This window comes from Sebastes fasciatus, chromosome 2 (genome assembly GCF_043250625.1).
Source record: "Sebastes fasciatus isolate fSebFas1 chromosome 2, fSebFas1.pri, whole genome shotgun sequence".
In the NCBI taxonomy this organism is placed as follows: Eukaryota; Metazoa; Chordata; class Actinopteri; order Perciformes; family Sebastidae; genus Sebastes; species Sebastes fasciatus.
In genome coordinates, this window is record NC_133796.1 from 24,011,503 (window position 1) to 24,290,949 (window position 279,447).

A 279,447-nucleotide genomic window follows, 5' to 3' on the forward strand; every position below is an offset into this window, starting at 1 on the left:
ATCACTAGAGACCAACATATCTGCCTGAATCTAACAGCATTCTGATGCGTAGCCACTGGTTTTACTTGGGTTTTTAGAGTGGCTAATCTTCAGTCATTGGTCGATCGCTTTTTAACCGAGAAACTGCTGTTTCATGTCACGATGCCAGACGAATCAGTTAACTCGAAGCCAGTGGAGTGGGCGGATTCAAAGGTCTGGACCACAGACTGTACATAAAGATGGGCAACATGACAGCTCCCCAAAAGTGAAGCCAAAACATCTTGATTGCCCCCTGGTGACTGGCTGCAGTATTTATTTAGTTATTTGATGCTGTAAAAAGGGGTTGAGACATTATGATTGGCAGCTGTGATTCTCTTTCGCTGAGTGCAATGCATTCTGGTAGCGTGGCATCGCGATTCGAGAAACGGAGCTTCCCGACACCCGCTCCCCATTTGCATAAAGTTGAGGGCTAGTCTACTTTATGCAAATCACGGGCGTCCGACGCAACTAGCCGCCTCTTGAAACTCCCGAGAATCTTTTAAAATAAACGTTGTCGATCCAAAGTAAAGACAGATTCAGCAACTGCGTGGCTTATTTCTCGCCTCAAATGTTTTCAGAAACACATTTCTGTGAACTATTTTCGTGAAATAAGAGAAGAAAGTTTCCAAACGAGCCTCCATACTGGTTCCGGTTTGAAAGCTGGGAGCAGCAGCCAACGGCGGGAAAGCGTTCGTCCAATCAGGAGCCGAGTGCCTTGTTATAGGGACAGCACACCAAGTGTCCAATGTTGGGAAGCGTTGCGTCCCCTCGCGATAAAAAACGCCCCTGGACACGTACCATTATGGCACTTGGCTCCTGATAGGACGAACGCTTTCCCGACGTTGGCTGCTGCTCCCAGCTTTCAAACCGGAACCAGTATGGAGGCTCGTTTGGAAACTTTCTTCTCTTATTTCATGAAAATAGTTCACTGAAATGTGTTTCTGAAAACATTTGAGGCGAGAAATAAGCCACACAGTTGCTGAATCTGTCTTTATTTTGGATCGAAAACGTTTATTTTAAAAGATTATCAGGAGTTTCGAGAGGCGGCGAGTCGCGTCGGACGCCCGTGATTTGCATAAAGTAGACGAGCCCTCAACTTTATGCAAATAAGGAGTGGGCGTCGTGACGCCTAGTCTCTCAGATCGCGACGCCACGCTACCAGAAAGCATTGCGCGGCTGTTTACATAGACAATGAATGGGGAGCGTGGAAAGCACGGAGCCTGTGGACACGTACCATCAGGCTCTCAATTATAATGTCTGGGAGAGTGGGCGGGACTTTGTCTGTCTCCAGTTTCCTCAATGACACCACTTCCTCTCCTCCTCCTGCTAGTGGCACGGATCACCCTCCATAGCTCTGTGTGGGCGGTGTAGTGTGGAGCCACGCCTCCACCTCCTCTGGCTGCTGCTGCTGCTGCTGCTGACTGAAGCTGAAGCTGCCCGCTTGTTCTCCACCAGCCAGCCAGCAGAAGCAGCGATCTGGGACCGGAGTGTGATCTCTGTCCGGAGAGCAGCAGAGCATCGATGTGCAGGACCTCTGGATTATCAGTGAGCTGGAGAGACCAGAACCGACCACCGTGGAGGACTGTCTCTATCTTCATCTAGTCGACAAAGGAGAGAGCATGGCGGTAGAAGAGGAAGGTCTCCGGGTTTTCCAGAGCGTTAAAATAAAAATAGGTAAGAAGAAAAATCCCTACCCCCAGTCAGTCTGAGCCTCAATGGATGTCTGCATGTTAACGGGCCAGCAGGCTGTGAGAGCTGCAGACTGAGATCTGTCTGGTTCATGCTGTTATTGTAATTCACATCACACGCTCTCAGAGCAAATTGTAAAAAAAAAAAATGAAATGGAGAGATTCAAAGCCTTGTGGGAATTTGGCAGCTGGCATGAGAATCCAGCTCATGTGTGTTAGAGGTCCACATATGGAGACTTGTGATATTCAGCAGACTGTGCGACATAAAGGCTCCACAGCTGCATAATCCAGATGTTTTCAGATCAAATAAACCTTTATTATTACACCTTATAGCTGCAGCAGCCCCATTCATGTCATTGCAACCAATCCTTCTCTCTCTCTCTCTGGCCTCCACACAGCTTTATGCTTAACTGTCTAGCTATTGATTGTTTCTATTTTTAGATATCTAGCTGGTCTCCAGTGAGTTCCTCTAGCTGGTTTGTACTGTAGGAGGCATTTTGGTGCATGCATGCATATCTGGTGAATGGAGCCATGAGGAAGCTGTGTACAGTTTGAGATGGAAGATTTAGTGAAGAGGACAGTGTTTTCATGTCATGTACAGAAATTGTCATGTCTGTACAATAAGTTGTTTTTCTTCTTTTTTGTTGTTGTAAAACTAGTAATTACTTATTGGATTACCACATGTATCCCATGGATTACAATAGATAATAATAATAATAATAATAATAATCAATATACTAATACTACTAATGCTAATACTACTACTATTACTACTACTCAAAATAATAATAATAATAATAATAATAATAATCAATATACTAATACTACTAATGCTAATACTACTACTATTACTACTACTCAAAATAATAATAATAATAATAATAATAATTAATATAATAATAATACTAATGCCACTGCTACTCATAATAATAATAATAATAATAATAATAATGAGACTACTGTGGGGAAGAAATAATAGTAATATTAAAACAGGAGAGAAAAATAAAGTCGCCCATAAGCTTAACTATGAGTTACACTGTAGTGATAATTAGGCTAATTATAACCCCTAAATTTAATACTGTACAAGTCAAGAGATTATTCTGAACATTATTTTCTTGATTAGTCCTTTTATTTGGTGTCTTCGGCAGTTAAAAAGCCAAATAATTTTAGATTTATAGTGATTTAAAATCCAACAAAAGCTGCAAATCTTTGTTTATTTGTGAAGCTGTAATCAGAGAATTGCTTGGAAAATTATAAGTTGATGACCAAAATGAATTTTCTGCCAATTAACTAATCCATTGTTTCACCACTTTTTTCAGCTGTAATTATAGTAAATGTTCTAGTGTTTATGTTGTTAGGGGAAGAAGTCTAAAATGCAGTAGTCTAACATGTTGTTATTATGTTTTGCCATTTGAATATCAAAACATTCAAAGCAAACAGTCATTTCCTCTGTCTGCTCTAAACTGTTATCTCGGGTCAACACGGGACGTCTGCTGTCGTTTTCACCGACATCTGGCTGGCCATTCATCCTGACTCTGCTGTCCAGTTTGTTTTGACTCCAAACATGCGACAGGAGGGATGAGCAGAGGAAATAAAAATGACAACAAACAAACACACATACAAGCTGTGGGGCTGTGTGATGATGCCAGCCAGCATTAGACAAAAAACACTCTGGTGGTTGAGCTGTTTTTAAGCTCCTTACCTGCTGTTAAAACGATCTGGAAACAGCTGGAGGGAGAACCACCCTGAGTTTATCAAATAGTGCTGCCCCAGTGAGATGAGAGCTGTAATGTTAAATCACAACGGCCTCGTTAGATTGCTGCACTTTCTGAATGAATGCTCAGTCAGCCAGCGGCGTTGAGTTCCTGTGAATGAAAGCTGAATGAGCGGAGGACCCTCCCTCGCCGTCACAAAAGTCTTTCCAAGATACAATCCTGCTTTTCTAATTACGTCAGCAAAGTGCAGCGATGGAGGAAGTACTCAGATCCTTTACCTAAGTAATAGTATCAATACCACACTGTAAAATACTCAGTTACAAGTAAAAGTCTAGTTTTGAAAATGTTACTTTAGTAGAAGTCCAAAGGTATCATGAGCGAAATGTACATAAAGTATCAAAAGTCAAAGTACTCAATGCAGATAAATGGCCATTGTGAGTTATTATACTATATACTACTGAATTATCACTAATGCATTCATGTGTAAGTAGCATTTTACTGTTGTATTTGGAGGTAAAATCTTATTTTGTGTATAGAGCTGTAATGATTAGTCGCCATGAAAATACAATTAGGGGGATCTATTGTCAGAAATGGAATATAATATTAATAAGTATTTAGTAGTTAGTAGTTTAGTGTATGAAAATAAGAATTGTTGTGTTTTTTTTACCTTAAAATGAGCCGTTTATATCTACATACAGAGCGGGTCTACTATGTTGCTTTGCCATGTTTCTACAGTAGCCCAGAGCGGACAAACCAAACACTGCTAACTTTTCCTGCTTGGGCCAGAGTCGATAACGTTACTCGCTGCCGTAACCGCCGCTCTCTCTCTTGCTTCACCACTCAAATCCCACGTACACACACATTACGCACTGGCTCTGCGCCAAAGACCTACGCTACTCTCACATCAACTGGCTCTAGAGAGGGCCATACACAGTTTCGAGTCGGCCACTGTAGTTCCCCTTTAAACAGTTGGTACACGGGAGAGGCTTCAGTTGGTTGCAATCTGCAACCTCACTGCTAGATACCGCCAGATCCTACACACTGTTCCTTTAAGTAATTTTTTTTCAAGCAAAAATGCCAAGAAATAACTTTTTTCTGCCTCTCAAATATGAAGATTTCCAGTTTTCTTGGTTTTATATTATTGTGAATTGAATATCTTTGGGTCTTGGATTGTCATTTTCTGACATTTTATAGACAAAACGATTAATCAAGAAATAATCAACAGATTAATCGATGATGACAACAATCGTTAGTTGCAACAGTAGTAACAAGTAACTCACAGCTGTCAAATACATGAGAGTAGAAGTATAAAATGCCATCAAATGGGGACAGACCTAAGGAAAGTACAAGTAACTGACATTTGTACTTAAGTACAGTACCTGAGTACATGTACATTCCTTCACTGGCTAGATGACATTATGTTATCTAGAAACATAGTTTACAAGCTTTATAAATATGTCATGATTTGTTCTTTACAGTTTATTGATGAAGAACATTTATGTTGTCGTCACTTCCCAGCCTGGACTCTTGAGTTTCAGTGACGACAGTAGAGTTTACACGGTCTGGTCTAGTTACCTAGCAGCAGTCATCCTCGCTGTCAGTCTGATCCCCACAGCGCTCTGCTCCCGGTAACGTCTGTGTAACCCTTGCATCACATTGTTTTCATCAAAGTCTCGTCCTTTGGCATGAGACTGAGGCTATAGCTGATGACTCAGAGCTGAAAATCGGCCACATATTTGTAGAAGAGAGAGAGAGAGAGGGGATTTATTATTGTTAGGTGATGACTCTCCTCAGTTTCCTGGAGGAACATACAAGATTCGGAAACCGAACGGGGCTACTGGGTCCGAGTCCGTTCTGTCTGGCGAGCACAGGAAACAGGAAACTACCCCCCGATTCACTTCCTGATTAGCGGGAATAGACTACAAAAGAATTGTGTTTTTTCCTGCATGGCAACAAGCTAATGCAAAGCAGATGTAGGGAGACACAGAGCGAGGGGACAGAGGTGGTGTCTCACATACAGGAGCAGGCTGTGCTTCATCTGTCAGCGACTGTGTCTCCGTCAGAGAGACGGGGGGATTCTCAGTGGCACAGCTGGAGTCGGGACTTTGTTCTAATTAACAACAACATTCGACTTCTCTGTTACTGCTAGACACAAAGTTTGACAAACTCGGATGGATTCAGACCACTAGAAAACATCAAACCGTAGGGGTGGGAATCACCAGAGGCCCCACGATACGTATACGATATCCGTATTATCACAATACTTAAGTCACAATACAATCTTATTGCTATTTTAAACATTGTGCGATATACTGGTTTTCATTTGATACCAGTATCTTCACTCTAGCTTTAAGACGGCTGCAACCTCTGAAAGACAGAACAGACTGTGAAGAGGTTAATAGTTCATATTATAAAAGATAGATACTTGACGTCTGTGCATCGGTACAATATTACCACTCAAAATATTGCGATACTATGCTGTATAGTTTTTTTCCCCCACCCCTATCAAACCATATTGCTTTGTGTAAATATGTAGAAATGAATGACCTCAACATCACTGCCAGTGAGTGATGGTACATCTGTGGCACGAAACAGATGATTTAATGATTTTGATTTGCTGCATGTTTACAATTTGCCATTTGATCCCAAATTAAAGGTTTAGATCCTTCCAGAGTTCAGTGTGTGCCTGGTACCAGGTGATGTGGCAGAGGATATACAGTACATTATTGGATTGGCTTGAGAGTAGATCTCCACGTAACATGGCATCAGTTCTCCTCGTAAGCTACTCGACCTGTGCTTCTGAGGCTTCATTAGTGTTGCCGCAGCACCGTGTTGTTGTAACCGTAGACTGTATAAGATATAGACGTAGTCTCTGTGACGTCACCCATAGGGTTCTGAAGAGCTGTTGTGAAGCTTAAAGTAGGTGGCTCCGGCCGTCGCCCTCTTGGCAGTGACTACACAGCCTAACTTACGGCTAATCCAAAAATGGGCAAAGAGGTGTATCGTTGTTGGAGCTGAGGCGGGTGACGCAGCAGAGCAGACAGCTAGCGACTTGTCACTCAAAGCGGCCACGCCCTCAATTATGCTTAATAATAAGCCTTAATATAAATTAAACAGGTGAGTTGTGTAAAAATGCACCCCTGAACAGTTGTCATGAACGGGGAAATTAGATATAGAGACCAAAACTATTTTTTGTACCAGGCTGTAAACATATTTATTTCTGTTGTAAAGCATTTTAACATGGAGGTCTATGGGGATTGACTCCCTTTTGGAGCCAGCCTCAAGTGGCCATTTGAAGAACTGCAGGTTTTGGCACTTCCGCATTGACTTCATATCTCAGTAACAGTATAAGTGTAATTTTGGATGTGGTGAAAATAGTGTCCGCAGTGGAAGAAACACTAGATTACATATTGTGTAGAGGAGGTTAAGTGTTGGAGATCGAGGAAACAGGAGTGGGCGGCTGAATTCAGGCAGCTCAGGCTGGATGGCTCGGGCCGGGTGAGCCTGGGAGGGAAACGTTTGCAGTGACAGACCCCCCCACTCCTCCTTCCCTTGACAGCTGGCCAACAGAGGTTCCCAAACTCCCTCCTGTCCAGACTGAATAGGAGAAATGGAGTGACGGGGAGAGGGAAGAGAAGGGAGGAATGTTTTGTGTGTGGAGGACTCCCGCTCTTGTTTAGGTGAAGGGTTTATATATTTAGAAAAATAACAAGCATCATATGAAGCTATCGTTGCATTATAAGAAGTTGTGTGAGTGGGTGAGTGGGAAGTAGCTTTCCATACCACCCCATAATGTGACATAATGTGACGTTTATGAATATGTGGCAAGTTCTCCATTTTGTCCTAGAAGGCCTGCTCTCTGGGAAGTCGTTTGCTGTAAACATGTGTGTTGACTGTTTAGACGCAGGCCATGTTTCGGTCCAAGCAGCTTTAGGCTGGTGGAATAATCCGGGTTGGGTACAGCGGGTCTCCCTGCGCTCGGCGATGTGCCCTCCACGAGAGCACAATACCAGGAATAGTGGGGAAGTAACGCCGTAAGGCCCAGCATGCAGGGTCAGCAGGGGTAAATAAAGGGCTGCACCCAGAGTGAGCGCCGCTCCTTCAGGATGTCCTTCACATGCCCCGTGGGAGAAGTCGACTCGATCCCTCCCCGGGATGACCTCTATACCTGCTGACAATGTCATAAGCATGGAAACATTCGCCATGCTGTACAGTCGAGAGAGAGAAACGTCAAAAAGTGTCAGAAGCAAGTTTGTTTCTATGTTGTGAAAAAAATCTAAATTGCTTCAACAGAAAGTGGTGACAAACGTCCGGAGCAAATGTCACCACACACGCTGATTAAATCAGGTTTTGCAACAGCGTTTCTCTCCTCTGGCAACACAGGCAATGTCAGCTTGCCACATACTGTAGACCTACACCCAACCTACTCCCCCTTTCCTGTGCTTGCAAAAGATATCATATCTCCACACCATTGTGCATGCCAAGCCTGTGTGTGAGTGTGTGTGTAGGCGAGCGTTGTCCTCATTTGACGTCTTTAATTGTTTATTTTTAAAAGTTTTAAAAAAGTATTCTGATAATTATGTAAATGGACGAGGAAGCTGGAGGGAGTGTTGAGGTTAAGCTGACCAGGACATACCGGATATGTAAAGCTGTGAAATTAGCTCCTTGTGCTTCTAATCCACCATGACACCACACTGGTCTGATAGATTACACTCACACATCCTGAAGCAACATACCAGGTTTCAGACCCTGATTTCTAACATGTGAGCAGATTTTCTCCACACAGTGTAACCTCCCTGCTTGTGCCCTTCTGTGTGCGTGTTTGCGTATTTTTGTTTTGCTCAAATTTTCCATGGAGACTAACGAATCCGTTTGAACATTAGCTCCAGGAGATGGAGAGCGAGTTTGATCAGTAACTCAACGCTGGTTTATCACAGAGACCGTGGTGTGCTGCACAGCCAGTCTTAAACTGTAAACTGCCTTGTTTTCTCCCCACGCTGTTCCTCCTCATGCTGCTCAACAGCTTCAGCACAGCTGGTGGACGATTTGTGACGAGCAGCATTGCACGTAAAAGCGTAGGTTGGTACAGTCAGCGGTAGGCGCTGTGACCAGCTTATAAACCAAACCAGCTGTTAAATAAGAGCAGTATTGACATTGACACATAAGTTGCTGACTCACCAGTGTTACAAATATATTTTTTGCTGACTAGATTTGTTCAAACCCAGAAAACATTATTATAAATTGTAGTCAAGATCTCAAACTTTCTAAAGACGCTAAATACGTAAATTTAGGAGAGATGTTTCTAAATGATGCATGCATAATTAATACCATTTTTGGTGTAGCCATAAATAAAATATAGTGTCTTGCTTGAATTTGTTACTCGGTATCAGAGACGTAAATGTAACTTCAATTAAAGATGCTAAATGCGAGATTGGGAGGATTTCAATTGCCTCCGCACGGCTCTCAACATGGTAACGGCTGAGCCGGCGGCTCGCAGCTAACGATGCTAACAACGCTAACATTGAAAACAACGTCAACACTGCTGACAGAGATAACAGTGTTTATATGGGGGGGAACCAGAGGATACGTGCTACTCTTCCGCCATCAGTCGGGATGACGTTATCAGCTCTAACAGCCGTATGAGAGCAGTGCAGAGCGAAATATTATAAATATAATAAATGTTTTCAGTCCAAAATGGCGGCAGTGAAGGTTGTCAAAAAATACCGGAGTTTCGTCTGCGTAAAGCATGCACGGCCGGCCCGGCTATGTCAACAAAGCACGGAGAAGCTCGGATTGCAACACACATAGAAGGAGAGTGACTTCATTCTCTGTTCAGGTCGACATTACTCCTCTATATCTTTACATAACAAATAGTTGTTTGTTATATTAATGCTCTGAATATCATATAAAGCACCTTTTAAACAAAGCAGATTGAGACTGATACTGTGTCATGTGATATATGTCACGTAGTCAAACAGGGTGGGATCTTTTTTATCTGACCTTTAAGCTACTTATAGTGATTCTCAAAACTCTGTCTTTTGTATCAAACATTCAGCCCATGTAGTAAAATGTTTGTAGTTTTATTTATTACCATGTCCTGTCGTTGCCCTCCTCAGAGCTCTGAAGCTGCGTCCTTAAGCTGCTTTTGGCAGAACTGTGATTGTCAGGAACATATTTGGGCGGTGGAGAAGTGGATCGTGCTGCAGTGGTGGTTTGCTTTGCTGCAGTTGTGAAACCTCCTCACTATCTGTAACTAACATGCAAGGTGACCACAGAGGACTTAACCTTTAAAGCCTTCAAGTGGGTGAGGGTTTCATAATGAAAAGACATAGGTGGAGTGAAAATTTCAGGGTGAAACCAGGGGTTTAGAGGTTTTCATTGGGTTTCAAGATGAGCAAGAGTGGGTTCAAAGTGGTGATTGTGGCTGCCTGTCGGTGATGGTGTTTTTTATATTTCGCTGGTGTCATGTTTATTGAACCTCTTCACAAGTGCAGTTATTGCAGTTACTACATTTGCTTCCATTTTCATATTATAGGACTAATACTTTGAGTGTTTTTTGGTTGTTATAAGCTACTTTAAAGGGGTATTCCAATAATTGTATACCTAGTTTACACAAAGTTTACTTGTAATGGGGAATACTCTGGAGAGGGCTTTACATTGTTTGAAAAAATACCCCAGGTGTTGTCATTAGAGGTTATCTGAGTTTGGACAATTTAATGGAAAGTTTATGTCACAAACTGGGGCTTTGGGGTATTAAGAAAACTGGATACCGCGCCCCATTCATTTCAATGAAAGGGTGCATTTCCTGCAGACGTTTTTCAGGCTTCTGCACTTTGGGCCCACATACAGCATGAGCTTTAATTTACTGATTTGGCTTTGCAGACATTATTGGACCTAATGGCTCAACAGCTCATTTTGACTACTTGTCCATAAGAAAAGGAAGTTTTTGAGCCACAGGGCGGTACATGACCTGCAATTGTCTGTGACCGCTACGCCAAAATTGCCTCGCAGCCCAGCACCATTCATGGGTTTAAGTCTGAGTTTGAAAGAGAACAAAAGACACTATCGAGTTGCATCATGGGAAGTGTAGGATTCATAGTTTTGAAGTTTGGCTTGCTGTAGGGACTAAGGCTACATCCACTAATACATTTTCGTTATTGAAACGCATAACTTTTGCTACATTTATGCCTAGCGTCCTGGAGGTTTTGAAAATGCTGCTGACCCCATTTTAGTTTTAAAGCTCCGGGGTTGCGTTTTCGTCTGGACAGACAGGAACAGAGACCTTTGAAAACGATGATGCAGACACCCATGTTCGGGTCTTATCAATCATGACTTGTCCTTCCCTGATTCGTCACGCCCCATGAACCTTTTCCATGAGAAAACAAATGACATCAGCCTCGACCACCAGTGGTTAATTTTAACATGGATAACAAGTTACACGCACCCATTTAACTATATATGCAAAAAATATTACAAAAAATCAATTTCTTCATATTGTTTATATTGAAATCCAATCATTTGTTCTTCCTGTGATACTAAATGTGGTGCGTGCTTACGTAGGCTAATACCATCCAATTTCAACCAATAATATCATGACATCCATCCATCAATCAATCTGCAACGTTTAGCGACACGCGAGGCGCGCGGAGGCTCCGTACCACGCTACATTCTAAGCCCGCCCACCTTTTAGCGGTCCAATCAAATGCTAAGGATTTGATTTAAATCCCTCTTGTAACTGTACACCGCTAAAATATTCAGTTTCATTGGGCAATACCGGTAGTACAGAAGCTAAAGACGCTCTAACTTCCGTTTCACTGAGACTTTAATCAGTGTTGTCTGTTTTCTTGACATGAAACTAAATGCAAGTTGCAGCCCTAGTTTGAATGATAAAGGAATATTTTACTGTGGAATCAAAACCACTGCTGTAAATAGTAGGCGTCTGTGTGTGTGTTTGTGTGTGTGTGTGTGTGTGTGTGTGTGTGTGTGTGTGTGTGTGTGTGTGTGTGTGTCGTGTTTTTATGTCTTTTTCAGAAAGACACTAATGACTTGCAGTTCTGTTTCGGTTCTTGTTTTGAGTCTCTACTTAGGCCCATCAAAGGCACTGAGTATTAACTGTGGGATAATAAATTGTCCTCTTACAAGTTTCAGTCCTTCTTTCCATTCTCACGGTGTCTCTCTCTCTCTCTCTCTCTCTCTCTCTCTCACTCTCACACACACACACACACACACACTCAGGGGTAACTGGGTTGTTCACTGCTTTTAAACTACATCTTGGATCCAGTTGAAATTCCTTTCTCCTCATCTCATTTCCTGTTGTAGCTTTCTCCAAAGCTAAACCGCTCTCCAGTTTTCTATCTGACTGACTTCTCTCTCTCTCTCTCTCTCTCTCTCTCTCTCTCTCTCTCTCTCTCTCTCTCTCTCTCTCTCTCTCTCTCTCTCTTCAGTCTTCCTCCTCTCTCACCCTTGATTGAGTACACTGCTTGTATTTTTCTCACTAACAACCCCCCTCCCTCCTTCCTCTCCTGAAAGCCTGTGTTTCCCAGGCCTGCTAGTCGAGCCCCACTGAAAGCATTCACGCCTGTGTATCCTCGAATGTGTTCATGTCAGAGAAGATTAGAATAACGAGTGAAGCGGCGCGTCTGTAACTGTACACGCAAGTGTGGCCGACTGAAACCAGTCAACAGAGGAGGAAGAGAGGAACAAAGCTACACATTCACCGCGTCCATTACGTTTGCCTCAATCACTTGTGCTTCCTCATTTCTTCCGTCTTCGCCTCCTTTTCTTCACTTTCTTCTGCACGAATGAGGCGGGGGGGGGGGGGGGTCGACCCTTTTTGATGTGTTGATGCGCTCCCGTTCACTCTCGCCCTCTTTGGGGTGATCCTGTCATCATTATTCCTCTGCAGCTCCGCTCAACGCCCCCGTGTTTTGCGTGCACACCACCACACACACACACGCACTCACACACACACACACACACACACACACACACATGTGCCAAGACAAGTGTGTTTTTGCTCAAATACTAGGGCAAGATATTCTCCAAGGGCAGCTGCAGTGATGCTTGATGAAAAGAGAAAGCTCCTGTTGTTGTTGTTGTTTATATTTTCGGCTTATTTTGAATCCTGAGGAGAGAAAACACACCCCCTCTGGAGAACGTAAAAGACAGAAAGAGATGAAGAAAGGGGAAGAAACCAGAAATAGAGGAAAGTGAAATCAGGTTAAAGCTAATTTTGAAAAAGGAAAAGGAAAGTGACAATGCAAGACGAGCCTTACGTAGATGAAAGGGGGTTTAGGCAAAAAGGAAAAAGAATAAAGCGGCAGCACGTTGACCAGGATGAGAAGAAAGAGAAAGATAGACATGCTGAGACAGAGGATTACACCCTTTGGTTTCATAATAAAGTCTTTAATCTAACGCGTTCAACAGCAGATTACTGGAGAGGCTTATCCTTGCTTTTGTACCAGACTCACTCTCCATCAAACATAAACACGCACATATGCAAAACGTGTATACTCCATCCTCACTCAACGTCGACTCTGCTGCTTATCAACTCATCCAGAAAGACAAGTGCCCAGCACTTCCTGCTGCCCTGAACAGGAAGCAGCCAAATGTCACTCTGTATCTGTGACTCTGTGCAGATGCTGCTCGAGAGACATTACTGGTGGTTGTGCATATTTTAGCCTTATCACTACAGCTTGCAGCGTTAGTGAAAATGATATTGTCATTGCATGGTGTTGTGGTACATTTTCATGGCAGGGGGTTTCTAGCAGAATCATGACCAAGCCAGCAAAAGCTCTGTCAACACCAGCTGAAAAGTTGACGCTACTAAGATTTGAGGGGGGAGCTGACACAAACCGTTGGCGAAAACGTTGGCTCATCCTGAGATCTAACACCTCTAGCGGTGACATGAAAGGAGGAGGCTCGAGGTAAAAAGGTTAGAGTTGTAAATCTGTCCGAGATGGGACCAAAAGAAGACCGTATCGCAGAGTTTGCAAGAAAATAATGAGTTTTGGGCATTTTGCCCACTAAGGGTAAAGAACATGAACGAGAATTGTGAATGAAGCTCATGGTATATAAGGAGGACTGGTTTGTCATGTATGTTAGTCCTCCGTTCGAACTGACGACTCGTGTTTGTTTTTGGCGACAGAAATAAACACTTTTGCATCAAACGTTGAAAACTTCTCCAGTGCAGTTTTTTTTTATCTGATTTTGAAGATTCCAGTAGACCTTCATTTTATAAGAAGTGTTGAAGATAAGAGAAGCAGTCTACTATCGGCCCGAGACGTTCTCTTCACCTTCAACAATGGTAATGCAGTTGTTGTGATGAGTTTCCAGGTGATGCTTACACACAGAATTGTCTGGTAACGCATTACTTAGTTCACTAACAAAGACCACACCATTAGTACAGTACTGAGTAGTTTTATTTGGATTGGCTAGCGTTGGTGGTGGGATGTTGGGGGGGCGGTTACCGGGGGCTGAACGGGAGCCGAAGGTTGGTCAGGGTCGTATACGTTTGGATGTTGGGTGTCAAGGAGAGGGTTGAAACGGGATGAGGAGAGGAATGAAAAGTTGTCGATCACATGGGGATGAACGAGGCCGAACGGGGTCCTGGTGTGGCTGGAGCGTCTGGAACCAGCAGGTCAAGACTCAGAGTGGGGTTACGCCTCGATGAGCTACGTGCTTCATCATCCCCCCCGGGTACAATTCCAGGACTTTTTTTTTTGTTGTGAGGCGACGCTGCCAACCACTGGGCAACCATGCCGCCCTGCTGAGAGAGGAGAAGAACATGGTTTGGGGAGGGATGGTCGTGAGAACTGAGACAAGCAGGAGAGAAGAGGGTTAGACACACCTATATACTGTAGGTCTGCACAGGTGATACACTTGACATGTTGTCGACTTGTTCAGGAGTTAGATAGAGGATAGAGGGTTGATATGAGTTTATTCTCTCTGCATTCAGTGGACAGGCTGGTCCGTGACGTGCTGTAATTAAAATGCCGCCAGTCAAACCTCGAACAATGAAAAACAATGTGGAAATGATGATGGATATAAGCCATTTCTGTCTGTTTCATGTATTTGAAGGACGTTATTCTCATCATTGGTCCGCACAGATAGGATGTTTTTGCTGCCACTTTTCATCTGTTCAGCGGACGTTTAAATCACATGCTTCATTATGATTTGTTCACTAAGTCTGTTTCCATTGCACTTTGTTGCATTTTGCTTTTAACGATACAATAACTTGTCCACCTCAGCCAAGCATAACATTTTTTTGTAATATTTTGAGTTTTTCCCCAATTTTCAGCGTTTCCATCCAGCTGTTGTTTTGTTAAGGATCTCTTCAGTTTGGTAATTAAAGTATTGTGACTAATGCACTGTGACATTTTACAGTTGACAAATAAGCTTCTAACTGCTCACTGGTGGATACACTATGTAATGTGACACTGTTTATGAATTACCTCAAACGTATCTTTGTTTTTTATTAGTTACTGTATCTGTAAGCTGATTATACGCCGATACTGATATATCTGTGATAAGATAAAATCAGCCAATAATGTTGTATCGGTTGGTCGGCAATTCTCAGATGTTGCACTTGGAGCCACAGAGAATAACCTTTCACCTGCTTTACCATACATCAATTAAAAGAGACATTTGAAGACAACTAGATGTTCATTGTGATGGATTAGTTATCTCAAACAAGTTTCAAGTCTCTGCAGGTTGATTTTCATGCCACACTGGCATTAGCTGAAACCTCTGGCTGCTGGAAAAACACAGAAAAATTCGCTCATCAATCTGAGGTTTGGAGAAAGGTCGGCAGTGATGTAAAAAAAAATACACAATTTCGAGTAAAAGTGATGTACTTTTTATGTGATGTACTTAAATGCTTTAAAATATATAAACTTCATATGAATTGTATGTTTTCCGCTCTCCAATAGCTCAGATTTTGGCACAGGTATTTATTTTTACGCTGCGAGTTGAGTCATTACACACACACACACACACACACACACACAAACAAAGAGCTGAGAAAGCTGTGGTAATCCCATGATGTTTTGGTTACTAGGATGTCTTTGGATGGTGCAATCCAATCAAGGGACCTCACCGGTCATGAATGAGAGCTGGAGGACAACAGAGATTGGAGGGAGTTCAGGAGTAGCAGAGGTGAATGAGGAGGATTACAGGAGGGAGATCAAATAGATGTGGGAGAATAAACGAGAGACAGTCGGAGGAGATGTAATAACAGCGGGAAGTAAAGGGATAAAGACAGAGATAAGAGGGACTTGCGTCATCGCTCTGCTCTCACATAAACAGTCTGTAACAACAAATCGAAGCGGTGGAGCGTGTGTCTTGTTTTACAGCTCAGGTGTCGTTTTAATTTGTGAATGAATGTTGTTGTTGCGTAACGATCCACATACTGTATGAATCGGCCTCCAGAGAAGAAGTCATAACACTGTGTTGTGTTACAAACCCCACAGAGAGACACCTAATCACCTCCGTTTGTCTCAGCGTGGTTTTATATTTATCCTCTGTGTACAATCATGGACCAAAGGTAGAGATCTCTCTTTCGTAACTGTCCGTTTGTCACTCTGATTGCAGATTGAAATTATGTATTTTACAAAGACTTTTTTAGCAACAACAGCACATTGTGGAGAAGAGATAAAAAGATATGCCTGGCATGTTTTACTCACTGTCAACAAATCCTATTAAAAACTGCTAGTCGGATGGTCAAACTGCTTCGGAAACCCCCTCCCCCAACTTACCAAAATGTAAATCTTACAAAAAAAAAGTGTCACAAATAAATAGTTTCATTTTTAAAAGTAGCTAAGTAATTTCCTATAACAGTCGGGCACTGTAGTTTTTAACAAATATTACTCAAACCTGAGTAAATAAATAGTAAGGCTATCCCGAATGGGCTCCGGAGCTTCGGTAGTGATCAACAACGAATACTCGAAGCTTCGGCCATGGCACCGCCGTGACCGGATGAGCGCTTTAATCTCTCTGTCAGTAGGCAGAACAGACTTGTGTCATTAGAGCAGCGAATTCCTCCGTCACACACTCCGCACATAATTGTTTGAACAAAATTGTGTCATTATGAGTCCACGAGTGCTGTTTTAACGCCTTTGTTTTCCGCTCAGCGTCTCACCTCCTCATTCCTCTGTGTGTGTGCCAGTGTAGACAGTGTACCTCAAAGTCACGTTGCGTGCCCCCATCCCCCTAAACGACGGCGTTTTGAGGCTGCTGTCTCCACGCATTATGCACTGCTTATCCGGCAGGGCCTGACAGCTAGCCCGTTCGTAATGCAGCCTGCGGAGGCTTCCTCTCAGCCCTTTCAGCACGAGCCCCGCATCGGTTGTGCTCCGACATAAGCAACGGTGACGGGGGCTCTGGCTCGGCTCGGCTCGTCTCTATGACATGACTCGAGAAGGACATTTCTCCGTTCTTGGCTGAGATGGACGGCATAACATGTCTTTGGGTTTAATGAAAGGCATTCATTTTACTACAGTCATTAATTATAAATAACAGTATTGAATGAATTGTCGAATAATCGGATTCAGCTCTAATAAAATAGGGCATTTGTCAGGGACTATTTTAAGCTGCGGATTAATACACATTTAGTATTTATGGCAGCAGGTCGGTGTGTGTTGGATTGACTCAAAACAAACTACAGTGCCCATGTTCATTGTAACGAAGGAACCCAGTGAAACGCTGTGGCTCATGTGTGTTTAATATAGTTTTTGGAAAGTGGAGGTCTATGAATAAGCTGTATAGCTACAAAGATAACGATCGGTTTCAGCAACAACCTTTCATGGTTGACAGTAAGACAAATATAGAATATCACGAGACGTAGCCTTTAAATAGTGACAATTCAGTGCAGGACTTGCTTAACTGATTGATGTCATGGCTGCAGAACAAGCCTACCAGTGTGTAAATAATTCGCAGGTATTATCTAAACAGTGTAATTGCATTTTAGTGAGTGCTTCATGACTAATGTCTCCCTTTTTCCTCCTCCTCCTCCTCCTTCCCCTTTATACTGTTGCAACACCAAGTCATCCTTCTCAAGTATTAAACTGGTTCTGTGATAAGAGTCACTTCTTGCGAAATCTTCAACACGAGTTGTCAGAGCCGGACGGATACAGTGTTTCCCATTCATAGAATTTATTGAAGGTGGCAGAAAGAAAGATGTTTTACTATTTATTAGAGTGCAAATTGATCAAAATGTGATAATGGGGCTGCTGCATTCACGTGCAGATATATTGATAGGAAAAATGACTGTTCTGTTTTGCTGTTTTACAGCCAGTTATCTGGTGTCAAAGTGTCAACTCTCTCCCTTTCCCCCCTCTAGGGTGGGAAACACTGTATTGTGTGTTTAGTAAAGTAAAGTAGCTTCTATATTATATTTGAACTGTTTATTTTTGTTGGTTTGCCTTGCCGTCAGACGGATATACAGTCTATGGTTCTGATGGGGAAGTTTGGGAACTGAAGCCATCGCCAAAGCAACCAGACTCGTCATTTGTCCTTGCAGAACACTTAAGTTGCTGGTTTACCGCTGCCTCGGTCAGTTAGCTTATTTGTGCTGTCACACAATAGCACAAACAAACTAACCGATCAAGGCAGCAGTAGACGGTAGACCGTCAATACACTGACTGAGGATAAGTAACTCATACAACCCCACTTTAAAAAATCAGAACTATCCCTTTAAGAAGGGAAAAATCCCAAGTAGACATGATTTTATGGGGTTACAAGCCAAAAATGTCGGGAGCCACTAGAGGATCAAATTTTAAAGAGAAAGTATCAGTTTGCGAACAGCAGCACCCGGCCACCGACTCATGCTACCATTGTGAAGAAGTTTTTACTCCTTTAAGGCCAGAAATAACTGAGCGAGATGTCGGCTGAATGGCAGCATCAGATTCTCCTGCATATAATGGAGCATTTTTGGAGCAAACAACGACAACGTTGCACTAACACACGTGTAACTCTAGACTACAGAGTCCTCAGGGTGAAGATAAACACTGTCTAACATCGATCCATGGCTTTATGAAGGAGAACATATTGCTCCTGAGGGACTGCAGCACCACCTTTGTGGTTTGTGTGTGTGTGTGTGTGTGCGTGCGTGTGCGTGTGTGTGCGTGCATGTGCGTGTGTGTGTCTCGGTGGGTGGTTGGACCACATTCTTGTTAAAGGGAGTGCTATCTGTCACACATGTTTGATTAACAGATTGAGCTTCAGTGGGATTCAGGAGATGTCCCACACAGATTCTTTCATTCACACATACTCGACACAACACACTCGCACACACACACACACACACTCGCACACGCACACATGTTATTTGTTGTTAGTGCGTCTGTCACAGAGAGCATGGCTAAATATTTGTGCGTCAAGTGTAAAAGTAGTCACCCTGTCAGAGCTAAGCTCATTATACGCACGGCCGTCAGATTAAAGCTAAAACAGGTGTGATCTTACATAATACTATTTCTTTTTAAACTTTGCGTGCTTTCAGCGTTCAAAAATAAGTAATCACTTACAGCAGTGTGCCTGAATAAACACATTGGTACTGCTTACAACAGCGTTCCTAAATAATAACTGCTCTCCTCCCTTTTTCTTTCTGCAGGAGAAGCAAAAAACATCCCTCCGTACCCGGGGCCCAACAGGATGAGGGACTGCTACTGCACCGTCAACCTGGACCAGGAAGAGGTCTTCAGGACCAAGATCATCGAGAAGTCGCTTTGGTACGTTGACATGCCCCTCCGCCCTTTTTATTTGTCATTCTTTCAATCTGTATATACAGAAAGGTGCAATCATGACAGTCAAATTATAACCACATTCTCATCGGTCAAAACGACGTAAAGCTGAGATGGTATAAAAATGTAAAGTGTGTATGTGTGTAACATTTCAGGGGATCTATTAGCAGAAATGGAATATAATATTCATAACTATGTTCTCATTAGTGTATAATCACCTGAAACTAAGAATCTTTGTATTTTCGTTGCCTTAGAATCCTTCATATCTACATAGGGAGCGGGTCCTCTTCACAAAGTCTGATTCTACAGTAGAACGGACAAACCAAACTCTGGCTCTAGAGAGAGCCTTTCACGTTTTTACGTTACCTGAAGGCCGCCGTAGTTCTCCGACACGCTTATGAAATTGCAGTAACGTGAGCCGCAAAGTGCAAAACCAACCTTTTGATGGCCTCTGAGCAAGTTGAACGGCGTTACAACGGTTTTGCACTTGGCGGCTCACGTTACCACAGTCTTGGAAAGGAAGGAGTGAGCAGAGGGGTACTCAGTTGGTTGCATCTGAAACCACAACACTAGATGCCGCCAAATCCTACACTCTGCAGCTTTAAGGCTGAGACAGTATAAAGTATTCACACACTGTAACTTTCTGCCTTTATGAATTGGAAGATTTCAGATTTAATTCAACAGTGTCACAACTATTTTGTTGACAGAAGTGATGCTATTGAGCTTTAATAGTATTTAAAGATAAAACATTTTCTCTTTACTAGCTCTTTCTCTCATGGAAATATTTTGTATGTATATAAATTTCTTAAATGTTTTGGCCCTAGAATAACTCTGTAATAAGTACGTTATTACAAACACAGATATATCTCACACATATCTCATATCAAGCTAAACTGCTAGGATGATAAGGGACTGTATCATAAGTGGAATTTTATCATTTTAGATTAGACCAAAACATAGTCTATCACCTTTTTCACTTTGCAGATCCTGCATGTAGTATCACACAGTATTACTTAAAGATTGTGGATGGCTGAATACATTGCTATTACACCGCCCAGAGCTTTCACATTTTTCATCTGGTTGATGTGGAAACAAGTGAGATCCTCCCTGCTCACAGAGTTGACTAAATTGAATTACATTTATTTGTAGGATTGTTTATAAATGCTGTCATGCCTCTGCCTGCCTGCCTATCCATCCACCCGCCCTTCTGTGTGTCTTTATGTCTGCCGAGTTACAGAAGAAGTCAGTAATTGTTAGCGGCGGGCCCTGAGGGCTCAGCTCACGAGATTCTCATTGCCGTAATTTATCTCTGATCGCCGTTTAGGTGAAGCAGAGCATGGCGGATGATGTACCTTCCAGCCAAAGATCACAAACGGGTCTATTGTTGTCGGCAAACAAGCTGTAGAGTCCACATGACTCATCGGGGCAAGATGTAAATGCATGTGATCTTTATTTAATGACTGGCTAAGAGACAAATTCAATCATCTGTTTGCAAGAATGATGAAAGTATTTTGTCTGTGATGTTTGCATGAAGGTTTAAGTAGACCGACAAGTCAGACAACACTGAAAAATATTACGGTAGAGGCAGGAATGGTTACAGATTAACCAATCAATCAATCAGTTAGTTAATGAAAAAGAATGCGGGAGAGCGTGAGAACAACTTATTCACATGTGATTATTACACTTTAACTAGCTAGGTGGACAGGACATCTCCTTCTTATACAAAAATATATATTTTTTGACACAATCCGACATTTCATTTCTACAGCAGATTTTGTTTTCCCGACTCAATTCCCTCTTTTTTTGCCATCACAACATGCCTTCTTCCCATCTTTCAACAACTAAATATGTAAAACTGCATTTGTGTTTGCGGTAAAACAATCGGATGAGAAGAGTCTCTAATCACAGTTTGCCTCGTGTCTCCTCTCACCTCCAGTCCGTTCTATGGGGAGGACTTTTACTGCGAGATCCCACGTAGCTTCAGACATCTCTCCTTCTACATCTTCGACAGGGACGTCTTCAGGAGGGACTCCAGTATCGGTGAGTAAACTCCCCTCATACCTCGAACCCAGCTTGGAAAATTTTAAATTTCAGCTTGAACCTTCTAATTTAAACAATAAAAACAAGTAAATAAATCTGCACTGAAACTCAGTTTCCAATATTATGATCGACAGAAATAAGACAAAGAATGTTATACTGTAATTGATGAATCGTTTGAGTCTTTTATCAAGAAAAATTGTTGACATTTTGCTGTTTTTCTGTGTTATATATCACTGTAACTTGCACTTTGGGAATTATGGCAGGCATTTTTCGCTATTTTCTTACATTTTATAGATTAAAAGATAAAAATTGTATCCCAAAATCGACAGATTACTTGATATTAAAAATATCTTTTATTGGAAGCTCTGAAATGATTAAAACTAGCACAGCAATTTAGTGTTTCCACAGCAACTAAACAATGTGTCTACTAAGTAATAACACAGTTAAATATTAATGTTTGATGTAATTAAACATTTATATCTATAACATTTTAAATAGTATAAATATTTTATACCTTAAAATATTTAACAGTTAAATATTTAAAGGGTAACTTTAGTATTTTTCAACCTGCACCCTATTTTCTCACGTTGGTAGGGCTGGCGTTAACGCAAATTTGTTTTAACACCACTAATTTCTTTATCGCATTAACACTACTTGTGATTTTTAGGTTGTAGCGGGCTCAGTTTTAAAGCTAGAGTGAAGATTGACTAAAAAAACGCTCCAAACTTAGCTACATTTTGGGGATGAAAAACTGTCATGACCATTTCCAAAGGGGTCCCTTGACCTCTGACCTCAAGATATGTGAATGAAAATGAGTTCTATGGGTACCCATGAGTCTCCCCTTTACAGACATGACCACTTTATGATAATAAAGAGACTCTTTCCATAATGTCAGACACTTGTAATAACAATCAGAGCCTGTCAGGGAAAAAACAAGCACTTTAGAGGACGGAGATAGCCGTGTCATCTTGCCCCAATAGCACCATGTTGCAACCAGTGAGCAGCTGCCATCTACAGCGCTCTCCTTCAATACTGGACCAATTTGTTGTCCCCATTGGTCAGTAAAACACAAAAACATGGGGAAATAGGTTGAAAAATACAGAAGGTACCCTTTACATGAGCTGTGGTCACAGGTGTACATTTGTCAAATACAGATTATATCACTCAGCCAATCAAACCTGAGGCTAACTCATCCACAGGCTGTAGCTTCATATTAAACAGACAATAATCATCCTTCAGAGGTCCTTTAGAACTACAAAGGCGTTGGTCTGTTTGTGTGAGGGCGGATGTCTTTTATCAGTGTCATTGGGTGTGTCGGTGTGAATATCGGTGGGTTTGTGTGTGTGTGTGTGAGACCACTGGCCACAAACTGTAAAATCTTTCTCAGGGTGTGATTTGTATAATCAACAGCTCCTGTGTGTGTGTGTGTGTGTGGGTAGGTGTTGTAAACAGAACAGTAACGTTAGTTAGTTTCAGGGTATAAACGACCGGGTCACTCCCAGGCCACTGACAGTACACGTTGTGATTATCTCTGCAGCAGGTGCCTACATGCATTTTGTGACGTGTGGATTGACAGCATGTGAGCAGGTGTGTGGGTGTTTGTCGAGTGTTTGTTGAAGCTTGCCAAGGTCTTTTTAGGAAAGTGAGTTATGCTTTGAGCTCATTTGTCTTTGTGTCTTTATGTGTGTGTGTGTGTGTGTGTGCAGGCAAGGTTGCGGTGAAGAAAGAGGACCTGCAGAAGTATCACGGCAAAGACACCTGGTTCCAGCTACAACCTGTCAGCGCTGACTCAGAAGTGCAGGTCAGTACAGAGAGAGAAAACCCCCCCACACACACACACATTTTAAAAACAAAGCACTCTCTCTTGTTCTTTTCTTCTTCTTCTCTCATAGATCCTCCAGTTGTTTTGTTTCTCAGCTTCTCCACAGAAACCACATCACACTCACTAATAGGGCTGGATACTTTTTGGTATCAACCACAATGTGATCAGATTAGTTTGATTCTTTGAAGCTTTTTGTGTTTAGACAACATTTAAAATAAGACTTCCATAAATTGTCAATGTGGTGGAGTGAGTGGCAGAGAGAGCCAGGCCTTTATTTGGGACAGGCCTTTATATTAGAAACAGGTTTTTCTTTTCATATTTCCCCTGTTACCCAGTTAATGCACTCATTATATCAGTAAAACAACAGTCATGTCACGTGATCCACTCTGCCTTTTTCATTAACGATGAATGAAACTCAACACTTCCTACAGAATTTTCACATTAAAAGTCTTGCAGCCTTTCCCTTTATAGGTAGGCTTTTAATGTGAAAAAACATTGAGGAACTGACACAACCGTAATGGGTCTGGTACGAGTGTTAGCAAATTTTAGATAGATATTGTTAAGTAGATGGCAACATTACTAAGTGGTTTGCTTATTTTATGACCTTGTTATGCTTATTCTACAGTTACCCTACATTAAAGTGGCAGTAGGCAGTATATTTTTGGCATCATTGGGCAAAAATTCCATAATAACCCTTCAGCATATTGTAATTCAAGTATTCTGAGAGATAACTAGACTCCTGCACCTCCTCATGGTTCTGTTTTCAGGCTTTAAAAAATCATAGACAGCAGATGGACTATGGACTAATATGCTCTCCTCAAAGCCACCAGACTCCAGTCAGACAATCTTCATAAAACACACTACATTCAAACTCGACAGAAACAAAATAAAACTCATCAAAACTGTATTTGTTTGTTAGTCTTTCCACTGTTTCAACAATCTCCAACTCTGGTTATATATTAAAAAAAGTAACCACCGTCACATTTTCATTGTTTACTAACCGTGCTTCTGGTGCCGGCCAGCGTCTCCGTGTTGTTGAACGTGACACACCAGGAAAAAAACTGAAATGAAATGAAATGCTACTCATCTACTGGCAAGGAGAAATCAGTCTGTCCCCTATTTTAGCAAGTTTTCCCATATTTAAACCTGCATATATGCACTAATTTTGGTGGAAAAAGGGTATTAGACATTTACACTACATACCGTATCTGCATTGATGTGTTATAGTGTGTCTGCGTGTTAATGTTTGAAGCAAGGCAGAACCCAAACAAACACAGCATGTGTGCACCTGAAACACCTGAGCCTGCAGGGTCAAAGTCAGCTGGCTCTAGATCTCATCCGCTCACCTCCATCACATTCATGATCAGCTGGTGAAAGAGTAAACACACAGCTTCTATCAAGATCACCATATTCTCCACCTTCTCACTTGTTATGAATGAATGACAGCTGGCTGTGATAGAACAGTAACGTGCGTGTTTGGGTCGCAGATTGTGGTTTAGATTTGCTGTGGAGAATAATAACAGGATATCACCGAATGTTACAGAAAAATGTTCATGGTTCTCGTACCTATTATTTTGGGGAATGTTGAGAGACAGTCTTGACTGAAATGTTAACTTTTGATGTCAATGTTTGCAGTTTATTCTACTTTGTTACCACTGACATCTCTGTCTATGTAAATCAAATGCAAATCCAAACATTAGTAACAATTTAAATAAGAAAAACACACGTTTCCAGCCTGCTGCTGTTTGTGACAGAGGAAAGTCTTTTATCATTTACTAGCTTTTTCTGATTGACAGCTGTTTTATCTGCCATGCATGTCATTGGGTATTCCCAGCAAGTTGTTAACAAGTGAATGTAATTTTGCACACTTGTGAATAGTTGACCTGAGTTCAGGGAAATGCCCTAAAGACAGAGAAGAGTAGCTTTATTTTTCTTCCAGTAATCCAGAGCTGATTCATTTTCCCCTCACTTGTCCTACATGCTTATTTAGCACATGTGTAACATTTTCTACTATTCAGTATTCAGAAGTCTCACTCACCCACACGCATGTACGCACACACCCAGCACATAGTAACACACACACACACACACACACACACACACACACACACACACACACACACACACACACACACAGACACAGTGAACAGTAACATCTGCAGACAGATGGGTGTGTGTAGCCCTGGAGCAGGGATCTGAAACAGAGACACATTCATCGGAGGAGCCGGGGAGAGGAAGGATGTGTGAGAGAATGAGAGAAAAGAGAAAAAGCGAGGGAGATGGATCAAATGAAGTAGGAAGATAGAGTGTCTCTCTTCTCTTTTCAATAGAGGACACATTGTTTGGCCTGTGCGCACATGTGTAAGTGCGTGTGTTTGTTCCCTCTGCTTGAATCGGCCAGAAAGAGCGACGCCTGTGAGTTTGCATACTGATGCTGTTAATTAATGGAGCTTTTCTAGACAGCTGCACCACTACACTGTCATTATGTCATTAATCCAATCACTTCAGAGGGAAAATAACTTCAGCATGACGTTCAGCCTCGCAGCTATTTACATACAGTGTCTCTGTTGGTGGAGGAATGGCACTTTTTTTTCATCTTTGTGTATTTTTCTGTGTTGCATGGGGGTTTATCAAAGAAGAATTATTGTTTATGAGCGTATATTTGGCTCATACTTACCATCTATAGATCAGGCCTTTTCTGAAAAACTGTTTCAACCATTTACAGCCTTACAAGACAGTACATGTGATTAGAGTTGTTCCGATATCAATGCCAGTATTGGAAATGCCTGGATCTGGTATCAGCGAGTAGTACGTGAGTCTATGCAATATCACATTATCATGTAATTTATCTGCTCAGTTACGCTACACAGGAACAACAACATGTGTCACTTGCTACCCAATCCGTACATCATGCCCAATCGGTACTGCACATGTGCAACTCTCAACAGAGATGACAAAGAAGCGAGATGGCTCACTCGTTAGCTACCTCCATCGTCGATTTTGGATGCAGAAATTGTTTTTTCAGGAGCTGATGAGGGTTGCACATGCGCATTACATCGGTTACGCAATTTGTTAATATTGTACATTGGAAAATCTTTCAAACGAGATAATTAAAAGAACGTGCTATGGCATTCATTCTCTGTATGTATTTGTTCACGTTTTCCAAAGGGTTTAACCTGATCCAGATTAATATATATATATATAAGCTGACAATTAGATTTAAGAGCAAAGCAGCTGGACTCTACACTGTCCAGTGAAAACCAAGGGATCTCCAATAATGTGTTTTCAGATGACTTGAAAGATTACTTATTTTTATGAGTTGAGGTTTAACCCAATTATTCATTGTGAGAGATTGTCACCAAGCTGAAAACCAATTTAAAAGCTGATATTTTTAGATTTGATTAAGTTGCACGTTGACGTTGCTTGCGTCACAAGCCAACTCTATTTCACAAACAAATGGATGAATGTATGGTTTTCACTGGACAGTGGCCATCCTACGTGTCACTGGGCACCTGGCTGTGTGGTGGACGTCGGCGTTATACAGCAGCTGAAGTATTCATTTAGCACTCTGCCGAACTTTGAACATGTACATTTAAATGTGTGTGCATAATAAAAGTGTCTATTTGTGTGTTTGTGTTCTGCAGGGAAAAGTGCACCTGGAGCTGCGTCTGAGTGAAGTCATCACAGACAGTGGAGTCATCAACCATAAACTAGCCACACGGTGAGACACGCACACACACACACACACACACACACACACAGTCCTTATTCATACATAACGGTAATACACTGCATGTTTATCTGACTTCTGCAGTTTTATAAAAATTTCTGAGTTTATGTAAAGAGAAAAAAAAGACAAGAAAAAATCCCTGACCGCATCCTGAGGTCACAAAGATTGATTCTCTGCTGTTTACAGAAAAATGTGTGTTTTCTGTAAACAAGGATTTCACAGCTTTATGTCAGTGTTACTGTCAGCTGACGTCTTTTATTTTTAGCCACGCTGGCAGCGAGGCTCTGGGGACTGTGATGTCAGTCGCTCCACCACTTTGGTCCAAATGGAAATATCTCTAAAACTATTGGATGGATTAACATAACATTTTGTACAGACATTCATGGTCGTCATTCATTCATTCATGAGAAGTAAATTGAGATTTTGGACTCTTGCTGTTGAACCACGAAGGAAGAAGCAGGAAGTAGTGTTCATGCCATGGGCTTTTGAGGACACTATATAGTGGATACCTTTACCCAGTACAACACGCTTCACTCTTGTTTATGCGGTGCATGACTTGTTGCCCGGCATCAGCTTTTTTGACAGTCAGTGAGATGTTTGGAGGTTAGAGCTTTTTGTTTAGACTAAATCTGCTTTTGAATGTATGAATCATAGAAATAGAATAGGAGTAGAACAGACATTGAACTGTTTTCCGTGGTCATTTGACTAGTGCAAAAGAAAATGTCGATTGTTGTTAGTTGTTATGAGCTGAACAAAGTTGGCAATAGCAGTGTGTTTTCCTACGCTGTGACAAGAGTGTGTGGATCAAGCACTAAGTTGTTAATTTTTTCTCATTTACTCCGGCTCCTTATATCCTTTTACACACAGAGATTCCGCAATACTGCCGTAAAGAAGATCCGCAGTTGCACACAGTCATTGGCTCAGTTCTGTTTAAGACATATCCGTCTTAAACAGGCAGTGTGAAAGGGGCTTGTGCTTTGTAACATTACTACTCCACAGCTCGTTTGAGTCGTTACTGCAAAACCTCTCCTCAGTGAGTCCGCGACTTGCCATAAGTCTGTTTAGTTTATATGGAAGAAGTTAGCCTGCTACAACGGTGACAATTGCAACGGTACACATAAAAATGTCCGCCGCTCTGACCATCCTGCTACGTAGATTTGAATGGGAATGTCCGTTCTGCTCCTATTCTATTTCTATGGTGTGAATCAATACGTTGTGGATGTCTTTAACTCATAAATCTGCCCTTACTACATTGTGTCGTGTGTGTGCGTGTTGCTGTGTGTGTAAAATGTGATTGAACACGGATGTGATGTGTGAACTTCAGTGCTTGAAGGGGATCAATGATATGCTGATGGTCTCGATGGACTATCTGTGTGTGTTTGTGTGTGTTTTGGTGTTTTTGTGTGTGTGTGTGCTCGTTTGCTCTCCAGCTCTTCCTCTGTAACATGCAGCAGTAAAGTCTGATGACGAGCCAGCGTGGCTCCGTTCCCAGAGCACATTGTGGGTAAGGAGCTTAGAGCAGGAGGTCATCTAGTCAGATTTCTCTAGGAAGACACGTGTACGAGAGACGGAGAGAGAGAGCTGCGTCCATTCAGCTCTACACGTCAAACTAACCGATTGAAAGAAATCTTCTTTAAGCAAAGAGAGGAAATGTTATTCATCCAAGCATGTTTCATTGCACTCACTGAGTGTGCTTTACATTAAAATGCATTTAGCCTCAAGTAACATGTACATAACGAATAGAATAAATAAAATACATAAAGTGCAACAGCAACGAAAAAGAAAAATACAAGTACAAAAATTAAACCACCTTTTTCCAGTTGATGCTACTTTATACTGAAACTCCACTACATTTTAGATGGAAATATTTTACCCCTCCTTACATTTATCTGACAGTTATTGTTACTACTTACTTTGAAGATTAAGATTCGACAAAAAAAGCATATGCTCATAAAATAAAATATGCATTGATGTAGATTAAACCACCCAACAGTATATAAAGTTAAATTCAGCACTTCTTCCAACATCTACAGGGAGCAAGTGACGCCAACGACTCCGGCCCAAGCAGGAAAAGTTAACAGTGTCTCTCTGTCCGTTCTGGGCTACTGTAGAAACATGGCGGTGCAGATAATTGTTACACACCGGTCATTTAAAGGACCGGTGTGTAACATTTCAGGGGATCTATTGGCAGAAATGGAATATAATATTAATAAGTATGTTTTCTTTCTTTCTCCTTTAATAATCACAAAACTGATGCAGCAGAACCAGATAAATCATAATTCTTTTATGTCACACATTCTTCTTCCTTATCAAAACATAGCGCCTATATTACCCACAATGCAACTTGACCAATGACGGTCTGAGATTCGGGTGTGTTATGTCGCCTCGAGCCGCTAGTCTCTAAGCAGAGATGAGGAGCGGCTACAGAGGTCTCACTTCTTTCTAACTCCACACCTCCAGATTTTTTTTTTGAAACTTTTAGTCTTTAACTGATGCTGACTCAAGTGACATCACATGAGGCAATTTATCAGATTTCGCATAGAGCCACAAAACTCCCTTTCAAGAGTTCCCCATGAAGTAATATTTTGAATGTAAGACTTGTAATTGAGTATTGTTACAGTGTGGTTTACACACTTGTGGTCACTTTTACTTCATCAAAACATCTGAATACTTCCTCCACCCACTGGAACATGCTGACAGACAGAAATGTTGTCAGTTGTGTTACACCACAAATGACAATAACCAAACACATTGTTTGCTTTTGGAAGATACTCCACTCCCCGTTGTGATTTGATTTAATTTAATATTTCATTTAACCTATAGTGCACCCGTCAGTGACACAGACTCATACATCACATCCCTTTTTTGTGTGTGTGTGTGTGTGTGTGTGTGTGGCTTTGGCACTATGATGTAATTCATTTCCCTTTTATTTGAGCCAAGTTGTTTTTGACAGATTACGTGGGCGCAGAAAAGAAGCACATTAACCTAATATGAGTAACGACGACTAAAACAAACAAGTCTGCTTCACCACCACTGTCTGGCATGTCAGAGCTCACAGTGGTGATGACAGAGAGGGAGGGGGAGGAGGGGGCTGGATAGTAGGCCAAGCAGGGGTTATATAAACAAGCTTATTGGACAGGAAGCGCTCTGGCATTAGTGATGCTAAACCCAGCCCTCTCCTTATTCCTTATTAGGATCCTATATGTGTGTGTGTGTGTGCGTATGTGTGTGTGTGTGTGCGTGCGTGTGTTTGTGTGTGTAGGTGTGTGTGTGTCAACAGGATGATGCAAGCTGTTGCATATGTAGTCAGTTCAGTTGTGGGCAGCGCTGTGATTTGCTGTGTAATTCATCCTGCAGTGTGAGTAGTGGTGCATCACCGTGACGCACAGGAAGTGATTCGTCCCGCTGGGCGTCCTGTCCTGTTTGGGTGCTAATCCCCTTACAGCATGATGTCATCGGACACAGGAATAGATAGATGTGTGTGGGAACTTTGTTGAATGAAGGCTATAAATCCAGACTATGGTATTCCACTGTTCAGTGTAATCCTCAGTTGAGAGTGTGTTGTTGAAACGTCTGTTTTACTACCTCTGTCTTCCTGAGAATCTTTAGTTCCTTATTAGACAACATTATTAGGGCTGTCAAAGTTAACATGATAAAAACGCGTTAACACAAATTGATTTTAACCACTAATTTCTTTAACACATTAACGAAACTTGCGATTTTTAGGTTGCTACTTATGGAATCCATAAGTACCAACCAAGTAATACTAGCTTGTCGGGAAGGAGGCTAAATATTACTTCATACTTAAACTAACTTTTGGCGAGGAAAACACTGGCATGGACATTTTCAAACGGGTCCCTTGACCTCTGACCTCAAGATATGTGAGTGAAAATGGGTTCTATGGGTACCCACGAGTCTCCCCTTTACAGACATGCCCACTTTATGATAATCACATGCAGTTTGGGGCAAGTCATAGTCAAGTCAGCACACTGACACACTGACAGCTGTTGTTGCCTGTTGGGCTGTTGTTTGCCATGTTATGATTTGAGTGTATTTGTAAATATATACATACATTTGCATAAAGCAACCATATTTGTCCACTCCCATGTTGATAAGAGTACTAAATACTTGACAAATCTCCCTTTTAAGGTACATATTGAAAATTGCGATTAAGTTTTTGAATCGATTGACAGCCCTAAACATTATACTAGAGATGTATGTTTTCTGTATGTATACTTTGTACTACATGTACGATTTGAAGACACTTGGGTATGAATTGGCATATCCAACACATCCTAACGTAGGAAGGATCTTGTAATGACAAGACTGTTTTATTGTACGCAATTATATTGATAATGAAGTGGAATTGAATTGACTATACAAATTATATGTTTTACTGCATATTGTTTAAATAGATTTTTTTTCTATTTGGCTGTGTATAAATCTTAACATGCATGAAAGTATGCAATGTGATTTGGAAAAAATAATTTCTGCACAACTAGAAAGAAAAACGTTTTTCTTCCTTTGTTGATCCGAGATGCTTGAGTCCAACTCTGAAACCATATTTGCAGAATAAATCCTATAGCTTTGTTTTCTATATCTTTCTTGTTCTCAGTCCGATCCCTCTCTCTGTCGTAGAGTCATAAGTCTGAAGATATGGTATCGTCTGCTTTTTTTATATTATTTTTATCCCCTGGCCTCTCGAGTGGTCTTTGTGCTGTGTTGCTGGATCACACAGGCTTTAAAATTGGCCCAACTCTTCGCCAGCAGCTCAAATGGATTTACCTCCCTCCATCTCTTTTCATGTGTCTCTCTCTCTGTTTCTGGCCTTCTAACATACATACAGACACACCTAACACTGACACCAGGGGTCATTTCTCATCACATGCTGATAAAGCTCTCACAGAGCTCTTAACTTGGCCCAACATGTACTAGCAAGGACTCCCAGCGTAGGAGTGAGCTGCAGCATGAATGGACCAGATGTTTTATGTCTGTGGAAAGGGGTCTGATGACTGGATGTCTTGATATGATGCTCTCTTTGGGGAGGCAGTAGCCCAGTCCGTAGGGACTTGGCTTGGAAACCGGAGGGTCGCTGGTTCAAGTCCCCGCATGGACCAAGTACTGAGTATGAACTGGTAGCTGGAGAGATGCCAGTTTGCCTGTGTGTAATGTGTAAATAACAGAGTGAAAAAAATTTAATTTCCCATCGGGATTAATAAAGTGCCTTTCTTCTTCTTCTTCTTCTCTTCTCTTTAGATTAGTTATCGTTGGCCTCTTTCAGTCACTCAAACACTTATACAGATCATTACAATTAATTGTATGCTCATGGGTTAATTACGTACGTCAGAAGTAAAAGTTTATTTTTAGTAGACATCCACGGATGATGTGGATATTTGTAGATGCTATTTGTTTTTGAGCTCAGTGGAGTTGTGTTTGCACTTGGTAAAGATACATTTTTCACAGCAGTCATTTTGACATGTCATAGCAGGAAAAGTAGACGTGTAATTAATAATATCTTTTAACCATGTTTACTACCTTGTATATGTTTATGTTTACTATTTTGCACATTTTTACTGTTTGTATATGTTGCTCATTCTGGTGTGTTTTTAATATTTATTTCATATTTTAACTGGTATTTTGGTTAGTTAGCTATTTATATTTTCTTGTATATGCACTGTACTTGAATGTACATGTGACAAATAAATCTCATCATGGTTGCGGATACCATTTAGGTGTGCAAGTGTCTTGGCCTTGGTGCTGTGTATGCTGGCTCACTGGCGTCGCTCACTGGGACACTTAATGGAGCAGAGCCATCGTTAGTGTTATTAGTAACACCTGTGCTTTTCCTGTAAAATGTCTGCTGTGAAAAATGCCTGTTGGATAGCGGCACTAAGTTTCTTGTATCAGTGTCACTTGTGTCACATGCTTTTAGATGTTCTAAGTATTTATTAAAACACTTTAATACCTTGTAAACTAAATGATGTGTAAAGGAGTATGGCTCCATGTGTGCATCCTTACAAAAAGCGTGATGAGATTTCTCTTGATTGACCATCAGTGAGCATCATATCTGAAACACACCTCTTCACTGGGATGGAATTTTTTATTTTCCAACTCTGTGTTGCTGAGAACTTCTCTTCAGATCTCAGACTTCAAATTAGAGATTTTGAAATGAAGTCAAAGCTACATTAAGCCATTTTTCTACCACCTAAGCACTCATAGAATCACGACTGCAGAATTATCACCTGAATAGAGTCGTGTTTCTGGTCACCTGATTATGTAGGTGACCATATACTGAGCTGTGTCTCAGTTCGGATTCTTCCATATAGTACACTGTACACTATGTACTTACTTGCGTAGTGTGTGAATTTCGACAGGGTAGTGTTGTCTCAAATCGCACACGGCTGTTGTGCACTCACCAGGAAGCTTGGTAGATCAGCTAGTGATAGACAGCCTCGGACATTCAGTTCACACGAATAAATTAACCCAATAATGGCTTCAATCCGACTACAGTATTGTAGTACTTTGTGAAAAAAACACATGTATAACTTAAATTTGTACATAACATATGCACTCAAAAGTGTAAGTAAGGAAATACGCATTTAAGACGAAGCACTGGTCTTTAAGCTCTTTGGTCTCCGCAAACTGCAGAGAAAAAATATCTGTCCTAAAGCTGCTAGATGATCACATTTCTTATCTGCTGTCTCATGCTGGGCAGTATGTTGCTGTATGTTGTAATCAACTGGAAACAGCTGTTTTATACTGTGTATGATGGTTGATGAGAGCAGTGAGACTCTTGCTGTCTGTCTGGGCCGAGGTGTAGGATTGGGTGTCAATTCTCAGTGGTCTTGGCAGCACTGGTGACCCTTTCATATTAGTCATTTGATCAAGTGATGACATAGAGATTAATAGAGCTTTATGAGTCCTCTGAGACTCAGAGGGTTTTGTGTGTCGCTTTTAGCGTTTGGAGATCTTTTTATACTGTTTCTTGTTTTTGTGCTGCCAAAGAGAAAAAGAGCTAAGGTAGCTCCTCCTCTCTTAGCATAGTAAAGGTATGTTTGCATTGTAAAAATACCTTACTATGATACAGATACTGTTAGTGTAAAAGCTTCTTCTGAAAAGCTTTTGTCTATATTAGATTTTAAACTTTTTTTTTTTTTTCAGCATTCAACTTTTAGTACATTTATCCCTGACATTTGGGCGATAAGGCGAGGCAGTCCGAGTAGAGCATTGAATGAGATCACACACCGTGCTAATGGTGCAATAAAATTAGCATCACGTTAATGTGTTACAGGTGTGTCTGTGCTCGTACAGTAGTGTGCTTATTCATTAATGTTTTGTGTGTGTTTATCCATAGTGTGTTGGAGTGCCAAGGTCTTCCAATCGTCAACGGCCAATGTGATCCCTACGCTGCTGTCTCCTTACTAGGACCTTCGAGGTCAGATCTCACATGATTTCACACAGATTTCACCAAACACAACTTTGTTTATCACATGATTAACTTTAAGTGTTTTTATCTTCTTCTGCCTCCGTGTTTCTCTCAGGTCGGAAGCCAAAAAGACCAAAGTGAAGAGGAAAACCAACAATCCACAGTTTGAGGAGGTTTTCTATTTTGAGGTAAATATATATATAATATATATATATAATATGTGTGAGTTGTTTCACAGTAATTTGTTTGTCATTGTAAAGATGTGTCTTCCTATTTGCTACATATTATTTTAAATTTTGTTTTTCATTGCTTTTTATCTCTAAGTAGTCATAGTAACTTTGAGTTACTAAACATTACATTAATTCTTGCTAATAAACAAATGTTCTGTGTAATTAGAATCAACAAGCTGTGAGGCATAATAATGTTGGCTAAACGGTAATAATAATCTTTTCTCAAAATTCAGAGATAAAAACGGTTCTCAACTTGACTAGTTGATATATGTTTTATATACTGTTTATATATATATAAAATCATAAAGAAATTGTGAAATCATAAAAGGTTGTGTAGGTATTTGCACCATACCAAGTTTTTTATGTAAACATGTCAAAGTTCGTATTTCTATCATTAGTTAATATTTGTAGATAATTTTTGTACACATAAACACACTCACAAACTGTCATATCATTACTACTGTAATTGTTGAGATTCATGTGAGCTAACGTTAGCTGTCTAGCATAATAACGTTAGCTAAATGGTAAAAAATCTGCATTTCACCAAATTCAAAGCGATAAAAACGGCTCTCAACTTAACTAGTTTGTATGTGTTATATATGTATATATATAAAATCATAAAAAATATCACATAAAAGGTTGTTTAGTTATTTCTACGATACCATGTTTTTATGTAAAAATAAAATAAAATGGACAAAATAAAATAGCAGACGCAACTGAAAACACATCGGAATTGTTTCTTGCATATTTTATTTGTCTGTGTGTTTTTAAAAACACAATACAGTTCCTATTTCTATCATTAGTTCATATTTATTGATATTTTTTGCACACACACACTCACAAACTGTTGTACCATTACTACTGTAACTGTTGAGATTCATGTGATAAGCCTTAAAGCAACTGGAAACAGATAAATGTCTGAATGTCTTTTTAAAAACATGTCACAATTCACATTTATTTATATATATATTTATTATGATATTTTACATACGCAGACAAACTCCCGTTCACTCTGTCCCCGTTAACCCTCGCTCACCAGTCATTCTGCTCTGACATTTTTGTGTCGCTCCTCCCTCTGGCCTCCCCGCTGCAGCACCATAAGACAGCAGGACAAGAGTATGATTGATTCGGACAAACCACCACCAAACAATCTGGCCCATTGATTTCTATCAGACAAGACCGTCTCATTTATTCCCGACCACCACATGAACAGGACTCATACCCTGTGGTGCTCTCTGCCTGCAGCCCCCCTCTGAGGCCCACTACCACACACAAACACAGGACATCTATCACGTTTCTGTCATGTGGTTGTGCTTTTTTTTAATTTTTTCGGATGTTATTTTCTGAAATTTAGATATCACTTACTTACTTTGCTACATTCTGATCTCTGATAGCTCCCATTTTGATCCAAATCGGCCAGATAGTGAGCTTAGAGTTTGATTTGGGTCATTTCGGTCTAATAGAGTGGTGCAGGAATGACATATTTTTGTAGGCCAGCCTGGAAGATATCACGCTGGTTCCCTCAACAAAAAGGCCAATGGGATTTTTCCGTTTGATTTAGGATTATGTCAGAAAATAAGCTCTGTGGCAAACAAACATTTATGATATCAGCTAAATAATCTTCACAGATAAACACAGTTTTTGAAGCGTAAATGCAATCGCCAGAAGTAAAATGCTAACGTTAGGCTATAAACAAACTACACCACGGTCGCATGACTTCACGTCACCACCTCTAAGCTAAAATGTTCGGTGTAATGATGTTTAGTAGTCTCATTTAGACACTTTTTAGTAACCGCCTTTTTTCAGACACGTAAACACTTCAAAATTCACTGGTGGGATATTTACTGATGTATTTTATGTCATAGAACAAAACGTTAAAATCTCCTAAGCTTGTGTTAACCACAGACCTCACTGTATTTCAGGCATCTAACTAAATACCCATTAAAAAAAAACATTGACTTCCAGAAAAGGGAACCGGAAGTGCAAAAATGCTAACTCATTTACGAGTTTTAAGACTCATTCCTGCAGCACTCTATTAAAAACAAAACAACAACTAATTTCAACAAACAAATGTGCAATTTAAGAAAATCAAGCTTTCATACGCTGCAAAAGGGCATCGTATGCTTTGCAAGGTAATAGTGAAGCATCAGATGTCTCAATAAGGGCTGCAACTTACAATTTTTTCATTATTTATTATCTGCTGATTATTTTCTGGATAAATGATTTTGTCTATAAAATGTTGGAAACGAGGTTACATATTCAAATAGATTTTTTTTTTAATCAGCCAACAGAAATAACAAACAAAAATATAAAATTTACCATCATGTATGACAAAGAAAAACATAAAATCTTCACATTTGAGAAGGTGAAACCGTGACTGAAACAATTAGTCAATTATCAGAACTATACATTTTATATAGATTGATTAATCAACTAATTGATTGAACTGGAGTCTCAATGTTCTGTCTCTCACCAGCCTGTTATTGTGGATGTAGATGACCCTTCAATTTACCAGGAGGAAATACCGACTTCTCCATGATTTATGCTAAATGTTTACTCTGTCTCCATTTCTAGGTGACGCGGCCGTTAAGCTACACAAAGCGGCAGTTTGATGTTGAAGAGGAGGATGTTGACAAGCTGGCACTGAGGTGAGCCCGTAGTAGAAGACTGTGTGTCAGTATCGGTGCTGAACTTAAAGCTTCTCCCGTGTTTGAACTGCACATTGTGGCTTGTGTTCAGGGTGGAGCTGTGGAACGCCAGCAACCTGAAGTTCGGGGATGAGTTCCTGGGAGGTGTGCGAGTTCCTCTGCGGGCGTTGGGTCAGGCTGGTGTCCACGACGCATGGTGAGAGTAACATCACTAACATCATCTCCTTTTAGACACTCTGTCAATCATTTTGGGTCTGTTTTATGTTTTTTTTTCCAAGTACTGTACTGTACCCTGCTGGGGCACGGTGGGTTTGATTTCATCATCACTGTCCGTTGACATTCTGAGTATGTGTTGCCACAGCAACAGCAGAACCATAGCAACAAGTATCGACACTAACGACAGACATTCTTTAAAGTTTTTATTTAACCAGGGTCGATTTCTCCGAGCATGAAGGCTGTTTTCCAACATCGCTGACCCAACAGAGCCTGTCATTGTATTTTATTTATTTTTAGAAAACTGAACACTTCGCCTCCATGAATGATGGGAGCACTGATTTGGAAATATGAACAGAGAGAATACAACTTTTGTAGTCAGTGCAGTCCAATACAGAGTGGAACAATCACGCCCTTACATTTAATGAGAATATATTCAGTATGTGAAAGTTAAACCTTCATTAATTGATTTTCTGGCCCAACTCGGGGCACCCAACAAGCCGTAAACACAACATAGACATATTATGGCCTTATAAAGGTCAATTATTAACACATCAAGTAGACACGGAGCAAAATTAGCATTCATTTGGAGTCATGTTTGTGGCCATCCGAGGAATGTAAGTCCAATATTCAGTCTCTTTTTAGAGCCTGAAGTATGTAAGAGGGAAGTATCTGGCAGAATATATACATATGTATATATGTATATATGTATGTATATATACAGACGTAGGCAAAGTTGTTGGTAACGTTCCGTTAAAGAGAGAAAAACCCACAATGGTCACTGAAATAACTTGAAACTGACAAAAGTAATAATAAATAAAAATTCACTGAAAATTAACTAATGAAAATCAGATATTGTTTTTGAATTATGGTTCAGCAGAATCATTTAAAAAAACAAACTAATGAAACTGGCCTAGACAAAAATGATGGTAACATTAACTTAATATTTTGTTGCACAACCTTTTGAGGCAATCACTGCAATCAAGTGATTTCTGTAACTCTCAATGAGACTTCTGCACCTGTTGACAGGTATGTTGGCCCACTCCTCGTGAGCAAACTGCTCCAGCTGTCTCAGGTTTGAAGGGTGCCTTCTCCAGACAGCATGTTTCAGCTCCTTCCACAGATGTTCAATAGGATTTAGATCCGGGCTTATAGAAGGCCACTTCAGAATAGTCCAATGTTTTGTTCTTAGCCATTCTTGGGTGTTTTTAGCTGTGTTTTGGGTCATTATCCTGTTTGAGGACCCATGACCTGCAACTGAGACCAAGCTTTCTGACACTGGGCAGCACATTTCGCTCCAGAATGCCTTGATAGTCTTGAGATTTCATTGCACCCTGCACAGATTCAAGACACCCTGTGCCAGATGCAACAAAGCAGCCCCATAACATAACCGAGCCTCCTCCATGTTTCACATTAGGTACAGTGTTCTTTTCTTTGGATGCTTCATCTCTTCGTCTGTGAACATAGAGCTGATGTGACTTGCCAAAAAGCTCCAGTTTTGTCTCATCTGTCCAAAGGACATTCTCCCAGAAGCTTTGTGGCTTGTCAATATGCATTTTGGAAAATTCCAGTCTCGCTTTTTTATGATTTGGTGTCCTCCTGGGTCGTCTTCCATTAAGTCCACTTTGGCTCAAACAGTGACGGATGGTGCGATCTGACACTGATGTACCTTGACCTTGGAGTTCACCTCTAATCTCTTTGGAAGTTGTTCTGGGCTCTTTGGTTACCATTCGTATTATCCGTCTCTTCAATATGTCATCAATTTTCCCCTTGCGGCCACGTCCAGGGAGGTAGGCTACAGTCCCATGGACCTTAAACTTCTGAATAATATGTGCAGCTATAGTCACAGGAACATCAAGCTGCTTGGAGATGGTCTTATAGCCTTTACCTTTAACATGAAGGTCTATAATGTTCTTTCTGATCTCCTGAGACAACTCTCTCCTTAGCTTTCTGTGGTCCATGTTCAGTGTGGTACACACCATGATGCCAAACAGCACAGTGACTACTTTTCACCCTTTAAATAGGCAGACTGACTGATTACAAGTTTGAAGATACCTGTGATGCTATTTACAGGACACACCTTAGTTTAATATGTCCCTATGGTCACATTATTTTACATCTTTTCTAGGGCTACCATCATTTTTGTCTAGGCCAGTTTCATCAGTTTGTTTTTTAAAATGATTCTGTTGAACCACAATTCAAAAGCAACATCTGATTTTCATTAGTTAATTTTCAGTAAATTTTTATTTATTATTACTTTTGTCAGTTTCAAGTTATTTCAGTGACCATTGTGGTTTTTTTTCTCTTTAACGGAACGTTACCAACAACTTTGCCTACGTCTGTATATAAGATAAGATATTCCTTTATTAGTCCCGCAGTGGGGAAATTTGCAGTGTACAGCAGCAAAGGGGATCGTGCAAGAAACAAGATGCATCAGCTAACACAGTAAAGAAGAGCTAAACAAAGTGTAACAAATTATGAACCATTTAAATAGAAGGAAGTATAAAAATAGGAGCAGTATATACAGTATTGACAATAAACAAACTATTAACAAAATTGCACAAGTGGAAAACGATATTGCACAGTGAGAATGAAATGAAATTCCACCTGAAAATATCAGGTTAAGTGTAAGTGGTCTACTGGGAGCAGTAGTATATATATATATATATATATATACTACTGCTCCCAGTAGTAATAAAACCCACATTTTGAGTTGGAAGGAGGAACACATCTACGTTTAAGCATTATGAAAGAAACTTAAATTTAAGTTATTTAAACGGGAAAATTAGTTGAATATTTCCATTAGCTATGTAAACAGCTTAAACTGAATATTTAGTGCATAGTTATTGTTAATATAAAGATTGATTAGTGCAGCTTGTAACAATTTGTTGGCACTGTAGCCATGTCTAATTTTTAAAATGTTGAGACAATTGTCGCGCATCATCCCTTCAAGTTTCATCATGGTCTGATCTGATATTCTTTTTCTTCTTCAGGTACTTTCTTCAGCCCAGAGAGAACGGAGGGAAGCCAGTGAAGGTAGAAGAGCTCGGCTCTCTGCGTCTGAACATCGTTTACACCGAGGACCACGTCTTCCCCTCCGAACACTACACTCCCCTCAGAGATCTACTGCTGCACTCGGCCAATGTGGAGGTTCGTGTCTCTGCTCTGCTCAGACGTATTTGGTGTGCTGCAGCATGTTGTGCTGTTATGTGCTCTACGCGTCACTGTTTGAACGCTCCATGTTTACTCCTCGCACCTCTCTGTTCAGCCTGTGTCGGCGTCCACAGCTCACACTCTGGGGGAGGTGTGTCGGGAGAAACAAGAAGCCGCCATCCCCCTCGTCCGTCTGTTTCTTCACTATGGCAAGATTGTGCCTTTCATCAGCGCCATCGCTCACGCTGAAGTCAACCGCACACAGTGAGTGTCTCGAAGCATGTTTTCCCTGAAACCACAGCTCAACAACAGTTGTCACAGTTAATAAAGTTGTACCTGACAGTCCAGCTGTTGTATCTTTGGCAGATATTTACTGTAGCTTTATCTTTCTTAGCAATATTATGAGTATATTTCTTCAACATAAGCTGAATGTTGTATATTTGGGATTTGGAATTAATTTGAACACTAAATCAGGTGCAGATTTATTCTTGAATCGCATTAATTAAAGTGATTGTAGAAATGAGGTCATCAGTTTGTATGGGGAAAATCAGCTGGCTTAGCATTTTGATTTGACTGTGACGATATAGGCAGCCACAGTAATTTATTTATATTAAATAACTCTCAAAAAATCATGCGGTTTTGATTTGTACACACAAAACCCACCCTGTCTCTCTGCGTAGGGATCCTAACACCATTTTCCGGGGAAACTCGCTGACTTCCAAGTGCATTGATGAGACCATGAAGCTGGCAGGAATGCACTATCTGCAAGTCACACTCAAACCCATCATAGATGAGGTATGGCACTGCGGTACTGCCATGATTTATTTCTTGATGTCATTCACGTCACATGTCTTTCTCTGTAGAATATTTTTGCTAAATCAAGTTATCAATGGATATTTCAATACTTTTGTCAATCTTCACAGATCTGCGCAGAACACAAATCCTGTGAAATCGACCCGGTCAAGCTCAAAGAGTCGGAGAACCTGGAGACGAACAGGGTAAGAAGATGAGTTTGTTTGCTTATGTGTGTGTGTTTGTGTGCATTAGTGTGTTATCTGACATATCTGCCCTACCTCCCGTCTATAGGAAAACCTTCGTCAGTACGTGGACCGTATCTTCAACGTTATCACCACCTCTGGCGTCCGCTGTCCCACCGTCATGTGCGATATCTTCTTCTCTTTGAGAGAATCCGCTGCCACCCGTTTCCAAGGTAACTCACCCCCTCTGAATGACTTACAAATGATGGAGGAAAGAAAGCAAGCTGCTATTAAGGCACAGGAAATAGACAATAAAGAACGGGATGTGCAAGATGTCCAAGGACACTTTCAAGCTGCTATTTGTGTCAAACCTGAAAACACTTAAGCCTCCCACACACTCATTATGGTTATGTACGGAGTATGTACACCCAGTATCACATACTGTGCTGCCTCCTGTTGGCCGTCACCGGGCACTGCAGGAACGAGCTGTTGATAAGAAAAATGTATAGTTTGTTTTTTTCTATATAATTCAGACAGCACATTGAACAGATCTGCTTTTCTCCTTCGAGACTGACTGCACATGTGATGTCTTAGGGATTTGAGCAATAGTGTGTGTGATAATCCCGTTTTTTGTTTTTTCTTTCTTTCTGCTTTCCTAGTTGACCAAGATGTTCGATACACAGCAGTGAGCAGTTTCATTTTCCTGCGTTTCTTCGCTCCAGCCATCCTCTCCCCCAACTTGTTCCATCTACGGCCGCACCATCCAGTGAGTCTGATTTTTAAAACAAACAAACATGCAACCAACATATACGTATTTATGCACATATCTCTGAAAATAAGTACTGCTGAAAACATGTTGCATAAAATGTGAACATTTAGAGTTTGTTTAGTTGTCCTGAAATTGTTCATGTTCAGATTTCCACTTGAAGGACTTCTCGTGCCTGTTGGCGTAAAAGCTGAAGTTCAAAGTTCATTCTTGACTTTGAGGACGCTAGGGATGGGACGATGTATGTTTTTTTATCACAGATAGACAATAAATTGATCGTGGGGAATTTCCATTATCGGGATAATCGTGAATATCATCACGAGTGACTTGACAAAGCTGTCTAGCTTGCTATCCTCATTAAAAAAAATACAGGAATTATAATGTAAGAAAGAACAGACTCACATAATGTTGCTATTTTTATCAATTTTATTTATCCTTTATTTATTCAGGGGAACCCAATGGCTTATGATTACCTTATTTAAGACTGTTTGATTGTTTTTCACTAAAAAGAAGTGTGTGCTATCTGTGATGCAATAAAAATATTTGTTTCTTAACAAAATGTAAGGAAACGTATAGAGTTTTAACCATATTTTTATAATTATCGGGATAATCTTGTGAATCACAATTATTTTGCTCAGGATAATCGTGCCATGAAATTTTCATTATGTCCCGTGCCTAGAGGACACTACATTTCTTTGTTTTTATGGCTCAACCAGTGCTTTTATGATGTGGTCAAGTGTGATCGCTGATTTCTCAACATTTCATTTCACATATTTTTGTCTCCCTAGGATCCCGCCACCTCTCGAACCCTCACCCTCATCTCCAAGACAATCCAGACCCTGGGGAGTCTCGCCAAGTCTAAATCTGTGAGTTTCTCTATTTTCATTTCTGCGAATCGAACTACACTTCATTTGTGTTTCAGTCTGAGCAATTGAATTCAAACACAACTTGCTAATCGTCCTCTATCTGTCAATCTTTCTTTCCATTCAAGGCCAATTTCAAAGAGTCTTACATGGCTGCATTTTACGACTACTTCAATGAGCAGAAATATGCAGACGCTGTGAAGAATGTGAGTTTTTCTTTGTTACATGCAATAAATATAATAGTCTCTTTGTATGACAGATGAAGATATACTCAGATAAATGGTAATGAAAGAATGGCAACTTTTTAAAAGAAGTGGAGTGGATAGAGGAATGTCAGAGCGTGGTTTTCATGGTTGGAGTTACTTGGATGTCGCTTGAGAGGGAAAAAGTTACCATGACAATAAATATGTTGATCTATGATATCCTTTACTTTCCTCCACAGTTCCTGGACCTGATCTCCACCTCTGGCAAATGGGATCAGAAGAGTATTGAAACACCAATCATGCTCAAAGAGGGGTAAGGAGACAAATTATTGTTAAACAGATATTCATGGAAAGAAACGTCTATAAACAGCTCTCTCAATACCACTGCTAAGAAGTCCTACATATGTTATATTTGATTAATCTGAGATTTTGTAATCGTAGTCTTATGCACTGTGGCTGTCACCTTTTCACTAAGCAGCTTCAGTGTTTGTCTTTGAACCACTTTATTAAGGTTGTCTTGGTGCGTGTTTCTAGCTGATGGGTTGACTATTAAGGCTGATTCATTCCCAAAGTGAACAGTTACAGTAAAGATACACCCGAGGCTGTAAAGTGAGCCCTCTCTAACAACACATGGGCTGTTGTCGTGATGATATTTCTAATGAGGCTGTAAAGGGGAGGCTGTGCCAGCGCCTCGCTCATCAACAATCCCCACCCTCTTTTGTTTCTGCTACCGTGGCGTAGGAGTGTAAAACTCACTATAAAGAGGGTTGATGGGAAGGGGTCAAAAGGCACGAAGGGCAGGTAAGAGCTTCTCTGTATAAAAGGCTTTGCCCTTGTGACCCCATGTGTGTGCACTGTAACCCCCCCAAACCAAGCCGGCCATTTTCTCTCCCGCCCAACATCATGCGCTACCGTAGATGCTGCTGCACTTTACTTTATACCTGGCCTATAAGCAACCTGTCCGTTACACTGTCTGACACCGTGTGATGGATTTTTAGTCTTTCTGCATTTACATGGCAGTAGACTGGTGTGTACACTGGCTGTGACGGTATAAAGTAAAGTGTGAACCTTTACGCCTTTAAGCCCTCACTAGTGCTGATAGCCCTTCTCGATCCTCGCCATGCCAGACATGCATGGTGTGACAGTGACAGCAGGGGTTGGTTACTGTACAAACATTTCTGGGATCTCATATCTGCCCGCATCCCGTCCCTTTATACCGTTTGTCCAGCAGACTGTGACCATATCTCACTACCATACACATTAGAGTTCCCAGCTCAGCTCCAGGCGTTATTGCAGATGTGAAACCAGCATGTTCTTGGCTCAGTAGTGTGATAAGAGTGCTAGTCTTCCTGTGGGAGAGTCGTAACTTTGGTGTTTATAACCCTGGTGCTTCATATTTCATGTATGCTACGGCCTTCAATCTCTAAAACAAAGACATCCTGGTGTTTACTCTCCCTTAAAGGACCATACCGGTGGTTTTACATGTTTTAGCCCATTAAGAACAAATAGCGTATACCTCACATCACTGTCAGACATTTTTCAAAGCATACCATCATGTTTTAGATTGATTTCAAGTTACAGGCATCCAGTGGTTCCATTTATTTTATTACAGTGTGAGAATTAACTGACACAGATTGGAAACTTCCTTGAGATAGATAATGCATCATAGTGGATTTATGCATGTATTTATTGATTTATTGAGCTGAGAAGCTTCGCATTCATGAGCTTTTGGATGTCAGAAAATCAAACCCAGAATTTAAAAAAAGTATGCCAATATGAACATCTTGCTCAAAGTTTAATGTGAATTTCTTGTAGGGCTGCAACTAAGAATTATTTTCACTGATTAATCTGCTAATCATTTTCTCGATTAATCAATGTGACATCTTCAAAAGTTTCAGTTAAAAAACTAGTTCAGTTCAAAACCCAAAGAAATTCAGTTTATAGTGATATAAAACACAGAAAAGTAGCAAATCCTCACACATTGGAGAAGCCGGAACCAGACAATTGTTGATATTTTTGCCAATAATTGTTTTAATTTTTTTTTTTTTTAAATCACTAAAACAATCAATAAGTGAGGGATAATGTACAGCGAGCCGGCCATTGTTGTGAAATAAACCCCGACAGGGCGATGCAGCAAGATAAATCAATAATCTGACACAAAAACGGTCCGCCAGAGTCCGACATCAGAACTGCTCCCATAGCAACGATCTGTTATACATAGCAACGGTCTGCTATAAAGAAATAACAGACCGTAGAACACAGATATCGACCAATCAGAATCGAGGATTTAACAAAGCCCCGTAATAAATATGAATAAATATTATCAAATTAGCTGCAGCTTTCTGTTGAACATCTAATCAATGAATCGACTTCTTTCAGCTCTAATTTCTTGCATTAAAAAGGAAGCTCAGAGGGCCGGGGCATCCTTTCACACACCACCAAGAGGCGTTTACAGGATACTCCCTGTCTACGACTGCATTACCACATGACATGATAATATAACCTTGATGTAAAAATAAACATGACATTTATTGTTCAGTGTGATGTATTAGCTATCTCAAGTTTCAAGTCTCGCCAAGTCGGTTTTCATAATGTACTGAAACTAAATGGAAACCAGCGGCTGTTTGGAAGGAAATCAGTCTAAAATCTTGTGTTATGATTTGGCAAAACGTCAGGTAGGGATTTATACACAATGCAGTAACAAGTGAGGTAATGGGGTAAAATATGCAAAAACACGGGTACCTTTGATCTGCTGACCCATCTCCTGTTTGACTCATAGGCTGTTAAATCTATGAGTGCTGTACTGAAGATTTTTACATGTACAGCAGAGAGGAATACAAGAAACTGCAAGCATGTAAACGGATTGATAAATGTAGACTAATGACTGCACAAGATTCCTTTAACCTGAATGAAATGCTGGTTACCGATCGTTTTATGCAAAGTCATTAATTCATACACTTATACTCTTTTATATTTAGCACTGTAAACTTATATAAGGGATGCACTGTGCCAGATTAATAAAAATATTTTGTTATATTTAGACATTTCTGTGAAACATAAGCTCATGGGTTGGTATTTCCATTTTTTCCTCAGATTTATGATAAAGAGGGCACAAGGGAGAAACCGGTTTGGAATGAAGAACTTCAAGAAGAGATGGTTTCGTCTCACCAATCACGAGTTTACTTACCACAAAACCAAAGGTAAGCTCAAAGGTCTCTGGGGATCTTCTTACAGTTGCATTGTTTCCTCGTCTGTTGATGTCGTTGAGTGTGCTTATGTGAGAATCAGCAGGAAGGAGAGAATCTGCTGATTGTACATTTAGTCTGAACACAATGTGCGTTCAACACATGTGGTGGAGATTAAGTTACCGGGCAGGAAAAACATTTGTGCTGCATCCAAACAAGCTCGGGCCAAAACATACACACAAACTGTTTCTAGTTCTATACTACATAACACGTTTTCTAAAAGTGACAAAATCAAGTTCAAGTTCATAAAATCATTCTACACATTCCTCCATTCTTTCCTTTTTTTTTTTACATTTCTCATGTCTGATGTGTTTCTTTTTCCGTCCAGGTGAGGGCGCTCTGTGCAGCATTCCCATAGAGAACATTCTGGCTGTAGAGCGGCTAGAGGAGGAGTCTTTCAAGATGAAAAATGTAAGGACCCCACACAGCCATGAGCTCTTTGGAGCTTTGAGCAATAGGCCCAAATCACTCCTACAAGTATTTAGATTCTTCCTTCACTCACCGTCCCTTTTTCCCTCCTCCAGATGTTCCAGGTCATTCAGCCGGAGCGGGCGCTCTACATTCAGGCCAACAACTGCGTCGAAGCGCGCGACTGGATCGACATCCTGACCAAAGTCAGCCAGTGCAACCGCAAACGCCTAAGCACCTACCATCCTTCAGCCTACCTCAACGGCCACTGGCTCTGCTGCAAGCTCTCAGCAGACGCAGCCGCTGGGTGTACACCCTGCACCGGGTACGTGAAGTTGTCAAAAAATCTATCCAGCATCAGGTTCCTTTAATTTGTTTGCACTCTCTCATCCTCCTGTATGCATCTGTTTTTCAGCGGTCTGCCAGCAAACATCCAGCTGGACGTAGATGGAGACAGAGAGACCGAGAGGATTTATTCCCTGTATAGCACATACATGACCAAACTGATCAAGATGCAAGGTCAGACGCTGGCTGACAAAGAGTGTTTTTAAAGGACCAGTGTGTAATAATTGGGGGATCTATTTGCAGAAATGGAATATAATATTAATAAGTATGTTTTCTTTAGTGTATATTTACCTGAAAATAAGAATCGTGTTTTCATTACCTTAGAATGAACCGTTTATATTTGCATAGGGAGTGGGTCCTCTCCACAGCACCGCCATGTTTCTACAGTAGCCCAGAACAGACAAACCAAACAATTAACTTTTCGATAACGTTACTAGCTCCCGTCGCCACCGCTCTCTCTCTCTTGCTTCACCACTCACTTCCCATGTCCACACACACTCTAAGCACTCTACTCTTATAACAACTGGCTCGAGAGAGGGTCATTCGCGTTTTTGCGACGGCTACCGTAGCAATTGTACACGTTTGGCACACAGGAGAAGTTGTAATCTGCAACCTCACCACTAGATACCACCAGATCCTACACACTGTTCCTTTAAGTGTCTCTGAGCATGCACATGTATGATTACACATTTTCCATGTTTATTTTCACATTGTCCCTTTTGTCTTGGTCTCTCACTCTGCCGCCTGTCTGTCTTCCCCTGCAGAGGCCTGCGGCAGTAAGTCTGTGTACGACGGGCCGGAACAGGAGGAGTACTCAAGCTTTGTCATCGATGACCCACAGGAGACCTACAAAACCTTGAAACTGATTGTTTCAGCCGTGCAGACCTTGGAGCAGCAGCACACCAAGTACAAACGAGACAAGTTCAAGAAGACAAAGATAGGCAGCCAGTATGTGGTTTGGTATTTATTTATGCTTGTAGCTCAGATTATGATGTGTTATAAACTAGGGGTGGGGGAATAAATCGATACAGCATAGTATCACGATATTTTGCGTGGCAATATTGTATCAATACACAGTATCGATCTTTTATTAAATAGCTGACGGCCCGCCGGCAGGCATGGCCACTATTCTGACTTTCAGAGGTTGCAGCTCAGTTTTAGAGCTAGAGTGAAGATACTGGTATCATATGAAACTAGAAAAAGGAATCCAAACCTAAGGAATCCATTGGTACCAACCGTGTCATGTTAGCTTGTTGGGAGGATGTTAAATAACGCTCCAAAGTTACGCTAAATTTTGGCGAGGAAAAACTGGCATGGCCATTTTCAATAGGGCCCCTTTGACCTCTGACCTCAAGATATGTGAATGAAAACTCTTAGATGAACAGAGTGAAAACTGTATCTTATTAGATCAAACAGATGTTGACAAACTGCATTATTTGTAGTTGAAAAAAGGTAATAAATTGCAATATATCACAATATATCTTATCACAATAATTAAGTATCGTGATGATATCTTATCGCAGGGCCTCTGGTGATTCCCACCCTTATTATAAACTACAGTTATTGTATATAAAAGGCAGTGGAGGCTGAGAACTGCAGAAAAAATGTTACGTGTGCAATCTAGTTCAATACTGAGAAACGTCCCCTTTGGGCCAGCAGGTGGTGCAGTCGTACAGGCTGTTATTAATTGAACATGTACAAAGTATGTTGGAGATTAAATTTAGCACTTTTAACTTTTCAAATAACAATATTGGCATCATCATTTTGGCCTCCAGCTCTGCACAGCACCTGATAATAAAGTACTGTCACTGATGCTCTATTTTTAGCTCCAAAAAACACTCTGTAACCTCCTGCCAACAAATAATCACCATTTTTCTGTTTGTTTCCTCAGGGAGCATCCAATTGGAGACAAGAGTTTTCAGTGCTACATCCGCCAGCAGTCTGAGAGCTCCACCTACTCCATCTAGCCCTGTGGACTGTTTCTACGATGCCCAGAACCAGCATATTTTTCTTTACTGCAAAGACATCCATTTTAACAATGCTCCGTGTCTAGTATTGAGTTTTAAATCTTTATTTTTCCTTAAAACAAAATATAAAAAGGTGAGATAATTTCACTTATTTCCAATGCAGTGTATCTATGCTTCAAAAGGAATATTTCACTTTTTTAAAGACTTTTCTGGAAGCAGGTGATGCTGTTTTGGAAACGAGTGTCACCTGATTTATCTGTTCAGTTTTAAGGAAATTAAGAGTCAATACCAGACTGAACAAGCCGTGCAGATGGACTTTTTTTTTTGCATTGTCTCAAGATGCATCACTCCAAATTTGGAGCACAGACCTCAGATCAGCGTGACAGATAGAGGAACAGTTGTGGAAGAAAGGAGGGATACAAATCAAGACATAATCATACCATCTATTTGGATCTCCTGTCTGTGATGTGACGAGAGAACAAACAAAACGTTTTCACTGGACAGTTTTGACAGTGACCAACACGCACTTTAATCGCCTCCAAATCTATGGATGAACAAGCCTCGCAGCACTCTTTCAAAAGCTTATTTTATCTGTTTGATTTTTATTTGGTTATTTTAATGGTTGACATGTTCCATTGTATTTCACTCCAGAAGGAAGGAAGGACTGTAATGTTTCCCTCTTTGGGTGGTGTTGTCCCCAACCTCCTCAGGAAGGCTGTGAAGGTCGAGGGCACACAAGAAGGGACCAAGCACAGCCGAGAGCAGCTTGACGTTATCATTGTTCTCAATTTCATCCCTCATTTTTAATCCTTTTCATCAACGTGCTAACAGTTGTATAGGTTCAAGTTTTCACGTTTCATTTGAAGCCTTGTTCTGTTGTGGTTGCATATCATGCTCCAGTACCTGGGCTGAAGGAATAGCTTTTTTAGAGAGTTCTGACACTGAGTCCAAACCCACATAGGCCTTTTTTGTGTCTTTATGAGTGTAAAGTTTCAGCTTCTCTTTTAAGACGAAATACACATACTGTACAAAACAGGTTTTGTTTTCAGTTAATCTGACTGATTAGAGCTCTTCTCAGGACTGTGTGGGTGCGTATAGACTAACTGAGGGACATCTTCCTGAGTCTCCTGTTAGCTTTGTCGCACCTGTTAGGTTAGGGCGGAACAAATTACACCTTTATCATTCTTATTGGTAGATGGAAATTTGTGACCTAATACATTCACATCAAAGCTCCGGCCCACCGTCAACCTGAGCAGAGGTCTAATCAGCCAGAAGAACTGAAAACACCTGTTAGGGTGTTCAGAGGCTTTAAGTTGAACTCCATTTGAGCTCCATCTATGAGTAGTAGTCCCAAAGCCTATTGAAGGAGGCTGGGACACGGGCGGACATGGGTGTTGGGTATGGGGTATAACACTTATAACACAGTATAACCGAAACTGCAGTTGTGCGTTGCGATTGGCTCAATTTCGGCGAGTGCAGACCAGATTTTACCGTGCATGTGTACCCCAAAAGTATGACGCGTTGATGACCCAGCCTCTTTCAATAGGCCTTGAGTAGTCCAACCTTGTTTGACAAGCACACGCTTCCATGGTGGATAAATATTAGTGATCCCGTTGTAGGTTCATGTGGATGGAAAACAGTGTATTTTGCCACTTTTAAGAGGCTCCTTGGCTGAGAGCTTTTCAACACACCCTCAAACTGCATGCAGACATGACAAAGGCATGTGTTTGTTTCACTCTGTGTAAGTAGAAAAAAGGCGTTAAAGCCAAACTATCCCTTCAACCACCACAAAGCAGAAACTACATGTTAGTACAGCTCGTTAACAAGGACGGTTTTTAGCTTCTAATTAACTGATATACTAACATTTTAACCAGTCTTGTCTCAAATGGATAGTGTGTGTGAAATGGATAGTGTGTTGCTGGTTGTGTTGCACTGTTGGCTGCCTAATAATGTAGTGTTTCTGTTTAGCTCTGTCTTACTTTGGATAGGCTACACCCTGTAGTTTAAAACCTATTTATATGCATTCCTCTGAGAAACTGCTTGCTGTGAATCTTACCGGTCAGCACCCCAGAATCTGTTGATGGTACAGGATTTATTGTTGTTAACCAGTTGTGTTGTGTTGTTCTAGGCAACCACTCTCATTTACATTCATCAGCACTCACTCTCGCCAAAACCAGTGCATGTGAAGTATAGTTGTAGTCACGGCGACGGTAGCCTCCACAGGTGACTACAAACCACCACAAATTTTTGTATTTTCCAAACTAAATACCTGGTTATGTAGCCTCACGTGTGATCACAGGATCCCAAACAGTGCCAGTCATCACTTTTATATAATTCTTTTTGAAAAGCAAACAAAAAAAAAATCATTGTTATATGATATAGATATGTTTTTTATATATCTCGAAACCTATACTGTTTTAAAAACAGACGAGCAATTATTCCGATGACATCTTTTTCTTTGTCAAATTTGTTGATCTATGAACTATAAGGACGGTTCTCAACTGTTTGACTATGTTTTCTATCTCTGTCTTGTCATACAGAAATCTCGCTGTGCGTCTGAATCAAATGACTGAGGTGTGTGTTTTGTGTGTGTGTGTGTGTTGTGAGTGTGAATTTGTCAGTATGTGCATGAGTGACTGACATGACGGGTTGTATTGCCAATTGAATTGCCCCAGTGTTACAGGTCAGGAGAGGCAGAGTCGCACTTGTTAAAAAAGAGAAGATCACTGCCTGTAATTCTACTAAAGACCTCCGGCCTGATATGGTGTATCTCCTCTTTCCTCTTGTATAGAACCACTGTTCCTTTTCAAGGAACCTTTGCCAATATAATCTCCCCACTCATTTTATGTAACACAGTAATAACATTGACGAACCATTAAGAGAGCAGCATTGCTGTGACCTCTGAACTTTGATGAGTGTTTGTTTCCACCAGTTACTAACTCTCCTCAGGTTTAGGAAACTCAGCACTGCATGTTTTTTTTTGCCAAGAGCGAGGAGCTGTGTCTCTCATCCCTAACTTGGTAATCATATTTATTATCATTTCAGCAAAACCTTCCCAGAAACATCAGCTGACTCGGTGGGGGTAGTGCCAGTTACAGTAACGGCAACTCCTCTAACCGCGAAGCCCACAAAGGAATGACTTATGCAATAATGGTGTGTGTGTTCCAGCATGCAATAATAATAACAACCCCTCAATAAGCCCATCAAATTATCACAAACGCACATCTGCTGTCCTTTTCCAGTAAAATTCCTCTTCAGATAAACACGTTATAAAGGGAGAACAGTGTATTTTGTATAAATATTTTAAAAGTATTAAAATAAGCCTGTTATAATGTGTACATAAAACAGTTGAATGAATGGTGAAAATGTGATGTGTTTTTTTCCCTGAATAACTAAATGAAACCAATATTAATGCAAATGTGGTGTCGGTGTCATTTGTTCAAACAGTGCATATTTTGATATTTGTGTGTTTAGCTGTGGTGCAGATACATTCACGTCTTCTTTATGTGTCCATTGTTTGGGTCCAAGTTGTATGCACGGTCCTGGTATGGCTTATTGGGACAAATGGAACAGAGCTTTAATTATTGTTATTACTTCCATCTATGCTTTTCCATCCAAGAAAAGTCCAACATCTACTATCAATTTCAGACAAATGCCTTCTAAATGATGACAAGCAATTCCCCGCTGTGGTCCATTTACTGTCATGTTCAGTGAATCATCCGATGTTTGCCTGAACAACTTCAAATGGATGTCACCTTGAATCAATTTGCCAAAAACGGCTGTTTTTTCATCATTGTCCTAGTTTGTCTTGCATTTACTGCATGTTATGCTTATGCCAGTCTGGTGAAGAAAAACAAGCCTCCTATTATCCCAGTCTCTCAATGAATCAGCAGACATGAAGAAATGTTGATGAGTTTGTACCATAGTTCATTCATTTTTAGAATATTAATAGCAGAATATCTAACATGGCAGATGGGATTCATCCGTAATGTCATTCAATCAAACCATAACATAAAGCCAAGTACAAAAAGTAAAAGTACTAATTAAAATGCAGAAAATAAAGCTATCAAATAAATGTAGTACTACTAATAATACTAATAATATTTCCCTCTGAAATGTAGTAGAAGTATAATCATAATAGAAGTACTCTAGTAAAGTAGGCTACCTGAAAATTGTACTTAAAGGTCCCATATTGTAAAAAGTGACATTTTCATGTCTTTTATATTATAAAGCAGGTTTAAGTGATATATAAATACTTTTGAAAGTATCGAAATGCTCAATCCACAGAGAAATACACACAGCCCGTATTCAGAAACTGAGCTTTTGAAACAAGCCGTCAGGATTTCTGTCCATTTGTGATGTCACAAATCTACAATATTTAGACCATTTAAAAGTTTTAAACGTAAACATTCTAAATGAGTCCCAGTTTATTTCCTGTTGCAGTGTATGAGAATGACATCAGCTGACAGGAAGTAAACATGGACCCAAACTGTTGCCTAGCAACGCAATTCTGTTGCAATTCCGTTGCAATTCCATTGAAATGTACTAAAACGGAGTGTTTCAGACAGAGGGTAAATACAGGTGTATTCAAGCAGACAGCATGAGGAAAATAAAGGTTTTTTTTAAACATTAAAGGGACTATTTGTAACTTTCAGAAGTGCTTGTTAACAGCAACACCTGTGGCCGTTAAGTCAACAAAAGTCAGCGTCGGGCTCGCGCTTGTGCTCGCTCTAAATAGACATGAACGAGCATCACTCAAAACAGTGAGTCTACACACGTCAGCTAAAACCACAATATCACTCTATATTTCACCTGCTTGGCAGTAATGTTAGCTGACCAGACGACGGTCTCTCCATGAATCACTGCTGATCCTAGTGTTGGCTTTTCCTGCTTCAGCCCCGCTGCTTCAGCCTCTGGGGCTGAGGCAGCAGGGCTCCGCAGCGAGTAACGTTATCGTCTCCGACTGCGCCCGCAGGGAAGACACCGGCACCCGGTCGGAGACGATAACGTTTCTCGCTGTGGAGCCCTGCTGCTTCACAAGAGACGGGAAACCTCTGTTGGTCTGGAGGAGCTGCAGCATTTATTTCTGCACAAACGTTCACTAGATATTCTCAGAGCTAAACTAACTCTTCTGCAGTGTGTAGTGTGCGCGCATGAATGTGAGGTGGAACGAGAACGAGCGCGCTGTGTGAGGGAAGACAAGCAGGCAGCGGAGCGGTCTGAACAGCGTAGCCACACGCGAGTGCGCGTATGGGACACCGACCCGGTAGATCTATATGTGTAAAAAGTTACAAACAGTCCCTTTAAAGTATGTAAACATGTTCTAGTAGAAACCCAAAATACAAGTATGGACCTGAAAATGAGCATAATATGTCCCCTTTAAGTAGACCTGCAGTACTTGAGTAAATGTAGGCTACTTTCCACCACTGCTAGTAACTATAGAGTTATCACATACATGTAAATGGAGTATCAGAGTGTGTGTGAGCAGCGCTCCCTAGCTGCCTCCCCTCATACATTACCCCTGTGTACTGAGTGAGTTTCTGCTCTCCTGGCAGTCTCCCCCACCTCTCTCTCTCTCTCTCTCTCTCTCTCTCTGTGAAAACACTTTCGGGAAGAATAAAGTTGTTCCTGTGCTCAGCCAGTCTTTACTCAGAGCCAAACCGTGGCCTAGCAGGAAGACCAGCTCGACTATGTGGAGAAACAACCGGGCTCTTGGGGAATCCTTGGCTTGTCTCGTATTTCTGCTGACGCTCGTCGATGCTTATCGATGTAAGTATGTATAGTGAGTGTGTTTGGGGGTTTTGTGGTTTGCATTTTGAACCCTACGCAGTGAAGTAATTCACTGTTACAGTCTATCCAGTGTCAGTGATTGAAAGCAGCTTTCAGCCTGGATGGGACCAGTTCAGGACTAACTTTTTAAAGCATAAAACATAAAGTGTGAGGAGGTCATGACTCCTTTTCTACACCGTGACACAATAAAGCTTGGACAACATGAGCTGCTCGGTACAACAACTAGGGGTCATTTCTGGGAAATAACGGTTTCGCAATGACCTTTTTTTTTTCTTTTTTTTTTTAAAGCCAATTCACAGAAGAGTAATTAGGTTGTCCACTTTGTCCATGCAGCAGCAGCCATCTGTCATGAGGACTTGAATTCCTGCTGGGATCAGTCATGTGTTATTATAATGTAGCTGCTTGTATTAATCACACATGTGAGAGAGGATCACTGCACAGTGAATAATAGGCTGGTTCACTTCTGATAGATAGATAGATAGATGGATAGATAGATAGATAGATGGATGGATGGATGGATGGATGGATAGATAGATAGTAACTTTATTGATCCTGAGGGAAATTCAAGTTTCCAGCATCACAGTTCCATAGTGCAAAACATGTTAGTAAAAAGGCAGTAAAAAAGTTAGTAGTACAAAGTACAAAAAAACATACCAGATATAAAAATACAAGGAGATGAAGAAAACTGTTAAAACTGAATATAGTGCAGGGTAACAGCTGTGATACACGACTATTAAAAAAATGAATATAGTGCAGAAGAGACTGTTAAAAATGAGTATAGTGCAGGGTAACTCCAGTAGCTTAGTATATGAAAGTGCACTGTGTGCATTATTATCTGTCCTGCAGACCGTCCTCCTTTGTCCCCCCACCTCCCTCCCTAGAGAGGTGTTGGACAGTTTGATGGCTCGAGGGACAAAGGATTTCCTGAGTCTGTCTGTGGAGCACTGATTGTTGTGATTGCAAACATGCCAACACTGACAATGAAAAGAAAGCTTCCCACTATATATTTTTAAATGAGTGTGTGTTTATATATCTGTTTGTCTCTCTCCTTAGTCCTGAGCCAGAGCACAGCCTCCCAGTTCCTGAGAAGGCACAGGAGAGCCAACTCCCTGTTTGAGGAGAGCAAGAAGGGCAACCTGGAGAGGGAGTGCATCGAGGAGCTGTGCAACAAGGAGGAGGCCAGAGAGATCTTTGAGAACGAGCCAGAGACGGTAAGAAAGAGAAGAGCAGCAATCCTCCCTGATCTTACTGGTTAGCTGTGTCCTGAGGGTAGCAGGGTAGCCTGGTGGGTCCAGATCCCTCAAAGGGGATGAGAAAGAAGAAGAAGAAGAAAATTCAGAGATGGAGTAAGCAGTTAAAGTAAAAGAAAATGCAAGCGATAGATCAGACTAGGCTGCAACTAATGGTTATTTACATTAGTGATGAATTTGCTGATTATTTGTTTGATTTATAAAATGTCACAAAATAGCGAGTCACAGTTTTCCAGCCCAAGTTGACATCTTCAAATGTCTTATTTTATCCAAACAACAGTCCAAAATCCAAACATACTCCATTTACTAGCACAGAGGACAATCGTTTGTGCACTTTTATTGAAACATAACTAATCATTTCCTCTATATAGATATATATATATACATAGACAGGAAGGCAATCAAGGCACTCCAAAATACTAAAACAAGTGGCAACAAGGAAGGAAATATATTAAAAAAGCCGTTATTGTCGTTGAATGCCCTGATGAAGACCTACAGTGGTCGAAACATGTTGGCTTTTATAATGATTTAGCCACTACAATATAGGCTTTTTAATATATTTCCTTCCTTATTGCCACTTGTTTTAGTATTTTGGAGTGCCTGGATCGCCTTCCTGTCTATCCTGATTTTTTCCCCGTTTTCCAAGAGAACCCGACACGTTTTGTCTTACGATTGAATACACAGAGCAACCAGTTATCTCTCTTTTTACTTGTAGATTTATTGACTAAACATTTTAGCTATAGATCAGACGCTATATCTTTGAAACATTTAATTTCCTTTTTAGTATAACTTAGAAAAATGAAACACGCAATGCTGATTTATGTTATAATGTGGAAGTTTCTGTTTTGAACAGAGCATTTATTCCGAGCACAGCTGGCTGTAATATCTCTCATTTCTTTGTTTTCCTTTCTTTATTGTCAAATCAATCATTGTCAGTCTCTTGCCTATTGTGTTTTTTCCAGGAATTCTTCTACCCCAGATATGTTGGTAAGTTTGCAGAATTTATTGTCTCTTGTTTGTTTGTCATGTTTTAATATCAGTTCTTCTGTTTTGCCTTCACTAGTCTGCTCTAATAAAAGAAAACTCTTTGTTGCAGCGTGTCTGGGTTCACACCGTGTCGGCATCAACAACCCAAACTCGGATGCCATCCCGTCAGACCTTCGCACCTGTGTGAAGGGTGAGCGGCTTTTTAGTATTTTTATATCAGTTAGTCTGTAAGGCTAATAAAGGTTCTCCTCACGTATGAAATGCTTTTTGATGAGGCTTTCATTAACTTCCTGTGTGTGTGTTTGTTGCATGGCAGAGATCAGTGACCAGTGCTCACCGCCTCCATGCTACAAGGAGGGTACAAAGCGCTGTGTGGACGGACAGGGCTCCTTCACATGTGAGTGTAAACCCGGCTGGAAGGGGGCGCGCTGCGAGGACGGTGAGTTCTGATACATCATTTGGGATTTTATATATTTTCATTCAACTTTTAAATAGGCACACATTTCTTTGCTTTTTGTCTAACATCCTGTATCAATATTTTGTACTTAAAATTAAGCTTAAAACTGATGAACTGTTGAAATGACTGAACTGGCTGCTGATAAATGTTGTTGTGTGATGTGTTGACTTGGCAGACATCGATGAGTGTTCAGATCCTGAATTTCCAGCGGGATGTAACCAAAAATGTTACAACTTACCCGGTAGTTTCAACTGCATGTGTGAAGATGGCTACTTCGTCAATGGCAAAGTCAACTGCGTGGGTAAGACGCCATTCATTTCAGTTGCAATATGTGAAGCTAAACTGCAACAATGTTATGAATCATTTAAAGTTTGATTCATTTCAATTACACCAAACGACAGAAAGGTACAGTTGTATGTCCTTTATGTGTGTGCTTTTAAGTCACATATATGAAGGCATCCAGCTGTCTTACTGTCCCTATGGAAGAGGGACGTATAGTGCTACTAAGCACAGCTGAGCAAACACACATTTCTACAGGGTGTATTATTCCTTTTGATAACTTCCTTTTTATTTATACATATGGGCGGCGGAACCCTACGCACTTCATAACAAAAACTCTGTTGTCCAGCTGTTGTCCTCAGGGCCTGAACCATGTGTTATTTCTAAATCTGACCTGAGTTGACCTCTTATGTAACACAATGTGAAAAGCTTTTAACATCTTTCACAAAAGAAAAGATGGTCCACCAGTCTCACATCGCTGAGTAGCGATAGAACTCACTTATAGTTTGTAGATGCTTTTTGTCTCATTCCCGCATATTTCTATTTGTCCTTTTTTGTGTGGGACGTTCTGTCAGTGTTTATCTTTGAGTTGTGTTACGGCTTGTTGAGTACAAAGTCTTCACAAACATGGACTGAGTCAGTTTGGTAAATTTGCTTTTTTCCTTTTTTTTCGATGGGCTGTGGAGATTTAGGAGACCATACAGATGATTTTACACATAGCCTGTCAATACATATCCCAAATGATACATTAATGTCGAGTGACTGATGATGATATTTTCAAAAGCATTCTATAAGTAGCAAGCAAACACTGTTATAGCTATTTCTTGTTGGAGCATTCAAGTTAGCTGCAACTTATAATTATTTTCAATTAATCTGTCAAATATTTTTAAATTAAACCATTATTTTCTTAGTCCAGAAAATTGAAAAATGACCCACACAATTTCCCCAAGCCCAACGTGATGTCTTCAAATTGCTTATTTTGTTGGACAAACAGTGTAATCAGAACATTCATTCAACCTTTATTTACACTCGAGAGATCATTGAGGGGTGACCCGCATTTACAATAACATCAAGTCAGTTACAAAACAAAGAAAAGGAAAACAAAACAACAACAATGAGATACACAAACAGAGAAGATGCAATATCAATATAAAAATAGTAAAAGCCATTCATTTGATAGATGCATTTGCATATTTAAGATGTAAAATAAAGTACAGTATATACAAAAGCTCTAGAATCTTGCAGTTATGATAGATAATTTAACAGATTAAAATGTACAATAAAAAACAGCAGCAGTTATTCACAGATGAGAAGCTAGAACCAGCGAATGGTTGTCTTTTTGCTTTATAAATTATGTAAGCAATTAGATAATTATCAAACTGGTTGGTGGTTATTGTCTGTCCATCAAAAACTGGTTTCAGCGCCACATTTAAGACCTGAGGACCTCTCATGTCTTCTTTTCACCCATGTACCACAATTACACTTGCAGTCAAATCCATATAGTTTATATTTGCAATTTTTATTTTTTTAATCAGTTCATATTTCAAATTCTCACAAGACCATCTTCCCATTTTCACTCTTTATTGACTGTTTTCCAGATATCGATGAATGCCTGTTGTACCCCAGTATCTGTGAAGAACCGGCTAAATGTGTCAACACGCCGGGCATGTATGAGTGCCAGTGTCCCCTGGGTTTCAAATATAACTTCACTTCCAAGATCTGCAATGGTGAGACCTCAACTAATTTCTTGTTCCCGTCTTGACAAGTGACATATCTGAGTACAATAAACTATTTTTTTTTGTATGTAAAAATCCCACTGATACACATTTTTTAATCTCAAACCTTCAATTAAAAAGCTACCTTAGACATTGAACCACCGCCTGTAATGTTTTTTCTTCCTGTCTTTGCAGATATAGATGAGTGTGAGTTGAGCGTGTGCGACGGGACTTGTATAAACTCATTAGGCAGCTATACGTGCCACTGTGATGGTCGTCAGGGTCTGCGTTTGGCGGAGGGTGAGCGATACTGTGAAGCAATCCCTGTTTGTGTGGACCTGTATGACTTCAAACACCCTGAAATGCTTTACCTGGGGGAGCAGTTTGCAGGCCTTCCTGTCATCTATCTGCGCTTCCGTCTGCCGGAGAACACAAAGTAAGGTTCTATCACACACACACACACACACACACACAAATGTAGTGTACTTATTTTCGTAAAGGATCATAAAAGGGTTTTGTGTGTTTTACCCCATTTAGCACAGAATATCAACAATAAGTCAGAGAATAAAAATTAATCTTGGAAACAGTACTTTTTTTGTAGTTTTCAAGATGGGGTAGATAAATATCAATCGCAGCTTAAAGCTCCATCTCAGCGAATGTCAAACAAAAATGGCATTTTGACAGTAATAAATTAATCTCAAGCAAGTTCCAGGCTTCTAGAAATTGATTTTCATACCATACTGAAATTAATGAAATCTGTTAATGCCTTGGGCTAAAACATTGGTAGTACGTATTCGTAGTACAAATGTAATTGCATTGTCTATACCAATGTCGTGCCTCTTCGTGCTTCTTCTGGGTCCTCTTTGACTTTTTTTGATCAGGACCTCTTCCTCCTCAGGAGTCATCTAACTGTAATTATGTACACATTTGGTACGTAATTACAGTTGGATGACTGAGTAAACTCATATTTCTGTCTTTCTGTGTCTGTTTGCTGTCAGGTTTGCAGCAGAGTTTGACTTCCGTACATTTGACCCAGAGGGAGTTGTGCTGTACGCAGAGTCCTCGCACGACTCGTGGTTCATGTTGGGGTTAAGAGAAGGACGCATTGAAGTCCAGTTCAAAAACCAGCACACATTCAAGGTCACCAGCGGAGGAAAAGCCATCAATGATGGACAGTGGCATGTGGTAAGAAAGAACTGTTGTCCAGTAGTTCTCCTATGGTTAACATAGAGGTAGCTGAAGTGCTAATCGATAAACTGAGTTGATTGAAAGTGGGTGGTGTTGTGTGTAACTGTGTGCTCTGTTGCTAAACTGTGTTGAGTCATAGCACAGTGACAAAGATGTTGATACTGAATGTGAAACACGCAGATCTCTGTGGATGAACTGGAGAGCAGCATCAGTGTGAAGATCAGCAAGGAAGCTGTGATGAGCATCAACAGCCCTGACAGTCTCTTTACATCAGTTAATGGCAAACTGGAGACCAAGATGTACATCGCTGGTCTGCCCAACCGCACCGACAACGTCATCAAACCTGTAAGCACGTCGTCTATGCATGCACACAATGAATCACACAGCAAACATGGATTTTCCCCCCTGTTACCTCATCTAATCGACTCACCTTATTAACATAGTGAAATGAATATATCAGGATTTACATTGGACCAGCTCCAAGCCAGAGCTGTATTCACTGTGTGTATCCATCGATTCATTAGATCAACCCCCGACTTGACGGCTGCATCCGGGGCTGGAACCTGATGAACCAGGGAGCATCTGGGGTAAAAGAGGTCATCCAGGAGAAGAAGAGTAAACACTGCTTTGTGAATGTGGAACGAGGGACTTTCTTCACTGGGGCAGGACTGGCACTCTTCAACATTGACTACAGTGAGTAAGTTAAGTTGTACTTTATTAATCCCTACGGGCAAGTTTGGCCTCTGCATTCGATCCACCCTAAATATTGAGTACTGAGTGGCACACACTCAGGAACACAGAGTTTCTTAAAGGGATAGTTAATAGGTACTAATGTATTTTAAGGCCCAGGCACACCAAACCGACATCAAAGAACTAGCAGTGACAAAGGCCGACTGCGTCACCCCACATTGTCAGTGTCTTGGCCAAAATGCTGCACTCGAACACACTGCAAAGACCACAGCCAACGGCCAGCTACCACGTACATCCTGAGCCTGCGTGAGATGAAATAACTCCACCAGCAGGTGGCGGTAGTCTGTATTTGTCATTCAAAAAAGGGAAACAGCAAGAACGAGGACTGTGGATATACAAGCCGTTGTTATGATACGTACATGAAACCGGCGTTTACCGACCATTTTCACACCACTCTCACTCACCACTTAGCTTCATTCCAGATGGCCATGTTGTTGTGAAAATATCCGTGTATTGGAATGATCAGATGAGATGAAGATGAAACATGAGTGTACGTAAGTGTACACTATATTTAGAATATGTTCACTGCTTTACCTTGCCATTAGACAGCACTTTCCGACGGGGAAGAAGCATTTATCTATGCTGTCTTCAAATCCACCAGACTCCATTCACAAAAACAGTCATTTTACCTCGCAGAATACGGTAGTTGCTGATCTACCGCTGCCTCGATCGGTTAGTTTGTTTGTGTTATTGTTTGACTTTGGTGAATCTGAACTAAGCCTTTAAAACACCAAAGTCACACATTAACACAAAAAAACTAAGTAATCGAGGCAGTGGTAACCCTAACCCTAACCCACTTCAAAAAATCCAAACTGTCCCTTTAAGAGACCTTGTGATTTTTAATATTCAAAGATATTTGCAAGAGTTGAGTAAACCAAGAAACATGAGATCCTTCAGTTCAGGTAGAAACATGGAAATGGCTAATGTTCCTAAATGTCCAACCTTACAAAAGAAATGTATTTGTGTTTCCCCATGTATATGTGTGTGTGTAACTAGGTGATTCTGGGAGCTGGAATGTGGATGTAAAGATGAATATACGTCCGTCCAGCAGCACAGGTGTCCTCTTTGCTCTTGTCCACAACAACACAGTCCCACTGTCGGTCGCTGTGGTAACGAAGGGAGAGTACGATGCTGTGAGTTCATTCATACATTTGTTGGAACTAAGCATGTGTGTACCTCTGCGTGTCTTCACACATGATTAAACTTTGCAATGTTATCGACCTTCATGCTCCAGATCCTGCAAGTGTTCTTGGACGGCGTCCCCGTGGCAACGCTGGACTCGCTGATGTTGTGTTACCCTGAGCGGCTGACGGTGCAGCTGAATGTGACTCCCACAGAAATCCAAATCTCAGGCAACTCCTCCACTGTTACCTACATGAAGTCTGACGCACTGCGGGAGGCACTGAAGCACCTCAACAGCACCATGCAGAACCCCATCAGTACATATATGGGTGGGATACCAGGTTAGTTAACGTAGCAAGTAAAAGTACAAAAGTAACTTTTTTAAAGATAACTATGATTTATTAGCTGTATAAGGTCACCTTAAGTTTAGGGCCAATTTGGCTTCCTGGCTATAATCATTTCAGCATGAATACCAACCAGCCCTCATCTATTTATAAGAAAGCTCTCTCAGAGATCTCCTCAGGCCGGAAAAGAAGTTCAAAGCAAAGCCTCTTGATTGTGCTGTAACAGCAGAGCTGCAGGCGACTCTCGCTTGCAGCTCTGTGAGGCTCTACTTAGGCATAGTGGTGCTTTGAGTTTAACGCTAACGTCAGCATGCTGTAATACTCACAGTAACAATGCTAACTTGCTGATGTTTAGCGGGTATAATGTTTACCATTGTCACATCTGAGTTTAGGGTGTTAGCATTTACTATTTAGCACTAAACACAAAAGTCCGGCTGAAGATCACAGGAATGTCGTTAGTTTTGCAGGATTCTCTTCATGCACCAAAATATTGGACAATTTACAATTCTTGACCAGATGATGGCGCTAAAATAAAAGTTAATGGATCAAAGTGATTTCAATTCATCCTGAAGGGGACATGAATGTCTGAATCAAATTTCATGGCAATGGTTGTGGAGATATTTCACTTAAACTCAAATGTCAACCTCATGGTGGAGCTAGAGGAAAGCTGGAGGATCACCAAAATCAACAGGAGACATTTTCTGGGAACCATGAATGTCTGAACAAAATGACATGGCAAACCGTGCAACAGTTGTTGAGATAGATATCAGTCGTGGAGCAACAGGCAGAGCAATATTGTAATCCCTGTAGCCGTGGCTAAAAACTGTCATTAATGACCTTTCCTCACTCTGAACAAATCTTTTTCTTCAGATTTGTTGTTAAATGAATTCAGCAAAGTCAGTCTCTCCTGGTCGGGGCTGGAATATTAGAATTTTTTGTTAGATCGTAGTAACATTCTTAACTTTTGTCAAGAAGTTATTGTTATGATCAGATAGTATGGTGGACCCAAACGCAGGACACTGTCAAAAGGTTGGTGAAGTTGCAGAGGATTTATTGTAAAACCACAGGGAAGGGAGGTGGTGTGACGAGCAGGTGCTGGCTGGCTGAGCCAGAGGGGCTCTGGTGGAAGACAGACTGGTGATCTGGCGAGGAGCGGGAGGAAAGTCAGGATTGAAATAGTGTGGTGTTGATGAGTAGATTGCTGAGCGTGCAGAGCAGGGAGCCGCCAGGAGAGGTGACGAGCTGATTGATGGCAGGTGTGCAGATGGACTGAGCCTAGGTTGACGGCAGGACAGGAAAAGACTCACACACACACACACACACAAACAGACAAGCCGGGAACACAAAGGAGAAGAAGACATAAGAGACACCGGAGCACGGCCCCAGCTGTGACAGTTATGACTCATCTCCATCCAGTGTGATGGTCCATGTTGTGACTAAAACTAAACATTAATGCAGTTCTCACCTCTCTTTTACTTTTTAACGTGTTTGTTATTTTGTTGTTTTTTATTGTGTAGCATGATATAACCTTGGTAGTGAAAAAGGGGTATATTTACCACCATCTCTCGTTATTGTCATTCTCACTGACCGTCCCACACTCTCTCTCTCTCTCTTTCAGACGATATCCCGTTACCTGCCACACCTGTGACGGCCTTTTACCACGGCTGCATGGACATCAGTGTCACCGGCCAGCAGCTGGACTTCGACGCGGCTCTCAGCAAACATAACAGTATTAAGTCCCATTCCTGTCCTCCTGTGTCGGCCCCTGAGAGTCACCCTGACGCACCGCACCCGCACAGAAAGTGACCTTAATTAACATCACTTTAAAAAGCCCCCACGTCATCCACACAGCGGCCACTTCTTGGGATACTTTGGAAAGAGAGATATAGAAGAGGAGAGAAGATGGGAGGGAGGAAGGGGACAAGAAAGAAGTGACAAGAAGAGGAGACAGAGGTAGACGATAATAGTCATTTTTGTCGACTTTCTCTGATGGTTTATGCTTTTCATCCATAGAGTATTATTGTTCCTGTGCAGGGAGCATTTTGTTTTTTTTGTTATTTTGTTTTTAAGTGAGCCACAACGAAAGCTGGCTTGCCAGTGAGCTAGTCGGAAGTTGAATGACATAGTTGTTGTAGCAGTTTGTTGCAATGAATTAAATGCTTTCCGAGAAACGTTTGAAAAGAGCTGAGCTCTGTAGCACGCATACCATGTGTTGAGCAACAGATGGTTATGTTTGTGTAGAAAAATAAACAAATGGTCACTGTGGACCAGGCTTTTAGACCACCTGCATCTTTTTCCCTGTTGTTGAATAATGGTAATATTTCTAAATTCTCTTCAGTTGTGGTCTCGTGAAGGCAAACGTCTGGAGACAACTATAAATTGTGGTTGTTGGTTGTGGCGGTGAAAACCACAGAAGAGAAAACTGAGCCTCCGGGCTCTCCATCCAATTCTGTTACATTTTATTTTTTGAATCATCATCCATTATTTTATTGGGGCTCTGCCTTCCTGAGGTGTTGCATTGGTTTAGGAACGTTTAGAAACATGGTTTATCACTTTATTATTCCCAGAACCCACCATGGTTGTCACAAGATGTTTACACTTCTCATTACAAGACTATATACAACTGCTATGTCTGTCTTCTGTCTATATCTTCAGGGTTGCGTGTTCAGAATTCACCTTGTATATAAAACAAGCCATCTTTAATATATAACTTAAATGTAGTTGTTCAGTGTTGTGTTTGTTTCATGTTTGTTTTAATAAAATTGGTCAAAGCAACCTGATAGTATTCAATTTCAACATTGCATCTATCTGCCCTCTTGCCACAGCCAGTGTGTAGCCAACTTTCCTAAGTCCTTGGTGACACAACAAACTCATTTATCACTTATTTACAAAACACTGTTTGACCCCGGTGTGTTTTTGTTGGACATGAAGTGATTTCCTCCTTCATTTCTGCAGGGACGGATGGAAACAAGGCACTGCACCGTCATGCTCCATTGTTATGGAGGACGGAACTTGCCAAAATCAAAAATTAATAAATAAATGACTCGATAAATAAATATGCCATTAAATGTACCATACATAATATTTAAAATAAATGTAGGCATTCATTAATTGATAAAAATGTGACATAAATTGATATTTCTGTTTTAATTTCCTTTTTTTATTTATTTACCTTTGTATTAATTCCCCTATCTATCTACTCTTCCCCTTTATTTATTTATTTTTATTAACTTAAACTTAGTCATATATTTTTGCATTTATTTTAATGTATATTTAATTCTGTCCATCATTCCATTAAACTAGGTCATCAAAATAAAATTGTCATTAAATCTTAGCATATACTACACATATTACATTGGTCAAACTTTTTTTTGTTAGTAGCACCTCACCCATGAATTTTTAGGTGATCATTGCGATACTTGTTTGAGGGGTATTATTACAAAATATTTGCCTATAATACCATTCAATTTAGTGAATAATGCTGTTCATAAATCAGTCAATGTTAGACTTTGGGTCCATATTTAAAAAGACAACATACATTTTGTTGTTCTACATTTACAGTAACATTAACACATCATTTTAAACTAATAATTCTGCAACCTTTCGGGCACATTACACTCTATCTCTATTTGAGATTTCATCTGGATTTTTCAATGTGTGATGAGGAGCACAAGTAACAGCCTGTATGATAAAACAGAATAGTTCAATGTGTGTGACACACTGGTCTAATGTCAAGTCAGTAATGGCTTAGAGAGAAATAAGAAATTCAGAGGAAAAGCAGGTCAATCAGCAAAGAGGAAGGATGTGGCCTCAATTGTTAAGAAATTAAATAATGAAAGCAGAAGGACACTAGAAACTGATTTATGGTCACAGAAGATTCAAGAAAAACAAAACTGAAAGAATATTTACTTGGAAAAAGGATATGGGTCTAAATAAACTGCTGATAGCACCATTAAAGTGGAGGAAGAAGTTCTCAGATCCCTTACGTACTTACTAATATAATAATACCACAATTTAAAAAAATACTCCATTACAAGAAAGATCATTCAAAATGTTAATTAAGTAAAAAAAATATGTAAGTATTAGCATAGTACACTTTAAGTATCAAAAGAAGAAATACACATTATGGAATATGCAGAATGGCCCCCATGCAGAGTTATGTTATTATATGTATTGTTAGATTAGTATTATTGATGCATTTATGTGTAGCATTGGCAGCAATTTAACAATAATTACAATATACTGAAAGGTTATTATAGAATTTTTGCTCAATGATGCCAAAAATATTCTGCTTATACTGCCACTTTAAAGGGATCATGTACACATTAATCTATTACTAACTATAATCCAGTAATATAATAATTCTTCCATCACTGAAAAATAGCACACAGTTGATGGTTAAGTGAGCTTTATTTTATTTTATTTATTTATTCAATCACATTGATTTGGATCAAAAGAAATACACATTATGGAATATGCAGAAGTTATGCAGAGTTATGTAATTATATGTATTGTTAGATTAGAATTATTGATGCATTCATGTGTAGCGTTGGCAGCATTTTAACAATAATTACAATATGCTGAAAGGTTATTATGGAATTTTTTGCTCAATGATGCCAAAAATGTTCTGCCACTGAAAAACAGCACACAGTTGATGGTTAAGTGAGCTTTATTTTATTTTATTTTATTTTATTTTATTTTATTTTATATTTGTATTTCATTTCATTTCATTTCATTTTATTTATATTTATATTTATATTTATATTTATATTTTATTTAATTTCATTTCATTGTATTTAATTTAATTTAATTTAATTTAATTTAATTTAATTTAATTTTACTTTATTTCATTTTTGTGTATTTTGTTTTATTTAATTTCATTTAATTTCATTGTATTTTATTTTTATTTCATTTCATTTCATTTCATCTTATTTTATTTTTATTTTATTTTATTTTTATTTTTATTTTTATTTTTATTTTTATTTTTTATTTTTTATTTTTATTGAATTTTATTTTATTTTATTTTATTACCAATTTTGTGTGATAATCTATTACTAATTATAATCCAGTAATATAATAATCATTCCATCACTGAAAAACAGCACACAGTTGATGGTTAAGTGAGCTTTATTTAATTTCATCTCATCTCATCTCATCTCATCTCATCTTATCTCATCTTATCTCATCTATTTATTTATGTATTTATTTATTTATTTCATTTCATTTCAATTTATTTATTTATTTATTTCATCTCATCTATTTATTTATTTATTTCATTTTTTTGTATTTTTGTATTTATTTATTTTATTTTATTTTCTCTTCTCTTCTCTTCTCTTCTCTTCTCTTATTTTATTTTATTTCATTTCATTGCATTTTATTACCAACTTTGTGTGACAATGGGTTCACACACACACACACACACACACACTCTGTGGGAGGGATGCATCGTTACCAACTGAACTCCTGCTGCCTGCACTCTCCACTCTCCAGATCTACTCCCCCTCCTGAAGCAGCAGCAGAGAGCCGTGCTGAGCTGTCTGTCTTTCTCCGCAGAGTGAGAGTGGGGACTCAGTCCGGCCAGAGAAAGAGAAAGAGGGCTCAACACAAGAGAGAGGAGGGTCACAAAAACATAAAGTACAGACCGCGATGAGGACGAGCTGAACCTTAGAGAGAGGAAGAAGAAGAGGAAGCACGGTCGCTTAACTTGACTGATATGCGGGAGAAACACACGAGCGTTTATATCCCAACGGTCCCAACGGCAGCAGTGATTCCACATCAGAGACGTTAACGAGCAACGGTCGGAAGTACCTGAATACCTGCAGTGTGAACGTCAGCAGCACCGAGGCTGCGTGACATTGAGACACAGAGACACAGAGAAGAAGAGGACATAGAGAGACTACAGGAGAAAGTTTGTGAAGCTTGGTGCAGACACAATGCGGTTGACCCCGACAGAGTCGCTCTCCTCGGCCGCCCTGCTGCTGCTGCTGCTGGTCCGCTGGTCCGACAGCAGTAAGTAAACACTCACATGCTAGCTGCTAACTAGCTCTCTAGTCACCTCTGACATGTGTGTGCTGACTGATGATGAAATGTGTTATTAAAGGGCTTTAACTGGTGGATGTTTCGCAACCTTTCTGCCAAAAATAGTGCTTAAATCCAGTTATGTGACCTTCTCTTGTTCTTGCAGGTTAATGACTGTATGTCTTGTTTTAGTTTCGTTGTCTCCTCAAGAGGCCAACCAGTTCCTGAGCAGACACAGGAGAGCTAATCAAGTGTTCGAGGAGACGAAGCAAGGACACTTGGAGAGGGAGTGTGTGGAGGAAAAGTGCACCAAAGAGGAGGCCAGAGAAGTGTTTGAAAACGACCCAGAGACGGTGAGGATTATTTTATTATGTCACCAAAACCACCGTTAAAGTTGTGTTTTGTTTAGTCCAAGGTTGCATGCAGCAGCCAAAACACAACCACAACACCACACCTTCTTCTTCTTCTCCATTGAGACACTGCAGTACTAAAAAACTCTGTTAACTAATCAAAACACAACGGCTGTGGCTGTGGCTCAGAGGGTAGAGCGGAAGGTCGGTGGTTCGATACCCGGCTGCTCCGAGTCACATGTCGATGTGTCCTTGAGCAAGACACCTAACCCCAAAATTGCTCCTGAAGTCATAGCCATCGGTGTGTGAATGAGTATTTAGATTAGATCCTGATGGGCAAAGTTGGCACCTTAGCAGCCTCTGCCATCAGTGTATGAATGTGTGTGTGAATGGGTGAATCCTGACATGTAGTGTAAAGAGCTTTGAGTGGTCGGAAGACAAGAAAAGCGCTATATAAATTCAAGTCCATTTACCATTTACAACACCACACCTTCTTCTCCATTGAGGCACTGCAGTACGAAAAAAAACTCTGTTAACTAATCAAAACACAACTGTTCTTTTTACCCCTTGGCATGTGTTAGAAAACATAAAGTTGTTTGTATTGACTGTAAATTGATGACTGCAATGCAACAGTAATGATTCATTGTCTGGGCTGCTGGTGTTCATGCTCCAATAAGTCTGTGTGAATGCTGATAGCTGTCAGTGTACAAAATATTCCCACGTCAAGGACATGATATGTTATCTTCTTCTTTTTGTTTGTTTCTGTGACAGACATTGAGTCAGCGTGACTAAGCTTTAGTTTATGAAATACAGTCCCTGCTATCCCTACACGCCCCTTCATACTTCTATGCACACTTAAACTCACACAGGCGCTTGTGTGTCTTAAATATATTCAATTTGGCCCTATCTACTGGAGATCTGCTTGGCTTATGGGATGCCAAACATTGGAAACTCCATCTCTGTACTCACCATCTGTATCGCTGTATGTCTACACATGCCTATTTTTAAATATCCTGCATGTGAATTGTGCAAACAAACTCCTCTGATTCGGATTGGGAGCTACTTAGCTGTTGATCATGGGCTGAGAAATGTGTTTCATTCGACACAGTAATGCACATTGCCTCGTTAATCTGTATACATACTCCCACCCTCTTTTATGTTTACCAACATACAAAATCCATCACACTGTGTGTATTCAGGAACTTTGACTGCAGATTAGTTTCCATTCTGCATTCATGAATGCACAGATTAGCCTTTCCATCCATGTGAATATGTAAGCCTATTGAATATGTTCTATATGTGCTATATATGCCAACAAGCCCCAGAGATATAAATAGCGTAACGTGTCAGAAAACGTGGAACACTGGCTATTAAGTCTTTTAACACCTGTACATGGTGTGTTGCACGTGTGAATGTTACTCGGTAAGCTAAATTACAGTGTGGGCCATTTACAATGCAGACTCCTGCCCAAACCCCTTTTAAAAAGTTAAATAATAGCAACAAGTTAAGTGAGAGGTTCAGGTTCAGGTTTAACTGTACGTGTTTGTTAATGGTGCGCTGGGGATGCTGCTCTGCTGTTTAACAATCACTCTTACTCTTGAAGTTTTGCGGTTGTGAATTGTAGCGGCGAGGGGGTGAATGAGGCAATCGATGACTCAGAGATTACTCGTAAGATTATCCAATTGGACAGACATGGAAGCTGATGGAGGGAGGATTAAAGCGAAGTCGAGCTGGGTTCAGAGGAAAAGGTGAAGTCAGGTGACATTAGTTGAGTTTGAATCATCTGGACGTACATCATCCTTAGGATAGCGTTGGTGTGCCTGTAGTTTTCTACCAAGTCGTACCACAAAGCTGCGGACTCATTCATAGCTGCATTATTCATTCTGAAAGTGGTGCCCATTTCTGACTCTGCATTTTCTTCTGCTGCAGCTTTCTGACTCTGCAGAGAGAGGGAGAGTTCTTGGATACTGATATGATTATCTTTGGTCACACACACACAATCACACCAAGTCTCTGGTCTCTCACTTGTTAGGTGAAATAAAAAGGTGTCACACAACTGACTGTTATGACCTCACTACATCTTAACCAAATGTGACTGACCTTTGCAAATCACTTGTTGCAGCATATCAGGGGTATAATCAGGCTTAACATTGTGTAATATGTTCCTAGGTTTAGCTGACTTTTGATAACCGAATCTTACAAGAGACTTGTTCACCTCAGTCTGCTGCACCTGGCTCCTACTGCAGCAGCAGCAGCTCGCTAAAATCTCTGAGCCTCCAAAGCCAGTCTTTCCAATGGTAGATTATCCGCAAATTTTGACCTACATGTGGAGGAGTACTGCAGCCAGGAGGTGGGAGGGATGCTACTACTACCAGGAATGCAGAGAATCCTCAGGAAGCCTTTGGCAAAGGGCCGCACCCATTAGAGGGAGCACACACAGATAAAAGAGTAATCATATTGTAATCTCTCTCCTGACATTAAACACACATGCACACACGTAAATGTCAAAATTAATGATTGTTTATAAGTTTATTTCACTCCCATGAGTATGAGCACAGAGATCAGGCTTGAAACGAAACCAAATCCTAGATTATGTCAAGTATTAAAGGAACTCGCCCCCACTAATCGTAAGCATTTAGTTCTGTTTCGTTTTTTGTTTATACGCCTACCTAACTGTATCCCTCTCTTTCCACCTCTTCTCCCTGGTTTAGGACTACTTCTATCCCAAGTATTTAGGTAAGTTTTCATTCTGACTAAACTCTTCATCTCTACTCCTAACTGCCGACTCGACTGATTATATGTTTGTAATGTCTTCGTTTCATTTTTCTTTTTGTCTAGCCTGTGTGGAGAGGTTTGGAGATGCTGAAAAGAAGAAGCAGGATCTGATTACATGTGTTCACAGTAAGTTTTATGCCCTCTTATCTGTATCTTAATTTTAGAGCTTGATGGCAGAACTGTGGACAGGATAATAGACGGTCTTTTTCTCATCCTTCCTTCTGTGGTTCTTGTCACTGTGTAAGTATTAGTAGAGAGAGGCACCTAGTTGTAGTGTGGGGTTGGGCTGCACTGCAGTATCCCCGCTCTGCATCACACTCAGGCACACACACTCTCTCTAAGCAGAAAAGGAAGGGAAGATGATGAAAAGGTGCTGAATCTCTTAGGCAACTCCAGGTCAGGTTTTTGTAGCGTGACACACCGGACTGATTATGTGACTTTGAGGTAGCCTGTGCGTGCTATATGTGCGTGCGCTTAGGTATCCGTGAGTAATATTGCAGCACTTTGCTACAGTGATGCTGCAGATTGGTGAATGAGTGACACACCCCTTCAGTCGTCACATACTCACGCACTATCTCTTGGTCGAGTGCACCAGCGTCTTCGTGAGTTGGCTCAGCGGAGGAGTGACGTGAAAGAGAAAGTCTGACGTGAGTGGAGCACAGGGTTTCTGCTGCATCAGGATACAGGAGACCAACCCGGCTTCACTGCTATTGGCTGAGGAGCCTCGAGGGGGGGTTTCCATGACTCAGCTGCAGCATCATGACACGGCAGCTCATCAGCTATCTCTCTCTCACCACTTCTCTCTCTCTGTCGCTGCAATTCTCTGCCCATCTGTCTCCTGCCTCAGTGCAGACTAGCGGTGGGTGGCATACCCGTATCGAAGCACATCATTCCACTAATTCCATTTATGGAATATTTTGGACATGGGATTTTACAAACATGGCATGTTATGGAAAGATACAGTTTCGGCTTCATTTTTCCACATACCAAAAGCACAGCAGACAGTGTTTATTCTCCCACTCCTCCTCCCTGTTTCTGTTCCTTTAGGTTGCAGTTTGCAGACTCGAATGTTTTGTGAATTGCTCTGCAGAAAAATGGAATCATTAAAAACACATTTTCTATTCTCTAGCATATACTGTGTGAAGTGAAGTGAAGCTGCTCTGTAAACTTCGGAGGGCTTATCCAAATTGCCATTGTGGTAGCCCACAGTGTGTGCTTTATTAAATGAAATTAAATGTGGGCATGCTGTTAAGGGACCTCTAAAATGTTAAGCAGAGGAAACAAGTAAGGCTCCTGTGGTTGGTGACCCTGTTTGCTCATAGACCCCAACATATCACTAACCAGGAGCTTTGGTCAATTTGGTCTGATTCATTTAAGGACTGTCCTTAGAAGGAGGCACATAAAGAGGCATGTAGAGATGAGCACAAGTTGCTCTGACTCAAATGATGAACAGAACAATATTATGGAATTTAGTTTGTTAAGACATGTCGAGCTGCAAGGATTAATGGATTAGTTGTCAACTATTAAATTATTCGGCAAATTCTCTGATTCCAGCGTCTTAAATGTGAATATTTTCTGGTTTCTTTACTCCTCTATGACAGTACTGAATATTTTTGAGTTTTGGACAAAACAAGACATTTGAGGACGTCATCTAGGGCTTTAGGAAACACCAATCAACATGTTTCACCATTTTCTGACATTTAATAGAACAACCAATTGATTAGTCAAGAAAATAATCGACAGATTAATCGCTAATGAAAATAATTGCTAGTTGCAGCCCTACTTCTTAGTAATCGGCCAACAATTTTGCATGGTTGGGGCGGCTGTGGCTCAGAGGGTAGAGCAGGTCGTCCACCAATCGGAAGGTTGTGTTTTTTTAGTCCAAGGTTGCATGCAGCAACCAAAACACAACCACAACATCACACCTTCTTCTTCTCCATTCAGACACTGCAGTACTAAAAAAAACTCTGTTAACTAATCAAAACACAACCACAACGGCTGTGGCTGTGGCTTAGAGGGTAGAGCGGAAGGTCGGCGGTTCGATACCCAGCTGCTCCGAGTCACATGGTGATGTGTCCTTGAGCAAGACACGTAACCCCGAAATTGCTCCTGAAGTCATAGCCATCGGTGTGTGAATGACTATCTAGATTAGATCCTGATGGGCAAAGTTGGCACCTTAGCAGCCTCTGCCATCAGTGTCTGAATGTGTGTGTGAATGGGTGAATGCTGACATGTAGTGTAAAGCGCTTTGAGTGGTCGGAAGACTAGAAAAGCGCTATATAAATGCAAGTCCATTTACCATCTAAAGGTTTTTTTGTACATGTCAAAGCTAGAAAATCGTCTCCACTTAATTATGAAAAGCATTTTTTTTTTTACAAATGTATAGAAATGTATTCAATAAGTTTATCAATGCATGATTTACTAGTAACTGACACAGTTAACAGATTATTAGCTAAAATAAATCAAAATACATAAGTATGGCCGTGTAAAATGAATCATCCACATATATCAATGTATAACTACAGGCATAATTTTGATATTGGTTCTGATTGATGATATTTTAAAGTAATTCTTGTCCCTTTATAGTAAGCTGACTAATATGTTTTGGTATTTTAGAGAATATTTAACCTGGTAATGCACCTTAAATGCATTTTTGGTATTGTGGTAGCTCACAGAACCCAGTTGTTTCAGATTATAGGTAACATTTAGTAAGATCTTGATGAATTGATGAAAACCTGGGGTCATCACTTTACTCAAAGCCCATCATTTTTATTTTTATGTTTGTGTGTCTTTATTTATTCTCACAATCGATGGTTCACCCTTTGTTTGTTGTGAGTATCCGCTGGCAATCAATAAAACATCTCACAGCTGGAGCATGTAATTGATCGACTAGTTTGCCACTATATGCAGCACGCACGTGTTAGTAGTTTAGTAATAGATGTATTGCTAATGGAATTAAGGTATTTCTTTGTACAGTATTGTACATCATTCAGTGAAAAAGCTGCGCCTTTGTGTTTCCCATGTGAGCTTATCTCTTTCCTGCTCTCCTAACACTGTCCTTTTCTCTCTCTGAACTCCAGCTAACATGCCCAGACTTGTCAAGCAGTCTAACTCCACTGCTGGGAAAAGGAAAGTGCGTGGAGAGAGAAAAGATTTACACATGTGCTCACTAACACAAGCTTGGTGCGAAAGAGAGTGCTCAAGTGAAACTATTTAATAGAAAAAATAAGACAATCAAAGGTTGAATTTCTATTTGATCTTGGTTTTTTTTTAGCTAGAGGACAGGTATGCTGGGAAGGACAGAATTAGGGCATCTCCTGCAGGAGGGCTTAGGCAGCATTAGGCTATTTATATTGAACTCCTGATATGCAGAACATGAGATATGCCCTTCCTCTGTCTGGTATCAGTATAGAGTTACACTCATCGTATGCATCCGGTTTGCGCAGACTCAATTTTAAAGCAATAATCACACCTCCTTCCTCTGTGTCTTGTCTGTCTGTCTGTGTTTGTTTTTCTCATTTGAAGATATTCCAGACCAGTGCTCTCCTTCTCCCTGTAATGCCAAAGGTACGGTGCGCTGCGAGGACAAAAAGGGCGACTTCCTCTGTCACTGTTTCACAGGCTGGGCAGGAGCCAGATGTGAGAAAGGTACTGTCATTGCTATGGAAAGGGGGAGAGGTTATATAGTTGAACACCGTGTGCTAGAGCTCAGCAGAGGTTGGATTTTTGCACTGTCACTTTGTGTCATATCCAGAGTCTCTAGATAGATGTCAAAGTGTCTGTGACCTTGATTCTGACTGTCGCCTACACTGATAGAAAGATCTGGCTTCCCATCACTGTCATTAGTCACATACTTGTCAAATATTTTAATTGTTTCTCATCATGTTGATGTGACTGTTTTTTATTTTGACCTCACAAAACTCTACTACTAGTGTTTCTGTTTCACTTTTATCGTAACAAGTGCAGCTGTTGTTGTTGACATGCCTCTTTAATATCCAACTGCTGCTGCTGCTATTAATGATGTGTGAATGGTGTGTCAGGTCAATATGAACTGCATGTACGGGAACCCACAGCAGGAATCTATTTGTCTCATTAGAGGTCAGAGCCAGTTACTGTATATAGATTTGAGGGGAGGCTAGCACTGAAAGTTAGAGGATTCCACTTTTACAAGGGAAATGTAACAAAGTGTATAAGCAGGAACTGGAAAACACACATAATACACACACACTGTGAGGGAGAGGGAAACATGGTTGATTTATGGCACAGCCACCATTCCTCACATTTCCACTGTGACTCATCCTGCCACCTTACTGTGCGAGGAAACCAAAACAGATTCAGTTTGACTCGGTCTGAGCCTTTTCCACTTGACGACCGCACTCCTGCTAAACACTCAAATGCAACACTCAGCCACAATGACATAGTGTGTCAGTTATTTGTGAGGCGTTTAACAAAGTACAAATTCATAGGACATTTAGCATTTCAAACTTTATCAAACTGGCAATTCACGCTGTGCGCTCTTGTTCCGAATTTCTAAATTAAACTTTGAGTTACGTTAAATCCAACCTGATCCTGAATTACAATGAGAAATCTTAACGCAAGCCAAACAGCCTATTGCTGTTCACAGCCCCATGATGATGTTTTTCCTGCGCTCATGTTGACTGTGCCCTGTACGTTCCTATTTGCAGATGTCGACGAGTGCAGCAAGAGAAATGGAGGGTGTGACCACGAGTGCAACAACACTATGGGCAGTTACCGCTGCTCCTGTCACCAAGGCTACATGTTGGTAGGACGCCACATGTGTAACGGTGAGCACATCATACAACAACTGGAATCATGTTAATACTGTAGCTGCAAATAACACTTTGTTTGACTCAGTCTTTTGAATCCACTTCAACTATAACAAATATTATTTCTGCTGTTATTGTTGTATATATATTTTTGAATGAATTTGCAATGAAATTTAATGTGAGAGGTCCCTTTAGTAATCCAATGGCAGTGTTGTTCTGTCTTGTGACGTACTTATCTTTGTAAGTCCATAAAGAATAAATGATTTAGTTAATGATTTAGGCAAAAACACATCAACCTCACAGACCCTTTGCCAGGTCCAACATTACAAAGTCATGTTGTGCCAAGAATCATTGTCTAAACCCACAGAAGTCATGATAAAAAACACCTTGACATTTCCACTTGATTTAATGGTACCAGCCTCTGAAAATGGTGTCTTCAGTGTAAATATGTGTGGCGTAGTTTCAGAGAGTGCTGGAACAAGCTGATGCTGTAGAAGATCACATGAAAAATCACACTTTTTTTGCTTTTTTGAAAAGTGCTATGTGTGCATATCTTTGATATTCAACTTGTTATGAGTTCATAGATACCAAATACTTGATTGTGCTCCTTGTAGTTTCTGAGATACAGCCATTTTCTTATCATACTATATCTAGTATTTGGGCACATGGGACAACCGTTTTTTTCTAAAATATGATAGAGTCTATAGCAAAAACAGTAGTCCCATGTGCCCAAAGACTAGATATAGTATGATACCTTTTCAGCGAAATGGTTTCACAGATTTTGAAAATGTCTGCACATTTGTGCTTAGGCAAGCCCAGAGAACACTTCCACAAAAGGATATTAAATATTTCAGTTTCGGGCACAAATGGGTTAACCAATCAGGACCATAAATTACTAGCATCTGACTTGTCACTGATTTTAATTTCAATTTAATCCAGTTAAGGTGTCAGATGTCTTTTCCTGACCCGTTTTTTTCCTGACACTAATGAGCAAAGATACAAATAACCTCCTCAGATCATGTCCTCCTAGCTGAGGAGTTGACTTTATAGTCTTCCTGGTTCTGTTGAATTTCCACCAGACTTTGACCGGTCCAGCTGACCACATTTTGTTTTCTTTCAGATGTGGATGAGTGTGAGGACCAAGGTGTGTGTGGAACTGCACGGTGTGACAATACGGACGGCAGCTATGATTGCTCGTGTGATATCGGCTATGTCTACGACAATGAAACCAAGAGCTGTGTTGGTAAGTGTGTATACACACACAAAGACACACGAACACATAGTCTCATGAGAACTGACTGAGGAGCAGCTTCAGCCTCAGCAGGACTTGATGCAGCTGTGTTGTGGGGTCAGGACAGGAATGCAAAGACATTCGGAGAAATTCTGTATAAGTAGGTAACAGGTCACCGTCTCCATGCTGCTAGAAAAAGTTAATTTCAGGTCGGAAAACAAATATGCAGACTGACGCTGTGATTCGCCTTTGCTTGGTACTTTTTTTGATTTCAAATATGGTCCGAACAGAAATAGTTATAAAAGCAAAATAAATGAGGTTAAATGCAGTAGTCAGAATTCACAAACACACAACAAGACATGCCATACTTTAAGTTTACATGTTAGAGAAGTGTTTGTCACTTTTCAGAGTCATCTTAAATGCACCAAATCCTGCTTTAAACATGCAATGATCTGAAAACACCATGACAGCCAACTGTACAATCACAGCAGCATTACCAAGCCTAATCCTCAAGTAGCCTTGGACCTTAATAAATGTAATGTTAAGATGTACAAATATGCTCAACATACACTTTTATACTCAAGGAATGGAAGGATGTTCGAGGCCAAAAACCTGCTTGGAATGTCTTGGAATTTAATAAGTTAACATAATAAGATAAACAACCACGACATCAGGTCTGTTGGTAAAAACTTTGAATAAGAATTCACAGACTTAAAAGTCATTAATCACTCGTGATCCCTGTTTTGCTCTGCAGTGGAAACCAGACTTTTCATAACCTCTGTGTCCCTCCTCTGAGAATTAACGTTTATTATAGCCAGTCTTCTCATGGCCATGTAAGGTTGTACATGGAGCGGGGAGATACAGTACCACCCAGTCAACGGCAAAGACCACTTGACTCAAGTGTTGTTTGCATTCCCCGATGTGTTGACAGAAGAGATCTGATATATTTTTAAAAGCTTGAGGATGTTTTTTAGGTCCTTGAAAGTTTGGACTAATGATAACTTCATGAACTCTCTGATTCTCTGTAACCTTTTATACCTCACTCCTGACTTTCATCTCTCTTTTTCTTTTACTTTCTTCAACCTGCTGTCACTCGTCAGATGTGGATGAGTGTGAGGCGCACGTGTGTGCAGAAGAGTGTCTGAACACTCCAGGGAGTTTCCAATGCTTCTGTGATGGTCGTCAGGGCATGAAGCTGGGCCAGGACCTCCGGAGCTGTAAGGTGAAATACATATAGCAAATTCATAGTTCAGCTCTCACCTTTGTTGTTAAATGTGAACTATAAACTGCATTCTTGATGTTAAAGCATTTTGAACAAGTTGTAAATACACGAAGGGTGCTCATGAAGTAGCACCATGCGTTATCTCCAGTTTTATGTTTGTGTTTTCACAGCCTATAACTCCCTGTATGTCGCCGTCTCTGAAGAGGAACTCTCGTTCCCTCTACCTGGGCCGCATGTTCAGCGGCGTGCCAGTAGTGAGGCTACGTTTCCGCAGGAGGATTCAAACTGGGTGAGAAAATTGTTACTCTCTCACCAGTTTCTACAGTTTTACATTTATACCTTCGTTATATTGAGTATAAAGACAGATAAATGATTAAATGGACTCTTCCAACCTGCCGGTTGTTTCTGGTAAGACTGTTTTAGTTTCAATTATAGATGAGATTTAAAAGGAAGTATTACTCTGGCAGCAATCTATCTCAATGCTGCCTGAGCGAATGTATCAAACTCTTATGTTGCCTAACTTTCTGCATGTTTGTCTATTTGTATGCATTAGAAGATCAAATAATTCAGTTTTATTAGTATAGTTTAAGCTAATTAGTATAATTTAAGATTTAGGTTTTAATCAAATCCCGTTTTTAAAGTGTTGTCCATATTTTTGTTTTTGATTGGCATGTTTCTGTTGAAATGATACCGTGGGCTGAACAGCCACTTGGTTTGATGTCTTAAAGGGAAAAATATTTAGTTTTTTTTACCATACATAGTCACTCTATGAAGTTTTATCAGCTAATTCTAAAAAAAAAATGTCTAATATTAGCTGGGAAAATGCCACCCACTAAGTTTGAGTGCCAAGTGCATAGCAGTTCAAAATTATTTTGGTCACTCTAAGGAATTGTTTTTCTTCGTTTCCCTTCTTTCCTCTTTTTTTCCTTTATTTAATATGTATTCTCAATTATCTTTGTCATACTAACTTACTTATTCAAATACACACTCTGTCACTGCTCCCCACCTCCCAGCTTTTCTGCAGAGTTTGACTTCCGCACCTACGACCCTGAGGGGGTGATCTTCTTTGCCGGAGGTCACATAAACAGCTCCTGGATCGTGCTGGCAATGCATCATGGGAAGCTGGAGCTGCAGCTGAAGTACGGCACCGTCAGCAGGGTCACCAGCAGCGGACCCATCGTCAATGACGGCCAGTGGAGAAAGGTTGGAGGGTTTCTATCATGAACAGTACATTAGCTTCATTAGCTGATTGAGTGCTTCTTCTTAAAGGCTTCTTTAAATGACTCATTTCCCTCTCAGATCTCGGTGGAGGAGCAGGGACGGAGTCTAGTGATTAAGATCGACAGGGAGGCCGTCATGAAGATTGCAGTAAACGGCGATCTGTTTACGCTGAAGAAGGGCATGCACGAGCTCAACCTCACCGTGGGAGGAGTCCCCTTCAGAGAGGACGGCCTCGTCAATCAGGTGTTTGTTTGTATGTGCTTGTGTATTTTCTTGAATATACACCAAAGAGAGATGTTCTTTACATATTTCTCAACTGGTATGATCATGACGTAGGTGAACCCCCGTCTGGACGGCTGTATGAAAGACTGGAGGTGGTTGACGGGTGAAGATACGTCCATACAAGAAACCATTCGGTCCAACGACAACATGCAGTGTTTCAGCACCGAGGTTCCTGGAGCGTATTACCCTGGCACCGGCTTCGCTCTCTTCAACATCAGCTATGGTGCAGTGTGTGCATGTGTGGGAGTGTTATGCATAGCGTGGCTGAGGGTTGTATATCTGAGCTTAATGGCTTCTTCTTAGTCAATGTTTAATTTGTTTGGGTGAAAGTTAGGTGGCTCTCATCATCGCCTACTCTTTTGTCAACAATTCGCCTCATCTTTGTTTGTCCCTAAAGTTCATGACCGGCTGTTCTCTCACTTCCTGTTATAGTTACTTCAGAAACACAGAACCTGAGCGTACAGTTGACCCTGCGTCCAACATCTGCGATTGGAGTGCTGTTTGCACTTGTTCACCAGGACAGAGTCCCTCTCTCCATCGTTCTGGCCGACTATCATCCCGGCACCGATGAATGGAGAGATGTGAGTACTTTAAAGCTCTGCCTGTGTATGTTTGTAAAATGTTACTCGTGTTTGATCTCCAAACTGACCTTTTTGTGTGTCTTCAGTTTGTTCTGGTATCTGTAGGTGATGTCATCATTGCCAGCTCTCCTGCCCCACTGTGTGACGGTGAGAGTCATGAAATCCAGGTGACGATCTCAGGCAACCAAACCCTGCTGCTGGTCGATGGCCAGTCTGGACGTAGTGAAGACACCGACATTCCTATTGATGTCCTGTCACAGTCCAGCACCTTTATAGGAGGCCTCCCTGGTGAGGACACGCACATTTCTATACACATTTAGCAGGATGTTATTTACGCAAACCGTAAAGACAGCTTGTCATTTAACAAAGACACACACATGCACATTATTTTTGGCTATTCATGTATTTTACTTCAGTGAAGAAAAATGTTGTGCTAGAACACATGCAGAGTCAAAGCAAGTATTTGTCACATTTTAAAATTGAAAAGCCACACAAACCTTGTAACATCCAGTTTTCTTGAGCCGATCAATTGAATAACGTAAAATAAGGTTTTTCTTCTAAACTCTCTCTAAACACTCTTAGCTTCCACATGTCAGCAATAAATTATCTTAACCATTAGTGATGCACGGGGCTTTGAGTGAGCTTACTTGAAAATATTGCGGGTTTAGGCGGATAAAAAAGTGACAAAGCAGCGTTCCGGGTAAGTTATTAATAACTTACAGAAACCCTCTCTGTGTCTCTCTCAAACACACACACACCAGCCGTGGTGGCGGAACGTAATTTTAACACATTCCAACACACCTCCACGTTATGTGCTGTCAAGAGGTCGTGGTCATTTCACATATATTTGAGATCACGATGCAGACGCACACAAACCGCAAACTGCGGCACTCGAGTCTGCTTGTCTCTGTTGTCTCAGACCTCAGGCATGACATTTATTGTGCTACTACAATGATAAAGTTGGTGGTTTGCGGGTCAGGTCAGGTTCGGGTGGTTGATAAACGCATATTTTTGCGGGTTGGGTGTTGCGGATTGGCTCTCATAACGGGCTCTCATAAACCCTGACTTTTACCCAGTGAATAATGAGATGAGGTCATTCCTGCAAAAATCCTACAATTTATTAGTGGTTCACTTTCTTGTACTGCGTATATAGCAAAACCATAATAATGATCCATAGTTCTGCAGTGGCTGGCAGCTGATTAAATAATTCAGGATCCAACATTCCCCACATTGGAAAGAAACCATGATAAGGATTTTGTCTTTTTCGCCTTGTTGCAAATTGACATAATGCGTTTGCTGAGTCTGACTTATTCAACACACTGACTAATACTGTTATCACACTTACGGTTAGGTCTCAGTTAGGGCTCCCACACAGTCCATCTTGTTATCTGCTGAATCGCATGTTGTTATTTCCTCCCTCAGATGTTCCTCTGGTGTCCACGCTGGTGTCGGCGCCCTACAGCGGGTGCATGGAGGTCAGTGTTAACAGACAGCCTCTGGACTTGGACCAGGCCATCCACAAGCACAACGACATCCGCTCACACTCCTGCCCCCTGCTGGACTCTCACCAGTGACCAGCGCATCAGTCTGCCAAAACTGATCCATAAGCAGTTCATTGAGGCAATGGGGAATATTTCCAATATATTTATAAAAGCTTTGACCAGTGGGGAGATGTTTAAGATTGGAATGTAAAAAATAAAAGCTGGACCAGGCGTCGTGGTTCAGCTGGAGCCTTAGCCCACGATCACCCTGTCCTTTTACTGTGATGACACTGCTGCCTAGTATCTCAGTATAATGACTCAGTAAGGCAGTTAGTCAGCCAATGAGCAATGCCCCCCTGTACTAGGCAGAATATATGGGAATAAATGCTGCACAACATTGCCTCAAAAACTGCCCATGTATCACAGCCTTGTAAGCCCACAAGAACACACAGGGCCTTATCTAGATCAATGCCCACTGGTTGGTCTTGGGTCAGCCTACTACAGCTGGCATCCTGTGCTTAAATGCAGATCCTACTGGAACTGTGTAGGCAGAGTGACTCTTCGCTGCAGCGACTCCGCTGATAGAGCTGTGGTCATGCTGCTTACATCCAGTCCACCTAAAGGCCCATGGGGACCAGATAAATAGTCCTTCATCAGCTACCCTACTCAGAGAAAATGTGTGAATAGGTGCTTCATGAGTGTTTGCTGCATAATGACTTTAGGGGCTGATTGGGGACTAAATCAATCTTATTGGCTCCTACCAAGCTGAATCCCCTCCGTCACCACTGCAGGGGTGGCGTGGTATTAGGCACAACTTTGTGTTCTGTAAAAAAAAAACTTGCACATTGTTGCAGGTAGCGATGGACTGCGCGTAAAAGCCATTTTCTTGATTTCCTCGTGTCTAAAGCAGCACTCCATGTCTGCCTGCAACCTTAAAAATCAACCATGTGCCTACAAAGAGAGCAACCAACCCAAACTTCACAACCGCTTCCCTCCAAACAGGTTAACCATTTCACAAAGGTGCAGTACTGTAACACACACACACACAGAGCTAATACTTCTTCTGATGACATGTTGTGCTCATTGCAGTTAATACACTATGCATTACAGTCTTTTAAAGACCCGACTGACACCCTGATTCTCAATAATCTTCGTCACTAAGGCCCCTTCTTTCCCTCAGAATCACCCACTCACATATAATACCTGCCGTATACGGATCTGAGGATGTTAGATGAGTCTCACAAGCACAGGGAGACAGGAAGGGGCCCTCTCCATGAAGGAGAGAGCGAGCACTGCATCGAACGCACCACACAAGCTACTGAGAGTAAAAAGAGTGCGCTGTAATATACTGAATATGTAAATAATGTGACTGTACAATGCTTTATAGAAGACAGAAAACAAAAACACTACCTTGTGCTCACTGAGGTTTTCTGCACATTTTAAGTTGATCCAAAGTCAAACAGTAATCCGAGTCTCTGCTTCCTAAAAACGTTTGAGCGACAAATACACAATTATTTTCTTGAAGTAGGAATTGGGAGACTGTGAGAGCAATAGCTGGGGAGCAAAGTATCATAAATCTTTGGGGACTCAGTTTTTTTTTATTTGATTTTATAGGTGCTGAGCAAATCAAAACACAATAAAAACAAAGAATGTCAGGAGCATTGTGACTGAGAATGCCAAAAGGGCTCCAGTGTTATTTTACTTCCTTCTGTAATGTATCATTTTCTAGTTTTCTGATGAATGAATGCCAGAATATAGAGCTTGACGAGTTATTGTTTTGTTTTTTTACCATGAGTTGTATATTGAACTTGTCTTTAGTTTTCATTTTTCACTTTAACTGCCAGTACGTGTACAATGCTGAGAGGAGTGTGCCTTTTGAGTTTCAACTTCCCTCAACAGTGAAAATCCTATTTAAAAAACAAAAAATAAAAGCAGTTGTATGAACACCATAGAGTAAAAATTGTATTTTCAAAAAATGCATTTGTATGCTGTGTGGTTACTTTAAGATAAACTTTTCATGCCTTGCTCCGTGTGTGACATGTTGTTCATCTTCTAAATTCAAGGTTTACTTTATGTGCTAGCTTTTTTCCAATACAGCTTTCGACTGTTGATAAAATAATTTTATTTCATATGAATTCAACTTTTTTATTTGTAAGGGGAAGAATTGTGTGACAATTACACAACAATACAGTAAAAACACCACCACCAAAAGTTGTACTGGTGCGATACTTTAAAATGAGAATTTAAAGGAACAGTTTGACATTTTGGGATTATTCCCTTTCTTGTCGAGAGATGAGAAGATTGGGAGAAAGTGGCTAACTAGCCGGGCTCTCTCTGTAAAACAGTGAATTCTAATTTAAATTTAAACTTTTAGTTTTTATTTTAATTTAACAAGTGAGATAAAACCTGTTAATTAGTGAGCTTTAGATGTGCTGGAAGGCGGATTTTGTTACCTTTCGATAAAGCCAGGCATCGCTTTCCCTGTCTTTATACTGAGCTAACCGACTGCTGGTGGTAGCTTAATATTTTTCTGGACAGACATGAGTGTTATCAATCTTCTCATTCAACTCTTGGCAAGTAAGCAAATAAAGCACATTTTCCAAAATTGTCAAACTCTTCCTTTAAATGTGAAATGTTGATGAAGCCCTTACTACACATGTATTTGTATGCATCAGTGAATATATGCATTTCTTAAAAGTGCCTCTTTAATACATAATGTATTTTATAACAGCTACAGAATCCCTCCCACATGCATCATCAATAATATATACAGTATACTGACTTTAAAGTGCACATTAAATGATTCACACTAACATAGTTAAACAACAGCAACAACATCAGCATCATTTACTCTCCCGTTCACATTTCAAGAAAGCCCTTTTAATTGCTCCTACAGTAGTTTGGTATAGTGAGACAATACACAAGAAGACGTGTAATCCAATCTACACAAGTTAGAACACAAATAACTATCAGATCACAGTCAAGTGTATTACTATACACATATTCACATGTAATATGTAAGCATCTGGAGGCCAGCTTTAGGCTTAAAGTTTGACATTTTGGGAAATACGCCTATTTGCTTTCTTGCTGAGATTAAGATGGCAACTGCCAACAAGAAATAGTCCTTAAACTAACGAGATATAATGTGTTAAGAGGTGCTGGTAGGCAGGTTTTGTTTCTGTTGTACAGATCCAGGCAAGCTGTTTTCATCCGTTTCTAGTCTTTGTGCTAAGCTTAGTTAGCCGGCTGCTGGCTGCAGCTTCATATTTACCTAGAGATATTAGGAGAGTGGAATTAATCTTCTCATCTAATTCTCAGCAAGAAAGCGAATAAGCATATTTCCCAAACCGTTTCCTTTAATGAATACACATGAAATAACTTAATCATGTCTAAATAATTACACTACATACTTATAAATCTGTCTCTCCTAGGTGCAACCACAAGAAATGTATCATTTCTATCAGTACAGAGTAGTCGTGACGGTCACAGAGGGTTTTACCGTCTACAAGGTCACCTATGAAATGTCTTGTGCTACATTCAGTCTGACCAGATCAAAATATTTTTCTCCCAACACGCCCCAGATGTTTGTGTCAGGGGCTCAGCAGGCGTACGGTGGCGGTTTCTCAAAGGGGCTGTAGGTGGAGCCGTAGAGGACGGGGGCGTTGGGTGTCAGCATGTAGCCCCCTGGTTCCTGGGTGGCTCCCTGAGGTTGTGGCTGAGCCTGAGAAGGCTGCTGGTTCTGGTTCTCCTCAGACAGGCCGGAGTTGCAGGCAGGGCCTCCGTCAGGGTTCATCTGGGGAGTAGCAGGAGGCTGATAGCCGCTGTTATGCTGTGGGAGAGGTGAAGAGACAGGGAGTGGTAGCTTGCATCGGTATGTGGAAGTAGAGCCAAAGATAGCTAAATTCTGACATTTTTATGTGAGGTGTGGTTTTAATTCTCTTTGTGTAGTTTTGGTCCTCAGAAATATCAGCAAATATTAGCCATAAATCAGTAATAAAACTGTAAGGCAAATCAGACAAAGTCACCATGATATAAATAAAACTATGCATCTGCAGATTTAATAAAGTGATTGGCTTGTTTAAGAAGCACAGCTCTTATCACCGTTTACTTTATGGCACCAATTCAGAAAGCATCAATCAGACATTCCTGTTTTTAACAGGCTCTTGGATGACCATCACAAAGAATTGTCTCATGAAACAACACCAGCAGAAGAAGTCGTCTTTATGTAGTATGATGAAACGAGGTTCATTCCTCAATAAACAGTAAGATTGAGGGTACATGGTTTTAGTACAGGTATCCACCTCCGTAATGTGATGTGGCAGCCGTGCAGATTAATAGTTTTCTTTCTGGTCAGGTACTTTAATGTTAGAATGAAACAGCTGTGTTCAGCAAAAATAAATATGATCCAGTGCTGTTACCAAACGAATACACTGGAAAGGAAGATTCTGCTTTTTCACAGCAGACATTTTGACTTGTCATAGTAGGAAAAACACAAATAACATTAACTATGGCTCAGTTATATTCAAGTGTCCCAGTAAACCAGCATAAACAATACCAGGACCCTAAAACTGAGGCAGCTAAATTTATTTCAGCCATCATTAATTTTGTTATTCACACCTGTGCTTTACAGTGTATTAATATACATTTGTCTTCAGGGCCTATTAATTGCTCTTTTTTGTGTTTGTGTTCTGGGGCCCCTACCTGCATGGTTATTGGATAGTTGGGGTAGGCGGGCAGCGTCTGTCCTGAAGGGCAGAAACCAGCGTAGGTGACCATGTGCTGGGTCGGGTTGTACAGGATGTGGGGTGGCGGCGTGGGGCTGGGAGCCGTCTGAGAAGTTGGCTTCTGCTGCACGAAACAGTAAAAATGAGCGTTAAGTTACACATGAAACACACACTTCATTATATAAAAGGTAATGAAGTATGATTGCTGCCTGTAGGGATGATAATCGTAAAATCAGGACCATTAAGATTGATAGAATAAGATCAGAGATTTTCATGTCTTTGAAGCTTTGACTCATGGCAGAGAAACTACGTTTTTAGTACTTTCTTGTCTGAGCAGTGGAACAAAAATATATCTGCACACACATATAAATCAATATTATGTTTCAGACAAAGCTTTGGTAAAGTAAAAGAGCAAAAAAGAGGTTAAAATACAAATAAATTAAAAACATAAAAAATGCCAGTATACAACACAGTGCAGTATTTAGTTGATACAGTTCAATCTCATGAGTTTTGGTCATTCAGGAACCATGTTGATCAGATTCAGGCAGAGCACACCTCCACTTGGTCGTGTCTTGAAGGTAGAGGCAAAACTCTCGCGAGATGGTTTAATGTTAAGCATTGACCTTGAATGGTTATGGTTAGGATAGGTCGTCGGGCAGCAAGTCTCGCAAGAGTTTTTGCAAGTTTTTGCAATTTGGGGGTTACCATCTAGACACAACCCTTCCACTTTCAGTGACAAAAATAACCTCTTATAACCCTGAAACAAGCTCCAGTGAGAGATGTTGTTTAGTTTCCATTAAAATAATAACGTACACATCCTGTAGATTTGGAGCCTATGGTTTACACACAAGAAACAGATGTGCAATGTCGGATACTGTATGAGGCTGCAGGCAATAAGGAAAGGTAAGTAGTTTATCGTCACAAGTATAGTAAAAATCCTTCATCACAGTACCCTTTAGATCTTCTTCCTTTTCATTTTCTTTGCCCTTCACTCCAAACTACACTTTTTTTTTTAAATTTCGTGTCTATAAAGTAAAGATGCACTCCAATTTTCTATTTTTTTCGGGCTCCTGCTCACCATATCCTTGTACGCTCCGAGCATGGCGGCGGTGATGATGCCCAGGAACAAGCAGATCACATTGAGCACCACTGAGGCCCAGAGCAGACGGTACAGGTGGATCACATCCGAGCAGCCGCTGACCCCGGTGAACTCGTAGTATTGTGTGTGGAACTCCGTGCTGGAAGACGAAGAGAGCAGGAGTCAGTACAAATCTTAGATAAGGTAAGAATGGTTTTGTATTGTAATTATTGTTGCATTAGATTACAATGTATCCGTACAAGAGGCCGTCTTCACAGCAGACATTGTGACTTGTCATAGCAGGAAAAGCCCTGATGGCTCTGTTCCATTTAAGTGCATCAGTCAGTGAGCCAGGTAATGCCAAATGGAGTGCAGCTCTTATTAATTTCATTTACAACACCTGCAGGAAAACTACAGTCCATCAAAATGTCAGCCATGAAAAAGTACGAGAACCACTTTCCACAGCACATCATAAGTTTTTTATATTTCAGGGAGGGAAGAAAACAAAGAATCCCTCAAACTGCCCACCACTTGAACTCATTTTATGACTTTATTAAACCTTCCAGGCAGCCGTTCATTAGCTAATAACTGAGTAGTAACGTATAGTTGCAAGCAGGGAGGGACTTTTTGGAAAGCCCTTCCTCTTGTGTGTGTTCAAGAGCTCATGGAAACATCCGGGATTTTGAAAGTTGGCGTTAGAATAGGAACCTCTTTAATGCAAGAAAGTGACAGATTCATATGATCCAAGAGTGATTTTCCAACAGTGGAGCCTGTAAATACAGCCAACATTTTCTAGTATGCTGTTTTTTTACATTGCTCTCTACTGTATTATCATACTAGTATAACTTTATAACAGGTAGAAAGTTGAAAAAAAAAATACTCTGCAATGATGTAAAGCACATGCAAATTGAAGTTAATTGGATTAAAACATGCAAGCTTGCTGTATGGTCCGTGTTTATTCAAAATAAGGTGCACTCACTCACACACACACACACAAATATCAACAGCTGGTGGTGTGTCTCACCTCGCACAGTTGTACAGGTAGCAGCAGTAGCAGGTGTTGCTCCTCAGCTTCATCTTGCACGTTTTGTCGTACGAACGGCATGACACCTGCAGTGTCAGAGGTTGGAAAGGTTCTCAGAGCTTTAATAATTTGTAATACAAGTTTTATAAACCTCATGAAAATGGATACGACAGCCAGATAAGCAGGTCTGGACAAAGAAATACATGAGGAAACTGTCTACATGTCATTTCCAGAACTTCTATTTGCTTATAATTTGATGCAAAGTGAACTGGATGCAATTGTTGCTCTCAGTGCAGTAACATTATTGGACCACTAGATGTCACTACACACTTTGTGACTTTTTCAGTTAAGCGCCAAAAGGCTGCAATAACACAGAATATAATCCTAAAATGCATTTCAAGCATCATTTAAAAGACAAGATCTGAGACACAAACGTGAAGCAGTGTGTGGGAGGAGGAAGGTGAATGGAAACCATACATGAGGTGAGGTGAGGTTAGGTATTTAGATTGTTTAGACCTTTTTCACAGCATCCATTTAGACATGAAACAGTAGGAGTCACCAGTGATAGTAATTAAGGTTTCATTCAGGTCAAACAGAATCAGGGTGCTGCTATTGTGCATGTTGGCTCACTGGAAAGGCTTTGCTACACTAAATGGAGCATAACCTTTATTAATTTAATTTATTAAACCAATGTTTACCTGCTGCAATTTCATGTCAATATGGCTGCTGTGAAAAAGGTCTATTGAGAAATGACTTTGACATTTATACAATATAGACAATGGCAGGTGTGTACACGTTATATGAATCACCTCAGTATAGTAGCTGTCGTAGGCGTAGCCCGCTCCACTGGAGTAGAAGTCACACATTTCCTCCTGCAGGGGCCTTATGTCCTGTGTGTTAGAAAGATTAGAAAAAGAGAGGAGAGACTCGATTTGTTAAATAAATGAGCCACACAGCCTAATATAGGATGTATACGATGTTTTTCTGTTCTTTTTTAGAGTAAATCTCTGATTTAAGGGTTTCAATGATGCACTTTTTGCCTGAACCCTGGTTCATTCTGTCCATCGTCCTCTGTGTCACTGCAGCAGTGAAGGTTTACAACATGTGCCTGCTCAAAAACGTCCACCGCAAACCAAACCTCACTGGGCTTTATATAATGTGAAAGGTCATATAATCATTTTCATTGTCCAAAGCTTGAAGGTGCAATAAAATATTAATTTTACTGTCCCGTGAGCACAAAATAAATATATCTGCAGAGGGTTTGATAGCACTATTGATCAATAACAGTGACTCTGTGCCAGCTTTTTAAACTTTCATTTGCTCATATTCATTAAGAAACTCATGAAATGATTTAGGCTGAACTGTTTTGTCCGTGTATCCAAACACCGAGAACATCTAAGACATCCAGTAAGGAAGCAACAGTGACCTTATTTGACCTCTCTGCATTTTCTGTTCATTCCATAGATTGTATATAAAGATGGACGACGCGTCTCCACTTCCTCCCACTGTACAAAAGTGAAGGCAAAATATATATAGATTTTGATGTCATTTGGAGCCAGAGTCTGCGCAGTAGTGATCGGGGGGGCTGGAGCCACGGCATCGAGGTCCCACCCACACACCCGGCTGAGCCAATAACGGGCCGAGCACGGCCGCAGTTTGTTAGCCTGAACCACCTATCTGCTACGTTAGCACCACGGTAGCTGTTTGGCTAGAAAGACGCAACAACTAACTATAATATCACTATAACTACTTTTATAATCAAACTGACACATGTTCTTTTACACAGACTTGTGACAGTTATGGGAAATTAAAGTTACATCTCCTCTCTCGTACAATTACCGAGGCTGCGGCTGCGACTACTTCACTCAGAGCAGCTGTCAATCATGACGTCTCACCCACTTTTTTCAATTAACTACTTAAAACCAAACTCATCAGAAAAATGAACACTTGAACATAGTACATCAGAGTGATAAGAACTACATGAAATGACAGAAACCATTCTTGGGAAAAATTTCTTTGACGAGAACTTTGACTATTTAGTTTGGCCCATGTATCATCCGCTAACATGGAGGGGGCGGGGCTTATGACCTATACTGCAGCCAGCCACCAGGGGGCGATCAACATGTTTTGGCTTCACTTTTGGGAGCTGTTATGTCGTCCATCTTTATATACACTCTATGGTTCATTGTCATTTAAACAAATTCAGGTATTTGCACAAATTGAGTTTCACGCATATTCATTTACTCTGGAAGCTATTTAAAATCAAGAGACTTTGAAATTGTCCTCCGACTGATGGCATGATTTGGACAATTAATGTTAAACTGACTGTTTATGAAAATGTTTTCGAGTAAATGAGGCTTCTTCCTATGAAAACGAAGAACTCAATATAGACATTATGTAAGAGTGAACATGTTTGTAGTGGGACGGAGAATGAAAGGGAGACTCTTTGTGGAATGACTTTTTATGTGCTTATTTCTTTCTCAATATAAAAAAAAATTGCAAACTGTATATGTATCAGACCATTGTAAGGACGTTTCCTAGAAAATCAATTCTCAGTTGAAATAGAGTTAAAGATGTATTTTTGGAAAAGTGTATTCATCTTGGGTTGTTGCATATTGTATGTTTTTATTTACGGTGTATTTGTTTGCATCTTAATACAAGAGTTTTCAGTGACTTAGAGAAAGGTGGGTAACTTTTGGACACATTTAATCAGCCCTGTTATGCTGAATGTCTCGCCAGCAGATCTCTGCAGGTCAGGCTGAGATGAGTTGGTCTGGTCTACCTGTCTGGTGTCGTGATGCTACTGACAGATCTGTCTGATTGAATCTGCAAAGTTCCTGATCTTACCAATGTGTTTGTGCCAGTCTCCTCTGTTTCTGTTGACCTTAGTGTGACCTTAGCATGTGTGATTAAAGGTTTTGTGTTTGAGGGTTTGTTCAGACAAAAAAAGCTTAACGGAATTAGTTTGTCTTTCTTTCTTTTCAATGCAGGCATGTAAATACATGTGATACTTACAATGAACTCTGAAGCGATAATCCCGTCCACAATGGCACAGAAGAACGCCGCGATGACTCCGATACTGATGAATATGATCGCTGCCACGAGCTTAAAGAGACGAAGAGGGTGAAGTCATGAGAAGTCATTTTGGAACAAAGATTAAAAGTACCAGTAAGTATCATGAGAGTAAGTACGCAGCAAAATGTATGAGATTATCAGCTTGTGTTTTGTTTGTGTTTATTTAAATGCACGACTATAGCTATGGATTGGAAACACACTTCTGACTGACAAAAGAATGACAAAAATGATCAGTAAGTAAAAGCACAGAGGTTGTAAAATAAATAATCAGGTAATAAACCCACAAATGAATTAGGAATCTGATGTGGGAATTGTGAATTTGCAACAACCATAAATCTATTTATAAAAATGTATGTATAACCAGAATTTTATTTTTTTATCATGTATTTAACAATAAATGTAGTTTTGTAGAGTTTACAGAGACCAGGAGTAAATACTGTATAACAACAGAATACAATAAATGATGCCACATATGCATCTATTTCTACTATAATTTAATTTTCTTGAGCATTTATTTAATATGCCAGAATTTGTATTGTATAAAGGCAACGTCTAAATTGTATCCTAAGCTTAACACACACACACACACACACACACTCTTGCTCATGTAAGCTTTCTGCATGTGTGTGTCCTGATTGGTCATCTGCAGCGTCTGGGCTGCTGGGCGATAAAGGAAATGTATGGCTTCTTGCTCTGCCAACACAGAGGTGCTTTGTGGGTAATTTATGGGCACAGAGGCGACACACAGGACAGAGGGACGGCCTTTTGTACCAGCAAGGTCAACCTAATTCTCCCAATCTGAAACACACACACACACACACACACATTAACCCCAAGAATCTAATCAGTATCCTCCAATCTGTGACACGCATCTGTTCTCCCATGTAGCTTTTACTGTAGGTACTTTTCTGATATTACACACACACACACACACACAGCCCAGCAGACCCAGCTGGCTGATCACAGATGTCTGATCATGAACTTTTTATCACTGAGCATCGTTTACTGTCTGTTCAATCGCTCCTCCAAGACTGCACATGCTGTACTGAAGCAGCAGATTAAACACACACTTTTTCTCTATCTGTCTAAAATGGTTGGAGGGGAAACATCAGTTTGTTCCCAGAAGCAAAATAAAGTAAAAAGGTAGAGTAGATTAGAGTGTATCTAATGATCCTGCGTTGACATGAGTGACTTGTTTGATTCATGGGAGACTGATGAGGCTGAAGTAGCACAAGAAATTCAGAACAGATGCAATTAGAAGTCGTAACATTTACTTACGTTCCTAATTGGTTGTTTTTGTGGCTTCGTGTCTTGGTCCCACTAACAACAAGAGTGCTTTGTGAAACCAAGAAAAGACTTTCCAGTTGATTTTCTGTTTGTATTCTTGTGTTTTTCAACTGAAACTATTAGTTTTGACCAAAATTACTTTTTAACTTTGCAGCCAAGAAAGGATGAGAATCTAATATTTGGAGTCAACAGGCCTTTTTCACTGAATACATCTGACAAATCACAGGTGTAAATAATGAAACTAATGAGGGCTGAATTCTAGTTAGCTTCCTCGTTAATGTTATTAGTAACACCTGTGCTTTTACTACCATAACAAGTTACATTTTGTTCTATTAGGATAAAGAAGGACTTTTCTTTCAAATAAGAGTTAATTTACTTCTTTAAGGACCGCGCACACCGGCTCAGGCGTTTTCACTTATTCTGGCTGATTAGACCTCTGCTCAGGTTGAAGCTGGTTGGAGTCGTGCTGTAAATTATGTGAGATTATCAATTAACATGTACCGCAGGCTGCACTTGGTTTGTTCAGCCAATACCAGCTTTTTGAAATATGTATTAGTCTGTAATGTTTATGATCAGGTGATCCCGTTTGGCGGCCAAAAATCTACTGTTGGACTCTTTACTGACCCCCCAACTACCAACCACTGTGCGTTGTGTATGTATGTCCCCTGTCAAGTACACATTGTGTACACAGTACTGCATACGGCAGCTTCATTATCTCTCCAGTGCTATGAAGATTAGCTTTACTGTATGCTTACTCTGATAAAGTACATCAAATGACAACATTTATGTACAAATAAAATGAAATTAATAAATAAAATCCTAGAATAATAGGCATACTACCTGCCCTCATGTTTTCAGTGTGTCAGTTAGTTGGTGTTAATTTGATTAAACACAACTTTATTTACAAAAGTACAACTTGTGAGCACAATATAAAGTGCCCACTATGTCCGAGGCCTCGGGGAAGTTACCTGCTTTGCCCACTTGGTAGCCCAGTCTCGGGCTTTGGAGCGCACCCAATAATAAAGCTAAAAACATGTGAGGTAAGCCCAGTCTATACACGCCCTCACAGTCCTGAGAAGAAGTCTAATCAGGCAAAATCCAGGTTGTGGCTAATCAGAAATAAACATTCCTGTACAATATTGTGCTGTAAATGTCTACGACAGATCAGGTTTATTTGACAAGTCAATTTTATTGAGGCTAATCTTTAGTTAACCTCAAGTGTTATAAATGAAATGTCTTTACATGTGAGAATAACACAAGACACAGTGAAATGGATATTAAAACAAGGGGATTTTTTAAATAATTTCCCTGAACAAAGTGAAATAAGAGCTGAGAAAATAAGCTCTTTTCTGGGTGGGTTTTATCTGCCGCTGGCCCAGACTCTCCACTTCATTAGCGGTTTAAATGACTGCTTTTATGGGCTGCAAGTGGGAGATGAGGCCAGCGGCACAGACAATAGAGCCTGACAACTGCATTACTTCACATTACCTTAGCACCAGCTGCCAGCACATAAAACACCTCAACACACACTCTGTCGCCCAAACCACCGAATCTCCCCTGATACAACTGAAGCAGAGAGAAAAATCAAAAGCTGTAAAAGATTAAAGGCTAACACACTGTAGATGGGTTTCTGCTCTCAGGAGATTGAAGACTGCAATGGTGGAAGGTAACTCAGTACAAGTACTGGACTTAAGCATAGCTTTGATGTACTTGTACTTGATTATTTCCATTTTACGCTACTTTATAGGCTACTTCTACTCCATTACATTTCAGGGAGGGATATTGTACTTTTTATTCCACTATATTTATGTAAATGCTATATTACTTTTTCATTTTTAAAACTTATATAAAATACAATGAATTGTAAAAGACCAGATACAACAGTACATTTGCACTTTGTGATACTTTATGTACATTTTGCTGATATTACTTCTGTACTTTTACATCAGTAGGATTTCAAATGAAGTACTTTAATACGTAATAAGGATTTTATTTAATTAAGGTATTGGTACTTTTACTTAGACTGCAATTACTTTTTTGGCCACATGGGGGCAGCAGAAACAAGTTGTGAACACAACATTGACATATCATCTCTTAAGTTTATATGGCAAACTTGTTAGCAAACAGCTGTTTATTTACACATCCAGCTTGCATCATTAACTCCGAGTCATGTTTGTGTCCACTCAGTGGGTAACCTCGGTGTCGGAAAAGTGACGCCAATGTGGAAGTGCCTTAAACTTGCATTCTTTCTAATAGCCAGCAGGGGGCGACTCCTCTGGTTGCAAAAAGAAGTCTGATTGTATAGAAGTCTATGAGAAAATGAGCCTACTTCTCACTTGATTTATTACCTCAGTAAACATTGTAAACATGAGTTTATGGTCTCAATCTCTAGTTTCAAGTCTTCTTCCATACAGCATGATGTTCATTTAGTAAATTATGGTCCCATTTAGAGTCAAATAGACCATAAAACAGGGTATGCTTTAGGGCGTGGCTACCTTGTGATTGACAGGTCGCTACCACGGCGTAGTCTGGTCTGAGATTTGTCTGTATTTTTGTCCTACAACTTCATCCCTTTCACAGTGTGTTTTCAGTTCATGAAAGTTAATTGTGGTCGCCTTAAAATGTCTTATTCAGCGTTCGGTTGTACTTAGCTCCACCCTCTCGAGTGGGTGGAGCTCAAAATTATAGTCCACAAACCAATGTGTGACGTCACGGTGACTAAGTCCATTTCTCATATACAGTCTATGTGTCCATCTGATGAATATGAGACCAATATTTACTTTGCTTTTCTCTCTGTTTTTGGTCCCTTCCAACTCCTGAGGGAAATACCTTGTTCTTTTGTTGCTAAATGCTCCACTATGTTCACCAGCTAGTCACTAACTGTGTCTGTCTGCTGTTTGGTAGTGTACAGTTGATTTTTAGAGCTTTTCCTCTGAAAACAGCTGCCTGCAGATGCTGAAAACGAATTTATGAGAGCGGTGAGAGTGAACCAAAACTGTAAAGTTTCGGGCCGTACAGCTAAATGAGCTGAGACTCGATATAAAGCTCCGTAATTGATACATTATTATAAAGATATTGATTATAGACGCTTTAAGTACTGAAAAAAAGAGAAATACAATAAAGGACAAAGACACACATGATGTAAGTTTTAGAGAAGACATCAGTGACAAAGAGATAAAGACACAAGGAGGATTTTTATAGCTTCAGTAAAGATACCTATCAGGTTATGTAACTAAAGTCGCTGACCGCTGCAAGGTCTTTCTCCCCCTGCTCAGTGGTCCAGTGACCAATCAAGACCACAGCTGGACACACTGGTAATAAGAAACGTGTTGGGTAAAATACGGCCCTTTAAAAGGTTCACCGTTCTGCTCTCCAAGCTGCAAGGTGACCAAAAGGACGTCAGTCTGTGAAATACAGGCAGTTACCACGGAACAAAGAACATGAGCTACATGAAGCATTTAGTCATAAAGACATCTCACAGTGTATCAGGGCAGTGAAGCCTGTTTTAGGAGCGGCACGGTGAGTGCAGATAGGAGGGAGTTTACAGACAGAGTTTCATGCTTCACCGTCCTTTTGAACATTTTGGAGGACAAGATAAGACAAAAGTGGCAATATTCAAGTCATTGAGATTTTAAAAAGCGTTATCCAAGAAATGTCAGTGGAGTACAAATGTGTGTTTTGCCTGCAACACGCCTCCCATTCATAAAAAGGGCTGGTTTCTCAAGAAACATTTGTGATAAAACTAAAATCTAGAGATATAAAGATTCACACTAAGCGAAAAGACACAACTAGACGGTGGTTTAACACTTATGGGTAATAGATTTGTCTTTCTCTTCATCTCTATGTCACCAATTTTTATTATTTTATTATGGGTGACATTTTTTGTTTGCAAAATTGTTTATTATCATATAGAGCTTTATGTAGGCCGTTGATTTTTCTTTTCTCCCAGAACGGACCTTCTCAGCCTTGATCAGTGTGTGTTAACATTCACTCAGCAGCTGGATGAGTTACTCAGGAGCCAACAATCAAATCATTTATGCACTCTGGTACAGAGCTAATCATCAAGAATGAAAAGACCACAATCCTCTATTTACACAACAGCAAAATATGTTTGTACACACATATTGTATAGTCTTAGAAATGTGTATTGTACATAAAACATACTCATGTAGGCTGCTCTGCATGTCTACTATAAACTCAATTAATCAATGTAAGTGATTTGTAAGCACTTCAAACATGACAGCAAATATACACAACATATAATAAAGTCAATATAAATGTTTATGAAATTAAATCAATACTGTAGATCTTCTACTTTGTTGGTTATTGTTTATTGCTATTATTTGATTTTCATTTGCTAATGTTTCTGTCTATAATTGTTTTTAATCATATTTTGTATATTTTATATTTTTTGTTTTATTATCATTTTCATTCATACCTTAATCTTATCTTTTTTATTTTGCTGTGCATTAGTTTATCTTTCTAACGTATCATCAGTCTTATTAGTGTGTCTGCCATCTGTAAAACACTTTGAACTGCACTAAAAGGTACTAATACAAATACATTTTAATTGCTCCATTGATTGGTCCACTTCAACAGAAGGGAGGGATTTAAAGTTGTTAGTTTCTGTAATCAAACCCGGAAAAGTGTCTGTTTGGCAGCAGTAAATAAACTTGTCACTTCTCTGACTGTTTACAGTTCAAACTAGAAAAGTGCACTCAGTAGAGTGCAGATCTCCGCCAGGTGTGTCTCCCTCTCCGGTTCCCTTAGAGCCAAGATGGCGGCGAAGATAACAAAAACGGGGATTTATTAATCTCGCATCATAACTTTAGTGGATCATATCAGGTAGGGAATTAATCTGCAGATGCTCCGGTCCAGTTTTAGAGCCACAACAAATGTCAAAATGTGGCCTGCAACAGACTAGGTAAAGTATGTCGATTGCCAGAAATTCCTTTTGCTACTGAAGCAGTTGTTGATCACTTGCAGCCCCTACCGACCGGCTAAGAGGAGTGAGGAGTCAGCAGTCAATGACGGTATAAACAGTCAATAAAATAGGTTTTTCAAAAAATGTGAATCACGGCAACCACGAGAGATCCTTGAGCATAGTCATAAATGAGCACAGAATATACTAGGTTGATTGGTCCAGTAGTACTCAAGATTAGCTGTGGACAGACAGATACACACACGACTGAACGCATGATCTCCCCTCAGGCTTAACAACATCAAACCCTCCATCTGCTGCTTTATGAGGTCAGAGAAGCAAAGGCTTGTGAGATCCAGCAAGTAACAGAAGAGCTCTCCGATGTCCGCGGCATTGTCGGTACGTTGGTTAGTTGTTCTTTAATGAGCGACCTCACTCTGCCAGCCGGCTCTCGTGTTACAGTGCTGAGCCTCGGACACAGGATGGGAAGAAGACACCTGTGTCAGAGTAACATCGTGCCACATGTGCCTCATAAGAGACACCGTAGACCGGCGCTAGTGTGGCAGCGATCTCAACCATTAAAGTTTAAAGCACAGACTTGGGAGCGATGCCGGAGAGGCAGACGGATACAGCAGGTATAAATATCTGTGTGCATGACTTTCCCTTACAGCCACGCACACAACACGAGACGTGAAACAACGTAACGACTCTAACGAGCCTACAGAAAATATTCTTAAACATTAAAACCTGTCTTTATCTTTGTTAAATGAATTATTGTGAGGTCGGCTGTAAACTGTTTGTCTCTACCCACATGTGAACAGCTCAGGGCGTCTGTGCATACCGGATTGTACGGTACACTGCAGTGTAACGTAAGACAACGACACCCAGAACACCACATGAAAAATTCACAACACACTTTAGCACAGTCATGGTGACAAGTCATCTCTGTCATGCCAAGACAACTGCATATTGTCTATTATAGACTATTGCTATGTGCTGTAATAAGCCTTTAAAGTGTCTGTAGTCATTTAAAAAGAAAAACTGTTTTGATGTCTGTTTAAGCTTTTTTTTTACTTTAACATTTTGAGCAGTGCCCTAAGGTCATTTTATGTAAATTTGGAGGTTTTAGCACTTTACTGTTCAAATATCTGCTCCCGTTACTGTAGCTACAAAAACATCCTGTTCTCACGTGGCACACAATGCTGATGCTAATGTCTAACGGTGGCAGATTTACCACTCAAAATACTTAAATAATTTTTCAAACAATGAGTCCTAGATTTCAGATACAGGTAGACAAAGGTGGATTCTCATTTCTAGCCGGCGACTGTTGATTTTTGTCAGCTAAAATGACAACTGTAGCTAGCTAATTAAGCTAACGTTGGCTGAAATGTTTTCTGCTGACATAATTTTATAGCAAGAATCTTGCTAAGCCAGTCTTGAATTAGGCTGCTTGATGGCTACATAGATATTGTGACACTGAGGCAAAAAACCTTAAGTATTGTAAATATGATGTCAAACTCTTGTTTCATTCTAACGTTATCATGTTTAGCTGCTTATTTTACAGACCCGTCCAAGCAAAGGTTAGATTTATGCTTTGTTGTATATTTTCAAAAAACATGTTTCACAAAAAAGCTTTTACAATGAGGACTAACTGTTTGGTGAACGTATCTTGGTTAACAGGTTTGGCTGTATAAGCAGTGTAAACTTTATCAAACATAGAAGAGCAGGACAGAGCCGCTAAACGTTAGTTTCGGTCTAGTGGGACTACTTTTAGGTTAACAAAACAATGAAGAATTTGGTATTTCTCATCCAAAATGTTATTTCTCGCCGTGTGGAAACATTTAGTTACATACTGAAAATATAATTCAACAATAAAATATGAAAATATGAAAAAACGCAAATAATTGAAACATTTTAGAGACATTATTTTTGGTATGTAATCTGTTTTTTTAATCTAAGCTGGAGTTTTGTCTGAGGGAAAGGCGTTGTGTTGAAGTATTTTTAAAGGTGCTGCTAACGGTGCTAACAGCGCTAATAGTGTCAACAACGGAAAAACTGCTGACAGAGCTAATACCTGGGGGAACCGGAGGGTGGGCGTTAAGCTTTCGCGACAACGCCATTGGTCGGGAATGCGTTATCAGCTGTAACCGCTATATGAGCGGCAGCAAAGAGCTTGCCAGGGGGGTACGCTCACATGCACGAACATGCACCAAAAGTACACGCACGTAACAAAGCGAGGAGAAGCTCTGATTATAACACACACAGAGGGAGAGTGACTTCATTCTCTGCTCAGGTAGACATTACTCCACTATATCTTTACATATAGCAGATAGGTGTTTGATGCTATATTAATGCTCTGAATGCCGTTTAGAGAACCTTTAAAATCCTGGTTATGGCTGCGTTATATCCTGAAACTTCAACTTAATCAGTTTTTTATTTCTTCTTTGTCCCTCTCTTTTTTCTTTTCCTTTTTTTCCCCAATATTTTACGTAATGTAAGTGATGACAAATGAAATATTCCTACCGAGATATAAATGAGATGTGAGTTATTAACTTTGAAACTAACTTTTTTGCCTAATAATTAGGACAAATTTAGAGGTGAAAAACAAGGACTCCCAATCAGCTAAAGTTTCTGTGTCACTGGTGTCCTCTTCAGTCCTTGCAGAGTCTCATGCTGGGTTGTATGTCCTGTGAATGTGATACTGACTTTACGTAAATGACACAGAGGAACAGTTTCAGCTGGTTGCCACTGGCTCTTGAGTAAAGTTTGCATTTGTAGGCCACTTGACTGTTGCCACAAAGGACGCCGATTGGAGGTCAGTTCACGCTGATTTCTTTCCCCTTTTATTCCGTTTTATTATTCTGAGTCTGAAATTCTCAAACCGGGGTTTCTACTTTTGTTTTTTTTTATTCACCATGAGTTAAAAAATGGAGAATTTTTAAAGAGTCAATCTTTTCAGACAGGTCTTTGGTCTACTCTGTTGTACAGAGAGGCACTTTGATGATATTATACCTGTGTGTCCCTGTCTGAAATAAAGCATCCCTGTCAGCAACTGACCAATACTAATACAATTTCCCCCTCTTATCTGGTCATAGAAGTCCAGAGCCAATCGCATTCACTTCCCCCGGCCACAAATCCAGTCACGTACTCTGACGTGGGCACGAGGAACAAGAACACATTACGGCCGCCATCGAGTAATCGGATTTGCTTCTTGCTCATAATAGAGCAATTTCCCATAAAACAGTTTAGTGAATTTGCAAAGTCTGTAACATAATCCTCTAATTTATGGTGTATATATGTCCCGCTTTCCAGGAACAATGTCTCATTTTTAGAAGATGAATATTATAAAGCTCAAAAAGCTGACAGAAGTCACCTTGAGAGAGAAAAAACAGAGAAGGCTACACACAACTCTTTTCTGTCCACTTAGGTGTAACAGAACAAAATCTGAAAAAACTGGCATTAGCGGCCTCAGTTTTAGAGCTAGAGTGAAAATACTGGCATCATATAAAACTAGAAAACCTAAGGAATCCATTGGTACCAACATGTCATACTAGCTTCTCGCAAAAGAGGCTAAATAATGCTCCAAACTTGTGCTTAATTTTTGCGAGGAAAAACTGGCAGGGCCATTTTCGAAGGTGTCCCTTGAACTCTGACTTCAAGATATGTGAATGAAAATGGGTTCTATGGATACAGACGAGTCTCCCCTTTACAGATATGCCCACTTTATGATAATCACATGCAGTTTGGGGCAAGTTATAGTCAAGTCAGCACACTGACACACTGACAGCTGTTGACAGCCATGTTATGATCTGAGCATATTTTTATGCTAAATGTAGTACCGGTGAGGGTTTCTGGACAATATTTGTCATTGTTTTGTGTTGTTATTTGATTTCCAGTAATAAATATATACATGATTAATTTACGATTAATTGCAATTAACTATGGACAGTCACGCGATTAAATATTTGAATCGATTGACAGCCCTAAAATTCACACATCCTGCAACTACAGAGCAACATTAGCATTCATTTGGAGGTTGTAAGTCCAATATTCACTGTCCTATAGCTTAGTGTGTTTGGTGCCGGGCAGAGAAGAGTCAAGGTAAGAATATTAGGCCCACTGCCCTGCACATATCATACGTGAGGAAGACTTATTATAAGACATCTTTGCCACTAGACCCCTACAGAGATTAGCTCATCCATCTACATTTACCTGCGTGCCTATCGTGATCCAGGCAGGTATCCACCTTTCGTCATTTATGCTGTCCTATAAAAACTCACAGCTGTCATTGTCATAAAGTTTATGGAAATTTACCTACAGCTGCTAATGAATAAAACACCAACCAGGCTTTGCAGCACCAAGACATTACTTGAAGTCTGAAGTACAAATCGTATATAGTTAAGGGGTCTAAATGAAGACCATAAAGGTGTTAAATGGGATGGAATAATTGAAATCATCATTATAATGTGATTTTTAAATGTGTTGCAACAAAGACATGAGAGTCAGAGGAACAGACTCACCATGGGTCTACGGTTCTCCACCAGGTGGATGCCAACGATACCCAGAAACGCTCCAAAACTCAGCTGTAGGTGCAAAGAGATCAAAGTGGAGGACATGATTATAAAAAAACACACCATCTCACAATCATACAGTGGTTGAGGTGTTAATGACATTATAATGCTTTCTCAGTGTCAGGACAAAGAAGGTGCAACGGGAGGTGGTCGTCACTCACGGTGATGCCAGAGTAATATCCAGCAACAGCTACGTTGTCGGTGCGAGTGGCTGAGATCAGACCCACGGCCAGCACCACCAGAGCCAGAGCCAGCAGGGCCACCGTCATCCACAGAGCTGTTTTCCTCCGACGCAGGTACTGATCTGAGGATGGATGACAGGAGGACCTCTTTACATTCATCACGTCCAGAACCCTCTGATATTAAAGGCCTTTCTAAACCTAATTCTACCTATAACCTCCTTTTTGCTCAAGAAAACATGCACATATTTGTGGAAGAAGTATTCAGATAATTTACTTAAGTAAAAGTACCAATACAACAATGTTAAACAAGTCCTGCATTCAAAATCTTACTCAAGTAAAGGAGCACAAGTAAAAGTACTCATAGCTGGCTATGGTGGAGCTGTTCTGTTGTCTGGTTTGATTTACTGTATAACAAGGCATCTTATTTTATATGATTATTAAAGGTTTTGTCATCAACATTTTGCAGGATTTTTGTTCTCTTCACAGACATATTTTTGTTTTAGAGCACCGATCAATAAGGTTTTCTAGTGTGCAAGAACTGTGGTTATAGATTTTTTTAAATCCTAATTAGCAAAGTAACCAGTGGATACTTACAACAACATACTTACAACTAGGAATACTATGATCAAAAAATACTCCATTGTAAGTAAAAGTCCTGAATTCAAGTAAAAGTACAGAAGTATTATCAGCAAAATGTACCTTAAGTGTATTTCAAAGTACTAAAACTCATTGTGCAGAATGGCTCCTTTCCCAGTGTTATTATTATATTATATTATGATATAATATAATATATTACTCAATGTGGAGCCACTTTTGTGTATACTACTGGGTAGATTAGTGGTATGATACTGCATCTTATCATATAAGCAGATCATTTATGTAAAAAGTATCAAGTGTCAAATACACATAGTGCAGTAAAAAGAACAATATCTCCTTACAAAGTGGAGTAGAAGAAGCACATAAAGTAGCAGAAAATGGAAATACTCAAGCAAAGTACAAGTAGCCTATGTTCAAATTGTAGTACAGTAAAGTACTTACTAATGCACAGTTATATTCAACCAGTGACTATATGGCTCAGGTGAACATAGATAAAGTACAATATTTATAGAACAATAAATACTCAGAATAAGTTACCCTCAGGAATATGTCTAAGTACATGCAGTACTTGAGTAAATATGTACTTCTCCACCTCTGCAAACGTTTTCTTTTCCTCATCTAAAGAAGAAACCTGTCTTTGAGAACTATATCATCTACAGGATATATATATATATATATATATATACACAGAAATGTGTCCTATGCATTGAATTAAAGCACACTACAAGAAAAAAAACATGAATAACGTGTTTAAAATAATGTCTTAATGGTATTAAAGCTGGAGTCAGGTTAGAAGATCTCAGGATGAAACTTGACATAATGTTACCTGCTGGATCCAGTATTTCTGTGGCTGTTTGAGGAGCTGTCCGCTGGGTTTCAGGCTGCTGCATCTTCAGTCCGGATGAATTAAAAATCTATAATAAAAAATAAATAAAAGCAGATCAGGCAGCTGAAGCTGAATCGAGGTGTTTTTTTGTTCCTGTTGATTCAAAGCAGAGTCCTCATCCTGCACAGACAACAAGCTGCAATGAGATGCTTCTTTTTCTTATGATTCAAACATCTTTATAATAAATAAAAGAGCTATTGCATATTAATTTTACAGCTGACTCTGAGCCTGGACCAGTTCAACTTTTCCTGAAGCCTGAGAGAGAGAGAGAGAGAGAGAGACAAAGACAGAGAGGGAGAGAGAGAGAGAGACATAGAGAGAGAGAGAGAGAGCGAGGACCAATCAGCTCCCTGTATTCACCTCAGTGATAAATTATTAAAGTATCTATCTTACACAAGTTGAATGCAGCTTTAATACAGGATTCATGTTGTTGTTGTTGTTGTTGTTATGGTGTCATGTTGTGGCTAAACTCTGTACTATACTATATAATAAAAGGTGGTAAAAAGTGTGTTTTAATGTGTACAGGCTGTGATCTGAGTGGTCATGATGCTGCAGCGATGATGTAATGTGAGTTTACAGCGCCCTCCATCGGTCAACACATGAATAAACAGGCATTGTATCCTATTATTCAGTGTCATTGAAATGTAAAACAAATATCAATATAACATCTAGTTCAGGGGTCAGCAACCTTTACTATCAATCATCATCTTATACAGCTTATAGTCTGAGTATATAGAATATACTGTAAATCTACAGCAGTGAGGGCCAAAGTGCAAATGTACTATGGAGTATTAGGGCCATTGAGGGAAAACAATCTGAGATTTCCAGAATAAAGTCATAATATCACAAGAAAAAAAGGTGTAATATTATGAGAATAAAGTCATAACTTTATGAGAAAAAAGTCGTAATATTACGAGAATAAATAAATAACTGTACGAGAAAAAAAGAAAATAACAAGTAAAATTACTACTTTATAATATTATGACTTTATTCTCGTAATCTCAGATTTATTTTTTCCCTCAATGTGGCCCTAAATTCTGCGTACCGTCATACCATAGATCTACATCAATGATAAATAAAAATGAAAATGTAAACAAAAAGCAGTTATTCATTTCCATTTTCAAAAGTCAACAGGGAGCCACTGGAGAGGAGCCAAAGAGCCGCAGGTTGCTGACCCCTGATATAGATGTTTGATATTGTTAGAAAAGCTGTTGTTTGTAATGGTTTCAATTAAATCAAATGTACCCGCACGTCTACATCTGTGGTGGTGAAAAGTTTTAAGAAAAAAAAAAAATATTAATATATATTATAATTTCATCCATTCAAAAAAAAAAAAGATACATGAAACTCTTTGTTTTTATTATTCCATTTACAATAAAGATGTTTACTCTGGCTTCCATGTGTTGTGTACAGGAACTAGTGATGTACTGATATGACATTTGTGGTGATGAGTGACAACATACTTTATGTAGTGCGTAAGTATTGTAAGGCTTAACGTCATCAATAATAATAATAATAATAATAGCTTGGATTTATATAGCGCCTTTCATGAAACCCAAGGACGCTTAACAAAGACATAAATAAACACAACAAATGTAACAGAAGCTAGGAGCCATAGGCCTTGGTGAAGAGGTGGGTTTTGAGGAGTCTTTTGAAGGTGTCCAGAGATGGTGCGTTGCGGAGCTCTATGGGGAGAGAGTTCCAAAGTGTGGGGGCTGTCACACTGAAGGCTCTGTCCCCAAAAGTTCTCATTCTTGTGTGAGGGACGGAGAGCTGACCCGTGCCTGAGGATCTAAGGTTCCGGGGCTGTGTGTAAGGGTGGAGGAGGTCAGATAAATACTGAGGAGCCAGGGCATTGAGGGATTTGTAGGTGAGGAGGAGGATTTTGTAGGTGATGCGGGACTTGACCGGGAGCCAGTGGAGGTGGATGAGGGTGGGGGGGATGATCAAGTAGTTGATCAACCCACAACCACTTTGATTAGTAATTTAAGTAATTTCTTAAGTAAACATACTAAACATCCCCAGTTTCAGCTTCTTAGTTGTGAGTGTTTTTTGTTTTTCTTTGACTTTTATGATGATAAACTGAATAAATTTAGGCTTTGGAGAGTTGATCGGAGAAAACAAGCAACCTGATGACATCACTTTGGATTTTTAGAAAATTGCAATAAGACAATAAATAAACGATTCATCGAGAAAAGTAATCTACAAATTAACTGATAAAGAAAGTTACTGTTATTTGCAACTGTAAAATACAAATTATTGTGAACAGCTCTTTAAATGTCAAAGCTTTTTCATATAAAAGGTAGCAAGGACTATTAGCTATAAAAGGTTAATACTTAAAAAAAAATTTTTCACTTAATGTCTGTCATCATATAGCTACATACATGAAATTTAACCTTTGACCTTGTACTCGTAGATTTGATTCGTAGCTGTAAACCTGAGATTCACACATACAGTTGAGTTCTGCGTGAACTTTTTTCACCCACAAACAGATAGTTGTGTAACTACAAACCTTTTTTGTAACTGTGTGGCAGCTGCCCATTCTCTGGTGCTTGCTGTCATTTCCCTTTTCCTGGGTGTTTTTTTTTTGGTTGAATTGCTGAGTGATTGGAGGGTTATTCAGTTCACCTGTTGAGCAAGGTGTGATAGTTGAGAGCAGCTTGCTGCATTCCCCTCTTGGCCAATCAGGGTGACCGTGCCCTTTCTGTGGGCTTAAAAGAGGAAACTGCACACCCAGTGTCATTCTGATCCTTCCTTCACTACATGCAACATGTGTTAACAGCCAAGAGGCATTTTATTTTATATTATTATGTGGATGGGAACTGGTTCTCAGTTTTCTGCCTGATCAACTGAAGTCTGGGGGAATCAGCAACGCCACAACTGAAAAAAATCTTCATTATGCCACTCTACATTTGTTCACGAACTGTCATGCACAGCTACAGCTCTCCTTTTAGGTTTAAAAAATAAATTATTTGTTCAGATATTGTTTACACATTCAAACAAAATTTAATTAATTTGTTCCGAAAGTTTTTACACATTCACACATTTGAATGTATTCATGCAAAATGTTTTCACAGACTCAGATATGGTGACACACAGTTAAATACTTCTGACTCTACTTCGACTCCATTAAAGGTGGTAGTGGTGTCTGCTTGTATCTAGGATGAAGCTTGGCTGTAGGTGGAGGAACTAGATTGTGTTAATGTTTCAGTCACACACAAAACATGTTGATTTTAATGTCAAAATATGTATTTCAATTTAATAAAACATCTCTGCAGCAATGGATACAAGCTTTATTTACACGTCTGAAGCTAGAAAACGATTATAACACAGTGGAGAAACAAAAAGTGGAAAAAGGCAAAGGAAATTAAAATGCTCATTTTTTACTTGCAATTCATTCACACTGACACACACACAAAATAATCAATCATTCATTCCCCTACTTAAAAAAAATTCAACAGTGGGACAATGTTAGAAACAGGCAATTAGATAATAAGTCAAAAGTGTGCAGCAATAAAGACAAAACATGTCAGTCCACATAAACAACATGAGTTTACAGTAAAGGGCTATAAGTAAAACTGGACAAAAAGTGCAGGTAATACTGTGAGTATCTCATTATCTATCAGAGACATGGATCCCCCTCAAAGTCTTGTACAAAAAGTGTTAAAGAAATAAACAATCAGTTGATGTAAACTCCTCCATTAACAGCTGGATGTTTTGCTGTGGTGCTCTGTGGTCGTCGCTGTCTTACATCACCGTGCAGGTTGAGGACTTGGCCGGCTGCTCCAGGATGGATTCACGTCGCAGGTCGTTGGTCAGAGCGCCGTTGGCTCCCCAGACCGTGAGCTCGCCATAGATCCCCATCTCGATCATCTCCTCCTGCCAGGGGATGGGGATGTTCCCCGTGGCAAACTCTTCAAAAAACTGGTTGTCCATGTCCTCCAGCTGCACGCCTTTAACCGTTGAGAAGGCCCCGACGTCGTCGATGTCCTTGGCGTAAACTGTCTTTGAGTCTGGCACGAAAGGGGGTGTGAGGATCCCTGAGGAGACATGAGTGTTTACTGGACATTTGGCTTGTTGAACTTTATTTTTCTAAGTAAAGTAGTAAATGTAAATTTTTTGTCATTTATGTGTCTATATTTGTCAATATAGACACATAAATAGGTCGCTTCTAAAAGATGCTGTACCCCATATGCAAACATATTTTGAATTTCAAACAAAATGTAACATAAACAGCAAAAACTGAACACAAAGAGCCACAAAACTGATGAGTATTTAACCCCCAAATCCTAAATACTTCTTTATAACATTAAATATTCATTACTAACTGTGCATCAATAAACTGCAGAAAAAATATGAATATCTTTAGTTATTCTTCATCAAAACCTCATCACCCCCTTTACCACACCAGTGTGGGTGTGTTTTAGTTTGATTGACAGCATCCTGGCAACATCACAACTGTGCCCACAATTAAAATTTTGTTAAATCCTGATTGGTGCACAGAAATACATGACATCACCTTTCTTCAGCTGAGTGCGACCTTCTTTAAACCAGTTAGTAGAGCAAAAACAACACAAAAACTACAAAAATATCTTATGAAAAAGCCAAAATAGTTCAAACGTGTCTCGTTCATGTGGGACCTTACTGCTCAAAGTAAGAAGCTGATTCAAAAAAATTGTTTTTGGGGCCTTTAAGAACTAAGAAAATATTTAAAACTGCCCAAAAAGTGCATAAAGATGACAAAACTCTTCTCTGAAATAAGTTTATAGTATTTTTTTATTATTATTATTTGAGCACAAAGTTGACTAGTGAAGAGGTGACAGCACTCAAGTGAATCTCATCAACTAAAAGAGGACCATAAAATTATTAAAGATTAAACATGACTGTTAGAAAAACTGGAATTAAGGTGTTTTCACATGACGATAGCCATAAGTAGATACTGACCATTAATTCTATGTATGTACTGTAGCAGCATGAACTATTGGAATACTTTCAAAAACAAAATTAGTGAGCAAAAAGTAAATACAAAACAGATGTGCATTTGTGCAATTTGATGCAAACAGACAACATTGTGAAACTTTAATGTTATGAAACAGACCTGCATTGAGTTTCCTCCAGTTGATCTCGCTGAAGAAGGGGAGCGCCCTGATCTCGTCACAGGATCCGTTCTTGAAGCCGAGCCTCTTGTCGACCTCTTTGAACAGCAGACCCTCACAGATGGACCGGGCGTTCTCACTGAACTTCTCTGGATACATCACCAGATCATTCAGGATCCGCTTCTTCACCACCTTATTCTCCACCTGAAAACAGCATGAAGACGAATATGGAGAGATGAATTTGTTCCTCTCATTTAAAATCCAACTTTAACAAATATTCACCAAGTCTTTAAAATGAACCAGACATTTTTAAAGAGATTGAAAGAGAATAACCAATTCAGGCATTTACCTGCACAGCTCTTATTTATTATCTTTCTGCAGGAAAATTCAGGGTATTCAAGTTTATGTTCATGCACAGTCATCTGAATATGCTGTATAATACCACTGTAAATACTCTATTAAGTAAATATAAGCACAATTATGAGGTACTTGTACTTGTACATTTTATGCTGCTTTACACTTTTTCAGAGGCAAATATTGTTTTTACTCCACTACATTTATTTGACACATATTGCAGATTTTACAAACAAAATGTATCATTAATTTATAAAATATGATGCAGTGTTATACATTAAAATGTCCAACAGCATACAAAATAGTTAGTTAGGGCTTTTACTTTTGATACTTTAAGTGCATTTTACTGATAATACTTTTGTATCATAGCAGTCCCTCATTCTTTGCTGTCATTGCCTATTAACTTTAGCTGAATGTCACAGTTCCTCTGAGTTGATTGGAGGGTTATTCAGATCACCTGTTGCTGCAGGTGTGTGGACTAATTAAGACTCCTAATTAAGAACTGAGAGCAGCTTGGTGCGTTTTGTGACAACGCCCTTTCTTTAGGGCATAAGAGAGGTGGGGAATCGTCCATGTTGATGTGTCACTGCTGGTTAAACACCAGTGTAATTAATGACATTAATTATAGTCCTGTTGCATTGAGGTGTACCAGGGTCCTGGTCTTGTGCATGCTGGCTCACCGGAATGACTGTGACGCACTAAATAGAATAGGACCATAATTCATCACTCTATATTTCAGCTGCTTGGCAGTAATGTTAGCTGACCAGACGAAGGTCTCTCCATGAACATGATTTAGATCTGATCCTAGTGTTGGCTTTTCCTGCCTAAGTGCAGGCTGAGGCAGCGGGGCTCTCCAGCGTGTCTCCCTGCTCTCTCCTCCCGCAGCCGGAGAGAGCAGAGGAGACACAGGCACCCGGTCGGTAACGAGAAGACAACGTAAATCTCTGTAGAGCTCCGTCACTTCACAAGACACGGAAAACCTCTATTGTTCTGGAGGAGCTGCAGCAGTTATTTCTGCACAAACGTCCCCTGTGCATTCACTAGATATTCTCAGAGCTAAACTAACTCTTCTGCAGTGTGGAGTGAACGCGCGTTCACGTCTAGAGGTGGAGCGAGCTGAGCTGTCTGAGTGAAGGCGAGCAGGCAGAGGAGGAGGGTACAGCGGCTACACGCGAACGCGCATATGCGAGCGCGCATGTGTGATGACCCGCTACATTTATGCGCGTACAAAGTTACAAATAGTCCCTTTAAGGAGGCATTTTTTTATTCTGAAGGCACTTGTGAAATGTGTTTCTCCAAGTAGCTGTTAAATATGTCTGTATTATGTGGTTGGGAACTGGGGAATCAGTACCACCACATACTTTTACTTAAGTTAAATCTTTTACATGTAACAATGTAATTTTATTACTACTTTTATTTAAGTAAGACATATGAGTACTTCTTCCACCACTGGTTAAATGAGGGCTTCATATTTCACAGCAGTGTCAGCATCGGGCCACAAGTGGGCAAAGTTGAGCCATCAAATCTTTAAAAACTGTTACTGTATGACCCACAGACTGTATGGAGTCTCTGGTATTATCACACAGGTTTAGTAAAAGCTTCAAACATCACATGACAAAGAGGCAACAGCTAGAAGACTGTAATGAAAGAGACAGAGAGCCAAAAGAACTATCAAAAACATGTTTAAAGCACACAATGAATGTAAAAACTGCTCTAAACGTGGTCACACACAGGATATTTACCTTCTCTCCTCGGCTCCTGAAGGGTCCTTTGGCAGCCATGAACTCGTACAGAGTGACCCCCAGAGTGAAGTAATCCACCGAGTAATCGTACTCTTCTCCTTTTAGCAGCTCAGGAGCCATGAAACCTACAGGTGATAGAAAAGAGGTCACAACCTTTCAGTTTCAGTTCATTTGGATAAGATGGATTTGTTTTTTAACATACTTAAATAAGTAAATCTGCATGAATAGTGCATCTCTTAAAACTAAAATCCTGAGATCAAAGTCACGTTATCACATTTCACTCCATTAATAATACAGCTGCTACTACTTAAACCTACATTAACTCAAGTACTGTACCTGATACTTCAGCACTTCTATTGCTGTGCAATTTACGTGCTATTTATTCAACACCGCATGTCAGATTGAAATTTTGTACTGGTTCTTACTCCGATATTTATTCACATGTGCAGTGACTGGTTACTGGTCACAGATTTAGTTTTTATAAATTATAAACTCAGAAAATACTACACATTAAACTATCTAATGTATAGTAGTATTAGTATGCAGTATGTTTGGCATCGCACCACCTGATCTGATTTTAGAAATTATTTTTAGAAATACTGTCTAAATTCCCTACACTCAGAACACTACAAGACATCAACCAACAACATTTTTTTTTTTTTTTTTTTTTTTTTATCACAACATTTCACATGTAATAGTGGGAATGACAGCTCACAGTAATGATGAATAATAATACTGGAGACAAAGAAGAAGAAACTTCCAATTGATCATCCATTGTGAATCTGAATTATGGGCTTGATGAATATAGGTTTATATTGTTTTGAAAAGAAACAAATGAATCTTGAGTTCATTTTATTCATTTAAAAAATTATATATTTTTTACAAAATAGGAAATAAAACAACTATAGGCCTATCAGATTCAGCACATATACATATATACTGTGTTTATACTATCTATTCATGCTGATATTGTATTTTAGAGCTGGTATTTGCTCTGTTTGTTCATTGTCCTCTGTTATAAAGTGGCAGCACAGTTTCAGTCATTCAGGTTAACACTGGTTGGGTATAAAGGCAGCTGTACAGTAAAGCTAAATGTCATATATTAATTACAGAGTGAGAAAGTACCTGGTGTGCCGGCGTAGCCCTTGATTTTGAGCTGATCATCAGCCAGCTCCACAGCCAGACCAAGGTCAGAGATACGCACGTTACCTGTGAGAACAAACACACACAACTAATGTCAAGAGCGTCGCACGTCACAGATACCAATGTTGACCTGCACCACTACGTCTGTGGCTCGTTTCCCTGTATGGCATGATAACTGAAAGACGTCCTTGCCTTAGAGGTAAGACTCAGTGCTTCAGGGTGTTTATACAGCATGTGTGTGTTTTGACCTCAGGAGGCCAAGAATGAGGCATATCTTATCACAATAAAAGCACAAATTAGTATATCTGTTGTAGTGTTTAGAAGTGGTTGGCAGTTTGAATTAGCTAACGCTCCCCTCCTGGTTCCAACTTCATATTTAACAGACAGACATGAGAGTGGTATCCTTACACAATTCATTTGATTAATATCTTAGTAAAATATTATATCCATAAAATGATGTGGCTTTTAAAACTGCCCTCCTTTTATATATTTAAAGATACTGATTTTAAAACTTATTTGACTAGCTAACGTTACTATTGAAAATTAAAACTCAAAAATAATTATTACAAATTATTATATAAATTGGCAAAAACTATTAGATTATTTAGACATTTCAAAAATACTCCAATTGTTTAAAAGACCCTGATTGTTTTTGTTGTTTTTATTATTTATTATTATTTTTTATTTTATTTTTACTTTTATTTTTTTTCATTATTATTACTCTCTTCCTTTTATTATTTTATTCTTATTCTCTTATTATTTAGACATTTCAAATTTACTCCAATTGTTTAACAGACACTGATTGATTTTTATTATTATTATTATTATTATTATTATTATTATTATTTATTTATCTATTTATTTTATTATTCTTTTCCTTTCGCTACATTTTGTTATTTGTTTTATAATTTATTTTATTTTTATATTTTTATAAGCTGAAATATATTTACTACAATTTTTATAATGAAAAAATGTAACATGAATGTAACAACTGTAGGGAGAGTGTGGTATCAATCTTCAAACTCAAAGCAAATTTCCTAGAACTATTGTTCTAATTAAATATTCTAGTGATCCAAAATCAGACAGTTACGTGACCCCATAATTCACTGTTGAACCAATATGGTGTATTGAATGTATAATGACCTCTAAAACATGAATCACCAACAGCACAACAACTACGACAACAGAATGGCTGCATTTCAGGACCAAACACAAGAGACCTTTTTTGTACTTGAGTGTCTGACCTTGATTATCCAGCAGCACGTTCTCTGGTTTGAGGTCTCTGTAGATGATCCTCTTCTGGTGGAGGTGCTCCATGCCCTGGATGATCTGAGCAGCGTAGTAGCAGGCCCGCGGCTCGTCCAACCCCGGGTTGTCCTCGTCCACGTTATAAATGTGATACCTAGTGGGACATGAGCGGGTAAGTTAATTCTATACAGTATAAATATATATAGACTGTATATGTTTATACAATAAATAAACACTATGTAGACATTCACACTGACATGACATTTAAAATACATCTATAAAAAAAGATTGTTTGGAAACATCAGACAAATGGCACCATGAATCATCTCCTTTTTAACACTACATGACATCATACTAAAGCCAAATAAATATCAGATTTAAATTTCAATGCATAATCCCTATATTAAAATATCAATTCTTAAAGGAACTGTTTGCAACTTCTTACACGTATAAATCAATCAGGGTCGGTGTCCCACGCGCGCTCGCGTGTGGCTACGCTGTTCAGACAAGACTCCAATACAAACCACACGGAAGCACCAAAACCGCAAAGTTCTATCTAGTGAAGCCCGTCTGTTAAACAGTGTTGGCCGCGGTTGGAGGACGCGGGGGAGACCGTATCTTTGGTCTCCAGGGCCGGAGTCTCTGCTGTACTCTGCTCCTCTGCTCCTCTGCCTGCAGGCCTTCACTCACACAGCGCGCTCGTTCTCACTCTCTTGCATCACCTCTACACGTGCATGCGTGCACACTACACACTGCAAAAGAGTTCGTAGCTCTGAGAATATCCAGTGAATGGACGTTTGTGCAGAAATAAATGCTGCAGCTCCTCAAGACCAACAGAGGTTTCCCGTGTCGTGTGAAGTGACGGGGCTCCGCAGCAAGAAACGTTATCGTCTCCGCCCGGGTGCCGGTGTCTGCCCTGTTCCCTCCCGGCCGCGGTCAGGAGGCTGAAGCAGGAAAAGCCAACCCTAGGATCAGCAGTGATTCATGGAGAGACCTTCGTCTGGTCAGCTAACATTACTGCCAAGCAGGTGAAATATAGAGTGATATTATGGTTTTAGCTGACGTGTGTCGCCTCACTGTTTTGACGGATGCTCCCTCACATTCACGTAGCGCATGCACACGGGCGAACGCGAGCAGCAGGACGCTGACTTTCGTTGACTTAACGGCCACAGGTATCGCTGTTACAACCAATTTCTGATTCCTACAAACAGTCCCTTTAATATTGGGTTGCAGAAGTGTCTTAATCAGATCCTGAGAGGATGTAGGGACTGAAATATGGAGATCTTGTGGTCAGTGTGTCAGTGAGTGAGAGGATGAGATCTAACCTCAGGTCTCCTCCGTTCATGATGGTCATGACCAGACACAACTCTGTTTTTGACTGGAATGTGTACGCCAAAGAGACGATGAACCTGCTGTGAACTCGAGCCAGGATCTTCTGCTCCACCATCGCCCCCTGCAGGACAGAAAGGGACAGCAGATGTGAGTACATTTACAGTTTTTACAGCACTCTAGGTGCTGTCATCTTTATTGGACACAAACAGTCCTGCCTGCACATAATAGTTTATCTGTAGCTACTTAGTTTCCTGCAAAATTTTCTCGGTTATCAAAGAAATAAGGCTACGCAAGCTTTTCTCTCCCTCGCTATAGAAGGTCAATGAGTCATAGAACAACATTGTCAGGCTTTAGCTTGTGCATTAAAACAGGTGAAGCACATACTGTAGTTTCAGCGTTCTGTCATGAGAAGGTGTCATATGATGGTGGGAAGCTCTGACATCTGACGCTTGAGAGTTGGCTGCACAACAGAATTGCAACATCCAGTCAAGGAAGTAATTTGCCAAAATATATGATTGCATTTGAATGCACTGTTTCAGTCAAGTTTCATCAGAATTTACACACAAAAGCTTTTAAAAAGATGGAAATATTTAAAAGAAATCACCAGTGCATCTAAACAAAGCTTGTTTTTCTCCAAGATGTCGGCCTATACGGAGCTAACCAGCATTAATTTGATCAATGAAAACTTGATAATCTTAGCAAGATTTTAAACTGAAGTTATACAGACGTCTTACTGTTTTTGTTTTGAGGATTGAGCAGATTAGGAAATCCACTCCAGAGCTGCTCCATTTATAATCATGGCAGGGCTGGCTCTTTATAATGAGATCAAAATGCTTTAATGCTGATGGCACTAATTGTATAAGCCAAAGGTGCCTAATGTCATCTGCAAGGCTCCATATGAGTGTTGTTTAGAGGGGGGATTACACAGATACTGTTTACAACTGCTGGAGAACAACAAACTAGACCACAACTCGTGTTTCCAGATTTTAACCACTGCACAAACTACAATGTTTAATAGGCCAGAGTAATAGATTGTGCATCTAGATCTACAGATTTCCCACTCTTTCTCTGATGAGAAAGGACTTGTCTTCTTACCTCATTGCCTTTTCTCTTCTTCAGCCTCTTCTTGTTGAGCTTTTTGCAGGCATACAGTTTCCCCGTGGCCTTCGTCTGACAGGCAGACACTTCCCCAAAACCCCCTTTCCCCAATACACGAAAATCCAAAAACCAATCCTCTCCCATGGGCTGCATCTCCAACCACTTCCACTGCAGAAACCTTATCAGATACATACTCTCCAGGAAGAAAGTGTAGGGCACTTCCTTGAGAAAATCCATCACATTGTCCGTGGTCTCACTGAAAAGATCGTCCCCGGCCTCTTGGTGCTTCTCTTTGACCTTTGTGATGCTGTTTTCTGGCAGAAAGGGGCAGAAATACTTGGCGTCAGGCTCCATGTACCGGGACAAGATCTTGCTCGCTTTCATGACTCGATCTTCATCCTCAGCCATGTTGTATTCCTCAATATCCTTCCACAGGCGGCAGGGGCCTTTATATTCCTTGTTGGAGTCTAGGAACTCCTGGAAGAGACGTTTGCCGATGGGCTGCTCCACACAGACTGTCTGGAAGCCCAAATCTAAAGTCTCCCGCAGGTCTTCACACACTGTTATGTGAGGCAGCTTCAGGCGGGAGTGGTACTTCTTGTCTCGATTGGTTGCAGGGTTGGCAGTGCCATCAAAGCTCCCGCGAGCCGAGATGTAGGCAGAGTTGGCCACCACTGTCGTCAGGCCACCGATATCCATGGTGACACAGTCGAAAAGTGAGGAGGAGGGACGGAGAAATGTGTGAGATGCAGCAAAAAGCTACAGAGAAAATGTGAATATGAATAATTCCCAGATAAGAACAAGATGTGGATTCAAATCTCTTCAGAAGTAGAGGATGTCGTACATCCAACCGCCTGCTCGCTGCAGACAGCCACAGAGAGCTCAGTGTTTCCCTCAATCATTAAACCTGAGAGTCCCTTTCACACACACATGCAGACACACTTGCAGATCTACCTGACTCATCACCTTTCCCCAAAGAGATTTATCCACCCTGTAACACCGTAATGCGTCATCCTGCATGAACCCAACGTGCACGCTGTAGAGGAAGAGTGAAGGGAACAAAGAGTGAAAACAAAGACTCATGAACATGATAGAGAGGAGAGACAGAAAATGAAAGCGAGAAGGCGGAGAGATAAATGTGGTATGCGTGTAGTGGGCTGGTAATGCCAGGAATGCAGAGGAGCTGAGAGACAGAGAGAGTGGCACAGAGAGAAATGAGAGAAAAGTGTTCACAGTAGTTAACATCATGCTTCTGCACAGTGCTGTACTTTTGTACTTTTATAGTCTTTTCCTATTTTAAATCTTCTACCAGAAAGAAACACCCATTCAGTCTCAAAACCTGATTCCTCTAATAATTGCTAGTGATAACATTTAGCTCAAATGCTACCAGGATCACAATGACAATGCTAACATGCTGATGTTAAGCAGGTATAATGTCTACCATGTTCAACATCTTAGTTTAGCGTGTTAACATGTCATCATTTGCTAATTAGCACTAAACATAAGTAGCTTACAGCTGAGGATAAATGTCATTAGGTTTGCAGGTATTTGCTCATAAACCAAATTACTGGACAAATTGAACTTTTGACCTGATGACACCAAATATAAATGTCCCCCCACAAAACGGTTCATCCTCTGGAGGTCACGATTGTTGTTGAGATATTTCAGTCTGGACCAAAGTGATGGACCAAACGACTAACTGATGTTGCCATCTATAGAGCCATGCTGCTACGTATAGATATGAATTTGTTCAGGCTTCTTAAATTTGAGGATTTGCTGCTTTTCTTCATTTGAATCAATGTAAATTGAATATATTTTGGTTTTCAACTGTTGGTCAGACAAAAGAAGCAATTTGAAGATGTCACCTTCGACTCTGGGAGCTTGTGAGCTTGGACATTTTCACAATTTTTTGACACTTAAATAACTAACGTTGATCTAATCTGTGATAACATTGTTACAGTATCTACCGACTCCCTTTACTGTAAAATCTCCCCCTTATTACTTCTGGAAAAGTAAAATGTTACAACCTCTAATTGGCTCTTTGGCAGCTACAGAATCAAACAGATGCAAACTTTGGTTTCAATGTGCCAAACGTTTAAATCCGAGCAAATCATATGCACTCGTTCACCTTGACTGTTGCCATTAGTAACCAAGCTGCCTGGCTGTTCAAGGTGATCCTCAGGTTTCACCAAGGAGTGAAGGACGTCGCTGTTCACCTGTTTCTACGTTGGCCCACCTCAACGTCCCTACAGGCAGCTTGCCCACCTTATCTTGGCCTTATAAATAGTGAATACGAGATAACACATACATCACACTCTGGAGCGACGTCCAGGGAGTGAGTTTTAGCTTAAATTACTGTAAAAGAGAATGAGACAGGGGCAAAACGAGACATTAGTACAAACCTGAAAGGGCCTCAACATCTTTGGGGAGGGACAGGAAGGAGAGAGGTTTGAATCTTGTGAGGGAGGGAAGAAGAGAAGAGAAGTAAAAAGTAGAGTTGAGTGAAGGAAAGAAAAGAAAAGGTCTGCTGTGGATCCTGGTCAGCACAGAGCTTCACCATGGCCGCCTTGAAGGAGAAGAGGACTTGTGGGCAAAAATGTGAAGACTTTGGCCGTTTTGTCTGGAACTCCGATGAGGGGACATTAATGGGGAGGACACCAGAGAAATGGGGTAATTATAACTTCTTTAACCTCTCTTGTGCAACGTTAAATAATATAATACAGTACAGTGGCTCTGTATTAAGAACAAGAGTCGACATATCATTTATGAGGCTGTAGTTTGTAGCTCTGCTAAGGGAATATGGTGGTGAAGGTTTATTTGTCTCTTTGCCTTATTGCATCATTTTGCATTGCTGGGGACCAATGCTACCAAACATTTAGACAACATCTCACCTGCAATGACTGAGAAATACTTAACTACTCTTTTTTTTTTGTCTAACAACGCAAGAAGGGCCTTGAAGTTTAATTAATATGTGAGACAATGTGAACAAAAATCTAACTTTGTAAACATTGCCAAATTGTGGCTCAGAGGGTAGAGCAGGTTGTCCAACAATCGGAAGGTCGGTGGATCGATCCCCGGCTCCTCCAGTTCATATGTTGATGTGTCCTTGAGCAAGACACTTAACCCCAAATTGCTCCTGAAGGCATAGCCATCGGTGTGTGAATTAGTATTTAGATTAGATCCTGATGGGCAAAGTTGGCACCTTAGCAGCTACCAACTCTACCATCAGTGTATGAATGTATGGGTGAATGCTGACATGTAGTGTAAAGCGCTTTGAGTGGTCGGAAAACTAGAAAAGTCCATTTGCCAAACTGTTTTAAATTAGTTCAACTTCTTTATTGTCGTATGCACAACAACTGAAGCAGTCACGAAAGTTTTATCTAATTAGAATACAAGACATTTATCCATGTGGAACAACTGAAACAAATATCCAATGTTTGTCCAATATTTAAACTGACGAATTGCAAATATTTGCTCAAATGAAAGTTAAAGTACAGATTCAGATTTTTTCAAGTCTGTCTTAACATAATACCCTGATGTCCTTATGCACATCTGAAGAGTTATGGATCTCTGTGATTATTTCTCCTGTCTACACAGGCCCTGAAGTGATTCACCATTCATGTATTCCAAAGTTTAGCTTAAGCTAACGACTGGCTGACATTCAACGGTCTAAATTAGCCAAATTAAGACGGTATTTAACAAAATTAAAGTATTTTTTTAGTACACATTTGTGTCTTAAATTGGAGTCACTTTAGGAAGGGATAACTTCACAGTTAGTATGAACAGGAAGAAGGATTACAGCAACCCATGACTCTTTCCATGTGCACATATAGTATGGGCAGTAGAGGAAGAAGTATCAATACTCCAAGATAAATATCATCCCATTATAAGTAAGAGTATATAAGTATATGTAAAAGTACTCATCATGCAGCAGAATGGCTCCTGTCAGTGTTATATTATTAACCATTATATTAATGGATTAATATCATTACTAAAGCCTTAAAGTGTAGGCTGTAATACTTTATGTTTTACAATATCTTAATATATTTTTGTGTATAAATTCTAAACCTGCAAAGTAACTATATCACTGGAAAATAAATGTACTTAGCTACATCCCACCACTGCATATGGGCACGTGAGCGTTGTGTTGTAAACGATGCACCACATACGTTGAACTCTGTGTGCGTATTAGTGTGTGTTACAGTAAAAGACAAACACATCATGTACTTGTATGTACCGTTCTGGGTGACATTTTCTTTCCTTTTAATATCACCTCAGCGAGTAATTATGTTTGCAGCATGTGGACGGAGAGAGATAAGCCCGCTGTTTTGATAAGCGTTGTTTTTTTTCGTCAGAGTCCTTCCCCCTCCGTTTGATCTTAAAATCAGATTAAATTGAGCTCATATCGACAGAGGACACCTTGACCTCTGCGAATGTAGACATACACCTTTGTAACCACACCTGCTCTGTGTCGCGAGTGTTTTCACATTAAGGTAGTGTATACTGTACACTGTAATCCTGACTGTGTGTGTGTGTGTTAATAAAACCATCTCTCTCCTTCACAGTGTACATCAGTCTGTATTATGTGGCCTTCTACGTGGTGATGACGTCCCTCTTTTGTCTGGCCATCTGGACGCTCATGTACACCTTGGATCCGTACGCCCCGGACTACCAAGACCGGTTAAAATCTCCGGGTAACACAACAACAATAACAACAAGAAGGAGTTAAGACAATGACGACTTAAATGAAACCTCAGTTAACCAGCTCTCTGTTTGCTTCTCTGTTCAGGGGTAATGGTGTGGCCGGACACTTATGGGGAGGAAATGGTTGAAATCAACTACAACACATCATGCAAGAAAAGCTTGAAGAAGATGACCAACATCCTTAATGAGTTCCTGAAGCGTCAGTATTATTATTATTAGTAGAGTTACCTTAATATTCAACGCAAAGTCAGACAACTTAATCTTTCTTTCTGTCTCTCTCATTCAGCCTACAACGACACCATGCAGCTTGAATGTAACAACTATAACTGCACAAAAGGAAAGTACTTCATCCAGAACACCTTCACTGCTCCGCACCACACCAAGTGGGCATGCCCCTTCACGCAAAGCATGCTGGGACCCTGCTCAGGATTTGAGGACCCAACCTTTGGCTACAACTGCACTATGCCTTGTGTCATCATTAAGATGAACAGGGTACGTTTAATTCATAAATATCCTTCTGAGCACTTTCGGAAAAAACTTTGATCTGGAAATAAAAATGTTCTGTTTTGTGTCTGCAGATCATCAGCTTTTTGCCAACTAATCACACTGGCCATCCCCCATATGTCAACTGCACTGTACTGGTGAGCAACAACTGCATATACTGATTTTAACAGCATACATTTTTTTACGTTTTACATATTATTTTCAGGGGTACTCCAGTGATTTAGTATTGCACTTTCATAAAGTCGGAGGGCTTCCCGAGAGACAAATTAAAGATCACAGTCCATGCGTCAGAGATATGGTGACTTTTAGTCCAAGTTTGGGCCAAGCTCCAAAAGCACTGGATCCTACATATCCCATAATGCAACTCTTTTCATTAGAACCTTCTTGGCTGGTTAACACCCATATCTTTCAAACTCAACAACCCCAGTTTGTAACAAAGACTTTCTGTTATATTTGTTGTCTCTGATGAGGGTTATTTTCTCAGACTTGACAAAGCTCCTCCAGGCTCACATGAGAAACTAAAAAGGCACTCGGAGAGCGCAGACCTCTGCCAAGGTCGTTTCAATACATGAAAAATAATGTGTGTATCCCCCCCGTGATTTGGATCCGCTCCAAAATTTAACGGATTCTTTCTTCACCTTTCCACCAAAATCGGGCCAGTAGTTTTTCCAGAGGACAGAAACAAAGAGACGAAACTCCATTTTTGACTGAAAACGTTTTTTATATTTATAATATTTCATTGTTCAGCAGTCCATTTTGGTAGAATATGACAATAGAATAGAAATATTTTTGTTTTACTTTTGTACAGGACTTTGTAGGCGTCGCTATCAATCCAAAATGACAGAAGCGTAGCTTTGCTGCTGGGCGCTGATGTTGCAATGGAACGAACAATTGACTTTCACTTCTTGGCAATATATACGTTCTTTGATTTTTCTGTAATCTTGCTGACAAACAGGCAAATAAACCAACAAAACATAACCTCCTTGGCGGAGGTAATTATACAGCTGTTTTCTCAGGTTGAGTAATACTTGTCACGAGTAAACTGATCTTCATGAGTAAAATTGGTGCCTCATTAAATATGATGAAATTCTTTGTCTATGTGTGTGTGTTTAGGAGGGACAAGACAATGTGGCCAAAATGGAGTATTTCCCTGACGGGGGAGCTATGGATCTCTCTTACTTCCCTTACTACGGAAGACTGGCACAGGTGAGCGAAAATCAAAATCTGTTTATGTCGTTAAAAATGTTCTCGGTAAAAGTAAGGCTGGATTACCAAGCAGGCAATGGCCCAATATATTCACTGTGTTTCACTTGTTTTGTGGTAAATACATTGTGCATACTGTATATCTAAATAAACTTAACTAAATTACCACAAACAGGTGGTCAATAGAGGCTCACCGCTCATTTTCACCACATGTAAAATCGAAAATACTTCGGATTTACTACCAGTTTAGCAAACTGGTGTTAATGCATTCATGTTAAACGTTTTTTGTGTCACACCAATGACTACAGTTCTGAAGTTATTAATATTTAATTTGGGAATTAAAAGAAATGTTCGACATTACGGAAAATATGCTGAGTTAGATGAAAATATCTGCTGGCTAACTATCTCATGTCTGTACGGTAAATATGTATTTGCAACCAGCAGGAGGTTAGCGTAGCACAAAGACTGGAAACAGGGAGAAACAGGTAGCCTGGCTCTGTCTTAAGGTCAAGGTCAAAATGACAATTTGCACTGATTTCCTGCAGTCTCTGCTGGTTACTTGGCAACCTCATTGTGACAACAAGACCTGACACAAGTTCCAATAAAACCACAAATTGTTGATATTACACTTAAGCTTTTGTACAGATTAAACAAACAAGATACGACATGTTAATTTGTGCGATTTAAAGGTGCTGGTAGAAGGCTAGCTGCTTCCCCCCGTTTGCATCTTTATGCAAAGTAAGCTAATCCGATTCCAGCAGTGTGGTATCAATTTTCTCATCAAAATGTAAAAGTTTTATCAACATGTTCTAGATAAATAGAAATTAAAAAAACAAATTGCATTGCTTTCTTCCTCCTTTTCTTCAGCCTACTTACGTCAACCCGTTGGTGGCTGTTCGGTTCAGCCTGGTCGGAGAGAAGCATGCCAAGATCCAGTGCCGAGTGGTCTCCCACATGATCAGCTACGAAAACTTCCACGACCCCTACGAGGGAAAAGTCGTCTTCTACCTCAAAGCAGTGAAATGATAAGCAGAAGAGAAGATACTCAGCTATCCCGTAATCACGTAACAACTAACCTGTCAGTATCAAAGATAGAGCCCGTGTCTACACATCAATATTTAACAGCCTTTAAACCACTTGTATTGAACAGTATAGGCCCACTTGTAAATGTCTGTGTGGTGCTTTTATAGACATGATTTGTCATGCTTTGCTGAGTGATTCATGACCGTCTCTGTCATCTGATTTTTAGATTTTACCCATGACATAAAAAATAATATCTTTAAATCTATGTTTTGTTATGTAAATCGATGCACGCTAGCAAACTTGTGCATCTGTCTGCATGTGTCTCAACAAAGTATACAAAAATCTGAGTATGTCAAAGGGAAACTACTCGACTCTTGAGGTGGATTTGGGATTTTAAAAAACACTGCAGAACATGTTGTCAAATGTAGCTAACGCATCTTGAAAACATCTTTCTAAATAAAAATGAATTCCAAGTTTTATTTGGTCTCGAGAGTATTTGACGGAGTTACCAGTTTGAGGTTTAGGGATTAGTTTCAGTGGTGGAAGAAGTTTTCAGATCCTTTACTTAAGTAAACTACAAGTAAAAGTCCTGAATTCAAAACCATACTTAATTAAAAGTGTCTAAGTATTATCAGCAGCATTTACTGTAAGTATCAAAGTACTTATTATGCAGTAAAATGTTCCCTGTTAGTGTTTAACTATGATGTTTCTGGATTAATATTAATGTGTATGTTACATTTTACTGCAGTAGTTGTTTAAGGTTGTGCTCATTTTAACTCCTTTATATACTGTTGGCTAGTTTAATCTACAGCAATGCATCATGGTCTATAAGATCATCACATATTTGTAGTTTCGCTGTCTTATGAGAGCCACATATCTCTAAAAAGTCCACTTTTCACAAGCTCAAAAAAACAGCCTGTTTTCAGCTTTGCGACGATGCATTTTCCAGCTGATCCAAGAGGGTTTTTAAATAATAATAATAATAATAATAGAAATTTCTTCATTGTTCAGTTTATCACAAACATTCAAAATCTTGAGATGCATGGTTTTCACTTGATAGGAAGGGTATTAAAGCTGTCAGACAAATGTAGTGGAGTAAAAAGCACAATATTTGTCTCCAAAACATAGTGGAGTAGAGGTATCAAGTAGCATAACATGGAAATACTCAAGTAAAGTACAAGTACCTTGAATTTGTGTTTAAGTGCCTCTGTTTAGTTCACATCAACATAACCAAAACTATCAGTTATAAAGTTGTTGCAAAAGCAGGATACCTCTAAAAATATATATTCAAGTACAGTCTGAGTACAAAAGGGACTGTTTGTAAGGATCAGAAATGCTTGTGAACAGCGACACCTGTGGCCGTTAAGTCAACGAAAGTCAGAGTCCTGTTGCTCGGGCTCGCGCTTGTGCTCGCTCTACATAGACATGAACGAGCATCGCTCAAAACAGTGAGGCGACACACGTCAGCTAAAACCACAATATCACTCTATATTTCACCTGCTTGGCAGTAATGTTAGCTGACCAGACGAAGGTCTCTCCATGAATCAATGCTGATCCTAGAGTTGGCTTTTCCTGCTTCAGCCTCCCGACTGCGGCCGGAGGGAACACCGGCACCCGGTCGGAGACGATAACGTTTTCTTGCTGCGGAGCCCCGTCACTTCACAAGACACGAGAAACCTCTGTTGGTCTGGAGGAGTTGCAGCAGTTATTTCTGCACAAACGTCCAGTGTACATTCACTAGATATTCTCAGAGCTAAACCAGCTCTTCTGCAGTGTGTAGTGTGCGCGCATCCACGTGAGCGTGGGGCGAAATAGCGAGAACGAGCGCGTGTGTGAGTGAAGGCAAGCAGGCAGGCACAGGAGCAGAGTACAGCAGAGACTCCGGCCCTGGAGATCAAAGCTACGGTCTCCCTAATGTCCTCCGACCGCGGCCAACACTGTTTTGCAAGACTGGCTTCACTAGATATAATTTTGCGGTTTTGGTGCTTCTGTGTAGTTTGTGTTGGAGTCTGAGTCTGAACAGTGTAGCCACATGCAAGCGCGCATATGCGAGCGCGCATGGGACACTGACCCGGATTGATTTATACGTGTAAGAAGTTACAAACAGTCCCTTTATTATCTCATTAGCGTCTAGTACCACTGCTAATAGGATGATGATGATGATGATGGTGATGAGGTTTCTCACAAATCTGCTGACCGCAGAGTTTGTGGGTTATCAGCTTACACAGTGCAGCGTAAATAAACACACACACATACAGTCACATATGAACGAACCTGTTCATTCATATGTTCTATATGTATGTGTGTCATATGTTCAGGAAGTTAAATGCAAATCCTTGCAAAAGCTTTACAATACCTTCGTCAGAAAGCACGTGTTTAGTAGCAGTAAATTGTGAAGAGAAGATAATGTAAATAAATATATGAGGGTCTCTTGATAAGCACGTGGATACTTTAATCTCTTTGGGGCTTCTAAAAATCCTCCAAATGAAACGATCTGAAAAAGAAAACCCACTCTTGGTTGGTCAATTCATCACTTCCACAATAAAACCGTAACTTTTAATGAGGGGTCAAATGGAGACATTGGTTCATTTTTAAGTGGTCACAAGCCAAAAAGGTCGGGAAACACTGGATTAGAGGACTCATACTGACATCTGACATAGAGTCATTAACTTTATCTTTCTGCACTTTCTTTTAATGTTCCTAGTGTGATTTCTTAGCCAGGGAGAGGGTTTACGTTTGAATGTCGTCTTTAAAAAGTGCAATTTTATATAAAATGCTGCAACATGTACTATTAAAACCAGAAACTACATCCTCAACGGAGGATTGGGGAGAAATTAAAGGACTCAAACAAGAAAAGCCTGGCAGGACTGAGTGGCTGACGTGGAGTTCAGAGAGAGAGAGAGAGAGGGAATGTATGCGAGTATTGGAAGCAGGAGAAGGAGGTGAAAGTGAGATTTGGAAGATTACAGCTTTACGGTCGGATGGAGGGAAGAAATTCCAGAGAGCTCGGTGATCTGCCCGACGCACGCACCAGAGCGTGACTCTCGATATGACGAACTGGTCAAAGTTAAAAAGCTTCAATCAAAGTAATAAAATCAGAGCTGAGAGGAGACATGGATATTAAAAACACAGAGGATTAAAATACTAAATTATATATAGGTATAATAAGAGATACAGATTTGCTGAGAAATGTGATAAATTAAAATAAAATAATAAATTGTTTTCTTTAGCAGCATTAGGTCGTTAGGGTTGCTTTTGTTTGCGATTAAACAATTCATTTTCATGTTCTCCAGAGAACAGAGTAAATACAGACCAAAACCAAGAGAATACTTCTTTGTCATTGTATTTTTTAATAAATAAATTAATGAATTCAACAATTTAAAAATACATGAACATTTTGATGAAAACGTTTCTTTGTGCCCGGGAGCGTCGGTCATGACCACCAACACAAGTATGTAAACTACACAATGTAAAGTAAAATACCCCTCTGTGCTGACATACTGCAGGGAAATGTTAAACAGAAGACAACATATAACATGTATGTAGCTCACACACTGCACATTATGAAAGATAAGACGAGGACATTAACAGCAGGAGAGGCCAGACGGGCTCGCTTCTAGTGCAGAGCAGGCACGTAAGTTTGACATTCAATGGTAACTAGTGCAGGATGTCCCTTTAAATGTAGCATCAGTAAATACATCGTGATGAGCTGCTCTCTAATATTTCAGTATCTGCATTTTTTACTTTTTACTAATGTGCATTATACCAGAGTTTACATATATTTGACAAGAATGGAGAGCCCAAAAAATTAATTAATAAAGACGGTTATAGTCTTTGTAAAAGGAATTGTTATAGTTTTTAGGTAACACTAAAGAGTGCTTTCACAGCTAAATTCACAGTAGTACAATGATTACAATAAACTACAAGTGCCATCTATTAAATACAGCAGATATTTGCTCTTCGTAAGGATTTGAATCTGACATTTGCAATAACCTAAATGTGAAGGTTAAAGTCAGAAATAGTAATGTGAGATGGTCAAATGTAGGAAAAAATGGAGGCAATATAAATTATAGAAAAGTTTCCCTTATTAAAAAAATACAAACATTCATGAAAAAAGAGACAAAATGTGAAGTTAAACCTTCAGATTTGGTCCCTGTGATTGTTACAAAGAACTAGAATGGCACTCGGAGAGCCCAGACCTCTGCCCCCCCCCCTCTCCGTTCAGCTTGCGCCATCATCCACGTGTATTTTTGTGTATGATGAGATGAGCTGTACGCAGCGGAGCATCGTTAAACACTTCATTCAAACTGGACAGAAACAAAATAAAACTCACCTAAACCATCATCGTTACTCTTTCCAACAATCACCAAGTGTGCTTTGGTCGAACTCAACTTTAATTTCACCGAGTTTAATGTGAAAAAACGCAGAATCTACAGGTATCCCCCGCTCTCTCTCTGTCCCTCTCTCTGCAGGCAGATGAAAGAGGCAGGGTGACGCGTCATGAACGCGTCATCAGTTACACTGCGCATGTCTTAAAGCCTGTGGTGTTAATGCACAGGCTGAGCGGAGCTATTAAAAAAAATTCCCGAAGCCGGATCATGATCCGGATCGCCAGCAAAATCGAATGGATTGTCCATTGTGCCACACCCCACCCCTCCAACAAATTTCATTCAAATCCATTGCAGACTTTTGGAGTAATCCTGCTAACAGACAAACAAACCAACAAACCAACGCCGGTGAAAACATAACCTCCTTCCTAAGCTTCGGCCTTGGCGGAGGTAATAAGAAAAAACTTGGGGTTGAAAGTGCAGAAACAGAAGAGGAAAAAAGAGGAATTCCATTTACTTTCAATGGGAAACAAAATCATTCATAAAGACAGTAGAGAGGGAAAGTATCAGTAATTCTTCATAATGCAGGAGAAAGTACATGAAACGCATCAGAGCTGGAAGGATATCAAGTATTTGTGCTTCTCCACTGAACTGTCGAGCCGGTGTGCTTCCTATCAATGATTCTTTAAGGAATCATGATGCATCTTCACAGATGCTGTTGAGCTTTTATCAGAATTTATGTTGGCATTTGTTATCAAAGAAAGACCTTAAACCGTACGGGGTATCAGTATCTTGGATGGTCCAGGTTTTAAGCTCTTTACGTGGAGAAACAGCGGTTAAATCTAGAAGAAGGAGAGGAAGATTTGGTCCAACCTTTCTGAATGGCCAATTAAGACTTAACTCCTGCTTCTCGCTGTTGGTTTTTTAGGAGTTACACAGGAACCTTTTGGCCCTGAAGGCGGTCTCTGGTCATGTGACTGTTTTGCGTTCGGCCCGGGCAACCCATTTGTGAGTGGCGACCCTCCACAACACCGGAGCCAGCAGCAAACTGAGGGTGGTGACGCTGAGAACCAGCAGGTACACCTGAGCAGAGAAAGAGAAAATGTATTTATTCGATTTTAGTATTTACTACTTAAAATGAGCACAAGCCTTGACACCTACACAGTATCAATATTCTGAAATATTATACCGTATATATGGACTCTATTTTGTATATTTTTTCTTTGAATGTCTACTGGGGTCACAACATTTTATTAAATCTTACTTTTAATAGAAAATAATCATGACTTTTAGACGTTATTCCACGTTGACCCCTGACAGAGCTATATGGACGTAGTTATACATAAAAAAAAGTTTAAAGGGTCAATCCACCCAAATTACAAGTGGTATTTAGTCAAGCATATTGCTGTGGCATTATTAGCCCCGATTTTTGAGATACCCGTCTCTGAGATTTCTGTGTGCTGCTCACAGCATTGAAAATTGACATTTAGAAAATTCAACAGCAACGTTGTTTTTGGATTTTTCTAGCGGGGGCAGAAACCTGAGAGGCAGATATATCAAAATCTGGAGACATAAACCAAAACTATCTACAAATCAGACACCTCTAAGGTGAACAATCATTTTAAGAGGGTTCTCTAGTGATCCTTTCACCAGCCTGCGCTCTTAAACTATTATTTTCTGCAACTATAAAGCTGGTTCAAGCCTCTCAATGTGAAAATTTGCTGCTTTTCTGAGTTTTATATCATTTTTAAACTGCATATTTTCGGGTTAGTCAGACAATACATTTGAAAATGTCATCTTGGGATTTTATAGACCTAACAGAAATAATTGAAAAGATTAATCGATAATGAAAATAATAGTTAGTTGTTGTCCTACTGTACTTTAATTATAAAGCACTTTTCAAAACCCAACAAAGTGCTTCAAATAAATCAGCAAATTAAAAAACAACAACAATAAAAGCAAATGAAAAAGACATTAACTGGACCAAAACGACTGGGGCACCTATACGGCCACTTCAGCCCTTTTCTGAGTAAAATAACGTATGTTTTCAGTCATCACTGACCTCTCGGGAGATGATGCCAGCACGACGCGCACGGCTGCTCAGGACGAAGGAGAATTCGCTGACCTGAGCCAGACCGGCTGAGACGATCCACCGTAAGTGTCGAGAGCCTGGAGGCAAGATGGCCGACAGCACTGCTACGGCCATCACAAACTGGGAGGAAAAACGAGGAGAGTGGAGGGACTGAGAGAGTGGCAAAGGTGAACTGTAGAGAACAAAAAGAGAGAAAAGTGCTGTACCTTCATAATGACGAGTGAGAGTGTTAGCACCATCAGAATGGTGAGTTCATACAGCACGAATGTGGGGAACACGTGGAGACCTGCAGCGTCACACAAACACACGACGATTCAGTGAAGTCTTACTCGTACAAAAGCGTAACATGATAATAAAGATGCTCTTAAATTGACGTGTCGCTTCTGACCGATAGAGGCAAAGAAGATGATGGCGAGGAAATCTCTTATCGGCTCGATGCATCCCATGATCTCCGTGGTAACCATGTGACCCTGCGTGGACAGCAGAGCTCCCGCCAGGAAACAGCCCAGCTCCATAGACACATCGAAAAACTCCGTCACCTACAGTATCAGTCAATGAGAGAAAAGGAGTATAATAAATAATACTGCAATGCAAGAGATATATCAGATGTTTTCTAGAGAAATTGGGAAAACTAAGAATAAAATTTGATTAAAATGTAAAGTGCATACCGTCAGCATGAAAAAGACAAAAGCTGTCATCCCCAGCACCAGGATCTCCTTGTTGCCTTTGCTCTCAGCATGCAGTTTCTTGTAATACGGGCCGATCAGGTATGATTTGAGTAACAAACACAGCAGCAGCACAGCAGCCAGAGAGACCAGGACCTGGCCCAGGAGGTAAAACACACGGAGACTTCCAAACAGGAAGCTGTGTTTCACAAAGGGAACAACGGGTTTAAATAAGAGGTGCATGCTTTTGGTTGAGAGGACACATGCAAAAAAACAAACAAATAAAGGCTAACTGACCTGTCCAAGTCTCCTCTCTGTGCCTGGATCAGAGTCGGCATGACGGCGATGAAGAGGCCGAGCTGAACGTCTTGCATCACTAACATCCCGAGGAGAACGCTGCTGTAGTCCAGATCACCTGTCTCACACACACACACGCACACACTCACATTATTGATCATTGTGTCATCAAGTTTTGCTCTAAATACAACATTTCTAATGTATGGAGATGTTATAGTGTGTCACAGCATTTGGTTTTACTGATGTCACCTGCTCTACTGTACTTTAATTCGAGTAACAGTGCTTTAGATGAGAGCTCTTCTTCAAATCTTTCTGTATTCAGGCTTATAATCACAGATGCAAAGAAAAATAGATCAAAAGTAACGAGATGTCCAATAGCTCCACGTCAGAATAAAGCCCCTTTGTCTGGGATATTAATAAGTCTGAATACAAGTGAAATATTCAAGTCAGTTTTCTTAATGTTTAGATCTGCTTTGAGAATATGCTATACTGTATAACTGCACGGGAAATATCTGGTGCTGCTGCTGCTGCTGTATTACTACTTATGCACATCTGTGTTCATTTCTGTGCAGAGACATACCTACATACCTTCTTTGTCTCCTCTGCTCCCCCCCGCCAGGAAACGAGACACTAGCGGCGTGCTGGACAGGGACAGGCATGTCGAAATGAAGACAGTCTGGGTGGGTCGAATATGCAAGACTTGTCCCCACAACAAACCGGCCCCCACCATCAGCAGACTCAGATAGCACGAGCCCTGGACTGATATCTTCCATACCTACACACACACACACACACACACACACACACACACACACACACACACACACACACACACACACACACACACACACACACACACACACACACACACACACACACACACACACACACACACACAGTATGCTTATCAGCACGCTTTATGGAAGTAAGTAACTAACTAACTAAAAGCCGCTATATTTTAAACTATGAAAAATTGATCAGTAGAAAAAGGTCATCAACTAAAACATTCAGGGACATAAAATGTATTTTATAAAAAGGTTCTTCTTTTCTTTTTAGAACGATACAGATGTTATGGCATATTTGCAGGGAAAGTAACATCAGAAAATGTTAGTAGAGGGAGTAGATACTGTGACAAGAAGTGATAGATAGCAGGAATAGAAATTAAGTATTGGAACGCCTTGCTATTATGATTATTTATTTATTTATTTTTATTCATAGATTAAACATTTAAATTTATTATATACAATTTTTTATTTTAATTTTATAATTTCTATTTATTTTGTTTTATTACCATTTTTTTTCTCCTTCCTTGTTTTCTCCTACTTTGTTTTTCAATTTACAGTTATTATGTGTTATATGTGCACATTTATTTGTTGTGGTTTAGGCTCTTGTAGTCTTTTTTCTTAAGGAAACAATAAAAAGCAAGATTCCTTGGTAGCCGAATGTCCCTGCCGGTTCGATTACAGCTGTGTGACCTTTTTTGTATGTCGTGCCGCCCTCTCTCCCCCATTTCCAGTCTGCCTCTAAACTTTCCTCTGTCCAATAAAGGCGAGAAGAAGAAATTTGAAATCAAAATTTTATTTGGTGGTTATTTAGTCATTAATGTTTCAGGCATTTGCTTAAAAAAGTTAGCATTACCTAAATGAAGGTTACACTATGCAGCCATAACATGTATATTAGGATTATTCAACACAATATACTGCCTTACAATCTAACTTGGATTGTTAAAGTCTAAAAGCTTCTATAACCGAATGCTTTTACAGATTTTGCAGGTCCCTACTCATTATATGTCACTAATATTGAGTTGAAATCAAGTTTGAGGTCATTTCAATCTGCATGCTAATAAAAACATGACATTAGTGTGAGTTGCTTACTTCTTTCATTGTCTTTCACTGCTTGCAAAACAAACTTTGATGAAAATGGACGTTATTGTACAATTTTAATCCTGAATTCGAATCCCTCTTGTTTACCTTTCGAACTCGCTCAGGTGAGAACTCCAATCCCACCACAAAGAGAGTGAAGAACACACCCAACTCCCCCAGAGTCTCCACCTGGACCATCGACTGCAAGACAGACACTGACATGAACAACTAGCACAGACTGGTGTCGCTCTTCAAGTCTGATCTGATCACACACATAAACACACCTTGATGCTGTTGAGGCCAGAGGGACCCAGCAGGACCCCACAGATGATATATCCAAACATGGGAGGAAGACCGACCAGAGAACAAATCCAACCACAGGGCAGCGACAACATCACCACCGACACCAAGTCCTGCACATACATGTACGGTTTAACTGTGTCAAATATTAGAAACTGACCTATTCTAATCATTATTAAGGAGTCAAAACAAATTAATACAGAGCTTCTTATGTATAAAACAGGATCCCACCTGAGCTGGAGGAATAAACTGACCTTGATGAAGTGATGGTCTGCTCTGGGCATCGTGGAGTCTCGTGGTTTGGTGAGGACATACTGGTTGTTCTGCGAGTCGATGAGCATACTCAGTCCCAAGTCATCCTCCACTTCCTTCTGCTTGGACTTGTTCTTCCTCTTCCCTCCGTTCTCCTCGTCATCCTCCACCCTCAACACTGCCTCTACATTTACTCCTTTCATCTGCACAAACAGTGAGTACAACAGGAGGCACAATTTGATGCTTTGTCGAACACGACAGTGTATTTATAATCACAATCTCGTTGGTATCACGACTATTCAGTCTCTCTCAAGTGTCTGACGCATTTTAACTAACCGAAGTCTGTGAGTGATGTTTACCCACCAGTTTGTTGTTGTCAAAGGCGTGCTCCTCGATCTCCTCTTCCAGCCGGTCTGCTGCCTTCCTGACGTCCTCCAGGATCTCGTCCAGCATGGACAGAGTCTTATTCTGGGCTAAAAGGCTCTTGAGAGCTTCCTGCTGGTGCTTCTCAGCCGCCACCAGTTCCATGTACTCCTGTTCCTCCTGAAAGTTGACAAGTCAGGTTGTAACAACATGTTAACAGAGATGCATGTGGCAGCATACACAGGAAGCATACAATTATACATGATATTACTACTACCTTCGACATACTGTAGGAGTTAGCAATGTGGTTGAAACCAATATCATAGTATTTGTCTGTAATGTCATATATCACAATATGACCATTTTTTTTTTCATCCAAAAATTAAACTTGACTTATTTTGATAGTTTTTAATTACAGTCTGCGTGAAATCATTTATTTGGAAAGCAGCAATATGATCTAGAACTGAAGTAATTATTCGATAGGTTGCTCGACAGATAATCAATCCGTTATTACACTTGTTTAATCAAGCAAAAAATGTCAAATATTGGCTGTTGCAGCTCCTCAAATGTGAAGATTTGCTTACATTATATTGTTTTAAATTGAATATCTCCGAGTTTTATGCTGTTGCTCGGACAAAACAAGACAATTTTGAAGATGTGTGATGTGTGTGATGGGCATTTTTTATTATTTTTTGCCATTTTATATAACCAATTAATCAATTAACTGAAATCATCAAATCATTATAAATAATAATAATAATTTGATTCATGAATTAATAATTAAAATAACCCTATTCACATCATCACAAAAAATGTTCCACAAAAGGTCACCTTGTGGCATCACCATGCATTCCTTGCCTTTGTCGAGATGTGTGTCTACATACAACATGACAACATTTATGGACATAGAAACACTAATCTCAGCTCACTTAGACTGACTGAATACAGTATGAATCAGTGACTCTCTCCTGCCCTCTGTCGTATTCTCCATGAAACACTGCTTGACCATGACGCCCTCACCTTTATGGCTGCCTCCCTGAGGGCCTCCAGCCTTTGTCTGCTGCTCTCCTTCATGTTGACCACATCCCTGTAGTCTCCCTGCAGCGCCCTCTGCAGGCCGTGCACCGCCTGGAACACCAGGTGCTCGCTCTCGTTCAGCTCCTTCTGGAAAACCTCCAGAGTGTGAACCTGAACGCAGGGATGGGACATGAGAAAAAAGGACAAAATAGATCCAGATAACATGGGTTAAAATGTGAAGAATGGTCATCATTACTCTGAGAAAAATAATCCACCTGATTTGGATGAAATGTTTTATAGAGACAAGTAGTCAATTAATCGATTAGTCAATTGACAAAATATTAATCAGCAACAACTTTGATAACCATTCATCATTGAAGTCACAAATCAAGCAAAAATGCCAAATATTCTCTTGTTCCAGCTACTCCAGTGTGATAATTGTTTTGTATTGTTGTAAATTTAATATATGTTGGTTTTGAGCTATTGGTTGGACAGAGGGGATCTAAAAGGCTTTTCTTTTTTTACTGTTTTCTGAAATTTGATTAATTGATTAAATCTAAAAAACAACTGACTGATTAATGCATGGTGGAAATGATTGCTAGCTGCAGCTCTCATATAACCAGGGCATGTTCTCTGTATATGTGAAACCTGAACTTCGAGTATGAAATATGAACAGGTATTATTGTCAAGCTATTGTGTCAACACACAGAGAGACAGAGACACCACCCTGAAGAGTTGCAAACCTTATGACTCACACACTATGTACTTTTTACTATAAAAAATAAAGCTAAACAGTCGCCAGAGGGCCTTTGTTTGATCTGGTATTTATTCTCAGTCTGGTACCTGGAAGAGCCTCTCTGGTTCTGAAAGGGCCCGGTCTCGTCTAACACCATCAGCAGCGGCCGCCAGCTTCCTGACAACCACATTCTTCTGATGCAGGAGACCCACCAGACGCTTGCAGTTGCTGGTCACCCAGCTCTGGGCGTGTGTGGCCCCCTTGCTCCGATAAAGCTTGATGGCGTGCTGGGCCACCTGGTCCTTCTGCAGCACAGCGAGTGCCCCCGCTGTGCCAAGGCACATCAGCCAACACACAACCCGCATCCAAACCTCTACTTCTGTCTTCACCCGAGTGTGAAGATGGATGACGAGAAAGAGATCTGGGAACGGGAAAAGAAAGTTTGTTACAAAGATCAACAATAAAAAAACAATAAAGCTACTATGATAAGTATGGACTCAAAAAGTGTAGAGGAGACATGGGGAGGGTTTAAATTTTAAACCCTCCCCATGTCTCCTCTAACATAAAACATAAACGTATCCTTTAAACTTTAAAGGATACGTTTAGTGATATTTTATGTTTTTCTTATTGTCAACAAATCCCAAGAAAAGACCAATCCAACGAAGAATTGATCCCACTAACAAGTACTGATTTAGCTTATTCCTTTGTGCCAAATTGCTCTGTCAATGGTAAACAGTGTATTCTCCTGTTGGTGTTGACTCTTGTTTTGAGTTGTTTGGTGGATTGGATGATTGAACTCTCTATCAGTAACAAGGAACAAACAAGACATATTGGCTATTTTACACTTCATTCATTTAATACACCATCAGGAGCCTCAGTAGCGGTGGAAGATCCATACGCAGCCACAAGAGCCTGGCACCTCCGCCTCATGCTGGTCACCAACCTGGTCACACGTTGCTGTGGGATGGCGTTCCATTCCTCAACCAGGATTCGTTGCAGGTCAGCCAACGAGGTTGTGTTGGTCACTCTAACACGTAGAGGGTTAGAGTGACCCAAGCTGATCCTACAAGTGTTGAATTGGGTTGAGGTGTGGACTCTTGGCAGGCCGTTCCATTCTCTCTACTCCCACAATGTGGAGGTAGTCTGTGATAACCCTGGCTCTGTGGGGGTGAGCGTTGTCATCTTGGAGGATGAAGTTAGGTGCCAGATTGTGGAGATATGGGATCGCCACTCGCTGCAGAATCTCATCCCGATATCTCCCTGCATTGAGATGGCTTTCAATGATGACAAGCCTTGTTTTGCCAGTGAGGAAGATGCCGCCCCACACCATGACACAGCCCCCACCAAAAGCTGTTACTCCATCGGTGCTACAATCAGCATAGCGTTCTCCGCGTCGTCTCCATACTTTGACCCTGCCGTCCGACTTTCGCAGACAGAACCTGGACTCATCACTGAACATGACATTCCCCCACATGTTCAGGTTCCATTGTCTGTGTTGTCGACACCAGCGCCAACGGGCCTGACGGTGAAGGGCAATCATTGCAGGCTTCCTGGTAGCCTCATGAGAATACACTGTTTAGAGCATTTTGGCAAATTTTTCTTGGGCGCTACCCACATAATAAGCTGTGCTGCTCATCCCACAAATGCATCCTTACAAGTTGGACATCATTGCGAAGGTAAATAAACAGGCTTTCCAACGATGTAAAATACAATGACCATTAGCATTGTAACAACAGAGAAATAATCGACCAAACACAAGTTTCCGAACTTTGTTTTTCCAGTTTATATGCTTTGGTCTTTTAATGGTATTTGTTGATAAAAGGGCTGCCCCCTCTTAGTTGATTAATCGGTCGTTTTGGTCTTTGTCGACTACGATTTTTTTAGTCGTTTGGTAATTTTTTTATGATTTTCATGCTGAATGACTTATTTCGAAGAAACCTATGAGCACATCTCTGGTAAAAAACAAGATTTAAAGTGGTGCTTTTGTGTGATTCTTTGTGAAGAAACTCAGATTTACAGATTTGTCGATTAAATCAACTCATCGATTAGTCGACAAAATCGTATGAGTGTTAGTCGACTGAGAATTTCTTTGGTCGAGGACAGCCCTATTGATAATAACAAAATTATAGAAATACAGGAATTGCCAGTCATCCCTTTAAAGCACAGACAGTGACAGCCTTAAATTGTCCTAAAATTTGATATAGATAATCTCTTTTTATGTGGGCCACTCTGTGCTTTTGTCATCTCAAGAGACGGTTTAATCTTTTGATCACAGCTGAACAGCTTAAACAACAGCTGTGTATACTCACCTGTGCTCTGTCCTACTGGCTGCTTTGAGTCGCTAATAGCACCTTGTAGTTCTGTGTTAAGTGCACTTGACTTGACTTGACACGTCACAAGTATAAATTCCAGTAGTGCTAGCTATTCTGCCTACACCTAATGTGATGTTGCTTAAAAACTGAGCAAATTTAAGAAAACTGCTTTACTGTCCTCTCGTACCCTGGCACCGTGTGCTTGATTACACATTAACGACTGAATGCATTCAACTCACAATTCAGCTGGACCGCACCTTTGTAAGCATGAGTCAAGCTGAGTGATGTTTACTTTCCAAACTCCTCCTATGTCCTTCTTCTTCCCACGACTGGATCGCAGCAACTCTGCTACTGTTGATAGAAATCAACAACATAATTTTCATACTGCTAGGTGGATTAATCTATAGCCTAATGTGTCATATTAAGGGATGCACCGATCCGGCTTTTTCAGTCCTGATACCGATAGTGATACCTGGGCTTTGGGTATCGGCCAATACCGAGTACCGATACCAGTGTTTAATTAATAAGCTGTATGCCTCACTGGGATCATTCCTTTATGTGTAAACATCAGGCTTGACTTAAGCATTGCTTTCCTAACTTTGTAAAACAAAATGTAACAAATAAATACATAGATATACATTTATTGAACTGCTATTTATTATTAAATTAATAAATCATACACCAACAACTTGGTAAAAAAATCTTCAAAATTAACATGAATTACAATGTAAACCTTTTTAATGAAGCAACAAATTGGTCACAAATTAAACAGGAATTAAAATTACAGTATATAATGTATATAGTATATAAACATAGAACTGAATTGAATAGGTCGGCCCCATTGTCACCAATAACCGATCAAGCTATTTGAGTCAGTATTGGCCCGATATCTGATCCGGTATCGATCAGTATTTTTTAATTTAGATTGGCTTTTAATACCTAGTAGCGCTGTGACATTTTTCCTGTGCTTTTTATGTACCTTTTTAGGATTTTATGATATGTTTTATTCCTGTTATTTCTTGATGTTAATGTAAAGCACCTTGGGTACCTTTTGGTTATTGTAAAGGGCTATACAAATAAATGTTGATTGATTGATTGATTGATTGATCGGTGCATCCCTACTAGTCATATTTCATAAACTGTGTAAAAACGGAATGTGAAAAGTAACAAATACAGTTGTTAACAAAATGTAGTGGTGTAAAATAGCATAATATTTCTCTCTGAAATGTAGTGGAGTAAGTGACTAAAAACTGTCATTAAGTACTTTTTAAGGTGCTTTTCACATTAAGTTTTTTACACAGTTTATGAAATATGACTAGGGATGCACCGGTACCGATACTGGATCAGATATCGGGCCAGTACCGACCTAAATAGCTGAATTGGTTATCGGTGACTATGGGGCCGATCTATTCAATTCAGTTCTATGTTTATATACTATATACATTATATACTGTACTTTTAATTAATGTTTAAGTTTTGACCAATTTGTTGCTGCATTAAAAATGTTTACACCTGAATTATTTTTTACCAAGTTGTTGGTGTACGATTTATTATTTTAATAATAAATAACAGTTCAGTAAATGTATATCTATGTATTTATTTGTGACATTTTGTTTTACAAAGTTAGGAAAGCAATGCTTAAGTCAAGCCTGACGTTTACACAGAAAAATAAATGATCCCAGTGACTTCCACACAGTGAGGCATACAGCTTATTAATTAAACACTGGTATATACCACGTTACATATTGAAAAACAGCTGAAAAACAGGCATGTAAATAGGAAAAACTATGCACAATATTTCTCTCTGAAATGTAGTGGAGTAAGTGGGATGAAATAGAAACACTCAAGTAAAGTACAAGTAACTCAAAACTGTAATTAAGTACTTTTTAGGTGCTTTCCACCACTGATCTGTCAATTTTGTTTACTAAAAACCTGGAGGTTACTCTCTACTACTGATACATGCCTCTACATACTTAAACACAGCTGAAAAACAGGCATGTAAATAGGAAAAACTATGTCATCCCTAATAACATAATGGCAGCCAAGAGTAACATCATACAACACACACACACCCCAGTCATTACTAGGGCGGTGTTAAATTATGACTTAATGTCCCAAACACAGATTACTCTTTTCACTGAAGCACATCAATGTAAACAGATAAATACAAGAAAGAAAGGCTGCAACTACCTGTGAAATATGTGTACTGTCCTGGCTCTCAACAACTCCACTCCTCGACTGAAGGAGAAGAAGAAGAAGGGAACAATCATGCTGTTGTACCGCAGCACCACCACCACCGACACCCCTCCTCCTCTGGCTGCCACATAGCTGCAGCCAGCGTCGGTCACTGGACCACCAACTTCATGTTTACTTCGACCTCCAACATTGGTAACAGTGACTCGTTGCTAGCTAGCAGAGAGGAATGATAACGTTACTTCATCCAGGTAGGTGCGACTGATGTTGATGAAACGTCTCTTCTGGTTGGATCAGTTTAGTTAATGTGTATAAAGTTCAACCTGTAAGCTGCACAGCTAAATAGTTAGCTCCTTAAATTCCTCCTCGGAGCTGTCAGACCAGCTCCAGCCAGCTGAGTCTCCCATGACACCACAGCTAACACAACTATGCTAACGTTAGCTCAATAAGTTAGCTTACTAGTAACTTTATATAGAAACAGACGTTTAACATAAACCTGCGGCTGAAACTGAACAACTGCTGCTTTGTTTTCTGATGTAATCGCGTCAATATAACTTTGATATCGTTTTAAGATTACTTCCGAAACATCTTGATCAGCTCTGATCATGATCATGATGGGAGTTGTAGTTCTTTTAGATGTTATGTTTTCTAGTACACTCATAGTGACAGCTGGTTAAATCTACTTTGACTTGTCTTAACAACCGCTTAACATCATACAATTTTTAATTTAAAAAAAACTGTAACAACGCAGTTTAAAGGAGTTTACTGTCCTGCTCGCTCACAACGTGTAGTTTTAATGTATAACAGACATAAACGTCTCGACTTACAATGTTAACGTCTCGACTTAGAATGTTAACATCTCGACTTAGAATGTTAACGTCTCGACTTTGAATGTTAACACTTAGAATGTTAACGTCTCGACTTAGATTGTTAATGTCTCGACTTAGAATATTAACACTTAGAATGTTAACGTCTCGACTTAGAATGTTAACATCTCGACTTTGAATGTTAACACTTAGAATGTTAATGTCTCGACTTAGAATGTTTACACTTAGAATGTTAACGTCTCGACTTAGATTGTTAACGTCTCGACTTAGAATGTTAACATCTCGACTTAGAATGTTAACACTTAGAATATTAACGTCTCGACTTAGAATATTGACGTCTTGACTTTGAATGTTATCACTTAGAATGTTAATGTCTCGATTTAGAATGTTAACACTTAGAATGTTAACGTCTTGACTTACAATGTTAACACTTAGAATGTTAACGTCTCGACTTAGATTGTTAACATCTCGACTTAGAATGTTAACACTTAGAATGTTAACATCTCGACTTAGAATGTTAACGTCTCGACTTTGAATGTTAACACTTAGAATGTTAACGTCTCGACTTAGATTGTTAATGTCTCGACTTAGAATATTAACACTTAGAATGTTAACGTCTCGACTTAGAATGTTAACGTCTCGACTTTGAATGTTAACACTTAGAATGTTAATGTCTCGACTTAGAATGTTTACACTTAGAATGTTAACGTCTCGACTTAGATTGTTAACGTCTCGACTTAGAATGTTAACATCTCGACTTAGAATGTTAACACTTAGAATATTAACGTCTCGACTTAGAATATTGACGTCTTGACTTTGAATGTTATCACTTAGAATGTTAATGTCTCGATTTAGAATGTTAACACTTAGAATGTTAACGTCTTGACTTACAATGTTAACACTTAGAATGTTAACGTCTCGACTTAGATTGTTAACATCTCGACTTAGAATGTTAACACTTAGAATGTTAACATCTCGACTTAGAATGTTAACGTCTCGACTTTGAATGTTAACACTTAGAATGTTAACGTCTCGACTTAGATTGTTAATGTCTCGACTTAGAATATTAACACTTAGAATGTTAACGTCTCGACTTAGAATGTTAACGTCTCGACTTTGAATGTTAACACTTAGAATGTTAATGTCTCGACTTAGAATGTTTACACTTAGAATGTTAACGTCTCGACTTAGATTGTTAACGTCTCGACTTAGAATGTTAACATCTCGACTTAGAATGTTAACACTTAGAATATTAACGTCTCGACTTAGAATATTGACGTCTTGACTTTGAATGTTATCACTTAGAATGTTAATGTCTCGATTTAGAATGTTAACACTTAGAATGTTAACGTCTTGACTTACAATGTTAACACTTAGAATGTTAACGTCTCGACTTAGATTGTTAACATCTCGACTTAGAATGTTAACACTTAGAATGTTAACATCTCGACTTAGAATGTTAACGTCTCGACTTTGAATGTTAACACTTAGAATGTTAACGTCTCGACTTAGATTGTTAATGTCTCGACTTAGAATATTAACGTCTCGACTTTGAATGTTAACACTTAGAATGTTAATGTCTCGACTTAGAATGTTTACACTTAGAATGTTAACGTCTCGACTTAGATTGTTAACGTCTCGACTTAGAATGTTAACATCTCGACTTAGAATGTTAACACTTAGAATGTTAACGTCTCGACTTAGATTGTTAACGTCTCGACTTAGAATGTTAACATCTCGACTTAGAATGTTAACACTTAGAATGTTAACGTCTCGACTTAGAATGTTAACACTTAGAATGTTAACGTCTCGACTTAGAATGTTAACACTTAGAATGTTAACGTCTCGACTTAGATTGTTAACGTCTCGACTTAGAATGTTAACGTCTCGACTTTGAATGTTAACGTCTCGACTTTGAATGTTAACACTTAGAATGTTAACGTCTCGACTTAGAATGTTAACACTTAGAATGTTAACGTCTCGACTTAGATTGTTAACGTCTCGACTTAGAATGTTAACACTTAGAATGTTAACGTCTCGACTTAGAATGTTAACGTCTCGACTTTGAATGTTAACACTTAGAATGTTAATGTCTCGATTTAGAATGTTAACACTTAGAATGTTAACGTCTCGACTTAGAATGTTAACACTTAGAATGTTAACGTCTCGACTTAGATTATTAACGTCTCGACTTAGAATGTTAACATCTCGACTTAGAATGTTAACACTTAGAATGTTAACGTCTCGACTTAGAATGTTTACATCTCGACTTAGATTGTTAACGTCTCGACTTAGAATGTTAACGTCTCGACTTAGAATGTTAACGTCTCGACTTTGAATGTTAACACTTAGAATGTTAACGTCTCGACTTAGAATGTTAACACTTAGAATGTTAACGTCTCGACTTAGAATGTTAACGTCTCAACTTAGAATGTTAACGTCTCGACTTTGAATGTTAACGTCTCGACTTTGAATGTTAACACTTAGTGTTAGCGTCTCAACTTAGAATGTTACTCGGATAGCGCAGACCAGTAACGTTACCGTCTCTACTTTAAAGTGAGTTTTTAGCTGACTTTACTGTGTTTTAACGTTTATAGTTTGAACATTTTATTCACATATAACGTACACTTTTGCTATAATAGTCGTGTGAATTTGTTTTCATGATGAAATAGTTCGTTGGAGTGGAGTAAAAGTGTCCAACTGTCACCTCACTTTTCTAATTAAGCTAGCACTGCTAATATTAGCTAGTATGCTAATTCTGAGGACAGTTTTATCGTTTACTCACCATTAAAAGTTAAATTTTTTCACACTATTTTTCACGCTAAACTAAAACTAAACATAAACTTGGACGGAGTTGGAGTGCAGATGACTTCCAGCTGCGTCCACAGCTCGGTGTTTTTAAAGAAGTTCTACTGTACTGTAAACGTGTATTTTTAATGTATAACAGACAGTTTCATATAAAAGTGAGATTTTTTTTCCCCTTTTAAATGTTTTTCAGTGGAAGGACTTTGAGAATAAATAAATATTTCCCCGAATTTTGTCTATTAATGCAGAAAAAACATTAAACTAAAGGTAAACAACAACAACAGGGCCCTGTGGGGATTGCAGCGCTACAGAACTACATTTCCCATCAACCCCAGCGCCCCGTACAGTAGCGCAGTTCTTTTTCGCACATGCGCCCTGGCGGTAATTGGATATCAAGTGGGCCAAAACAGCGTGTGATAAAATGGTAGGTAAGATTAAAAATGAGAAACCGGGAAAGCAATTCTTTCAGCTCCGTTAACACAAGTCCAACAACCCGGTACCGGCTGTCACTACTAGTTAAAGGAGGACACACCGGTAACGGAGGGATCGGTGTGTCCTCAGCCAAGTGTCGCATAGCGACAAGCTTGATGTGTGTGTCGGGAGTGTATGAGGGAGACGGAAGGTCAGTTGTTGGTATGTTGAGATCGGACACCCCGCACTGAGCCGCACGTACCTTTCCCTTTTTGGTAACCGGCCTGTTGGTGCTCTGCTCCGGGGCAGCAGAGAGAGAGAGCCTGCAGGATCAAACGACCCCCTTTAACCGAGAAACTGGGTCACCAAACAACTGGCCTGTCACGGTGAATGTGCTGTTTGATCATCGGGTGGGTCAGGCAGGTCTGCAGCTCTGCACAGACTCTGCAATCCTCCGGATAGATTAAATGCACACGAGGAGGTGTTTGTGTGGTGGTGCATTTGGAAGTGTTTCCCCTTTAATGAACTATAGTTATACTAATATATATGTCTGAGTCTTACTTTTTAAATTACCAGATCTTATAGTCATGGAAGTAGTTTCCAGTTGCCAGGAGGTTTTTAATGGAAATCCTTGCTCTCATTCAAATGTTCAGAAAGTGTAAGGTTGTGTGTTGTATAAATTGTAATGTGCAGCCTCAACTCCACATGCATGTCTCTAGATTAAATGAACAGGAGGTGTTATTGTGGTGGTGCATTTGGAAGTGTTTCCCCTTAATGCACTATAGTTATATATATATGTCTGTTGCAAGCATGGTGAGAGTCTCACTTTTTAAATTACCAGATCTTATAGTCATGGAAGTAGTTTACAGTTGTCAGGAGGTTTTACCGGAAAGCAAATTGCACTCATTGAAATGTTCAGAAAGTTTAAGCTGTGTGTGTTGTATAAATGTTAATGTGCAGCCTCAACTCCACTTGCATGTCTCTGCATCCCATTTATTACTAAAGGCTGGATTAACCACCTGTCCTCAGGGGTCTAGACCCCTCAGGGGGTCCTGAAGGCCTGCAGGTTGTGCATGTAGCAATTAGTCTGCTATCATGCATGCACAATAAAAAACTGAAATAATTCTGCTTTTTAACATAACCTTGAAGCCCTGTGGCAAAATTCTGCTTTAATTATTTTAATTTTTCACTTGATATTGTGCTGACATGGTTCATGTTCTTTTAACACATTTATACAGATAGTATCTGATACCAGGGTACAATGGGTTGGGGGGAATGTGTGTGTTACTACAGCCCTGCATTTACCTTGTGGGCCTGCTTGTTTTTACAGCACAAGTTGAAGTCATCGCAGAAGGACAAGGTTCGGCAGTTCATGTCCTTCACACAGGCCGGGGAGAGGACAGCCGTGTACTGCCTGACACAGAATGACTGGAAACTAGAAGTCGCCACAGACAACTACTTCCAGAATCCAGACCTCTACTACAAAGAATCCATGAAAACCTCAGTGGACCGCAAGAAGCTGGAGCAGCTCTACAACAGATACAAAGGCAAGTGTTTCAATCAAAGCTCATTTTAATATCGGCACAGTTTTGTTTACATTTGGCACTGCTTTGCTCACTCTTCCCCGCTGTCTTTGCAGACCCCCAAGATGAGAACAAGATAGGCATTGATGGGATCCAGCAGTTCTGTGATGACCTGACGCTGGACCCAGCTAGCATGAGCATACTTGTGGTGGCATGGAAGTTGAGAGCGGCCACGCAGTGCGAGTTCAGCAGGAAAGAGTTCCTGGATGGCATGTCTGAGCTAGGGTGAGCAACGCTGACACTGAAATCTACCATATTTGATGCCACTGCATTCATCCACTCGATACCGGTTTGTGTGTGCAGTTCACCACAACTCATAATAACACGATTTTGTTTTTATCTTAATGTCTCCTCTAGCTGTGACAGTCCTGAAAAACTCAAGGCGATCCTTCCCAGACTAGAGCAGGAGCTGAAAGACATAGGGAAGTTCAAAGACTTCTACCAGTTTACCTTCAATTTTGCCAAGAACCCTGGCCAGAAAGGTTTAGGTAAGCATAAGGACAAAACATGAAGAACATGTAGAACAAGTAAAGCTTGTCACTTTCGGTTTGACCGAATTTTTATTTTATTTTAAAAAACAAAACAAAATCATAATAAGAAAAGTTTAAAATCGTACTCCACTTTGTGTCCTAGACCTGGAGATGGCTGTTGCTTACTGGAATCTAGTTCTCACAGGTCGCTTCAAGTTTTTGGATCTCTGGAACCGATTCCTGCTGGTGAGCGAGGAAAAAATCTTTGTCAGACCTGCTCTCACCCTTTTATTTATTTTGTGTGTGTCAGCAGGATATTACAAAACCAAAGAAATAGATTTCCAGTGTTTGGAAACTGGAAATGGAGAAGCAAAACTATTAGAAACACTTTGGTAGAATACAACAACACCACAAACAACAGCCTAAAGAATAACCATAGATTATATTCAGCACGTCTTTGACATATTACCAACAACAACAACAACTAAGTTTCACAAAGCTAGTAGTATTTATTTCCAGGCTGTTGAACTGACTTTCAATGCACAGGGATTTCTAATATTGTAATAATGTGTAACTCTCTTCCTGTGACTGTGCTGCATTCAGGAGCATCACAAGCGCTCAATTCCCAAGGACACGTGGAACCTCCTTCTGGACTTCGGCAATATGATCGCAGACGACATGTCAAACTATGATGAGGAAGGTGAGTTTGTTAAAGCAGGATAAAGTAATGTGTATACATTTCAGTGGTTAATTCTATATTGAAAGACAAACACTCACTGATCACATACAGTTGTATTACTGATAGTTCAGTCGGTCATCCTGATTCACTCAGACTACAGCAAACGTCATGTCAGAGTAAGGTCTTACAACTCGCATTAAAGGCTAACTTTGGTCTCAACCTGGACCCTATTTTCCCATGTTTTTTTTGTCGAACTGACGAATAGTGACAATCATTTCTGAAATTGGTCCAGTATTGAGGGAGAACGTTGTAGACAGCAGCTGCTCACAGGCTTTAATGTAATCATATTGGGGCAAGCTGGCACCGCCATTTCCGTCCACTAAGCGTGCTTGTTTTTGCCATGACAGCCTCTGATTGTTATTATAAGTGTCTGACATTATGGAAAGAGTGTCGCTCAAGGAGAAGTCTTGTTCTGAAATCTGGCGAGGTGACGTGTTGCAAGAAGACAACGGTGGAATGGTGGAAACGTGAGTGCAGGCTGGGCAGAGTTTGTTGTGTTTGAGTACAGAAAGCGTAGCTTAGTGTTATCTAAAATATTTTCAATGTCATGACTGAATATTTCGACCAGATTTTGAGCCAGAGTATACGGATATTCAGATTTCACAACGAGACTCCTCCTTGAGTGGGATTTAGACACACTAACAAACAGACCGGATCAAGAGAAAGGTAAGAAAAATTATTTTATATTATTATTATTATTTATATTATTATTTTATTTCTCTGGAGTGTCCTTTCCATAATGCTGTCAGACACTTATAATAACAATCTGAGCCCGAACTGAGCCAGAAACGAGCACTTTAAGTGAACGTAACGTTACATTGACGCTGCTCACTTGCCCTCGCAGCTTGTTTAGCTGCTGCCGGTTACAGCGTTCTCCCTCAAAAAGTGTTGTCGCCATTAGTCACTTTGACACAAAAACATGGGAAGCTAGGGTAGAAAAGTTACCCTTTAAAGTGCACTAAGTCATTGTAATAGATTACATTGAGATGTCACTAATATTCCGTGTTTTTTCTCTCTCCTCAGGGGCATGGCCCGTCCTCATAGATGACTTTGTGGAGTTCGCTCGGCCGATTGTGACGAGTAAGCGCAACATGACATAGTGTTTGTCTCGGCTTCATGCAGCAAATGGAGTTTGTGTTTCTCCCAATTTTCTTCTTTTTTTGAATGAGGATTTTTATACAAATGAGCCAAAAAGAGAGTACTTCTCAATAAGCCTGTCTGCAGCTTGTCGTTACGATTGATCTTTCAGCTGCATAAGATGCCTTGACTGGGGAGTGACCTGGAACACCAGTACAGAGAGGAAAAGCAGGAGGGGAATCAACGGGAGAGACATTGTGTTTTTTTTGTTGTTTTTTTTGGCAAGGACAGACTTTGTAATTGCAATATGGAAACGATGGGTACCCTAAAACTCGTCACTCATGGGCAAATCCCCAATGGTTGTGGCTTCGAACTGCTGCTGCGGACTCGGCTCACTAGCCTGCACCCTCGGCACAGTGAGGAGGGACAGTGACGGTGAACTTTCACCACACGCAGAGGATTAAGTTATAGATGCAGTAGGATGTGGCCTCTTACTTTGTCAATTGTGAATGGAACAGTATGTTAAAAAAATCTGCATGTTTTTGTCAGTCAGTGTGAAGCAGTGCCATGAATGGATGTTGAGGAGGGGGATAAAAGTACTCTATATGATTTTCACTGAGATTGTGAATGTGTAGCTCTCAAACAATCACTGAGAGCAGAGAGAAAGTGTGCTAGCTCATCAATGTGTGTGTGTGTGTGTGTGTGTGTTTTGGGGTGGGGTTAAACATATTGCCTCTTTTACGATACAATGCTAAATATTTTCATTTGGTTTTATTATAATTAGAAGTTAAGAAATTATGATTCACCTTAACTGAGCGACAGTGGAAAATCCACATTTTGTATTGACACTGAGAATTGGACAGAGCGGCATGCTTTTCAAGCTCAGCACCAGCAGAATCACTATTGTTACAGTTGTAAAATGCTGTACCCATAGGAATAACAATAGGAACAAAAATGTATACCTGAGAAAACAGGTAATGACATGTATAATCATGATGAGTACATAAGAAGCATTTAGGATCTTTTTAAAATGCTTCTGCATTACATATTTGGTTGACTTTAGTTTTGCAGTGTGTGAACTGCTGTACACAAAGAGAAACTGACTGACTGACTGACGGGCACATCGACTGTTTTCTATTATCCAGGTGATTTGCCAACTCTGCAAACTGCACTGATTTACACTTTTTCTGTTGTTGTAGGTTTTCTTTATCAGGCAACACTGTATACAGCTACAGAGCTACTCAGTTTACTTATATACTAGACTTTTGAAAATTAACATCTACATCACAGCTAGGAGTATTTTAACTTTTTGTTTACACTGTTTTGAGGTTTTAGTCTGTTGCTTTTCATCAATTAGTGACTAGTACAATGGTGTCATGTTTAAGTACCATAAAACATGTCACTTTGAGAACAATGCTTGTGCTGCCATCTAGCGGTGCAGTGCTTTTCCTTCATACAAGATTTAGTGTTGCTCTTCAAGTGTTATCATAAACACTAAATGCATCTCGGCTAAAGAGTGTGACAGAAGGTAGAGCTCAGGTACTAGTCGTCCTCTCCCAGTCACAGTGAGCATCAGTGTTTGCCATCTAACTATCTTGTTCTGCCAATTGTTGTCTCCATGATAACACTTTTGCCATGTGTTGAAATACGGATGGATTATTTCCCCGCATCAAATTTCTCATCCAACTACAGGGGGAAATAATTGCCTTGTGTTTAAGTTCTCATATTTATGTAAACAAAGGTCAGTCATAAACTATGGTGGTGTGCATGAAGTTAAGAAGCTGAGGTGGATCAGGATGGGAATCTGTTATGATTTCAGTCCCAGATTGAATGCAGATGAGTGGCAAAGAAACCAGCTTCATCATGACTGTAAAACAGTCCCTGTAGTAGCAGCTGGTAAATGTGTCATACTGTCCATCTTTGTAAAAGTTAGATATGTGTTGGTGGAATGAAATATCCCATAAAACTTTCTGAGTGTCGAGAGTTGTGCACAAACCTATCGCGGTCAAGACAGCACGCCGGTGTGAAAGCTTTTCCCAGTTGATTGTTGTTGACTTTATTATCTGACATCGTCTGTGGTTCAGTTTGCTAACATGGTACATTTGGTACGTTTTTTTATTTGTCAAATGTGTGTTTGACTGTTTCAAGTCATGCAAATCATTCTTATCGAAACAGTATTATTTTTGCCGGCAAGAAAACAGGTATTTAAAGAATGTTATGTTTTGTCACAGAAGCATACGGTACATTGTTTTCTTTAAGAAAGTTGTCAATAAAGCATGTTGTTTTTAACAGCCTGGTAAAAAGATGTACCTCTGTCGGTACACCAGTTAGTTCTGACAACGAGTGTTTGTTTCGTTGTCAGAAACGAAGATATTGAATGCTGGTCAGCAGGTTTGTGTTGTGCTGAAATCAGTATCCCGATATTAATATTTTTCTGAAATCAATATGAATCGCAACTTGTCAAATGTGTAAAAAGCAAAATTGCAGCTAAAATACACAACTTGATCCTCAGTGTGATGACCTGTGTTGTTAATTTCATCAAAGAAAACTATTCGTCCATGTAAGAAGAACATCAGCAAATAATTCTGTTTTTATTTAGAACTACGTTTGAATAATTCATTTGGATTGGATAACGGTACTCTGTAAAACTAAAACATTATGTTATGATGCCACTATAGGTTCAAAATAAGCCTGTCAATTGATTCAAATATTTAATCGCGATTAATCGCATGATGGTCCATAGTTAATCACGATTAGTCAAATTTTTTTATCTGTTAAAAATGTACCTTAAAGGGAGATTTGTCAAGTATTTAATTATCTATTATGGTATAGTATATAGTATTAAGTATATATTAATTATTATCAACATGGGAGTGGGCAAATATGCTTGCTTTATGTAAATGTATGTATATATTTATTATTGGAAATCAATTAACATCACAAAACAATGACAAGTATTGTCCAGAAACCCTCACAGGTACTGCATTTAGCATCAAAAATATGCTCCAATCATAACATGACAAACTGCAGCCCAACAGGCAACAACAGCTGTCAGTGTGTCAGTGTGCTGACCTGACTATGAGTTGCCCCAAACTGCATGTGATTATCATAAAGTGGGCATGTCTGTAAAGGGGAGACTCGTCGGTACCCATAGAACCCATTTTCATTCACATATCTTGAGGTCAGAGTTCAAGAAACCCCTTTGAAAATGGCCATGCAAGTTTTTCCTCGCCAAAATTTAGCGTACGGCCGGAGCATCATTTATTCTCCTCAAGCTAGTATGATATGGTTGGTACCAATGGATTCCTTAGGTTTTCTGGTTTCATATAACGCCCCTGTCTTCTCTCTAGCTTTAAAACTGAGCCAGCTACAACCTAAAAGTCGCAAGTTACGTAAATGCGTTAAAGAAATTAATGGCGTTTAAAAAATGATATTGAGACATGTTAACTAAACGACAGTAATGAATGAAACAAAAAAAAACAATATATCTGCTGAGAACCACTGCGCTACAGTGTGTGTGTGTGTGTGCGTCAATGCATGTGTGTTTGACAGTGTTTGTAAAATGTCAGCTTGGTAACAGTTGTCCCTTATCAGGTTGCATTCCTGCTGCATATCATCATCATCATCATTGGCTGCTCTGGTAATGCTTTGTCTACTGTTACTAAATATGTTTACGGCGACATTCATCATCAACTGAATGGTTGGGAATAACAGATTGTCTCAAAAGGGGTATAAAATCAAGGCATTATGTGAAGATGAAGATTAAAGAGGGAGGGGAACTCTTGGATGCAGTTCACATAACTGGAAAGATTTGTTGATGTCAGGGTGGGAGGTGATAAATAAATTATGTTTAGAATAGTGAGGTAAAGCTTGAAGAGAGTTGAGCTTCAATAAAGAAGGAGGCAGGCTCATGTGAGTGGGGATGATGCTCCATTCTTACCCTCCTCCCATGGGGCGAGCGGGATGTCAACAAGCTCCAGCACCAGCTGACGGGCTTGCACTCCAGCCCAGCAGCAAATTAGCATCTCTTCCCGTTACCACTCCACACCCAGCCATCCAGCTTTTAGGCTTTGGGGCCATGGGGATTGCCTTTTTAGGAGACACCTGACCACAGCTGAACTCCCCGCCGCCCAACACAAAGAAACTCTGGCTGATAACGTGATGCTTTCGTGTGTGTGTGTGTGCGCGCCCACCCTTGGTAATGAGAGTGTGTGTGAGACAACTGATGAGAAACTAGACGAGAGCTCTGAGGGTGGGAATTGTGGTGGAGCTGTTATGTAGTGGAGACAGAGGTCTGTGGAAGCTCCTCATCAAGTGGAAATCTTAATAGTGAGAGCTGGTGAGGCTGTTTGAAGACCTTCAGGATGCTTTGCAAGAAAGTTTGTTCTGTGACCTTGAATCTGTTGAGGTGGTGAAGAAGAAGAAGTGCAGCTGAAAGGAGCTCATATTTTGTGTGACGGCATCGTTCAAGAGAAGATCTTTTATAGCTGGGTGAGCCAACGAGAGCGGAGTATCCCAGTATCATGGAGAAATTCAAGGCGGCCATGGTTCTGGGTGCTGTTGGAGATGCCCTGGGCTACAGGAAGGGCCGTTGGGAAGACTGCACCTCAGGCAAGAAGATCCAAGAGGAGCTGGCCTCTCTCGGGGGACTGGAGGCACAGAAACTGGACCCTGATAACTGGCCCCTGAGTGATGCAGCGAGGATGCACATCACCACAGCAGAAGCACTTGTAACAGGTACGTTTAGAGGCAGATTAGAGAGCAGGAAAAATAGCAAGAGTATACAATCATTTGCTTCTTTCTTCTATTTTGAAATGTTAAATTCACTATAAAAATTACATCTAACTTCACAAAAATCCAAAATGTTTCGTTCTTTATCTGTTCAATAAAATATAGACACAACATCAGACCTGCCTACGTCTATAGGGACCAGAATAGCTTCTTCTATATGGTCAATGGAAGTTGCTAATCACTAACTGGCAGAACATCTTTGAATGACACAACCTGCTGACATACCATAATCCATCCTTGCAACTGGTCATCAAAGATGAAATGTCAATAGAAGTCCAACTACAAATCACTCAAATGTCATCTCAAGCCCCCGCAGGGTGGCCACGAGTTGCCAGGATAGAAAAGTCCAAAATAGACTACTTTGGAAAAGCTGATCCTCGGCTCTACTTTACTGAACAATAGCAGGTCAGACTCCTCCATAATCTACCGGTATCATGTTTGGCTGCAGATGCGGTTCAAAGCCAATGACAGAGGTCCTGTGAAGTGGTGATGACATCTATTGAGATTAGGAAGCCCTATTTAGCTACAATCCAGCATGCCTGCACACATACTCATACAGCAGCCAGACACAAACTTATGGAGTGGAGATGATGTCAGAGTTTACTTTGTCAATCTTCTTACCAGCATATATAATTACAGTAAAAGCAAATGTTACAGCAGAGATACTGTTACATAAACATCCATATAAACATTACATTTATACAGTCTTATCTGAAGCAGCCTCATCGTCTATGTAACTGAATCTGAACCAGTCCAGTTGAGTGTGAAAGTCCCCATCTTTCATCAAAATCCTTGATCACTAAATTAGAGCTGATGCTTCTTTGTCAACAAAGTGTCTCTCTCTCTCTCTAACACACACATAGAGTACATATATAAACACATTCTAGCAGGATGGCTGTGGGCTCTGCTCGTGGATCCCAGCTGACCTCATGGTGTGTGGAAGGGACTCCACTCGCTCCGATGGCATGCTGGTCCTAATCTGTGGTGTGGCAGGCTGAGGCTAAACTTAGCCCACCGCAGCACCACTCATCTCGCCTTGCATGCCAATCATGAATGACTCTCAGTCATGGTGTATGTGTGTGTGTGTGTCCAGATTACTGGTGCCTGGAGGATCTGTACCGGGAGCTGGTGCGTCTCTATGTTGAAGCCATGGTGTCTCTCCAGGGCAGAGCCCCTGATCCTGCCACAGTAGAGGGCTGTGTTCACCTCAAGCCTCACAACTTCCTGCTCGCCTGGCATACACCCTTCAATGAAAAAGGTCATTGGAGATTTTAGATCCATATTTTTTTTTTATTTCGACATAACTACAGTATATGAAAATGTTAGCATGTGTCTATGTCCAGGGTCTGGTTTCGGGGCAGCTGCCAAGGCCATGTGTGTGGGGATGAGATACTGGCAACCTGAGAGAATAGACAACCTGGTGGAGGTCAGCATTGAGATTGGCAGAATGACCCACAACCATCCCACAGGTGACAATGTTGGCAGTCTCTAACCTATCTGATCAAACTACAGGCTGATAATTGTGCTGCTGATAAATTGTTAAGCATCTTTCTTTACATTTTAACTGATTGATTAAATACATGCTTAATTGGTGAGTTTGACTTGTGGTGTCACTCTTGGCTGCTTCAGGCTTCCTAGGCTCCTTGACAACGGCGTTGTTTGCATCCTATGCGATCCAGGGGAAACCTCCCGTGGCTTGGGGCCGTGAGCTCATGAAGGTCATCCCTCGGGCTGAGGAGTATTGCAGGAAGACCATACGACACATGGCAGGTAAGACAGTGATTGTGTCTGTTAGTGAGTGGGCACATCATTTTACAGCTTGGTTGATTAATCCAGGTCAAATGAAGCCAAAAAACACAACAGCAGTAATATCAATGTTTGTCAGTATACAGTATATAGTCATTTTCTGAGTTTGGTATGTATGCACATGTGTCTGAGAGAGCATGTGTGTGTTTGCACTTTCAACTTTAAGTTAAAGTTTATTGTCATGTGTATTATAATACAATGCTTATGCTCAGTGGCACTATCAGCCATACACAAGAGGCACACGTCCCCAGACACAACAAGAACATTACACACAATATATTACACAGAGATACTTTACAAGTGCGGTGCATATGAATGCGTAAGCTGTTACTGAGATGGATGGTGTGTGATTTGATGCTCCGGTAACGTTTTTCCTATGCAGAATATCAGGAAAACTGGTTCTACTTTGAAGCCAAGTGGCAGTTTTACCTGGAAGAGAGGGAGATAGAGGAGGACGGACAGAACAAACCTTCGTTCCCCGACCGCTATGATGCTGAGGAGACAGACAAAGTAAATCCTGCCTCTCTGTCACACACACATAAAGAAAAGTTTAACTTCAGGTTTCTACGTCAACAGAACCCCTAACAGGAATAGTAATCTGTCCTCGTCCATACAGATGTATAAGCGCTGGAGCTCAGAGGGCCTTGCAGGACGCAGAGGTCATGACGCCCCCATGATAGCCTACGATGCCATTTTGGCGGCAGGGAGTGACTGGGCTGAGCTGTGCAAACGAGCCATGTTCCACGGAGGTGAGGACCTGCACGACAGGTTTAAAACACAGACAGATAAAACACACACACCATGCTCACTGTGACTTCTGTGAAAATGTTTGTTTTAGGTGAGAGTGAAGCCACAGGCCTGATCGCAGGTTGTCTCTACGGCCTCATGCATGGCCTGAGTCAGGTTCCCGCAGGACTGTACCAGGATCTGGATAAAAGAGAGCGTCTGGAGGAGCTGGGAGAAAAGCTTTACACAGCAGCATCTGCAGAGAAGTGCACAGACAAGTAATCCTGCTCTTCACTGGCCTGAACCCTTCTGGCTATCAGAGGAACTGCACATGACTGTCAAACTGCTTCCCTTTGTCCCACACCACCCTCTAGTCCTCCCTGGTAGTATCTCAATAGTCTTTAGTGGCATCCTGTCCACTCCTTGCCCTCCTCTCCTATATTTTGCTACACACAGGGGTGTCATGAATTGGAGAAGTTGAAGCACCTGTAGGTGGGAGGCAGAGGAGCATCAAAAGGGAGACCATTAAGGGTATTGAGCTTCAAGCCTTCAGCCTTTGTCTGTCATGAATGCATTCCTGTGAGATCATCTCTCAGGAGCGACATCTGCAATCATGTTCTGTTGATGCCGGGGAGGAATAACCTGTCTTCACCTAATTAAGTAAATTACAGAAGGGTGGGGAAAAGAAAACTCTTTGGCCTTTATAACTTTTAATTGAGAATAGTAAACTAGTTGACTATTTAACCTGACAATTTCCTTCTCTGACCTTTTCCTTTTCTAAAGCTAACCTGTATTAACATGAAGCACATGGTTATGTTGTGTCATGGAGTATCTAATTCGAAAGCCTAACTGATTTTAAGATACGTCTCTTTCTCCGCAGTAAGTTTCAATAGTATTTAATCTACATACATCTTGGCTTTATAATGCATGTAACATTTGGTGGAAATGTTGAGATGATTTTAACTTTTATGCATAACATTATTGAGTTGTTGAATATTTTATCTTTACTGTGATCAATTATTATTTGCACTGTGATGCTCTTATACGGCATTAGTGTACTATATTGTGAAAGCACCATTACATGGTCAATATTAATATGATATGAACATTAAAATGGACTCAGATCTATATGACGCATGAAGTGCCTGTCTCTCTTTACCAGATATCCTCTTCTTGCTGCACAACCCTCCTCTGCAACCCCCCCTGAACTAATCAGCTATAACAAGTTCACATTGCTGGAGACCTCACTTCAAGTCTGAATATTTTATCTCTTGCTGCAGGGGTGGGATGACTTCTGGTATATCCAGTTAGAGTAGAACTACGGTTTATTGACTCTAATATCACTCAGGTAGAAGATTAATATGTAAAAAGGGAAAAAGTCATCCTTTTGAAGATTACTGCTACTAGTTTTATGGTCCTATATTTCAAAACTAGTGAGATGGTGGGGTACCATTATTCATTTCTTTACGGTAAACCCTGTCTAGGCTACTCTACATACCTACATACTCAAAATAGTGCAAGAACATGAAAAGGCTACTCCAGTTTGGGTACAACTTATCCAAATATATTTAAAGTCACCTATTTTATGCAGTTATTCAGTGGGAATGTAGTTTTAGGTGCAGACCACACAATATCGACTAAAATACTGCAAATTTTCTATCTGTTCTGGCATATACTGTAATTACACATCTCCTCACAATTATGCATCCTGCACTGCTACTATCTCCATGCAATAATAAAGTTAATGATTTGGCAATCATTTTTCAGCTCTGCTGTCAATATCCAGATGGCTACAGTAAGGGATTAAGTTTTGCATTTCCTCTATTCTCCATAGACCATATTCTCAGGAAACCAGTAACCAGTACCCCGATGCCAGTATGTTGAGGAAGTTGGTTAGAGACCGCAACTGTCGTCCTGTACTCCGAGGGATTCTGGAGAGTCTCCTGCGTTACCTAACACAGGATCTGCCCAAGTGGACCGTCAGAAACAGAAACCCAGAGAAGCCAGGGTTGGATATTGTAGTTGAAAGAAACACAGATTGGCCTGATCAGAGAGTCGAGGCATCAATGAAGCAGACTCAGACAAGTTGCACTATTGTTCAGTATAAAATGACCCAAGGAAAGACTGCTGAGACCTGTCCCAAGATCCCTGAAAAAGGCTGGTCAGATCCACAAAAAGACAGATTGCCAAGCAGGTATGGAGGACATCAAAAAGCAGGAGGATTAATAAAACATCGTCTAACCACATTCAAGCTCATCCAATCCAAATTCACACGGTCCACACCCAAACCTCCCATCACCCACCAAAGGGAGGTAGGACCTCTGTCCTCCAGCAGAGGAGTGGCAGGTAAAGTGAACCCCTGCCAAGACAGTGAGCACGACATTCACAAGAAGAAACGGACCAGAAGAGAACCAGGACTGAAGACGGGGGGCAGTGTGAAAGATATCATAGCCACGTTCGCTGTGGCTGAGCAAAAAGAAAAGGGAGAGAACACGCTGAAGAAACAGCCAATCAAACCCAGACTCATCGGAAGAGGGATCCTCCTATCTTCCTTGATGGAGAGGTTTGAGACAATGGCCACTATACGTAAGGGAGGTGACTTGAAATGTTCACCTGAAAGGCCTTCTGGAGGAGTCAAGGTGACAAGTAGCATAAGACAATGGGAAGCTTGTCATGAAAAGCAGCTCCAACAGGATCAAACTGTCCACAAACAAAGCCAACCCAAGCGCATGGAAAGTAAATCTGTTGGACGGCAGTTGAAAGGAAATCAAACTTCAAATGAGCAAGAACAAAGACCACAGCAGGCAGTAGGCGTTTTAACAAAAGCAAATCTGGAACAAAAAAATTGTTTAAAAGCAGAACAAATAAGCCAAACGGGAACCCAGCATTCAGATCAAAACTCTGAAGGTCAGTGCTCATTGCATGTAAAAGATCCAGCCTATGATAACAATGTTAAGGGTAGGAGGTCAGGGGAATATGGTGAGATTCAGACTTGGTCCACATGCGTAGATTCTTCTCCTAAACTATATACCCTGGAACCATCAGAATGTTCACGCTTGGAAAAGATACCTACCTTGAAGACAGAAGTCGTACAGAAGGTAAACACAGATGAACCTTCCACTGAAGGGAGATGCCAGGGACTTTCTACATATACAGACCACATGGAGAACGGAGCAGTGGAAGATCCAACCAAAACTATGACTATTCAGAGAAGGTTGCCCGAGTACGTCATCCCATGTGTTTGTAGATTTGAACAAGATGTTGATGTTGAGACTGATTCATCCCCTCAATTAGCACCGCACCCAGAAACTATGACTCCTTCGGTTGCAACGCCACCACCATACTCTGATATTTCTACGCCTGCTTTGAACACTGGATTGGCGACAGTGGGATTTAACCTATGCCCTCCTGATAACATGAAGGCACAAACCCTTATAACAAGAGAAAAGCAACCAAAAGAGGGTAAAACACATGAAAAAGAAATGGAGGGAAGAGAAGAAGTAAAATCAAAGCCTGCTTTGAACACTGAATCGGTAACAATGGGAATTAACCTATGTCCTCCTGATAACATGAAGGCACAAACCCTTATAACAACAAAAAAGAAACCAACACAGGGTAAATCACATGAAAAAGACAGGGAGGGAAGAGAAGATGTAAAATCCAAGCCTGCTTTTAACGCTGAAGCGGCGACAGTGGGAATTAACCTATGTCCTCCTGATAACATGAAGGCACAAAGACTTATAACAACAAAAAAGAAACCAACACAAGATAAATCACATGAAAAAGCCGGGGAGGGAAGAGAAGAAGTAAAATCAAAGCCATCTTTTTACACTGGATTGGCGACAGTAGGAATTAACCTATGTCCTCCTGATAACATGAAGGCACAAACCCTTATAACAAAAGAAAAGCAACCAAAAGAGGGTAAAACACATGAAAAAGACAGGGAGGGAAGAGAAGAAGTAAAATCAAAGCCTGCTTTTAACACTGAAGCGGCGACAGTGGGAATTAACCTATGTCCTCCTGATAACATGAAGGCACAAACTCTTATAACAAGAAAAAATAAACCAACACAAGATAAATCACATGAAAAAGACAGGGAGGGAAGAGAAGAAGTAAAATCCAAGCCTGCTTTTAACACTGGATTGGCGACAGTGGGAATTAACCTATGTCCTCCTGATAACATGAAGGCACAAACCCTTATAACAAAAGAAAAGCAACCAAAAGAGGGTAAAACACATGAAAAAGACAGGGAGGGAAGAGAAGAAGTAAAATCCAAGCCTACTTTTAACACTGAAACGGCGACAGTGGGAGTTAACCTATGTCCTCCTGATAACATGAAGGCACAAACCCTTATAACAACAAAAAAGAACCCAAAAGAGGGTAAATCACATGAAAAAGCCGGGGAGGGAAGAGAAGAAGGAAAATCTAAGCCTGCTTTGAACACTGGATTGGCGATAATGGGAATTAACCTATGTCCTCCTGATAACATGAAGGCACAAACCCTTATAACAAAAGAAAAGCAACCAAAAGAGGGTAAAACACATGAAAAAGACAGGGAGGGAAGAGAAGAAGGAAAATCAAAGCCTGCTTTGAACACTGAAGCGGCGACAATGGGAGTTAACCTATGTCCTCCTGATAACATGAAGGCACAAACCCTTATAACAAGAGAAAAGCAACCAACACAGGGTAAATCACATGAAAAAGCCGGGGAGGGAAGAGAAGAGGTAACACCAGTGGACATAAAAGATGCTAGTGTGCCACAAAGCTTTAGACTTTCTGAAGACAATAAGGCTGCATTTGAAGACAACAACAAGACGTCTGCTGTAACAACACCAAAGATTCAACCTGAGAGAGACAATCCAAAACAGAGACCAAAGTACAGAACAATCAACTACGGGGAACCTTCAGTCAAACAAAAATATAAACCTAAAATAATACGATTTACTGACACCTTTAATTTCTAGGTTGAACCAACAGCAATGCACAAACTCAGAACTCTTTCCTTTCACGGACACTGTACAAGGAATTCAAATCAAGATTTCAGTCACTCGATGCATACAATGCTCACAATGCATATTAATTAGGGCTGTCAAAGTTAATGCTAGAGTGACGATACTGGCATCATATGAAAATAGAAAACCTAAGGAATCCATTGGTACCAACCATCTCATACTAGCTTGTCATGAAGGAGGCTAAATAATGCTACAAAGCTACGCTAAATTTTGGCGAGGAAAAACTTGCATGGCCATTTTCAAGAGCGTCCCTTGACCTCTGACCTCAACATATGTGAATGAAAATAGGTTCTATATGTACCCACGAGTCTCCCCTTTACAGACATGCCCACTTTATGATGATCACATGCAGTTTTGGGCAAGTTATAGTCAAGTCAGCACACTGAAACACTGACAGCTGTTGTTGCCTGTTGGGCTGCAGTTTGCCGTGGTATGATTTAAGATATTCCTAAAATAAGATACGATATTCCTTTATTAGTCCCGCAGTGGGGAAATTTGCAAGCATATCAGCTTGCAAGCAATAAGCATATTTTTTTATGCTAAATGCAGTTTCTGGACAATATTTGTCATTGTTTTTTGTTGTTAATTGATTTCCAATAATAAATGTATACATACATTTGCATGAATCAAGCATATTTGTCCACTCCCATGTTGATAAGAGTATTAAATACTTGAAAATCTGCCCTTTAAGGTACATTTTGAACAGATAAAAAATGTGTGATTAATATGCGATTAATCACGATTAACTATTTTAATTGATTGACAGCCGTAATATTAATGTACATTCATACATCAGCAACAATACACAGTTAAAACAAAGTTACAGCTACAAAAAAGCATGTGGAAGCAACAAGTAAAACTGGTGTTTTTCATCCATAAGCTATAGAACAAATAATGAGCCACAATAGGCTAAACCCATTGCAAATACTTATCTTGTGCATATTTATCACAACATTGTTGATTCAAAGATTATTCTTCATTTGAAGTGTATTTACATAGAGATTCATAAAATGACTGTATAATGTAATGTATAAGGATGAGAATAAAAGATCACTGATAGTCCACTTCAATATTTTGTAATAGAGCACTGATAACCTCTGTAATGGCAATTTTCATATCTGCAGTTTAACACTGTCTCAGGGCCTCACATGTTCGACTTTGTCACCATAGGACAATGACCTGACATTTTAGATCTCTGTAACTGCAAACAACAGATTGCTGAAATACTTGTTATGTCTTGTGATGCTCTGGTGTCTGCTGTGTGCTGACGCATTGATACACTTTCGATCCTTCTCTTCTTTTCTTCTTTGCACTTATCTTCGTGTTATGCTTTAAATGTATAAATACTACTCTTTGTATTCGGGGCTCACTTGCCACAGTCCACAACAGGTGGCTGTGCTCGTGAGTCCATCTGCAGATGTTTTAGTTATTAATGTATGCCTTTTTATTAAATTCACTGAAAGACAAGTTGTTACGTTGGTTTGTGTCTTGTTTTAACAGAAACTGCCACACCTCCAAATGAACAGTTGCACAGGCTGGCCAAGACTTTATCAAGGATGAATTGTTGCAAACAGTACCGCCAACTTGACCACTGTTTTTTTTTTTGTTCTGTACAAAAATCTGTGTCGTCATCTTTTCTACTTGCAACACTTGAAATAACTGTTTCTCATGGTATGAACACTGTTAACGGTAAGCTGCATAAAGTGGAGCATAAACAAGTAGAGCACACTGCATAACAACATATGATGACTAGAAGATGAGTTTGACTGTAAACAGCTTTACATTTTGAAGGTGAATTATAATTTAAGTCAATATAAATTAAATATATTTCACTGTCAGGTGCACGCTGCTCAAGTTTAACTGTATGCTGTATCGTTTCCAACAATATTACATGCAAAATGAATGCTGCCTAATATATTCATTATTGTCACAGTTGAATATAGTACATTTTAGTAGATTTGCAAACCATGGATTGAACTCAAATTTGTGAGGAATACAATTTTTTATACAAACTGGCTGCTGTATATATTGATTACTTAGTGAGGAACTGGACAAATACATGGTCATTTAGGTCACAAAGCCTTTTCTCATGATCTTCAATCAAATCTAAAGAGGACACAGTGACAATTGCCCAGAACAGATGAATGGTTGCACACAGCAGAGCCAAACATGTCAGTGGTTGGAAGCTCATCCTGTTCACAGATCAAACCGGTGCCCGCCCACCAGCAGGATTACACTACTGCTGAAACATGTGTCTGTATCTGGATTTACTCCGGTATTTTCACAAGAGGATAAGAGATTGAGGCCTACATGATCCATCATCTGTCCATCCCAAGGCTTATCCTGATAGGCAGCAGTGGTGATGAGGAGTATGGTGTTGCTATTGAGTGGCTGTGTGTGCATGTATGGCAGAAATGCTTAAATACAATTTTAACTAATTTAATTGGGTTAAGCGTGACTTTCTACAAACATCCGGTTAACAGTGGTTAAAACATCTCCACCCATCTCCACACACTGAATTATATGGGATATTTATGGTGTTTATGGAAATGAAAAAAATCCAATAAGTTTTCATTCTTACTTGTGTAAGACTGCAACTCATTTCAATACAGTTTATGTATTTTTTTTAATAATATTAGCTCATTGAAAAAAATCATACATTCATGAAATGTTTCCCTATATGGATGTGAAGCTGTGCTGATGCTGGGACAGAAAGAGATAAGTTACTCTGATGAGTTCATCAATTCATTTTCATAAACCCAAGGCCTTATTATTATATATATATATATTTTTAAATCTCAAGGTTCAAGGTTCTTAACTTGTCATTTGTCAATTCCAGCAAAGCAGTCATTAACAATGACAATCTTTGGTCTCAGGTTCCTTCAACAATGTTCATAATATATGTATAAAAGGGGAAATCACACAAGTAAAAGTAAAAGCAAAATGATAATCTAAGGCATAAAATAGTGCAGTTAAAATATAGGGCTTAAATACAAACAGGAGTGAATATAAAATAGTAATGTCAATTTGTAATATTGTTGAAGACAGTATTTCAGATGGTCTCTGTACATATCTGCAAACTTCTTATGATTGTCAAGGCCTGTGGGAGCTCTGAATGCAGCAGATTATGTTTGAGTATATCTGGAGCACCGCTGGCCAGCATGTGAACAGAGGCCTGTATTATCTACCTGTATCTACCTGTGCTACGTGGCTGCGCAGAGGGCGCGGTTACCTAGCATGTTTGCTGCCTTTAAGTGTCATCGGACATAGTAACACCCTAGGATTGTTTTTTTTTTTATCAGGGAGTTACAGATGTGATAGTTACGTAGTATAACGTGATAATTTTATATGGCAAATAAATGTTTTTGTAAAATGTTATGATGCCTATTTTGTGTTACTTTTTTTTAATAATGCAATTGCTTAGTGCAAATCAGTAGTTGCTATGTGTTTATAGGAAATATACGAATACAAGTAAGTGTATTACAGACCATTATAGGCTACACAGTAATGTAAAAAAAGGGCGTTTACTTATAATAGCAAAGAAAAAACACTCAATCTGGAGAAAAATATAGCTAGATGGGTTAACAGGCATGCACATATACGTATGCTTGGAGCTGACCTGACGTGAAGGAGGATGCATATGCATGTAAATGATATTACTGTATATTTGCACTCCCCCCCTTTTATTTTCTATTAACTTATTTGTTAATTTAATTTATTATTATTACTGTATTATTTTGTGTGTTTTTTAGTCTATTCTTTATTTTTATTTTTATTTTTATTATTATTATTATTATTTCTTTTCTTAATTTTAATTATATTCTTTCTTTTTATTATTAATATTATTATTATTTCTTTTCTTGATTTTAATTATATTCTTTCTTTATTATTATTATTATTATTATTATTATTTATTTTCTTAATTTTATTTAAATTTTGAATGTTGAAGTTGTTTTCTCTAGTGTACTTAATGAGTTCGTCTATAAGCTCAACTACTTTAAAAAATTGGTTTATAAACTATTGTAATTACGAACTGTAAATTGCATATATGAAAACAACCTTGATAAAAGGGCGGGGGGGGGAAACTATACAAACACTCACTCTGATGCTCACCTCTCAGCTCCACTTTATATTGAACCAGAGGCCTTGAATGCGTCTCTCCCTGAGAGCGGTGAAGTGGGATATTCCGGGAATCACTCGAAAGCAGCATCAGGTCTGATTGACGTGTCTGTCCTGGAGCGACGTCACGAGTCCTCAATCTTCCCCATGGAGTAGAGCTAGTTTGTCCGGGACAAGAAGAAGAGTGGAAGAGACTCGGATCTGGACTACATCGGGTTGCATTCATGTAGTCGTTACTGTGTGGATGTTGTTATCAGAGCTACAGATCAGAGCTACAGGCCGGTTAGTTGGAGCAAGCAGCAGGTGCATGTGGATGAAGATAAAACTCCAGACTAACTCCGCTCTCTACACGGCTTCAACACCGGCGGGTCGATACACATACCTGAGGGATCGAGCTAAAAGCAAGCACTTGGTTTGGGGGAAAAGCGTAAGAATGCTTTTCACGGCTTTTCTCTTTCGGGGATAGAAAAAATTTTTGGAAAAAACATCGTCTTGTCTGTCCGACCGCAAACATGGAGAAAAGTTAAGTCTACAAGTGACCGTTGACGCTACAAGTTGAACGTTGACGCTACAAGTGAACGTTAACGTGACCGTTGACGTTAACTTACCTCAACTTCGACATTCGTGGCTGTTTGTAAACTTTTGAGTTGTTTTTTTCGCGTTATATTTTGTTGTTGTTGTTGTTGGAGAAAACAACCCGCTGGATACATGGTGAAACTCTAGCACCGATTCTGAGCATATATCTCTGGAGCAGAAGAGGTAATGGAGAAGAGGAACAAGGCGACGGACGGAGACATGTACAGGTAACGATAGCAACAACGTTGGGCTTCAACGGTTATCAATCTCAGCCTGCTAAAACGGTTAAAATCAGATATTATTGGTTTTGGGAGATCGATAACTCACCTGGTGAAGTGAATACAGAAGCAGTTCATTATTGTAGTCCTCAATTTGTGGGAAAATGGACGCAGTAACGTAACAAACGTTACTTTAAACCGTTACTCAAGTTGTGGCTTAAAACTAACGGCTATTAACGAACTAGCTCGCTAGTACAAAGCGACACGTGGGGTATTTTAAAGGTCCCATATTATAAAAAAGGGAGATTTTCATGTTTTTTTATTATAAAGCAGGTTTAAGTCCTATATAAATACTGTGAAAGTATCAAAACACTCAATCCACAGGGAAATACACGCAGCCCGTATTCAGAAACTCTGCATTTGAAACAAGCTGTCAGGATTTCTGCCCATTCGTGATGTCACAAATATACAATATTTAGACCCTTGACATAATTTTAAACGTAAACATTCAAAATGTGTCCCAGTTTATTTCCTGGTTGCAGTGTATGTGAATGTCATCAGCTGACAGGAAGTACACATGGACCCAAGCTGTTGCCTAGCAACGCAATTCTGTTGCAATTCCGTTGCAATTCCGGCAAAATGCGCTAAAACGGAGCTTTTCAGACAGAGGGTAAATACAGGGATATTCAGGCTGACAGTATGAGGAAAATTAAATTTTTGAACATTACAGCATGTAAACATGTTCTAGTAGAAACACAAAATACAAGTATGAACCTGAAAATTTGCATAATATGGGACCTTTAACAAATCGCTATAACTGTTTTCTCCCATACAATTTCACATATAACATTACTAGTCTAGACGGGCACTGCATTTCATAGGTCTGTTTAATAAATGTGCTCAGTTGACTAATAATCTGATTAGAGTAACGTTACTATAACATTACTTTCTGTAGGAGAGTCATATATATATATATATATATAAATATATAAATATATATATATATATATATATATATTTATATATAAATAAAATACAATCTGTTGCCAGGTTATTTAGTACACATAGCTGAATGCAATCTGATACAACAGCCTCATAATAAATCCTGCCTTCAAGAAGATTACAATAGTTTTGGTGAAAGTTGTTTTTAGAGAGGTGTTGATTCAACTCTATGGTACTTTCAGCTGCTGTTTGTTGTTCTATTGGGTTCTAGAGGTGTTTCTAATATTTTGTACACTCCATATGAAGTTAAATTAAAAAGTAGGAACTACCGCCTTCAAAATTACCATAAAGTTCAGTCAAAATCTCTCTTTAACAGTTGCAACAAAACTGAACTTTATAGCCTTTACGAAGCCAAGCTTTATTGCAGGGCGGTTGTATTCGACTACCATAGTTTTATCTAGGTGTACCTAATAAACTGGCAATGGAGTGTGTTTATTGGACTTTAGTGGAATTGCACTTATCTACATATAAACATAGCCTAAAGCATTTTGGCTTTTTTGTAGATGTTTGAAATCGACACTCATTTCTGCAATATACTTTTTCATTATATATTTTTATAAAGAGAAGGGGGGCTGTTGCACAGCTCAAACAAACAGCGACCGATAAGCCAATCCAACACCTGAAATAAGGTGCCACATTCACACACTACGCACGGATACATCTAATGTGTGCCCTTGCTTTTGTTTTGGCAACAAAGTCATTCTCAGGTGAGGAACATAACGTTTGCATAACGATACCTTTATTTTCACCCAGTATTTGCAGAGCCACACTAGTTGGAGCCTGAGCTGTGTGTAGTATATACAGTATTAGTCTGTTGTGCTTGAACATGTTCAAAACAGATGTAGTAGCCGACCACATTGCTGGTCTGTAGGTGCATTTCTTCCACAGGGATGACTTTGCTCTTGAGAAAGGGTTAAGCTGCAGGAAGATTATCGTGTTACCTAAGGCATTAGGTTGAGCCACCTACACCCACAACTTTTTCTTTTTTTTAATCTAGAACCATATTGTAGATGTAGGTAATGTAGATACACGTGCTATATAAGAATACATTAACAAAATGTGACCATTAGTCTGTCTTTTGTGTTGTAATGGCTTTATTCAATCTAGTTATGCTTGAGCAAGGTGCTAAGTAAGTGTGGATGACAAGGCACTAGCAGTTAAATGATACTGGACTAATTAATGACAGTAACTCTTTTACCAAAGGCAGGATTTTTTTTTACGTTAAGTTTATGACACCAAGAAAAATTATAAAACACATATTTGAAATTTATTATAATGAAATTATCAGTCTTACCTCAAATACAATAAATAACATGACAGTACTCAAGTAAAAGTACATAAATAATACACACACCAGCATACATACATATGGGCACTTGGACAGGTCCCCCTGATTTTGTTTAAATGAATTTGTTTGAGGTTGAAAATGCTATGATGTGAATGCTTGGTAATTCTGATGATGATTGCGATATACTGAAACAAACAATCTTTCATTCTTTGATGTGTCTCATTAGAGTTAACAGTTTCTAACTCTGCTTTTAGGCCCACCGTGGATCCGTACGGCTTTCAGCGCTCAAAGGACTTTGATTATGAGTCCTATCAGGAGCTCATGTCTGAGTATCTAGTTGTGCTCACCCGACGATCCATCAAGTGGTCCAAACTACTGAAGGGCAAAAGCAAGGTGCAGAAGAATGTAAAATGTGAGTGTGAAAACTTAACATGCCAGTATCCTCACAGAGTAAGTGCACGCAATAAAACTGAACTAAACTTAAATGTTCCCCCTCTCCTTCAGTAAAGCGTTACGTACGCAAGGGGATTCCCAATGAGCACCGTGCTCTGATCTGGATGGCAGCCAGCGGGGCTCAAGACCAGCTAGAGAAGAACCCAGGATACTACCAGTCCCTGCTCGGAGCCCAGCACGACCCCAAACTGGTGGAGACCATCCGCACTGGTCAGGCTGTGAACAGTTTCTCATTCACCTATATGACCACTCAGACCTCCTTAAAACTGACGCACACCAAGCCAGAACCTCACAGAACCATCCCTAGCAAAGTCTCAGTGCATCACCTTACATCTTCAAGTTGCTCTTGAACCTCTATCTGACTCTTGATCAGAGGATATAACTGTTTCTAATCATCACGAACATACGAAACAAATTATTAATTATTAATTATTAACAATTATTTTCACACCAAAGTGAATTTGATTAAAAGTCTCATTATTGCGTGCAAAGTTCTGTTTTGCGCTGGCATTGTCATCATGTGGTCTAAATGAGTAAAATAACAGATTTCGTTTGAATACCCAGTCAGAGCATTCTTTCTCTCTGACTGCCTCTGAGGCTGATCCAGTCAGTATGCTGATTCGGCTGAACGGTTGCTGATTAATGCTGACTATAGCCAACAGTGCCAGACACACTGCAACAGCCACAGCCAACAGTCAGCCACACAGGGAACACTGATGCCCAACAGTTTGATGTTTCAGAGCCCTTACAGAATATGTTTTAGTGTTCAGTGTGACATATGCGTGGCTTTGTTCTTCAACCAGACCAGCTACCCTGTTGATGTTTCCTTGTGTGAGATACTGACTGGGCATTCAGACAGAAAACGGCGCTGTGTTAAAAGAATGTGTGAGATAAAAAAAAAAAAATCCGGGAAGCCCAGTTTGAGTAATAGATCCATTAGTGGGAAGGCGTGTTATATGCTAAAACACTGCACAGTAGTTTATAATAATATCACCAAGGACTCTAGAAAGTTATCACGGCCACAATCATTTTATCCCCCGCCTCTGAGATTGCGAGGTAAACAATACTTTACCCTTACCGGGTCAATTTACAAAGTAAGACCAGAAATCTGCTCCACCCATGGGCCCTTAATTTAGTATTTAATTTAGTATTACAGTTAGCCTAATGTATTTGAGCTAGCTGTGTGTGTGGGAAATGGTAAAATATACAACAAAATAACACAACATACATAAAGACGTTTTCCTAGCTTTACCAGCAGTGTTACATTTGCTGCCAAAAAAAATAACAACACATATAAAGGTTATTTAGCTATTTGAGTTTGCATTTAGAAATAATTTGAATCCAAGACTGATGTAACAATTTTAGTTGTATTAGCAGACTCTGTCTTTCTTCTTCTTTTAAACTAACATGCTCTCATGCACCCGTAAACACACAAACATACAGCACTAAATACGAGTTTCTGTGTGGTCTTTTTCTTTCAGACTTGAACCGAACATTTCCAGACAACGTCGAGTTCCGCAAGACATCCAACCCGTGTGTGCAGGACGCTCTGTACAATGTGCTGGTGGCTTATGGCCACCACAACCAAGCCGTGGGCTACTGTCAGGTAATATTACTGCCTAGATTCAGCCTAAAATGGATTTTGCATAATACCATTCTTACACCTTCTTACATGTGTGACAAAGACGTCAAGTGCAGTATGACTTAAGTTAGCAGTGAAGGATTAGGTCCATTATCAGTGTGGATTATGGGACAAACATAAACAAATTAAGTAAACAATGTAAATTTGAGTTTGTGGGATCATCATCATTCTGTGACGTGTTTTTATATTAGTGACCGCACAATTATTCAACACGTATGTGTCCAAAGAAAGGCCGTTTGTGTCAGTATAGCCTATGTTAATCATTAGCATTTGAAAGGCAAATTTCATTCACCAGAGCATATGCAGTCTAGTTTGCAATTCAAACAGGCAGCAGGGCTGTGTTTATGGTTACATCACTTATGAAGTATAACAAGAACCCCTCCAACTGTAATCATACTTTGATTGTTTTGTTTTTGTGTCCTTGTTTCATGTCCAGTGAACACTTACTGCTCTCTCCCCTGGATGCTTTATTAAAGAGCCCTACAGTCTCTAATAAAACCTGCTCAGACATGATTTATGTGAACTGAGTCTCTTTTGTCTTCAGGGGATGAACTTCATAGCTGGGTATCTACTTATCATCACAAAAGATGAAGAGAAGTCCTTCTGGCTGATGGATGCTCTACTCGGCAGAATTTTACCAGGTGTGTGTGTGTGTGTACATTAATTTTTTCATCATTCTGGTCTCATGACGTGTGTGTGTGTGTGTGTGTGTGTGTGTGTGTGTGTGTGTGTGTGTGTGTGTGTGTGTGTGTGTGTGTGTGTGTGTGTGTGTGTGTGTGTGTGTGTGTGTGTGTGTGTGTGTGTGTGTGTGTGTGTGTGTGTGTGTGTGTGTGTGTGTGTGTGTGTGTGTGTGTGTGTGTGTGTGTGTGTGTGTGTTGTGATTGTCCCTTTACTCTGAGCTAAAAATAATCCTGTAGGAGGTCACATGGTCTTTATCTGTTTGTGTCTTAAGACCTACAGTACGTTATCATTTGTATCTTGCACTCACTCAATTAAGGAAATGTCAGTATAAATGAATTTAAACTGTTTTCCATTTATGCTGTTTTTGTTTTACAAAAATCAATTTGTTTATATCGGTTTGCAGTTAAAGGAACAGTGTGTACGATTTTGGGGGATCTGTTAAGAGAAAATGGAATATAATATTCATAACTATGTTTTCATTAGTGTATAATCATCTGAAACTAAGAATCGTTGTGTTTTTGTCAGCTGAGAATGAGTCCTTCATATCTACATAGGGAGCAGGTCCTCTTCACAGAGTCCGCCATGATGCTCCGCCATGTTTCTACAGTAGCCCAGAACGGACAAACCAAACACTGGCTCTAGAGAGCCATTCATGTTTTTACGTGACCTGAAAGCCACCGTAGTTCTCTGACACACTTGTGAAACGGTGGCGTTACCACGGTTTGTGAAACCGCGGCGTTTCCACAGTTTTGCACTCGGCGGCTAACGTTATACCGCAGTCTTGGAAAGGGAGTGAGCGGAGGGGTACTCAGGTGGTTGCATTCTGCAACCACACCACTCGATGTCGCCAAATCCTATACACTGTCCCTTTTAAATAAGAGCGATGTCTATCTCGCAATGATGTGTGTGTGCGTGTGTGGTTACAGACTACTACAGTCCAGCCATGCTGGGGCTGAAGATGGACCAGGAGGTGTTAGGGGAACTGGTGAAAGTTAAAATCCCCGGAGTCTGGCAGACCATGACGGATCATAATGTCATGTGGACCCTGGTGGTCTCCCGATGGTTCATCTGTCTCTACATAGACGTCTTGCCAGTAGAAGTGAGTGAATCTGTGTGTGTTTCACAGTGCGGACAGGATCCTGCCATTGTCACTGCAATTTATTTGTTATACCTTGTATCGTGAGTCAAAATTGATTTATATAAAAGTTTAGGAAAGCTTGATGACAGACTTTGAGAGGCAAGTCAGAGAAAAATTCTGGTCATTGGCATTCAGAACTTTATACAGTGCATGTATGAAACTGTAAAATTATACTAAACTCCAATGTTTTGTTGTTAAGATGTGCTTTTAATCTCTAAAACTATCAAATCTCTGTCACAGCACACTGTTCAAAAACACTGTTCACTAAAACCATGTGCTTTATTCCAGCGCTGCTTTTAGTGAATTCAGATGTACATGTAAAAAATAAGCGTTTTATTCCTCCTTTTCTTCCAATGTGGAATGGCCAACCCCACCATGTAAACAGTCCTTGTTGTTGCTCACTCCCTCTGTTGGCCTGGGGGACGGGTGTGGACTGTTATGTTCTCCAAATACACATGGAGATTCACTAGGAGGGCGTAACACTTGCAGATGTTCATGGTATTCTCACAAGATTCCAGCCTCTCACACAGACACTGCGGCCAGCCTGTAGGAGTTATTACTGCAGCAACAAGGACATGATTCCTCACTAATCTCCAATCCCAAGATTGATTCAGGGTTGCTGCTGCAGTGTCCGAGTTTTTCCTCTTCTCCACTTGAGCACAGCACCTAAGTTGCAAATTTCTGATTTTAAAGGAACAGTGTGTAACATTTCGGGGGAGCTATTAGCAGAAATGGAATACAATATTCATAACTATGTTTTCAGTAGTGTATAATCACCTGAAAATAAGAATCGTTGTGTTTTCGTTACCATAGAATGAGCCCTTCATATCGGGCGATCGAGCGGGTCCTCTTCACGGAGTCCGCCGTGTTGCAAATACAGCAAGTCATTAAAATCTAACAACTCCATGATGACCAAGAGTATGTATACATTTTCAGTAGTTTACTTAGGCTAGCTAGTGGCGCTTGGACGTGACTCTTCATACTATACAACTCACTACAACTGGTTGTTGATGTTTTGGAGTTTCTAATGTTGTCTATCACGGTTGGTTACTCTAATCTTTTTTGCACTACAACTGAGTTGCATTTACCTGCAGTTCAGATGTTTGTTCAAACTGCAGGTTAAGCTTCATATTGTGCATCGCTGTGCATGTGTTCTCTGGTGGGATTTACCTCTTTGTTGTTGTTTCTCTGCAGACAGTCCTGAGGATTTGGGATTGCCTGTTCTACGAGGGCTCTAAAATCCTGTTCCGTGTAGCTCTGACACTGATTCACCACAACCAGGCTCTGATTCAACAGGCCCAGTCACTGCCGGACGTCTGCCAAAACTTCAAGCAGATCACCCGTGGACCAATTGTTGATGAATGCCACTCTTTCATGCAGGTAAAAGAAAAGGGAGGTATCCCATCACTGCTAGTTATTAAGAGTGTCATTCACTGGAGGAAAGACCAATCCGTTTAAAGCAGATGTCCCTTGTTATTAACTGTCTTTAATCCTATAATCCTGGTGTTTCTTGCCTTTCCTAGAAAATCTTCACTGAACCAGGAAGTCTCTCCATGGCAACCTTGACTAAGCTGCGGGCGACATGTCGATCTCGCATCATTGCAGAAGAATCCTGAACCAAACTCGACAACCTGTTGCTCAAACTCAATACACATTCCACTGGGCTGAGCACCCAACAGCTGGTTTGCACCTACTTTTTTACTGACTTAATGTCACAGTGGCTACTACATACTGTGGAGTTTGTGTCTTAAACATATTTTCAGACAGTCATACAGTCCAAGTGTAAATATATGGTGAAATGAGAATATTCTTAGCAATGTGCTGTATGAACTGATTATTCCATTTGAACCTAACATGTAGTTTCTTCTTTTGTGAAAATTATGCACTTTACTCCAGAAAGTCAGAGACACTGTAGAGAAAAAGCTTGGCAGTAAACGGTCAGGTCAGTTAAATAATGCGTTGAACACTATGAGCACAACCAAGAGGCCTGATGTATTTCACACTGAATGGTAAATGAAGACAAAACTGCTGTAGTACTGCTGTCAGATCTGAATTATACTGATTTCATGACAGAAACTTGTTTTTTCAAACATTTCAAAATATGATTCATGTACTTATTAGTTGTGTTCAGATTTTGAGCAAATGTCTTTGTTCCTGTCCTCAACCATTAACTCAAGTGTACTATGGTGAAATTATTGAAGTATAATTGAAAAGGCTGCTCTCTTTTTCTAACAAAGGTGTGTCCAGTTTGTTCTGTGTTTCGGTTTTGTGGCCCTTTAAACTTAACGTCATAGTACTGATATCAGATTTTGTTGCACGGGTCAAAAATAACCTTGGCGTTGATCCCAGCTCTGAGTATTCTATGTAATGTACACTTGGATAAACAGCTCAGAGCGAACAGACATATTTATTTCACACAAATTAAGTTAATTCATAAAGGTACTGTTGCATTGAATACCCCCACCACCCCTCAAAAATCAGTGCTGAACTTTGAAGATTTTTATTAACTTTCAGTAAGATGCATAATAGAAAACGAGATCAAACCATTTTCTATAAAAAAATAAAAGATCAAATCACTACGATTCATATTAACATTTCTTTAAGGAGAGAGTCGGGGAAAACAAGAATGGAAATATAATCATCCACCAGTTCACTTGTGATGTTATATACATTTTAGTAATGCAGTCGCACTCTGTGTGTACAGCTGGACCACGACACACAGTTTAAGCAGCTCTCTGCCTTTTTATAATCACAATTACCAGACTGGATTTAATTTGCTGAATTAAACTGTGCCTTAGTGCACTATTGGGGCAGTCTCCACTGTGGAGGCATATGATTGGAAAAGACACTCGAGGCTTTCCCTTTTCTTAGAGTAGGATTATCTTTAGCTTGTTAAGTTAAAAAAAAAAAAACTCCACCCAACTTGAAATGTTTTTACTTGCACACACAAGCCATTGGAACTTAAAAAAAATGATTTGTCCTACAGTTCATTTGAGTCTCCCTCTGCCTTTTTAATTGCATATTAAATGAGATTTTATAAATAATTACATAGCTAAAAACAGCAGTTCAAGCAAATTCAACCAATTCCTAGAACTTAATGGAACAACAGCTGACGGTGAACTTGCTACAGCAAATTCAAACTGCCTCCATCCGTGATTGTATGAAGGCTCGATCCTCTCGGGCTTCATCAAGATGCACGCCATCTAAAGCTAGCAGGTCTTTGGCTTCTCATCATTATCTCACAGAGAAAGTGAAAGGAAAATAAAAATATCCAGAGGTCACATAGGATATGCAAAAACATGCACTCACCACAGAGTAACAATTGCTTCCATTCACTCATGCTCGCTCACACACTTGGGTTCATCTCCCCACCGCTCAGTCTGTCGGGTTTAAGTGAAATAAAGGAGGGACCATTCAGATGGTCTGGTATCCAGCATGGCTCCTCTTCCTGCCTATTAGATATGCAATGAGGACGATCAGCACCAGGCCGGCAAGAGCTGCTCCAACAATGATGGGGATGAGCATCTGGTCTTGGTCCATCTGACACTCCTCCGCTGGAAAGAAAAGATGAGAAGTTAACATTATATTGCAGAATTTTGGATCTAGAAATATGTCATTTATGTGTAGTAGCTCCTCCAAAGTTAACAAATACGCCTACCAGCACCTTAAAAGCTCCCTCAACACAATGTATTTTGTTGATTTAATCTGCACTCAAACAAGTGGAAAAAAGTTGTGGTTTTAAGAGTTTACATTCTTTAACTATTTCTTATATTTTCATAGATATCAGAGTATCAATCTTTTCATTTAACTCTCCAAGAGAGAATATTTCCCAAAAGGTCAAACTATTCCTTTAAATCTGTGTATTTCTTCAACCAACATGAAAACTATCTAACTAACTGCAGCTTCTGTGAAATGGCAATTAAGTCTCATCAGACTAAAACTGCAGAGTGCTACCTACTCCTAACAAACAACATCATCAACATTAAGGTCTGAGGACAAAAAAATGATAAAAGAAAGCATTTGTACCTGTAGCAAACTGGTTGGTAGTGACTTCAAAGGGTTGGACCTGCAGTCTGAATGTGTTGAGAGAGAAGGTTGGCACCACAGTCAGAGTTTGCTGTGCGTTGCACATGTAGGAGCGGCCCAGAGTACTCCGCAGGTAGTCCAGACTGGTGTTACTGGCTGAGAAGGGAGCTGTGGAGAGAGATGCATCAGTAATAGTTGAATCAAACAAATCAGAGCCGGGACGAACAGTATGTTGCTTGTGACAAATGACATACCAGTGGCATCAGACCAATTAGCAAGCAGAGTTATCCCACTCAGGTGGTACTTGTTGCTCGTGGAGTTCTGTGGACGGGAGGAGATGGGTTTGAATAAACACTTGCATCCACGCATAAAAACAAAATCAAACTGATCATGTAGCTAAATTAAAAAAAGATGAAGGATGATCTTACCAGAGTGAAGGTGAAGCTGAGAGTGGTGCTTCGCTCCTGTGTCAAAACCAAGGAAGCACTGCTGGCTTCACATGATCCTGATGAACTAGTCAGATTGGGAGTCAGGTTGACTAATTCTTGGACAGTCTGGCAAAATACACAAAGATACATTTGGTTTAATAGAAGTTTGTTACGCAGAATAGACTGAACATATTTAGCGATTTGTGATTTGTCCTTTCTTGAGAAGCTATCTTTTACCTTATTCTGAGATACAGAGAAATAGGAGACGTTGAGCTGCAGTCCCATTTGGGCCAGGAGACACACAGTGCCGTTGCTATTGTTTACAGAGTAGGTGCCTCGCTCAGGTATTCCTGGAGGAGTTGGTGCTGGAGGGGGTGGTGCTGGAGCTGTGGTTGTTGCAGCACTGGCAGTGGTAGGTGGAGCTGTAGTGCTGGCCTGATCTGCCATACATACGCTTTCTGTGACAAAAGAAATGATAAGTAAATAAGTGATCAACCATAAAGAAGCAGGTCAAACAACCTAGAAACACAACAGAATCGTACCTGTTGGACTCAGGTCATTTCCTGGCATGTACGCCTCCAGCCTTATATCAGAGAAAGTGGCAGTTGCTCCGCCAACTGCAAAAGTAGAGGGGCTCACGCAGCGGTAGGTGGTGTTGATCGGCGCCCAGATCCCAACCGAAGCTGACACCACAGTGACCACAGCTAAGACAAATAAAAACATACAACAAATTACTTATAAGTGTATATGTGTTGTTTATTGTATAATTACCAGCATCTACTCAGTCATACTGTAAATTCGACATTACAAACATTTTTGTGCTCCTATCATGCTACAACTTACTAATGTACGCTTTACACCACACAGTGTTATCAGATTCTTACTTCATACTGTATATTAAGATCTGGTGTGAATGTTATTTTCTATACAAGCATCACAGGCTAAATGAAACAAACTGAATCTGCACTGAGTCTGAGTTTGTTGTGGTGTTTGTTCTCACCTGAGCTGTTAGCCTCCGGGAAGATGGAAGTGTCGCTGAGGTTGTACTGCAGCGTCAGGTTATCAACACTGTACAGGCTCCCATTGGTTGAAAAGCTCAGCCCCAGCGCGTGGCCGGATCCAAACACCGCCACCAGCGACGGTGAGCTGCCGTTTGTTCCACATGAGCTTGTGTCTGCATCGACCATGGTGGAGTCAGGCAGAGAGAACTGCACTGTTCTCTGAGGAAAGACAAGTGATATGACCGTTGTTGATAAGGAGATACAATCAATATTGATGCTTTCAGAGATGGAAATAATGTTGTCACTGTACATACTGTGGCGCTGGAGGTGTTGTATGTGATGGAGAACGATGCAGAGAGCTCAGCCTTAATGCAGGTGGAGTTCCCCTCGTTCACCTCAAGAGTAACAGCCTGAACGCAACCTGTAGAGGAGAACATAATGAGCAGGGAGGCACAATAGTGAAATAATATCGAAAAACATTCCAATAAAAACAAACATCTAACAAATAAAACTCACTACTAGAATAATATTTATTTTCATATTCTGGACAACTATATGACGTGATATTACACTTCAGTGTGGATTTGTGTGTCATATCTCATTATACTATCCCACAATGATTAACAATAAATATTGATATGTTGCTTAGCACAACTTATTAATGCACAATGTGACCTGATGATGAATTAAACTAACTTTACTGTATTGATATTAGGGCTGAACAATATATCAACATCATATCGATATCGTGAAGCTAGATATCGTCTTAGAGTTTGGATATCATGATATCATAATATGGTATGAGCTGTCTTTTCCTGGTTTTAAAGGTTACATTACAGTAATGTGATGTCATTTTAATTGATGACCTTAACAGACTGTTCTAGCTGTTCTATTATTTGCCTTTACCCACTAAGTCATTATATCCACATTACTGGTGATTATTTATCAAAAATCTCTCAAATATTTTATGAATGCATCAATAGTCAATCCTTCAACAGCGTCACAATATCTATTCATTATCTGGGTCTTCTGGCTTTTGGATTTGACTTGCCTGGTTTGATAAAGGTTACAGAATGAGTACAAACGATATCAGTGATGATCATTACAACATAACCAGTGTTTCATGAAGCCATGCCCTACATACACAATAAAGCAGTTCACACAAGCCACCACCAGAGGTCTGCAGACAGCTAAAAGAGAGAGACCAACATCACACCCTGGGCATGACTCTTTCCCACAGAATTGTAGAGCTTATTCAAGCTACTTGTAACTACTGCTACTCGTCTCCTGGCGATGGAGTCAGGAGGAGTCATATTTGTAAGATCAACCAACCTGGCAACTTTCACACTTGCATGGTATTAAAACCTTAATGCGCTGAAAACTGCCAACTCACTGTTGCGTGTCTAAGTGTGCGTGTGTGATAGTGGCTGTAATTCTTGAACATATTGTGTGGAAGCTACGGTGGCTATTCAGGACTTACTCATTCATGTACTTACTCCTTAAAAGAACTTTCTCACACCCTTTTATAACACAGTATCGTAATACGGGAGTTTCACCACTTGCTTCACACTTCCCAGAATGTCTACAGAGAAGTTTGTGGCTTTTGTATGACCGCTTTTGGTTAACTTTAAAACAGCACAGATTCTTATTTACTGTACTGTATGTTATTAGATTGTGTTTTATTTCTATACTATATTCAGTCAGATTTTGGTGATTTATCAACTGTGTGGGACCAATAAAAATAGAAACTACTCATCAGGGAAATAAATAATTATCCTGCACACAGGCCACCAATTCTAGCATGTTTCAAAATTCAGTTGTCACTATGAATATTTTACTGCTAAGAAGGATTTGTGGAACTGAAAAGATGCTCATATAGCTGGTTACATGCTGACATTGCTGAGAGAGAGATTTATATAGCATTTTGGCTTGTAGGCCATGTTAATGGTACTTATTTCATAACTCACTTATTACTCAGCGAGCTCTTCCCTCTTTCCTATTCTTCTGACTTCCCTTCATCTTGAGCTTTCTCCATTAATATAATTTATTGATCCTAAATGGTAAAATCACTGTGCTTCAGTCCTGTGTCAGTCTCTGTCAATCACACTTTCCCTTCTCTGCTGCCTTGCTGAAACTTGACCCCGATGCCACCTCTCTGTTCACTCTGTAAACACACAGCAGACGGTTTACACAACACTGCAATCTGATCGTGAGGTCCGCTGTGTGTACAAAGTATCGAGCTGCAGATATCAGCGTTAGACAGTCGGCATGGGGAGCATTACAAAACAGAAAGGTATCCTGACTCTGCCTCTTGTGTTGTGAGGAAATGCTGGTGTAGGCAGGTTTGAACTCTTAAGGTCACCAGAGTCTGTGGAAAACAAAACTGAACACCAAGTTAACCACAGTGTTCCAGTATTAACATACTGTAATGACTCAACAACATTACTGGCCTGTTTTCCTGTGTCAGCAGCTAGGTGTCTGTGAACTAGCACTGTCAGTAGGCCTCTAGCTGGGCTGGGTGCAACACAAAGCATCATAGCGGTCACGTGAAGCACTCAAATGACACAACAATGAGGCCGATCTGCTGCTCCACAACATTAACAAAACCTGGGTATTACATTATAATAGAATAAAGTCCATGGACTTCTCCAGTTACTTTGGTCTGTTTTAACACAATTAGGCCAAAATTTAACTGAGGATAGATGACCTTTTGATTTTTTTATGAAACTCTATGTGAAACTTTGAAGGGCTGTGGGTCCAACATCCACTTTTTGGTCAAACTTGGAGGGATATTTATATAAGTTTCCACTGGTTACTGGCCTACACCAGGAGGTCCCTATTATATTCATATATCAGGTCAAGCCATGAATGAATATAAAAAATGTCTACATCCTATGCTGGTGGTTCAAGACTCCTTACCTGCCAACTGGCCTTAATAATAGCCTACCTTATACTCAAGTACACACATAACGTTAAGCTAACGTTAGTGTTATATACTGTAGCTACATTTAGACTAGGGATATGGGCCGATACTTATTCAAATAGCTGGATCGGATATCAATATATATACATTTTTATGTTTATATACTATATACATTATATACTGTCATTTTAATTCCTGTTTAAGTTTTGGCCAATTTGTTGATGCATTAAAAAGGTTTACACTTGAATTGTGATTACTATTAATTTTTAAGATTTTTTTCCCCCAAGTTGCTGGTGTACGATTTATTATTATTATTATAGTATTTATTGGTCAGAATTTGTTTAACAAAGCGATGTTTAAGTCAAGCCTGATTGCTTTACACATTAAAGAATGATCCTAGTCACTTCCACACAGTGAGGCATATCGGTACTCGGTATCGACCAGTCGACCCAAAGCCCAGGTGGTATCGCTATCGGGACTGAAAAAGTCAGATCGGTCCATCATAACGTAAGCTAACGTTAGCGTTATATAGCTACATTTAGACACATTTAGCTGCAACTAACGATTATTTACATTAACCTGCCGATTATCTTCTCGATTAATCGATTGATCTGTAAAATGTCAGGAAAAATGTCCAAGCTTTGACAGACGCTAGTTTTGTCTGACCTTAAAGGGGACATATCATGCTCATTTTCAGGTTCATGCTTGTATTTTGGGTTTCTACTAGAACATGTTTACATGCTTTAATGTTAAAAAAACACATTATTTTTCTCATACCGTCTGTCTGACTATACCTGTGTTTTACCCTCAGTCTGAAACGCTCCGTTTTAGCGCATTTCAACGGATTGGCGAAGAAATTGCGTTGCTAGGAAACAGCTTGGGTCCATGTGTACATCCTGTCAGCTGATGTCATTCCCATACACTGCAACAGGAAATAAACTGGGACACATTTAGAATGTTTACGTTTAAAAACTGTGAAATGGTCTAAATATTGTAGATTTGTGACATCACAAATGGAAAGAAATCCTAACGGCTTGTTTTAAACGCACAATTTCTGAATACGGGCTGTGTGTATTTCTCTGTATATTGAGATTTTTAATACTTTCACAGTATTTATATAGAACTTAAACCTGCTTTATAAAATAAAAGACATGAAAATCGCACTTTTTACAATATGGGACCTTTAAGTTCACAACTATTCATATATTAAATTTGATATAATAAACGCTAAATAAAGACAAGGAAGGGAGCTCATTTTGAGAGAAGCTGGAACAACAATTTGATTGTTTATTTTTGTTTATAGCTTATATTGTTTATTGTATATTGGTAGAATTGGTCAATTTTCATTTTTTGTATTCTTATTTTATTCTAACGTTTTTGTCTATTCTATTGTTATTATACTGCTTATTTGCACCAACAAAACCAAAGCAAATTCTTAGTGTATACCTCTTACACCTGGCAATAAACACGGTTCTGATTCTGATTAATTGATCATTCAACATTGTTTCCGTCTATCTCATCTTCGATTAATCGACTAACGTTACTTGTTTGAACATCTAAGGTAGCCGTTAAACATCTAAGCTAGCCGTTAACCTGTTACCACAACAACGGACCAACGGTCAGGCTTCGTGACGTCGTTTGGTTCCAACGGACGACGGTCGCCGTGGTTGAGTTATTAGAACACTCACCTAACACCGCCAACCAGGCGATGATGAGGACGGCCATAGTGTGAGAGAGTTTCATCCTTTCAAGGCTAGAGTTTCCTTCTTTTTATCCCTGTAGTAGTAGAGATAAAGCCCGGAGAGGAGGTGTTGAGTGGCCGCTGCAGGAGGCGCAGGTAGGTAGGTCTACGCAGAGAACTGACACTTGACGTGACGGACCGTTATCCAAAACTGAGACGTCACTGTTGTTGCTCTTCTTCCTGTTGTTGTTGTTGTTTACGTGTCTCTGTCTCCTGTGTGAGGATACAGGAGTTGTTTAGTAATCCTAAAGCACCGTCCTGCTGGTAGAAACTCGGTTAGATGTCGGTCACAGCCTCACAGACTGAGTAATAATCACTAGTCTCGTCATGTGAACTGAGAGCATAGAGAGAGAGAGACACCCGCCCAGTCACGTGAGACCGCCCCCTGCTCTCTCACGAGCTCTATTCAAGGCTCTATACTAATACATAATAAACTCTCCTCTGCTCCATTAACTAAAACTAAAGGTCACTAAATATACATATACATACATATATATATATATATATATATATATATATATATATATATATATATATATATATATATATATATATATATAGCTGATCTATTACATGGCATTTATTTAAATAATGTGTTCAAATGTACATTCTGATATCCCTTTTTACCAGGCAGCAATATACTATATTGTATACTTGGTGTGAATTTGAGTGAGAATTGTCAGGAAGAGAAGGCAAACCAACCAGCTGAAGCAAATGTATTCCTGCATTTGGTTTAGTGTTTTTCCCTGCCCTTATTTACTTGTAATTAGTACTAATAAATAATAAGCTGTCCTCTGCTCCATTAACAAAAAAATATTATATATAATATATATTAGTATATATAATATATATTAGTATATATAATATATATTAGTATATATATATATATATATATATATATTAGTATATACTCTATATATATATATATATATATATAACATACTCTTGTCCCATGTAAATGCATCAGAAAATGCTTGCTGATAAATATGACTTATTATAGACAGACTTACATAACTGTACATAATGTCAGGTGGGTGTAAAGAGACACCTAATGAGAAAAATAGTGCACTTCTAGGAATAATATTACAATTCTCCTTCAGGGAACTCACACAAGTAACATATGTCAAGACTAATTAATTAAAATTAAATAAGGGAGGGGAAATACACTAAACCAAATGCAGGAATACATTTGCTTCAGCTGGTTGGTTTGCCTTCTCTCCCTGACACTTTTCACACAAATTCAAACCAAGTAATACTTGGTGTGACTTTCTATATTTTTTAATCTATAATATTACATTATTTATTAGTTGATTATATTTTGTATTAATAATCTGAATCTGTAAAGTAACTAAAGTTGTCAGATAAATGTAGTGGAGTAAAAAGTCTAATTATTTCCCTCTGAGATGTAGTGAGGTAGAAGTAGAAAGTAGCAGAGCATGGAAATACTCAAGTAAAGTAGAAGTACCTCAAAATTGTATTTAAGTAATTAGTTACATTCCACCACTGAGTACATTTTATACTGTTGTGTTTTTCAAAGCATTACTTACTCTTCCTGTTGGAATAAAGTAATTGTTAATTATTTAACTGCAAAGTAGTAATGTGTTTCTGATACCTTCACTTTTTTTTGCATTAAATCATACCGGGATGTTTGCTGAAATTGATGTGACGTGGCACAGCCCCACCAAGAAAAAATTCCACCAGCCGCCACTGCCAAGTATACAATATAGTATATAGCTGCCTGGTATAAAGGGATATCAGAATGTACACTTGAACACATTATTTAAATAAATGCCATGTAATAGATCAGCTATATGGCATATCAAATGTACTGTAAGATCTGGAGAACAACTTGCTATATAGGAATGCAGCATGTGAGAGTCCTACACACACACACACCCTGAGCTGTGCAGGCTGCAAAGTGCATGTGTTGTGGGTAAGTCAGCTGACACCTCCATCAATTCACGAGGGTGTGCAAAACCCGAGAAGGAACGCAGGGGCTGCTTTAATGCTGCTGCCCAAGACTTATCAGGGCCCTGCTACATTCTCCCCTGCATAGTTTAACCAACACTTTTTCCACAAAAGACTTGCTGTTTCCTTGTCTTATAATGAGACTAGAATGTCAGACAACTAGCTCTTGTGACACATTTGTTTACGATCTATTTCTTAATCGTACAGAAGCTGTACATTCCCTGCTGTGATAGTGAAAGTATTAAGAAATACCCTTTCGGTTCCTTCTTCCAGTAACTTGAGATTTTAAAATCCTGAATGGCAAATTAACATCAAAGTGAAAATAGCCTGATCAATCAAGTATATGGAAAGAGAACCGTCAACTTCCTTACTGTATAATTTGGGGCTGAGTGATACAAACGGGAAAAAGACAACATAAAGTGTTGTGATGTGTAACAGACTTTCTCATCTACATAATGTCCATGTTTTGATACTTTAACTGCACACCACATAGCTGAATACAAGACAAAAATCCTCCTAGTTACACACAGGCCCAAACTGCCCTTATTCCACTACTAGTAACTACAGTAATTGTTCTTACAAAGATTCATTTGATGAAATCAGTTCAAACTGGAGGAGTTGCATACTGTCCGCATGAAGATCTACGTAGCAAGCTGAAGCTCAAGCTCACAGAGGCAACAGGCCAGACATGTTTAAATAAAAAAAACAAAAACACAACCACTAGCTGGTTATCTACAAATCATTCATTGAATCATTAAATATCCATTTATTCAGGTTCACTTTTCTCACTCTTACATAGAATACAATCTGATCTACAAAAAAACGTCAGCACATGACATTGGACATTTGGACATTTTGGTCAAAACATATAAGATACCCAAAGAAATACCCAAGTGGCTTGCCTGCATGTCATTTAGCTTCTGTGTTACAAGCAATGAACCCTCCCCTCGAACCCAAACACATCTGGCCCACTTCATCCTCCTCAAGTCTCTTGTCCTCAACAACTGTTTCTCTGCCAAATCAAGCAACCAACCAATCAGGTTAACACTCTGTAGTTTATGCAGCCATTCACATGGGGAAAAAAATAAAACAAAACAAAAATCTTAAAACTCAAGACAAACCTATAGTAGAAAACAAGTGATTTTAGAATGACGTTGTGGCGAAAAAAAATCCAAATCCCAGGGAGGAAAAAAAACAAAACAAAAACAGAGGAAAGTGCTAGTTATTTTCAGTTGAGTTTTGCATTAGCAGATTTGTAAGTCACATAAACCAACCATCAACAACCCGGGCCACTCCTCCAGCCCCATCCCACTGAAGATAACGCAGAGTGGGAACAGTACAGCCAAGTCTCTCTCGTCTCTCTGGAGCTCTGTGTGATCTGGATGCTGCGTCCAGGATCGTGGATGGAGGGAAAGATGGGCACCAGAGGAGAGTCGGGTGGCTGAAGGGCTGTAATGCTGTTTTGGGGGGCCAGCTGTACGCCTGCTGTGAGGAAAGCATGGCAGTAACAGTGGTATCCCTTCAGGCAACATAGTGGTACTGGTTAGGAGTCTCCTTGTCACGTTCCATGTAGTCTCTGTCTATGAGCGACTCGATCCGCTTCTTCAGATCACCCGGCTGTAGAGAGTAAAAGCGAGTCAGATGCTGATGAGCTGTGAGTGTGTGCGCGTATGTGTTAGAAGAAAAATCAAAATAATACATCACCTTTACAGGGAACTTCAGCTGGTTGTAGAGCTCTGATACCAGTAGGTTGTGACTGAGGGTCTTCCTCATCTTCATGATGCGCACCACAGCTGCATCGATCTGATACTGCCTGTCTTGAAATACACGCTCTGTGGTGCTTACCTGCTCCTCTACCTGTAAGGAAAATGTGTTTTAAAAATGGATAAGAACCACCCTTTTGCATAGGAAAACACATGTAAATGATATGTTAAAAACAGCAATGTACACCCTGGTTGAGGAGCAGTGTGAAAGAAAGAAATGTGCCAGTGTTTTTACCGTTTCCTTCATCTGGATCTGGTTGATCTTGATTCGGAACAGTTTGTGTTTAAAATCGTTGTTGAAATTGAAACGGTCTCCATCTTCCACGTCTTTACCTCGAGGGTTCTTGTTGAGGACGCGTGCTTTTCCGCAGGCCAGGGACTGTAGTGTACGCCTGAGCTCTCCCTCCTCTGTGTAGGATGAGAGAGAGAGAGAGAGAGAATGATAATGTGATACATCAGGTACCTCTCTCACAATAGAATAGTTGTATTACATGTTTAAAGACGTGTATATTAACCTATGCCAGTGGCAGTGCGAATCTCCTCCATGCTGAATTCCTCTCCCTCATTAAACATCAGCAGCACCAGCGTCTGGAACAGCGAGACCTGCAGCTCCTTCTTACCCTGCAGGATAAATTAAGTGCAGTTCAGATGTTTTCTCAAGCCAGTTTGTCTCTTCTCTGTGCCCTGTTAGAATGCACCAGGCCCTTACCTCTTTGAACTCTGCCTTTAGTACAGCGTGGCCCAGTGTGGGCTGCCACTGCAGCTTCCTCCCACTGTGCTTCCCCAGGTAGAACAGCTTGAACACCTCCTGGAGTTTTACCATCTACCAAAACACATAAAGAGATGAAACTTGTACCAAGATTGTCCTTAACACAGTCTGTTCAGGATCAGTTGATAACTCATGCCACATTTACAGAATATCAGTAGAAATGCTTACCTCTGGGGGCAAGTGGACTTCCATTGGTGTGTATGAAGGCCAGTAGCCCATAGTGAGGATGTTCACAGTAAGTTCTATGTTGCTTGGCTCGCTCTGGTTCTGCATATACTGAGTAGAAATATCATAACTTTTACAATTATGTATGAAAAATGCATTAAATGACACAGCACAGTGGAATGCATACACATACTGTAAACATGGCATCGATATTTTAAGGCTACACAAGTGTGTCAATGTGCACAGAGACTGAAAGTACCTGTTTGAACTGGATCATGATGTCTTTGGACAGTTCCATGTCCTTGAACATCCCCTCTAGCTTACTGGTAAATGCTGCTCCGCATTCTGGAGGAAGTCAAAACCACAATTATCACAACTGACTTGTTCTCACAACACATGTGTGCACCCATGACAGACTATCTCAGATTTAATTGAACTTTTTACTTTAGTGCTTCATTTCCTCTATAATACTGGGGTAGATGCTTTGGATAAAAGCGTTAGTGTATATAAATGCAGCCATTTATCATATATGCATGAGCCACATGACATTCAACTTGCTAATTCAAGAAATAAGACTTTGGTCTCACCATGTTTGAGCTTGGAGAGCATGGACTTTTCAGCGTCAACAGAAGCACTCTTGCCGACGAGCAGACGCTTGGCCAAGTCCTTCTTATAAAAAGCTTCAAACACATCTTTTCCTGGAGGGAGACAACAGAGATCAAAAGATCTCATCAGGGTGTAACTAGCTTCATAGTGGTTAGTAACACTACTTAACTGAGAAAGCAAACATATATACACACAGAAGTGTAACTGACCGTGTATGAAACGGAAGATTATCATTATCTTATCCAGGATTCTCTCCAGCTCTTCCTCTGTAGCCTCCTTGTTCCCTGCTCTTAACTTAGAATCCACATATTTAGCTAAATGGGACGCAATAACAAAGAGAGACGTTATCACACGCTGGAACTAATGAAAACCACATTAAAATGTAAGTATCTGAGTCACAACTGTCATGTCATTTATTTGCCTGACCCACCAATAAGTTCAGCTGGTTTGTTGGGCCTCTTGTTGATAAAGGTCTCAAAGGCCTCCTTCATGGCGTTGATGAATCCCTCACTCCGTGCAAAGCAGCTCTGCGCCACGTTGTCCATCTTGTCCTTGAAGTCCAGCAGGTCTTGCACCATGTCCTTGTCTTTCTCTGGAGTACATACAATCTCTCCACCGAAGGACTATGACCAGAGAAAGGAGTATATGCATTTCTCAGACATAATCAACATGTTTTTATTGATGGTAGTGCTTTGTGTTGCACGTCTACGTATATGTTGGTTGAGCTATGTGTATACCTTTATGTAATCCCTCCAGAACTGCAGCAGTGTGGGAAGTCCTCCCTTCACCTTGCTGAAAAGCTGGTAGAGGAGGGCCAGCTCAGTCGTACGATTCTCATCCAGCAGGGTACCCAGACCTGGCACAAAAATATTACACTATTATTGTATGTGCATATTAAAAAATAAAAATTCAACTGCATTTTAAAAATTTCAAATTTATGACAAAATTGAATTCACAAATTGAAAAAATAATGGATGTGTACAGCTGTTTCTGTCTGTTGTTTTTTTTTTTGCACAAGTCATGGACTTTGCTCTAGTAAATTTGAATTCCAACAATTTCATGGCAGGTCACAAAGCAGATAAAGTAAATGGGCTTGATTAAGATTTACAGCAGCAAATAAAACTGTGCATGATTTATTGAGCAGGTTGGACACCTTCCAATGTAATGGAAAGCAAATGAAGAATGCCACAGACTACAGCCTCAAAAAATCATCATCGAGTGGAATCAATAATCCTCTGGCACAGTTCAACAAAAATTGTACACAATAAGCTACACAAATGTAGTGTATATTGCCACACACAAACATGCATGCTGATTGAGATGACTTATAAAAGTCTTTCATACAGACATACCTTTTTGTAGCATTGCAGTAATGTGTTCTCCTAAAAGTTGTTTCTCAACACAGCTAATAAGTGGTTTCCTGCGCAATAATGAGGAGGAAAAAAATTAGAAAATGAATCAGAAAGATGGAATAATTTGCACACATAATCAAAGTATGACCTTTGATTCAATAAAATGCCTTCAGTCGCACCTCCTGACCTTTCTGAACAGCAAATTCTCCACTCTAAGACTTGTTGTTCATCAATGATTTATTGACAGCTAATAAAAACTGGGGTTATAACTAAAGCTCTGGGGTCATGTAGGAAGATGTTGAGGGAGCTTAACGTGAATGTATTTCAAAAAATGAAGTAAAGATAGTCCTTTGTACTGGAAATGTAAACAGTCAGTTGACACCACGATGCACCATCTTTCTATAAATCAAATACATGCAAATACACCAGGGCACTACATATATTTTGAGGCCCCTAAAGGTATTTTTTATAATAGGTTCACCCCACCTTATGAGGTGTTATTTTTTATTGAAAGTGTTAGTTATGGAAAATGTGTCTATTTTGTATATGTGATTTGATTTTTGTCTCAGTGATATGTTATGATAACATAATTGAACATTTAAAAAACAAATTACTGAGTGCTCTGGTCGAGGTAGCTCATGATACGATCATTCTCCTCCTCCAACCGACGAGCCACATGGTGCAGGTACTCGGGTACCTGGAAACACATATCAACACACATATTCAGAGCATTTGCAGATAAGAAGCACATCCTTGGTATTAATTGTATGGCAGGTTAATGATGAATAAATTACAGATTCATTAATAGTCTCACTCACATCTCTCTCCTGCATCAGCCGTTGTCCCTCTGCTGCATACAGACGATTGGTCTCAATCAAAAATCTCTCCTCAAAGGAATCTTTGTAAACCTTAAGAAAAGGTAAACAGTCGGGAGGTAAAAACAATGACATATGCTCAGTCTATTTTCTACTGGTTAGTTTAGTAATAAACAGGTGAGCAGGTACCTGTAGGTCTGACAGCATGCCCAGCAGGCTCCTGATCAGACTCCGATCTACTGTCTCTCCATTTCGCTCCAGTTCTATCTGCTCCAAAATGCCATCTACTGTGCGCTTCTGAACTGCAGTGTCACTCACAATGTGGGTACGAAACAGTTCCAACCCAGTGTCCCTGCAACATATATACATAAAATCAGCCTCCTAAGTACACCATAATAAACAGAATAATTTGCATAAACTGTAACTTTACCAAATGGAGGGGAGTAAGGAGTTCTGAAGCACATAGGTACGATCCAGGAAGAGAAAGATACTTCGGATCATTATCTGTAAAGAGAAAAAAACAGTCTTAAAGTACACTTTCCTATTAGTGGAACAGTATTGATATCAATATCTGTCAAACATCAAACTTACCGTTTGCCTGCAGTGGTCCTGCCAGCAGCGATTCATTCGCTTCAGGAAGGAAAGGTTGTCCACAGACTCTGTGAGCTCCATGTTAAGGAAAAATCTTCCATTCACTCATGTCTCTTAACCAAAATTTGTAATGACCGTATTTAACAGCATTTCGTGGCTAGGCAGCATGAATGAACCCCTTGGTCTCACTTCTCTGCTCAAAAAGACTTGGTGGCTTTTAGTCTTATCTGTAATTAGCATACACCAAGGGTTTTATTATGGGAAAAAACAAAACTAATTCTATATTTTAAGTCCAGCCTGCCTAAAACAAAATCTAAAACACCTATTAAGCAACTAGAGGACATTAAATATGCTTAAATAAATTAAAGGTCTTATGATTGGATTGCTTATACCTTGAGACAATTTTGTTAATCAGTGACTTGTTGTTTTATCATACAATACGTCAAGCATATTTACATCATCTGCCGGTGACAGCCACTGTTTGTTAAGGCCCCATTGTTTAGGATTTGTAAATATAAAGGATGAATGCCAAACTAGTTGTACAGTATATTGATGTCTTGTGAGAAAACACTGCAACAACACCTGAGGTGTGACAGGAGAGCCCAGACTTCCTCAGTTGAGTGTTCAGGCTGGCTAACTGTCTTCTCCTACTATGAATCATGGGCTCCTTGATCTGAGGCTGAGAACAGGCAAAGTACAATTTGTTTTACAAGGTAAGATACCTACTGTCAAGGAGGTCTCTCTCTCACAATGCCACCTCGATTTAAATGGTAAGAACACAAAAATACACATCCTATTTTTTCCCAACATCGGTAAATGCTTCCACAGGTTCAACACATAACTTGCCTAATGGTTATGCACAAAAAAAAGGATATTCTCTAAACTGTTGGATCTGGGCCTGCACGTGATCTTCACAGACCTGCCGTAGCTGCTTGTACAGTGTGGGGGAGACTTTATACGAACAGAGGTTTTCTACCGCCTTCAAGAAAGAGAGACAAGGAGAAGAGACAAACAGCAGAGTGAATACTTGTATTAAGATTTCTTGATTTAAAAGAATCACAGTTGTTTTTGGTAATTTATTACAAATTATGAGCACTGTATATTATAACTTTTTTTTAGATTTGGCCACTAGTTTCCATTCATTTTAGTTAAGTTTGTAAATCCACTTTTGTTATGTGGAAATGTAGTTTTCAAATCAATATGCACATCATTGTACAGCGATATCACAGTAACAAACAAATACAAGTAGAGATTCTGTTTATGATGTGATAGATTACCTCTTATCTTTAGAAGTTTATTTTAACCCTGAGCTGAAATGAACCATTGGAAACTTCAAGTCTGTATTATATGAGAGAAAAAAAGAATCAGCAAACCTGATAAAGCTCTTCCAGATTGTACTTGATAGAAGTGCTGTTCTGAATGGCACCCACTGCATCTCGTAGCTTCAGCCACGTGTCCTCTGTATAGTTCTCGGCTAATTTTGGCCTGTCTGTTACAAAAAAAACAAACAGCAACAATGTTAATTTATAGGCATTGAGAACCGCCGAACAAGCTAACAGGAACTCATTAATCCAAATGAAACAATATTAGCATTTGGATAGAACATGATAAGCTGCACGTTTGGAAACCATCAGCACTGATGGGTTATGATCCAGAGCCATTTTTCATATGCCTCTATCAAATGTTTAAAGTGGAAAAAAAGAAGTTTCTACAAGTAATGTCTTACTTAACTCCTCAAAAACATCTGCAATAGGCAGTATTGAATATATCTTGATTAAAAATGAAAATGGATACATGGTAATATTAGTTTTCATGGTCATTATTGCGATAACCAACAATTAAATAAGGAGTACCTCCAACACCACACACTTTGGACTCACAGGTAAGAAAGTAAATACACATTAATCATGGAAATTTTGGTTAGAGAGCTTTATTTCGAGACTTTTCACTGAGTTATTCTAACTCTGGTTTCTTTAAATAGTAAATAAGTTGGACAGTTATTATTCTGAAGAAGTTTGCACATATGTAGAGAACGCTTACAGTTGTACATTTTTTCATTAAAAAACACTTTTTTTTTTGTCTTTGTAACCAATAAAATATGATTTATTAGTATGTGATGCATATCAGCACATGCCTGGCTGCTTAGCTGCCTATATGAAAGGTTACTGTATTTTATAACCATTGTAGCTCTGCAGTGGAATCAATCATTTTCATTGCCTGATAAACTATATATATTTTTTTATCTTTTACATAAACATCCACTCTATAAAATGTGAAAGATAATGGAAGCCTATCACAAGTTGTCAAGTGATTAACTTGATGAACAGTTATTAATTCATAACATTTAAAACAGGTATAGTAAAAAAAAACTTTTTGCACTCAATACTGTAACCAGTATATGTTTGTTTTATGAATTTGTGAAGTGAATAAAAGGAATGAAAAAATAATAATCACCTATTGATTAATCGTGTCAGCACACATACACTGTTATAAATGATATTAGTCTTTATTAACCTAAGACCTGAAGTAGGCTACTTAACATATTGGGAATGTTTGGGACTTATAATACACACTCATGTGTGTTATTATTCAGAGGTAAATCAGTCACAAATGAGCAAAAGTCTTTCTAAAAGTAGGTGTGAAAATCACAAGTTTCATCACGATACAATATTATATTGATTCTTTGGACAACCATACGATATTTGCTAATATCACAAATTCTGCCACAATACGATTTCGATTTGATTCAGGGGCCCACGATCAATATGAGACAATATCATATGCTCATTTAACACAATCAGTTATATTTATATCAACTATTTAAAAAAACACTAAAAGAGCATTACTTAAGAAGAAACTTTAGTAATTAATAAGTATTCTTGGGTTTGTAAGGGTATTATGGGCATTCCATGTTAAATGATGATATTTTTCTGTTAGATCATGATAGATTCAGTCGGAGCCGCTCTATTTTCTTTGTGTTTTTGTTATTTAAACTGTGTCAGTCGTTATTGTTTAATTTACAGTTGACGTGTATTACGATGTGTTATGTTAGTGTATTATGATGAGTAGTGTGAATGTGTATTTTTGTATTGTCACCATGGAAACTATGTGGACCCCAGGAAGAATAGCTGCTGCTATGCAAAAGCCAATGGGGATCTTAATAAACAAACAATCAAAAAGCAACAAAAATATAATTTGATAATTTTACTATTGAGCTCTTCCAGACACTAAATAAAAGACTATCTTCTTTTTTTTTTAAATAAAAATAATAAATATAAAGTGGGAAATTCTAAATAAAGTTGTACTTTATAGATGATGATATGTATCAATATTTACACTGTTATAAATTACATTAGTTTTTATTAACCTAAGACCTGAAGTAGGCTGGCGTTAAGGAGGATGCATGTGTGTGCCCATGTAAATGATATTACTATATATTTGCGCTCCCCCCTTTTTTATTTTCTATTAACTTATTTGTTGATTTAATTTATTATTACTCTCGTATTTTTGTATTATTGTTGTTTTTTGTTATGTGTTTTTTTTTTCTAACTCTATTCTTTCTTTTTATCATTATTATTATTATTATTATTTATTTTCTTAATTTTATTTAAATTTTGAATATTTAAGTTGTTTTCTCTAGTGTACTTAATGAGTTCGTCTATAAGCTCATCTACTTAAAAATTGGTTTATAAACTATTGTAATTACGAACTGTAAACTGCATATATAAAAACAACCTAAAAAAAAGGGGGAAAATTAAGTATACAAAATAAAGTAGGCTACTTCTACACTCAATAAGTGCAATTATCTCATTAGAGGCTTTTAAAACCAATAAAATCAATACATCAAGCAAAAAAATGGCTAAATCACTGTGCTATGTAATGAACATGTGTGATTACAAACACCAACATGTGCGTGACTAATCACACCAGTTAGGTCAACAAATTGTACACAACTCAAGAGACAGACAACTTTTCTAACAGCATGATAACAGATCATGTAACCATGCTGTTTGGATATAATGAAAACAATCAGTGACACACACAGTACCTTTGAAATTCTTGATGACTAGTTTCTTTGAAGCTCCACTCTTGCTGGAGGCCACAGCCGAGGTCCTGGCCATCCCGTTGGTGTTGAGCTGCTCCGTTATGTTGGAGAAGCTGGCTCTCTTGTCCTGTCGGGTGTCCTCTGCCATTATCAGATTAGCGCTGTGGCTTAACGCTGTGTGTATGCTTCAAGTTGTTATTGCTGAGTTTTACTGTCAATATAAAACTGTTTATTAGTATTTACTCATCAGCTACACACAGACTCTCTGTTGAACCAGCTGCTGGAAGGCACAGGCAGTGTATTTAACACACATTTACACAACAAAACGCTGAGTAACGTTGTGTTAATGAAGCAGAAAGCTCAGTAAACAGAGAGCTAGCTAACAGTGTGTTATCTGAGACTGCAGCTACACTTTAACTACCTCGTCTTCTCTCCACAACACTTTCGCTGGTTTAGTCTACTCCATGCCAGTCTGTGACTACTTACAGATGTTAACGAGCTCAGTTATTGCACTGTGCGGTAGCAGATAAACACGTAGAGGCGACATAGTGAGCGTTGATATGTAACAGAGCTGTTATTGGGTGTCTTTCTTTACCAACAGCAGCTAGCTAGCAACAACAAAATGGCTTTTCTCAGACTGTTCAGTTGGACAGGTGCATCTTGGGGGAAAAGAGGGCCGAGTTGCGTTCAGAGGCAGTCGGGACTTTCACCGGTTGTTACTGTTTGTTTTTTTTGCAGCTCTTAAAAACATGAAATAAAATCCCTTACATGAGTTAATACTGCTAAAAAAAACACTCTTAATTTGTCCTGATAAAGAGAATCACTCACTTAAAACATTTGCCTTGTGAGTCATGAGTAAATAAAGTGCATTACTACCACTAAAATGCAGTGGTGGGAGAAGTATTCAGAATTTACCACAGTGTAGAAATACTCTATTGCAAGAGACAGTGCTGCGTTCAAAATCTTACTTATGTTAAAGGCGACATATTATAAAAAAGTGAGATTTTCACTTTTTTTATTTATTATAAAGCAGTCTTAAGTCCTATATTAATACTGTGACAGTATCGAAACACTCAATATATGGAAAAATACACACAGCCCGTATTCAGAAACGGTGCATTTGAAACAAGCCGTCAGGATTTCTGTCCATTCGTGATGTCACAAATACAAGTATATTCAGGCCGACAGTGTGAGGAAAATAAAAGTTTTTTTGAACATTACAGCATGTAAACATATTCTAGTAGAAACACAAAACACAAGTATGAACCTGAGCATGAACATAATATGGGACCTTTACAGTACTGGTTTCAAAATGTACCTTAAGTACTCATTATGCACGATGTTCATTTTCAGAATAATATTTAGATCACTGTATTATAATTATTGATGCATTAATGTGTACATCACTTTAATATTGTAGCTGTTTGGACTCTTTTGACCTCTAACAATTTATCATTATTTATGTTTATTTATTTTATTTTATTTTTATTTATTTTTTTACTATAATTATTTGTTTTTATTTGTATATTTGTGTGTATTTATTTATTTATTTATATTTATTTGTGTACACCTGTTTTTGAAACATGAAATAAAATCCCTTACATGATAATAATACTGCTCAAAACCACTTCTTAATTTGTCCTGATAAAGAGAATCACTCACTCAAAATATTTAACTTGTGAGTCATAAGTAAAATAAAGTGCATCACTACCACTAAAATGCAGTGGTGGAAGAAGTGTTCAGAATTTACCACAGTGTAGAAATACTCTATTACAAGTGACAGTGCTGCGTTCAAAATCTTACTTATGTTAAAGTACTGGTTTCGAAATGTACCTTAAGTACTTAAGGTACTACTACTTAACTACTACTACTACAAGTATTACTTAACCTTAAGTATTATGCACAATGTTCCATTTCAGAATAATATTTAGATCACTGTATTATAATTATTGATGCATTAATGTGTACATCACTTTAATATTGTAGCTGGTTGGACTCTTTTGACCTCTAACAATTTATCATTATTTATGTTTATTTATTTTATTTTATTTATTTATTTATTTTTTCTATAATTAATTTTTTATTTGTGTGTATTTATTTATTAATTTATATTTATTTGTGTACACTTGTTTTTGAAACATGAAATAAAATCCCTTACATGATAATAATACTGCTCAAAACCACTTCTTAATTTGTCCTGATGAAGAGAATCACTCACTCAAAATATTTAACTCGTGAGTCATAAGTAAAATAAAGTGCATCACTACCACTAAAATGCAGTGGTGGAAGAAGTGTTCAGAATTTACCACAGTGTAGAAATACTCTATTACAAGTGACAGTGCTGCGTTCAAAATCTTACTTATGTTAAAGTACTGGTATCGAAATGTACCTTAAGTACTTAAGGTACTACTACTTAACTACTACTACTACTACTACAATTACTTACTTAACCTTAAGTATTATGCACAATGTTCCATTTCAGAATAATATTTAGATCACTGTACTATAATTATTGATGCATTAATGTGTACATCATTTTAATATTGTAGCTGGTTGGACTCTTTTGACCTCTAACAATTTATCATTATTTATGTTTATTTTATTTTATTTATTTTTGACTATAATTATATATTTTTATTTGTATATTTGTGTGTATTTATTTATTTATTTATATTTATTTGTGTACAATTGTTTTTGAAACATGAAATAAAATCCCTTACATGAATTCATACTGCTCAAAAACAACTCTTAATTTATCCTGATTAACGCAGTCACTCACTCAAAACATTTAACTTGTGAGTCGTAAGTAAATAAAGTGCATCACTACCACTAAAATAGAACATTTTAAAAGAAAATTATCATCACATTTAATTAATGATGTCTAATTATCTTTTGATATGTTTAGATATATTTTCTTTTCTTCTTTACCTATTTTTTTTATGTATTTCATTATTTTTATTGGATTGTTTTCTACTGTTTGGTTAGGTTTTTCTGCACATTTTGTGTACTTCTTGTTGTTGTTTAACTTTTGTTGTATTTTTAAAATTATGTTAGTTTAGATCTTTATTCCTTTTTTGTTATTGTTTTTTTCTCTTGGGGTTGGGAGGAGGTCCTTTGTATAAGCCTGTGGCTTCTTGACCTCTCCTGACACATTTCTTTTTTTTTTTTCATTGACTGGGTTTTGTGCAGTTTTTATATATGTGCAAATAAATAAATAAATACAAAATTAAAAAATGCAGTGGTGGAAGAAGTATTCAGAATTTACCACAGTGTAGAAATACTCTATTACAAGTGAAAGTGCTGCGTTCAAAATCTTACTTATGTTGAAATACTGGTTTCAAAATGTACCTTAAGTACCCATTATGCACAATGTTCCATTTCAGAATAATATTTAGATCACTGTATTATAATTAATGATGCAATAATTTTTACATCACTTTAATATTGTAGCTGGGAGGACTCTTTTGACATCTAACAATTTATCATTATTTATGTTTATTTATCTTATTTAATTTTTTTTACTATGATTATTTTTATTTTATTTGTATATTTGTGTGTATTTATTTATATTTATTTGTGTAAACTTGTTTTTTTTTGAGTGCCCTCGGGGTGTTGTCATGGGTGGCGGGTGAAGGCTGGGTGGGATATCTATCAGTCCAAACATGTTTGTGCAGTGGATTGTCAGAGTTGTATTAACAAAATTCAGAAATAAACTCTGTTTAAAAAAATAAATAAATATTGTAGCTGGTAAAGGTGGAGCTGATTTCAACCACTTTATACACTGCTGAGTTGCTTAATCCATAGTGATACATCAGAATGTATTGGTTGATTTATATTTTTGTATTAATATTATAAGTCTGCAAAGTAACTAGTAACTAATGTTGTCAAAAAAAATTTTGTGGAGTAGAAGTATAAAGTAGCGTAAAATGGAAATATTCAAGTACAAGTACACATTAATGCATCAATAATTATGTACTCACTCAAAACATTTAACTTGTGAGTCACAAGTAAAATAAAGTGCATCACTACCACTAAAATGCAGTGGTGGAAGAAGTATTCAGAATTTACCACAGTGTAGAAATACTCTATTACAAGAGACAGTGCTGCGTACTCATTATGCACAATGTTCCATTTCAGAATAATATTTAGATCACTGTATTATAATTATTGATGCATTAATGTGTACATCACTTTAATCTGCAGGACAGATAATAATGCATACAGTGCACTTTCGTGGACTAAACTACTAAGCTTCTGCACTATATTCACTTTTTCAATAGTCCTATATCACAGCTGTTACTCTGCACTATATTCACTTTTAACAGTTTTTCTTCATCTCCTTGTATTTTTATATCTGGTATATTTTTTTGTACTTTGTATTTTGCACTACTAACTTTTTTACTGCCTTTTTACTAACATGTTTTGCACTATGGAACTGTGATGCTGGAAACTTGAATTTCCCTCGGGATCAATAAAGTTACTATCTATCTATCTATCTATCTAATATTTGCTCTTGCAACACTCAGAAATCTTTTGACACCCTCCATTACATATGAGTGAACAAACCTGTGTTCATTTGCACTAAAATTGTAGGCATATTCGTTTAAATTGTTTTTTTTTTTGTTCTTCTTCTTTGAGGTATTTATTTATTTTGTCTTATCTTTTATTTTATTTGTTTTCTTTGTTAGATATGTAATGTAATAAAACATGAAATGTCATGTCTCTCTTTGAAATTCGGACTAAACATTTCATTGTATAATTTAATTATTAATATTGTTTGTCTGTATGTATATATGTAAAATGTAATAAAAATATTGTTTAATTTTTTTTTTAGGCATATTCATCTATTACTGATTATTTTTTGGTCATATATATATTTAAGAAGCCAGTTTGAAATGTGATGAATAATCTAACCACTCTGTTCCTTGCTGAGAGGATCTTGAACGCACCCTGCATCACCTGCAGCCAGCAGCAGCTCAGTGCAAATGGGCGGCGTTTTATATACTGGACGAGGAAGACCTAACGCAACCATTCAAGCTGTATATTCCTCCTGTCGGTGCGGCATCATGGCTGTATTAATGTCTGACTGTAACTCTCTGTCGTGGCGGCTGTTGTTGGAGTAGTAAGGCCCGCCTGTGTGTGTGTGGAGCTCCGGCCTGCCGTCCTTACAGCGCTGTGTGCAGCGGTACGTATGATAGCTAACGTCAACAGATAACCAGGAGACACCAGGGAGGAACCAGGAGGAACCAGGGAGGGAGAGCAGCATCTCCAGGGAGGAGCAGGGAGGGAGGCCGGGTAGAAACTAGCTGTTTTTAACCTTTCTACGGACCGACACTCCGTGAGACTCTTTATCAATCAGCCCTTCTGCAGCCACGTTGAACATCCAGCTCAGCCTTAACTAGCCTGCTAGCATCACTGTCTCTGCAAGCTAACGTTAGCTTAGCCAGCTACCTAGCTTCTGGAGTAGCTACATAGCTAGCCTAGAAGCTAGGTAGCTAGCCCAGAAGCTAGGTAGCTAGCCCAGAAGCTAGGTAGCTAGCCTAGAAGCTAGGGGCTAGCCTAGAAGCTAGGTAGCTAGCCCAGAAGCTAGGTAGCTAGCCAGCTAGCCCAGAAGCTAGGTAGCTAGCCCAGAAGCTAGGTGGCTAGCCTAGAAGCTAGGTAGCTAGCCCAGAAGCTAGGTGGCTAGCCTAGAAGCTAGGTAGCTAGCCCAGAAGCTAGGTAGCTAGCCCAGAAGCTAGGTAGCTAGCCCAGAAGCTAGGTAGCTGGCCTAGAAGCTAGGGGCTAGCCTAGATGCTAGGTAGCTAGCCCAGAAGCTAGGTAGCTAGCCAGCTAGCCCAGAAGCTAGGTAGCTAGCCCAGAAGCTAGGTGGCTAGCCTAGAAGCTAGGTAGCTAGCCCAGAAGCTAGGTGGCTAGCCTAGAAGCTAGGTGGCTAGCCTAGAAGCTAGGTAGCTAGCCCAGAAGCTAGGTAGCTAGCCCAGAAGCTAGGTAGCTAGCCTAGAAGCTAGGGGTTAGCCCAGAAGCTAGGTAGCTAGCCTAGAAGCTAGGTAGCTAGCCTAGAAGCTAGGTAGCTAGCCTAGAAGCTAGGTAGCTACTCCAGAAGCTAACTAGGTAGCCCAGAAGCTACCTAGCTTCTGGGCTACCTAGCTATACTAGAAGCTAGGCTAGCTACCTAGCCCAGAAGCTAGGTGGCTAGTCTAGAAGCTAACTAGTATAATATTTTGCTGCTGCTGTTAGTTAGCCTTCATGGCAGAGTAAACTCTGTTTCTTCTTTCAAATCACGCCTCTAAAACCTCCCTTTACAGGAAGGCCTTTTTATTAGCAATCCCTTGTTTTAAATTTCATTATTATTGACTTTTTGTACAAAAGATTTATGTTCAACATTTTATTTTTTAGCCTATGTTTTTATTCTGTATTGTTTTTATCTTGATGTTTGCACTATTTTACCTTATGTAAAGCACTTTGTAACTATGTTTGGAAAGGTGTTATACAAATAAAGTTTATTATTATTATTATGGGTTTGCCATAATAATGGGTCTTTAGCTGTCACCACTAGCCACGTTACAGGAGAGTGTGTTAGCTAATGTTTACCAGGACTGTTGAAAATAAACTCTTAACTAGACACAACATGAAGACTGATTAAGAAAGAGGACTGATTTAGCTTCAAGACATTACTCATGACATTTTGCTAGCCAACGTTATACAATAGTAGGGAAGGAGCTAAGTTACCACAACAGGGCAGACATTAAAGATATCCTTTAACATGGCTGTGAAAATAAGCACTCCAGTAATTTGATATTAATCAATTATATGTATGGCCATGGGAGCTAGGCCATAAGTAGTATTTTAAGTAGACGTGCCCAGCCCATATGTGGGACAAGACTCTACTCGCATTACAGGGCAAGAAAGAACAAAACAAAAGGGAAAGCAAATCACACGATGCAGTATATATCCATGTGTCCGAACATATAAGATGAACTTATTAAACACACAACACTTTCATATGTTGATGGTCAGTCCTTATTGCTAAGTCATATGCCTGATATAGAAACATGTATTGTAATCTACAGTCATTGCCAAAGGCTCAATGCCAGATCTTAACTGAGCACAAACAGACTTCTGTGCGCTGTTGAGGTTATGTAAGTAAGTAAAGCTTTATTTATATAGCACCTTTTTAAAACACACCGTTACAAAGTGCTTCACACACAAATGAGACATCAAACAATGATGAAAACAAGGACAAATTACAATATGAAACACAGAAACAATGAGAAACAGATCAAACAAAAACAAACAAACACACATGTGGATGAGGTCTATAGAAAGGTTTGCATATAGAGATGGGTTTTTAGGAGCCGCTTAAAACAGTCCAGAGATTCAGCAGCTCTAATAGATTGGGGGAGGTGATTCCAGAGAGCTGGGGTATGTAGAAGGCTGCCAACAACGCTATTTCATTTTAAAATTTGTCAATTAATTGTGAGAAATGTTTGCCACAATTTCCAAGAGCTCCAAGATGATGTTTTGCTCCAACACTTAAGATTAAACCTTAACATAGTGGGAATGTTTGGGATTTATAAAACACACTCATGTGTGGTATTATTCAGAGGTAAATCAGTCACAAATGAGCAAAAGTCTGTCTAAAAGTAGGTGTGAAAATCACAAGTTTCATCACGATACAATATTATATTGATTCTTTGGACAACCATACGATATTTGCTAGTATCACAAATTCTGCCACGATACGATTTTGATTCGATTCAGGGCCCGTGATCAATATGAGACGATATCATATGCTCATTTAATACAATCAGTTATATTTATATCAACTCACAAAAAGCAACACAAATATCATTTGACAATTTTATTACTGAGCTCTTCCAGACATTTAAATAAAAAACTATCTTTTTTTTAAATAAAAAGAATAAATATAAAGAGAGAAATTCAAAATAAAGTTGTACTTTATAGATGACGATATGTATCAATATTTTCCACTTTGAATCGTGATATTGGATCGTTGATCATTGAATCGATATATTGATCCAAATTGCTCGTTACACCCCTACCTAAAAGCAGAATACATCCAGAGCTTGTTGTGAATGAGGGACACGCCCATGCCTCAGTATATCCTATTTATCATTACTTATATTGCCAGTGACTTAGTAATGTATCACAAGAAAATGTTATGCAGTATACTGTCTTTTTGATTATTTAATTTGTCTGCAGTTTTGTTGATGCCTGTCTGTTTTCCATCATCTAGTGTAGATGCCTTGGCTGAGATGAGTGTGAAGGCTTTTGAGCTAGTCCCCGCTGTGGAGCGAGACCTCCTCATGGGCGACAAGGCTCGCATCAACATCGAGTGCATTGAATGCTGTGGAAAACACTTGTACATGGGCACCAATGACTGCTTCATCCACCACTTCCTGCTGGACGAGGTCACTTCCTCCAAAGGGAAACTGACTTACTCGGCTCAGAAGCTACTGCACAAATATCTGGGCCTCAAGAAACCAGTTGCTGAGCTGCGAGCTGCCTCCGCTTTGGAACGTCTGATAGTGCTTTGCGATGGAATAGTCTTCCTGGTCGACATGGTGACACTGGAGACCGTGCCCTCTGCGGCAGGAGGTGGAGCCAAGATCAGAGGTGTATCAGCGTTCTGCATTAATGAGAACCCGATGAACGGTGATCCGTTCTGTGTGGAAATGGGTGTGCTCTCCTCCAAGCGGCGGACCGTGCAGATTTACATGGTGTATGAGGACAGAGTGCAGCTGGTCAAAGAGGTGACCACTCCTGAGCAGCCCTGTGCTATCAGTGTTGATGGTTACTTCTTGTGCCTGGCCCTCGCCACACAGTACATGATTCTGAACTACAACACAGGAGCCTCCCAAGACCTCTTCCCTTACAACAGTGAAGAGAGGAGACCCATTGTGAAGAGGATCGGCAGGGAGGAGTTCCTCTTGGCAGCACCTGGTGGTCTGGGTAAGTCAGGACAAAAACGGTATCTGCAGAAAAGTCTTAAAAAGCATTGAGTTCAGTTACCTTAAAAAAAATCTTAAATCTTAAAAGTAATTTACAAAAGTTATGAATATTCTTTCTTGGTATGTGTTTGTGGGCTTTCGGGAGATGTTATTATAGAGACATTATCTATAAACTACAAGTGAGACTGATGCTACAGTGGATTGTGCATGCACTCTACTCATAATGGGCAAGTATCAGTTTTAGCAGAAACTTTAATTTATTAATTCATTTTTAATTGGTTTATCCATCCATCAGTTTTCTACCATTTATCTGCGTACAGGTCACATTTATGGATTCATTATTTTACTAGGAATTATTGTTTTTTACAGCTGGGAACTACAGATGAAAATGTGATATAAATGACCATACATTAATTTACTTGATAAATAATTGTAGGCCTTAATGTCTTTTATAAAGTCTTACATTTTGTGAACACTGCAGAAATCAAAGCATAGGCATTTTTTCTTGAAGTTGATTGTGTACCCATTTTTAACATTTTCTTGTGATTCAATGGTTTCAACTAACCTAACTAACTTTTATGACACTTACATTTATTGTTTATTAGATCAACTGACAGTATTTATCAAGTAGTCTATGAATTGTCTAAACAAGCTAGCTTTCATAATTTTCACAGCATGTGTGCATCTGCTTTTAGATTTCTGAAAAGTTATGAGTATTTATTGACTTGGAGTGTTTACATGACATATCCCTGTTGATCTTTGAACCTGTCTGTCCACATCTCTCTCCAGGAATGTTTGCCAATGCAGAAGGGGTTTCTCAGCGGGCTCCAGTCAACTGGTCAGAGAGCGTGATTGGTGCTGCTGTGTGTTTTCCGTACGTGGTGGCTTTGGATGAAAGCTTCATCACCATCCACAGCATGTTGGACCAACAGCTAAAACAGACCCTTTCATTCAGGGATGGACACATTCTACAAGACTTTGAAGGTATCCTCACATGTTGGTTTCTCAAGGATTTTCAACCTATGTTGTCTAATGAAACCAACTATTTAACTGTAATGATGTAAGAATGAGGTGAAGAACTGATATATAAAGTATCACCTGACAGGAGCATTATGTTAACTGCGTTAGAGCCCACCTGAGGCCTGTACTACGAAGCGAGTTCAACATACCCAGGGTATCTTCTCGTTATCTGGCTTAACTAACCCTAACAACCGAGATCCCGCTAAGCAGTCCTACGAAGGTGGTTATCAACTCGGTAAATCAACCCAGGGTTTCTCAGTCTGGCTACGAGCGCGTTCACATGAACGGGGCGGTGTTTGTAGCATGTGACCAATCACAGACATGGACAAGTCCACAGACTTGCAGACAGACAGGCAGAGCGGCATATTTTATAAAGGAAGAGTAATATTAGACAAATACAAAGAAGTTAAACACATAATCCAGTCTAAAAATAACACAGTTGAAGCTGCCAAATGCAGGAAGGACAGCTGGCAAAAGAAAATATTCCCGATGTGTGAATGCGTAAATTAACAGTTATTAATTTAACGGAATACTCAAAAGTCAGATATAGTCGTGTAGATATAAATAGCTTTTAGAAGTGTAATGGATGAATGGATTACACTTCCTTATGCCCTTTAACAAAGATGTGGCGTGTGTGACTATTTCAGCCTTCTTTCAGCTGCGTCGCCGTCTCCGGCGGTGTGAAACGGACTTAAGAACAAGTAAAAAAATAAATATAAAAACACAATTCAAAGCGGTTAACACCCACAGCACACAGCCAGCTGTCCTTACTGCGTTTGTCAGTTTAAACTGTGTTGTTTTCAGCCTGGATTATGATTTAAACTTGGTCATATGTGTGCAATATTATCATACGATCTGCGCACCAGCTCTGGTTGGTCAGTAGGCGGTGCTTTTATACGAGTTGATCTGTTATCTGGAACAGCTAACCTGCTCCAGAGCCCCTGGTGTCCTGCCTCCTGCAGGTGTACTCAATAACATGTATCAACCATTTAAGCATTTATGACATGTTTTTATATACCTAGGTTTACAAGAATACTCCTCCGATTTATCATTGCACTCCTTTAACACTGTTTGTATCACAATGGACAGTTTCAAACAAAAGTATCAGACTTTGTGCAGCTCCCTCTGGAGCCACAAAAGGCTTTATACATGTTGCTTTCCACACATACAGAAGTACTCCACAAGACCTGTCAACAGACTTGTGTAAAATCGGTAGAGCTGATTTGTCCATCCGATATAGATAATGGAGAATGAAGTGAAATCATGTCTCTTTTAACTGTCATGTGCTTCCTTGTTGTACACAGAGCTATGAAAAATGGAAGTGGAAAACAGCCCTCTTATTAAATAGTGCAGGGCTGGAAAGAGTCTGCTTTGACTTGCTGGACTGAGAAATCAAAACCTTTTAGCAGAAAGAGTCTGAAAGCTGGGTAGAGCTGTACACTGGAGTCCTAATGGGATCTGGAGCACTAGCAATCTTTTCCTATTACAGAGAATCTTTCAGTTGAACAACTGATAAGCAACTCAAGCTGTACTCATGAAGCAGTCTCTTTCCAGAGCTAAAGACGTTTTAAAGGTGTAAGCCACAGGATTAGTTTTAAGCAATTAATTAAGTTTGTTGCTTGTATATAAACAAGCCACTTGGGATATCACTATGCATATCAGTGGCTGTTTGAGGGTGTTAAAGTTCTGATCTGTGAGCGTTGTGTGTTTTAGGAAAGGTCATTCTGGCCTCCACTAAGGCAGTGTACGTCCTGGTACCCCTGCCGCTGGAGAGACAGATCCAGGATTTACTGGCCAGTCACCGAGTGGAGGAGGCGCTCATTCTCACAGAGGGAGCACAGCAAAATATTCCCAAAGACAAGTTCCAGGTAACAAACCTGAAATGATACTGGCCTCACTAATAATCAATGATAATAGGATAACTTTGCCTAGGCTGAGATCTTTTATTATTATTACATTACTGACAGTATTGTTCTAAATTGTCTCATATATTGTCACTTTCTGCATGTACAGATTTTGCACAAAAGAATCCTCCAGCAGGCAGGTTTCATACAGTTTGGCCAACTTGAGTTTCTAGAAGCAAAAGAACACTTCAGGTAAGAGTCGGAGACGGTGTTACTTTGTTTATTAAACTGCTCTGTTTTTTCATGGGATTAAACTGTGTGGCTAAAGTCTAGCAAGTGCCCTTCAGGCCAAAAGTTTGTTTGCATTTTAACTGATATTACTGACCCCACAAACCAGTCCATGTTAAGCTTTGTCACTGTTGGAATACATTGTTAAACCTTCAACAGCAATCAACTCATCCCATTCATATTTTACAATTCCAATCTTTCTGTCTTTTCATAGCCTGTTAATTAATTATGATTTAAGCTTTTCTTCCATGGCAACAACCTTTTGCAGAACACATAATCTTTCTTAGGACCCTTATTTCACTGAACAACCGATTTTGCTTTATGTGACCAAAGTTGTTACCTCAACCCCCACTGTTTCTGCTCTAACTGCACTTTAGTGGGATTATTTAGTTCCCAATCTTTGTGATTACATTACAACTGTATAATTTTATAATTGTCTGCACAGGAGGTTATGTTTCCAGTCCGGTCTGTTTTCCTGTTTGAATTGTTTTTTTATTGTGTGAATCTGGATCCACTTCAGTAATTTTAAAATGTAATTGTCTATCTATCAATTATTATTATTACAACAAATGTTGAAGATTGTGCAGCTCTGAGGTGTCGTGTACGTTCTTTGACGGCTTTCTACTTTTTTTCTGTTACCGTTTATATTTGCAGGAAGGGTCAGCTGGATGTGCGGGAGTTGATATCTCTCTACCCACTGCTGCTGCCAGCTTCCTCTTCATTCACACGCTGCCACCCTCCTCTCCACGAGTTTGCAGATCTCAACCACCTGGCACAGGGCGACCAGGAGAAAGTGCTGCGATGCAAGAAATTCCTTATCAGTTATTTGGGAGAGGTAAATGGAGAAAAAGAAAATACACATCATTTTGCAGTGAGTTCACTTGTCAGAAGTCCTTGTAATACTTTATTTATGTATTACATAATGTTTTTCTTCATCTCCACACACAGGTACGAAGCACAGAGGTGGCCAATGGCTGTAGAGAGGACGTGGACACTGCACTGTTAAAGCTGTATGCTGAACAGGATCATGACAGCCTTCTAGACCTGCTAGCTTCAGACAATGCCTGCCTACTAGCAGACAGCGTCCCATGGCTGGAGAAATATCACAAGTGTGTATATTATCAGTTTTGGTTTTGAGAACAAGTTAATATAAATGATCACATATGAAAAACACACAGACATGTTATAGTTTCAAGAGCCTTCACATTCTGTAAAAGCGCTATTATTATCGGACACATAAATACAATTAATCTGAAACGGCATCCACACATTTTAAAATTGTGACTACACTGCTTGATAAAGAGTGTTTAGGGTAAATTGGTAGTCTCCATTTGATCTGGTTATATCATGCTTAAAATTTGTAATTTGCGGACACTGTGGGAAATCAGTATATTTGCAATTTCCTACAGGGACTGACTGAGATGGGGCTTTGTTGGGTAAATACTTGCTGTTAATTACAACCCTGATAAAGCTGTAATACTGTGTCCGCTTTAGTCAAGCCAATTTAATTACTTTGTACAAAAATAGATTAGTAAGGGAGAGGCTTTGCTTCATTCAGTGTGTTTTCCACCTCTTTTAGATATTTTGCACTTGGGCTGCTCTATCATTATAATGGTCAGGATTCAGCTGCAATTCAGGTATGTACGTCTAAAATGTGTATATTATTGGTTCTCACAGAATCAGCACCAACATAATGTTAAGTATTTAACGTATTCCCTCTTTATTTTTTTCTGACAGTTGTGGATTCGAGTGGTAGATGGGGATCTGCAGGACTCCACAAGATCTGACCTTTATGACTACATCGTGGACTTTCTCTGCTCCTGCTCCAACCTGGACCTTGTGTGGAAGTATGCAGACTGGGCCTTGCGGAAGAATCCCACCGTAGGTTACCAGGACCTTAAACGATCTAAAAAATGTCACTGTGCTGGCAAGATTATTAGTGCTGGTCAACTGATGATGATGATGATTAACAGTTGAAAGATGCTACATCTAAAAAACACATCTAATAGTGTTCATTAAAAATCTGACTGCTGAGATTTGATCTGTCACTTTCCAGTGCTTATAAGCCATTTCTTCAGTTCCTTATTAAATAAAAGGAAGTTCTTATTGAGCTCCCATATACCAGCATACAACTCCATTCATGTGTGGATAGACTAAATGTGCTTTTTTGCACATTTGATTTTTTTTTGTAATGCTGTGGGTTGTCAAGTATTTTATATTCTGCATGCTTTCTCCTCCATGCCAGATTATTTTCACATAATTTTATGGCATAATGTTCTTGTATTTTGCATAAAGTGTTAGAGGTGTTGTGGTAACCTATCTTTCTTTTTTGTTCATAGATAGGTGTCCACATCTTTGTTAAGAGGCCTGTCAGTAAAGAGCTGTCACAACTGAACCCTGATGATGTCATCACTTACCTGGGAAAGCACAGCCAGGCGCTGCTTCTCTACCTGGAGCACCTGGTGCTGGAGAGAAGGATAAAGGTACAATAAAAATATCAGCTGTGGCTTTGTGGTGAGAGAGAACTGGGAGACCCTGGTTCAGTCTTGGTGTCAGCAAGCGGTTGGCTCTGTTGAAGTGTCCTTGAGCAACACACTCAATCCGTGCTTGCCCCAGAGACACTGTGTGGTAGCTGATCTAAACACTAACCTTCCTTTAGGGTAGCAAGCATCATTAGAGGAATTTCCCTGCAGTATCGGTTCTCCAAAATACTAAAGTGAATTATTATTCGACTGCAACAGACTCACTATTGACCATATTCTAAATATGAGTCTGGTCACATGAGACAGTGGCTCAGTGGTTCGCACTATCCCTTGACTTCCTCCTGCAAACCTGACCTCTGAGCTAGGTTGCCTTTTAGGGTGCTTTCACAAGCCATAGTCCGTTTGGCTAGTCCGAATCAATGAAATTGATACTTTTGGTTAGTTTTCTATTTATTCTGGTTCGGTTTCACTCTTACTTCTGCAGAAGTCCAAGCAGTCCTCTCCCACTCATGTTAAGCTGTTGTTTACCTGCGTCCATCTCAACAAATGCCCGCAAAGGCAGCCTGCATTTTGGTTTCGCTTGGAGACAACCTCTCGGTGTCGGATCGATTGTTTTGGTCCGCACCAGAGTACGACTACTGCGTTCACAACTGCCCAAACAAACTGCACCAGAGTTTGATTAAAGCGGACTAAATGTTGCCTGTGAAAGAGCCTGACTCCTCCCAGGAGTCCTGCAACATCTGTTGGTTACTGAGATGCTCTGCAGTCGTAGATGGGGAATAACAGCCTTTCTCATGTCAGTAGTTATGAAGGCGAATCCTGTTAGTACTCAACGTCAAACACGCTTTCTTTTTTTATGTTTCTGTTGTGTGATTTAGTTTTGAGACTATCTTTAATCACCGTTCATATTAAGGTAATTAGATAAATGCTGCTTAATCAAGTTAATATCTGAATTTTGCAATCAATGTGAACTGTCGTTGTAGGGTAACTGTTTCTGATATTTTATTACCTCCTAATGGAAGGTTTATTGCATTCAGATTGTTTTCTTCCGTGTGTGAATGCAGAAAGAGAAGTTCCACACACACCTGGTTGTGTTGTACCTGGAGAGGGTCTTGTCACTGCTGTCGGAGTCGCCAACAGATGAAGAGCAGATCACCAGAGCTAGAGAGAAGCTCCAAGCTCTGCTCAGGGAGTCCGACCTATACCGTGCTCAGTTTCTTTTAGGTGAGTCGCAGGTCTAAAGAGCAGTACACTTGAATATTTTATTTTTAAGATGGATCTTTCTATTTTTGCGTAAACTTTGATGGATGCTGTTTTGCAGCATTTTAACCAGCTCTGTGACAATTGAAGTTATTTAGTTATGACGTTTAGCTTGTTAAAGTACAACCAACAACTGTCGTCTTAGACTTAACACATATTGTAGGACAGATTGTAGCAGCATAAATGCAATGCAAACTTCGTGCAGCCCTTTGTGAAAAGGTGACTGGACAATCTTTGACAGTAACGTCTGATTCTTCAAAGTCCCAAAGAGAGATTATTATGCAGGTTCACCCTTAATGTTTCATGTCCTTCTGCTCTGTTTAGGTAAGATGGAGAACTGTGAACAACTGCTGCTAGAGCGTGCAACACTACATGGAAAACTAGAGGAGCATGATAAAGCACTGCATATATTGGTGCACAAGCTGAGAGACTTCCCGTCTGCTGAGGCCTTCTGTATATGGGCCTCTTCTTGTCGGGATTCTGCTTACCGACAGCAGCTATTTCACCTGCTCTTGGGGGTGTATCTAGACCGGAACCTTCCTGGAAAATCCCAGACTGCAGCAGGAGGCGGAGACATGGAGATGGCGGCAGTGGACCTCCTAAATCGGCACGGCGAGGTGTTCGATGCGGTTCGTGTCCTGCGCATGCTCCCTGAGGGCTGGTCACTGCAGCTGCTGCAGCCCTTTCTGGGTCGAGCCATCAGGGCCAGTATGCATGGCTGCCGCACCTCCCAGATTGCTGTGGGGCTAGCCCACTCTGAAAACCTTCAACTGCTGCATGACAGGGTGAGAAACGCATAACATAACACAAACACATGCAAATGAGTTAAATAAGTAAATAGTTTCTTCTTCCTCTTACTGCTATACTCGTTTAATGTGTTGCTTTAATGGGTACGACACCATCATTTATTAGATTATGATTTTTGATTTGTTACCAAGTTTGTCATTTAAAGGATAAGACTGCATTAGTTTCACAAAGGGTTAACAGCAATAATACTGATAACAGATTAAGAGAAAATACTTGTTTTAAAGGTATTGGCATTTCCCTCAATACTTCTCCAATAGATATAGCAATCCTGAATAAGCCAATTAAATAATGAAATAGGGCTGCAACTAACTATTATTTTCATTGTCGATTAATCTGTTGATTATTTTCTTGATTAGTTGTTTGGTCTATAAAATGTCAGAAAATGTTGATCAGTGTTTCCCAAAGCCCAAGATGACATCCTCAAATGTCTTGTTTTGTCCACCTGGAATCAGAGAGTTTTGAGAGTATTTTTTCTTCCTAATTTTCTAATTAAATAGTTGACAACTAATTGATTTATTGTTGCAGCGCTCAACTGTAGAACTCAAGTAGAGCTGCATAGATTAGTTGTTTAATCGATTGACCGGAAATTGATCTGCAATTATTTTGTATTAATGGTTTTAGTCATTTTTCCAAACAAAAATGAGAAACATTCGCTTACATTTTTTGATGCTTTTCATTATCATATGATAGTAAACTGAATATATTTGCGTTTTGGACTGTTGGTTGCATGAAACAAGACATTTGAATACATTTCCATGGGCATGTCCATTTTCTGACATTTTATTGACCAAACGTTTAATCAATCAATCAAGAACATAGTCGGCAAATGAATTGATAATGAAAATAATCGTTCGTTGGAGCCATCAACTGAACCTTGATGACCTTTTCTTGAATTTTACACTTGTAAGCTTTCTTTCTCGCTATGAACTGAAATATAAAACAGTGTCCCAATAATTAGGTGGATGGGGAGCAGAACAAATAATTATTCATCTGAATGGTTGAAATATTACCAGACATTTGAATTGGCAAATTATCCCATTGACTAAGATCTGATTGTGACATTTTTAAATCCAATTTTTTGAATATCTTTGCCATGAATCTTTTGTAATTTATTAAAAACTATCAACTATCAAATACAGCTTGGATTCTCAAAATGATGAAGCAATTTAGGGAGCGAACATGATATATTATCCAACCATTTACATTTAGTATTACCACATGCTAGTGAGTTAGCATACATTGTCTTAATCATATAATCAATTATTTCATTTTTGGGGGGAATTTTGTATTTAGTGTTATCTTTGTTCTCATTACTGCTTTAAGTCATTGTAACTCTACTTTTGTGTATTTTCTCCTCAGTTGAAAGACCGGAAGAAACCAATTTTTGTATCTGAAAAGAAAGGATGCCACCTGTGCCACAACACCTTCAGTGAGCCTGACGTTGTGTGTCTGCCAGGTGGAGTGCCTGTCCATACTCACTGTGTCGCCCAGAGAGTAAGAGACTCTCCCACTAAGAGACAGTTAACTAATAGCAGTAACCATACGTGAGACTTGACCCTTCAAACTGTCATGTGATCTGTGATCAGAGGCACCAAAGTAAAGCAGGACATGCTGACGACTGTGGGGATGACAAAAAGCACAGAACACCCTTTGCCATAGTAGTCTGCTATGGAGTTGATGAGAAACACAAAAGAAAGCTGTGCGAGTGTGTATGTGTGTGGGAGAGACAGATGATGTCATCTATTTATTCCTGTGCCACAATTATACCACACTGACTCAGACTGCAAGTCTTTAATAGAAGTTAAGCCCTGTTCAGACCTGGTATTAACATGCGTCCACGGTGATCCGATCACAAGTGGACCCAAAACGCATTGAGATCCGATCGCTCAGGCCACATTCGGAGGTGGTCTGGGCCGCATATGGCCACATCCTATTAGTAGTGTGAACATGAATGCGTCCTGGTGTGTGTGTGTATGTTTTTTTGTTACTCACCAAGAAAGGGTATCCACAACAGCTTGTAAGATGATGGAATGACTTCTTTTGCGATGAAAGTAATCCTTGGGTTGTTGGCGGGGGCAGTGATGGGGATTTGAGAGCCATCCACAATCTCACGCAGTCTGTCCCCTCGAGGCCAAGTAATAAATTGGCACTGAAGTGTGTGCGTAGCCAACACGTTCTTATCCCAACTCGTCATATACTGACGCTTTGTGAGACCCCTCGGCGTCACTTTTCGCCCGCAGTAAAAACATGCTGAATGTTGTTAATTAAACAAAAACACTTGCTTAGGATTAGGCAACAAAACCACTTAGTTAGGTTTAGGAAAAAACATGGTTTGCCTTAAAACTACTACGTTAGTACAGTGAAAATGTGACTTGACGTTGTGAACGCGGGACACAAACGATCAGCTGATAGTAAAGCGTCAGCATTTGACGCCGTGGGAATGAGAACGGGCTGGTGTAGTGCGACAAACCTCCCAAACACAATTGGATACTGTTAATTTGTATTGCTGCCATCCGACGGTTAAACACATTTGTTGTCTTTGCAAACAGAAATGATGTACGTGTTTATTTGCGTATAGAGTGGGAAGTGAGATCTGATCAAGTGGTCACTGATGATGCATCCTAATGCCAGGTGAGAACTGACGGGTTAGAGCCGTCTACTTGTGATCAGATCACCCAAGACGCATGTTAATTCCAGGTCTGAACAGGGCCTACAACAACAGCTAAGTCACCCGGCCCTTTAATCCATTTAAACAGAGAGTTGGTTAAAGACAGGCTCCTGTGCGTATCTGTGGGTTCAGTGCCGTACCGGTCATCGTCTTCGCTTGAACAGTTAAAAACTGAATTTGAGAAACTGCTTGAACTGCAGAACACACAATATTTGAATCCTGTTGCAAATATTTCTGAAGCATGCATGGTATTACCACTCTTACAGTTCTGGTCTAATCACCTCATATGGGTATTGTATTGATATTGTCCTAACTTGCACATTGCAGTGTTGGGTTTTAATGTGAAATACTACAAAGACTCATCAGTACTGATGGAAACTGAGTCTTTTGTCTGTCTGTTACTCTCTGGGATCTGGTCGCACTGCTGCTTTATTTTCCCCTCAGCTATAAGGGCACTGGATGTTGTATTCACAGTAATTCAGTTCAACCATTTGATCCAAACCTGTCAGTCATCATGGTTAGAAACCTTGTCTCAATGTGTCGTCTGTGGAGCAACAACAGTGTAAAACACTACATGGAATCTTACAGGGCTTCACTACTCATCAATATGTGTAACTCAATACTCAAACTGCATCAATAACCAATCAGATTGACCCTCTAAAGCTTGCACAAATCAAATAATCTTTACTGATATGTCAGTAGACACATTGTGAAGCGTGACAGCAAATGTAATGGCTCAGATATAGGTGGCAGAAATGTAGAGTATCATCAAATCATGTGAAATCAAGACAATTTTGTCTGGTTTTGAGTAACAAATGAATAAATCAAGAGGGATCTTCTCCGCTCGCCTGATGTCATGGATCCATTTTGTTTGTTTGGCTATTGAACATACGGTGATTAAGATATTTTAAATACAATCAACACAAAACAAAGGTCAGTCAGTGGCATTAACTATATTATTAGTTATTCTGAAATTAAATTTGAGTCAGGAGGGGCGAGGAGTGAATTTGTTCCAAACATTTTCAATGTGAATACTGTGAGATAATTGTAATTCAACTCCGTTATTACAATATGTGGGTTATAAAGGTATTTTTTCACAGCTTACATATTGTGATGTAGACATTTTAAGCTGTTAAAAAGTATTTGACCACAACATAGCAGTAAAGTGTTTAAAACAAATGATGGTATTCTGTATCATTATTCTACTAAATGCTTTTTAAATTATGGTTAAAACTATAACAACTTTAACAACTATATGAAGCTGTTTGGAACAAAACCTCCAAATCTTTTTCTCCCATATTGACCAGAATCTTTATTTATGTCAACTGTGTTATTAAATTATCTTCAAACAGATGATGAAAACTGATAAACTCATAGCTGCTACTGTTGCATCAGACTGACAGTGAACAGGATTGGCATGAAAACCTCCAGATTAAGCGGTTGATGTGGACGAGGACGACTTTCTACCGCATTCCTAATGAAAGTGACGAATGACTGTCAAAGAACATGGTTGTCTCATAATGCATGATATTGCACTGCACATAACTCCTAAACTTTTTTCATTCATGGCTCTGATGGCCCAAGAACATGTGGCTCGATACATCTCAGCTCTCCATCTAACTGCTGAGTTATGGCTTTAACTTTCTCACCATGACACCAGCCTTAAAAAGCGGAAAGAAACAGAACTATTATATCTCATAAAGTGGTCCTAAACTTGTTTACAGGTTTTTCATCACAGATCACAGCTTCGTCCGTTATCTGACACATACTCGACGTTTGGAAAGCTCTAAAGTGCAGCTTGGACCTCATAAATGTTTCTCCCAGACAGACATAACTAATGGCAGGTGCATAATGTGTTTGTGTTCCTAAATTGTGTGAACAGTCAAAAATCAGGGACGTATTCCTAAATGTCTGCTGGAGGTGAAGCTTTGCTAAAAAGATTGATGTCAAATTTTGACGGTTGTGAATTCAGAAGACGTGAAAATGAATCCTTAATTTACACACTACTAACTCTGTACAAGATATCCATTCAAATTAGTTCTGAAAAAGAAAAAATCTGTCCCAACATCAAGCCCTAAATGGACTATATGATTTTAAAGCGTTCCCAGTTTCTGAGTAAGCAAAAACCAACAGAACAGAAGTGTCTCCTCAGTTGTTAATTTTTTCTTTTTTTAAACCAATTTACAGAAGTCCGACATTGTTAATCACATCATTGTTGTAGGTTTTGCTTGTTTCTCTGGTGCCTGTGCTGTTGATGCTAGCCTTCTATAACTGCAACACATTTCTGCGAGGGACATTTGTGCAAACATGGGACTATTTTTCTAACATGGAGATCTGACTGTTGTAGATTCTGTAGACTGGACTCACTTTCCATGACAGGAATTCACAGCTTATGCACAGCATCCTTCTGTCTGAACAGTTTCAGTGTAGCTTGCTTAAAAGGCCTCCTAACTTCAAATAATTTAAAAAATACAGTACAGTTGTGTGATTAAAAAAATACTATTGTATTTTATAAATATATGTATACTGGTATGTATATACTGCATTTGTACTTGTTTGTTGCTTTCTAAATCAATGCCAATGTGGATGGAGTGTACAAACGGTAAATCCGTCCCATTTTAATAAACATGAAACTGTATATCAACTCATGGAGTCTCTAGTTCACATTTCACACACCTAAAAGTAATTCCCATGTGTATGTTTTTGGCATGACTATTGTTGTTTTCATCTTGTGTAATAGCTTTTGACAGTGAATGTCTTGCGGGTTGAATTTTGATGACACAATATATAGATTTAAAGAGGGAATGGTGAAGAGGGTTGTTTGAATAGCTTTGGTATTAACTTCCTTCTGAATGTGGATCAAAGTATAATCATGGATTTTAGTACAAAAACACTGCGTATGACACTGTACCTCATAATTGTAAGTGTCTGCAGGCTGGTAGGTTGTAGTGGCAGGACTGACTCCTAACCCCGTCCCTGCAAGTTAAAGTTAAATGCAAAAAAAAAAACATGCAAATATAATTTCCAAAAATGACATGGCCAAAATGAAGATTGTAAGGTTTTATTTAAGTGTGAGTATGCTATATAAGGTCCTCTATTTTTACTGATTTAACATCACAGTTCTTTGCTGTCACCACGAGAGGCCAGCCACCCTTTCTGAATACACAGTTCATCTCATTGCTTTGTCCAACCATCGAGCATTTTGTTTTACCTTTTACCTTAGATTTAACAGCAGTGATTTATTATTAATCCCTTGCATCTTCTCGACAACACAATATAGAAAATACTAAGGAAAACACTATTGGGATGTTGTGCTTCTTTTCTTTTATGTATACAAAATGATGCCTAAATACTCTGTATAACATTTGATAATCACACTAAACATCCTGTATTTGTCACGTTAGTATTGCTTTTGGCCAATCATTGCCATGACTATCACTGTCCTCCAGCACTAAGTAACTACATCGCTGTGTACATTGGAAGTTTATTTTGAAATGATATACAGGTAGTGTGAGTATGCTATAATGTCTGCATTGACGTCATTTTGACTAATTTATCAGTTCCTCGCTGTCACCACTAGAGGGCAGCAAACACTCGTGTTTTAAATACACAGATCAACATCTCCTAACATCAACACAGAGGTAGACTCAGGAACTGATAATGCTTAAAATATAAACACATTATTCCGGTTAAAAGGACTGTTTGTAAGAATCAGAAATGCTTGTTAACAGCGACACCTGTGGCCGTTGAGTCAACGAAAGTCAGCATCGGGCTCGTGCTTGTGCTCGTTCTACGTAGCCATGAACGAGCATCGCTCAAAACAGTGAGGCGACACACGTCAACTATAACCACAATATCACTCTATATTTCACCTGCTTGGCAGTAATGTTAGCTGACCAGACGAAGGTCTCTCCATGAATCACTGCTGATCCTAGTGTTGGCTTTTCCTGCCTCAGCCTCCCGACCGCGGTCAGAAGGAACGGGAGACACCGGAGTTTTAGTCAGGGACGATAACGTTTCTCGCTGCGGAGCCCCGTCACTTCACAAGACACGGGAAACCTCTGTTGGTCTGGAGTAGCTGCAGCAGTTATTTCTGCACAAACGTCCACTAGATATTCTCAGAGCTAAACTAACTCTTCTGCACGTGAGTGACTGAAGTCAAGCAGGCAGAGGAGCAGAGGAGCAGAGTACAGCAGAGACTCCGGCACTGGAAACCAAAGCTACGGTCTTCACCGCGTCCTCTGACCGCGGCCAACACTGTTTTGCAAGACGGGCTTCAATAGATATAACTTTGCGGTTTTGGTGCTTCCGTGTAGTTTGTGTTGGAGTCTGAGTCTGAACAGCGTAGCCACACGCGAGCGTGCACGGGACACCGACCTGGATTGATTTATACGTGTAAGAAGTTACAAACAGTCCCTTTAAACAACTGTTGAATAAAAATGTCCTGTTGCCTTCTTGACCTGTGTATTAAAATCAGGAGTTTTATTGTCCTCCTTTGGTCACAGGTAGGAACTGCATCATACTTTAGTAGGGAATAATACAGTTATCAATACTGATTATATTCTTTAGAGGTGTCAACAAGACATTTATATGTTCATAAAAGTATCTGTATTTCTAATGTACACTTTGTTATTAAACAATATAAAGCCCTGCATCATGTAATGTGCTAAGAAAGTGTACATTACACTTACTTACACAGACAGTATATTAACATGGCTGCATTGATGCCTACATGATGAATTTAATATTTCAGTTCTACACAGTGTCCACTAGAGGGCAGCAACCCATCGCGATTTTAAATACACAGCTCATCTCTTTGCTTTGAACAACCGACGAGCATTTTGTACGTTGAAAGTTTTATTTTGAAATTATTTACCAGAAGTGTGTTTATGCTATAATGTCTGCAGTGACGCTACTTTTACTAATATCACAGTTCCTTGCTGTCACCACTAGAGGGCAGCAAATACTCCTGATTTAAATACACAGATCAACATCTCCAAGCATCAACACAGAGGTAGACTCAGGAACTGATAATACTTAAAATATATACACATTCTACGACGGAGTATTAGGGCCACATTGAGGGGAAACAAATTTAATTTTATTACGAGAATAAAGTCATAACTTTACGAGAAAAAAAGTCGTAAACTTAAGAGAATAAAGTCATAATTTTACGAGAAATTAGTCGTAATATTAGGAAAACATGTTACCAGCAACCAACAAAACGGGCGAGAGGGCGTAGCAGCCTGAGCCTGCTTCTGGACGGGTAGCAGCTGTTTGTCTCGGTTTATTTCTTCGGAATAACGCAGTTTCTTGCACAATCTTGTCAAGGTCCTGATACTGATGATAATGTTGTGCCGATGTACCAAAAGATTAAGTATTTCCTAATTTGTGAAACCTATACTAATAACTTCACAAGATGCTCCACGTTCCTCATTTTCACACAAAATAACACGTAAAACGAATGACTTTATCGTCGTAATATTAATATTACGAAATAATAGAATAATAGAATTCGTAATTACGACTTTATTCTTGTAAAATGACGACTTTATTCTAATAATATTACGACTTTATTCTCGTAATATAACGACTTTATTCTCGTAATATTTCGACTTTTTTCTTTTAAAATTACAACTTTATTCTCGTAATATTACTACTTTTTTTCTTGTAAAATGACGACTTTATTCTAATAATATTACAACTTTTTTCTCGTAAAATTATGACTTTATTCTTGAAATCTCAGATTTTGTTTTCCTCAATATGGCCCTAATACTCCGTTGTAACATTCAAGTTAAACAACCAGTAAATAAAAATGACCTGTTGCAAACTTGTCTCATCATGACACATTAAATCAACACTATCCAATATTTAAATGTATTGTGATTACACTACAGAGACATTTACAGCAGCCATTCCTATCACTAAATTATATTATTAATCAAAGCTATCTAATGTTAGATGAAGCTCTGACTGGCCACCCAATAAGCTACGTTTCATCCAGTTCAGTTTAGAAACAAATAGATAATACCCTAACTCTACGTTTTTCATTTGGGCATTTTTTAAAAACAATTTCTCATTTTTTTCTCAGGAAAATAGTACTAATTTTAGCTCAAAACGTTGCTAGAAATCACATAGTGGTCCAAATGACTTCTTCCGGCTGTAGATTTGTAGACATGACGCTTTTATTGTGAAAACCCCAGACAGGAAGTGTCGCTTCTTCTCTGGCGGAAGTGAAAGAATCAACACATCAATGGCAGCGACCTTGTTGAGAGCATGATGTTCATAACAGTTTAACTAGTTTAACCACCTGAACATGCTGCTGTATCCACCACACTAGAGACAGTCTGGTGTTTATAGTCTCCTCTCATCGTCATAACATCATGTTCTCCTTCATCAAGGCTGCTGTCGGACTGACGGGGATCTGTCGAGCTCACGGTCAACAAGGTAACAGGTTCATCCTCCTCACGCACAAATTAAGACTATTTAGTTATTTTATTTTATTTATTTGTACATATATAAAACTGCACAAAATCCAGTCAATGAAAAATATAACAAGAAATGTGTTTTACAGGGACTGTATACATTAGTAAGCATTGCTGTAAATCTCTGTCTCTTGATGATACACAGTCACCCAAAAACAAGGTAAACAGTTATTAAAGAAGGACATCAGTGAAGGCACTAATTAAGATATTACATGGTCAGGTACGAACTATTAACATAGCACAGGACTAGATAATACACACAACACATATATAAAGAACATTTCTTTTAAAAATGTTGTCTGCACTGTTACAAACATGTCTATTTATTTTGCACAAATTAAGACTATTTGATTTATTTATGATTATTTGCACATATATAAAACTGCACAAAATCCAGTAATTGAAAAAAACAAAAACAATAAATGTCTCAGGAGAGGTCAAGAAGCCACAGGCTTATACAAAGGACCCCAGGAGAAAAAAAAAACAATGACAAAAAAAGGAAGAAAGTTCTAAAATAACAATTTTAAAAATACAACAAAAGTTAAACAACAACAAGTACACAAAATGTGCAGAAAAAACCTAACCAAACAGTGGAAAACAATCCAATAAAAACAATGAAATGCATACAAAAAACAGTACAGAAAAAAAGAAAATGTATCTAAACATATCAAAAGATAATTGGACATTATTAATTGAATGTGATGATCATTTCCTTTTAAAATACACAAACATAAGTGCAGGAAAAGGCAAAACCCCACTGGGCTTATTAGAAGCCTCCATCTTAATAATGTTAAAATTTCACAATGTTATAGAGAGCACAAGATTAATATACAGAAATAATATAACTACATTATAGTGATCGCAACCAATTAGAACAATATATAATAACAACAACAAATATATCAGAAAAGACAAGAAATGTGTGTGATGTGCATCAGTGAATGTGTACGTGCATGCATGTGTATGTTTGTTTGTGTGGGATATTGGTTTATAAATCTACATACAAGCACTGAGGTTAATGCTGACAACACTGACTACCAATTATTATTTTTTTCTATGTGGAGACATAAGTACAACAGTCTCAAACAAGGACAAGTAAAACTAAAGTTTAAATTAAAACAGCTGTTAACCTCAAGCTGAAAAACGCAATTCAGACTTAGTCAAGTCTGAAAGTGTTTGATTACAAGCACTGTACATCCAAATGTGTTTGATTCTATTCAAATGGAATATAACTGAAAATAATTAATAAAATCACTACAGTATCTCTCTCTCTCTCTCTGCTATTCGGCTTGAAGAGACATTTGTTCAAATTCACACATTTAAACTGAGCGGTAATATTATACTGTATAACTGTATTTGCAGTAATAAATGACAGATCTGTATCCTGCTGGTTGTTCCACAGGTCTTCTACACAGCCACTTGAAAGTCCTAGTAGCTGGCCTGAAGACGCATGACATCCCTCCAGACTACAGTGGTAATCATTTATCTTCTTGTTGTTTATTTGTCATGATTTTTCATTGTTATATACTGTATATGCATGTAGGATTTAAAAAAAAAATCTTTGTTCAAGTAGGCACATTTGCCTGATGCTGTATGTTAATGTTGTTCGTGATTCCTCACTCTTGTTTCTACTTCTGAAGATGTGGTGCTTCCGGAGAAACCCAAACTGAAGTTTTTGAACAAGGTGCCTAACTTCAAAAAGGCCAAGAAAGAGATGAAGAAGCTACGGGATATCCAAGGCCCAGCGAAGGCTGCAAATACCTTCACTACAGGACAGTACGCTATTGTGGTGAGTGCATATGAGTTCTGTAAACACTGCTGTTCAGTGATATCTGACAGCTGCTGGAAGCATTGAAGTCTATGAAGATTATATTATCTGCAGTATTTTATAACTTGCCCTCAATATTAAACCCTCAGTAACTATATATTAGCAGAGTCTGTTACATATTTCACAATCCTTACAGGATATAATCACAGGGATATGTTTAGGCATTTGTTATTACCAGTACAGAATTACACTGCAACGTCTCACTTCAGCATTGCATTTATGTAAATTACTCAAACCGATTTATCGATTATCAAACTAATAGGCGATTGATTTAATAGTTGACAACTAATTGATTAATTGTTGCAGCTCTACACTTATGCCAAGTGAAAAATACAAAGTAGTGAGTGGTCAGAGCATGATATTTAAAAGTGACTTCCCTCTTTCTCTATCTCTCTCTTTGACGTTCAGGCCCTAGGAGGAGGCTACATCCATTGGGGTCACATAGAGATGATCCGTCTAACCATCAACCGCAAGATGGATGCGCGGACTACATTTGCCCGCTGGCGCATCAATAGCCCATATAAGCCCGTCACACGTAAAGGTCTGGGTCAGCGCATGGGTGGGGGCAAAGGAGCCATCGACCACTACGTGACACCTGTCCGCTACGGCCGTTTCATTGTGGAAGTTGGAGGAAAGGTGGAGCTGGGGGAGGTTGAGCACATCTTGATTGAAATTGCAAAGAAGCTACCCTTCCCTGCCAAGGTGAGATGACTGATGCTGTAAATACTGTACTTTACCCACTGGTGTCTAATGTATACTTTCACAATTTCAGTTAAAATTGAGCACTTTAGTCAGAAGCATTTTTTTGGTGATTCATTTGTATATGCACTCAGTTGTCAGTTTATTAGGTACACTTCGCTAAAACTAATGCAGTCTAATACAAACGTCCTGCAGTAAATCCTTCATCCACAAAGGTCATATTGTTTGTTTTTCTCTGTGAAACGTTTTTAGAGAGATGTTGATTCGACTTTGTCATTTTTGGAAGCTACAGCTTGTGGTGCTGTGAAATTGTATTGCATGATACTGACAAGGTATTCCTATTATTTTGTTCACCGCATTCATATCAATGAGGGTAGGCTGAATAACAGACACACATCTCTACTCCTTCTGCCTCATTGAAAAATCCATTTATGAATATGCAAATATTTTTCATTTCAAAATGTTAACTATTTCATTGAAAAATCCATTCTCAGTGAATGTGCACTCAAGGATCCGCGTGAAGTAGCAATAGGCAAAACACATTTTTTAAGTGGAGGGGAATTTACCTACAGGGATAGTTTGGATGTTTTGAAGTGGGATTGTATGAGGAACCTATCCATCGTCAGCGTATTACCTACAGTAGATGAGTGTCGGCACGCCCCGAGTTTGGAGAAACAGGCAGGAGTACCGACACAGGAGCAAAGCAGTGCACTGCTGTGGACGGGGCAGCAGCAAAATGTATTTTAGCCACCTAAAAGGAGGGCCCATCTAAAAAAAAAAAAATCAATATCTGTTTAAGTGTACGCTATATTTAGAATATTTCATACAAGCCCTCTTCAAAACACCCAAAATATCCCTGTAACTTTACTGTTGAACATCTTTAGAGGCCTAAATGCATAAAAATAACCCAATACTTCCTTGCATTGTGTTCTTCCTGTAGGTGATGAGCAGAGAGAGCCTAGCAGCCATGCAAAAGAAGCAAGCCGACATGGAGCAGAACAACCAGAATCCCTGGACCTTCAAGGAGATAGCGCAGGGCAACATGCTGGGTATCAGGAAGGTGCTCAGCCCCTTTGACCTGCAAAACCACGGACGCTTCACAGGCAAATTCCACCTCCCGTGGAGGGTGTGACAGACCTGAGGGACACAAATAAATACACTGTAACACCATCCGGACCCCACCATGGAAGAAGCAACCAAAATATTCAGTCATATTTACGAATCTTTTTTCATTTTTGTTTTTTATGCCATCAAATTAGTGAAATTTGACATTTTGGGATATTTCTTTCCATTTCTGCTTAAAAAAACTAATAAACAAGATTATGGATTTCAGTTTCACATGGTGACTCAAATACTGCGACAATATTGAATTTGAAGGTCTTTCTGTCTTATCGGCTGCCAACAGATGTAAAAGAGAAGCGAAAACAAATCTCTACCGATTTCACTAATCTAGGAACAATGAAAAGCTAGAAAATGCATTTCCTGCTGAAAATGCATGGGAATGCTGACAGCTGAAATTTATTGCAAAGCATTGCGGAAAATGCATAAATGTGAAATGACTTGCCTAAAAATGTTAACGCTCAAGTGCATTGCACTGCACTGCTGAAAACCCTAGAAGATGAAATGTACAACTGGCAGAGTTGGAAGCTGAACTGCATCAGCTAAAGAAGCTAAGAGCTGAAATACATTGCTAGAAAAGCTGGAAGCTAAACTGTAATACTGTCAAAAGTGGCCAATTCGAATTTTCCTGAATAGGCGGAAGGAAGAAATGCTTTGTATGTATATCAGACAGATGAACTGCATTGCTAAACACACAGAGAGAGACAGAGAGAGAGAGAGTGTATATTACAGCATGTAAACATGTTCTAGTAGAAACACAAAATACAAGTATGAACCTGAAAATGAGCATGATATGGGACCTTTAATATGAAACCAATAGTACTATACTATGCATACTACTTCAGGTGAAATATTACAGTATATATCCCACAATGCAATGCGGTAGTTGACTGACAGCTCTTTAACATCAATAACGCTTCGATTTAACTGTTAAGTACAATATTTCACTCTTCTAGGCTTAATATATATTTTAAATTAATTCAGACTGATTCTCACAAAATTGTATTTTTTGGTACCATGAGATTGGCACCATGTTACCATGGTTACACGTCTCCAACCGCCAAGGAGGCTCTCAGGACGTGATGACGTCAGTTTCTGCTCAGTCAAAATGGCTTCAGTCCACTGCAGTGTATATATGGGCTCAGACGCCCTGTGCAGAGCCTCACAGGTAGCGTTTCCCTCCTGGCTGGTTGTGACCATGTCATCACTGTATGCCGCTGATATATAACGTTATCTCAATTAAGACTGCTTGTGTTTGCCTGTACTTGAGTTCTGAATAATGAAGCCTCCCAATATTGTGTTTGTCCCTGGTAATATCATTATAGCCTGAGATGAGTTGCTGCCTGTCAGGCTGAGATACGGGGGAAACTTAACATGTTATCACGCATGCGCATTGACTGTGCGCTAGACTGTTCGAAAACAGCAGCGCGAAAACACACCAGCTCAGCTGTTGACAACAACTAGTGAAGTTTGAGCTTTTATTGGTAAAGCTGTGTACTGAGTTGTCAGATATGAAGCCTGTTAAAGGTTCCAGCAGGGCTGCATCTAAAGCACCAAACCCGAAGAAGAAGAGAAACCCGGAGCAGACAGAACAACAGCTTCAGGTAAAGGTGAGGTGAAGTCTGCAGCGGATGTTGACTATCTATCTGCATAGTCCTGTCGCTCTCCTGTTAACCTGCTCAACAATATTCATGTCTTTATAGGAGAAGCAGCCAAAACCAGCACGGAAGAGGAAAGGTGAGAACAATGCTTCTTCACATGTCTACATGTTAGACCATGCAGGGATAATGATGCAGCCACAAAGCATACCAACCGCACTGTTCTCTTGTGTTGCTCTGGTTTGTGTCCTGAAAAAGCTGACGGCTCATCTTCAGTCCCTAAGAAAAAAGGCAGCAAACGTGAGGAGAAGTGGAAGCCGATGCCAGGATCCTCCATCAGATCTCTGGAGAACATCATGGACTTGTCAATACTGTGAGTTTCACTGTGAAAAGTAGTATTTTCTTACACACTCAGTGTCCACTTTATTAGATACACCTGTAAAATCTATAGATAGTAATAATATAGATAGATAGTAACTTTATTGATCCTGAGGGAAATTCAAGTTTCCAGCATCACAGTTCTATAGTGCAAAAACATGTTAGTAAAAAGGCAGTAAAAAAAGTTAGTAGTGCAAAGTACAAAAAAATATACCAGATTTAAAAATACAAGGAGATGAAGAAAACTGTTAAAACTGCAAATAGTGCAGGGTAACAGCTGTGATACACTACTATTAAAAAAGTGAATATAGTGCAGAAGAGACTGTTAAAACTGAATATAGTGCAGGGTAACTCCAGTAGCTTAGTCTAAGAAAGTGCACTGTGTGCATTATTATCTGTCCTGCAGACCGTCCTCCTTTGTCCCCCGTCCCCTCCCTAGACAGGTGTTGTACAGTTTGATGGCTCAGGGGACAAAGGATTTCCTGAGTCTGTCTGTGGAGCACTTGGGGAGCAGCACCCTGCCGCTAAATGAGCTCCTCTGTTTGGTGATGACGGCGTGCAGAGGATGGCTGGCGTTGTCCAGTATGGCCAGCAGTCTGTTGAGTGTTCTTCCCTCTGCCACCGTCACCAGAGAGTCGAGCTCCATGCCGACCACAGAGCAAATTCTACCTTTACAAAGCTTTGATTGACACTGTCAGAGAGAACTACAGTATACGTTTATTATTGAGGTTGTAGTTTGCAGTGGTGTTGAACTGGACTGCATTATATTGAGAGGTGTTTCTAATGTTTTGCCCAACCCATTTACAGACATGAAACTGACCTTAGTTATAAACACGCAGTTGAATTAACACCTCTCCAACTGGCCATTATAAGCCTCGTAAAGGTAGCATATGTGGCAGAGCTGTTACACTGGATTGCATTAGATTGTTATCAGTGTACTTAATAAAGTGAGTGTGTCTTCTGACATACGTATGTATTGTTCATAAAGCGATAAACTGGCCATCTTATTGCAGATATGTGTTGGTATTGTTGTATACATATGTCAACTGATGAGTAACAATAGATGGCAGCACGGAAATGCCAACTAGTTCAGAGGTCATTTAGAAAAAAATGTTACATAGTTTGTTCAACAGAGAGCACTGACTAGTTGATGTGTCATTATCAGATTTTTAAACTCACAAATATTGATATCGGCCTCAAAAATCCAGTATGGGTCGGGTCTAGGGCTGTCCCGAATATCGTTTTTTGGGCTTCGAAGCTTTGGTGAGAAATATTCGACGGTATTCAAAGCTTCACGCCGCAAAAGTCTGTCTCCATCTTCCCTGTTTCAGTGCCCGGGATAGTGCTGCTGTCACACCACTGCACACACGCACACCTCTACACACAACAACAGCGATATCCGTCTGAGAATAACTAATAATGATTAATGTTGAATATGAATAATGTGGGATTATTCCTTATTTCATGTGCTATTTTTGGATTTATACTTTATTATTGCATACTTATATAAACAACAACAACAACAACAAAAAAATCCAAAGCATTCGAGTACTGATTTGGAGGTTTAATACCAAGACAGTGGTCAAAGCTTCGAAGCATTCGGGTCAGTATAATTGAACCCATTTACTAGGAGGCACTCTACTGCCAATGAATAGCAGTCAAAATCAACTTTGTAATGACACTTTGATCTGTTTTCCCAGAGCAACTTTTCCTTTGAGACTGAAAGAGAAGAAAGAGAGGCAGGAACATCTGAACATACTGAAAAACAGGTAATTTCTGAGAAGTCAAAAATGAAGATGATGATGAAAAGTTCCGGTCATACACACCATCATTTCCCTTAAGGAAATGATGGTGTGTATGACAATGTTTCTGATTGGTCATATGCTGCAAACACCGCCCCGTTATATGTAAATACGCCCATAGCTAGATTGGGAAACTGGGTTGACTTACCGAGTTGATAACCACCGCCGTAGGGCCGCTCAGCATGATTGCAGTTGTTGGGGTTAGTGATGCAAGATAATGAAAAGATGCTGTGCGTATGTTGAACTTGCTTCGTAGTACAGGCCTTTGCGCCCTCAGTGACATTTAACGAATAAGAGGAAGTAAAAAGTGATGTAAGATCGTATCATCATGATACGACTCCAGTGAAAATTGAATGAACATAAATTATCACCCAAATCCTCAATTTGATCTTCAAGTATTGAGTAGAAAAAAACTTTGATTGTCAACGATCATGTTGTTTTTAATCAGTTTTTTTTTGTTTTTTTGTTGACATATTTCCCAAACGTTTTTAGGTTTCTTGCTCAATGTGCAGAGCTCAAAGTTCCAGTGCAGAAACAAAAAGATTTGGAGCATTCATCTCAACGTCTCAACAAAGAGGAGGCCAAGAACTCAGTGGTTGGAAAGACGACTCTGAGCGCTCTGGAGGTGAAGAAACACTGTAGTGTGAGGAGCTAGACTGTGATACTCTGTGTGAAATGTAAAAAATGTAACTTATAATTTATTTTTACGTTGCAGTTAGTGCTGAAACAATTAATTGATTAGTATTTCGATGGAAAATTAATTTACAACAATTTTGGTAATCCATCCATCATTTAAAGGAACAGTGTGCAATAATTGGGGGGATCTATTAGCAGAAATGTAAAATCATATTAATAAGTATGTTTTCTTTAGTGTCACAGAGCCAGCCGCCGTGTTTCTACAGTAGCCCAGAACGGACAAACCACTGTGTTAACTTTTCCTGCTTGGGCCGCAGTCAATAACGTTACTCGCTCCGGAGTTAGCACCCGTCACTCCACTCAGTTGCCGGGAAACAAGACACGGGAAACCTCTGTTGGTCTTGAGGAGCTGCAGCATTTATTTCTGCAGAAACTGCAACTTCCACTTGATTCACTTGATATTCTCAGAGCTAAACTAACTCTGTCTTCTGCTCCACCAGCTCACTTGTTCGCTCACACACATTCGCCGCCACTCTCTCTCTCTTGCTTCAACACTCACTACACACATACCCACACACTCTTCGTACTGACTCTGCTATTCTCCAAACCACTTATGCCAGTTATTTTCAAAGTGGGGTCCGTGGCACTCTGTCAGGGGGTCCACGAATTCATTTGCTGTATCATTAAAAAGTGCATATATGCAGATGGGGATCATTCTAGCCAGGCCGCATCATCACAATAAAACAAGCATATATGTCCATTACTCCCACCCACATTAGCTTTGGGCCAATAGAAACTCTGATATGATCTTGAAAAAAGTTAGAGAACACAAATAGCTCCTTTGGCATCTAAGTAGAGTACAAATAGTAGAAAGCATATGCTTCATCAGTGTTACGATTAAGAGGGGGTCCTTGGAAAATGTTCTCCCCTCTAAGGTGTAGCTGGCCCCAAAAAGTTTGACAACCCGTGACCTACACTACTCTTACAACAACTGGCTCTAGATATGGCCATTCACGTTTTCACTTCGGCCACCATAGTTCTTCTACACGCTTGGCACACGGGAGAAGCTTCAGTTGGTTGCAATCTGCAACCTCACCGCTAGATGCAGTCAGATCCTACACACTGCACCGTTAGGCAAGAAGAAAGTCAAACATTTGTTGGTTTCAGCTTCTTAAAGTGAGGATTTGCTGCTTTTCTCTACTATTTTAAACCTTGTACCTGTTGGTTGGACAAAATAAGCAGTTTGATATCTAATGTTCCCTTGGTCTCTGGGACTCTGCAATGGGCATGTTTCACTATGTTGTGGCATTTTATAGAAGAAATGATTAATTGATAATGCGAAAAATAATCAACACATCCATGATGAAAATAATTGTTAGTTGCAGTCCTTAATGCAATAAACGGCATTATAATCCAATAAGTACAGCTGCAATGTAGTGCAACTAATAATGTGTGTGTAAATCAGTGTATTTAATTATCTGTAATATAAGTTAGTAAACGGTGTCTGTAATTGTGTTACATGATGTCTTCTTGTGTTGTCTGGGTTTCCAGAAAGACCTGAAGGCTGTGGTCCGTGCTCTGGAGAAGATAGACGAGCAGACTGTTTCTTTACAGCACACATGCAGTACGCTGAGAGACCATGTGGAGGAGGAGGAGGAGAAAGCTAACGAGGTGCTAAACACTCACACATTCCAGCATACAGAAATAAAGAACATAACAAAAGCTCTTTGTGCCCTGAACTTTTAATATACGGTGTTATTTTGTGTATATCATTATTCCTTTATTCTGTAGTCGATTGTTTATTTGTTAAAACGAGGTAGGAGTTACTTTGTCTGTTTCCTGCTTTGTCAAGTTTACGCTGGGCTATTTAACAAAAAAATTAAAAAATGAAACCTTGGTTTATTATTAGGGCTGTCAATCGAATAAAATATTTGATCGTGATTAATCGCATGATTGTCCATAACAAAACATCAAGCATCGCAATTAATCACACATCTTATCAACATGGGAGTGGATAAATATGCTTGCTTAATGTATTTATATATGCGTATATATATTATTGGAAATCAATTAACAACACAAAACAATGACAAATATTTTCCAAAAACCCTCACAGGTACTGCATTGAGCATATAAAATATGCTCAAAGGGCTGCCAATCGATTAAAATATTTGATCACGATTAATTGCAAATGAATCACACATTTTTTTATCTGTTCAAAATGTACCTTAAAGGGACATTTGTCAAGTATTTAATGCCCTTATCAACATGGGAGTGAGCAAATATGCTTGCTTTATGCAAATGTATGTATATATTTATTATTGGAAATCATTTAACAACACAAAACAATGACAGGTATTGTCCAGAAACCCTCACAGGTACTGCATTTAGCATAAAAAATATGCTCAAATCATAACATGACAAACTGCAGCCCAACAGGCAACAACAGCTGTCAGTGTGTCAGTGTGCTGACTTGACTATGACTTGCCCCAAACTGCATGTGATTATCATAAAGTGGGCATGTCTGTAAAGGGGAGACTCGTGGGTACCCATAGAACCCATTTTCATTCACATATCTTGAGGTCAGAGGTCAAGGGACCCTTTTGAAAATGGCCATGACAGTTATTCCTTGCCAAAATTTAGCGTAAGTTTGGAGCGTTATTTAGCCTCCTTCACGACAACTTAGTATGACATGGTTGGTACCAATGGATCTTTAGGTTTTCTAGTTTCATATGATGCCAATATCTTCACTTCACGCTTTAAAACTGAGCCTGCTAAAACCTAAAAACAGCAACTTGCGTTAATGCGTTAAAGAAATTAGTGGCGTTAAAACAAATTTGCGTTATCGCGTTAACTTTGACAGCCCTATTTATTACATACAGTAGTTATTCGTCTGGCTTCCTCTTTATCCATCCTTCTCCATCCTTGTACTGTACTACAGCATCCAACTGATCATCTTTAAATGTCTCTGCACTCAAACATCCAGACATCATTTGTAAAGTTGTTTGTTTTAAAATCTGTTTGGTCTTGATATATTATTTTCATAACGTAGCTCTTGACAAAACACTCTGGCGGGCATTTTTATTGTCATAAGTTGTTTTTTAATAATTTCCAAGTATTTATTAACTCTGACAAAAGTGTCTTTTAGACTTTATGACATTAAGTAGGCCGTTTCATTACCGTAGACATCAGAATTGAGGTGAACCAGATAGAGAAGTGGTTGACTGCATTTTGTGTCAATTTTTTAGTGTCAATTTTTCTTTGTCATTTTGACGTCTTGCTGATTCCGTTGAACCGCATGTTGAAATGTGGCTGTTATGTGGGAGACGACATAATAGGTTAATTCTTGAGGAAATAGGTCTGAGCAATAACAGGAAACGTCTTATCAGTTTTCTAATACACATGAATCATATCAAGGCAGAGATTTGCAGCGTTCTTACTGCACTTCTGTTACTGTCTTTCATTTATCTCATCTATTACATGAAGAGATAAAGATGTAAAATTGTACTCATGAATTTCCGCTCTACCTGTCTGTATTCACACAGCTCTTACAGATAGCTGCACAAGCAGATCTCAACCTTCCCCCTCTACCTCCACAAAAAGATGAAACAACATTAGAGGTGAGTATGGGTGGTGCACAAAGCACACTTTCACGAAATCTAGTATTAGCTTGACTTGTCCCTGTTGCACAACAGCTGCAGCATTCATATTGCTCAGTTACTTTTTATGAATAAGATGTCAAAATGTCTGACTGGGCACTTCCTCTGCAATCTTACCGGAAAGTCTAAACATGTTCTCTGTTGTGCAAATTCTTTGTGATATTGTGAAAAAATATTTCTTAGGAAAGGCAGAGAGAGAATGTGTGACATCTGTGGTTTTGTATTATCTGAGTTGATGTTATCTACAGGATAACGCTTCGTTCTTGTTTCAGTTTCAGGGAACACTTTCCAAAAACACTGTCAATACTCCACTTTTACTAGAAACACACAAAATCACACAGCAGTGCTTAATATTTTTGTTTTCCTCAGGCTCGATTGAGAAAAATCATACCAGACAGTGACTCTGAGACTACCGCCCGGAAACTGGGAGAAATCCTGCAGAAATCAGAGACCATTGAAGATGACCAGGCGCTGCTTCTAGAGGCACACAAACAAGCAGATCAGCTCTTCAGCCCTGGCTTCACCTTGCTCAGTGGTGCACCTTGTTGAGATGGAAACCACCAGTTCCCTGCTTACACAGGTCTGAAATATATATATATATATTTTTTCTTTTTTAAGGACATTTACAGATGTACGAAGTTTGCAAGTGTGCGCACATTGTTGGGAGCTTTGGTGTTTGGGGAAGTATTACTTGGTCTTAATATTACTCAGTTCCACTTTTTGTGGTTGTGGAATACCTGCAACAAAATGAAAAAATTGCAGCCACTATGTGAAAAATAAGGAAATGTCCAACTTTGGTGGCAACAGTAGTACTAAAAAAAAGAGACACTGAGGCAGACAGCAAATTAGTAATTATTTGAAAGAAAAGTTTAAACCATTCAGTTTCTTTAAGTTTGGAAAAACAATTTGGTAAAATACAAGGAGCATTATTTAAGCAGATAAATTAAGACAAAAACTGACATTAATTTCTACTTCTTTCTCAATAAACCATTTTCTTTATTTCTTTTTTTTAATTATGTTTTGGAGTTTTTAAATATTGGAAGCTAAGGCAGCTACAGAGGCAGACTGGAAACAAGGGGAGAGGGGGAGGGGTGTGATGTGAAACAAAGGTCAGCACTGTGGAGAGAATTGAACCACACATGTTGCGGTTAAGGGTAGGCAATATGTCGAATATACTCAATGTATCGCGGCTTGTTCCATGTGGGATGTAGGGGTGTGTGTTTTTGGATCTGGAGGGAAGCAGGGAACAGAGAAAGAGCCTGCGGAGACCAGAAGAAGGGAAGCGCCAAAGCGAGTTTATACGTGTTCAGGTCGGAAAATGTGATGGAAGACGCAAGCATCCACTTCAAAAAAGAAGTTACCGCTTTAATAATCTTCACAATCTCTGAGCATATGACACATACTGGATTTGAACTTCCTGTGGGAAGAATGAACATGTAAGAGTCTGTCCACTCTGGATAAAAAGCTCTGTTTTTCGCTGTCCACTTTTCTCTTTTCAAAGCACACCACCTTTTTCTCCAGCTGTTGCCTCTTGTCTCGTCTCTCCCATGTGTGTCTCACTCACTGACAAGAGTCGCAATGCTTATCAGAACGCACTGATTTGATTGGCTGAGTAGCATGACATGAGAAGATTTACAATGCATGGTTTGTGAGTTTCCTGCGCCGCTAAACCAGTGCAGTAAAGAAAGAATCTGACAAAATGTAATAATTCTCAATAATTAAGCGGTTATAGGTCCAATGTATATCGCGATATAGCCTAAAAATATCGAGATATTATTTAGAAACCATATCGCCCAACCCTAGATGTGGATATGTGGTATACGCCCTAACCATTCAGCTACCCGTGTGCTCCTTCTCCAGTGCCCTGCCCTCAGTATTTTACAGCATTCAATTATATATAAGTGATTGCAATATAATTAAATTGACTGTTGCACTTGTTTTGTTTTCTTTGGTAGAAGATTTTCCAACTTCTCCGTAGTCGAGCCTAAACACCAGAACACATAAACTTCATTTAACAAATACTGTACTTGTAAATAAAGACTAACTGGTTGTTCATAATTGAAATTCTTCCCTGTTGGACCTTGAAGACCTGAGTGCATGCAGATGTGACTGTATGATCAGGTGTAATTAAACAGATGCCATTTAAAGATTTTTTTTTTTTTTTTTATTATTCATGTTTTTTAAGAAAGAAAATAAAAGTAAAGTGCTACCATTAATGACAGAATAGATGTGCTTTTATAAACAACAAACAATAATAAAGCTACCTGTGCATAAATGAAGTCCAGTCAGTACATACATTCACAATGAGATAATGACCCTGCAACATTATTTACTTTCTGCTGAGCATGTTGTGCTTCAGTCCTCTAAGAGTCTATAGCCATATAGCACGTACATTCATTGGTTTGTTAGGTACAACCAGTACCAGATGCATAGACTACGACCTGTTTTATTCTGGACATCTTGAGCATGAGTTCAGCAGATTGATGGATCTGACTCACTGATAAAATACATTCAGTATCACATTCCTTGGACCATAGTAGAGATGTAGTACATGCAAGCTTTACGGTGCGTTATCTTGGAGTCCACATGACATAGTAGGTTTACCCCGGGGCCAGGAAACTGGCACTGAAATGATTATGTGTTCACTTTGGCTTGTTATTTACAATGAAGGTGTTCCCTGCCCACGAACCAACGGACAAGATGATTCATGAATTCATTTTTATGCCCAATTATGACCCTGCCTTCAGCGTGTCGCAACAGAAGCTGCATTTCTGAAGCCTTCAGTCATGTACTTTTACTGATGACGCTTACGTCCAAATATCTTCTTGTCCTTACCTGAGAGTAGAGATACATGGCCTGGTTCAGTTTTTGTCTGTCAACAGGATTACATCTCTACATTTAGGGAATATAACATTAATGACATTCAGTTATTTCTCCATTTGCTGTGGCTTTTGGACTCATTTTTAAAACGATGGACTAAAGCACGTGCTTTGCTTTACAGTAACTCAAACTCGTCTTTGATTTATTTAGACGGGTAACTTTTTTGGGGTGTGTGAGCAAATTGCGCAAATGGAGAAACCACTCAAAGACTACTCAAAATCTAAAAACATTGTTGACCTCTTTGTTACATCTGTGAGTTCTTAAGTGAGTTCTTGAGTGACTTCCTTCTTATGGAATCCATGGATTCATCGTTGAAAAGTCTTTCAATCGTGGAGACTACTGACATTCTGATAGCACGGCCTAAGCCTCGGGCAGCAAACACATACAGCACCGGGTTAAGAGCACACTTGATGTACACCAGGAACAGAGATACGTATTTGCCATAAAATGCTGCGTTATACAGCGACTTCCGTTCAGGCCGTCCCTTGGCTAAGGTCAGAAGGAACCGACAAACAAAATATGGCACCCAGCAGGTGAGGAAGAGGAGCATGGTGAAAAACAGCATGTGGTACATCCTGGTCATCCTGCGGGCAGTTGAAGGGTTGGTGGAGGAGGTCGGTGTTAAGGGCACTGCTTTCTGAACGGTGAGCAATACAGCCAGGTTGCTTCCCAAGAACACCAGCAGGGGCAAGATGAAACCAACTATTGTTTCTGTGACAAACAGCGCCATGTCAAACTCCCCACTCTCCAGGCACTGGTATGTCCCGTTTCTGTCACTCAGGAAGGCATAGTAGATGTACGGGGCCGACAAGATGGTGGCCATCAGCCATAAGAGCCCACAGGCCAGAGGAACAGCCCAGGCGGGGCGTCGCAGTCGAGCCCACACGGGCCTCAGCAGACACAAGCATCGCTCCAGTGCCACGGCACAGAGAAGGAAAGCGGAGGCGTATAACCCCAGGCCTCGCAGAAAGATGATCACGTGGCAGAAGACACGGCCGAATGGCCAGCTGTAGTTGTTAGCGACGTAGCCCAACATGAGGGGAGTACGCAGGAGCAGCACCAGGTCAGCCACGGCCAGGTTCAGGACATAAATACGGAAACTGCTGGCAGCTCGCGTCTCCTCACCGCTACCTCTGCGCCCCACGTGACGATTACGCCGCAGTCCAAGTGCCCAAACCACCAGCCCATTCAGAGATACACCCACCTAGAGAAATCGAGAGAACCAATTTAAAGCAATATCTATTAGATATAAAGCAGCTACACATTTACTGTACAGATATGAGAGTGGTATCATCAACTCAACTAACTCGGCAAAAAAGCGAAAGAGTATTTCCCAAAATGTAGAATTATTTTTTTCTTTAAAATACATTAAGAGCACAATAATTTACATAAATTCAAGCTGGCAGTCTTTCAGTGGCTCTGAACAAGGTTGTGTTTGTGGCCCCCAAACCTCATAACCAACAGGTGATCCCAACTATTATTATATAACATTATGCAGCTCCTTTGTCAATGTGTCCAGCCCTATGTGTAGTGGTAGTGTACAATATTTATAGAGGATTTCTCACCAGGAAGATGACCAGAGTAGCTACTATTTGGATTCCCCTCACTGCCTCCTTCTGCCAGGAGCTGCTGGAGGCGTTGTGGCTGGCTATAAGCTGGTTCACTGCATTCAACTGTGTCCCATTCATATCGGCCATTGCGGTGATGAGCTGAAACACAGTAGACATTGATTTGATGCCACAGATGCATAGATTTTGTAGCAATTTTTTTCTCCTCTGAAATTTGACAGGAAATGTAAAATGTTGCAAATTGAAAGCAATCATTTTACCACTGACAAAGATGGAGATGTGTAACATGGATGATTGCATGGATTTCACATGTGTCGGTTGCCTAAAATGCAGACAGACTGATGTCCACATCACACACCACAGACTTCCTTCCTTACTTTAACTCCGTTTTGTGTTGTTGCTGAGAAACTTTTCTGTGTTGCAGCACATACTAAAAGATAAAATATCAACTGCATATTTTATCTTTTAGTTTTTTTGTGTAGCACTGCAATCCATGTCATATCTCTTCAACTCCACCAAACACACTTGTTTTTAGCACTAAAGAGGACATTGCATTGACTTACATTCATTTGCTGGATACTTACCTTAACCATAACCATAACCACCATGTTTACCCCCTAACCCTTCCTTAACCTTTTGAAAATCTAATGGTCAAACACACAAGAACCAGCTTTTTGTCCGCAAATGAGAGTTGAATCTCCACATGTCCATATTGACACCATATTTCTGTCCCCACAGCATGACTAATACAAGCACACACATACACATACTTACAGGACTTGTGTCAGGTGTTGTATTAGCAGTAATGATTACAGAGGAATAAATCTGTTATATTTTCCTGCACCCCCAGGGCCCTGCCTTCATGCACATCTAGACCGGGCCTGTTTGTGTGCAGCTGGAATGAGATCAGCATGCATGCAAACACTCCTGCATTAATGAACACACCTCTTTTGGTCTCCACACAGTAGAAGCACCGCTAACCTTTGTCAAAGTTACTGATTGCAGTTGTGGTTCCCGGATTAAAAGCTAAAATTTCTGATTTCTAGAATCTACAGTAACCAAGAACTTTAGGATTTACAATCTATCTGTGTTTTTAAAAAGCTGCTTTACATCATTTGGAAGTTAATATAAAAAGAGTTTGCTTCTTACCTGCATTATTTGCCTCTGTGTGGGGGGGAAATGGAGCAGCAGATAAAGAAAGAAGGAGTGCCTACAGGCTGTTATAAGAACAATCTCTCTCTCTCTCTCTCTCTCTCTCTCTCTCTCTCTCTCTCTCTCTCTCTCTCTCTCTCTCTCTCTCTCTCTCTCTCTCTCTCTGTGTGATTGCAACACACACTTCTTCCTATGAACATATCTATAAACATCAAAACAGTAGTGTCGTTAATATTTCTCAACGAAATGTCAGTTCCTGGTACAGAGTTGCGCATTAAACTTCTGACTAATAACTTCTGTGAAATGGTTAAAACGTGGTAGATAGCATTTTAAAAGATTATTAACTTTTAGATTTCTATGATTGTATACAATCTTCTCTTCAGTAAGGAACCTAATTAGTGTGCTCACTTCGGTGGTGCATATTCACTTTACTTCTTTATGCTGTCCTTGAACTGAGGATGCATACAGTATATAACTTTTCATTTCATTTTTTTTGTCTGTCTGTGTGTTGCTCCAGTAGACGATGAGACTGTGAGAAGCTAAGAGTGGCAAATGTCATCATCAGGGTGTGAAACCACTATGAAAAAAAACCTAAAAACTAAAGAAAACTGTGGTTTGTTGAATATCCTGCAGTCACTGCTTTCACCATAGATACTGATCTTATAATTAGAGCTGGTTGACTAAGAGATTTCCGGTCTCTTTTAAATGCACTGAATACTTTTCAGCTAAAATGAGCATAATTAGACCTTATGTGTAATTTCCTACCAGAAGTCTGGCGATATTTTAAATTTTGTTATTGTCTACAAATCCCAAGAAAAGACCAAAACAATTGTCGGTGTCAGTAATTTTTGATTCTCTGCCTCAAGCCGATTCATTTCTTCTGAAGAGGTCACAATATATACTAATAATAATTAGTAATTTATTAATAATTTCCTAAAACAGCTGGGTATTCATTTTGAACAAATGTTACTCAAAAAGGAATATATACTGGAAAAACAAAGTTCGGAAACTTGTGTTTGGTCGATTATTTCTCTGTTGTTACTATGCTAATGGTCATTGTATTTTACATCGTTGGAAAGCCTGTTTATTTACCTTCGCAATGATGTCCCACTTGTGAGGATCATGCATTTGTGGGATGAGCAGCACAGCTGATTATGTGGGTAGCGCCCAAGAAAAATTTGCCAAAATGCTCTGCCAATGGCAAACAGTGTATTCTCATAAGGCTACCAGGAAGCCTGCAATGATTGCCCTTCACCGTCAGGCCCGTTTGCGCTGGTGTCGACAACACAGACAATGGAACCTGAACATGTGGGGGAATGTCATGTTCAGTGATGAGTCCAGGTTCTGTCTGCCAAAGTTGGATGGCAGGGTCAAAGTATGGAGACGACGTGGAGAACGCTATGCTGATTGTTGCACCGATGGAGTAACAGCTTTTGGTGGTCGGCATCTCCCTCACTGGCAAAACAAGGCTTGTCATCATTGAAGGCCATCTCAATGCAGTGAGATATCAGGATGAGATTCTGCAGCCAGTGGCGATCCCATATCTCCACAATCTGGCACCTAACTTCATCCTCCAAGATGACAACGCTCACCCCCACAGAGCCAGGGTTATCACAGACTACCTCCACAATGTGGGAGTAAAGAGAATGGAACGGCCTGCCAAGAGTCCAGACCCCAACCCAAATCAACACAAATCAGCTTGGGCGTGCTGTACGTGTTAGAGTGACCAACACAACCTCGTTGGCTGACCTGCAACGAATCCTGGTTGAGGAATGGAACGCCATCCCACAGCAACGTGTGACCAGGTTGGTGACCAGCATGAGGAGGAGGTGCCAGGCTGTTGTGGCTGCGTATGGATCTTCCACCGCTACTGAGGCTCCTGACGGTGTATTAAATTAATAAAGTGTAAAATTGCCAATATGTCTTGTTTGTTCCTTGTTACTGATAGAGAGTTCAATCATCCAATCCACCAAACAACTCAAAACAAGAGTCAACACCAACAGGAGAATACACTGTTTACCATTGACGGAGCATTTTGGCAAATTGTTCTTGGGCGCTCCCCACATAATCAGCTGTGCTGCTCATCCCACAAATGCATGATCCTTACAAGTTGGACATCATTGCGAAGGTAAATAAACAGGCTTTCCAACAATGTAAAATACAATGACCATTAGCCTTTGTAACAACAGAGAAATAATCAACCAAACACAAGTTTCCAAACTTTGTTTTTCCAGTTTATATTGCATTTGTTGGAGACTTTTTCAAACACAGATTTGGAGCTTTAGTAAGTATTTACAGCAGCAGGACGGTGAGTGTGGGATTGACCCAAAATAAACCACAGTGCCCATGTTTATGGTAATAAAAGAACATGTCATCCAGTGCAACAGTGTGGCTCATTGATGTGTTTTCAATAGTTTTTGGAAAGACAAAAACTTGTAAGGATCAATTCCTTTTTGGTTGTGGTCTTTTACACTTATCCTTTAACATAAAATGAATTAGATGAAAAAAAAGGATCTTAAATCAGTGTTTGCTTTAATTACAACTGACTGTGCTGTTGTGAGCGGTTGTCATCTGAACTGAAGCCACTGAAGACATTTGAGTTTTACTAATTATGCTGCAATAGTTGACCTTCACCAGTAGATGGCAGTGCTGCTCATTTGATAAACAATGAGGAAATCTAATCAGTCATTTCTGTCTTGTAAGTAGTTTTTAGGATTTAGAGGCTGAATTTATTTGTGATGACTCTAAATACACAAGCAGCTTTAAAGGACTCACATGTAGAATGAATTAGACAATTGCTTCAGTCATTTTTAGGGGATTTAATGGTCACATTTGATAAGTATTGAAATATATTCTTTTTCAAATGTCTGTGTCCCGAAAAAGGAACTTTTAAGCCGCTTTTGTTAATCAGTCACTTTAAAGCTAAAGATAATCTAGATGATTAGAAGGCATTTAGGCTTTATTAAATTAAAACATTACTGTTTGTTTTTTGTTACTGTAATCAGCTTGTCGTTGTTCATTTATTCACAGCAAAAACAAAAATTCCCTGCAAAATCAATGTTTATTTATTTATTTATTATTTATTATAAATTTGTATTATTATTTTCCATTCTGTTTTCAGTACCACCTTCAAACCATGGACACAACTATTAATCAATGATCACAAAATACTTGAGCAGGAGTAGAAGTATGAAACAATTTCATACAGAAAACAATTTCACAGAAGCAGACATTGAGGTTATCATCATCACATCACAGGCTTTCTGAATTAAGTATTCATGTTCACATTGCTAGTCAATTTTACTGTGTTATTTGTTTATTTTTGTTTTAATCGTCCTTTAATCATTCTCACATCAGCTGAGTGGTTACAAAACAATAGGCTAATGAAACCATCAGTGGTGGAAGAAATATTTAGATCTTTTACTTAAGTAAAAGTAGCAATACTACAATGTAAAAAATACACGTAAAGGTCCTGCATTCAAAATCTTACTCAAATAAAAGTACGAAAGTATTATGCCTAGCGTCAAAATACTTAAAGTACCAAAAGTAAAAGTATTCATTATACCCATTTCAGAATCATATATATTATATCACTGAAGTATAATTCAGTAATTCATCAAATTAATGTAAAGGTGGAGCTAATTTTATTTGCTTTATACACTGCTGGGTATCTTAACCTATATTAATACATAATAATTTCTTAGTTGATTTATATTTTGTATTAATAACATATATCTGCAAATTAACAAGTAACTCAAATGATCAAGTAAATGTAGTGGAGTAAAAACTACAGTATTTTCCTCCAAAATGTAGTGGAGTAAGTATAAAGTAGTAATTAATTGTACTTAAGTACAGCGCTTGAGTAAATGTACTTAGTTACTTTCCACGACAAACCAATTTAAACACTTATTAAAGTAAAAAAATCCCTGAAAAAATCAACAACACAATAAGACATCAACAAAACAAGATCAAAATGTATTTTGATTACACATCCATAAGGGAGCCATATTCATAAATGGCCATTCAACATTTCCAATAGATTTCATATTAATTTATTATGATTATATTTAGGTTTTGAAATATATATGTGAGGATCTGAAACATGTTATGCTTTTGAATGGATAGATTAAAATAGATGCAGTGTGGAGGTCACTTAATGCTGTCCGCTTAATCTTCTTAGCATTTGGTTCGATGATATAAATGTTCTGATGGTTGGCGGCGACTATAAGGAGAAACAAAAAATTAACAGGCTTTATTTGTTTGAACTAATATCTTTCAAACATAGAGAACTTAATCAAATTAAGTCTGAATCAGAAGCAGTTTGTAGCTGAAATGTTGTCATGATTACAAATTTCCATGATATCTAAGTGACAAAACCTCATTAGTATAGCCTATTAGTTACATGAATGTTACATGAATGTGTAAATATGTTGTTATAGATATTGACTGATTTATGTTTTTTTCCTTTAACCATTTAAAGGGTTAGGGTTTGTAACTTTTTACACGTATAAATCTACGGGGTCGGTTTCCTATGCGTGCTTGCGTGTGGCTACGCTGTTCAGACTGCTCCTCTGCCTGCCTGCCTTCACTCACACAACGCGCGCGTTCTCGCTCCACCTCACGTTTATGTGCGCACACTACACACTGCAGAAGACTTCGTAGCTCTGAGAATATCTAGTGAATGTACAGTGGACATTTGTGCAGAAATAAATGCTGCAGCTCCTCCAGACCAACAGAGGTTTCCCGTGTCTTGTGAAGTGACGGGGCTCCGCAGCGAGTCACGTTATCGTCTCCGACCAAAACTCCGGTGTCTCCCCTGTTCCCTCCGGCCGCGGTCGGGAGGCTGAAGCAGGAAAAGCCAACACTAGAATCAGCAGTGATTCATGGAGAGACCTTCATCTGGTCAGCTAACATTACTGCCAAGCAGCTGAAATATAGAGTGATATTGTGGTTTTAGCTGACTTGTGTCTCCTCACTGTTTTGAGTGATGCTCGTTCATGTCTATTTAGAGCGAGCAAGCGTGAGCCCGACGCTGACTTTCGTTGACTTCACGGCCACAGGTGTCGCTGTTAACAAGCATTTCTAAAAGTTACAAGCAGTCCCTTTAATACAGTCAATAAGTTTCATATTTTTTTTTAATCTTTTCTCATTTAAAGGACCAGAGTGTATCAATTAGGGGGATCTATTGACAGAAATGGAATATAATATTAATAAGTATGTTTTCCTTAGTATATATTATATTTATGTGAGGGCCAGCACCTAGGCAGGGAGCACCGCCCCTTGTAGGTGTGGTTGAGGGGAGCTTCCTGCCTTCATAAGGGCAGGTGTGGGTGATTAGAGTCTCTGTGTCTGACTCTGGGTAGATGTGTGGCAGGTCAACACTGTTTGTCCAGGTAAGGGAGAGATTTTGGGAGGGAAAAATGGCTCTGCTTTATAGTGAGTTTAACCACTTCCTTTGTATATAGATTTGTAGTGCCGCTGTGTCCTGAGCCGTCCAGAGTGATGCTCTGTTACCCCATACTGAAAAGGTATGTTACAGAAACACTTATGTCTGTTAATTTCATATCATATCTTAAGAGTAGTATGGTCAATCTAACCTTTTTAGGGAAAGATTCAGCCTTTTGCACCTCCCCCGGTTGAGCCACAGCAGAGCCAGTGAAGTAGGGTCCTGAGGAGTAAGGTAACTAAAAGTAGGCTGGTAATGTAGGAGGGTTACTCCCTCCGAGGTATTCCTACAGGTATATTTGATATTTACTATATCTCCCTTCTTTTTTCAGATTTTAGCTAGACTGCTGCTTTGCCTAGGTGTATTTAACACCGAAGCCTGATTGACTACTGATTGTTCTGCATGGACTAAAAGAGACTGTGTCCAGCTGCTCCTTTGTTGATTTGGACACATCCAAGTCAGACTGTTGTATATTGGTGGTTATTCCTTGAAATACTTTTTAACTTTGTAAACCTGAACCAACTGATTAACATCACTTTGTATTTGTTTTTGTTCTTCCAGGCAGTGGGAGACCTGTGGGGAGTAGACTAGTCGTGGTATTTCCCCTCTCTTCGCATGCCGTGTGGTCGGCCCAAAAGGGTGATAGTAACTTTTTACAGTTTCATACATTATCTATTTGCAGTGATGGTTGCCGTGTATAGAAATAGTTCATAGTGTGCTCATGTGGTGAGTTTAAAGAGATGTCATAATAGAAATTCCCCGCAGACAGTACCCTGCCTTAGTATTTGGCATTTTTTAGTATTCTTTTTGGGTTCTAATTTAAAAGAGAGGAGAGTTGGAGTTTTTATGGGAAAACTGTTTTAACTATTATTGTTGAATAAATATTGTTAACTTTTGATTGTTTTCTCCTTTTTTAGGATATCAATTTCTAATTGTTTTTTTAACCTTTAACTCAATAAATTTGGTAATGTTGAACTGAATGCACGTTTCCCGCTCGTGAATCTGTGAATTTATTGTTGTCAACACTCAAGTAATTGAAGCCTGTGGGTCTCTGCCGTAGCATTGCATTGGCCATTCTCTATACTGTTTTGGGTTACATTCAGCTTTATGTATAATCACCTGAAAATAAAAATTATGTTTTTCGTTAGCTTGGAATGAGCCGTTCATATCTACATAGGGAGCGGATCAACTCCACGGAGTCCTCCATGTTGCACTGCCATGTTTCTACAGTAGCCCAGGACGGACAAACCAAACTCTGTTTACTTTTCCTGCTCCGGCCGAAGTCGACAACGTTATTCGCTCCCGTCGCCGCCGCTCTCTCTCTTGCTTCACCTCTCACTTCCCACGTAGACACACACTGGCTCTGCTCTAAATGACCTACGCTACTCTTACAACAACTGGCTCTAGAGAGGGCCATTTGCGTTTTTGTACGCTCTTGGCACACGGGAGAGACTTCAGTTGGTTGCAATCTGCAACCTCACCGCCAGATGCCGCCAGATCCTACACACTGCTCCTTTTGATCAAGTCATTACCAGGTGTAATGACACTAATTTGTGATTGAAAACCTGGACATAACTGCAATGTATGAAGTGATTTGAGCTTATAAACTCAGAAAGTTTGTCATTGAAACGTCCCGAATCTTTTCTTTTTGTTTTTGTTCTGAAACATTAAAAAAAATAACATTTTACTCAATTGAATTATTTCTTTCTAACTTACTTATATAAATCCTCTAACAGGTAAACATCTTTATACATTCATTTAGAAAAAAAAGGGACTTTTTGTTGTACAAGTACTCCTAGTATTTAAGTTTCATTGAATCAGTTGATGGGGACTATCCATTCCAATAACCCCAAAAGTTGAGAAGTGTGCGTATATTTAAAGTAGGCCTATATGGAATTGAATCATAACCAGCGTTGGTCTTTCCACCTCCCACACTTCCTTTAAACCTGCTAATTATAGCGACAGGGGAAACCAAGCGGTTGTCGTATGTCGCTGTGAAAGAGCAGGAATGAAAGACAACTCTGTCCTCTGTTGATCTAGTGTTTATCAGTAGTTTCACTTTGCTTTGGAGAAACAACAAAAGCTGCTTTTGGTCTGAAACAGATGCTGGTAATAATATGAAAATAAACTACATGCCTCTGTCTGAAAACACATGTCACACTTTGAGGAGACACAGACAAAGACTAGATGACGGCATAGAGGAGCTGGAAATATTATCAGATGGTATCAGCTGTATGTCTGTCAGGGCCTCTCATGCATATACCACATATGACAGGAAAACAATGAAATAAAGCCCTCCGGTTGCCCACGTGGAAACACTGAAAAAGATGTGCGAAAAAGAAAGTAATTTTGACTAGACATGAATACAATACATAAAATAATAGACAAACTTTCACACTGGCTTTCAATTCTGGTTTCCACAATAGTAGCTCAAAAAAGAATTGAAATTAGGCAACATAATGAGTGATGATGTGATAAAGGTCTTCCTGGCAAAATGTCATGTTTTGTCCCTTCACTTTAACTTCATAGAAAGATTAGGATCTGCTTTCCACTTAACATCCAAATGTGATGTCAGTTCCTCTATGAGTCAACAGACACACTCTTTCTCTGTCTCTCAACATGTATATTACCCCATGATATAATGTTTTCTGATCACAAGGACAATAAATAACCTTTTTGAAAGTGAAAAGGGAAACTTAAAAAGCAACTTCCTCCCTAAATTCGCAATCTATGAGAGCGAGGAGACAGAAAGCCAGACAGAAGAAGTGAGGATTGCGTTTGAAGCCTCCTCAGCTGGCATATTACACATTGTGAATTTCCAGTACATGAAGGGGAGGGTCCCTGCCGCATCTCTGCTTCTTCCCCCGCCTCCTCATGTACTTTCAACCTTTTCCCTTCAACTACTACATCACCAATCTTTTCTAACGTGTTTCCTCTTTAACACGCTCACAGGAATGTGATGTACACGACACTGAATGAGTGTAAGAAAAAAGGTTTGCATGAAGCCAAAGTGTGCTCAGTGAGATAGTGAGAATGGATGGGGAGGCACCTTGTCTTCTCAGAAACCAAGCAGTATGAGTTGGTTACTGGGTTACCACAAGCAAACACTGCGGGCAGTGAGATTCTGGGCCAGTTTATAGGCGGCATCTGAGATATGTAACGAGGATAGTGTGCAGGATCACAGTCATTTCGTGGAAAAGGGTCTCTTTCAAAATCCCCGCTGGTGACACTCCCTTAACTGTCAAACAGAAATCCAATTCATTTCACGACCCTGCACAGTCAAAATGTTCAGTGATTGTACAGGTGGTTTGATATGAAATGGATGTGTAATATCTGTTTGAGTAAAGGTATGAAAATAATATGAGGCAGTTTTTAAAATCACCATGACTTCAATGAAATGATCGCAGTTAGAAAATCTGTTAAAATGTTGTCAAGTTCAAAATCCTACATGATAAACTGTATGTATTCACTACAAACACTACTGACTCTTCTAATAGCGCCACCACAAGGTTATTTGTGTTTTTAGTGACATATCTTAACAAATACTGGAAAAATTGTCATGAAATTTGGTACAGATATCCAAAGTCCCAAACATGAAACATAAGGACTTTGGTGATCCTCTGATTTTTCATCCGGCGCCACCAGCAGGTCAAAGTTTTCACTTATCCACGAAATGTCTTAACATCTCTTCGACTGATTGGCACAAACTTGTATACAGATATTCATGGTCCCCAGATGATGTATCCTAATGACTTTGGTGATCTTCTGACTTTTCTTCTAGCGCCACCACCAGGTCAAAACTATCACTTGTCCAAAACTTTGGTTTATGACCAAATTCCTGTAAAACTAATGACATTCCCATCAGCTAGTGAATCACTGAAGCTCTCCAGCAAATTGGTTCGCAAAAGGGTTCATTTCACGAGGCTTCATCTGGGCTTCAAATGCAAACAAAACCACCTATCGCTCAAGTAGTGTAAAACAGGCAGATATATTCAAGATATGTGGCAGTGGTTTAACTGGGCAGAGCGCAATGACTGTGCTTGTGTAACTATATGAAAATGATAGATGGGAGACATTATTAATTTTTATTCAGGAATAATAAGTTCTCAACTGTATTTCGGCTTTGGGCGTCTTCAATGACGTCATTGGTCTACAATGATACAAGCCTCGATACGCGCTTCACAGAAAACTTCCTGGATTACTCGCGCACGCTCCGAAGCCTCGGCACATCACGTAACACCACTACCATCAGCCTCAGTGCTTGTACTTGTGTTTAGTGCTAATTAGCAAATGTCAGCATGCTAAAACACTAAGATGGTGAATAATAAACATTATATCTTCTTAAAGGAGCACTTCATCGACAAAATGCCCATTTGTATATTATACTCATCAGGTGTTACCTTTAATTCTTGGAGAGAACTTTGTTTTCGTCGCATGCCTCCACAGCAAATGAAGAATCCAAAAACGGAGTGAATCCTTAATGAGTTGAAGTAAATGCAGGCCAGGTTCAACAACAGCAAAACTATGTCAAAACATCCGTTTACAAACTCTCACACTCATCTGGACTCGCACGGATTTGCAACGCACCTGTGCAAGCGTGAGATGGTAGAGTAGGACGTGTTTTAAATAGTACGATTTTGGCGAAAATGGTGTTTGGGAAGTAGTGAACATACGAGTAGATAAACAAGAATTGGATTATACTGCACGAGATGTGTGAGAGTTTGTAAACGGATGTTTTGATAAAGTTTGGCTTTTGTTAAACCTGGCCTCCATTTACTTCAATCCAACAAAGATTTACTCCATTTTCTGATTCTTCATTTACCGTGGAGGCGTGCGAGAAAAACAAAGTTTTCTTCAAGAATTCAAAGTAACACCCGGTGAGTAATTGATATAGAAATGGTAATTTTGTGGGTGAAGTATTCCTTTAATATCGGCATGTTAGCGTCGTCATTGTGAGCATGTTAGCAAGCTGATGTTAACATTTATCTCAAACCACCAGTGTCTTAAGTACAGCCTCAAAGAGCTGCTTGCATGGCTGAAGATTTCGTGCACTGCGTTCCAAATCCACACTAACACTAATTGTGAGCAGGTTTTTAATACAGTGTGTTCACACTTGAAAAGTGACTAAATGAAGTTCACACAAACCAGAGCAATGCACAATGGAAATAGAGGAGGTGCTCCCAACTGGAAAATGTTTTAATGAATTGTGGTTGATGGTGATACACCCACAATTTGTCTCCGGAAAGAACTTCTTTCTTGAAGAACACAAAATGTGAATTAAATCTCAAAGACATTTTGCTTTCTATCTGTGAAGTTTAACTTGCAGTGTTGCTGTTTGCGTGGATGTCTGACGTCGCAGATATTGCCTTATTTCCTATTAGTTTAAAGTGTTTTGATTTATTTTGTATACTAACTGCTAAATATGCTACGACGAAGGGGACTCAGCTTCAGTCTTATTTCTTAAAGGAAGGAAACTCTTATTGTGTTCAAGTCCTCTTTATTTATCCATCAATTCTCTTTATTGAGTCAATAGAAAATGTTAGAAGAGCCAACTTAAACTTTATTTTAATTGTCACATACATACATGACATTTGACCTCTGCATTTAACCCAACCTAAACATTTAGGAGTAGTAGGGAGTAACTTGGGGTTCAGTGTCTTGCTCAAGGACACTTCGACATGTAGACAATAAGAGCTGGGGATTGAACCGCCAACCTTGTGACGACCCGCTCTAACGCCTGAGCCACAGCTGCCACAGCTGCCAACAGGTGGTTTAGTTACCTTCAGTGGCTGCCTCTGTGGCTCTTATCCATTTTACTTAAATCATCTCTTGTTTTATTCAATCTCTCTGAACATCACATTATAATCATTTCATATGAGTTTGAAGAGGTTCAGCTTTTACACATGTTGCTGAAAAGCAGTTTCCCTTTGACGTGTTACATATATGAACATATAATTGAATTAAAATTCATGATGTCAAACTGCCATTGTCTTCGATATAACTGTAAATAACCTGCTAGAATCCAAGAAATGAAGGCATTTACTCTTCTGTAGGCAGCATTTACATAAATGATCATGGCATCTTACTGCAAATTGTTGCGTGATTTTCTTTTTTCTTTTTAATAGTCATTCTGTTAGACGGGGAATTTCACATGAGTCACACGCAAGTGTATAAAAGACATGCAAACCCACATTTTGGTTTACTGTTCAATGGGTGAGAGAGAGAGACAATACAGAGGTGAGAGCAGACCGAAGAGAGAGTGAGAGAGAGAGTGGCGTTCACCAGAGAAGAAAGAGAGAGACACCAGTTGCTGAAAGAGGAAGGAAACAGGTCAGTAACTACCATTACAAGAAACAAACAGACACACTTACTTCCTGACAACATTTCAACTCAGATTAGTATCTTGATTCTTAACCGTAGTCGAAAGACAACCACACCTGTTACATCCTGCTATACTTCATAACATCTCTGGAGAGAGATAATAGAAACAAAACTTGACTACTGATAGTTCCAGCTGTCTCACATCTGGACTGTTTTCAGTCTTTCAAAACTCGGTGAACAAACATATTTTAAACTCAAGAAATCTATTTCAGATTTATTAACATGCTAGGCTGAATTACTGGGACTGGTGACACCTAAATGATGTCTTATCAAACTTTAAAGGTTGTTTAAAGGTAAATATGAGGAGGATAAAGTGCAGTGCTGTATATTTTGTTTTCTAATTAATAGTAGGAGTTTAGATGAAAGTATTTTTTTACCTCAAAGCCTTTTTTAAAGGCTAATCGTTCTGATTGGATTTTTTATAGACAAAAAGTAAAAAATAAAATGACAGTTTTCTTGTAATCCATTCTCCAATATCTTCGCTGTTGTAACTGTTACCTAGGTTACCACAAAGACACAACAATGTCCAGTTATTACCAGAGGTGGAAGAAGTACTCAGACATTTTACTTAAGAAAAAGTAACAATACCACAGTGTAAAAATACTATAAGTAAAAGTCCAGCATTCAACATTTTACTTAAGTAAAAGTACAAAAGTATTTGCATCAAAATATACTTAAAGTACAAAAAGTAAAAGTACTCATTATGCAGAATGTTCCATTTCAGAATAATATATATTACATTACATTACATTATAATTATTGATGCATTTATGTGTACATTTCTTTTATTTTATATACTGCAGGTAGGTTGTGTATTTCACCAAGGGATCAATCTTTATCCATTATAATACATCATCATTTATTTGTTGATTATATTTTGTATTATTAATATAAATCTGCTAAATATAAATAAATTAACTAAAGGTATCAAATGCATGTAGTGGAGTAAAGAATACAACATTTCCCTCTGAGTTGTAGTGAAGTAGATGTATAAAGTAGCAGAAAATGGAAATACTCAAGTAAAATACCTCAAAATTGTACTTCAGTAGAGTTCTTGAGTAAAAGTAAAAGTTACTTTCCACCACTGGTTATTGCCTCATACTTGTGAGTAAAACACATATGAATGATCTTCTCAGAGGCAGCCAGTGATCAGTGTGTCTGTCTGTCACCCCCTGCAGGACATCCTCAACAGCCTGAACACCAACAGCAGAAGTCAAGTCTAGTCCCAGGTTGAGGTTAATGCTAATCGTGATAGGGGTTGTTCATTATCAGACACCTAACATATTAGCATTAGCTTCACTTTGGGAGAGCTCACAACATCCAACACTCTGGTATACTGGTATACTGGTATACTGGGAGGAGGACGTCACCATGCAACCAAGGAATATGATGCATGCAATGTGAATGGATGGACTAACACACTATCCTACTCTCTGTGAAGATGTCAAGATGCTGCAGTCGTAGTACATTCAGCAAATTTTTTGATTTTGGTGCAACATATATTAGATTTGCAACATGATTTAAACTTAAATCCACTATAGGGCACAGCGGTTAGCTCATCAGACCTCCTCTTATAGGCAAGATTGACCTTTCTCCGACTCCTTTATGATTCAATCGAGTTTAGCTTTACAGCAAAACTCTGTTCAATATAAACATAAAAAGAGGTCTGATCACCCAGAATAAACAAATAGCTGTCTGATTTTTAAATAATAAATCCTTCTGAATTTATATTGGGTATGTATATACACTATATCATGGTGTAAAGGAACATTTTAGTATATTGAAAGCTGTGTGGCATATGCCTATAAAGACAGAGAGCTCATGAAAAGCTGATGTTTTGAGAGATATTCACAATATGTTATTTAAAATCAGTTGTATTTTGAGTTGAAGGGGATTTTAATTCAGATTGTGTAATAATAATCTGATCTCTGCTGTGCTTAATTTGCCTATTGTGAGTAAATTGGCTCCACCAGAGATAACTGAGCTGAAACTGCAGCAATCAGAGACAAAGGAGGAAAAACAAAAATCTCAATCAGTTCAACAAGTTAAAAATCTCTTCACTGTTACACCGAGAACATGCAGAGATGTGTTTTGTGATTAAATTCACTTTGTTTCATGTTGGATAAATTCTCTTTTTTGCTGTATGCCTTTTGCTTTTGGTTAGTAGAGAAAGTGGGTTTGTACTACACTACACCTGAATTTGTATGTTTGGTATCTCTCTTGTAAATGTTGTTTTGCTGAATGCATGCCAAGAAAATAAAATCAAAGATAAACATCTGAAGTTTGTTTTAGTCTGACCATAATTTTGTGTTTACATTAGAAAATATCTCTGCATCTGCTTTCTTCTGTGTAGTCCTTGTCAAAAAAAAGCCCTTAAATGAATTATAAATATGAAAAGATGTTGCCAACACTTTGAACACACATGCAGCCCAGTCAGCTCCCAACAGAGACGCAGACATTCTGTACAGTTCAGCCGTCATTTGTGGTGCTTTAGTCTTGTGACAGAAGCCCTGCGTAATCTTTTAAACCACTTTGTCATTAGTTCAGATTCTCTGGAAATGACGGGATTACAGCCTTGGCTTCTTAAATGCAGAATACACAGGATTTAAAGAAAATCCACTCATCACAACCCGTCCAACCTATGGAGATTTTATATATACTGATCCACAAGCTCTGGATGCAGTGGAGGATTTCCCAAACTCATGTGGTTGCTGTTTTTTTATTTGGGGAACTTCCTCAATCTTTAGAGGTAGATGGACATCTTCATGACCTGATCCTCATTAAAGTCAGCTCGGTAGAGAAATGTAGGTTCATTTAAAGTGGCAGTAGGCAGTATATGTTTTGGCATCATTGGGCTAAAAACCCATAATAACCTCTCAGCATATTGTAATTCAAGTTTTCTGAGAGAAAACTAGACTTCTGCACCTCCTCATGGCTCTGTTTCAGGCTTTTAAAAATCTAGCCCGTGACGGGAGACTTTGACCAATCACAGGTCATTTCATTGAGAGAGCGTTCCTATTGGCTGTGCTCCGGCTGGTGGGCGGTGCTTGGTATTCCCTGAAGAGATCTCAACATGGCTGCCGGGTCACAAACTTTATAATTTTACAGCTAAACCGTACACTACAAGATGATTCTGAAAACATTTGAGGTGAGAAATAGGAATTAACGTAACATAATATTGATTCATATTTGATCAGTGCTGTGTAGTTTGACCGTTTGGTCGGAGTTCGCGAGCATGTGACAGCCGGCTCTCGTAGACGGCAGCTGGACAGCAGACAGATCAGCTCTTACTGCTTGTTTTCCTCCGGTCCGTGAAACCATGCAGATGCCGTTAGGAGCACCGGAGGACACCGGAGGACACCGGATGGACACCGGAGGACACCGGATGGACACCGGAGGACACCGGAGGACACAGAGGCACATGTTTTTTTCCAGGTTACCTGTTTCATGTACTACTGTCAGGATATAGCGACCGTTTTATAACAATAACTCTTTTTTAATCATGTGCTCCAATCTCACCTACTTCAGCTTTAAGGTGATCACTGAGTCAAATCTCGTCTTTCTGTTTGTCACCACATCAATGTTCACCTCCAACAGGGAGACCAAAAAATGCACCATCAATCAAATCTGTACTCTCTGGTCCTGAACTTCCTCATATGGTTACTTCACTGAGAAGAATTAAAACTTTGAGTTAAAAAGTAGTGGTATAAAACTGGCCTAAAATGTCATTGTTATGTGTGTTTTTTAATACAGTAAATGATGTAAGCTTACTTTATATTGCAGGTCAAGCCTTTGATACACACAATAGGCTTATTTAAATATATATATATATATATATATATTACTAAAGGCATCTCTGATGAAATACTTATTAATGCAAACAAAAGTAGGTTTCCAGATGCACAGAAACTCAATCTGTACACAAATCACTGTTTGTTTTTTCCATTAAAAATTCTCTTATATCATAAGCTGTCAGTCAAATAAAGTCAATTTTATTTATATAAATCATTAATTTGCCTAAAGCGGGCTTTACAGACTTTAACTGGGCTAAGGAAAAAAATCATTAAAAAATTAACAAGAAAAAAAAGCAGTTTACCTGTAAATTAGATTATTTGATATTATTAGCTCACAGAGGTGGATTGTAATTTAGTAGGAAGTATATTTATTATTGTTATTATTTACTTATTTATTTATCTCACTTATTATTGTAAGTGTTGGTATTATTATTGTTATTGACATTATTATCATGACCATCATCATCATCATCATCATCATCATCATCATCATCTTTATTATTATTCATATTATTAATATATATGTGTATGTGTATATACTGTATTATATATATATTTTACTCATTTATTTTCTTTTTGTTTTGTTTTTGTTCCCCCTATGCTCTACACATAAAAGGAAGGATGTCTGTATGTGTTTAAGAGTAGATATATGTCTTATATGACCATCTAGCCTCATTCAATGCCAAACACACACCCATTATCCACATCACACACACGCACACACACACACACACACACACACACACACACATAAAAAAAAAACCCCACACAGACACATTCTTCAACCTGCTTTTATCCCCTTGTGTTGTTTTAGTTTAGTTTTTTAGTTTCAAAAATGTGTTGAGAGGATAAACTCAACCTCTACAATTCCCACTAAAGAAATAAAGCGTTTTTTTTTATTGATGCTGATACATTTATCTCAGTATCTTTAATGTGCAGAAAGAGAGAGTGTGCCACACAGCCCCGGTCTCCACTACGCATGAGTGCGTATAATGAGCGGACCTGGTCACTCAGTCAGCTGATGACTGATAATATACTCTTCACAATCTCTCTCCTCGATACTTGGATCTCGTCACACGAATGATCTTCTAGCCAATTAACGCACAATGTGGAGAAGCTCACACAGCTGCAGGAGGAAGAGTCTCAACTTGGTGGGAATGTGTCCTGCAGAGCAAAAACCTGGAGACATCATGCAGAGGCAACACGGTTCAGACCGTTTCCACTCTGGTTTATGATACCGAGATACTTGTTCCTGTGATGGGGAGAACCACATGGAGCTGCGGAGCCCTGATCCTGCTGGCCATCATCAGCTCATGTCGAGCAGTCACTCTGGAGTCCATCCACTGGAGCAGCTCCAACACCAAGTGAGTGAGTGAGTGAGTGAGTGCATGGAGCAGTTTACCAGAGAGGCTGCAACTTTCTGCTGCTGCTGCTTTGTAGTGTGTGACCTAATTGATCAAGTTAATCAGAGGAGATGCAATCATTTTACTGCAATGTGGCAGTTTTTTGTAATTAGTAACGTAATGCATTGGATTACAAAGAATGTAATCCAATCTGAATACGTTTCGACTAAATATTGCACCTCATACTAAAACAATGGACACATATTATTTTGTCTCTTTAGACATCTGAAAACATTTTCAATGCAAATAAACATCATTTTGCATATTTCAGCATTTACAGTTGGTTAAATCAAATAACCCAGTACTGGCACAAACTGCAGGTGGACAAATGTTATTTTGTCTCTTTAAGCATCTCAAAATATTTTCAATGCAAATAAACTGCATCTTGCATATTTCAGCATTTACAGATGGTTAAATAAAAATAACCCTTATAAAAACAGTACTGGCACAAACTACAGGTATCATATGTACACATGAGTTAATATAATTGGTTATCATGAATAAAGTTTCATAATTTAAAATTGCCATATTTTAAAGATGTAATCAAAAATGTAATCAAGTAATCCTTGACAATGTAACTATAATCTAAATGCACTTTTTTCAAATGTAATCTGGGATAATCTGGGTCTTTTTTTTTGTTGGTAATTTCATTACATAATCCCGATTGCATGTAATCTGTCACTACCCAACCCTGCACATGAGTGGCTGTAGATCTAAAACAATTAGTCAATTAATTACAGACAACTATGATAATCGATTAATTGTTTTAATCATTTATTAATTCATTCATTCTCTGGGGGCTTCGCAAATGTGAGGTTTTATATTATGTTGAATTAAATTGGGCTGCAACTAACTATTATTTTCATTATCCATTTATGTGCTGATCGTTTTCATGTTTCATGTTTTCATTCATGTTTCGATCTTTACAATATCAGAAAAGTGCAAGATGTTGTCTCCAAATTAATGATTTTGTTTGAAAAAAACACCCAATAACCCAAATATATTCAGTTTAATGTCAAATAAGACAAAGAAAAGCAAAAAATCCTCACAACCGAGAAGCTGAAATGAGAGGATTTTTTGGAATTTTGTCTTTAAAAATGACTCAAATGTATTAATCGATTATCAAAATAGTTGCAGATTAATTTTTTTGTCGATCAGCTAATTCAGTGGTTCCCAAATTTATTTGCGTCAAGGACCCCGAAACTGACACAAATTAGACCACAGACCCCCATTTGATAAGATTTTGTCTCCAATCTGATAGGATTTTGCTTTTAAATGTTTTATTACAGAAAGTGTATGAAACCCACGACCAAAATAGTCTTCTCCGTGGTATTTATGGATAGTGAAAATAAATGATTCCCCTTTTTGCTGGGGACCCCCTGGATCCCCCTCAGCGACCCCTTAGGGTCCCCGGACCCCACTTTGAAAACCACTGGATGAATCAACTAATCGTTTCAGCTTTGAAATGGAATATGTTTGGGTTTTGGTGTGTTCCTGAAACAAAATGATTAACGATGCCACCTTTGGGACTGTTTTTGAACTTGTGATGGTCATTTTTCACAATTTTCTTAATTAATCTGATAATGACGCGTTAGAGCATTCATATGCTACCGGTGAATCGTTTTACACACTTCATCTTGTAACCCTCTTATCTCGCACGCAGATTCAGTCCAGGTCAGGGTCAGGTCCTGTATCCTCAGATCGGGGACAAGATGGACATCGTGTGTCCTCGGGCGGACGCTTCCTCGGGGGAAAAGGAGGAGTTCTACCGAGTGTACCTGGTCTCCAGAGGGCAGATGGAGAGCTGCACCATCGACAAGACGGACACGCCGCTGCTGAACTGTGACAAGCCTCACCAGGATGTAAAGTTCACGTTCAAGTTCCAGGAGTTCAGCCCCAACCTCTGGGGCCTGGAGTTCCTCAAGGGGAGGGACTATTATATCACCTGTGAGTCACTGCGTGCGACCTCACAGCTCACGTTCAGCAAACACGTTCTCATCCTAACTCGTCATATACTGACGCTTTGTCAGACCCCTCGGCGTCACTTTACGGTCGCGGTAAACACGTGCTTAATGTTGTGAATTAGACAGAAACACTTGCTTATGATTAGACAACAAAACCACTTAGTTAGGTTTAGGACAAAACAACATGGTTGGGCTTAAAATTATAATGTTTTAATTGGGAAAATGTGACTGGACGTTGTGAACACGGGACACGAATGATCAGCTGATTGTAAATTGAAACTTAATGCACGGGACACGAACAGCGGCCTCCTGGATGAAAGCCTTGTGTCGGTGGACCCATCCACCTCCCCTCCCATCCACCCTGTTTGTCTCTTATGCTCTTTAAACTACGTCACCGCAGCACTTTCTCTGAGCGTTTACTGTTGCTGCTGATGGGTTTACATTGTAGTTAATGGAAAGCCCGGTGCGTCTCATACTGGGTGCCTTGTGCGGCGGTATCAAGCGCTGACGGCCGTGACAAAGCGTCAGTATTTACCGCCCTGGGAATGAGAACGGGCTGGTTCAGCTCAGACATGATATCAGAGTCCCCCGTGTATGTCTCAGTGCATGTGAGCACTTTAAAATCAGTAGAACAGAGACCCAAGCTGCTGGTTCCCACAGGTGGATTTGAATCAATGCTAGCAACTGTTTCTTTTTCCTCGTGGGAGACGAAGTAGCCATCATCCTCGGCTCCCTCTCCATTTGTCAGTTTGCGTGAGAATCAAAACAACGTGGCCTCGTTATTGGGCCGCTGACGGTTGAACCAGCATCTTAGTGGCAAGTGATGCATGAGATGGAGAGCAAGTCTGACCATGTAGCCTCATCCACATCGCCACGCTCTGACAGCACACTTCGCTCTGGCAGGCCAGTGTGATTCCAAGGGCTTACATGCCCCAAATCACACAAGGCTTTTACAGCATCAGGCAGATTTGATGGGAGCTTTCATGGCAACGTGGCTTGTAGACTGTGAGATGTTGTTATCTGACCTAAATGCTGCTAACAAGTCTGTGTGTGTGTATGTGTGAGTGTGAGTGTTGTGGGAGTGATGGGTTGAACTAGAGTTCTTGGTGTTTGTGTATGAATATATTTAGCAATCTCTATGTTAGTTAAAATAAAAACACATTTATTCACTTTGTTCACATATTTAGAGCTGGGACGAGTTCAACAAGAAAATGTATCTGCAACTATTTTCAAAATCAATTCATAGTTTAAGTCATTGGTATATGTGTTGCGTGTTCTCTGGTTCCAGTTTCTTAAATAGGAGGATTTGCTGCTTTGTTTGTCTTATGTGATAACAAAGCAAATATCTTTTTTGATTTTGGACTGTTGATCAAACAAAACAAGCAATATGAAGATGTCTCTTTGGACTCTGGGAACATGTGATGGCCATTTCTTTACTGTTTTCTAACAATTTATACAGTACACTAAACAATTAATGAATTATCATTTGGTGCAGCTGTAGTTGCACCACATTAGTTTAGTGGCGTTTTTACGCTTGTGATTTTATATATATATATATATATACTATATGTAACATCACAGTTTGTTGCCTGTGTGATGCAACATTCAGCAACTGGCTAAACCGTCTGCAAAGAAATCATAATGGAACTATGCATTTCTTAATAATCTTGTATTATGATGATTGCATGAAATAACAACATATTTGCCTCCTCTCTCTGCATGTCAGCCACCTCTGCAGGCGCTCTGCAGGGTCTGGATAATACTAATGGAGGGGTGTGTAGAACCAAATCCATGAAGCTGGTGCTGAGAGTCGGCCAAAGTAAGTACTTTGTGTTTGTGTGCCAGCATGTGTGCAATGAAGCTGGGCGTGTGAATGAAAGAGAAAGAGATATATCAAACAATGCTAAAGGGACAACAATTGTTTCAATCTGGTCGTTGTATGCAATAATATCATCTCCTCTCTGGAGTTATTAAGTGGTCAGATAATGTCGATCTTCTATTCATTCTCTTGAAGAGAGATTGCCGTCATGAATTATCACTAATTCAAACCGCTGGCAGCTTAAAGCCACCCGTATTATCCTGTATGCGATCATTCGGACTGTGGCAGTCAATAATCTTTTCCCCCTGTATTAACATCAAATAGCCAATGGTCCCTCTTTTATCGTTTTATGTTCTTATCACATACATGAAAATTTAATAAGGCAGATTCTGAACATATTCGCTGCCATTATTTTAAATGTCCTAAGGATAAATCACAACGTATCCCTTTAACTATCAATTCACTATTCATATATATACACAATTTGTAATTTTATTAGGCAAGTAACCTTATAATATATGAAGAAACAAGCATACACAGCTGTGTTTTGGTGCGTTATTGGGCTGCACAGAATCCGATAAATTAAACAGATGCTGTGTTTCTGTGTGTGTTGCTAAAAACCTTAAAAGCTAAATCTGTTTAAGCCCCAACATGTAATTTGTGACTTCATAAATGTGAAGTATTATTCATATAAATTATTCAAGAATTTGAGATGGAAAATAAGCATTTTGTGTTTCTCAACTGATCAGAACTGCAAATACAGGGCTGTTTTCCTGCTGTGTTTACAAACTGCTACTGATGTAAACAAACAGTTTAACAGCAGCAGAAAACATTAATAACTCAGAGTTAGTGTTAATCTCATGTTAATCCCTTCATATATTAAAATTCCTGTAGTTTCCAGTCTTGTGTTTAGATGTTTGGTTGTGTCACGGCCTTTTTGTTTGGATGTGCATTTATGGATTGTGCTTTTTAAAACTGAACATCTAATCATGTAGTTATTTTATACATTCATGCTAAATGTGGTGTCAGTAAAATTAAATTATTGATAAATAAATGAGAAAATTAAAGAGGACCTATCGTGCTAATTTTCAGGCTCATGCTTGTATTTTAGGTTTCTACCAGAACATGTTTACATCCTTTAATTTTCATGTAACTTTGCAGACCTTTTACATGCTCAAAAACACTATAGAACACACTAAACGTAAAGGGAAAAGGCACAAAAGCATAACAGATCCCCTTTAAATGAAATGAGTAAAAACAAATTAGGAGAAAGAAACTCCACTTAAAGGCCATAGTATGTTCATCTACTGCAGTTCTTCTCTTGGTTGTATTTGTTTGTGAAACACCTCTATGTGATTTACACACATTTGAAATTTATGAATCTATGGTGTTAAATTAATTCCTGCAGTTATTCTGTGATTTATGAAATGTTATTCCTGCCTCTTTCTCTGCAGGCCTCCGTACAGTATTTTAGTTCAAACTGCCATCTTACAATTTAATATTGCACTTCCATAAAGCTCAGGGATTGTGAGAGACTTAAAAAGCGGTGGTGTAAGAAATATTCAGATAGTATATACATAAGTAAAAGTATCAATAAAGTAACATAAAAATACTTCAAGTAAAAGTTCTGCATGAAATATACCACTTCAGTAAGAAGTATTATCAGTAAAATGTAAACCCAAAGTGACATTATTAGATCACTAATGCAGATGCATCAATGTGTAAGCAGCGTTTTACTGTTGTAGCTGGTTGAGGTGGAGCTAGTTTTAACTACTTTATATACATGAGGTTGTCCAGTGGTTCCCAATCTGGTCGGGCCTTTCAAGGTGTCACAAGATAAATCTGAGGTGTTGTGACATGATTAAGGAACGAGGAAAGGAAATTTGTTTTAATATTTTGGACATTGGATGGATATTTTGCTTTGATTTGACCTCTTTATTGCCTTGAACGGTTATTTAAATGAAACTATAGGAGAACTTTAGAGGGGAAATGTTTTTTTGGTGGAACTGCTAACAACTCAAAAGGTTGGAAACAGCTGGTTTAATCTTAAACAATGTGTTGTATTTTATAAGTTTATCATATTTTCTTGTAAAGTCTTAATGTAAAAAAAGTAATATTTAACCGCTATCAAATATAGGTAGTGGAGCAAAAAGTGATACCCTCTGAAATGTAGAGAAGAAGTATAAAATGAAAATACTCAACGTATAAGTAAAGTATAATACTCATAAGTTAAGTATACAAGTTTCTCAAGTGCTGTCATTTGATCTAATTACAGCTACATAGCTACAGAAAACATTATACACCTGTTAAATTGGTGGAGTGCCCCTTAACGTTTTTGATTCCCTATTTCCCCATATTCCTTTTGGAAAACCCCAAAGAAAGATTTGAATTTTCTGAATTCAGTTATGAATGTGTAGGTGGAGGAAGTGAAAGCATTAGTGATAGTTTTCCCAGTCAAGAAAGAAACGAAAGTCCCAGCTGTGACTCAGAACACAACTTGTTTGTGGTCTAATTAGGTTAGTGATGCATTCTAACTTGAATGTCGGCGCAAAAATAATGAGTTAAAGAAAAACCTGCTCTTGCACTGATTCTGACATCAAACACTGATGATTCAACAGACACAGTTACAATAGGAACATTTTGACATGACATAACCCCACCTACACACCACCATGCAGGGGAAATCAGGAGATGTGAAGTATGGTGAGTTATATGTTGTGATTTTATTTCAAACTGTCCTGTTTTATTTTCCAGGCTCTTCAGATCCACCTTCAACCCTCCAGGAGTCCCCCACCAGATTCCCACCCACACGACCAAAGTCCAAGTCCCAGGACCCCTCTCCGAAAGAAGAAGATCCCAAAAACAAAACTGGTATGAAAACAAAGCAAAAATATTGCCTGGAGAATATGTACAGGTGTAGCTACGTAGGTAAAGCTTTTCAACTAGGGCTGTCAAAGTTAACGCAAATTTGTTTTAACGCCACTCTTTTTTTTAACGCATTAATGCAACTTGCAATTTTTAGGTTGTAGCGGGCTCAATTTTAAAGCTAGAGTGACATATTAAACTACAAACCCTAAGGAATCCATTGGTACCAACCATGTCACACTAGCTTGTCAGGAAGAAGGTTAAATAACGCTCCAAACTTACAATACATTTTGGCGAGGAAAAACTGGCATGGTGATTTTCAGAGGAGTCCCTTGACCTCTGACCTCAAGATATGTGAATGAAAATGGGTTCTATGTACCCACGAGTCTCCCCTTTATAGACATGCCCACTTTATGATAATCACATGCAGTTTGGGGCAAGTAATAGTCAAGTCAGCACACTGACACACTGACAGCTGTTGTTGCCTGTTGGGCTGCAGTTTGCCGTGTTATGATTTGAGTATATTTTGTATGCTAAATGCAGTACCTCTGAGGGTTTCTGGACAATATTTGTCATTGTTTTGTGTCTTTAATTGATTTATAATAATAAATATATACATACATTTGCATAAAGCAGCATATTTGCCCACTCCCACGTTGATAAGAGTAATAAATACTTGACAAATCTCCCTTTGAACAGATAAAAATATGTACGATTAATTTATGATTAATCGCGATTAAATATTTTAATCAATTGACAGCCCTAGTTTAGACTATTGATCTTTACAATCTTTACAATTAAGGGACCATAATTATATCTTTGCATGTTTTAATGTGTTAACTAAAACATACTGTATCTTGTTAAAGGATAAGGCTGGCAATATTCTGTATTTAAAAAAAGGCTGATAATCTGCTAAAATAATGGGGCACTCAGTGGTGTAGTGGAAGGTATTCAGGGTATACTTCCCTCTTTTTCTGGTGGTTTACAGTGTACCTACCTATCAGCCAAAAATCCATTATACATAGGAGAGTATACCCACTTCCTCCTCGGTAACCTACCAATAGTACATCCACCTCATCAACGACCACTGGGGGCACTGTAGCCCAAACACAAGTAAATAGTGTGTTTGTTGAGGACTATTATCAGCCATGAGGCAAGACATTATAAGTTGTTTCGACTCAAAACTACAGTGCCCATATTCATTGTAATGAGGAAACATGTCACCCAATGCAACAGTGTGGACCATTAATGTGTTTTAATAGTTTCTGGACAACAGTGGAGCTCTATGGCAAAAAGGATATCACAAGACTTATTCTAATGATGAACTTTACTGATTACGTTTTTTGTATTTTTAATTTCCCCTTCACTGGAGGGCAGGAATAATACATCAGACAATCTTTTAAAGTATACTTTGGAAAGTGATTTAAAGTCTGTAATTACACAGTCTGTAATTTTACAGACGGATTTATTTGAATTTCAGCTCACAAATGTTATAGATTTGATGCAGAAAGGGAAATATGTTCACTTATCTGACATCTAAGGCATCTGTATGAATCTGCATACGGAAAAAATGTGAAAAGAATGAAAAAATGAATATAAATTGTACCCATGCTGATATACTTAATACATATGTATACTGTGCCAAATCCATATTGATCCTGAGCAGGTTTTATGTAGTGTGGAAAAACATTACTAAATAAAGTACACTCAAACTAGACACCATACAGACTAAATATGTATGTTTCAGGGCTGTCAAAGTTAACACCTTATTATTAAATTTGTTTTAACGCCACTAATTTATTTAACGTATTAACACAACTTGTGTTTTTTAGGTTGTAGCGGGCTCAGTTGTAAAGCTAGAGTGAAGATGGCATCATATGAAACTAGAAAAACCTAAGGAATCCATTGGTACCAACCATGTCATACTAGCTTGTGGCAAAGGAGGTTAAATAATTCTCCAAACTTACGCTACATTTTGGCAAGGATAAACTGGCATGGCCATTTTCAAAGGGGTCCCTTGACCTCTGACCTCAAGATATGTGAATGAAAATGGGTTCTCTGGGTACCCATGAGTTTCCCCTTTACAGACATACCCACTTTAGGATTTTTTATGCTAAATGCAGTACCTGTGAGGGTTTCTGGACAATACTTGTCATTGTTTTGTGTTGTTAACTGCTTTCCAATAATAAATATATACATACATTTGCATAAAGCAGCACATTTCCCCACTCCCATGTTGATAAGAATATTAAATACTTGACAAATCTCCCTTTAAGGTACATTTTGAACAGATAAAAAAAATTGCGATTCATTTGCGATTGATCGTGATTAACTAGAAACAATCAAGTGATTAATCACAATAAATATTTTAATCGATTGACAGCCCTAGTTTTTTTAAGTGAGCTGTTGATGGACTGTATTCTTCCCCAATGCAATTCACAAAGGAAATGAAGCAGCAGCTATTGTGGGAACAATATTATGATGTGTATTTGTGAAGTTTAATTGGCTTTCCAAAGTTGAGGTTTGATTAAAAACCAACATCACAGATATTGTATGATTTCTTGTTAGTATAAAATGGTAGGCCTATGTATGTTGATTTTACAGTTTCCATATTCCATGACTCATTGGTCCATTCAGAGAAAGGTCAACAGGCTGTTTACCAGTGAGTCACTAAAGATTACAGCATATGTCTGGAGGTTTTTCATGTGAAGACTGATCAGGCTGCACAATCTGAGAGAAATTGTTTTTAAATCTCTGTGTCGTGTGCTCTAGTTCACTCTGTCATCTCAGTTCCTCCTCATGTCCTTCTTTCTGTCTCTCCTCTGTTTCTCATGACAGACTCGGGCTCAGGAACAGGACAAACAAACCCCAGTGATGGCGGTGGCTCTGAGTCAGGACTGTTCATGTGGGTTGTCTCCGGCGGTGTGATCCTCGTTCTGGTCATCATAATTCTGCTGGTCGTGCTGTGGAGGAATCGTCACTGTCACCGTCACCCTCGCTGTGTCCCAGATAGCCAGCAGTCTGCCTCCGTGTCCCTCAACACTTTGGCCGTGGCGAAGCGGGACAGCATCGGCAGCGACTACAACGGCTCGGACCGCAGCGACGTTGTCTTTCCTATGCAGGCTCCTGACAGCATCCTCTGTCGTCATTATGAGCGTGTGAGCGGCGAATACGGGCCCCCCGTGTACATAGTTCAGGAGATAACGCCCCAGACTCCCACCAACCTTTACTACAAAGTCTAGTGTTTGCTGCTCTGCAGTCTAAACTGTCTGGGACACACAGCACTTCCTTTACTTTAGTTTTAAAATTTGTGGTGGGTGTGAAGAAAGGTCACATCTGACAGTACATCTAACAGCTGTGCTGCACTGATCATATCACCACACCATTTGTTTTCTTGATATAGTACAGAGAGACAATCATAGAGGAACTCGTGTTATAACACATCATTGTGTTCAGTTTGTTTGGAAGCGTGCAGCGAATGCCAGTGGCGGGATGTAACTATGAGTACATTTAACCTACTGTAGGCCTACTTGAGTACAATTTTGAGGTATCTGTACTTTACTTAAGTATTTCTATTTCATGACACTTTATACGTCCACTCCGCTACATTGCAGCGGGGAATATTGTGCTTTTTACTCCACTACGTTTATATGGCAGCCATTATTAGTAGTTACTTTGCAGAATAAGATTTTGCACAAAACATATGAGTTTATAAAATATGTTGCATTTTTATTGATTAAACTACCCAGCAGTATGTAAAGTACTTAAAATTAGCTCCACCTCAACCAACTAGTAAAATTATCAGTAATATTAATCCAATAATATAATATAAAATAGTATAACACTCAGAGGGGCTCTTTTTCTGAGTACTTTTACTTTTGAAAACTTTAAGTAAATTTTGCTAATAATACTTTCATACAAAATGTATTGAAGAACTTTAAAAATATGATACATTTTAAAATGAATCTACCCAATAGTATATCAAATTTAAGTGAACAATTAGTCGATTATTAAGTTAGTTTTAGTTTGTTCTAAAAAAATTCATCATCCACTGGTTTGATAACTAATTAATTGTTGAAATCCTTTTTCATGCAGAAATGTCAAACATTTGACAGTTTCAGCTTCTCAAATGTGACAATGTGCTGCTTTTCTTTGTCTTAAATGTCAGTAAACTGAATCATTTAGATGGACAAAATGAGACATTTGAAGACGTCACTAACAACTCTGGGTAATTGTGATGCATTTCTCACTGTTTTCTTACATTTTGCAAACCAAACAATCAATTAATTGATCAAGAAAATAACCAGCAGATCAATTAGTTGCAGCCCTACATAGTTAAAAAGCAGCTCCACCTCAAGTGTATCTGTATTAATGAGTGTATTTAGTATTAGATCTACTAGATACACCATGTTTTCTCTGCATTAACTTACTTTTTACTCTTGATACTTAAAGTAAATTTAACTTCTACTTAAGTAGCATTTTGAATGCAGAACGTTTACTTACAGTATAATGGAGTATGTTTAAGTGAAGGATCTGAATACTTTCTCCACCACAGGAAAATGCCAATTTCTTTATGTTTTTATTTATTTATTTAAGTATTTATTATTTCTCACTGCCACTGCACATGGCAGATTCATTTGTACAGTAAATGTGTGTTTTATTTAATTTATTGATAAATCTAAAAAAGAAGATTGATAGTGAACTCCAACACACTAAATGTGAGAGCACTTAAATAGGATTTTTTCCACAACTGAGTTGTGGAAACCAGTGGTTCTCAACCTTTTTCGTGTCAAGGACCCCTAAATAGGTCGACGTTATGTCACGGACCACCCGTTTGATAAGATTTCACTTCAGATACCTGCATCTGAAAAGGTTTTGGTTGTTAGATATGCTTAATTCTACAGTTGAAGAGATAACCGTGGAGGAAGTGAAACCACAATGGTCACTTTTATGACTCTTACTCAAATTTGGTTCACTTCTATAGTGAATTAAATATTGAAAGTAAACTATTCACCATTTTCTGGGGACCCCTGGGGCTCCCCGGACCGCTGGTTGAGAACCACTGTTGTAAACGGATGTTTAGTGAAATGGATCTTCCTGTTCCAGGCTGCTTTAATTTATACAATATTGTATCACCTTCTGTAAACATCATTCTTTTTTAGACAGTGTTAAAACCACGGGGCCATGCTTAAGAACATGTAATTACTCAACATTGGAAATGTTTTTGTTTCTTGTCAAAGGTGTGAAAGTTAAAAAAAAAACTGGACAACAACTTCTCATTAGTCTCTTCTTCTATGTCTGCTTTCCAAAACCAGCAAGTCAAAGTGATGGAGACTTACAGGCAGAAAATGAATTTAAGATAATGGAGAAGTGAAAGTTTGAATCAGAGTGATGCTGATAAATCACAGCGTTCCTTTTGGTTACAGAATGACTGCTTAGTCATCGTGTGTGATGACTTCAAGCGACTGCGGCAGCACTATTTGCATACAGTTAGTGTTAAAACCAACATGGTTCCATTCAGTAATTATAACCACTGAACTATATTTAAAGGACGTTTTACATATATTTGCATTATGTGTTTTAGCTGTGGTCGATGAGAAACTTTAAACTCAAACATTTTTTTTGAATGATTTAGGGTGGGTAGACGCTGCTCAGAGGAGCATGTCTCGTCATTACTTAATGGTGCTCATGGGATAGTGACTGTCATTCTGCAGTGAGTAGCACCATGATGAGCTTTTCTCCATGTCTTATTAGGTTGAACGGACAAAAAAAGGACACAAAAGGTCTATGCATGAATATCTCTGATTGGTTCTTCTCCAAACCCCTCACTCATGAAGATGTTTAACAGCTGCAGTGTCATCTTTGCAGTTCAACACATGTGTGCCTGTCTGCCTGCAAGCTATATCTGTAAAGGTAATGAAAATCCTTATATATATATATAGAAACACTCAGCATTTAATTGTCTCACAGTATATCTCCTGTGGCTCCGTGCACCGCATCCATGGGTGAACATGTTTCATGCTCCTTCAGCCACATCATGCCGCACATTTTCAACCTGTCAGCTTCCATGAGCTTCCTCTCCACCAGGGACACTGTTGACTCTGAAAGCCAGATGGAGGATCTTCAGGACATGTGCTCTCTAGACAAGGAAACTGCTCAGCTAAAATTAAACCGGTTCTACACATAAAACAAAAGTAAATTAGCTCTCTCTTTTTTTGCCGGAGAAGACTGAAGTGAACTCTGGTTATATTTCCACATCGCACTACTTTTCTTTTTGGCCTGTAGCCCAATATAAAAACTTATAATAAAGTGCTGCAGATGACAGGCGTGGATGGCCTCATTTTTAACCTGCAGCTAAATGCAATTTCCCCTCAGGCAAGGCGTGTATTTAAAATATCTGAGGGATGAATTAGGAAATGTGTCAGGGATAACTAATTTACTTACTTTAATAGACCAATGTGTCTCAGCCAATTTAAACCAGTTTGGATATTTTCATTGAGGAAACACGTACCATCCGGACTATACACAATGAGATATGATAAACCACACTGAAATTCAAATTGTGATCACATGTGCACCTCTACATGGCTCTATAGTGTCATGCTACATTGTGAAAAAACAACATAACACAAATGAGCTTCTGACTCTGAGCGTGTTCGTTGTCTGTGTACATGTGTGTGTGTGTCTTCCCATCCCCTCGCTTGAAGTGATCCTTGCTCTTGTGAGATGTTTTTGTCCCATGCGAAGCTTCACAGCTGAATGGGCCATGGTCGGGCGAGGTGAGTTCAGTTGACCTCAGGGTCACGCGGAGACAATGGTGGCCGGGCTTCTTTAGGAAGAACAAAACAGAGACCCCCAGGCTCATGGCCCCTGTCGAGGGAGGGGCTTGGATGTGGTAGGCCATTTTGGAAGAAAGGGGCAGAAGTGGTGCTACATCAGATGGGATGTTTTGGATCTCAAGTACAGGCTTCTATATCACAAGTGCTACCAGCTTGGTGTTTTAAGTTGCCCATTTTTACTTGGGAAGTCATTTCTCTGCTCAGTTTTATAGTGCAGAAATAAAATGATTTCATGCCTGCATGTGTTGCATATATGTCCATATGTGTGACTGCTTTTCCTTTATCTTTATACCAAATAATATAATACGAGTCCTAAAATGCTTCTACAACTGATACCGAGATAAATCTTTAACTACCATTTGTGCACAGAGCTTTAAGAGGAGGGGGGAGGTCTAACAAGGAGAGCTGTAAGCTTTTATCTGACCCCATGGGACGATGTGAAGTCTACAACCTCCCTGCGTCCACCCACCCCCCACCTCACTTCCATATGCAGAGGAACTAGCCCACACCACTGGCTTTGTGTGGGGGGTTGGAGGGTCATGACTGAACGCTCCCACTCCCACCGTGTGCCCAGAGATGTGGGAGAAGAAGAAAAGATATCAGGGTGAAAAAGTTTTATATTTTGTTGGTCAGTTGGAGGAGTGAGCATTGACGCTTGAATCAAACACACCTTTTTGTTAAAGTGGACTTCAACCATCTCTGTCTGAGGACAACCAAGTGTAATTTACAGCAACATCAGCATGCAGAAAAGAGAGATTTCACAGTTCAACAATGAAACATGTTATCGATCAGCAGCTGGGAACACACGCTTCCATCTCCTCTCTGAAACTCAGTGGGTTGCATAAAGGTGATTATTTTTAAAACAACAGAAACTCCAGAGATGGGGAAGTTGGGGTTAGTGCTTCCTCTTACAGTTGAAGACAATCGTGTCTGTACAGTGTTTAGTTGGCTAGTTCCCTCTGCTGGCCAGCTATCATACTGTATCACACTCATACAGTATGTTTGTGACGATTCACAGGATACAACACGTGATAAAGACACTGAAGGTCAGCAGCAGATTGAATACTCCTCAAATGTTTCAGCACATCTGCATTGGAGTAACTCACATCTGTGCAGCTTCTCAACTCCACATCACTAAAAACAATGAGTTGTTGTCATTCTGATGCTTTGTATTAAAAGATAAAAACCCCTTACTGCATTTCATCAGCCCCCCGTTATACTCTTAACTACTCGAGGGTTGTTTTAATGGAGGGGGAAGGTGGTCATGAATGTGGAAGGGATCATCCCTTGTTTCTTTGTTATTAAACTCAAATGAAATGGACCAGGGTGTTCTTGAAAAGCACTCGTGTTATCATTTATTTAACTGTATTTACATTTTGTGTTGAGAACAAAACATCATTGAAAAGATTACTTGTTCTTAAAGCTGCAGGGGACGCAGTAGCTTTCAGTGGTGGAAGAAGTACTCAGAACCTTAACTCAAATGAAAATAACAAACAATGTAAACATGAAAATGTTGGATAGATTTACTGCTTTGGGCTTCGAACAATTATTTACACTGAACCATGTAAGAAGTTTAGATGAAAATGTGTCTTTAACTGCTAATGACAACTGAAATATGACAAGGTAAAGGATTTTGTATTGCATATTGCAAGTTTATCATCTTTTTCAAAGTCTTCATTTGAAAAGTAAGAGCTGTCAGATAAATGTAGTGCAATAAAAAGAATACTTCCCTTTGAAATGTAGTAGAAAATAGAGGTTTAAAGTAGCGTAAAGTGGAAATACTCAATTAAAACACAAGTAGGCCTACCTCAACATTGAACTTAAGTATACTACTTGAGTAAATCTTCTTCTTCCACAGTAGTTTATACCATATCCGACTGAATATGATGCACAAATAAAGGGGATTGGATGTGCCATTTCAGTTATGACATTTAAGTTTAAAGATATTGATCTAAACTATGTTAACTGGTAAAACAAAACACAGATGTTTTGGGTGCTGATTTCCAATATATATATCTATATATCTATCTATATATTTAGATAGATATATTTAAAAATAACTACATTTTCACAAGGTATTTCAATTTCTGTAAATGCAGAAAAGTCAATTTTTGAGTGCAGCAAACATCTGGAACATGAAGCAATCGGAGGCTCGTATTGATCTATAATTTGTATCTGACAGGTAAAGTATTTTAACAATTCTTTAATTTAAAACATTCAAACATTATCTGTTAAAGTGCTCTGAGAGATTTGACTTTTAACTAAAAGCAGAAACATTGTTGAGTCTGGGCCCTACATCCTGTCTGAAGGCCCGAGGTTGTTGTATCTGTTGTGGTTTGATTGTTTTTGCTTTTTGTGACGTCTCCACAACATCCAGATGAAGAAAGCAAGAACAACCAGAACATTATGAACTTGATGTGGGCATGAAATGTTACACATAGTTTGGTTTATTTCAGAGGGATGATCATGATTGTAAAGAATCCTAATAAGTTTTAATAACTATATGATTTTTCACACTGCACAAACCAAATGTCTGTGCTTTAATCATTTGGATTATTGTAAGAGAAGTACTGGTGTATTTAGCCTTGAACTACTTTGAAGGCAAAATGCAAAAATATTACTAACAGACTAAAGTTAAAAAGTGTTTTACTAACTTAAAACAATTGTTTTAAAACTTCTTTATCCGTTTCATTTTTATATTTCACTTATTTCGTCCTCAGATTATTATTATTGTCATTATTTCAGTTACAATTGTTGTTTTGAATCAGTTGTTGGAAGCTAATTTCGTTAAAACCGAATCAACATTTTGTGGTGTCATTTCTGTTGAAGTGTTCTCACAACTAATGAAGTAAATTTAACCTTTTCAAAAAACAGATAATTTAGATTCCGACCCCAAACTAATTGTTGTCTCACTAAAAATCACTTGGAAATAATAATAGAAAACTTTTTAAAATCTTGAGTTATCTGATATCACTGTTATAATAATGTTTCTTTGAGCATTTAGGTAAAATGTTTATTTTCCCAGAAAAAAACAAATAAAAAACACTTTTAATGGACTTAAATCCTACCATTCACAACCCACAGACTGGGGGTTTATTATGGGTGCTTAATGAATTTACTGATTTCTTTTTTTTATAAATGATTAATTATATTAGTTTATGAATTACACATACTTCATGTCTTCTAGATAGATAGATAGATAGTAACTTTATTGATCCCGAAGGAAATTCAAGTTTCCAGCATCACAGTTCCATAGTGCAAAACATGTTAGTAAAAAGGCAGTAAAAAAGTTAGTAGTACAAAGTACAAAGTACAAAACAATATACCAGATACAAATACAAGGAGATGAAGAAAACTGTTAAAACTGAATATAGTGCAGAGTTACAGCTGTGATACACGACTATTAAAAAAGTGAATATAGTGCAGAGCAAACTCTAAATATAGGCTACAAGAGTATACAAGTGAACTGACCAATTGTTTTGTCATTGTATCTTTAAAGGTGGACTGAATTTACAAATAACAACAATATGTAAAACTTGTTTTATTTCAGAATGATAAGATAAAAGAAACATAAATTAAACTAATTCATAAATATGAGCTACAGGGTCTAATAGTCTAAGACCAAGAAAGAGGATCACATCAGTCCAGTTCTGAGGTCTCTACACTGGCTCCCTGTCTCTCAGAGAATTGATTTCAAAATACTGCTGCTGGTTTAGGGCCAAAATACATGTCTGATCTTCTGCTATGTTATGAACCATCCAGACCTCTCAGGTCATCTGGATCAGGTCTGCTTACTGTCCCCAGAGTCACAACTAAACATGCAGAAGCAGCGTTCAGTTTTTATGCACCAAATATCTGGAACAAGCTCCCAGAAAACTGCAGGACCAACTCCAACTCTGAGTTCATTTAAATCAAAGCTTAAAACTTTCATGTTTGCTGCTGCCTATTATTAAACCAGATAATGATCTTATACTGCGCTATAACTTTTACTCTTGTATGTTATACTCTATTTTAGCTTCTATCCTAGCTTTTATTTCTAGCTTGTTTTTATTTTCTAATCTTTAATGTTTTTTTTATGTTTTTATAACTGTTTTAATTATGTCTTAATGTTCTTTTTCACTTTGTCGCATTGTTCTTGAATGTTTATGTAAAGCACTTTGAATTGCCCTGTTGCTGAAATGTGCTATACAAATAAAGCTGCCTTGCCTTGCCTTGCCTATACCTGTGAAAACAACACACTTTTTTAAATTTTAATGGATCAGCAACAGGTTGACCAATTGTTTTGTCATTGTATCTTTAATGTATCTTTCGACAAAAGTTAAACTAATTCATAAATATGAGCTACAGGTCTATAAACGTGTGAAAACAACACACTGTGTGGGCTGATTTTAATGGATCAGCAACAGGTTAATTAGTCGTTTTATTTTTAATTAAAACAAACATACAGGGCTCTTAAAAGTATAACATGTGGTCAATATATATAGATTAGTTTTACTAAAAATTCAAGTTCCAGCATCACAGTTCCATAGTGCAAAACATGTTGGTAAAAAGGCAGTAAACAAGTTAGTAGTGCAAAGTACAAAGTACAAAAAAATATACCAGATATAAAAATATAAGGAGATGAAGAAAACTGTTAAAACTGAATATATGTAATAATATGTAAAACCTGTTTTATTTCAGAATAATAATTAGAAACATCAATCCAAAAACATCCATTTTCTTTTCGACAAAAATTAAACTAATTCATAAATATGAGCTACAGGCCTATAATGTGGGCTGATTTTAATGGATCAGCAACAGGTTAATTAGTCGTTTTATTTTTAATTAAACAAACATACAAGGCTCTTAAAAGTATAACATGTGGTCAATATATAGATTAATTTTACTATTCTGTGCTTACATTTGCATTAAAAACTAAAACAATCGGATTAGGCTATTTATATATATTCATTATAATGCAAAACTTTAATGGACATAAAACTGTATGACTAAGCAGGCTATGCATGCACACATAATATATATATATATATATATATATATTCATTATAATGCAAAACTGCAATGGACATTAAACTGTATGACTAAGCAGGTTATGCATGCACACATAATATATATATATTTTCATTATAATGCAAAACTTTAATGGACATAAAACTGTATGAATAAGCAGGCTATGCATGCACACATAATATATATCTATATAGATATATATATATCTATATATAGATATATATATTCATTATAATGCAAAACTTTAATGGAGATAAAACTGTATGACTAATCAGGCTATGCATGCACACATAATATATATATATATTTCTATTAAAGCATGTATAAAGCCCAATATATAGATTAGTTTAACTATTCTGCACTTATATTTTCATTAAAACTAAAAACCATGGAATTAGTGCTATTTATATAATTTCATTATAATGCAAAACTTGAATGGACATAAAACTGTATGACTAAGCAGGCTATATATATATAATATATATAATATTATATATTTCTTTCTATTAAAGGCTGTCTAAAGCAGCAGTGATCCCTCTCTCCTTCCCTGGTGGAGGTGGAGCAGTGTGTCTGTGTGTCAGTGGTCGGAAGTGCCGTGGTGTAGTGTATGTATGCTAATAGAGAGTTGGGGGTTGTATCTAGATATTTACGTTCAGTGTTCAGTGGGAGCCGCCCTTCATTCACCCACATGTTACCAACTGCTCGCCTTCGCGCCACTTTCCTAACCCCGCTATCATTGTTAACCAGCCTTTATCCCGGCTATAAATTCACCCGCGATCCGCTCCGGTTTCACTCTACGTTTTCGTTTTCATCCGCAGGTAGAAAAGTTTCGGAATAGTTGCGTATTTATCTCTCTTTTTGTCGGTAAAGAGCTTCTCTCCAACACACACAGAGGAGCCGAAGAGAGGCAGCGAAGATGGAGGATGTCGGCTGGTGAGTGTCTACCAGAGCGCATGTTTATCCGCAAGGAAGTCGCCTTTTGGGGTCTGTTTTTACCTCTATTTCTGCTTAATTTAAACCTCAAAACGACGTGTTTTACTTGTGTTTTACTGTGTGTTAATAATCACGCTATTAGGTATATGTAAACATTAAAACATAGCTGATATAGTGGTGAAAACAGAGAGTACACGGTGAGGAGGCGCATGGCAGCCCACCTCTCTCTCTGCTCCTCCATCGAGGGGGAGATTTGAAAAGCTGGTTCTCTTTAAACAACTACTTCAAAACACCCCGATAACAACAACCGAGTTATTATAAACACACTTCTAGCCGGATTAATGAATAATAAGTTATTAAAGGTGTTTAATTAGTGTCTCTGGTGTCGGGTTTGTGCAGTGGTGTGTGAGTTAAAGTGCCCCCCAGAACAAAGCAGCAGCACATGGGGACGCTGTAGGCCGCGTGGTTTAGCTTAGCTTAGCTTTAGCCTTTCTAAGCTAAATACACACTTAATACTGCTGTATTGTTGTACATATTGTTGGGTAAACACACACCTAACACTACTAAAGCGTGTGTCTTATTAGTATAAAGATAAGAGTAGATAAATAAAGCCAAAACATCCGGATAAGATGCTGTATTTCCAACAGTGTGCTCGTTTGTTGTTGGATAACAGCTAATGAGCAAACTCTTTTATTTTATAAGCTTTTAAAACCACATTTAACACAATAAATGGGTTGTTTTAGTGCAACACCTTTAAGTGCTCCTATACCATGAAGTAAAGTGGTATTTATTATAACTATAGTAACACGGTAAAGACATGTTTTCATCAAAGCTAACACGTTGTTTGCTATAAAGCATCTGCTCCCACATTAGACGGTGTTTTTTAGTATAAAGCTCCGATAAACCAGCAAAGCCACGGTGTTTTCTCTTCTAAATAAACAACACGCTATTACAAACTCTCTGTGTGCAATACTACTGTAGGTTTTGGTTGTTTTTAAGGTGTTTTTATATGCTAAAGGTTGGCGCACTTGGAGGCGCCATGTTGCAGCCGGGTGGGGGAGGGGTGAACAACACGGTGCTCGGGACCCCGCGCAGGCGCTCCTCGTTCGGCGTGTCGGCGCAGCGATGAGCGGCGGGCCCTCGGTGCTCTCTGTGCTCATTCATGTTTTCACTGACCTCGTGCTGCTGCGATAAATCATAACATCTTTGTATCAACAATGACTTAACTCGTGCTTTTTTATATCGACTCTACAGTGATAGTGGTGCACATTTAATGGTGTTTATTTTATTTATTTATGTATTTTTACTCAACGTCTTTTTATTGGTATTCTGTAAAAAATAAAAAAAATCCAATAAATAACTGTATAAACAAATCCCTATACCATCCCTATAACAATAATACTGCACCATTAAATAAGCAGTTATCTTTCATAAGCAATTACATTTATACATATAAATGAATTAAATCCGATAGCAACATAAATTAAACATACCAAACAAAAAAATAAATACAATTTATATTCCACGTTTTCTAGATGGATTTAATTACTATAATTTCGTTACACATCCACCTGCATGTATAACTTGTTGTGCAATGCCACAAAACATAAGTTATTACATCCGATAGCAACATAAATCAAACATATACCAAAAAAACAAATAAAAAAATACCTTACATTCCACGTTTTTTGATGGATTTAATTACAATAAATTCGTGTCACATATCCACCTGCATGTATAACTTGTTGTGCAATGCCAAAAGGTAACTCTTAATAACTATCCCATGTGTTTTTTGTTTTTTTTCTTCCAGATCCACCATGATGAAGTGCAGGACCCCCAAACTAAATTGCAGAGGGAGCAGTGTGACCATCTTTACCCATGCAGCGGTGCTGTAATCAGTCTGTGTATTGTCAAAGTGCTTACAGTGCAGGTAGTACTATGTAATACCTACTGCAGTGGAGGCACTTACAGCAATACCCTGACACTGATGTGCAGATTCTTGTGATGTTACATGTCATTTTTTTGAAGTACTGTCTTTGTGCTAAGGTGCATCTAGTGCAGATAGTGAAATAGACTAGCACCTACTGCCCTAAGTGCTCCTTCTGGCATAAGGGGCTGTGATATGCGCCACCAGACCATTTTTTAATTTCTAATTGGGCTCAAATATCTTGCAGTTCTCTGCTAGTTTTGCATAGTTGCACTACAAGAATAGATGAGTTGTGCAAATCTATGCAAAACTGATGGTGGCCTGCTTGCTCTCCACCTGTTTAGATTTTTTGGTTTCGGGGTGTCACATCAAACACAATCTGTTTGTAAATACACATGTAACACTGTTGAGTATTTCCCAGTTCTCATCAAGTGACTCAGTTTCAGCAGTACTAAAGTGCTTATAGTGCAGGTAGTGTTTTTCTCCTATCTACTGCAATGTAAGCACTTGAAGTACTTCTAACTAACTGCCATCTTTCTGAAGCTCGGATGTTTACAATCACGAAAGACCTTTTAATCATCGCCTGGTCAGTTTTGCTGGTTTGCATTCAGCTTTAACTGATGTTTGCTGTGCAAATCCATGCAAAACTGACTATGTTGATGAACTATGTTCTGCCAAGTGGGCTTGCTTTTTCATCAAGGATAGGATGTGTTTGATGTTTTGGATATTTGGGGATGTCCCTTTCTGTGCAGGTGGGGATTAGTAGCAATGCTGTCTATCAGGAGGTATTGCACTTGTCCCGGCCTGTATAGGAGCGAGGAGATGAAGCTGACCTGGATCATGACCCGAGTGACTAGAAAATGCTGCGCTAATGTCCTGTAATGTTTTGGTCTGTATGATTTGCATGCGATTATTGATGGGGAATGTTTTTAATTTGGTTAATTGTAATGTTTCCTGAAATATATTAAATTTTAAACACTTTTCTTCCCCCTCTGACTGCTTTATTATGCAAATCTCACAATTACTGGGTTACAGGCGTTAAACACTAGTGTTTAAAGTAAAAATTTCCCCCCCAAAGTTGACTAACATCTCAGTGAAAATGTTTAAAAAGGTTTTTGTGGTATTGGTATTTTATAATGTCACCTTATGAGGCACTTGTAACATGATGAAAAATGCACGTAAATGCCAGGAAAGGCATGTAAACTGTTTTGTTCAACAAACCTGTTTCACTTTTGGTCATCTCTGCACTTTCTGCAACCTGAGAAACAATTAACCAATAATATAGATTAAGAGATGTCATGTTGATGACCTTTGCCTAGCTGGGTTTACATGCTGCACGTTCCAATACTGTAACATAAAGTTGAGAAGCAGTTATGCGATCGACAATGAACACCAGATAAAACATTTAAGATCCTAGCCCTGAATGGTCCCAGTTTTATCACGGAAGTCCACATTCAAGAGCAGTTCTGGTTATACTGAGGGGGAAAAGATTGAAGTAATCTGGTATTAATTTTGTATATTAAGACTTGCATGCCAAACAAAGGATATGCTCATCAAAATTATGAAATTACCATGAGACAGTTTCACACTGAAAATTGTAGTTGGGTTTAAGTTTTGTGTTGATGCAGTTTTCTTCTGATAAGAAATCACTTGGTGGACCACACAGGTTATAATAAAATATATAATGGCTAACTTTTTTATTTATTTTTTTCTAATTTAATAAAACAGACACATGGACATTAAAACACGCCCAGGGTGTACCTTAATAAATATTGTTTAATAAGTGGATGTATTTCTCAGTCTGCTTTTCTAAAAGTCCCCTGTAATTTTATTATTTTTTATTATTATATAGTTTACTTACATGTCTCTGTTAGATATGTTACTGTATATGTGATTAAATTGTCAGGATTCTTAATTTCCCTTTATTTTTCTAATATTAATGTTATTGAATGAAAACAAATGAATACAACAATTTTAACTCCTAACCTCTTATTTTACAGTTAAATTAAACTGAGAAAATTATAGTTTTCATTCAGCAAAGAATAATATAAAAAATAAATATTTTTCAAATTGAGAACTATTTAAGATTGTCAGTCAGGTGTCAACTTACTTTGGCTGAACTTAGAATAAAGGACATTAAAACAAATCCTTAATTAGTCATGCCTTTATGAATCAACCCATGATTAAATACGTTAAAAATCCACACTACTAAGCTAATTTTAATGAAATCATGAAGTGACCATGAAACACTTTTTGAGCACCTGAAATCTGTAGTTTGGTTTAAGTTTTGTCTTGATGCAAGTTTTCTTCTGGTTAGAAATCACTGCGTACCTCACAGGTTATAATAAAATGTATAAAGGCTAACCATTTTTAACTTTCTAATTTAATGAAACATTTAATGACACATGGACATTAAAACGTGCCCAGAATGTACCTAAATATTGTTTAAGTGAATGTATTTCTTAGTTTGCTTTTTTAAAAGTCCCCTGTAAATACATTGATTTATTTTTTATTATATTGTTTACTTACTTTTACATTTCTCTATTAGATATGTTCTATGTGATGATTACATTTTCAGAGTTATTTTCCCATTTTTTAGTTAATATATATGTTAATATTATATATTATATATTTATTAATATATATTAATGTTATTAAATTAAAATAATAAAACAAATTAAAACTCCTATCCTCTTATTTGACAATTCAATTAAATTAAGTTGGGCGTTTTCATAAGCAAAGAATGATAAGGGAATATTTTATAAAGGAAATAGTTTTCAAATTGAGAACTACCGGTATTTAAGATTGTCAGTCAGGTGTCACTTTATTTATTTAGGCAGAATTTTGGATAAAGGACATAAAAGAAGCCTAAATAACTCTTTTATTTATGAATCAACCCATGAATAAATTACCATAATAATCCACAATACTTAAGCCTTATTAAGCTAATTCAAATGGAAAATAATATCAAACAATTTCTGTTCTGAAGTGAGGTTTTGTTTCAAATATTTTTATTAGGAAGCATGTGCATGTCAGTGATACAGACTTCTGTGGGGTTTATGTATCATGCCTCATTTCTGATATATATCAACAAATACAGACAATTCTAGGAACTAAGGGCAAACAAAAATGG

General features: G+C 39.2%; 17 protein-coding genes across 31 annotated transcripts; 11 read left to right on the top strand and 6 right to left on the bottom strand.

The window, feature by feature from the left end:
- Positions 1 to 1,202: 1,202 nt before the first annotated feature.
- rasa3 (RAS p21 protein activator 3) lies at positions 1,203 to 52,612 on the top strand. The gene is made up of 25 exons (XM_074614694.1): positions 1,203 to 1,347; positions 1,390 to 1,692; positions 19,029 to 19,146; positions 21,095 to 21,198; positions 22,905 to 22,999; positions 26,665 to 26,741; positions 34,105 to 34,185; positions 34,292 to 34,364; positions 36,981 to 37,054; positions 37,146 to 37,250; positions 40,261 to 40,417; positions 40,536 to 40,684; positions 41,101 to 41,215; positions 41,344 to 41,418; positions 41,507 to 41,630; positions 42,057 to 42,163; positions 42,952 to 43,029; positions 43,155 to 43,232; positions 43,469 to 43,542; positions 46,323 to 46,429; positions 46,803 to 46,885; positions 46,999 to 47,207; positions 47,298 to 47,401; positions 47,992 to 48,175; positions 49,119 to 52,612. The coding sequence occupies exons 2-25, from the start codon at positions 1,638 to 1,640 to the stop codon at positions 49,192 to 49,194; spliced, it is 2,502 nt and encodes an 833-aa protein (XP_074470795.1). The 5' UTR covers positions 1,203 to 1,347; positions 1,390 to 1,637; the 3' UTR covers positions 49,195 to 52,612.
- Positions 52,613 to 54,785: 2,173 nt separating this feature from the next.
- On the top strand, positions 54,786 to 65,851 carry pros1 (protein S). The gene is made up of 14 exons (XM_074614708.1): positions 54,786 to 54,963; positions 56,038 to 56,195; positions 57,197 to 57,221; positions 57,331 to 57,411; positions 57,538 to 57,660; positions 57,854 to 57,979; positions 59,556 to 59,684; positions 59,868 to 60,108; positions 60,671 to 60,857; positions 61,041 to 61,205; positions 61,385 to 61,553; positions 62,607 to 62,743; positions 62,845 to 63,073; positions 64,695 to 65,851. The coding sequence occupies exons 1-14, from the start codon at positions 54,885 to 54,887 to the stop codon at positions 64,880 to 64,882; spliced, it is 2,037 nt and encodes a 678-aa protein (XP_074470809.1). The 5' UTR covers positions 54,786 to 54,884; the 3' UTR covers positions 64,883 to 65,851.
- Positions 65,852 to 68,561: 2,710 nt separating this feature from the next.
- Positions 68,562 to 85,049, top strand: gas6 (growth arrest-specific 6). Its single transcript, XM_074614723.1, has 15 exons — positions 68,562 to 69,085; positions 69,287 to 69,447; positions 72,156 to 72,180; positions 72,283 to 72,345; positions 75,745 to 75,867; positions 76,905 to 77,024; positions 78,127 to 78,249; positions 79,338 to 79,459; positions 79,630 to 79,748; positions 80,473 to 80,662; positions 80,759 to 80,923; positions 81,017 to 81,185; positions 81,395 to 81,543; positions 81,630 to 81,831; positions 82,966 to 85,049. The coding sequence occupies exons 1-15, from the start codon at positions 69,010 to 69,012 to the stop codon at positions 83,115 to 83,117; spliced, it is 1,959 nt and encodes a 652-aa protein (XP_074470824.1). The 5' UTR covers positions 68,562 to 69,009; the 3' UTR covers positions 83,118 to 85,049.
- Positions 85,050 to 86,430: 1,381 nt separating this feature from the next.
- tmem255b (transmembrane protein 255B) lies at positions 86,431 to 107,946 on the bottom strand. Its single transcript, XM_074614737.1, has 10 exons — positions 107,882 to 107,946; positions 105,310 to 105,397; positions 103,866 to 104,008; positions 103,654 to 103,716; positions 92,866 to 92,955; positions 90,660 to 90,740; positions 89,851 to 89,936; positions 88,827 to 88,986; positions 87,726 to 87,872; positions 86,431 to 86,853 (listed from the first exon to the last, which is right to left on the bottom strand). Exons 1-10 carry the CDS (start codon positions 107,909 to 107,911, stop codon positions 86,623 to 86,625), a joined length of 1,119 nt encoding a protein of 372 aa, XP_074470838.1. The 5' UTR covers positions 107,912 to 107,946; the 3' UTR covers positions 86,431 to 86,622.
- A 702-nt stretch (positions 107,947 to 108,648) lies between these two features.
- On the bottom strand, positions 108,649 to 119,151 carry grk1a (G protein-coupled receptor kinase 1 a). Its single transcript, XM_074614750.1, has 7 exons — positions 117,380 to 119,151; positions 116,278 to 116,405; positions 114,949 to 115,106; positions 113,687 to 113,770; positions 112,562 to 112,686; positions 110,468 to 110,669; positions 108,649 to 109,409 (listed from the first exon to the last, which is right to left on the bottom strand). Exons 1-7 carry the CDS (start codon positions 118,079 to 118,081, stop codon positions 109,117 to 109,119), a joined length of 1,692 nt encoding a protein of 563 aa, XP_074470851.1. The 5' UTR covers positions 118,082 to 119,151; the 3' UTR covers positions 108,649 to 109,116.
- Positions 119,152 to 119,672: 521 nt separating this feature from the next.
- LOC141755725 (potassium-transporting ATPase subunit beta-like) lies at positions 119,673 to 125,001 on the top strand. Its single transcript, XM_074614856.1, has 7 exons — positions 119,673 to 120,052; positions 121,948 to 122,076; positions 122,172 to 122,285; positions 122,373 to 122,578; positions 122,665 to 122,727; positions 123,704 to 123,796; positions 124,661 to 125,001. The coding sequence occupies exons 1-7, from the start codon at positions 119,941 to 119,943 to the stop codon at positions 124,817 to 124,819; spliced, it is 876 nt and encodes a 291-aa protein (XP_074470957.1). The 5' UTR covers positions 119,673 to 119,940; the 3' UTR covers positions 124,820 to 125,001.
- A 3,148-nt stretch (positions 125,002 to 128,149) lies between these two features.
- On the bottom strand, positions 128,150 to 145,558 carry tmco3 (transmembrane and coiled-coil domains 3). Of its 6 annotated transcripts, none has more exons than XM_074614789.1 (15): positions 141,231 to 141,449; positions 139,298 to 139,391; positions 136,836 to 137,149; positions 135,996 to 136,163; positions 134,976 to 135,155; positions 134,615 to 134,815; positions 134,345 to 134,473; positions 134,169 to 134,261; positions 132,787 to 132,973; positions 132,199 to 132,316; positions 131,905 to 132,100; positions 131,625 to 131,775; positions 131,443 to 131,522; positions 131,207 to 131,356; positions 128,150 to 130,227 (listed from the first exon to the last, which is right to left on the bottom strand). In XM_074614789.1, exons 3-15 carry the CDS (start codon positions 137,091 to 137,093, stop codon positions 130,114 to 130,116), a joined length of 2,025 nt encoding a protein of 674 aa, XP_074470890.1. In that variant the 5' UTR covers positions 137,094 to 137,149; positions 139,298 to 139,391; positions 141,231 to 141,449; the 3' UTR covers positions 128,150 to 130,113. The 6 variants fall into 6 exon arrangements, with proteins under 6 accessions (XP_074470890.1, XP_074470872.1, XP_074470863.1 ...); XM_074614771.1 differs by having other exon boundaries at positions 139,333 to 139,391; positions 141,231 to 141,364; XM_074614762.1 differs by having other exon boundaries at positions 139,333 to 139,391; positions 141,228 to 141,354.
- Positions 141,344 to 151,656, top strand: dcun1d2b (DCN1, defective in cullin neddylation 1, domain containing 2b). 4 transcript variants are annotated; one of them, XM_074614890.1, is made up of 7 exons: positions 141,344 to 141,484; positions 146,607 to 146,823; positions 146,916 to 147,084; positions 147,217 to 147,347; positions 147,493 to 147,575; positions 147,933 to 148,029; positions 149,092 to 151,656. In XM_074614890.1, exons 2-7 carry the CDS (start codon positions 146,649 to 146,651, stop codon positions 149,166 to 149,168), a joined length of 732 nt encoding a protein of 243 aa, XP_074470991.1. In that variant the 5' UTR covers positions 141,344 to 141,484; positions 146,607 to 146,648; the 3' UTR covers positions 149,169 to 151,656. The 4 variants fall into 4 exon arrangements, with proteins under 4 accessions (XP_074470991.1, XP_074470981.1, XP_074470971.1 ...); XM_074614880.1 differs by lacking the exon at positions 141,344 to 141,484 and adding an exon at positions 144,627 to 145,289; XM_074614870.1 differs by lacking the exon at positions 141,344 to 141,484 and adding an exon at positions 145,304 to 145,498.
- A 1,946-nt stretch (positions 151,657 to 153,602) lies between these two features.
- Positions 153,603 to 157,630, top strand: adprhl1 (ADP-ribosylhydrolase like 1). The gene is made up of 7 exons (XM_074614830.1): positions 153,603 to 153,882; positions 155,030 to 155,194; positions 155,280 to 155,405; positions 155,566 to 155,706; positions 156,125 to 156,252; positions 156,359 to 156,491; positions 156,581 to 157,630. The coding sequence occupies exons 1-7, from the start codon at positions 153,669 to 153,671 to the stop codon at positions 156,748 to 156,750; spliced, it is 1,077 nt and encodes a 358-aa protein (XP_074470931.1). The 5' UTR covers positions 153,603 to 153,668; the 3' UTR covers positions 156,751 to 157,630.
- An 8,112-nt stretch (positions 157,631 to 165,742) lies between these two features.
- grtp1a (growth hormone regulated TBC protein 1a) lies at positions 165,743 to 174,566 on the top strand. Its single transcript, XM_074614843.1, has 8 exons — positions 165,743 to 166,402; positions 168,938 to 169,095; positions 169,188 to 169,346; positions 170,618 to 170,742; positions 171,323 to 171,419; positions 172,386 to 172,558; positions 173,792 to 173,977; positions 174,121 to 174,566. The coding sequence occupies exons 1-8, from the start codon at positions 166,362 to 166,364 to the stop codon at positions 174,211 to 174,213; spliced, it is 1,032 nt and encodes a 343-aa protein (XP_074470944.1). The 5' UTR covers positions 165,743 to 166,361; the 3' UTR covers positions 174,214 to 174,566.
- Positions 174,567 to 175,081: 515 nt separating this feature from the next.
- On the bottom strand, positions 175,082 to 183,062 carry lamp1a (lysosomal associated membrane protein 1a). Its single transcript, XM_074614817.1, has 9 exons — positions 182,664 to 183,062; positions 178,367 to 178,473; positions 178,052 to 178,271; positions 177,594 to 177,755; positions 177,289 to 177,509; positions 177,052 to 177,177; positions 176,878 to 176,944; positions 176,624 to 176,791; positions 175,082 to 176,151 (listed from the first exon to the last, which is right to left on the bottom strand). The coding sequence occupies exons 1-9, from the start codon at positions 182,716 to 182,718 to the stop codon at positions 176,012 to 176,014; spliced, it is 1,266 nt and encodes a 421-aa protein (XP_074470918.1). The 5' UTR covers positions 182,719 to 183,062; the 3' UTR covers positions 175,082 to 176,011.
- Positions 183,063 to 185,435: 2,373 nt separating this feature from the next.
- Positions 185,436 to 195,395, bottom strand: cul4a (cullin 4A). The gene is made up of 20 exons (XM_074614910.1): positions 194,794 to 195,395; positions 192,119 to 192,234; positions 191,620 to 191,724; positions 190,746 to 190,814; positions 190,585 to 190,658; positions 190,344 to 190,506; positions 190,158 to 190,247; positions 189,954 to 190,036; positions 189,340 to 189,407; positions 188,725 to 188,843; positions 188,418 to 188,610; positions 188,197 to 188,301; positions 187,969 to 188,079; positions 187,641 to 187,726; positions 187,385 to 187,492; positions 187,157 to 187,270; positions 186,963 to 187,068; positions 186,683 to 186,855; positions 186,389 to 186,541; positions 185,436 to 186,301 (listed from the first exon to the last, which is right to left on the bottom strand). The coding sequence occupies exons 1-20, from the start codon at positions 194,936 to 194,938 to the stop codon at positions 186,206 to 186,208; spliced, it is 2,277 nt and encodes a 758-aa protein (XP_074471011.1). The 5' UTR covers positions 194,939 to 195,395; the 3' UTR covers positions 185,436 to 186,205.
- A 4,339-nt stretch (positions 195,396 to 199,734) lies between these two features.
- tgfbrap1 (transforming growth factor, beta receptor associated protein 1) lies at positions 199,735 to 214,677 on the top strand. 4 transcript variants are annotated; one of them, XM_074614924.1, is made up of 13 exons: positions 199,735 to 199,975; positions 203,050 to 203,760; positions 204,549 to 204,743; positions 206,493 to 206,647; positions 206,793 to 206,875; positions 207,566 to 207,746; positions 207,860 to 208,020; positions 208,491 to 208,548; positions 208,649 to 208,792; positions 209,251 to 209,394; positions 210,459 to 210,618; positions 210,979 to 211,439; positions 212,821 to 214,677. In XM_074614924.1, exons 2-13 carry the CDS (start codon positions 203,064 to 203,066, stop codon positions 213,007 to 213,009), a joined length of 2,628 nt encoding a protein of 875 aa, XP_074471025.1. In that variant the 5' UTR covers positions 199,735 to 199,975; positions 203,050 to 203,063; the 3' UTR covers positions 213,010 to 214,677. The 4 variants fall into 4 exon arrangements, with proteins under 4 accessions (XP_074471025.1, XP_074471034.1, XP_074471045.1 ...); XM_074614933.1 differs by having other exon boundaries at positions 199,774 to 199,975; positions 203,045 to 203,760; XM_074614944.1 differs by lacking the exon at positions 199,735 to 199,975 and adding an exon at positions 199,988 to 200,128 and having other exon boundaries at positions 203,045 to 203,760.
- A 5,667-nt stretch (positions 214,678 to 220,344) lies between these two features.
- On the top strand, positions 220,345 to 224,473 carry mrpl16 (mitochondrial ribosomal protein L16). Its single transcript, XM_074614966.1, has 5 exons — positions 220,345 to 220,576; positions 222,017 to 222,088; positions 222,255 to 222,403; positions 222,851 to 223,144; positions 224,082 to 224,473. Exons 1-5 carry the CDS (start codon positions 220,513 to 220,515, stop codon positions 224,271 to 224,273), a joined length of 771 nt encoding a protein of 256 aa, XP_074471067.1. The 5' UTR covers positions 220,345 to 220,512; the 3' UTR covers positions 224,274 to 224,473.
- A 923-nt stretch (positions 224,474 to 225,396) lies between these two features.
- Positions 225,397 to 234,371, top strand: cenpq (centromere protein Q). 3 transcript variants are annotated; one of them, XM_074615006.1, is made up of 9 exons: positions 225,398 to 225,870; positions 225,964 to 225,997; positions 226,117 to 226,231; positions 227,937 to 228,005; positions 228,531 to 228,663; positions 230,226 to 230,345; positions 232,220 to 232,294; positions 232,703 to 232,913; positions 234,289 to 234,371. In XM_074615006.1, exons 1-8 carry the CDS (start codon positions 225,772 to 225,774, stop codon positions 232,880 to 232,882), a joined length of 825 nt encoding a protein of 274 aa, XP_074471107.1. In that variant the 5' UTR covers positions 225,398 to 225,771; the 3' UTR covers positions 232,883 to 232,913; positions 234,289 to 234,371. The 3 variants fall into 3 exon arrangements, with proteins under 3 accessions (XP_074471117.1, XP_074471107.1, XP_074471098.1); XM_074615016.1 differs by having other exon boundaries at positions 225,397 to 225,864; positions 232,703 to 234,371; XM_074614997.1 differs by having other exon boundaries at positions 225,399 to 225,870; positions 232,703 to 234,371.
- On the bottom strand, positions 234,286 to 238,088 carry LOC141755778 (C5a anaphylatoxin chemotactic receptor 1). 2 transcript variants are annotated; one of them, XM_074614976.1, is made up of 3 exons: positions 237,931 to 238,088; positions 236,779 to 236,922; positions 234,286 to 236,417 (listed from the first exon to the last, which is right to left on the bottom strand). In XM_074614976.1, the coding sequence occupies exons 1-3, from the start codon at positions 237,934 to 237,936 to the stop codon at positions 235,458 to 235,460; spliced, it is 1,110 nt and encodes a 369-aa protein (XP_074471077.1). In that variant the 5' UTR covers positions 237,937 to 238,088; the 3' UTR covers positions 234,286 to 235,457. The 2 variants fall into 2 exon arrangements, with proteins under 2 accessions (XP_074471077.1, XP_074471086.1); XM_074614985.1 differs by lacking the exon at positions 237,931 to 238,088 and adding an exon at positions 237,556 to 237,837.
- Positions 238,089 to 254,066: 15,978 nt separating this feature from the next.
- LOC141755795 (ephrin-B2a-like) lies at positions 254,067 to 265,032 on the top strand. The gene is made up of 5 exons (XM_074615028.1): positions 254,067 to 254,918; positions 256,621 to 256,904; positions 258,648 to 258,740; positions 261,495 to 261,611; positions 264,444 to 265,032. Exons 1-5 carry the CDS (start codon positions 254,812 to 254,814, stop codon positions 264,845 to 264,847), a joined length of 1,005 nt encoding a protein of 334 aa, XP_074471129.1. The 5' UTR covers positions 254,067 to 254,811; the 3' UTR covers positions 264,848 to 265,032.
- The last annotated feature ends 14,415 nt before the right edge of the window (positions 265,033 to 279,447 follow it).

Coding starts and splice junctions, on each gene's coding strand:
- lamp1a (XM_074614817.1), bottom strand. CDS start 182,718: ATGAAACTCTCTCACACTATGGCCGTCCTCATCATCGCCTGGTTGGCG. Junction 177,178..177,288: donor TCTCTGTATCTCAGAATAAG/GTAAAAGATAGC, acceptor GTATTTTGCCAG/ACTGTCCAAGAATTAGTCAA. Junction 176,945..177,051: donor TCAGCTTCACCTTCACTCTG/GTAAGATCATCC, acceptor TCCCGTCCACAG/AACTCCACGAGCAACAAGTA.
- tmem255b (XM_074614737.1), bottom strand. CDS start 107,911: ATGGGCAGCTGCCACACAGTTACAAAAAAG. Junction 105,398..107,881: donor GCCACACAGTTACAAAAAAG/GTTTGTAGTTAC, acceptor TTTTTATTATAG/ATTTTTAATTCATCCGGACT. Junction 89,937..90,659: donor ACGACAGCTACTATACTGAG/GTGATTCATATA, acceptor CTGACACTGCAG/GTGTCATGCCGTTCGTACGA.
- cul4a (XM_074614910.1), bottom strand. CDS start 194,938: ATGGCAGAGGACACCCGACAGGACAAGAGAGCCAGCTTCTCCAACATA. Junction 191,725..192,118: donor ATCTGGAAGAGCTTTATCAG/GTTTGCTGATTC, acceptor TCTTTCTTGAAG/GCGGTAGAAAACCTCTGTTC. Junction 186,856..186,962: donor TCGCACTGCCACTGGCATAG/GTTAATATACAC, acceptor CATCCTACACAG/AGGAGGGAGAGCTCAGGCGT.
- tgfbrap1 (XM_074614924.1), top strand. CDS start 203,064: ATGAGTGTGAAGGCTTTTGAGCTAGTCCCCGCTGTGGAGCGAGACCTC. Junction 206,876..207,565: donor GAAGCAAAAGAACACTTCAG/GTAAGAGTCGGA, acceptor TTATATTTGCAG/GAAGGGTCAGCTGGATGTGC. Junction 207,747..207,859: donor TTATCAGTTATTTGGGAGAG/GTAAATGGAGAA, acceptor CTCCACACACAG/GTACGAAGCACAGAGGTGGC.
- LOC141755795 (XM_074615028.1), top strand. CDS start 254,812: ATGGGGAGAACCACATGGAGCTGCGGAGCCCTGATCCTGCTGGCCATC. Junction 256,905..258,647: donor GAGGGACTATTATATCACCT/GTGAGTCACTGC, acceptor TCTGCATGTCAG/CCACCTCTGCAGGCGCTCTG. Junction 258,741..261,494: donor GGTGCTGAGAGTCGGCCAAA/GTAAGTACTTTG, acceptor TTTATTTTCCAG/GCTCTTCAGATCCACCTTCA.
- adprhl1 (XM_074614830.1), top strand. CDS start 153,669: ATGGAGAAATTCAAGGCGGCCATGGTTCTGGGTGCTGTTGGAGATGCC. Junction 153,883..155,029: donor AGCAGAAGCACTTGTAACAG/GTACGTTTAGAG, acceptor GTGTGTGTCCAG/ATTACTGGTGCCTGGAGGAT. Junction 155,707..156,124: donor GACCATACGACACATGGCAG/GTAAGACAGTGA, acceptor TTTCCTATGCAG/AATATCAGGAAAACTGGTTC.
- tmco3 (XM_074614762.1), bottom strand. CDS start 141,310: ATGATTGTTCCCTTCTTCTTCTTCTCCTTCAGTCGAGGAGTGGAGTTG. Junction 134,816..134,975: donor CCTTTGACAACAACAAACTG/GTGGGTAAACAT, acceptor CTGTTTGTGCAG/ATGAAAGGAGTAAATGTAGA. Junction 130,228..131,206: donor CTGGCATCATCTCCCGAGAG/GTCAGTGATGAC, acceptor TTCTCTGCTCAG/GTGTACCTGCTGGTTCTCAG.
- LOC141755778 (XM_074614976.1), bottom strand. Junction 236,418..236,778: donor CTACTCTGGTCATCTTCCTG/GTGAGAAATCCT, acceptor CGATTTCTCTAG/GTGGGTGTATCTCTGAATGG.
- mrpl16 (XM_074614966.1), top strand. CDS start 220,513: ATGTTCTCCTTCATCAAGGCTGCTGTCGGACTGACGGGGATCTGTCGA. Junction 220,577..222,016: donor TCGAGCTCACGGTCAACAAG/GTAACAGGTTCA, acceptor GTTGTTCCACAG/GTCTTCTACACAGCCACTTG. Junction 222,404..222,850: donor CAGGACAGTACGCTATTGTG/GTGAGTGCATAT, acceptor TTTGACGTTCAG/GCCCTAGGAGGAGGCTACAT.
- pros1 (XM_074614708.1), top strand. CDS start 54,885: ATGTGGAGAAACAACCGGGCTCTTGGGGAATCCTTGGCTTGTCTCGTA. Junction 56,196..57,196: donor TTGAGAACGAGCCAGAGACG/GTAAGAAAGAGA, acceptor TGTTTTTTCCAG/GAATTCTTCTACCCCAGATA. Junction 62,744..62,844: donor CGAAGGGAGAGTACGATGCT/GTGAGTTCATTC, acceptor TTCATGCTCCAG/ATCCTGCAAGTGTTCTTGGA.
- dcun1d2b (XM_074614870.1), top strand. CDS start 145,472: ATGAGGGAGACGGAAGGTCAGTTGTTG. Junction 145,499..146,606: donor AGACGGAAGGTCAGTTGTTG/GTATGTTGAGAT, acceptor TTGTTTTTACAG/CACAAGTTGAAGTCATCGCA. Junction 147,576..147,932: donor TCTGGAACCGATTCCTGCTG/GTGAGCGAGGAA, acceptor TGCTGCATTCAG/GAGCATCACAAGCGCTCAAT.
- rasa3 (XM_074614694.1), top strand. CDS start 1,638: ATGGCGGTAGAAGAGGAAGGTCTCCGGGTTTTCCAGAGCGTTAAAATA. Junction 43,030..43,154: donor GTCTCGCCAAGTCTAAATCT/GTGAGTTTCTCT, acceptor TTTCCATTCAAG/GCCAATTTCAAAGAGTCTTA. Junction 46,430..46,802: donor TACTTACCACAAAACCAAAG/GTAAGCTCAAAG, acceptor TTTTCCGTCCAG/GTGAGGGCGCTCTGTGCAGC.
- grk1a (XM_074614750.1), bottom strand. CDS start 118,081: ATGGATATCGGTGGCCTGACGACAGTGGTGGCCAACTCTGCCTACATC. Junction 116,406..117,379: donor AGAAGAGAAAAGGCAATGAG/GTAAGAAGACAA, acceptor TCTGTCCTGCAG/GGGGCGATGGTGGAGCAGAA. Junction 115,107..116,277: donor ATGAACGGAGGAGACCTGAG/GTTAGATCTCAT, acceptor ATGTCCCACTAG/GTATCACATTTATAACGTGG.
- gas6 (XM_074614723.1), top strand. CDS start 69,010: ATGCGGTTGACCCCGACAGAGTCGCTCTCCTCGGCCGCCCTGCTGCTG. Junction 69,448..72,155: donor TTGAAAACGACCCAGAGACG/GTGAGGATTATT, acceptor TCCCTGGTTTAG/GACTACTTCTATCCCAAGTA. Junction 77,025..78,126: donor AGGACGCCACATGTGTAACG/GTGAGCACATCA, acceptor GTTTTCTTTCAG/ATGTGGATGAGTGTGAGGAC.
- grtp1a (XM_074614843.1), top strand. CDS start 166,362: ATGGAGAAGAGGAACAAGGCGACGGACGGAGACATGTACAG. Junction 166,403..168,937: donor ACGGACGGAGACATGTACAG/GTAACGATAGCA, acceptor CTCTGCTTTTAG/GCCCACCGTGGATCCGTACG. Junction 170,743..171,322: donor AAGCCGTGGGCTACTGTCAG/GTAATATTACTG, acceptor TTTTGTCTTCAG/GGGATGAACTTCATAGCTGG.
- cenpq (XM_074615006.1), top strand. CDS start 225,772: ATGAAGCCTGTTAAAGGTTCCAGCAGGGCTGCATCTAAAGCACCAAAC. Junction 225,998..226,116: donor ACCAGCACGGAAGAGGAAAG/GTGAGAACAATG, acceptor GTCCTGAAAAAG/CTGACGGCTCATCTTCAGTC. Junction 232,295..232,702: donor AAGATGAAACAACATTAGAG/GTGAGTATGGGT, acceptor TGTTTTCCTCAG/GCTCGATTGAGAAAAATCAT.
- LOC141755725 (XM_074614856.1), top strand. CDS start 119,941: ATGGCCGCCTTGAAGGAGAAGAGGACTTGTGGGCAAAAATGTGAAGAC. Junction 120,053..121,947: donor GAGGACACCAGAGAAATGGG/GTAATTATAACT, acceptor TCTCCTTCACAG/TGTACATCAGTCTGTATTAT. Junction 122,077..122,171: donor AGACCGGTTAAAATCTCCGG/GTAACACAACAA, acceptor TTCTCTGTTCAG/GGGTAATGGTGTGGCCGGAC.